Source organism: Malaya genurostris, chromosome 3 (genome assembly GCF_030247185.1).
Source record: "Malaya genurostris strain Urasoe2022 chromosome 3, Malgen_1.1, whole genome shotgun sequence".
NCBI classification, from domain to species: Eukaryota; Metazoa; Arthropoda; class Insecta; order Diptera; family Culicidae; genus Malaya; species Malaya genurostris.
Genome location: NC_080572.1, coordinates 253,113,568 through 253,401,925, shown reverse-complemented (window position 1 = coordinate 253,401,925; position 288,358 = coordinate 253,113,568). Strand labels below are relative to the sequence as shown.

Below are 288,358 nucleotides of genomic sequence, written 5' to 3'. Positions count from 1 at the left end.
GAATCGAAATAAGAAAAGAAAAATAAATGCAAAAGAAAACATCTCCACTAAAAAAATTTGTTTGTGATGTTCGCACTTGTAACATAATTTTGATCTCGCAAAAAAAGATTCAGAAAACGACCGGCGAAGCGATTTCAATTAGATTTTAATGAAATTTCGACAAAAATAACTGCTTCTTAAATATTTGATTTATTATTTGCGATTTTTCCACAATTCAAAATGTCCATATTTATGTGATTCATCAAAGTAGTCATTTTTCTGCAGTTTGATACTGAGCGATGTTTCATGACATTAAGGGCTGAGGCCAGTGTGTTTTAGGGCGTTTTAAAGGGCTATTTTCTCGCTTCAAATCTGATTTTCTCAGAAACGGTGACGAATATCAAAAAACCCAACTGACAATCTCTTAGAAAATTAGGTTAGATACAATAGCGCGTACATCGAACATGGTCTACATCCTGGCCGTCACCCGACCGATACCTATTGTGTCTGACTGGCGTTTTAGAGTGACTAAAACAAGATTCAGAGTGGCGAAATGGTAGTGCGTATGCACGGAATGCATAAGAACGCAGGTTCGAGTCCTGTCTCTGAGTGTATCTTTTTCCAACAAAATCATCTTTTCTGTTAGTTTTTCTTTCATTTGGCTTCTCCAATATATGTTTCCGCTCAGTCATTGCAAAAGCTGAACTTAGTTATGGCGGCTTTACGTCAAACTAAAATTAATAAATCGTAGTTTCGATTATTCTGTGAAAATATCAGAAGGATTGTTCGACTTTAGCGGTCGGGAAAGTCTTTTTATCTGAAGGAAGAATTGCATAGCTGAAAACGCCGTCTTTCAACTTGTTCATTGAATATCTCGCCTTAAAAAGCATGGATCAAAAATCTATCCTGACAATGTCTAGTTAATTAAATTTATATATTGCCCTGGTTCGCTCTGTTCTGGAGTTTTCTGCAGTTGTGTGGTCACCTAGTTACCATAACGGGGTACAACGCATTGAAGCTGTGCAGCGTAAATTCGTCCGTTTTACCCTACGTCGGCTACCTTGGAGAGAACCCCATATCCAATATCAGAATCAATACTAGTGATAGTATTTGTGATATTAGGTATAATTTTTTCGAACTGTGCACTTCATAACATAATATGAAGTGCACAGTTCGAAAAAATCTTGTGATTTTACATCTTATAAGATGCACATAAATGGAGCGTCGTATTTCACACAAATGTTTATTCAAGAACATGTAAAATTATGTGATTTGAAAATTACATGGCTTGAATTCATACGAAATAAAAAAACAAAAGATCGTTATAGCAGCAGCAGGACTTGAACCAAAAAACATTAGATCACAAGCACATCGCTTACTCGACTGAACCACAGAGCTCATATCTGTTCATTGAATAATTGATGCATATAAATCCACACAGTGGCACTTGGTAGTCGAGTGCAAATTTCACTCGGAGTGTAAAATTCTGTGCGAGTGGAATATTGCGTCATTTGAAAAATTTAGTAGTTGTAGAATTCTGTCACCTGCAGGATTCATAATTTTTTTCTGTGTATCCCCAAAGCAAAGCCTAGGTATTACATTCCGGTGCGAAAAATTTACCTTCTGTATCAACAGACTTTTCTGTCGATTTTTGGTGTATATCAGTTCGGCTGAAGAGTTCGTATCGTTTAATAGAAACACACATTTTTTTGCCAAAATTCGTTTTTATTATTCAACATAATTGCCATCAGAGGCGATACAGCGATTATAGCGATCTTCCAACTTTTCGATACCATTTTTGTAGTACGATTTGTCCTTTGCCTCAAAATAGGCCTCATTTTCAGTGATTACCTCTTCATTGCTTTTAAACTTTTTACCAGCGAGCATTCTCTTGAGGTCTGAGAACAGAAAAAAGTCACTGGGGGCCAAAACTGGAGAATACGGTGTATGAAGGAGCAATTCGAAACCCAATTCGTTTAATTTCAGCATGGTTTTTCGTTGTTGTTTTTGATCGATTGTGAGCTCACGCGGCACCCATTTTGCACAAAGCTTTCTCATATCCAAATATTCGTGAATAATATGTCCAACACGTTCCTTTGATATCTTTAGGGTGTCAGCTATCTCGATCAACTTCACTTTACGGTCATCGAAAATCATTTTGTGGATTTTTTCACGTTTTCATCGGTAACAGCCTCTTTTGGACGTCCACTGGTTTCATCGTCTTCGGTGCTCATATGACCAGTACGAAATTTTGCAAACCACTTACGAATTGTTGCTTCGCCCGGTGCAGAGTCTGGATAACACTCATCAAGCCATTCTTTGGTATCGGCGGCACTTTTTTTCATCAAAAAGTAGTGTTTCATCAACACACGAAATTCCGTTTTTTCCATTTTTTTTCACAATAACAAAAGTAGCTTCACTCAAAATGCAATATCTCACAAACTAATAATCAGACAGCTGTCAAATTTATACACGCATCTTTTGAAGGTTGGCACTAACTGAAAATGGTATGGACTTAATTCTAGTGGCGCCCTCTCATAGAAACGATACGAACTTTTCAGCCGATCTGTTAGTACATGCAAGTGGCACGGCCTGATTAACTTCAAAAATCCTTCCATTGCGAGTTTCGAGCTTGCGACACTCTGCTAATACGATCAGTGCCTTGCCTCCTGAAACCACTTACCTTCGTCGTAAAATTTATATTTTCATAACAAAGACTGTGACTTTTGTATATTGAATCTGATTCTTACATTATACATAATATTGATTTTTCTGTAAATGTAACCATCGTTAACCATTACTGCACAAAGTTGACGATAGAGCAAAATAGAACGAAAAAGTTTCTAATGCAAGGTGCCGTAGATAATTAGAAGCATCATTAGGGCACCGAAAGGGGATGGAACCACATCCAGGCCGAGTGCAAACAAAGATGACAAAGTTTGCGCTATGCAGTAGCTAACTGTCCCGGCAGGTTGAAACATTATTTGAAGCATCTGATACTAATTTATAATGCATCTGCAATGACGTCGCATTCCGCATACCAACCTAAATTACCGTTCCACCTACCATCGGCCGGTGATAGTTGAGCGGCTGAAATGAAATTGCCGTTCACTAATTTATTTTCACTGGACATACGAGAGTGTTTGGGTGGCGAATTTTCTCTGCCTGGACGCGAATGTCTGTGAGGCACAACGGATCCAACGAATGGATCGATGCCAATTTACTAATATGTTTAAAGATCGAAAATAAACTTCAATAATCGTTGTGTAGAAGTAAATGGATTGCAACTAGGAAGTGTTGCAATTAATTTAGCAAAATCAGATTCGAGGAACAAGTGACGCAGCAATCAGCTGATTGGGTAATTCGTTGGCCTCCGTTGAGTTAATCAATTTGATGTCTGAAACAGCTGTACTAGATTTTGTACGTTCTAGGATTTGGTACTGATGCAATCACGGATTTGAAATTTGGTTTTATCATTTGCAAACAGCTCTCTATTTGGATATATCAGAAAAGTTGCTAGGCTGTTAGTACATAAACAATACACATTTTTCCTTTTAATAATATTCTCAGTAGGTTTTGAAACTGCATTGAAGTTTTTCTTTCTTCTGCTAACCATTTTTTGGGTATCAACTAGATTTACGATGAAATTGAGCAAACTCAGAAGTTTTCAAGTTTCTTTTTTTTCAGACAGTCCCTTCTTTCGTGATTAAGGCGCACCATACGGGCTGTAAGTTGCAGTAAATGTAATTGAAAGTTTCTTTCTTGCTTTACAAATTCACTTCACTTAACGAGCCTTCAGAAAAGTTGGCTGTTGTTCGGATTACCGCCAAGATTAATTTCAATTCAATCTTAAATTGTTTCACTATTCTGGAAATAGGAAATGCTCGCCAAGCGTAAACGGTTACTTTGCCTGACCAAAGCCGATTTACCGTCTCGAAATTTTTATTTATTTTAAATTTTGTTTTTTCTTGTTGATAATAAAATCAACCCGTTAGTTCGAAGTCTGGTCTGAATCTACGAGGGAACAGTAAATTGCAGTCCAAAATTGCCTCGTTTTATATTCTGCTTAGATTTTGTAACATCTCGATGGTGAACTTGACCTTGTTTGTCTTTCCTATAACAAAGTTATGCAATCACTGAGAAAATTTGTGTGTGCGTGTGTGTAACATTTTTGTGAACACACTGTTCTCGGAGATGGTTTAACGTTTTATCTTATCACACAAAATTCCTGAATATTATTCGAATACGACTTCCGGTTTCGTTCACTAACTTTTCTCGGAGTATCACATACTTAGATTTAGATGAAAGGTTTTACGATGCCATACAAAGTTCCTGAATTTCATATTGATCCGAATTTCGGTTACGGATCTACAATATAATTAGTGTAAAGATTTCAATTTCCAATTACTTACTTACTTTCCTCAGAGATGGCGTGAACGATTTTCACAAACTTTGGTTTAAATGAAGTGTTTTATGGTCTTACATTAAATTTCCGGGCGAAGAGTGTTAAAAAATGTTATACTGCTGTGGGTAAAAAATAGTAAGACTTTTGAATTATATTTCGCACGGAAACCTTACTCGTCGATTTTTTTTTTAGGTTGGTATAACTGTCAGTGAAATCTGTACCAAGTGTCACATAAAAATATTCTTTAGTGTTTAGTATACGTTTGTCTTTCTGAAGTAATAAATTTTGTGTGTGGAAGTAAATTTCTGATGCCGAAACGTTGCAAAAGGCCTTCGGTGATAATTGTATGTTACGAGCAAGTGTTTTTGATTGATACATGTCGTTCAAAGAGTAGGAGGTTGATAATGCGTTGACAGTTCGCTTTCACATCTCATCCAAGTCAGTCGATAAAACAAAACCGCTTACGTTCGGGACAGAAGAAACCAAGTACAGTATTGTGTAGTGAACAATAGAACGACCTCGAAATGAGTGAACCAAACGAACAAAAGCTACCGCCGACACGAAAGAATACAATTGTTGTTGACTTCAGGCAGTGCGAAATTATACCTTCGATACGAGAACTTGAAGGTTTGCTCAAGGAGCAAATGCATCTTGACATTAAACGTGTGCATTTACTTCAATGCAATAAGACGAATAATGTTGTTTACATCCCGTTTTATAAAGATTTGGATGCAATTCAATTCGCAAAAGACAATAACAATGTGCACTATGTGGAGCACGAGAACATTAAGTACAGCATTCCAGTATATATGGAAGATAGTGCTATAGAAATGCGTGTGCATGATCTTCCCTCAAGCGTCACCGATTCATATATTCGCAAAACTATGTCCCAATACGGAGAGATTCTCTCTATCGAAAAAGAAAAGTGGAAGAATTTTTTCCCCGGTATTCTAAATGGTGTACGTTGATTACGCATACACTTAGGCTATACCTTCTTATGTGATTTTCGGTCAAGATATAAGAATTCCTTGCAAATTACTTGTTACCTATGACAATCAGATGGCCACATGTCAATATTGCCAAAAAGCTGTTCACTACGGTAAGCCATGTGATAAACTGGACAAGGAGGGGACGGGTGTAGCGTAATGGGTAAGTCGTTGCCTTTCACGCAGCCCACCTGTGTTCGATTCCCAACCCCGCACATAGGGTCAGAAAGTTTTTCTGGCCCGAAGAGGCGAATGACCTTAAGGTTAAAACCTCTATAATCGAAACAAAAAAAAAACTGGACAAGGAGACAACTACACCAAAGGACAACGGTGCTTCCTTCACACCAACCCCAAGCAACCCCAGTACACCTGTGACAGCCACCAACAATAATGAAGTATCCCGTTCAGTGCGGTAAAATTTCATTTTCAATCGAATAATATAAGATGAAAATGAAATTTATGGCCGCTGACCGTCAGCATATCCCTACTAATTCATTTGACTTTTGCTGCCATTTTCAAGTGAAGCTCCCGGAATTCATCGTCAGTTGATTAATCGTACCTAGTCATTTGAAGTTTTGTTTGCTCAGTTTCGAGTGCCAAGTAGTCTACCTGCTTCAACGCCTTCGCTCTTGGTAGTAAGCAAATTCGAACGAATAGAATTATAAATGGAGTAGAGTATTAAAAATGAAAACTAAAGGAGGAAACAATTAATTTATGTGTATTCTGTGATTGATATTTCAGCTATCTGATTAGTCTTTCATCTATTATCTTGAACCAATTCGAATGTTTACATGAACCTCATTTGAAGGCCGCTCTCACACTATTGAAAGAGATATTTTGTTACTTCAAGAGATCAACTGACGCTGATTAAACTGAGCCTCGATTGAAGAGAAACGAGTGATGAACTGAATGCTGCCCGTTCGGGCCGTCAGCAAACATTGTGTGTGTCAGAGAGTGAAGTTTACTGCAGTGGAGAGATCGTCAATGTGTTCCACATTCAGTGTCAATTGAATTGAATGAAATTTTACTGCACTGATCCCGTTCAACGAATCCATCATCATCCCCTATAGAAAAAAGTACACTAGCTACAGTTAACAACTTACCCTTCAACCAACCAGCAACTGCAACAAATATACAACAAGGTGCATCTACAGCAACTAGCAACGAAAAGAAGACGGAAATCGACAACAATACCATCGATGCGGCAATGGATGACGAGACGAACCACATACGAAGTGCCCCTCAATCCTCGCAGGAGGGAAATGGAAGCTCCCCCTAGAAAAAGGGTGACAACGAGATCCAACTCAAAAAAATTATTTAAAAAATCGGCTCAATCGGCCACGCAAAGCTTGTACGCAAACAGGCCTGAATAAAAATATCTTTAAAAAAAATAATATGCGTTGACGACGAACCACGTCCAGTTAACTGAGTTTGTAGCGACCTACAACGGACCAAATAAATTGAAAAGAAGATTAAAAATATGGATTGGTAAAGAAGAAATGTGTATACCTCCTTATTTTGCATTTTGTTCCATTACATATGGTGTTTTATATTTAGCGAAGTTGTGTATGACGCAAAGTATGTTATTTTGCTTGTCCAAGGACTTCGATGATTCATAATTTTTCACTATTTCATAAATTTAGTACTGTTAGTATTGTTTAGTTGAATTTCATTCTCTTTTTTTATATCCAGGTGCATTTGCTTTTCGACAACACTTCTATTTCATTGACTATAGATCGAGCTAAAGTACACATGAAATCAATGATGATTGATTTTGGTTTCTCAGGTAGGTTTTTGTTTTTTGTTTTCGTTTACTTTCCGATTTTATGTCAATTTATGCCTGTATCGAACGAGACACAAAAGCGAACTGACTGATTTGTTGCTAGAGAAAAGACCAGGAGAATACTACCTGGACTCATCAAAATCGATATTGTCCCCTTCAAAGTACTCCGCATCGACTTCAACACACTTATATTTGATCCAATCTTCGAAATATTTTTTATAATAGTTTGGCTAAAAACGAAACGAATGCCAGTTGCAGGGAGCCAAATCAGGTGAATTCGGTGGTTGCTGAATGGCATTCGTTTCGTTTTTAGCCAAATGCTCACGGATTACGATGACATTGTGTGATGGTGCGTTTCCGTGGTGCAAGATCCACGAGTTGTTTGCCCACAAATCTGTTATTTTTTGGTGAATTGCTTCACGCAAACGTCTCATAATGCCCGAATAATACTCCCAAAAGTCAATTTGCGGTCTACGGTCATCCATTCTTTGATTTTGTTTATGTTTTCATCGGTTTTCGATGTTGATGGCCCACCGTTTCTCTCATCATCATTCACAGACTCACGGCCACTTGTGGAATGTTCGTTCCACTGATAAACGACTGTCTTCTTCAGACTATCGTTGCCGATACACTCTTCTAACCTTTGAATTGTCGCCGCACCATTGAGACTGTTTTTAACGCAAAATTTATTGTAAATTCGTTGTTGCAAACTCAATTCCATTTGGAAAATTGCACAAAATCGAGGACACGCACAATCGCAGCGTTATTTTCTGAAAATTTGATAGAATGTCAATGACAGCTGTGGCAATCTAAAAAACTTATCGGGTGTCTGAGAGCGCCACACGGTGGTGATTCCGGGAACTCTTTGATCAAGGTAGTTTCCATCTATTCAAAGAGATAGATAGTTTGAGTCAATTTATACTGATTCCTGAATTGCTTTCAAAAGTCGTAAAAACTCATTTGGAAATCATGAAATAGGAACGTCTGCCCTAAACGCCATATTCATCGGACATTGCTCCAACCGATTACCATTCGATTCGATTAATATATCAAATCTAGAAAAAAAGCTTGTCTTCAACACTATATACGAACTTTACCAGAAAAATGGTAAAAAAGTGATGGTTGGCGATGGACATTACTTTGAATAATGGTACTGTTATGATAAGAAAATACGAAACGTTGCTACAGAAAAAAACGCTTCGAATTAATTTTTACACCTGATAAGTATTGCTGTGTACGTGGCTTCAAGTAACGAGTAGCTGGATGGATTGAGTCTCTGAAATTCTTTGATATCAATATTTCGGTTGCGATATCATCCTTGACTGTATAGACAAGGAACTGTATGCGCATCGAACTGGAAGCTTAGTTTAGTTGAAGTTCTGTTCTCTTTTTCTCACATCGAGTTGAATATGCTCCTTGAACAGGACTGTTCGTTTACGACATGTCGAACTCAACAACGCATAAAGTCGACGATAATTCACCTTGTTTGTGGCAACCCAAATGCCGCTATTTTCTTCGATCAGGTTCGAGCATTTCACAACCTTATTGTTGTTCACAAAGCAATATTATTATATGTTCTTTCGTCCCAACCGTAATTGGTTTACGGTTTTATTGAACATAATACGAAAACGAATGGAACAAATTTGATTGTTAAGAACAGCTTTAGGATGCAGGAAAATTACGTGCATTACAAATTTTGCTAATGATTTTGCTCTCCACAGTAAATAAACGAGCGGTCTTCTATCATTTCTCCCGCAAGGGTTATTTTAATGGAGAAGCGTGGTAGCTACTTAATTTTCTTTCTGCTATTCATTCAAAAGTCACCCTGAAAGTCTACGGGTAGAGCTTCAACATAATTTAATTGGCCCAACTATTAAAGCTTGCATGCATAGGCATCGCGTTATCACGCCGATACGATAGAGGCGTTGAAATTAGTACAAGCCGTTTATGAATGTTGAATGAGTGTCGCCCGCTGCTGATGCAGATAAGCTAATCGACCCGTCGAAATAATAATGAGACATATTTCATTCATTGTACATAACGAGTGACCGATGGGACTGGTTGGATCACCGGGGAATACGATGCTGCAGAGCCATTCAAAACTCATTAATTTTTATGTAGTGCCGTTAATTGGAGGATGCTTGCAAATTGATGTTTTCGATGAATCCGAACATTCGGTCACAATCATTTGCAATAATTATAATCATGAAAACGATGGTTCTGGGGTACAAGAAATGATGATACATAAAAAATTTCGCACTTCATTAAAATGCTGCCCGTTTGTCTTTCAAACCGTGACATTCGAGTGGCATCGAACGGAATTATGTCTCAAAGTGAAGTAGCAAAAAGATTGTAATTTTAGAAGAGGAATCATTCTGATATCGTTTACCTTTCTTCTGGCTAATGAGCACGTTTCAATTCCTAGATTTTCGACGAAAGTAACTGAAGTTAGGGAAAGAATGCTGATACAGTTTCTGATTCACTTGGTTGATGAAATGGAAAATGTTGATTTCGTTTTGCCCTTCCATTTACCAGACTGTTGCAATCTAGACTTCGAATTGTACTGCGGAAGTATTGTGAATTCAATTGTAGACCGCGGTCGCCATCCACATTTAAATATACATGCTGTGAATATCGTTCAACCTCAAAAACGGTTTCGGGGGTCGATCAAATACTATTGACACTAATCTGTTTCAATTTGTATAAAGCTTTTATTATTTGCAATGACATTGTGGCTTGGTTTAACCTCACAAATAATGTTCATGCTGCGCGAAAAAAAACTGACGAATGTATTTGTTTTGTGTTTCATGTAATTTGCGGTGGCTACTGTATGACGGAGTGAGTGCTTTTGTGATAATTGATTAGAGATCCGGACTCCAGAAATGAATACAAACAAACTGTAATGAAAACATGTAGGCAAGGTTTTAGGTTTGAAAATTTTATTGAGTGGTTTTTTGCATTCCGTATCGCTACGTCAAAATCATCACTTCGGAACTTTAAATACTCACAACACTTTGAATCACATAAGAAAATAGTCATCTCATTAATCTCAGTCATCAAGTTGATTGGTTGAATACATGGTCAACAAGCAACAAAGAACGTCCAGAAACTTCGGACCAACTGCAACACGAGTTTTAGAGTTGATGTCAAGCAGTCGATGGGACTAGAAGTCGTCTTTTTTGAAACTAAGTTTGATAGAGTTGAGACGCTGAAATAAATGACGCTTATTGTTGGTTATTATTATATATACAAATATAAACATTGCACAACTTGACGAGCTCAGTCGAACGGTATATGAAACGAGGTCCATTTTTACTAGTCGGGATTAGATGAAGGACATAGTTTTTAAATTTGTCCATCTAGTGGTGTAATGAAGCCCTTATTATATAACTCATATTAAGGTGAGAGGCCAGCAGTTTTTGTGTTTGAATTAACGATGAATATTTGATTTTACCACTTGCACATTTCTATTCGGTTGTCTCTGAATGAATTTTTTTTGCCCACCACACTCCTCCACACCAAAGAGCTTTATTTTGTGAATCACCCTGGTAGTGGACGCAAACTAATCTCAGCTCAAAAAAAAAATAATCTGCAAAATACTCCTAAAAGAAAGTCTTACGTTACAATAAATATAATGAGAAACGCTGAGATGTTTGTATTTTCATGATGTGCAATTAAACATTATTAATAAATATTACGGAATCCCAGTGGAATTGATTTCCTTTTAAGGGATCCACAATGATATAGGCTAACTAAAAAAAATATACAAGAATGAATTACTGTTGACAGTTTGTAAAATGAGGAATACATTAATACATAAAAGAACTACATTAATTAAATATCTCGCTCAGTATATGCTTAAAATGATACTTCAGCCTAGCCCCGAATAAGGCACGGCTGGATGTTCTTTGTATGTCAATTGGAAGTGCGTTATACATATTTTATTGGTCCAACAAAAAGAATCCTTCTTTGACCAATGTTTGTGACTGCTCGAACGCGAAGCAGGTTGTTACTACGACGTGTAGTTCGAGAGTGATTTAAAGTTGGAAACTGTGAATTATGGTGAGTTGAGATGTTGTGTAGGATATCATGAAAGAACAGCAATGTTTGAACGTCACATAAGTATGCTAGAGGTAAGATGATATGGGTACTATCGGAGTATAACAATAAGCTTGAAAACAGTAGGGGTTTATTGAAGATGATTTTGAGACACCTGTTTTGTAGAGTTTATCGATACCCGATACCAAATAAATGAGCTGTGAATGGATGTAAGCAAAATAAAAGTTTAGAAGTGCACGCTTAGGAACATATGACTTGACCCTCCACAAAATACCGCAGTAGGATGCCACATGTTTTTCAATAGATTTAATATGGTGAATCCAGGTTAACGTGGGGTCTAAATATACACCCAAATATTTGAAACAGTCCACTTTTTCAATAATATAATGTCCCAATTTAGGATGACGATGGATTGGTATTATTTTTCTTATGGACCGGAAAATCATATATTTAGTTTTTATAAGTTTTAAGGACTATAAATTCGCACTAAAATAATGATCTTAAATACTTAAATCACTCTCCATTGAGTTTATAATACCATTGATGTCATTGTTAGAATAAAATAGAGCTGTGTCGTTGGCAAATAACCGCGGAGTCCCTGTGAGTTGCAGGTTACCTATATCATTAATATACAAAAGAAATAATAGTGGTCCTATCTTGATACCCTGTGGCACTCCAATGTTTATGGCAGCAAGATTGCCCCTGATGCCGTATCCAAAGTGTCAAAGGCTTTTTTGAGGTCTAAAAATAAGGCACCAATCATGTTTTTTTTGGTAAATCTCGCTCATTATATTGTCTACTAATTCTATGATAGCGGTATGTGTGCTAGAACCTTGTATAAAGCCACACTGAAATTTGTAAAAGACACTATGTTTGTATAAAAATTCGAGAAGTCTATTAACCAATAGTTTTTTGAAGATTTTGTTGAAGACAGGCAGAGTCGACATAGGACGATAATTATTACAATCATAACGATCACCAGACTTGTAAACAGGAATAACTTTAGCCGCTTTGAGGCAGTCAGGGTAATAGGCAGTCTGAACAATTACATTGAAACATTGAGAGAGAATTCTAGAAAATATAACAGGGTTACTTTTTAGCACACTTGCAGATATGTTGTCGGGGTCACTGCTCTTTCTATTGTCCAAATTTTGTATCAGTAGAATGACTTGACTAGAAGATGACGGACGTAGGAATATAGAGTCACTAACACGACGAAAATTATCAGTGGGACAAACAGTTGGGTTTATACGAATATTTTTAGCTAATTCTTGGCCGACATTGGAGAAAAATTTGTTGAATATCTCACAAACTTCAGAGTTTACATAAATTTTGTTACCATTGTGAATCAAATTTATCTTGTCACTTTTTTTTGTTATTCCGAATGTATTTTTAAGATTTCTCCAGAATTTTGAATGCTTTGTGAGAAGTTTTTCATCATATGCTTTCGTGCTATTCCTTTTCATGATACCGACCTTTTTAGATATATGTAATAGCATTTGTTTAAAGTGTTGATTCTGTGGGTTTGCTTTAACACGCTGGAGATAATTACGTTTAATTTTTACCAGTGTCCATAGACCCAAATTCATCCAGGGACAATGAGAGCCTTTCATTTTAACTGTTTTGAAATTATTCTCGTATGTTTTTCAAGTAGGGAGTTATACACATACACTATATTTTGTAGAACAGTTTCAACGTCGTCTTTGACATCAGTACTATTAATGAAATTGAAGAACTCTTGATTCAATTGACGATTGTTAACAATTGGTTCTCTCTCAACAAATAATTTGAAGCTCGTTAAGATTAGAGAGTGGTCACTTTTTTTAAAATAACTATTTATTGGAATATGAGTTAAAATTAAATTATTAAGATTTAAATTGGGTGTTCAGCCACAAGTGATGACTTTTCAGCCCTATTATATATATGATTTGGTTATTACCATGAGGACATTATTTGCTTCCGCAATTCTGAGATTTTTGTGTAGGGAAAATTATAAACCTACTTGTATTGTGTAATGGGGAAAAGGAACTTATATACTAACTTACTAACTAATACAGAGAGCGAATCGATTCAATTGAAGATTGCATCGATTTTTGTCGGAATTTGCTTATAATATTATGTGACATTACATCTAATGGTTCTATATTTGTGAGTCTGTGTAACTCATTTGTACTAAACCAGGAAGGACGCTTCAAAATCATTTTCAGAATTTTATTTTGAATCCTTTGAAGCGTTTTCTTCCTGGTGGAACAACAACTTGACCAAATTGGTACTGCATAAAGCATGGCTGGTCTGAAAATTTGTTTATAAATTAACAATTTGTTTTTTAGACAGAGCTTAGAATTTCTGTTTATAAGAGGATATAAGCATTTAATATATTTATTACACTTTGCCTGGATTCCTTCAATGTGATCCTTGAAAGTGAGTTTTTTGTCATACGTTAACCCTAAGTATTTAGCTTGATCAGACCATGTCAATTCCAATCCATTCAGTTGGAGAATGTGATTATTGTTTGGTTTAAGAAAAGAAGCTCTTGGCTTATGAGGAAAGATAATTAATTGGGTTTTTGCTGCATTTGGTTTAATTTTCCATTTTGACAGATAATCACTGAAAATATTTAAACTTCTTTGTAGGCGACTGCAGATCACTCTTATATTTCTACCTGTGGCTAACAGACTTGTGTCGTCACAGAATAGCGATTTCTGACAACCAACGGGTAGATTTGGAAGATCAGAAATGAAAATATTATACAAGATTGGAGCTACGCTCGAACCATGCGAAACACCGGTTCGTACGGGTAGCAATTCAGAATTACAATTCTGATAGCTATCCTGAAGAGTACGATCAGTTAAATAATTTTGAATCATTTTGATCAAATAAATAGGAAACTGGAAATCAGACATTTTTGCAGTTAAACCTTTGTGCCAAACACTGTCGAATGCTGAGCAACTCCAGTGGATAACCCAGAAGATTTATTTGCTTTTATCATGTTCGTAACTCTGACAAGTTGATGAGTAGTTGAATGTTCATGACGGAATCCAAACTGCTCTGGTAAAATAATTGAATTCTCATTTATATGAGACATCATTCTCAACAAGATAATTTTTTCAAAAAGTTTACTGATAGAAAAAAGTAAGCTAATTGGTCGATAACTTGATGTTTCTGCTGGGTTTTTATCAGGTTTGAGGATAGGAATTACTTTAGCGTTTTTCCATCATTTTGGAAAGTAAGCTAATGAAAAACACTTGTTGAAAATTTTAACCAGGAGTCTCAAGGGAACATCGGGAAGATTTTTAATAAGAATATTAAAAATTCCATCATTACCAGGAGTCTTCATGTTTTTGAGTTTCCTAATAATTGATTTAATTTCGTCAAAATTCGTCTCAATAATGTCATCGTGTGATAACACTTGGGTTGAAATATGCTCATATTTCAGTGAGACTTCATATTCAATAGGACTTTCGCCATTTGTAAGAAGTATTTGATTTCCTTCCTTGAGAGCAGGAATTGGTTTTTGAGGTTTCTTAAGAACCTTAGAAAGTTTCCAGAAAGGATTAGAATATGGTTTAATTTGTTCAACTTCGTTAGCGAAATTTTCATTTCGCTAAAGAGTAAATCTATGTTTAATTTCTTTTTGTAAATCCTTAACTATGTTTTTCATAGCAGGATCATGAGAACGTTGATATTGTCGTCGACGAACATTCTTCAACCGAATGAGCAGTTGAAGATTGTCATCGATGATAGGAGAATTTAATTTAGTTGGAGCTTTGGGAACTGAAAGATTTCTAGCTTCGATAATGTAATGAATCAAATTATCAATTGCTGTGTCGATGTCCGCAGAATTTTCTAAAATGATTTCATGATCCACATGGAGAGTGCTCACTTAATTCATTATATATTGTGTCGTTACGAATCCGGTTAGTGTCATCAAGTTTGAATAGAATATGATCAAGTATGTTGTCGCTATTTGGTTTGGTTGTGAAGCAATTTGTACACGAAAAGTCATAGGATTCTAGCAGAGCCATATATCTCGTCACAATGTTGTTATTGATGAGATTTATTGGGACATTTATATCACCTACTATAAAGCACGTATGCTTCGTTGGACAGAACACATTAAGCTTTCTAAATAGACGGAAAACTCATTGAAGTCAGGGGGACGATACACACAATGAATGTCATAATAATGTCCGTTAAAACATAATTTGATATTTTGTTTGACATATATTGCTAAGTCTCCACTAGAATGTTCTCTACAAGAAAATAATGATGTATAATGCGGTATTTCGTAGAGGGGATAATTATCATTCTTCAGCCAGGTTTCTTCGATTACTATGATATCTATAGAAGTTTTAAAATTTTCAAGGTCCATTCAGATTTCGTCAAATTAAATTCACATTTTTGGAATTTAAGAAAACCGAGAATCATAAAACAACATTGCACACAATTTATATACCAGTGAATGGTATACGCTGTTCATTTGGTGCCCATAATTAATTGAGCATGTGGTACGAAATAGTGCGGCACATGAATCAAGTAGGCTCAGTAAAATTTTCACACAAAAAGCTCGTTGCGTGTTAAATTATTTTATCAATAACCTAGTATTCATATTTTGGTTTCTTTTATGGCGTTTTTCATTGAAAAACACTGGTGGCGTGGATTGCTCTGGTTTTGCACTTTCGAGCAGAAATGCAACATTTTGACGGTGTTTTATTGCCATTTCTGCTCGAAAGTGCAAAACCAGAGCAATCCACGCCACCAGTGTTTTTCAATGAAAAACGGCATTAGTAAGTGAATATGACACCATTAAAAAGGATTCTTCAGTGATAGAGTCTTATGTTCGTTAAATTTTCTTATTTCAAAATCGTTGTAAATATGATATTCTGTATGGTTTTAGGTTTCTGTCGTCCCATTCGTACACGGTTTATTGTATCGACTGTATCGGACGGTACACGAAGTCGAACTGTTAAAGTTAAAGTCTTTTCTGAGCGATACAATACGGTACCATCCATCAAATTCGATATCTAACTCAAAGCGTCATGGAATGCATGAGATGTTTATAGGGTCACAAACAATTCTAATTTAGAAGCAACAGTTCTGCACCATGTACACACTTGTTTCGACCAAAGAGTAACAAATTACATTCGAAGCTTAGTGAGCATGTTTTTTTCGAGTTATCATCGAAACACGGGAAAACAACACAGTACTACATAGAACATAAGCCCTTCTGTTTCAGAATTTCATTCCAAGGTTGCTCTTTCGACAGGATTTAGAGTAACGAATTAATTTTCTAACTCACTACAAGTACTGATGGATGGTAAAAAGCCAAGTTTGCAGGTTTGTTGAATTTCACTTGCACCAGGCTCCGCTCATTCCAAGTTATCCGGAAGCAGTGACATTAATCATTCAAAACTCATGCTTAGAACAGCTGCGTTTGCTTGTTGGCGTTAGAAATCAGTTTGAAACCCTTTGAAATTACTTGCGGGGCGTAACAATGTCAAACAGGATTGGTTGATGTTTGCTTACAAGGCATCGCTAGTTTCTAATAAATGTGATGCGATTCCCGCTAATCAATATGTAGATAATGAGCTTTCAGATAACAACAATGCAGGCTCGCCGCATAGCTCATCAATATAATTAAATGGGAATCCAGATAACATGACACGGAATTTGTTCGAATTGTGTCCAACCTCACTAACAGCCCAACTGACGGCTAATCAGGTTAGTCGGTGTGCATTTCCGATTCCCATCTCGATCACGGTCACCTCGTCGTCAGTTCCTTGTTCTGTGAGGAAGTATGCTAGTTATCCTTTTCCTAATATTCACATTGGATGATTTATTACCTTTCTAATGTGATTGTTGCAAGATTAAAAAGCATTTCATCTAATCTGAGATATTTAAAGTAGTTTCGATTATAGCTGATACGGCAAACCGTTTCCTGCCTATCAATCCTGTTCGTAAGTAATTTACATGTGCTATCGCATCTTGAGCCACAAATATGCTATTTAATGTAGATTCCAATGTTTGTCGCTAGTGAATTTGTCATTCGGCCAACATTATTTATAATTTAAATCTATGTTAATTGCATTACGGAAATATATGAGCTTCTCCTACCTCGTTTTGTTTTGATTTAGTATGATAGCTCAAGTGACAAATTATTGATAAAAATGTTCATTAAGTTTCGTTATCGACTATGCATTTGATAAATGTTTATTAAAGTATACGTATAACTAAATCTAGACGTGGTTTATTAGCCACATCTTTTTTACTTAGTAATATAAAGTCAATGTTAGTAACATACACTGAAAATGCAAAGCTGGTTCAATAGCTTTGTTTTCATAATAAAGACAAAAAAATAACAAGAGCGTGAAAAAGTTCTGCACAAAAGTTTGGAATAACCGTCTATGTTGCTACGTCAAAACGTCGTACTCTTTCGCTCAAAAAAAGAAGAAAATGGCAGCATAGAATTGATTCAAGGTTATGAAATCCTCAAACAAGAACGACTCCTAGTTGAAAAACAAGAGCGAGTGGGCTGTACGGAACATTTAATGAAACAAATCGAGGCATCTTCCTTGTCTTGAGTTTTATACTGCACTATAAATTGGAAAAGTTTGACGATCATTGCCAAGGCCAAAAAGCTGTCGAAGTTCTTGCAAAAGTTTTTGGTTTGGCATGCTATTTGTAGTTGTGGTTGGTTCGAAGAGAAAAATCTTTGTAAATATAATATATGCGATTAACCAACAAGTTTACGTCAACGAGTGTCTGCAAAATTACCATTCATCCAAAAGCACAAAAGTTACTTGTTTATTTGACCTGATTTGGCGTTTTGCCATTATGGTGGAGCAACTCAGTAGTGGTATGAATGAAACTTAGTCCAATAGAGAGATATTGAGTCATCGTGAACCGAAACCTTGAAAAATGAAAAGAGCAGGATAATATAATGGGAAAGACACAGCTAAAAAGTGAGAGCAAGCTCCCAGGCAGGTAATTAAAATTAAAATTAAGTGTGTGTGTCTGTATGTGTGTTGTCAACTAAGAGGTCGAGATCTCAGAGATGGCTGGACCGATTTTGATCAAACTAGTCGCAAATGAATGGTCTCCCCAGAACGCTATTGAATGGTTTTGAAATCGGATGTTTACTTTTTGAGTTATACGAAGTTTTATGTCAATTTTTTTAGCTTTTTGACAGTATCTGTCACACTTGACCTTGAAAACAGAATATGTTTCTATTCTTAGATTCCACACGGTTATAGCTATCCAACAAGCCATAAATTGTTAAAATCCGTTCATTTTCAAAGGAGATATCGACATTTTTGTATAAGCGACTTTTCCCCCTATTCCAGCAGTAGGAGTTTTGAGCGCTGTATGACAAAGCAATGCTTGGGAGCAACGTGAAACACGATTTTTTATACTGTTGTTTCTAAGTGCCAAAAAGACTGTGTACAGCATCGTTTTTCATGACAATTTGCCTCGGACCAATTTTAGCAGGGTTCGTTTTTGGCAACAGAATCGTTCGAATATGGTATGTGTAAACCAGATGATAGCATTTTCGAGTTGAAAGTAATTATATTGATTCAAACTAATTATATTGATTCAAACTACTTACAGCAATAAATGCTGGGAGAACATAACTTCCATACACCATACGACTCAGTTCGTCGAGATTAGCAAATGCGTGTGTGATAAATAATTTCACTCAATTTTCTCGGAAAATCTCTTTTCTACAAACTCAGATTCATATGAAAAGTCTTATGCTCCCAAACAAGGTTCCTGAATTATGTTTGGATCCGACTTCTGGTTCTGGAACTACAGGATGATATGTGAAACGAAATTAAAATTGTGTAACTCATTTTTCTCGTAGATGGCTGAACCGATCTAAGATTCAAGTGAAATCTAAAAATAATCTAAGATTCAAATGAAAAGTTCTAGGATCCTATAAAACATCTTGCTTTTCAGTCAGATCCAACTTCCGGTTTAGGGAATACAGGGTGATTAATAAAAATGTCTATTTCACATAAATTAATCAGACTTATCGGATTTGCAGATTTGGATAGTCGATAACGAAATAAACTTATTTCAGTTGTAGTGGTATTCAGTTTTCGATTCGGAAGGTACCCAAAAATTTAATTCGCACTACGATTTCTCAAAGATGACTATACTGATTTTCAAACAGTTTGAATCAAATGTAAACTATACAGCTCCTGAGGTTGATTTAACTGACTTCGGCTACACCGATTTTCAAACTCCGGTTCCTTATAGTATCATACAAAATTGGTGAGTTTTATTCGATTCCAGCTTCCGATTCTGGAATTACAGGGTAGTGAGTTTTTAAAATTCAAACCGATATAGAAGATGACAATACCAAAAAACTTCAAAGTTGAATTCAAAGCTATTGTAATTTAATTGTCATATTGATGTATGGCCATACGAATCGTTTTCGTTTATGCTGGTTCCTGAATACCGGTTTTGGAAGTACCGTAAATAATGGCGAAATACTCTAAAGTGGAGCTTACTTCGACATATCATGGAATGTTCAATGGGTTTTTACACTTTTAGATTCAAATTAGATTCGATTTGCAGTTTCGACATTACAGGGTAATGAGTGAATACAAATCAATAAGAGTCTGTTTAACAAGCCAACAAAACGTGTGGTAGACCCACTGAGCTTAGTCACTAAAAATATTCTTGTTTTCTATGAGCCGGTTTGGCCTGTTATGCTTTGTGCGACGATTTGTTCAACTCAAGCGGTTACAATTTTGCGTTCAACTTTTTTAACTACATTTTACACATAATGGGCGGAATCAAACGTGAAGTTAGGGCTTATGATTGTAAGTTAAAATAATAATATATTGACCTAAATGAGACGTCAACACTCGGAACTTTTACCATACTTTCAATTTTCTTAATGTTCCACGTGTACTGTTCAACGGTGAGAAGGTGTACGCGGAACTTGCTTTGTATTTTCCAACGTACTGAGGTTTTTTACACTATTTTTGCATTTTTTATAAAAAAAAACTTTTTTCTGGGATTCTGAACTTGTCTGCATTTCTAAGACATACTAGATATAGTTAGGTACTGTGGAACTTTTGATTGTTTGGGAAATTTTTCATACGCTATTAGGTTTTTTACCGAAGCCGCAAAATGTGGTCAATCTTCGCCGTGAGGTAAAATTATTTCGCCCTAATTTTTTTTTGTATTTAAGATTATCATTTACTTTTCGTTGCCAGCTATACTGCTCATACTTGCATATCAGTCCCATAATGAAAATCTACAAGTTGAGAAAAAGATGAGTACATATTTCGGTAATATTTCGCTTTTTGCCGCTACTGTGATGATTGATCCGTGATGCTATTGAATCACACACATGGATTACATCATAAACTTTTCATCTGAAATGAAATATTGTCATTCGTTTATATAAAATCTGTTACGCAACAAAATGGCACTAATATGCGAGTACTTTTGTTAACAAATGAAAAGATACTCGCATACTGGTCCCATCTTAGCATGCTATGTTTCTCTCGCACGTGGTAAATTTTCATGATAAATTTTCCATTGGTATGAAATTTTTAGTCGTTGGATATAATTAAGTTTATGAGATCATGCCAGGTCTTGATGCGATTCTCGGAAGACAGCTCAAACAGTGACTTTGTAGGTTTCAATGCCAATGAAATATTCTAAGATATCCCGTTCAGCACAATACGTTCGAGGTATTCCCGATTTGAAATATTTGCATATAACTACAACCAGAGATGTCTATCTCCTCTGTGTGACGAAGAGCAAGCAAAATTTCTCCCCTCGCACTGACAACTTCAACGAGAGCTCTTCTCTTTCACATTTATACACCACTGTTGTGTAAGTGTGCACGCATCATGAGTGCGTTTGTTTATTTCCTTTTACCTCTTCCACTGAATCGCACCAAAGTGCTAGAGCATTAGCTAATAAATTCTCTGAGGTGAATGCAGATACTTTCACACAGGTGTACACGCCGGTGAGCACTCTGCTGTATGGTTTTCGTAGATGAAGCGTGGACACGCAAAATCAGCAAAATAAAACAATTTATCGTAAAATTTTCGGTTTTCCTTGCAAATTTTTCATAGCAAGGCCAGATCTACTCTCTATTAATTGAAGTTCACAGAAGTGTTCGCTCACAATCACGCGCCAGTGGTCACTTGGGTGTATTTAGACGAGAGCGCGTGTGAGCGATTCATGCGAAGAGAATGTGTTTCACTCGCGCCAGCTGCTTTAACCACAAGCACACACTCAAATGCTGTCTATTCGACACTGAGAAGAAGTGCGCTTTCCGCTTTGTGCGGTGCTTCGTTTTTTTCATCCTCGGTGTGGCAAAAATCTGACTCTAGCGTGTATCTCTCTGGTGAAATGCCATCTCTGACTACAACTGGTGTTGGACAAAGCTAAGCTTCGGAGGATGCAATTGTGAGTATAACTAGGAGCAATACGATGGATTCTGAAGAAAACTTTGGCGAGGATCTGCGATCGAATTGCAAAATATCCAAGAAGAATTATCGAACCAACTATATAAAAAAGATCAATTCAAAGATAGTTGATCTTACATTATCTAAATATTGGTACAGTGGCTAGAATTGAATAATTAATGCAACCTGAACATTTTTTAGTTACTAAAACGTGATTTTCAATGCGTGGGACATATATGCGAGTACTTTTCATATGTGACAAACTTGACTTGATTTTTTTTTAAATTTTACTCAACTAACCCCAAATTATTATTTCAATGTCTGAAAGTAGGGTAAAAATAGACGTTATCCGTTGGGTTAACTCAAAAGTTACCAAAACCCATATGGGACTGATAAGGGAGTATGGGCGGTATAATACGTTAAAATGCGACATTGAATTTCGATCTTTTTGTATGAATCATATTACTTTTAGGCACAAGGAAATGTTTTTTGTTGCATGGCCAATGACGGTGCAAGCTAGAGTGCCTATAACCAGAGTGATGCCTTCTCATCCGTAATGATGGCAACAATTCAAAACATTCCATTAGCCTTACATTGAAATGACATGTCGTTTGCTCGTTTGGAACTGGTAGCTGTCATTCCAAACGAACAGTTGTCGTTACTCTGATTATAGTCAATCTAGTGCAAGCTATTCATGTGTCAGGCACAGCACAGCCTACTATTTCCCATCCGATTTTTTTGCATTCTGGAGTGCTCCTTTAAGGAGTGTATCGATAAGTAGTTAGCAACATTCAAATTACTCTGAAATGGCTTAATTTTTTGCAGCGTGTTTTGCGGTGACATGTTTGTTTACATGTCAATAACAGCTGCGCAATCGATTGGTTTCGGTACGGTTTATCGTTTCAATGATGAGTCGAACTGATCCGGAAACGCGAAAGAAAATTCTGCACACTTGGTGCTCAGAAAGTGGTGTCACGTACAACGAAATTGCAAAACGGGTGAAAGTGCACCACACCAGTGTCAAAAATATTATCGAGAAGTTCGGTAAGACCCTTTCCATGAAGGATTTGCCCCGATCCGGTAGGAAGACGGGTCCCAGCCAGCACGGCCGGGACTTAAAAGTGGTTGAGTACATCAGGAAAAACCCAATATTATACGAAATCGGTGTACCAAGACCTGGACGACGCTGACACCACGGTGGCGATGGAAAAGTTTGGGCAGAAGGTGTTGGTCTGATAAGCAATTTGTACCTGTGGTTTGCGGTCGTCGATTTTCTTCACGAAGGGCACAATTAACGCCAAGGTGTACGAGTAAGAATGCTTGAAGAAGAGAAGGCTGCCACTGTACATAAAGCATAAGGCTCCTCCTCTCTTCTGGCCGGATTTGGCTTCACCCCACTACGCCAACTCCGTTCTACAGTGGTTGTCGAAAAATAATGTACAATTCGTGAAAAAGGACATCAACCCACCGAACTGCCCGGATCTTCGGCCAATTAAAAGGTATTGGGCAATTGTCAAGCGGCACTTTCGGAAGGAAGGTACAGTGTCCCAAAACATGCAGGAGTTCAAAAAAAACTGAACAGCTGCCACCAGGAAAGTCACAAAAGTAACTGTGCAGAATTGAATGAAGAATGTTAAATCCAAAGTGCGAGCGTTTCACAGAAACTAGGATTTTCTTCAATATAATCAGTGAAATGCATAAAAATGTAATTTTTCTACAATATATCGAAAACTGATGTCAAAATATGTTTTTTTCGCTTTTTTATTCGATAATCAATGTTGCTAACTACTTTTCGATAAACTCCTTACTTCAAAACGGTTGAAAGCTCGGACTCATGTGTGCTCGGTGCCGATAGATTCGCTTGTGTTTTCAGAATCAAACTTCGGTGTTGGATTTCGTTTTCTTCATCGTGTGTACGAAATCGAACACCACACACAGCGTGCTTCGATCGTAGCGGCGGTGTTGTAATTTTTTTTCCGTACCACCGCACTTTTGCGCTTCATAAATTTTGAATACTCATCACCTTGGAATTTCAGAACCGGAAGTCAGATAGTGAGTTCGTTCCATTTTAGAGTTTGTGATCACTATTTTCGGTACCGAAAGCCGGTGGCTGGTATAGCCGGAATTGATACGATCGGCCGTTAACTGACAAGGCCTATCGATTGAAACTGATTTGAGCCCCCAGCAACCCGATTTTTTTTTTGTGTTTTGCATCACTGTTCTGCATGACTGCTTGAAATGTTCAACACTCTTTGCTATAGAATTTCGGAACTGGAAATCGGATCCAGATGAAATTCTGAAGTTTACCTTGCCTAACAGCTATTCCTGGGGTGTTCTTTGCTGTATCAAGCATACGTCTCCACATAACTCGGTCCATGGCTGGTCACCAGCCACTCAAGGCACGGATGCTTCTGAGATCACCCTCCACTTGATCGATCCACCTTGCTCGCTGCGCTCCTCTTCTTCTTGTACCAGTCGGATTAGATTCAAGAATCATTTTCACTGGGCTGTCGTCCGACATCCTTATGACATGCCCAGCCCATCGTAGACGTCCGATTTTACCTGTCCGTACGATAGGTGGTTCTCCTAGCAGCTGTTGCAATTCGTGATTCATACACCGTCTCTACGTTCCGTCTTCCATCTGCACTCCGCCATAGATGGTCCTCAGTACCTTTCTTTCGAAAACACTGAGGGCGCGTTGGTCCTCTGCCAACATAGTCCAGGTCTCGTGGCCATAGAGAACAACCGGTCTAATTAGCGTTTTGTAGATGGTCAATTTCGTGCGGTGGCTTACTTTTCTCGATCGGAGGGTTTTTCTGAGTCCAAAGTACGCACGATTCCCTGCCAAAATACGTCTATGAATTTCTCTGCTGGTGTCATTATCGGCGGTCACCAGTGAGCCCAAATACACGAACTCGTCAACCACCTCGATATCGTCACCGTCTATCAATATTCGTGGTGGGAGGCGTAGTGTTTCTTCTCTAGAGCCTCTTCCTCTCATGTATTTTGTTTTCGACGCATTTATGGCCAGTCTGATACGCCTAGCTTCAGCTTTCAGTCCGATGTAGGTTTCCGTCATCTTCTCAAGGTTACGTGTTACAATATCAATATCGTCAGCGAAGCCAAAAAGTTGTACGGACTTTCGGAAGATCGTGCCACTCGTGTCGATCATCGCTCTTCGAATCACACCTTCCAAGGCAATATTGAACAAGATACAAGAGAGTCCATCACCTTGCCGTAGCCCTCTCCGAGATTCGAATGGACTCGATACACATACACACAGACATGCTGCTTACTCGACGAACTGAGCCGAATGGTACTCGCTCCCGGGCCTTGGTTCAAAATTCGGATTTTACAATGATCACATAACCTTTCTTTATGAGAAAGGCAAAAAAAAGTAATGATATAGAGAAAAATTGAGCAAACGTAATAGATGTTTTGCCAGGCACTCTTGCCGATAAATTTTTTGATGTTCCTGTGGCGATGTTAATGTCTCACTTCAAGCTTCATAAACAGATGGTATGCCACTCGAGGTATTTATTTGAAAACTTCCGTGTCTTTGTTCAGGAAGCTGTTTAAAATACAGCTTTTGTGATCGTACTCTGGTTCCGCAACTTGGTGTGCGGGTAGTTTGGATTTTCGCAATGTGCGAGCAACATTTTAACGCCTCGCTTTTTCTGCTTTGATGCTATTTTGATAACAGTAGCCAAAATACTATACACTTACATTTTGATAGAAGGGTGTGTATTTGTCTATAAAACGTGTCTAGTTGAAATTGACCGATTTTAGACAGGATTTAGAAACAAACAGGCTATTCTTGTAACGTAGATATCCTTTTCTGCAATTTCTCGATGCTTTTCCGTATGTAAGAGAGTTTTCTGACAATAGTCTTTCAATATGCATCTTACTTGCACAGTTTTGAGCAATCAAATGTTGTCTATCATTTTTTAATTATCAAATCAATTTTTTCTATCAATTAGCAAAATGAATCTGCATTACTGTGCCATCGTTTATAATCGAAATATTAAAATACCTTATTATCGCTTTCCAGCATTCAGTAAAACTGACAAGTCTTCCCATTAAATAAAATTTCCATAGAGCAAACACTATTAATAGCAGAAATTATTCTAACTTCACTGTTATCAAATTAAAAACTGTAGCTTGCCGTCATTTAGGTCCCAATCTTGATTGGGACGCGAAACAATTTTCAACTGCTAAGACGTGAAGCCCGGTTCCCCTCCCTTTCCCCGCATCTCATTGTCATAAGCCGTGTGAAACAGTAAATGAGTTAACAAATCCCAAAATGCGGGAAAAAGGTTCCGAATGGGACGCGAGATCCCGTTAACGAAACAAATGTCTAATAACATAGTACCTTCGCAAACTGTCGCAATCAGTAGTACCTCCCTGCCCTGCAGCACAATGAACTATTTGTTGTGAATTGAAATTCTCAAATTAAATAAAATTGTCTCGCTGCCCTTTCTTTCTTTCGGTGAATGGTAAATTATTCAGTGACCTTTAAGTAGCGAAAATCCTTTCAGGTATCCCCAACAATCAGAATCTGATTGTTTAATATTTAAACACATTTCTCCTTTCTGCTTGTGTACCGACCTTCGCTACCCGCTTTTTTTCCTTGGTGCCGACGGTCAAATCTAATTTTCGAACAGCTTCGTCAGACGTCTTCTGCCAATATCGGGGGCACAGCTGGATCGAATCGGTTGCAAAATTTTCAAACGCTTTCCGAACGGGTGAGAAAAAGCATGCTTCATCGACAATTTTCCTTCCATCGAAAGCTCCCCCTTCCGTTGGTAGAAGGTTGGTGCGGGAGGATACGGATCGAATATCAAATTCGCTGATGGCCTTCTTTTTTTGTAAGAAGCTTTAATTCTATTGTCAAACCGCATTGAACCAGGGTGTTTGGACCTTTCCTTTTATTTGCACACAGCACAAAAGGACTTTCCATTCCGTCGGTATCGGAACAATGCGGTGGCATCATATACCCGTGATATGAGGCTTTTTGTGTTCTTTTGATTATGAATTGTTGTGTCTATTGAACGGGAAGGGCTTCCCGGGGAAGGCAACAAAATGGATCCGTTCATGCGTGTTGACAGTTATTATTTGGTTCGCATCCGGCCTTCGAGACAGCTCACCCTGGAAAAAACTATGCTGAATCTTCTGGGTCGGTATTCGTCGATTGATGTTAAATAACAGATAGAAAAAGAGCGGGAAATGGGTTTAATTATGTTTTTCACTATTCAAATTAAATATTTGTTGCGTATAAAAATTTGCACTGTCTTCAGTGACCAATAATCCGACTAAAAACTATATTGATTTTTATTATTCATTACGTTAAGTAATTGCTCAGAAATTTGTGAAAATCGACGTAATGTACGGCTTCTACATTCGGTCATAGCTATCAAATACAGTAAAAAATACATTGAGTAATACTAATACTACTTAACACATCTCTGTGTTGAGCTCATTGCGAAAACGTAACTAAAGAACATCTCATATTGATCACAAAAAGAGCAAAATATTTGTTATTATGCAGTTAATAGTAAGAATTTTTCTAATCAACAATCAACACCGTGTGGCACTCCTAGTTACCCGATTAGATTTTTTTATGTTGTCACATCTGTCACTGATATTGAGTACATCTGTGATTGTGCGTGTCCTCGATTTGTACAATTTCTAAAATGGAATCAGTCACATCTGTCACTGATATTGAGTACATCTGTGATTGTGCGTGTCCTCGATTTTGTACAATTTCTAAAATGGAATTGAATTTGCAACAACGAGTTTGCATCAAATTCTGCGTTAAAACGGTTTCAATGGTGCGACGACATTACAAATGTTAGAAGAGTGTTTCGGCAATGATACTCTGAAGAAATCAGTCGTTAATCAGTGGCACGAACGTTTCAGAAGTGACCGTGAGTCTGTGGATGATGATGAGAGAAGCGGTAGGCCATCGACATCGAAAACCGACGAAAACATCAACAAAATCAAAGAATGGATGATCGTAGACCGCAAATTGACTATTTGAGGATGACAGAGAAGTTGGACATTGCTTTAGGCTTCGTTCAAGTTTTGGTTAATGATTTGGGCCTCAGACGTGTCGCTGCAAAGCTGGTGCCGAAAAATTTGTGGGTAACCAACTCGCGGAACTTGCGCCACGATAACGCACCGTCACACAATGTCATCGTTATCCGTGAACATTAGTCCAAGAACGAAACGAATACTATTCAGCAACCACCGAATTCATTTGATTTGACTCCCTGCGACAAACTCTTCTAGTTTTTATTCAAAATTTGAAGTATTTATACGATTTTGCCATCGTACTCTAACCGACGGTTTAAATTTTTGTTGAATCCAAAAATATGCAGTAATTTTTGGTAGGAGCATAAAACCTAACCTTTCATTTGACCCCTCCGGGTTTCAAAACTGACCAAACAACGTATCGTAAGACATTTTGACTATAAACGATAGTGTTAAATAAGTTTCACATTGTATAAGTTGTCCATAGCTTCTTGATTTTGTTAATGTGACAAGACTCAATTTCCAGTTTTCCTTCACTTCGAATTCGTTAGAATTGTTAAGCTTTTCAATTGATTAATAATGCCTTCTTCGTTTCTTATGCTTGGGCTTGATTTTCACGTATTCATAGAAACTTTATTAACAGAAAGGTTTTACAAAGCAATGTAACGGTGAGTAATGAGAATAGTTTCTGATGACATCGACATTGACATAATTCTCCTGTACAAATTGCTTATCAAATATTGAAAAATTGTTATTTTCCGTGACACACTTCGTTCAAACATGCTCCAGAATGGAATCATAAATCAAATAAACATAGATTTCCCAGTATAGTAGTAATGAAGTTGAGCAACCCGTGACAGCAAAAGCACCCTCTGGTGGAGAATGGGTGCGTAAATGCTCTCAAAATGCATGCATAAAGTTGCCTGCGCATTTAACACAACCCCAGTAGCTAATGGAAAAAAGTACACCCGTTTCTCACTAGAGGTGCTGTTAGTGTCACCGTACAGTGGGAAATCTATGTATATTTGATTTATGATGGAATATATGTTTTGGTATGAGCAGGGATGCAAACGGTAGCGGTAGAATACATTTATCCTTGTACATTCTACACATTCAAAATTCTACAGCCTGCTACAACTGTTTGATGGTACATTCACCGCAGAGAGAGTACCAGCAACGATCAGAAAGGTACGACTTCGTCATCATCTTCTTCTAATGTCAGTTATGCTGGTATATTAGGTAGAAAACTACCTCCTATTTCTTCTAATGTAAATAATTCTAACGAAAACAATTTATTAATAGGTAGACCGGCCAAATCACCTTCTTCTAATGGCAGTCTACCTACCAATATTCCTTCAATGCCATTCGCTTCTTTAAATAAAGTCGATTTAGGCGATATAACTGAAAATAAAATGATCTACCTACAAGATCAACTTTTTCAAATGATCATCCAAATGAATTCGACTTCATCTCTTTTTGAAGCATTTCAAATCGGATGGCAATTTGCAAATAATATTATAATGAATTTAAAATTTAACAGTGATGTTAAATAAATATTTGAATATTTTAAATTGGAATGCTCGATCTTTGAAATCGAGTGAAGATGAATTTTATAATTTTCTCGAAGTTCATAAAATCCATATTGCCATTGTGACAGAAACTTTTCTTAAACCAAATGTCACATTGAAAAGTAATCCACATTATGTGGTTCATCGATTTGACAGGTTTACTGGAATGGGTGGTGGAGTTGCCATTTTTGTCCAACGGCAAATTAAACATCGAATTTTACCTTCTTTCAATACTAAAGTTATTGAAACCTTGGGAATCGAAGTTGAAACCATTCATGGAATTTATTTCATCGCTGGAGCATATTTGCCATTCCAATGCACCGGCGAACAATTAAATTTCTTTAAAGGCGATTTGCAAAAACTTACAAGATATCGATCGAAATTTTTCATAATAGGGGACTTAAATGCTAAGCATGTCCAGTGGAATTGTAGGCAAAATAACAGTAATGGTAAAATACTTCATAATCAACTCTCAGCTGGTTACTTCACAGTTCTTCATCCCAGTAATCCGACTTGTTTCTCTTCCGTGAAAACCCCCTCTACAATTGATCTGGTTCTAACGGATCAAAGTCACATTTGTAGTGAACCGATTACACATGCTGACTTGGACTCAGATCATCTTCCAGTAACATTCAGACTTTCCAACGAAGCTATAATTAATCCAATTAGTTCTATTTTCAACTATCATAGAGCTAATTGGTTGGATTACAGATCTCACATTGAAAATCATGTGGATCATGAAACTATTTTAGAAAATTCTGCGGACATCGACACAGCAATTGATAATTTGAATCATTATATTATCGAAGCTAGAAATCTTTCAGTTCCCAAAGCTCAAACTAAATTAAATTCTCCTATCATCGATGACAATCTTCAACTGCTGTTCGTCGACGACAATATCAACGTTCTCGTCATCCTGCTATGAAAAATATAGTTAAGGATTTACAAAAAGAAATTAAACATAGATTTACTCTTTTGCGAAATGAAAATTTCGCTAAAGAAGTTGAACAAATTAAACCATATTCTAAACCTTTCTGGAAACTTTCTAAGGTTCTTAAGAAACCTCAGAAACCAATTCCTGCTCTCAAGGAAGGAAATCAAATACTTCTTACAAATGGCGAAAAAGCTCAAAAACTTGCTCAGCAGTTCGAGAATGTCCACAATTTTAATTTGAACGTTGTGAGTCCTGAATGAAAATGAAGTCTCACTGAAATATGATCATATTTCAACTCAAGTGTTATTACCAAATGATTTTATTGAGACGAATTTGGATTAAATTAAATCAATTATTAGGAAACTTAAAAACATGAAGGCTCCTGGAAAAGATGGAATTTTTAATATTCTTATTAAAAATCTTCCCGATGTTGCCTTGAGACTCCTGGTTAAAATTTTCAACAAGTGTTTTTCATTAGCTTACTTCCCAAAAAGATGGAAAAACGCTAAAGTAATTCCTATCCTCAAACCTGATAAAAACCCAGCAGAAACATCAAGTTATCGACCAATTAGCTTACTTTCTTCTATCAGTAAACTTTTTGAAAAAATTATCTTGTTGAGAATGATGACTCATATAAATGAGAATTCAATTTTTTTACCAGAGCAGTTTGGATTTCGTCATGAACATTCAACTACTCATCAACTTGTCAGAGTAACGAACATGATAAAATCAAATAAATCTTCTGGGTTATCCACTGGAGTTGCTCTTCTAGACATAGAAAAAGCATTCGACAGTGTTTGGCACAAAGGTTTAATAGCAAAAATGTCTGATTTCCAGTTTCCTATTTATTTGATCAAAATGATTCAAAATTATTTAACTGATCGTACTCTTCAGGTTAGCTATCAGAATTGTAAATCTGAATTGCTACCCGTACGAGCCGGTGTTCCGCAGGGTTCGAGTGTAGCTCCAATCTTGTATAATATTTTCACTTCTGATCTTCCAAATCTACCCGTTGGTTGTCAGAAATCGCTATTCTGTGACGACACAAGTCTGTTAGCCACGGGTAGAAATCTAAGAGTGATCTGCAGTCGCCTACAAAGAAGTTTAAATATTTTCAGTGATTATCTGTCAAAATGGAAAATTAAACCAAATGCAGCAAAAACGCAATTAATTATCTTTCCTCATAAGCCAAGAGCTTCTTTTCAGAATAAAATTCTGAAAATGATTTTGAAGCGTCCTCCCTGGTTTAGTACAAATGAGTTACACAGACTCACAAATATAGAACCATTAGATGTAATGTCACATAATATTATAAGCAAATTCCGACAAAAATCGATGCAATCTTCAATTGAATCGATTCGCTCTCTGTATTAGTTAGTAAGTTAGTATATAAGTTCCTTTTCCCCATTACACAATACAAGTAGGTTTAGAATTTTCCCTACACAAAAATCTCAGAATTGCGGAAGCAAATAATGTCCTCATATATATAATAGGGCTGAAAAGTCACCACTTGTGGCTGAACACCCAATTTAAATCTTAATAATTTAATTTTAACTCATATTCCAATAAATAGTTATTTAAAAAAAAAAAAAACGATCAGAAAGGTACAGGTAAAACTAAATTTTGTTCTACTTCATTCTACCTTTTTTGATGGTACGGCCTTGCACTGCTGCATGAAACTCCCGTAGTTTTCAAAACAATTCGTTATCTGGTCCAAGATCTGTTTTTATACGAAGAATTACATTTGCATGAGCCTATCTTGTAAAATTTGTGTGTTGACTATATTTTATGTGGGAATCATTTTTCGCCAAAAACAATTTTTTTTGGAAATCCCAAGCAAAAGAATAATCTATCGTAAAATCTATAAAAGGTGCGTTGATTTTTAATTGATTGCGGTAAACATGTGAATAAAAAATACAAATGATAAACTTTTGTTTTACTAATATACGTAGGATGCTTTCTAGCGATCATCACCAGCACAAATTACATTTCGGATAATTACATAATTTACTGAAATTGAAAAGCTAATAACGATTTCAGAAAGATATAGTCTTCGATATCTGAATATTTTCCATGTTTTGGGTAGTTAGCCTAATGTTTTTTCGAGCACACTTAAATAAATCGATTTTGTGGGACCAAAGATGATATTTTTCCAGGTTTTCATCCAAACCGACCAAAATAGCAGTAATGTTCTACAGCTTACCAATCTCACGTATTTACAATTTTTATATGAATGTCCCCAAACTTCAGTATGTGAAATAATTGAGAAATAATTCAATATAAAATTATAAAGAAATGAATCTTAGCTCAGCTCTACCGATCGATCGGTAACTGATACTTTTTACTGATCTTTTTGTTGAGCTGTTCGAAAGTCAGCAATATTTTACCGATTTTTCCTATTAGAGGAGGGTGGCCCAAACTTCCCACTGTGGGCTAAGTCGCCATTCCAGCGTTTCTCAGATATAGCATGGGAGTTAGCTCCACCTAACCTAACCTAACAATTATCATAAAGGTTTTCGTTTGACAGAGTCAGTGCAGTTGAAATTATTTGTGTATCAGAGATTTAATTTTCTTCGAGTTTACTGAAGTGGCTCTAGGTATGTATATATACTAGATATTTTGAAACACTACGTGCATTTGTTTCTTGGGAAGCGTTCGATTGATATAACCGATTTTTGACTCAATTCTGTGTTTCGTGCGTAACAGAATGAAAAATGTAAAAAACCGTGGTGGTCAAACCTTATGATAAAAAAAGAACCGGAATTTTCATTTTAAAATTCCCGCGCTTGTCCAATCGGTAAACTTTTATTCTCTCAACGTTGGCAACACTTTTATACACATTCTGTCAAATTTTGACGCATATCGCACGATTAGTTTTTGTTTGGCGTCTATACAAAGAAGTTGAAAAATTTTCGTGTGGCGATTTTTATAATGGATTCGTCATTTCGGAACTATTCTTTCAATTTTATGCGAAGTTAGTGAGAATCGATCAATTCATTTCTAAAATATCTTTCGCCCACTACTTTTCGGAACCAATAAAGTCGAATTGAGTTTACTTGTCCATCAATTAACAAGTCCAGAAAACATGAACAATTTATTAAACTAATCACACAGTCACTTTGCGAACTAAGTGAACTGATTCAAACGGTATAAGACACTCGGCCTCTATTCAAAAGTTGATTCTCACAGCGATTACATAATTTCTTTATTTGAAAAACATAAATAATTCTGTAACTTAATAAGTTTACTTCAAAACATTTTTGGTTCGAGAAAAATACTTCATTAATACCCTCTGGCAAAACCAACCATTAATACCTCCTGCCAACGATCAAAAGCTTAGAACCGGGGTTAAATAAATGATATTAGCAAAACTACTTTATACTTTGAAATAGCGAAGCATATAGGCAATGTGCTGCGCTTACTGTACATTTTTTTATCGCACTAATTTACATTTTTCTACAACGGCAAAGCACATTTTTCTACCGTAGCGAGTTACATTTTTTTATGCTACAGTAGTGCGAACAAGGAGACAGTGAAATTTAGAAAGATAGAATTCGTACCTACTTCAAGCGGCGGTGATGTCGGCGGTAGTTTTTAACGCGATACTGTTTCGCATGCCGAATTTTAGTTTGGATGCAGCAGCGTGGTACAGTACGAATATTAGAAAATGTAAATGTGGATTAACAGACTACAGTAATAAAAAAGTGGAGGCAGTTTGCATCCCTGGGTATGAGATCTGACTGGCAACAAGATTTTTGTACAAAACAAACTGACACTCTGTATTAGTTCTAGACCAAACAAATTCATGAAGTTGGAAAAATCAGTCGATGAAGAATAGTACTCTACAAGGAAAACTCGTTTCAAATTAAAAATAACACATTTCATAAATTTGATACAAAACTAATACTTTTATTAGTTCCCCATTCAAATTTCTTCAAGATCAAACAATTTTTTCCTTATATTCATATGGTTATTTCATCCAAATTTCTGCCCTTGAATCTATAGGTATTGTGTGTTGTTATACCGAAGCTCTTTTTACAGTGTTTCAAGTAGGTAATGAATTCTGCTCACAATAAAGGTTGTTGCAGATGATTTCTTTCCCCGATAAAACAAACCAAAACAACCACTCCTATCAATTGTAAGATCTATTTTCTCCAAATAAAATTGCTCTTGGGTGAAGGATGTAGCAGAGGAGGTAACCCTAGCCGCAAAGTATCTGCCATGCCCGGTTTTGCCTAAGAAATCGCCAACAATGACTGGAGTGCAGGTACGATGAACCCACTTAACGAACGCTTTCGTTACTGTTGAACAGTGTCTGTGTCCTCAACATACACGGTTTGAAGGATTGTTTTCCATCACAAGACTGAAACTTCGCCAGCGGAAAGAGCTATTTCCAGACCAGACAAACATCTCATCATTGCATTGCATATCTTACCAGGAAGCTTGTAAGTTCAGACGATTACCCCGGGGGCGACGATTTGTGAGAGTTGGTCTGCAACTACGATACAACAGTTGCAAATTTACTTCACTGCAACCCCAGCAATTCAAAATGCGAACGCAGCTTTTGCGAAAGGTTTGCGAGGGTTACATTCGCTGAGGGAACTGTTGACGTTAAGTGCTTTTTATGAGTGCAGTGTTTTGCATAAAGTCGCAAAGATGATACAAACCGGATGTATTGTGCAAGCAGAAGACGAACATAATGTCGTTGTTTCCGGGCCCGAGTAGTGTGTGTGTGTGTGTGTTCCGAAACATAACCTGGGGAAAAACAATTTAGGATGAAACCCCAGTGGAACACTTTGACTTATTTCACGGAATGAAATGTTGGTACTTGAAGTAGGGAATCGTGTTTTAAGTTAGTGCTCAAATGCCTACTCGAGAATGGATATTTCAAACAGATTATTCCAATCTTTTATTTAAAGTTAGGACGAAACTTTGCAACTGTATTTAGAGCGTTCAAAGAGCATTCGCTTCAGAAGGCAAACCACAATTTTCATTAAGTAGACGAATAGCCAACTTCCGAAAACTGCTCATTCAACCTATCCGGAATACAAATGAAAAAATAAAAAAAATGAAAGCTCTGCAAACCACTTCATAGGAAACCCGAGATTTATTTTTTCTTCGTTGATTCAACACGGTGGGTCAACCGGCAGCACAATCCCGGTGTAAGATACTGCTGTTGGTAGAGCTACTAGCACAAATCTGTGATTTATTCCAGCAGGAAGAGCTTCTCGCTTTTGCGGGCGTCCGTTTCCCCTGGCTGGAAAGCACGATGTGATGATAAAGTGCTCTACTTCGTTGTTAACTACAACTTTGCTAGGCTGTGTTGATCGCAACTCTGGAAGTCTTTAACTTCAGCCGAATTCATTCAGCGTGTTGCTATTCTAGGAAAAAAAAATTCCCTACAGGCTCGAAACTTTTCCCCGAATGTCGATGATGTTGTAATTGTATTTGCGTGTTGTTTGTGTTTGAACTTTTTTCTTCGAATCATTCGTACTCTCCCCGGATGATGCTCGGTTTGCATATTTCCCATTGCCAGTGGTGTGAGGCGGGGGAAGCTTCGATTGAACTGATTCCGCATGTCAATATTCTAACAATATTATATAAAACCCAGTATGTATATATTCATTTGGTACCAAAGTTGTCGGGTAGGTTGTTTACAGTCGGTCTCCCACGAAAATTTTCATGATATCAATCATTTTGGGCATGGAATTTCATGAGAAAACATGTTTCTTGGTTTAATAATTTTCAATCATGGCAAAGGCAATGGATTTTTATCCGAGTATTTTTTGAAAGATTACATTTTCGAGGTCAGTAAACGGTAAAAATATTCAATGAATTTATCTGAACCGAATCGAATTTGCAACCTCACTTATAGCGTGGCCAAATTACCCAAATTGTGCTTTTATAAGTGACATTGTAAGAAGAAGCGAATTCCTTGAAACAGATTAGTATATACATCATAGCACCGGAAGTTATGGTTTTTAGTTCCGAAAGCACCGGTTGTATTGAAGAAAATCTTCAAAAAACGGAACTTACATTCTCAACAATTGCTAAACCTACTTTCTCAAATATGCATTGAAATTAAAGTTCTTTTTGTTTCAAAAACTATTGTGCAATTTAAACCGGATCCGACTTTCGGTTCCATAATTGAAGGGCGATGAGTGCCAAAACTTAAAAAAAATGACGATGTAAAGCTTGCTTCATTTCGCATTGGAACAAATTGTGGCGCTCCTGGTTGACGGATTTGGAAGTTCTTGGCGCCCACGTGTCGGGAATTTTGTCAGCTTCACGTATGATTTTTGACATTCCGCAAATCGACTGTACTTTGCAAACAATCAACATGGAAGCCGAAAGAAGGGAAAAAATTGTGTACCGTTATTTGGAAAATCCATTGTGGTCTGCATCTAGGCTAGCTAAACATCTGAAATTGCCCAGAAATACCGTATGACGCGTTATCAAATGGCATAGGAAAACATTAACGACGATTCGGAAGCATCAAGCCAATCGTCGGAGTGGAACTGTCGACCGGAAACTGCGTGGTAAGATTTTGAAGACGATTAAGCGGAATCCTAATCTGTCGGACCGTGATTTGGCCAGAAAATTTGGTGCTGCCCATAGTACCGTTAGAAGAACTCGACTCCGGGAAGGAATTAAGTCGTATCGAGCTAGCAAACAGCCAAATCGGACCATAAAACAGAATAGTGTGGTCAAAATTCGCGCTCGGAAACTATATGACCAGGTGCTGACCAAGTTCGACGGGTTTCTTCTGATGATGGACGATGAAACCTATGTCAAGGCTGACTTCGGGCAAATCCCAGGTCAAAAATATTACTTGGAAACGGCTCGGGGGGATGTTCCAGCCAAATTTAAATTTGTTTTTGCCGACAAATTTGCAAGAAAATCTATAATTTGGCAGGGCATTTGCAGCTATGGCAAAAAAAAACGAAAGTTTTCGTTACAAATAAGACAATGACATCGGAACTATACCAAAAAGAGTGTCTCCAAAAACTAATTTTGCCGTTCATTTGATTCCACGACCATCCCGTAATGTTTTGGCCAGATTTGGCAAGCTGTCATTACAGCAAAGGCGTTCAAGAATGGTATGCAAAGAAAGGGGTCCAGCTTGTTCCGAAAAACCTTAACCCACCCAACTGCCCCCAGTTCCGCCCTATTGAGAAATACTGGGCAATCATGACGAGGAGACTCAAGGCAAAGGGAAAGGTTGACACAGACATCAATCAGATGACGACCTGGTGGAATAAGATAGCTAAAACAATAGACGAAGAAGGTGTGCACCGCCTAATGAGCCGTGTTACAGGAAAAAATCGAAAATTCCTTCGAAACCGTGACGAATAATTTTATCCGTATTTTTTCTTAAAAGTATTAAGAAAACGCTACATTTGCATGAAAAAGATCTTGAATTCCATAATAAATAACTGAAATACAGGCGATTGTCTTTGTTCCAATTCTATCTGAAGCTTTAAAACCGGTACGCACCGGTAGGTGTTGGTACTGATAAAGAAAACACCACCGTATTTACGAACGATGCACATAGCGTGCATCGACCAATTTCGTACACGCTATTAAGAAAACGAAAACCTATACCGTTTCGAAAACACAAGCGTGTCTATCGGCACCGGGAAACGAAAGTCGGATCGAAATAATATTCATGAATTTTGTATGGGACCACAAGATCTTTCATTTGAATCTAAGTTTGTGAAAATCGGTTCAGCCATCTCCGAGAAAAGTTAGTGCAAAAAAAACGTTACATACACACATACACACACAGAAATTTTGCGTACTCGACGAACTGAGTCGAATGGTATATGACACTCGGCCCTCCGGGCTTCGGTTCAAAAGTCGGTTTTCACAGTGATTGCATAACCTTTCTATATAAGAATGGCAAAAAGAAAGAATTTCAATGGTTGGAAGTTCAATTGAAAAGACGCGATGTACATGAAATTTCAACAACCGGCTGTGTACACACTTAAGTTGGATTACCGTTCTTGCATGTTCAATTCTAGGTGTCTGATTTTTTCAGTAAAAATAACGTTTCATTACAGCGGTACTTCAACGTATTGCTGTCAACAAATGTTTATTTGTGAAGATATATCATTAAAATGAGAATGTCAAAAGATGAAAAATTACCGAACAAAGTTCAGTGTGTAGTATTGTTGTCAATAAAACAGCATCATCTATTTTCCGGATTATGTTATACATTTTTAGATCATCAGCAAATAAATGGAAGCCGCGGACCTTCCAGGACAAAATTCACATCGTTAAAGTACAGCAAGAATATCAGTGGTCCTAGATGACTGCCTTGTGGAATTCCGGAAGAAGCGCAAAACTCATCAGATACACAATCACCGATTCTTACGGCAAGACGTCGATCGCTTAGGTATAACTCAATCCAACGAAGTACGTTCGAGCCAAAACCGAGTTTGTCTAGTTTAGCAATGGCGATAGCGTGATTTATTTTATCGAAGGCTGCCGACAGATCCGTGTAAATGACGTCTGTTTGATAACCAACAAACATAAAATTTAGTAACATAATTCGTAAGCGAAAGCAGATTTGTAGCAGTAGAACGTTTTAGCATAAATCCATGTTGAGTCTGTACAATATACTGTTTACAATGATTATAAATTGGCTCAAGAACGATCATTTCAAAAAGCTTTGGAGTGGCGCTGAGAAATGCAATCCCACGGTAGTTGTCAACAAGTTTTTTATTCCCTTTTTATGAACTGGAAACATAAAGGAGGCCCTAAAGAGGTGCTAGCCTTTGTTTTACTGATTGCCAACAGAACAGTGTTTTTATCCAAATTGATCGCATTTAAGGACTGATATAGAAATGGCACATTTTGCACCGCAAGGGATACTTGATGCGGTAACAATTTTGCATCAGAAAAAACACTAGCAAACTTCTGAGAAAATAACTGACAAATCTCCTGCGGACTTGAACCTGTGAATTCTCTGTAACGCATTGACGAAGGTAGCTCAGATTCTTTCCTTTGCTCGTTGACATAGCTCCAGAATTTTTTGGGATCCGACTTTAGTTTACGTTGTACGTTCCGCAGATGATTATCGTGGCAACGCTTCACGGCCCTCTTGTACGTTTGGTTTATCTGCTCATAATTTTTCCGTAAGACAAATCCTCCATGCTCAGAGTATTGCTTCAATGCTGCCCGTTTTACTGTTTTTAAACGTCTTAGTTCGGTGGATTGCCAATTCGGTTTAGTTGATTTCCGACTGAATCGCTTAGGCACAAAGCGGTCGATAACATAGCTCATAATGTTAGGAAAAGTCTGTACTGCAGCATTTGCATCGTCATTGTTAAGAACTTCAGTCCAATTAATAGCAAAAAGAAAATTATTCATGCTATCATAATCAGCTTTATAAAAATTATAGCTGACGGTGTTCGAAACATCGCAGTACGTTGTATTTTCTGAATCAAGCACGATATGCAGCGGTGGATGGTGCCTAACAAATTTTACTAGGGGCGAAGGAGCTAGTACGATCTTGGGAGCCTTGTCGGAAATACTCAAAAAACTAAGATCAAGTAATCTATTGTTTTCGTTCCTGACTTGATTACCTTGTCGCAACAAATTTACGCTATAACAATCCAATAAACTTGTGATACCGGCATGAAGTTTGGTCATCCACCAACTAAAGTGGAAATGGAGGCATAGAAAGTATTTATAGATTGCGTTTTGATCGAAGGTTTGAAGCAAAATATTTTGCTTGCATGTCGTAAATCCTCCCTATACCGGTCGAAACAGAGCTGTTATCGGGGATCAAAAATCTGTATTATGAATCTGTACATGAACACGATAAGAAATTGAAGCACAACGAAAAGAAACATTCTTTAGAACCCAAATTTAAACACACCAAAACTGATGAAGAGAAATTTTTGAAAGCATTTATGGAATTATGGAACACTAATTGCAAGAAAAATTTGACATAGAAAAATCTCCATCAGCAGATGAGACTATTTGTAGTGTTTAGCGTTCATGATATTCTCGTTTATGTATTTTATCTAAGTTTCATCATCTTTCTGGAATCAACACAAAATCAGGATAATGGGTTTACTTTGAGAAAAAACAGTACCAGTCGTAATTAAACTTTTAATTCACTCTTTAAAAAATCTGTAAAACCTGTATTTCTGGCCGAAAATCTGTTATCTGCGTATACAGAATCTAGGTCACAAGTTTACCTGAAAAATATGTAAAATACAGATTAATCTTTATATGTGACTTTATATGTGGCTGCTACTGAATGAATTGCGAGGTGTGGAGCAACAATCGAAACCGTCGGCCGTGCGAGAGAAATCAAGAGGATGGCATCATTAGAGCATGCTGCGATTGGTTCGTGAAAGCATAGCTCGATTGAAACCAATTTTTCAATAGTATGCTATAGAAATACTGAAACTAAGTTACCATACATGGTTAATTTAAATGTCTCTGAATCGATAGGTTGTAAAATTATATCATTTCAAAGACAAATGACTGAATTATGACCGTTCAAAATTTTGACAGAAAAAGGTTACGCGTATGGTTTTTAATGCCAGAAAACTATTCGTGAAACTCAAACAAATGAAATTAAAAACGGATTCAAATGAAATATTTTGTCAAATTGATATTTCCATGTTCTCTTCTTCAGACACACTTAGATTTCGGAAAACTATTTACTAAATTTGATTCGGTGATTCAATCTCAGGCGTAATTATAATTTCGGTAAAAAATCTGAAATAGATTACCGTTAGATATTGAGGGGAACAACACGCATCTAACATAAAATAAGTTATCAGTTTTCCTCTAATCTTCACGAAATTCAGTTGCCGTTGCATTAAACCCGAGTTTAATTGCTGCTAATGAAACGACGGCGTTGGACAAACGGATTTGTCCAACGGAGTGTGAGATGTTGAACAGAATAATGGTACTAACCCTTCTTGCTTAATGAGCTTTAGCAGTTTAGCCCAAACGAGGGATGACAGAAGTGCGAGCAGGAGCAGCAGCAGCAGCAGCCTTATCGGTTTAGTTGTTCTGAATGGCCATTGGGTGGAGAATTATCCCCTCGACGGTGAGTGTACCGGCAGTGCAAGGAAGCAATTTCATCCATTAAACTGTGAAGTAGGGAAATTGTGGCAATAAGTACCCTATTCTCTCATGGCGAAGAGGAGTGTACAAATCCTACCATAATGCTAAATGATGCATGATACAATGATGACTTGTATACAGCCACCAAACAGGAACTGAGGTTTTCTGTGCAAATCTAGATGGTTTTGAGATCTTTTATGCGAAGCACGCCAGGTTAACGTACCGTTCCTATTCGTTTTCCATACCTATATTTGCACGATGGTTTTTGCGTTCTTGTTTCCCCTTCGCCGGAGTTGAACTAACGCTTTGCCGGTCCTACTCGAGGTTGGAAAATGTTGGGTTCGTATCCCAAGTGCCAACCACCTACAGACCGAAAAGAAAAGTTCATCAGAAGAACCACAGCACTTGTCACGAGCTGTGAAATTACTGCCAATATTCGCTTGTAAGAAATTTTAGTAATGGTGTGATTTTTTTAACTGAACTACGTCTACGTTCTAGGAACTATTAAGTGGCCATTAGAACGACTGGTTGGTCACAACAAAATTGACCGACAAAATCTTACAGCAAGGTGCATTCAGTTTTCGCAGTAGGGCAATGAAATCAATCATAATATGAAGAAATATTACTTGAATTGAAAACTTTCCCCACAATCATTTTCGGAGAAAAGTCACTATGTACTAATTTCTTGCTTTTGATCATAATCTCGTATGCAAATGGTTATTTTTCTTCAAGAAGATGAAGTTTTGCATAAGTAAATTGTTTAAATTGTGGAACTCTTTTATTTTTGGAAAGACATTAGCTGCCTTAACGTCAAGCATTGCTTTTAATAATAGCGTAGTGACAAGGTACTAAATCAAGCCAGAATAATTGGGGAGCGTCTTGGCAGTTTGGGAATGGTAACAATCGCATTGTTGATGAAGCTTTGGCTTGTTCGACCAAAATAGCTTGTTACTTGTCAAACCAATTTTTTTTGTAAAAATTTAGGCCTTTTTCTTCGTCCTGACATGCTCGTCTATATCGTTCTATTGCTTGACAGTAGAAAAAGGCATTCCGGGCAGATACTTAAAGTTTTCAAGCACATAATTTTCATCGTTCATTTGCACACAGGGAAACTTCCTTAAAAATTCGCGATACAACTTGTGAGTCCTGGTTTTAGTCGTCACATTTTTGTTTATCATTACGATTCGGTTTCGGTTTTCAGTTTACACCTTGAACAACTTCATACATTAGCGGTTCACGAAAGTTGAAGACATTTTTATTTTTCTAGTCTCAGTACGTACCGAAAGATCTGATTTCCTCTGTAATATTTGCTTCATCTTCGCGTCCTTCTGGTGGTCACTGAGATCCGTTTTTGTTCCGCTTCCAGCCTTCCTGGCTGTTGTCACATGTGTATCAAAAGATTTAAGAACCTTATGGACAGAGCTTACAGGAAAAACAACCTTTTTTGCAAGTTTTCTTACTGATAGATCCGAATTTTCATTTCGATCGCACACAATTGTTTTTCATACTTACTTTTCTCTCGACGCAATCTACGATCTAGAAACTTGTGGTATCATCATACATTGATTTTACACAATGAACAAACAGTGTGTCTGTGCACCAGTCTGCGAAATATTTTACGCATTGATGAAATGAGACATACGTATTTAGGGGTGTCCAGATTTTGTCGCGAACAAAAAAAAACAATTTATGTACTTGTATTTACAAAACATTATGCTTTTCTTATAGTAACTGTAGAAGCACTACTGTGGCAAAAATAGTAATTGCCTGTTCGCTATACCGGGACGACCGGGGGGAACCCTCCGGGACTTTCCGGGACGTTTTTTTTCCTCATCATTTCCCAGATACATACACAGGCCGGTAGCTCAGTCATCGACGATGAGGAAAAAAAAAACGTCCCCGATCGTCCCGAATGGTCCCGTCCCGGTCGTTTCGGTATAGTGCGAACAGGCTATAAGACTTTGTTAATAATTTCAAAGTTCTTTACTGCACCAAAAATTTGATTCCGCACACAAAATTTAATTGAACTTCTTTGTTGAATAATTTCACTCATTGTAAAAATCGTCGATTGCACTTTTAATACTTCAGAAAGACGGACTTATACTAAATACTAATGAATATTTTGACGTGACACTTGACACAGATGTCACTGACAGTCATACCAACCTACAAAAAAATAAATATTTCGACGAATAAGGTTTCCGCGTGAAATAGCCCACAATAGTAAGCATGAAAGAAGAAAAAAATAAAAATAACAATAAATCTAATCGTTTTTCACACCGAAAATACTTTATTCAAATATGAAAAGGAAAACTAATATGAATACATCTGTTTTAAACTTTATGCTCCAAGAAAATTAATTAAGCTTGAAATGCGTGTTCAATGAAACTTCAAGTTAAGGTTTACTATGGGAGGGGTGGTTTAAACCGATCGGTAAACTTGACGGGTGGAACTTTCATCAAACATCAATGCACTCTTGAATAAATTGAAAATTACACATGACGTGAATCTAAGCAGGGTGAAGATAAGGAGTGTTTCGAAAATAAGCATACATTTGTGTTGTACGCATGTATTTATGATGTTTTTTTTATCTTCAGATCACAGCATGCTGTGCGTTTAGCTGTCAGCTTTCGTTTGTTTACTTGTATATGCGGTTGAAATTCTGCGTTTTCAAAATGTCGCGTATTGAAAAGAAAGTGAAAATTAAGGTTCTGAACACATGGCTAAGTGAGAAGGGTATTACTATGCGAAAATTGGGGAAGCGGTTTGGAATTCATCATGCCAGTGTTAAAACCATCATTGATAAGTTTAAGGAACACTGTTCTTTGAATGAGCTACCAGGGAGAGGTAGAAAACCCGGTTCTTCCAACCCGAAACTGGACCAGAAAGTGGTATCTCTAATCATGAAGAACAAATCAATGTCAATACGTGATTTGGCCAAAAAAGCAGGAACGAGTATTGGAATGATCCAGCGTATCAAGAGGCAAAATGACCTGAAGACCTACAGGAAGCAGAAAATCTCGAAACAAAGTGTGGAACAGAAGAAGCGAGCAGCAACAAGGGCCCGGTAATTGTATTCGTGTCTTTCGCAGTGTCCGGATACATGTGTTTTGATGGACGATGAGACTTATGTAAAGGAGGACTCAAAAACCCATCCAGGTCCACAATACTTTACTGTCGTCGTTGGGGAGAGGATGTGAGCGATGCGGATAGGTCGATTCAAGTGGAGAAATTCGGTCGAAAGATACTGGTATGGCAAGCAATATGTTCCTGTGGTTTGAAGTCAACCATTTTTAATACTACTGGAACTATAAATGCAGAAATTTATCGATCTGAGTGTCTCTAGAAGAGATTGCTACCTTTATATAAGAAGCATAGTACACCTCCACTGTTTTGGCCGGATTTAGCGTAGGCTCACTATGCCAAAACCACTCTCAATTGGCTTGCGGAAAAGGATATAAATTTCGTTGAGAAAAATATCAATCCACCAAATTGCCCTCAGCTTCGACCCATCGAACGTTACTGGGCAATCGTGAAGATTGTCTTCATGAAGACTGGTAAGGCAGTTGGAAACATGCAGGAGTTCAAAAAAATTTGCGCTCAAGCGTCCAAAAATGCGATGCAAGGCTTGTCCGGAACTTGATGAAGAGCGTTCGATCAAAAGTTCGAAAATTCGTGAAGGAATAACTTAAATCTCATCCGGTTTTTATTATGCTCAAGTTTAACCTTGTACAATAAAGGATCAATTTTAGTTTGAATAAAATATCGTTTTTTATCATAATTTAAAAGATAAATTTGTGGATAGCTTATTTTCGATACACTCCTTAGATTAACATTTAAATGTGAGCTTTCTGTTTACTTTGATGTCAAATTCAGTTGAATTCGCTATGGAATTGTTCACATGACATATTTTTACACTTTTTGGGATGTAAACTTTGATCGGTTGCGACGTTATTTGAATGTGCATCTATCGAATCGTAAATTTACATATTTTTTTTAGCTGTGTACGCTATAAAACTAGTAGTTTTATTCTGAAAACGTCTTTTGGTAGTAGGCCACATTTTCACGGTTTCCTTGGCAACGGCAGTCACGAGTCGCCATACAGTGTCAGTATGGAGGAACAACAGCTCCAACGCAGGCATCCAACAACCGAAATTCACGACATTATTTCGAAGAATGCTACAGTATTATTTATGATAGTATGATTGATATGAGAAAGGCATCATTACACCACTAAGTGGATTAAAACAGGTACACGTTTTTGGAGTGTCCATATAATTTCCGGAAAATTCAATAATGTAATGCCTTCAATCTGTAAACTTACATTTTGGTTTTTACGTGAAGTTTTGCACATGCTTGTTAATTGTTTTAACAGTAGCTGCCATTTATAAAAAGACACTCATCAAATTTATGTGTCATTTTCGCTTGAGGAAACTGTCGTTGCTTTAGTGAAAAACGCCCAAGTCTTGCTCACTAAACCAACGATGGGGGACGGCAAATCTCTTATTTTGCCCCAGGTGCCAAATTTTTTCGGTACGCCACAGCCTGTAGTGGAAATTTGACCTTCTGTTTCAACAGACTTCGCAGCTGATTCAGAGTGTACAGAACCATTGCATGGCTGGTGCTACGATTCTACTGATACTACGAATCCTTCCAGGTCGGGGCTCGAACATACGACAACTGGTTTGTAAAACCAGTGCTTATGCATTGAACCGCCAACCCGGGACAAGCAAAATAAAGAAAAAATGTTATTAACTTGACATAATTGCTTACAAATTGAAAAGGTTGTAATAGTTTGTACTAGCAGAAAGTTTCCAATTTGATATTATGCTAATATTGATTATTGTAAGAAATAATACACTTGAGAAAAAAGTAATAAACATAAATTTAAATTAAAATGATTAACTAATAGAAATATGATATTAGAAACATTAAAAGTTGGTAATCGTTGATAAGAAAGATGATTCCAAAATTTTACGAGTCAAATATCATCAAAACTCATAGCATTTGACGTTTCTAAAATAGTTAAAAAGACTAAAAAGTGAAGAGCGAATTTTTTTATTCACCTATAAATGTTTTCTATTGATGCATTTGATGTGTTTCACATATTTTGTCAAACTCGGCAACCTTTCCCCGGCCCTGGAGTTGGTTAGCCGATTATTTTCTTCGTATTTGATGGTTAATAGCTTCTTCTTTGATTTTTTTTTCATGACTAAAAAAACTCACGTATGTGCTCAGAAGTTGTATCTTCAAGATAGCGCGCAAACCGTTTATCAAAAAGTCTATCCAGAATGAGTACAGAAATTCCGAATGCAAAACTCGGTCAACCAGCCTCGGTCTCCCCTGTATTGTGCTGTGAAGGGTGATTTTTTAAAAGGTATAGGATTTGATCCTCAAAACAATATTTGAGAAAATTGTTGAAATCTTTATAGGAATCGAATTGAAATAATATTTAACGAATTATGCCACCGGCCCTCAATCCACACCAAACAGTGACATTTTTGGGATGGTAGCTCTTACAATGCTTCTGGGTGGTCTTCACCTTAGATGCGGCAATTTTGCTTGTTGACGTTTCCATTACACCAGGTTTTGATAATTGTCGTGTTTAACATCAATCGACGAAATCTCGGTACACAGCGATTCGACAACCGAAATTCGGTAAATCATCAAATGCTGTTGGCTTCTGTCAACGTTAAAATTCGTGACCACTTCTGTAAGTGTTAATAAATTATGCGACGCATTTTCTTTTTTACGTTGTGAACATATCCAGTATCAGGTTCCTACTACTGTGAAAAAGCTGTTGTAGGATATGATGATGATTTGCAAAACATGATTGAGTTTCCGAATTTTCTGTCGTTTCAAAATATTATTAAAAGTGAGAATTTTGATTATATTCTCTTGTTGTACGGAATGTCGGGTTTCGCGAATTATTACACAATAAAATGCGCTTCAAGCTCAGATTATTCACATTCAAAAATCCTCTTGTTCAGTTTCCAACCACTGCCGACAAAGCTCTTAACACATTTTAGTACAAAATATCATCTGTGCTATGGCGACTCGGTGATTGATTGAATCTTCATTGAATTGATCTTCATTGGAATCGATAGAACGATCAATATAATTTAATGTTTGAAAATGACTTCATGCAAATGTTGGCCTCGAATAAATTATGGACTTAACGACGATTCATGAATAAATTATAGACCAAACTGGACAAATTTGACAATGATACAAGACGCGATTCACGTGTGATCTGTCAAAAACGGTGTTGCCAAAAAGATACCACCAAAAAAATCACCCTTCATCAGTTACATTTCATGTCAGGAGGCGCCATCAAAAACTAGCAGAAGACGAGCTTCCAGTTCTGCATTTGCTCTCTGAAACAGTCATCACACCTTGGAAACCAGCTGGAAACACGTTTGAAATCAGTTTCGATGATATCGATTTATTAAACATTTTCATCAATACATGAGCTTTTTTATACAAAGCAAGACCTTCTATTCGTGCATCTCCAAACGAACAATCGGAATGTGCTCCCACAAACGTGAGGCCCAAGGTTCATGACCCCTTTTTATCTCTGTGTCGCTACATTTCCATTCACCATTTTGACCGAAAGCAAGCGTGGCAGGGATACATATATTAAATCTCGCACATGTGATCCCCACAACCACTTTTCAACAACCTTCCCCCCCCTTTACGTTTCGCAAGAAAATAAGCATCACACAGCAGCTTGTCAGTGCCGTTTGCGTCGCTTATGTACTGCATGGTATCGGTCAGTGGCGTTGCCATGGTTTGTTTCTTTGTGTATCATCCACTGATTTCTGTTATAGCAATTAATGTCAAATTGTAAGCTTAGCATATCGCTTTGTTCAGGAGATCGAAGTAATGAAACATTTTCTGTAGAACAAAGTTTCTTTTTAAGCCATGACCAAAAAAGATTTGTTCTTTCTAACAAGAACATATTTCTCTACGTGCACTTCACCGTAAAGAAATGCAGTGATTACATTCCAACATGCCTTTCCGGGCTCACAACTGGAATGGATTTTAATGGACTTCACGTTTCGAGTTATTGCAAAAATATCTAATATTCAGATCTAGTATGTCATGGAAACAAACCATTATCTGGAAACACATCGCACCCCCTCCTGATCAACAATGAACTTCGACGGCCCTGTGCTCACTCCACATGATAACCCGTGCTGCCTTCTGACATGCGAGAGTAGCATGGTTCAGGGTAGCGAAGCCCACACGATTTTCAATTGTTTTATCTTGATAACAGCCTCGTGTCTCATGAGTGGGGAAGAGATTCATTTGGTCTGAGATTCAGAGTAAGTCCAACGTACGGAGCATATCGATGTTGAATCTTGCCGCTGTAACAACCAAACTGATGATGCCATTTCTGTTGGTTAGGTTACTTGAGCATTGTGACTTTTTATCGATTCCTGGCAAACGGAATCGTTGGGAAAGAAAACAAACGAGCAAAAAAGATGGTATCGTTAACTTTGGTACATTGCAACCTTATGTAGAATGAATGCTGATATTACGGAATATTTCTGCAGATATAAAGTTTGCAGCCTCAGGTAGCAATGTTCCCCTTAAACAGACCTCCTACAACTACACTATAAAAATTCCAACCAGAAACCGAGCCGAGTTTAATCCAATGAAAATTCCATAATTTATATGCACGTGAAAAATTTCTCCTCAATATAATAATGCTCTGCATAAGGCGCAGCTTTCGTAGGTGGAGGTATAAGGCCTGGCTCCTTCCGTACCGATACCACTGATGCTGCTGTGAGGAAAATTCCTCCTTAAGCCAAGCACTAACTCCATTGTTATTCATGATTTGTGATAATGCACTTGCATCTTCCTTTCAAAGCGCTTTGGTCTGTTGCCGATTCCGTACACTGGCTTCACTATAGATATACTATATAACCGAAACAGCAAAGCACACGCGACCAACGCCTGACATCAACAGGGTTCTTTGCAATAAAGAGCTCCTTTTAGACATTATCCTTCCACTAAACCTCGGTGATTCCCGTTGTTTGAGACTTCTGCAACGAAGTGTCTGAATTCATAACACATTAAGGGTTCCCTATTGTGTGTTTCAAATAATGCGCTGTTTTTGAAAAGCGGGTTGTTTATTATGAGAGAATCGGATTAAAACATTTGATTCCATCGAGCAACTTGTTTGGTGATTAGACTTTGACTATTAGTTTTCGTTTTTAATTACTATGAAGCAAACCATTAGAATCGAGAAGATGATAATAAGGATTTTAAGCCCAGCAGCATAACAACCTTTCTCTCACTAATTTATCACTTTAGCAGATTAAATTCACGATAATAATGGTGACAACGCTGAAAACAAATATACAGGCTCGCATATCAACTGTGTGTAAATATTGCTCATTAAGTGTGGCGAACACTTGCAGATGTCACCGCGATCGACAGTATTTTGGGTGCAGCATTCACATCGCGACGTTATTTTGGTGCTACATTCACTTAACGCTAATTTTTTGTTTTGCTATTGAATAAAATGATAAGGTTATTTTCGTTTTATTTCGATCGAATTCGCGTGTAATTTCTATGACGTGGAAATAAAGTTATCTTTTACTTATAGGGAAATCGTGTGAGAAGTGCTCAAAGTTTTGTAGTTGGAACATTTATACCTTATGATCAAAAAAGAACCGGAATTTATATTTTAAAATTCCCGCGCTTGTCCAATCGGTAAACTTTTATTCTCTCAACATTGGCAACACTTTTATACACATTCTGTCAAATTTTGACGCATATCGTACGATTAGTTTTTGTTTGACGTCTATACAAAGAAGTTGAAAAATTTTCGTGTGGCGATTTTTATAATGGATGAAAATTTAGAACAACGTGTGTGCATCAAATTTTGTGTTGCAAATGGTTTTAAGTGTTCCGAAACGTTGAAAATGTTAGAAAAGGCCTTTGGTTAATCGTGTCTAGGAAAAACACAGGCATACGAGTGGTATAAACGCTTCAAAGGTGGTCGTACAAGCTTGGATCATGATGAGATCCCTGGCCGCCCAACAACATTTGTTACTGAAGAAAACATTGAATCGGCGAAGCAAATCGTGTTGCAAAATCGTTCTGTACCGGTTAGAGAGATTGCTGTGTTGTTGGGCATCTCTTATGGATCAGCCGAACACATTTTAACTGATGTTTTGGGTTTGAAACGCGTCGCTTCTCGGCTGGTGCCAAAAAAGCTGAATTTCATTCAAAAAACAGCGTTGTGTTGATGTGGCCAAAGAGATGATTTCCAACGCAGATAGTGACTCCACATTCATCGAATGCATCATAACTGGTGATGAGATGTGGATCTATGAATATGACGTCGAAACCGCACAACAATCGACCGAATGGTGCTTCGAAGGCGAGCCGTTGTTCTAAATTTTCATCCATTATAAAAATCGTCACACGAAAATTTTTCAACTTCTTTGTATAGACGCCAAACAAAAACTAATCGTACGATATGCGTCCAAATTTGACAGAATGTGTATAAAAGTGTTGCCAACGTTGAGAGATTAAAAGTTTACCGATTGGACAAGCGCGGAAATTTTAAAATGAAAATTCCGGTTCTTTTTTGATCATAAGGTATAACAGATAGGAGGATTTTGTTATCGTTCCGGAACGTAGTGAAACGTTTTGAAAGATCACGACAAATTGTCGAGTAGGTGGCAGTAGTGTTTCCAACGCATAGCAAATTTGAAATTTTCAAAAAAATTTGAATTTTTTTTTTTCGAGCCTGTATATCTGTTATCTGTGGTGAAAATAATCATATTCTCGTGAACCTTTCTCTTTTAGTATATTCGTCGTCTGGATTGAAATCCAAAGCGACATTTCTATCCCCCAAATACACATTTGTTTCTAGAGTAATTCGAAATTCGTAATATGCAAAAATAATGCTCGATTCACTTGATTCTAGAGTAATTCGAAATTCGTAATATGCAAAAATAATGCTCGATTCACTTGATATCTGAACGCACGACTTATACTTTTTGACTTCGATTCTGGACCGGAATTCTTAGTCTGGATCTGAATTCTGAAATTGAACTCAGATTCTAGACCAAAATTATTGACAGAGGTTTTTAGCTGAACTTGAATTCTGCATCTGGATTCTGGATTTTAATTTTCAACCTGGACTTGGTCTTTGGTTCTGCTCCAGAATTCTGTCCTCGGATCAGCTCCTGACAGACTTTTTTAACCTTTGAACCTAGATTCTGAACCTTAGGTCCTCCCTGAATTCTGGACTTGAATTCTGAACTTAGTTTCAGAACATGGACCTGGCTTCTTGAGCCTGAATCGGGATGCGAATTTTAGACCTACATTTTGAATCTGGATTATAGTCCCGAACTCCTGACAGGTATTCATAGGTTTTCGTATGTTTTGGACATAAGTTCTGATACCAGGCCTAGATTATGAGTATGAGTTCCTAACTTAAATTTTAGATTTGAACCTAAATTTTAAACCGAGAAGCAGGATTCTGGGTCTGAACTCTGATCATGAATCTGAATTCTGGATCTGACCTTAGGATTCTGAACAAGATTTTGGACTGGATTTCTGAAAAACATTCTGACCATCTGGATTCTGTACGTAGACCTGTTTTTACTGTATTTTGTATGAATTGAATTTGGAATAAAGATATGAAATGCATTTCTAATGAAACATTGAAACAATTTTCAGTTCGCATTCACATCTCATTCAAGTCAGTCGATAAAACAAAACCGCTTACATTAGGGACAGAAGAAACCAAGTACAGTATTGTTTAGTGAACAATAGAACGACCTCGAAATGAGTGAATCAAACGAACAAAATTCGCACTTCGATAGGAGAACTTGAAGGTTTGCTCAAGGAGCAAATGCATCTTGACATTAAACGTGTGCATTTACTTTAATGCAATAAGACCAATAATGTTGTTTATATATTATATATTATAGTTCTATAAAGAGTTGGATGCAATTCAATTCGCTAAACACAATAATAATGTGCACTATGTGGAGCATGAAAATATCAAGTACAACATTCCAGTATATATGGAAGATAGTGCTATAGAAGTGCGTGCGCATGATCTTCCCTCAAGCGTCACCGATCCTTATATTCGCAAAACTATGTCCCAATACGGAGAGATTCTCCCTATCGAAAAAGAAAAGTGGAAGAATTTTTTCCCCGGTATTCTTAATGGCGTACGGTTGTTACGCATGCGCTTGAGGAGGCCTATACCTTCTTATGTCACATTCGATCAGGATAGAAGAATCCCATGCAAATCACTTGTTACCAATGACAATCAGATGGCCAATATTGCCAAAAAACTGTTCACTACGGTAAGCCATGTGATAAACTGGACAAGGAGACAACTACACCAAAGGACAACGGTGCTTCCTTCTCACCAACCCCAAGCAACCCCAGTACACCTGTGACAGTCACCAACAACAGTGAAGCATCCCCTTCAACGAAACCATCAGTATCGTCTATAGAACAAAGTACACCGGCTGCAGGTAACAACTTACCCTCCTCAGTTCGTGCTCGCATCTCATCAGACTCAGTCGACAATTGCTTACGGTCGAGACGATAGAAACAAAGACAATACAGTGTAGTGAACAATAGAGTGCACGAAATGGGCAAATACGATTTAACAAAGCCTGAAAGTTGGCCTACAAGGCCAAATTCAATTTGTATTGATTTCAAGCGCTGCCAAGTTAGACCAGCAGCAACCGAAATTGAAATCTTGCTTAAGGAACGAATGCATCTAAACGTTAATGATGTAAGTGAGATTCAATTCAACAAGGCGTCTAACTGTGTGTACATTATGTTCAAACGTGAAAAAGATGCATTTGCATTTGCTTCGGTTAATAACGGGATGCACAGTATTGATCATGACAATGTTGAGTATAAAATCCCTGTGTACATGGTGGACAATGCCATAGAAGTACGCGTGCATGACCTTCCCCCGCAGACCAGCGATGGGTATGTTCGGAAGAGTATGTCGCAGTACGGTGAAGTTCTTTCCATCGAAAGGGAAGTATGGCGCAATTTTTTTCCGGGTATCCGGAATGGCGTGCGAGTGGTACGTATGCAACTACGTAAAGCAATTCCATCTTACATCATTTGTGATCAAGACGGGATACATCCGTGTAAAACGCTGATTACGTATGAAAATCAACTGGTTACATGTCAGTTTTGTGAACAACCTGCACACTACGGCAAACCTTGCACTGAAACTGCAAAAAGGACAGCTTCAAACAAAAATAAGGACAACCGCCCAACAACGGAAACTAGTGAGCGCAGTACTCCTGTTGTACCATCAAACCCACCAGCAACTGCAATTAATGCACAACAAGGCGCGTCTACAGCAACTAACAACCAACCCAAGAATGCGAATTACAAGGAAAACGAAGAAAAATCGGAAACCAACAACGATACCACCGATGCGGCAATGGAGGACTAGACGAGCCACGAACAAAGTTATAAAAAAAAAAACTTACCCTCCAATCAACCAGCAATTGCAACCAATATACAACAAGGTGCATCTACAGCAACTAGCAACGAAAAGAAGACGGAAACCGACGACAATGGATGACGAGACGAACCACGAACGAAGTGCCTCTCAATCCTCGCAGGAGGAAAATGGAAGCTCCTCTCCCCCTAGAAAAAGGGTTACAACGAGATCCAATACAAAAAAAAATTATCTGAAAACTCAGCTAAATCGGCCACGTAAAGCTTTTACGCAAATAGGCCTGAATAAAATATCTTTTGAATAAAAAAAATTGAAACTATTTACACCAAGGGGAGAGTCACTTAACACAAACTATAATATTGTGCCTCTGAAAAAACACGTGATATACTGTGAGACTAAGTGTGCCACTCTGTGTCCCATGAAACAGCTATTTGTCAAAACTGAGTCCTTTGTGTGCCGCAACTGTGCAACTGTATGAAAACGAAAGTGCCAATATTGATTGGCACATTGTTCCTCCTCTTGATTTACACTCATTTTTATTTGGTCAAAACAGCACTCATTTTCTTAATTTCGTTCTATTTCTTACAAATCTCAAAGAATTGAATGCACTAATAACATCATTCTTGCAACTGATAAATTGTAAGGGAATTGCTTTTCGCAATGATATATTACCAACATTTTTAAAGTATCGAAGCTCACTATTTGCTTGACTCATTGCCCACCTGTTAACAGTTTTGAATTTACTACCCCACTGAAAATGCGATAATGCCCACTAGTGGACTGTAAGGACTAGTTTGGGAATCACTGCGTTAGAAAAACTGAATTCAATTATGGCGACCCCGATTTTCAGCTCCGGAAGTACTTGGAATATAGATCAAAAACTCTAAAATTGAACTCACATTGATTGCTCAATGATGTCTTAAATACAACTAAATGCCTATATAACAGATCAGCTGAAAAGTTCGTATCGTTTCTATGAGAGGGCGCCACTAGAATTAAATCCAACCCATTTTCAGTTAGTACCAACCTTCAAAAGATACGTGTATAAATTTGACAGCTGTCTGATGATTAGTTTGTGAGATATTGCATTTTGAGTGAAGCTACACTTCCGGTGAAACCCTCAACGAGTGAACACGTCGTATCGTGTTAGTGCGGTGAAAATTCGAGTATTTCGCGAGAAAGAAAGGATTTTCATCCGTACTTCGGTGACTCCACGTTGTCACATAGCGAGGGTTTCACTTGTAGTCCAGTGAAAAGAAAGTCCATTGGACTATAAACGAAAGCTAACTGGCAATATAGCTAAATCGCTGTGCCATCAATCGGCGTCATCTCAAGTGAGGTGACGCCACCAGAAGTGAAGAAGAAGAAGAGTGAAGCTACTTTTGTTATTGTGAAAAAAATGGAAAAAAAGGAATTTCGTGTGTTGATGAAACACTACTTTTTGATGAAAAAAAGTGCCGCCGATACCAAAAAATGGCTTGATGAGTGTCATCCAGACTCTGCACCGGGCGAAGCAACAATTCGTAAGTGGTTTGCAAAATTTCGTACTGGTCATATGAGCACCGAAGACGATGAACGCAGTGGACGTCCAAAAGAGGCTGTTACCGATGAAAACGTGAAAAAAAACCACAAAATGATTTTCAATGACCGTAAAGCGAAGTTGATCAAGATAGCTGACACCCTAAAGATATCAAAGGAACGTGTTGGACATATTATTCACGAATATTCGGATATGAGAAAGCTTTGTGCAAAATGGGTGCCGCGTGAGCTCACGATCGATCAAAAACAACAACGAATTGATGATTCTGAGCAGTGTTTGGAGCTGTTATATCGAAATAAAACCGATTTTTTTCGTCGATATATAAAAATGGACGAAACATGGCTCCATCACTTCACTCCGGAGTCCAATCGACAGTCAGCTGAGTGGACTGCACGCGATGAACCGAGCCTAAAGCGTGGAAAGACTCAACAATCGGCCGGTAAGGTTATGTCGTCTGTATTTTGGGATTCGCATGGTATAATTTTCATCGACTACCTTGAAAAGGGAAAAACCATCAACAGTGTCTATTATATAGTGTTATCAGAGCGTTTGAAGGACGAAATTTAAAAAAACGGCCTCATTTGAAGAAGAAAAAAGTTTTGTTTCATCAAGGCAATGCACCGTGTCACAAGTCGATGAAAACCATGCTGAAATTGAACGAATTGGGCATCGAATTGCTCCCTCATTCACCGTATTCTCCAGATTTGGCCCCCAGTGACTTTTTCCTGTTCTCAGACCTCAAGAGAATGCTCGCTGGTAAAAAAATTAGAAGCAATGAAGAGGTAATCGCTGAAACTGAGGCCTATTTTGAGGCAAAGGACAAATCGTACTACAAAAATGGTATCGAAGTTGGAAGATCGCTATAATTGCTGTATCGCCTCTGATGGCAATTATGTTGAATAATAAAAACGAATTTTGGCAAAAAAATGTGTGTTTCTATTAAACGATACGAACTTTTCAGCCGAACTGTTAGGTAGCTATTAAATGTTAACTGGAGCAAACTTACGGTTCCATCATTTTAAGTAGAGTGTTATAAATTACAAACCATCGTTTTAATTTTTTAAGAATGTAAAAACTCTTCAAAACTGCATTTAAAACTATTCCAATTTGAGAACCTTGTTAGTAGGTGGTCAAACCAATGACAATGTATATTAGCTCCCAGTTTTTGGTTTCGGAGCTACCGGAAACTATGTTTAAAAACTTCAAACCGGAAATTAGTTCGATTTTTAAGAAGCGGCTCAACTGATTTTGATAGACCTAAATTGAAATAAAAGATCTTATAGTCCCATAGGTGGCTGTTATGAAGACTTCCGGTTCTCCGGAAATTTTTTTCTAATACAGACGATGTCGTTGCAATTTTATAGAAAAATCGTCAAATTTATCGTTTCATATTTTTTGGGGCAAAACGACCCGAATTGTGTGAGGCAAAATGCTCAAGAATTCGCTTACAACAATTATCCATCCATCAATTTAATGAATAATAATGAACAATCTTCCACCTGGCGAATATTTCGTCAACGAAAAGTCTAAAGCTTTCTTTAAAGAAGAAGAAGAAGAAGCTTTATGGGGGTGCATATTGCCCCGTGGTTGTCATGAGCTTTAATCCGTTGTTTTGATGGATGTTTACCCGTTGTTCAAGATCATCCTGCCTCTATGTTCAGATAATCGTAACTTCGCGTAATTTAGAATGTATATTTTTCATGTTTTCCACGATCGGGCGTCATGCCCCGCATATATTTCAATAGACAATTTTTAAGGGGTTTAGAAAATAAGATATTTCATTCATTTTTCAATGTATTCAGCGAGTATTTGTACGTGATTTTGAGAAATAATGATTACGGAAGATAGTCATGCATGAAACTCTTCCGTGTTATTCTGTATAGTTAAGATATAGCTACATTTCCTTAGCGGGTGCATTTTACCCCATCTACCCCTACATTCCCATAAGTTAATGTAGAGTTTTGTCAGGATCCAAATTCCGCTTCCAAAATTACAAGGTTGAGTGTGTTTAAAGTTGCAACCCGTCATTCAGAGCGATAGTTCAAAGAAGGAAAAAATATTCTAAATTTGGCTCATAATTGTTTCAATTTGCAGGTTTTGTAAGTTGCTGATCAAATGAACGGCTATGCCGGTTCACAGTTCCCGTCTCCGGAGGACCCGGAAATAGCAGTCAAAAACGGAGCTCTCTCCAATAGCTCGGCTAAGTAGGTTTTCAAAAATTTACACTCATGTGAATGGTTTTATGGTTTAATTGACTATTGATAATTATTCGAAAGCGACTTCCGGTTCTGGAACAACAGGGTGTTATATGAGAAAGGCCTCATTACACCACGAGGATGATTAAAACAGATTTTTCAGCGATGGTCGAACAAATTTTCTCAAACTGAAATATAAATTGTGTCTCTTATGATACCATAGGTTGCTTCTGATTTTTTTCAGATTAGATCTTCAAAACTGGTCTTTAGATTATTTCAATGTGTATGCGATGTAAGTTGATGTCCGAACAAAGTTTCTTGTTTTTATTCAAAAATATATAAAAGTATTTTGAAGAATCCTACAGGAAAATATGTGAAAATATGAGTTTCAGAAGGAAATGAATTCATTATTTGGTGGACTGAAATAGGTTTTTGGTTTGATTCGGTTTCTGTTTTGGTGTGGGTCGTCAAACGGTGAGGTAACTAAGTGCCCCCAAGTTCCTATCTCCCGTGCCTTCCCGTGTGTCTATGATGACATTTGGTCAATAGAACGGCGTCGACGGGGTGCTAACGCCTTTTGCGTTAGCAACAGAATGAGAGGGTGCGAAATGGCTTATAAGTTAAAACTCATCATAAAGTGCAATGTTTTTCATAGTATATTGCAACATATAATTCTGTTGTTTATTACATTATTTATTATATATTGAATTGAATGAGATTACATTATATTATATATCATTAGTATTATCATTATTACTTCTATTATTATTATTATTATTATTTAAAGAGAAATACTATATTTCCTGTAGTACTGTGCAAAACTTACACTGCGACATTAACTGTTATATTGTATCATAGCATATTATTTTCGTCTTATGTTATTTTATGTTAAGTTATATTATGTTGTATCGTATTATACTGCATTGCGTTATATCATATTGTATTATATTATGTTATCTTTTAAATTATTGTATTATTATATATAATATAATATTATAATGTATCATGCTCAAATATATCAATAACGGGGAGGGGCAGGGAATGCATCAGGGTATGTTAAAAGTGAATGACTGGATGGTGGAGAGAATTTCCAACCTGAGTCACGTATGAAAGCTTTGTGTTTCTCCCTGAAGGTCTGAAATGCGTGCGTCTGATGGGTGCGTCTTACTCACCCTTCTAACAAACAAACCATCAGGCGGGTTTACTTCGGTATAGTGAAATTCTTTATTATATGGCCGAATGTTCTTGCTGGAAGGCACCGCAAACATTTCCAAAGAGCTTCGATATGATTACATGCAAATTTATCATGGCATGTTTTGATTTAATGGAAACTAGATCGAGTGGTTTGACTTTAGTAAACACATGTTTCTAATGTTGCTAGGGTTACTGAGAAATATCCAATTCACGAACACGAAATCAACATTGAGATAAACTCAGCATTCGAATAATTATCCGAATTATTAACGTAATTTTCGTTTAAGAAAACTGAAACTGACCCGGGGTAGTTTCCTCAAACATACACTTTTTACGAAACTGTATTGGGTTCGCAAAAAAGCAACGGGGGTGTGAGCAAACCCGATATAAAATCGAAACAGACTCGAATTTTAGTTCAATGACGATGAAACTAGGTTCGAAACTGACATCAAACAAATGGTTCGACAGCAGTTAAGGTGGAAAATTTTGGTATCAAGTGAAATCGACATAAATTTTCAATCCAAGTTTCATTTTGAATGAAACGTCATTATTCGTGGCCTTTTTCGAGTGTGCTGAAATTCACTTTCTGATACTAACTACTTTTCCAGATGACATTTGTCATATATAACAACTGTCTTGTGAATGATATCTCAATACTATACAGAATCCATTATTACCTATAACTATAGTAGAAGTGATTACCTTCCTTATCGGACAACCTCAACTGCACCAGTATTTCCAATAAATCAAATTCTTTTTAGTAACTATTTCACAATTTAATCAACTCAACCACTGAAAATTTTCCATACCAGATCTCACACCTGACCACACCTTCACCGATAGCAATATCAAGCACCCTTTGCGAACAATGCGGTTATCGAGAAAGAAAAGTTTAATGCAAACATGCAAAGTATTTAATCTTTTTTGTTGCCTTGCCTGCTATCGTACCTGGTGTGGCAAGAAGCTCTTTCCGACTGCTTTATGTACGGTCTCCTACTCGGCGAAACTATTCATTGAAAAAGATGCACTTTGTGAGACCGGATTTACCTTCTGATTGTTGCCTTTTGTTTTCACTCTGCTAGGTAACCTATGTCAGCTATTATGAGATGCAATGGATGTATGTGCTGCATTGTTCTAGGTTTCAGTCGGATAAGGTCTCCCAGTGCATTGTTTCGGTGCTCTACAGCGATAGAAGCTACCTCATTCCGGCCAGTACTGCTCGCCGGATCAGGTCTGATGCAATTTTCGATAGTTATTAGAACAAGAAATTATTTGCAAACGATCGCTAAACACCGACTGGAGATCATATTCGTTTGTTTTCCTGCATCGATGATTCGAATAGAGTCATTGCTTCTATTATCAGTATCGCGTTGTGGAATGGTTCAATTGACACAGCCCTAATATGAGTATCAAAACCTTTGTGATACCGTAACCACTCCTAATTTTGCGGCTTGCACATAGAAGAAATGTCACAATATATTAATGTGATAACGTAAGAGTATAAGTATTACTGAATTTACAGTTGATTTAATTGACTTCGACAAAACACAACTCTTTGACTCACGTAAAAGTGTGAATCTGTTGTAATTTGACAATTCAACTTAATGTATTTAATCAAACAAATTAGTTTGAAAATGCCGTTTGAACCTTATTTTTTATGCAAAAACCGGATAAAAACACTGAAAGGAAACACCGTATATAACAGTTCGGCTGAAAAGTTCGTATCGTTTAATAGGAACACACATTTTTTTGTCAAAATTCGTTTTTATTATTCAACATAATTGCCATCAGAGGCGATACAGCGATTATAGCGATCTTCCAACTTTTCGATACCATTTTTGTAGTACGATTTGTCCTTTGCCTCAAAATAGGCCTCAGTTTCAGCGATTACCTCTTCATTGCTTCTAATTTTTTTACCAGCGAGCATTCTCTTGAGGTCTGAGAACAGGAAAAAGTCACTGGGGGCCAAATCTGGAGAATACGGTGAATGAGGGAGCAATTCGATGCCCAATTCGTTCAATTTTAGCATGGTTTTTCGTTGTTGTTTTTGATCGATTGTGAGCTCACGCGGCACCCATTTTGCACAAAGCTTTCTCATATCTAAATATTCGTGAATAATATGTCCAACACGTTCCTTTGATATCTTTAGGGTGTCAGCTATCTCGATCAACTTCACATTACGGTCATTGAAAATCATTTTGTGGATTTTTTTCACGTTTTCATCGGTAACAGCCTCTTTTGGACGTCCACTGCGTTCATCGTCTTCGGTGCTCATATGACCAGTACGAAATTTTGCAAACCACTTACGAATTGTTTCTTCGCCCGGTGCAAAGTCTGGATAACACTCATCAAGCCATTTTTTGGTATCGGCGGCACTTTTTTTCATCAAAAAGTAGTGTTTCATCAACACACGAAATAATTTTTTTTCCATGTTTTTTTTCAAAATAACAAAATTAGTTTCACTCAAAATGCAATATCTCACAAACTAATAATCAGACAGCTGTCAAATTTATACACGTATCTTTTGAAGGTTGGTACTAACTGAAAATGGTATGGATTTAATACTAGTGGCGCCCTCTCATAGAAACGATACGAACTTTTCAGTCGATCTGTTAGATTTGGCAATGCAAACATCCTTCAGGAACATGTTTTTGCACCGGATGAAGGCTTAGCCGGATCTACCGTAACATATGTTTTTATCCGGTTGGTTTGCTTGTTTTTTTATCTCCAGCTAGGTCCATACTGCGTTCCACTGCGACACCAGGTAGACACACTTCAAAGACATCATATTAACAAGATATCCAGCTCTCACATTTCCCGAACAAATCATTGGCAACATCCTTTTTTGTGAACATGTCGCCCTCAGGTGAGTCCGCATCGAATCTCATACATAGAAGTAGGGGAGAGAAATGTCAAATTCGTGCGCGCCAAACTAGCAGGGCTGCGCACCCATACAATTGACATGATATGTTGAATGTGATGCCGTGCGATGGCGTTGTTGAACTGAAGATTGATTTTGCTCCAAGCTGACAAGGTCTGCACACTTTGAATGCAAGAATCGGATAGAAAACATTTGTTTCGGAAGAACCGGATAAGTTTTTATCCTGCCCTAAAACTATTCCAATTTGAAGAATATTTTATGTAGCCGATTGAACCGTGTTTTTGCCAGTTAAAATAATTGTTTCTATTGGAATTCGTTGTCACCTTTTATTTTGGGAGAGAGGAGGTTCCACTTTATAACAGAGTTGATTGAGGGGCACTTTGTTCGTGGCTCGTGTTATCATCCATTACCGCATCGTCGGTATAGTTGTTGCCAAACGTATTATTGTGGCTGGTTTACGTTTTTATCTTTTCTGATTGCTGTATATACGTTTCGATGGACACTGATTGCTGGTTTGATGTTGAAAGCGTTTTTGAAACAGAAGTACTTGGTTCACAAGCTACCGTTGCTGAACGGTTGTCCTTGTCTTTAAATGAAATAGTCTTTTTCGCCGTTTTCATTACAAGGTTCACCGTAGTGAGCAGTTTGTTCACAATACTGACATGCAATAAACTGATTTTCGTAAGCTACCAGCGATTTACAAGGTATTCCGCATGCCGAGGAAAAAACCGTCATACTTCCCTTTCGATGGAAAGAATATCTTCGTACTGCGACATATTTTCACGAACCGTCGCACAGTGGTTCGAATCAATAAAAACGTGGACATAACTCAGTAGCTGTCAAACCGTTCTTTTAATGCATATAGTTGCTTTTAAGAAATTATTTACAAATATATACCGCGTAATTTGATTCTAACCCTAATTGTGCATGGCCTACTTTGACAAAAAATATGACCATAACTTTTTTTTCTGAAGAGATTGGATTTTTTGGGAACTATTGAAAATAATTTACTTTGTCGAATATACAAATCGGATATACAAAGCGTTTTTATGGCAACCCCCTTAAAATAAGTTTTTTAATTCATAACTTGTTTCGAATCATTTTGTTATGCATATTCTGTATGGAATAATTGTAGAAAATAAGAAATCCCATATTTTTGTTGAAGGTAGTGCATAGGCTTGTTCTTTGCTGGCAAAGTTATACAACATTTTACCTTTTTTACCTATGATAAAACCTTGCACCGATGCGAAATATGCAACTTTATGCAGCTGATTTTTGCAAAATTTTTAGGAAAAGATATGCCCAATACTATAAAAAAAATCTAAGTGGAACTCGATGGAACTTTTTTAAGGCCTTTTTAAAGTTAGTTTTAGTTATTGAATTATGGCAACCTCCTTGAAACTAGTTTCAATAACTTGTTTCGAGTTACTTTTTTATGCATTTGATTTATTGAAACTAGTTTCAATAACTTGTTTCGAGTTACTTTTTTATGCATGCTTTGTTTGGAATAATTGCAGAAAATATAAAATCCTATAATTTTGTAGAAGGTTGTGCATAGGTTTATTCTTTTCTAAAAGAGTTATACATAATTTTACCTTTTTTACCTAGGAAACCTTGTGCCGACGCGAAATATGCAGCAAACTTTTACTTTTATAATACTTATAGGCAGAATGCGATGAGACTACACGCTTAGAAAAAGTTACTCAGAGTTTGAGTACTAGTTACTCATTTTCAAATGATACATGGAAACGTCAAAAATTGAGTAGTTACCATCAATAATAATGAGTAACTCTTACTCTAAATTTGAGTTTATCGCAAAAACTCGTTTTTATGTTACTATTCGCAAGATCAGTCTAAAAGTTGTAATAACCATTTGTAGCAACAGGTTCTATTTTTTGTTAGTGAGATCGCGTATTTCAAGAGTGAGTCGCTTAACACTAACGGTGTTGTGTCTGCAAAAACCACAATTTTTAGACTGTCCTCTTGGTTGTGCCATCGACGCAGTTATTGTGTCCAGAAGGGATCCGTACTGTGCTTCAGAATGGAAACAAATATGCTCAAGTGTGTCATTTATGAGGAACAAGTGTCTGATTGGTGTCTGAGCAGTACTGGCATGTGTGTTAAGCTACGATTGACACACTACTCCAAGCGATCACCACTTGATATGATATCTCGAAGTTAGAAATCAATTGTAAACGGAATAATAAATAAACACAGTATGATTATTTTATGTATTGCGTGTCAATTACTTAATATTTTAATACAATACAATTAAAAAAGGAGCAATTTTACGCAAATTTGGTATATGTGGAATAAAATTTCATTCAGAATTTAACTGATTACTCTATTTTTGGCACATAGCAAATAAAGCATTACTCAGTATATGAGTAGTTTTTACCCAAAAATCGTGGAAGTGGAAGAACTCAAATTTGAGTAACTAAGGAGTTACTCTAAATTAGAGTTGTTCCACTTTTTCTATAGATGAGTGAGATCTTACTCATTTTTGAGTAACTATTTTTAAGCGTGTATACAACGAAGCGTGCGTCAGTTTCTGGTGCGGGGTATGTAAATGTGCCAAAGAGTTCTCTCGAGAGCGGCAAAAGTACGTCGCATGCGCGTGGTTGTCTCATGAGAATGAGATTAAATATGTCTCAACGCAAAATAAAGAGCGCGCATGCATAAGGCATGGCTAGAACTTACAACAGAACAAGCAAATATAGAGCAAGAAATTATCGACACAGAAAGTGACATATTGTAATGATTTATTAGGTAAAATTGATTACCTAATTGGGAAAAGTTACTCATATAAATACTATCTAAAACTTTGTAGTAGATACTTAGGTAATAGAGGTAGATTCTACGTAAATAAATCCAAAAAGACTGTTTTTAAAATGAAGTGAATATATCTCAAAAAAATTTTTTTTTACATTACTTATATCTTCAGCAAAAATACTTGAAATGTATTTTTTCCTCAAAACAAGATAGAAAAAAAAAATTTTTTCGAAATTATTATTTTCTTAACAAAAAATTAAGGTGCTACTTTCAAAAGAAGCGTTATATAATCTTGTAAAAGTTCTTTGAAAACACGTTAGCTCTTTAAAATCAGTGAAAGTCAGTACAGACTTTAGACCGTCTTTTTCCAGTTTTGGACAACTGTGCGTCGCGGGAAGGTCATGTACACGCACTTCTATGGTACCGCCCACTACGTACACCGGGATTTTATATTTAACGTTGTCATACTCGACACTGTGCAACTCGTTGTTAAGCGAAGCGAACGCAATTGCATCTCGTTCACGTTTAAACATAATGAACACAGAGTTAGAAAGCTTATTGAATTGAATCTCACTAACGTCATTAACATTCGTTTGCTGCTGATCTAACTTTGCAGCGCTTGAAATCAACTCCATCTCAGGCAGGTTTGGCGAGCAAAAAAAAAAGTTTTAAGGATTGATTTTCCGCCGACTGGTGCGTCTGCGAATGCCCCCTTCTTAGAAACGCCACTGACTCATATACTATTATTATGAATTGAAAAAGAAGTAAAATTAAATCCAATTGAAATTAATAATTTTAAAGAGAATATGTATCGGAAATGAAATATATTCAATATCAAACTACACTACTGCCGACGATACACATTTTGTACCACTCTGCAGTAATAATAATTGCTACATCTTGTACTTGCTTATGTTATTTTAAACCAGTTCTAAGTTGATCCGAAACTGACTTATGAAGTGGATTCACAGTTGTCAGGCCCTGTCCAAGGCTCGCACGTGCGTCTTGACGCTTCACTTTATGCTTGCACTCTGACAGTAACCTTAGAGCAAATTCAGCAGCTAGAAGTTTTATATGGAAGATCTATAATAGAGCTGAAACTGAAAAAAAAACGTATCTCCAGCAAGCCGTCCTACTTTTATTTATTCGAACAGTTCTTCTGTCAAATTTAAAATACGCTGCCGTTCTATATTTTCAATATTTGAAACACGTGTAAAACACGGCTGGGGCTGATCAAATGTAACAAGACACATGCGTGTTGACAGCAAAATTACGGTGAAGCCAGAGTGAAAGCGACACTCGACGCGAAGCGAAACTTGACAGTTCACACGGAGTCGCGTGACCGAGAACCATTCATCTGATTCCAGCAAAAAATAATACGAATAAACGAATGCTGAACTTAAATAAACGTAGCTTTATAGCGCGACTCCTCGTGATCCGTCACGCTTCACTCTGGTTTCGCAACTATTCCCAGTCCGGAGTTCGAATGAGATGCAACAACTGATTCCGACTCGGATCGGAATTCGGTTTTTACATCTTATTCGGAATCCTTTTGGAAATTATACTGAATTCCGCATCAAATTCCAGACGAGTTAACTGGGTTGTAGCATGCTTGCTTCGATTAAATGTAACAAACTCGTAAACGCTTGTTGGCGCTCCATAAATCATGTTGACTCCAACAGCTACCTCTCGTTTTCCTTAGCGCTACTTTCAGTTACGATAATTACAGGGAGAGTAGATATGATGGAGTGATTGAGCCAATAATCATTTCATTACTCGAACCACTACATTTTTTTACAAACTAAACTGTATACAGTAAACAATATATATTGAAACTCTTATTTACAGCGTCTCTAAGAAGCTGTATCACAGAAAAATTTGATTGAATATTTGCCAATACTCGTACTTATGTAAGAGCAAAATTCCGAAGCGTATACCCTATTATCATCTTATCATTTGAGCAAAAGTATTGAACCCGGATAGCACATCTCACTCTAATTAATGGTTTTCATATATGAGATTGATGATGGACCTGGGATGATTAAGAGTATGATTACCCTACATGCTGTTGCCTGAAGCAGCAGCTAAGTCCAGACAAGGCACTACAAGGAAGCACGGTTTAATTATCCACATCACCTTTCTCTGAGCTGTGAACAGTTGATTGCATCGATCTGCAGGGGCTTTCAGTAATGTTGGAAAGGCGAACTCCTGTGACTTGCTCTTCCCGAACGATTAAAGCTATGACGGTTCGAACCGATACCGATAGATTGCCGTTATTTGTACGGACTAATACTGGTACGGTCTGGTAAACACGCTAGCATAAGTACGACACAGGCACTCATTCAGAGCTGCTGGTCCTCCTATGATCGGCAGAAGCAAAGCTAACCGATGCCTTAAACTGGCAGGAGGCTGACCTAAATCAACAAAACAATAGAATCTAATTAAAGTTGATGTAATGGATCTAATTAATTGGATGATTTAGCGAACAAGCACTCCGTTCGAGTATGCTTAATACGAAGATTCACTTCTGTGGGAAATTGGAAATAGGAAGAAATCATTCGATGATTCGATCTTAACCAAAGTGAGCGAAGAATGATTCTGATTAACTGGTAGAGGTAAATTTGTACCGCTCAAATAATTTAACCGTGCATTTTCCAGTTCACTCCTTAAGTTATGCACTTTACACAGGAAGTGTGAAAATCCTCAAATTCAAATGTTAACAGCAATGTTAAGGAGCGTTTAAAAACTCAATTCAAATCAAAACTGGCTCAGTTATACTTTGATGCACTTCATAGACACATTTTGTACCAACCATTGAATCAAATTTGTCATTTATGTCGTTTTCGCTTGATGCCAGACCTAACCCATTTTCCACCCTAACTGCTGTCAAACCGTTGGTTTGAAGTTAGTTTCGAACCTAGTTTAAACGTTGTTGAACTGAAAATCAAGTCAGTTTCCAACCTGGTTTTTTTATCAGGTTTGCTGAAATCCCCGTTGCGTAGCGCAAAACCAACACATTTTCGTGAAAAGTGTTTGTTTGATGAAACTACCCAAGTGCCCTCTTCGCCTTAAAAGTGGACTGAATTTAATAATCTATGGCTATTACTGTGTAGAATTTAAGTCTCAAAATATATTTAAGGCCTATTGTGACAGATGTTGTTACAAAACTGCAAATTTTTACATACAGGGTGCTCCATCTTTTATGTCGGTATGTAAACGCTGAATAACTTTCACATTCACCAACTGAGCGATTGCATCAGATATGTTTTGAAAACGCCAATTCAGTACTATTTTTGCCATGGATCGCTTTACATCGAAGCAACGCGCTAAAATAGTAACACTTTACATCGAAAACAATCATTCCATTTTGTTAACTCAACGTGTATATGTATACGAGGTCTGTTCAAAAAGTTCCCGAAATTTTTTAATTGCGCGCGTCTGGAGAGTCCGGTGGTCAAAATTTTTTTTTATTGTGTTGGTACATATGTCCCTAAAGTATGGTGAAATTTTCAGCTGTATTCATTGTTTACATTCTGTCTTGTAGCGGCTGGTGTAGACGTGTTTTTTTGAGCTCGGCGATTTTTGTTAGTTTAAACAATGGAAGAATTGAAGAGTCAAAGAATTTGTATTAAATTTTGCGTGAAAAATTAAATAAAGTGTAACCAAGTGTGCGAAATGTTACAGAGAGCCTACGGTGAGTCTGCTATGAAAAAAACAAGTGTTTACGAGTGGTATAAGCGTTTCCAAGATGGCCGCGAAGACGTTGAAGACGACGAACGCTCCGGTCGACCCAGCACGTCAATAATCGATGAAAATGTGAGAAAAGTGGAAAAAATGATTATGGATGATCGCCGAATCACTATTAGAGAAGTTGCTGATGAAGTTGGCATATCAGTTGGCTCATGCCATCATATTTTTTCAAATGTTTTGGGCATGAAACGAGTGGCAGCAAAATTTTGATCAAAAGAACAAACGCATTACCATCGCTCAGGAGCTGTTAAACGACGTCAACGACGATCCAAATTTACTTGAAAGGGTCATAACTGGTGATGAAACATGGGTGTACGGTTATGAAGTCGAAACAAAAGCACAGTCGTCCACGTGGAAGCACCCAACGTCACCAAGACAAAAATCGCCGAGCTCAAAAAAACACGTCTACACCAGCCGCTACAAGACAGAATGTAAACAATGAATACAGCTGAAAAATTCACCATACATTAGGGACATATGTACCAACACAATAAAAAAAAATTGACCACCGGACTCTCCAGACGCGCGCAATTAAAAAATTCCGGGAACTTTTTGAACAGACCTCGTATCGCGAAAAAAAGCACAATTTAACAATACTATTTGTCGTTTCGTGTGACTTCTTTTTGTGGTGTTATCTGAAAAGCAAGGTTTACGCAAATCAGCCTCAAACTATTGACGAGCTCAAGGCAAACATGCGTGCTGAATTCGACACAATAACACCCGAGATGCTCGAAAAGATATTGATTGGCAAATGCAGAAAGAAAGAGTCATTTTGTAATTGCTAATAAATGTGGCCACTTAATTGATATTGTTTTCAAAAACTAGTCCAAAAAAATTGTACAGAACCAAACTGAATAAAAATACATTAATTATAAAAAGGCGGTTGTTTTTTCTTAAAGTTATTTAATGTTTACATACCTACATAAAAGATGGAGCACCCTGTAAAAATTGGAATAATTCGGAAAGTAATCATAAAAACTAAAAACAAGAACAATAGCGTAAATACTTCTTGGAAGACGTTTTTTGCAACAAAATATTTTTTCCATCTTTTGAAAACTGTTTTTAAGAACCAGGTTTTAAGGAATGAGCCATTTTTCGGACCTTGTGTCGGTTTTTCTTTGATAACATTTCCTACAAATGTCCGATTGTTTTGCGATCTTCGAAGGTTTCCTACAAAAAATAATTCATGCGCTATAGGGTGAACTACTGGCGATTTTACTGTGAAAAGTTAGTTTTGGAATGAGATTCATTGACTTTCCCGTGGCACGTGTAGGCTGGGTTGATTGTTCACCGGTCACCTTCGTCTTCGTTGGCCCATCATACAATGACATGTTAATGTTATTATCAATGGATAGTGCTTGATAAAGTTATAATATAAGAACAGCCAGTGCTATAGACGGCAGTCTTGCTACAACTATTTGCCTGACAATGATCAAAAAGTTACTGTTAGCTTAAGGAATTGGGAACAAAGTGTCGAGCCGTCGTAAAAAGTCTCTCGTTTGCCTTTTTATCATATCTACGCAAAAATGCAAATTCATCAAGAACAGAAAGTTGACAAAAGTTTATTTCTCTTTTCTTTAGTTAGTGAAAGTCACTAATTTCTTCTTATGGGAAGAACCAATTAAGTTTACTCATTTTATTCAGTACATGTATACGACAAAGCGTAGGCTTTCACGAAACAGTAAATCGCCTTTAACTATGCTATCAGCACAACTTTTGCGTGGAAGCTCGTTTCATATGGGTACGAAAAGCACAACAAAATCAATTACCCTCGGACCTAGCCTCGAAGTAATGGCACCCCATTCGCGCCAGCGTTCAACATCTTTTGCTCATTAGCAGTAATTATGCTTTCTTGTGCTGAAATGGCCGAATATTCTTGTCCGCTAAATTAAACTCTAGTTTTAACACCAGGCTATGGGTTTTGCTATTCCACAAACACACTTACACAGATCTGTTCCCTTACAGCCAACTGCTCGAACATTAGTCGAGTCTAGACGGAACAGCATTACTTCTCCGTTTATGGCGATGTACGTTGGATATCAACCAAGTGATTCACTTTCCTCGACATGCTCAGAGACAAAACGGACGTGCAGAATATTACCGCATTCTACTTGACCGGATAAGTATCGGAGGAAAAAGTAGTGTAGTTTATTGCCCATTTAGTATGTAATTCTGCTAGATAGTGGCATTCGGTCATCAACAGAGTCTAGTAAAACAAATGGTCAGTAAATAGCGGCAAATTGATTTCATAATATTTATAAAATAAATATTTCCTAACGTGTATCCAATACTGTGTCACTTTTTTTTTTTTGAAACACCGCTAGATTGCATTGAAAGCCACTTGTTTTACCACTTAGAATTTACGCGCACACAGAGAAGAAAATTGTGAGAATATGAACCCAATTTCGGTTTAAAACAATTATTTTTTATTGATATAGTTACAAAATATTTAATACAGTAAACATTGTTGCTTGAAACAACGCAACTAAATGTTTGTTTGTTATTTTTATATTAGTTTATTTCAATAAATATCTCAATTGAAATTACAAAACGTTCAGTTGTGCGTTTCTGTTAATTTGTTAACTTGTTAACAAATGCTTTGATTTAATAATTTTGTCACTTGAAATTTTTTTTATTTAAATTTTCGATTATTTCAACTAACGCTCTTGGTTATTGAAATCAAACTTTTTCGAATTATTTGAAATAAAACTGTCCTTCAAGTTAATTTTAACCTTTATTTTCAATAACATTTAAATTTTAATGCAAACTGTTCAATAACATTTAAATTTCAATTATTCTGGGGAAACCGGCCAATTTTTTATTCGTGTAGCATTCAAAGATAATTTTCCGGTTCTTGCCTTAAGGGCTGAGGACAGTACTGTAAAGTGATAGGTTTTTTTTTGCTATTTTCCCGTTTCAAATTAAATTTTCTTGGAAACGGTGCAGAATATAGAAAAACCCACCTGACAATATCTTCGAAATTTAGTTGAGAATATTCTGTGAAATTTTCAGAACGATTCATTGAGTTTAGCGGTCGTGTTGTATTTTTTTTCTGACTGAAGAACTGCTGAAAATTGGAACGCTCGGAAATTCATACCTCTACTTGTTCATCGAATATCTCGGCTTTGAAGGCTTGTATCATAAATCTGCTGCTGAATTTGCTAGTCTAGATAATTTAGTTTAGAAGTGATTAATACATAAAAACATATATGTTATCGCGATAAAAATAAAGTCTTGTATTTTTCTGTGAAACAAAGTCAATTTCAATGCATCCGCCATTTTTTCGCTTTGGTTTCCTGATAGCATTCTGAAAAAGGAGAGAGAAATAAAATTGGCTCGACAAGGCTGCCAAACACACAGACATTCAATCTTTGGGAAAGTAGAATATTTTTTATTATTCATTGGAATTCATGTAATGTCCAACCCATACGATAGATTAATGTGATAAAACTTCTCATCAAAATAATAAAATGTATGCTGGCAACCCGGTACAGTTTGCTCATATACGAGAGAGTACAAGAGAAATACGATGCGCAAAGGGAATTGAGCGAGCCACGTGGTCGATTTAAAACTCAACACGTGGCCCTCTGTCCTCAGACCTTAAAGTTGATACTGAAACACTGTGGCACCGCAAAATACAACTTCGGCTTAGCACTCAGTGTATTTATCCTAGTTTCCAATATCGAATTAGTACTTCATCAGTCCAGAGAAGGTCATTATTCAGTATCAATTATTGTAATCATTGTAAAGAGTTATTTTTTGTGTTATGCTCGACAGTTTTTAATAGTATCGATAACCAATGCTTACAACCAATTTTTAACAAAACCATAAGATAATAAGATTCTAGATAATAAGGAATAATTTTCCTTTTAACATAAAATGAAAGGTGGGCTAAATCAAAAATAAAAATTCATTTCTCCGATTCCTGAAAGTTTACTTTATCTGTGTTATTAATTTGAAAAAAAAATATGTCATAAGCAATTCTGTTTTTCCTTAAACAGCCTATCTTACAATGTATGAATGGTTGGTATCAAACCAGACAAAATATCATCAAAATACAAAATTGAGTATTGTTGTAAATTGACTTTTAATTTTAAAAATCACTAGTAAGACTTAATCGCTACGAAATCTGGACTTTTCTTCAGCCGATTTAACTGCTTTTATCAAAGATTTTTTATATTTTTTATATAGTTGTAACTTGTTGTATATATTGAGAGAGTTTTCTCCCCACGACAGCTCAATACTGCTCGGTAGGTCGCAACTCGAGATAGTCAGGTGAAACGGCCTGTTTCGGTACAACATGGACTCCATTAGTTTTATACCATTCCAAAACATCGTTGGCGTAGTGACAAGATGCCAAATCAGGCCAGAATAGCGAGGGAGTATCATGGCTGCGTAGGAATGGTAACAATCACTTCTTTAGGTTTTTTATGGTATATTTCCATTTTAACCTTTCCGGTAGTGAAGTGCGCTTTGGCTTTCTCGACCACATCTGCATATTTCCTGCCAAATGAAATATTTGTTGGGAAACTTGACCTTTTTCCTCATCATGAAATGCTCCTCTCCGTGGTAGTACTGGTACTGAAAGCAAAACTAGATGCGAACCATCGATTGTAGGACAATGATAAAGTATAGTGTGAGATAAGGCAAAAAATTACGAGTAGAAAACCAACCAAATCAAATAATTGTAGTTCCACATTGGTCATAAGTATGATCCAAGGGACAGACCATTTGTGATTTATTCCGCCATTAATGAACATTCGCTGACATCAACTCTGAACTACTGATACCAAACTGATACTCTTTTTAGTGTCGTGTATCGCTTAGGGTTGATTTGATCGTGGGTGTGTGTTGCATTGACTTGGTATTCACTTTTTTATCAGTGAAAGATAATTAAGAAATGAAAATTATATCTAATTTTTCTGAGTGATACTCGGTTTGGTTTGGTCGATTACATTAATAAAAATTGGAACGATGGCATCATGCATATGTAAAACAAGTAAAAAGAAATCGTGTCATTAGCTTTTCAGTTGATTCAGCTGAATTTGACATCGAAACAAATACAAAATTTAGTTTTACATGTTAATAAAAGTAATATTCACACAAGAAAATGCGACATACTTGAACTTTCGCCATGCGTAATTTTTATTATTTCTAAGACAATAAGTTTAAACAACATAAATTTTCAAATAGACTAATGTAACGATTGTTTGACACTTACATCAAAACGATAAGAAATGCCGATGATACTAAATTATGTAAGAATTACACTTTAATGTCATTTTTTTGCATATAGATTTCAACTGAATAATGATCGGTGCTTAACGTGTGCATACGCGCTATACTAATTATCACTCGAAAATTATGTTTTACCTGCACAGCTATTCAAATGCCAAACATTACATCTAATGAAAAAAAACATCAACTTTGGGTGAAAATGAACATTAATTAATGGCATTTAAGTGGAAGCACTTGTTCTTGGCTCGATTAAATTGAAATTTTATTTTTCACAATTCGATCGTGTCTGTTTTTATCAGTGTATAGATTCAAATAACAAGCTAACATCTCATAGAATGCTTGTTTTATGACAGAATTTACATATTTTTGGGCTAGTAATAGCAGCTTATCAAATACTATCGAAACACGTTCTGTGGAAGTAATGTATGACGAAATGGAAACTGTCTATGTTTGATGGACGTAAATCGGAAGACTGACTTGTGGTAGTCACCTAATTAATCCCATTTGAACAATAAATTTCGAAGGGCACCTCCATACAGTAAGTTCAGATGTTGCGCCAAAACTTAGTTCTAACATAGCCAGCACAAAAAAAAATACACACGCAGTGTTGCAACACATTCCTATTTGTGACAGTTCTGTGATCAGCAAGACTCAACACATTCACTACCAACAACGCATTCCTACTTATGACAGTTCTCTGTGTTTCTACGGTTTATACTAATTCTCATTCTTTTGTGTCCAGTTTATGTTTACGTCCATTTCTACACCAGCACCTCTAAACACCGTATGCTTTCTGATTGTGTCGTTCCCATTGAATGCTGGTGGAGGTGTCCATGTGGCGTAGTAGGTGTATGCGAACGACCCGTTGTTATGGTGATGGTGCTGTGTTGGTAACTTCAAAGTACACACCAAGTTGCTCAGTCCAGTTACGACCAGATCCCATTGATGAAGTGAGTTGAATCAGTTCTCTAACGAGCTTCACGCAGCGTCACCCTTTTGAGTTTTACAGCGTCTAGAGATTTTAGTAGCTTTTATCCTTTCAATGGTGAGTTTTCCTAACATCAAAAGTGCTGTTATGATTTTCCTCTTGCAAGAAATGTTGTGTCGTGGGATAGCAGCATTGATAAATTCGGTCTTTTACGGGATCCAATTTGATCAACGTTGAACACCACACCCAAAATTTCCGACACTCAGCGGCTAGATCAGAAAAGTGTTTTCAGTTAGCTTATCCAAGTGCATGTGAAAAATTGGTATATGTTAAATTGTTGAGTTGTTTAATTAGTAGAATTAGACTTAGGTATCACCGAATAAAAGTAGGCCACTGGCTTATCAATTCTCATTTAGGAAAAGACACTCCCTCGAATCCCAGCCACAATTTGTTGGTGAGAGTGTACGTGTGTGTTGGCGTTTCGATCAGTCGTTTGTTCGAAAATAGAATAAGTCAAAACTAACACTATCGAACAGAAGTTGTCCAGCAAGCTCAACTGCCCTACGCGCAAGATATCTATATAATCTGCTTATTACCTGTCAAACTTGTCACCTGTTTGGGTTCAAATTGTGGAAGTTTCACCGAACAACGTCAGGTGGTTCAATGGTCTAGGGGTATGATTCTCGCTTTGGGTGCGAGAGGTCCCGGGTTCAAATCCCGGTTGAGCCCATAGCTTTTTTGTTTGCGTAGCCTTCTGAGGTTTTTTAATGTTTTACACCACGCAAAAATTTTAATTTTGGTACACTTTAACGTTAGATCATTTCCTAATTTCGCGTACGCCTACTACGAACCACTGGTAGATCGGTAGCCCGAGTGTAGTCATGAATGAAGCCCACAGACAGATTAACGTGTGGTAATCTGAAAGCTGTAGACTGGTGTGTGCTGTGTAATGCAAGAGTGACAGTTTGAAGTTGAATTTATTGGTGAATGTAAGTAACAAGAAAACTGTAATACAGGAACAAAAAAAGGGAATATAAGTGAATAAGTTGAAGTTATTAGAAGGTTTGTGGCTTGTTAAATACTGAAAGATTGTGATAGTGTTCGTATTGTCTATTGGAAAAATCAATTTCTATAGCGCCCGGCTAGCTCAGTCGGTAGAGCATGAGACTCTTAATCTCAGGGTCGTGGGTTCGAGCCCCACGTTGGGCGACTGATTTTTTTTTGCGTAGCATTTGACGTCTCATATTGAGTAGGGCCTCTTATGGCGTTTTCGTTTTTAAATTGCACTACACCGGTGCAGTGCTACACTGAGGCATGAATAAACGAACAAAAATGACGAAAACATAAACAGTAACCATTGACTACAATACATGATTCCATTGCACAGAGCTACACCAAACTTTTGATGAGTGCTACACCAGTGGTATCGGTGCAGAAAAAGTGTAGCACTGGCGTAGTGCAATTGGTAAAAACGAACGGTTTCAGTGCAGCTTTCGCTACACCAGTGTAGTGCAATTTAAAAACGAAAACGACATTAGATTATTATTGTATTGATGGAAGAATGACTATACATCGATAATAAGATTGTCACATTTTGGATTGGATGTCCATTTTTTTTTATCTTTAGGGATGTAGCTCAAATGGTAGAGCGCTCGCTTTGCGTGCCAGAAGTTAAGGTGATCGACTCCCCGCGTCTCCAAATCTGGATAACTTTCTTTATTGTTGTTCTCAAGACCTGCAACAATAGAAGAGATGTATAACGAAGCTCAGAAGGAATAATGACAATAATCTTCGCCAATTTTCTTGTTAAAACAGCTGTAAACGTTTTCCAGTTTCGACTTATTCTGTTTTATCTAATGATCATGCTTGAGAATTCATCACCAAGAATTAGTAATTTATATATCAATTTAGGAGCAAATTTCCTTTGAAATATCTACGATGATATTCATTTTAGCTCTTAATATGATCAAAGTAAGTAGGTAATAAATTATTCAGCTCAATTCGACAAATTGGTATAGGCTCATCCACCAAAAGGAATACTGGAGATGCGGGGCATCGATCCCCGTACCTCTCACATGCTAAGCGAGCGCTCTACCATCTGAGCTACATCCCCAACATATCAGCCGACGCGTCGAATGACGCGTGCTGTGACATGCCGGTAATTGCGCCATGGTTGGCACCGAAAACCCATCAGCTTCATTTGGTGATTTCTAAACATGCCAAATCTGCTCACCAAAATTACAGCATCCTATCAAATTAATCCATTCATCCGATTGAACAATTAATTGACTTTCTTCTTTCCCTCGGCTACGCCGATATTCCCAATTTCAGATTATGCCAATCGAAGCGGAAATCCGAGCGCAGATTTGTTAAATGTGAACCGCCATATCCAGGTACAGTAAATTGGCCAATTTCCGTCACCGCCGAAAACTCGTTTACCACCCACTGTAGCTGTCAGCAGTAGCAGTAGCAGTAATACTGAAGAAGGGGGCGCGTTTTGTGGGCTCTCCCGATGGTGTACCATGTCAACGATAGACGAGCGTGTCGCCTATTTAGATAATCCATACTTCAAAGGTCACATCTATGGTAATTTTAGTCCGTTTTACGTAACCATCGGAATCTGCACCGTGCTGCTACTTTCCATCTTTCTGCTCAACATTATCTGTGGTTGTTGCTCGAAAAACAAACACTACTGGCAGGATCGACATACAGGTAGGCTGAGATGCACTACACTAGACTGTGTAGTTCGGTTACAGTTATGCTTTTTATGGTAATTTTTAATTTTTTATTCTAGGAAATCGTTGGCTAATCTCGATTTGGTCTGCGACTCCACACAAGCAACCTCCGTTGGATTTGACAGAACTGAAGGACGTGAGATCTTTCCAACCAATCAATGTAAGTACAATAAGCAGTTTTGATAACATTTTATTACGATATTCTTATGAGAATTTCATCCAATATGAATGTATAACAACGATTGAAAGCGATTGAAATTTCTGCAGAAGAAGCATGTACAAAGTGAGAATAGCTGTAATACTAGTAACTTACATACCCATTTATTACGCCACTCTATGCAAAATAGTGCAGTATCAATGGCACAGAATCGCCTATTTGTTTGTAAAATGGTTTTACCCGCAACATATGTAAGAACATTTTCAAAACTTCACCTGAAATCTGCTGCAAAGCGGGCCTTTTCCTGCTAAACTTCAAACCATTTCATATTTTGCTCTCTCTCTCCCTCTTTGCAAAGCAGCTTTCCATGTTCCAATATTGGCATCAGAAAGCTATTCCAACTGATTGATCCTGTGGAGAAACGGAAACGTGCATCAGTTCAAAATATTACAAACCTAATCAATAATCCCTCCTCGCTATTTCAGCCCACTGGAATACGACCGAGACCATATTTGATTTCCCCTGTGACTGGTCAGGCCTTTTTCAATGTGACGCACACTCCCATCCGGTTTTATCAGAATTATAGCCCTAAACAAAGTTGTATTGAAATTTCCCCGATAAGCCCTGGGCCACATCAAAATAGGTCGCCGCACGGATGGCTATTCCAGCATAGCCATCATAACAATCAGAGCTGCTGAATAAGGCGAAATTCGTCTTTCCAGCTGGGCTAGCTGCTGCTTTACAAATGATGCATATTTAATAGCTATTCAGAATCGGCAAGCTATACCGGGTATATTGTTGTACACCTAGTCCGATAAATTAGTTATTCGACCGGTCGCCAGTGGCACTGATCACCGTTTGCGGTTGTCAAACCTGCTGAACTGCAAAGTGCAGTCTAATGTAAAATGCATGCTGGAGTGGTATCACAGTGCCAAAAAAACCGGTCGAGACCAGTTTTGTTTTATAATCTTTTCGAAACTTTTCTCAACATAAAAATTTAAAATTTATGGGATTCACTTGATACAAAATGATTTTGAAAAAGGTATACTTGATCACACACAAACGGTATGAATTTTGATATTATTCACGTAGAAAAACCTCCAAAGTAACATTACGATGCCTATTTTTGTGGGCACTCTATGGAACGGTAGAACTTTTTCTTTCTTATGTTTTACATAAAAAAGCACGAAAATTTTCTCTGGAGTATCTCTTGATGTACAGTTAAGGATAAGAAAAATAGTTTTTATATATTAAAATCAAAATCAAATAAATCAAAATGGTGCAAATATCGAGCATCTCCCGAGGATTGTTTTCAAATAATGTTGTCTTCACGATAAGTCCCTTAGAGACACATATACAAGAAAAATATATATAAAAAATCAGGTTAGGCGTCATGCTTAAATTACGTCACGCTAAATTTCGATAAATTTAACTCCTTTCCTTCCTTGTCACAATTAGTCACAAATTTTGAAAACCCCCCCTATGAAGAATTATGTAACAAATTCTATACTACTTCCCTTTCCCCCCCACAACGAAAAATGTTTTTAATTGTATTGGTACAATGCTGCCTTTCAGTTGATTTATTTATTTGGAGTAAAGAAAAGCTCACTAAAGTTAGTTTATGTCATTTTTTGCATCAACAGAGTACAATCATCCAAATGATACATTTTCCTCACGGAACGACCGAAATAAGCTCTGCGTCTAATTCGTATTACCGTTTTTGAATTAGTTGATTTTAACAACAAAATTTCCAAAATAACTATAAAATTAGTTAAAATTGAGAATTTACTTTGCTGAAAAAACTCTTTTTTTTAGAGAATGAATCTAGTTGGCGAATATCCTGGACACAAACCACCAAAATTTCAATCCAACGCAAAATTGTCATTGATAACTATTTTTTCCCCCTTATGGGCTGCTCTGGCCGAGGGGGGTGGTTACAACGATCCACACTTTCCATACCAGACGAACTAGGCTATGGTGCCCAAATGAACACTAGTAACGAAGGAGGAAACCCTCCAGCATGTAACCCAAGCGACTTATTCCTTTACGGTTATCAATTTGCAACTAAAGATACGAATATCTTCTATTGCAAGTTCACCAGAGAGTTTGTCACTTGGGCAGGAAGTGTGTGCTTCACCCTGTAACCAGTCAATCATTGAGTCGTGCGTCTGTATCGTATTGGTATTTTGTCATCCTACCAGCTGCTTCTGTGTCTTAAATGTCCTCGTCGATGAAACTTTGGAAAATTTCGCATTGTATCCGCTTCGGTCTTGGCCCTGCTTTCCTATATAGTCTTTTATGTCTGAAGCGGTACTTACGATTATTACTTTGAAGTTCCCTAATCAATGTAGATATGTTTGGTCTACTTACACTGTCCAATCTAATCTATTCTAATTGTTTCTATCTTTGTCGATGTTACGATACGTTTTTTTTGCCCCAGTGCATTGCTTTTTACTATACCGGAGACACCTGTTACTATCACAAGCTAGTAGATTATCAAGAAAATAGGAATAATAATAAGATTGATAATAATAATAATTACAATAATAATAATAATAATAATAATATTAATAATATTGAAAGTGATAGTAAAAATCGAAAGGCATTTTACTTACCAAAGGCTAGGTAATTTTATAAAATACCTATTATTCTACATTTTCTTGAGAACATTCTAGGGTCTGTTTCTTGGTCTTAAATCTTCGATGATAATCCTTTGTTTCAGCAGGCTCGGTTTTCGTTAAGAGCATAAAATAAAATAAAATAAAATAAAATCAGGTGTTAGTAAGCTTGTTAAATTATATAACGTAAGGATGCGCATTTAACACTAGAATGCCCAGGAAAGTCACAATATGTAAACAATGGGAGGATTGCTTAAAATTCTATGAACTTTTTTAATTCTTTATTTAACGATATATGCACTAAGGCACACTGCACTAGCTGTTATTTATTCTGTCACAGTTTTTATTATTGACTTTTTCTCTTCCAATCATTTTGATTGCTTTAGAGCAATTTTGGTCTAAACTAAGTTTTGGGCCTTCTAGTGTTGAGCACGCATCCAGGAAACAAGAACTACATGTATTTCTAACCCTTAGTTAGAAGGTGACATCTGTGTCCAAGTTGCAGAAATCTAAGAACATTCAAACCTTTCTCGATTTGAGAGTGTATTTACACCCGATCAATCAGCCCCCTGTCATTGCAACTTGTAAACATTACCGACACCGAACCGGATCTGAAAGGGTTGAAAGTTCCTAAACGGTTCATAAGATATAAATTTACTCCTATTCCTGATAACAATAGTCCTCCTTTTTGAATTAAATTCACTAGTCTAGGACGATTATTATATATTAATATTCATCACAACTAGATCAAGATAATTCAAATTGGTGACCTATTCCAAAAGAATGCTCGAAATCACCTAATGACCTATTGTAAATTTCAAGCAGTATTAGTCCTGTTCACTCCGTGATCGATCCAGATAACATAACAATTTTCATCTTTTTACTTTTATAAGCGAACGATCGATCGATCTCGGTATGGTCCGACTTTGTCAATACGAAGTATAAATTGACTCCCACCCCCATCCGCCAAAGGGGGGTACGCGCCCTGTAGCTCATCATCCAAAGCCTAGGGAAATTGTCATTGACAACTAATTTTGTGATTAAAATCAGAAAATCAGACTCTATTTATCTATCACCATCATTGCTGAAAGACAGCACAAAGAAAACAAAAATGAAATTGGTTTTTATTAACAAGTTTATTAGCCAAAAACTCATGAGAAGTGTCAAAGCAAAACAATCCATTAAAAAGCTAAAAAGGACTGTCTTGTTGAAACTGCTTTCAAATTGTTTAGATGTTTTTCGCATGTGTTACGATATCCATATATAAATTTCTAAACCGATATATAAAAATGACGTAAACTCTTAGTGGAAAGTGTATTTATTCAGAATTTGTGCGCATTTGAAGCGATTGTGCGTAATAATGTTTCTACGCGGAACAGTGAAGTGAGATTCGAATGTGTCACTCTAATTGTATAGGTCAAATGATGTTTCGATTTTGCGAAGTCGAATGAAGAAAACAGCGATTTAGAAGAAAAATTTTCAAAAAGAAGTTTATATTTCGCTTATGTCTTTTTCTCCAATACAACAACGTGTTCATAGTACCTGCCAATATAGAAAAAACTACCGCGACTGAATTTTTTTTCGATAGTAGTGTGCCATCTAGTGGCTAGTAGTCATTAAGGTGTTAACGTTTTGTCGGTGACAGAGCGCTATATAGCTGCAAATTGCAGAAACCAATTCAACCTTTTATGTTGGTTGAAAACAACGTTTTTTTTCTCTAATTCAACTAAAAAAATAGTTGAATGGAAATGAAGTGTGCCTTAGCTAAGAAAAGACAGCACGTTTAATTGGTGAATTCAACTAAAAAATAGCCATTTCATCAAATATTTTATTGTTATTAAGGGAATTGGAATTCCAAATTAGCAAAAGTATGATTTTTTTTGTTGGCTTAAAAAATAACTAACTAAAATCAGAAAATCAACTAATTTTTCGCCAAAATGCTGATTTCGGTATTTCCGTGCTTGAATCGTGTTCTATAGAAAATAAAACTAATTAATTAATGGGCTCGTTATATCCATAATTGGTTCTAGCATAGGGAATCCGAAGAAAAAAATAGGTTTCGAAGATTACGGAATAAAGTGGCTAATTGTAATAATTGTAATAGCTCGAAGCAATCTGTTTGCGACTGAAGTCGATCTGCACAAAAGTAGTCTTACAAACATTGCGACGGACGGATAATAAATGGAATCCAATTAATTTGCTGCGGCCACTGTAACTCAGTAGTTTTAAAGAATATCTCCATGGAAGACGACGGAGAGTGAATTGGACTATTTACAGGAGTATGCTCTTAAGTATTTACCAAATATATTAATATTACTATGGGATTCATAGTATAGATCCGGACAAGTGTTGCATCGCATTTTTTTACGCTCGAGCCCAAATATTTTTGAACTCCTGCATGTTCCCAGTTGCCTTACCAGTCTTCTTGAAGACCCTCTTCACCCTCTTCGAAGCTGAGGGCAATTTGGTGGGTTGACATTTTATATAACGAAATTTATACCCTTTTTCGCAAGCCAATTGAGAGTGGTTTTGGCATAGTGAGCCGACGCTAAATCCGACCAAACAGTGGAGGTGTACTATGCTTCTTATATAAAGGCAGCAATCACTTCTGGAGACACTCAGATCGATAGATTTCTGCATTTATAGTTCCGGTAGTGTAAAAAATTATTGTTTTCAAACCACAGGAACATATTGCTTGCCATACCAGTATCTTTCGACCGAATTTCTCCACTTGAATCGACCTGTCCGCATCGCTCACATCCACCCCAACGACGACATTAAAGTATTGTGGACCTGGAAGGGTTTTTGAGTCCTTCTTTACATAAGTCTCATCGTCCATCAAAACGCATGCATCCGGACACTGCAAAAGACGCGAATACAATTTCCGGGCCCTTATTGCTGCTCGCTTCTTCTGTTCTACACTTTGTTTCGAGATTTTTTGCTTTTGTAGGTCTTTAAGTGATTTCGCCTCTTGATACGCTGGATCATTCACTCGTTACTGCTGTTTTGGCAAAATCACGTATTGACATTGATTTGTTCTTCATGATTAGAGATACCACTTTCTGGTTCAGTTTCGGGTTGGAGGAACCGGGTTTTCTGCCTATTCCTGGTAGCTCATCCAAAGAATAATGTTCCACAAACTTATTAATGATGGTTTTAACACTGGCATGATGAATTTTTCATCTCTTTTGTTATTAATATGCTCTGATCTTGTGTCATGCGAGTTCGGATGAAATTCCATGTTATGTCGTTTTCGCCTAAGAAATTTGCAACTAGCCCAGCGTGAATTTTGAGTGCTTAAGATTTATTTCTAATTTATATAACAAAAATAGCAGAATGGTTGGAGCAAAAGTTGGATTTTTTCAGCAATTCTTTTACCTTTCTACGTTTCAAGAATGGACATTTCAGCGCTGAAGGCAGGCCTCGCTCTGGACTACCAAACAAGTTCGAAGACAAACAGTTGGAGGAATTACTCGATGAAAATCCGAGTCAAACGCAAGAGAAGCTTGCAGAATCATTGGAAGTGACTCAACAAGCAGATTCTGTATGATTGAAATCCATGAGAATGATTCAAAAGCAAGGCAGTTGGGTACCTTATGAGCAGAGATGCCAGATCTGCAGATTTGTCTGTAAATCTTTTCGGGTATAGTGCTGCAGACTATTTTTGTTGCAGACTTTTGAAAATCGAGTTTTTCGCAGACTTTCGTCCAAATTTACAAACTTTTGAAATTACCGCGACCAGGATTTTTCCACATTGAAATCTTTGACATTTTCAGCGAAGGTTAGAAGATGAAAACGCTCGGCTAATGCTTATGACAGACATGTGATATCGGAATCACTGTACACCGTGAAATCACATGTCTGTCACCCTGAATCACGGTGGTATCACGCGAGCATCATGATACAACGGTGATTTCCGTACTACGGTCATTTATCGTTGTACTGTGCAAAATCACATCACTGTTTACTGCTACCAGCGCCAATGACGAGCGATGGTGAACTCACGAAACAATATTTCCTTCTTCTGAGTATCAAATAATAAACAACCTTTGTTTTATTTTGAAAAAACAATCTCTGTAAAATGCTAACCAGCAGCATAAAACTTATACAATTTATCAACGTTTTAGCTTATCTTCAAAAAGCAGTCAAACCAAGAAATGTTCATAAATTTGGTGAAGTTTTTAAATACAAATAAGGAAAACAATATATTCATATTTGTACATAAACTTAGCACAATTGAGTTATTGTTCTCTTTTCAATAACAAGTAAATTCATTGTTGAAATGGATATAGAACACATAATGATTCATATTTCGAGTGCACATATGGTAATAATTAACGATAAATACATCAATAAACCAATTGTGCAGTCACAACTTTAAACTCCTCAAAATCCTACAGCCAAGTAGACCATTTTTCATAAGCGTGAAGTAAAACGAAGTATCAAACCTATGTCAAATCTATTTCGGAATGATTTCAAATTCAAGAAGTTTTTAAAATCAGCTTTATGATAAACATAATCCTTTTTAAGAAAATTTCGTAATGAATAAACTGCATTTTTTTGCAATATGTGTGCGCCATGCAGTTTTTATTGGTTACATAATAAGAATATCTTAAATTTATTTACTATTTGAGGCTCAATGTAAAAAGTTAATGCGCTCTTATTTTTATTGTGAATATACGGGTAAAAAAGGAATTATTACTGAACAACTCGAAATTTTTGCGGATTTTGCAAAAGTCGGCATGATTTACAAACAAAATTTGGTGATTAATCACCTTTTCGGTACAAATCAGCTTCGTTGCATAAAAGATAGTGCTAGTGTTCCGAAAATTAGTTCTAAAAGCCTTTCATACTTCCTCCATTTTTTTTTTATTTGATTTTACGGTGGAACATCAAAATTGTGGACATCAAATTTTCCCTAATGCTAATTACATTGAAATAATGAAGGTAAAAATCATGTATCCCAGAACAAACGAGTCATGAATGTATCTTAAAACCTTAAAATTTGATATGAGTGAAATTGTCATCCAAAGAACACTCACACACAGAATTAGTTTTAATTGCCACTCTCATTTGATTATATCTGTCATAAATCAGTTACTAGGAATACACTTCAAACCGCAAATATTTTTGGTTTCTATATTATCGATCATCGGAGCTGGGAAATTAAGAAAAGTATTGAGTTGTTTCGTTTCGCTGCATATTCTTTCTGAGCGCAAAACATGTCTGTCACCTCGTCGTTGTACGCGTACAGCGTTGTACAGAAATCATTGTACGGAAATCACATGTCTGTCAGGGGTATAACTTAGATACAGGCGACTTTGTTTTGTCAAATTGGATTTGACAACCGTCACTGAATCAATTTTGGTAGCCGTATGGTGGCCATGGCTGCCCAGATAGCCAAAACGCTATGCGGGTGATAGAGAAATTGCTGCTAGCAATTGAGAGGTGTTGCCAGTATGGTGCATTGAGATCGGTGTTGCCAGTCGAGTGAGTTCCGGAATTTGGTAGTAAGTCGGGATTCGAAACGACGGTTATTTCCCTATTAATTTTCTCTTATCACTCCTTCAAACAATTTATAAACTACTACTTTAATACACCAAAAGGGTGTTGTGTACTATGAGCTGCTACAATCAGGCGATACAATAAAGGGACGATCGGAAAAGGCTGCAAATGATGCGTTTGAGCCGTGCATTACGAGAAGAACGACCGGAATACTAGTAAAGTCATGATAAAATTTTCTCCTGCATGGCAACGCTCGGTCTCAAAAAATATTTGGAAACGTCGTGAAAAAATATTTGGAAACAATCAAGTGGGACATTTTGTCGCTCTCGCCGTATTCTCCTGACATTGCTCCTTCTGATTACTGGTTGTTCCGACAGATGCAGCACGATCTGGCAGGTTTACCTTTTTTTCGCAGGAATCGAAAATTGGCTTCAAACTTGGATCATTTCAACAGACGAGACTTTTCTTCGAGATGGAATTCTGAAAATTGCCTGCGAGGTTGGGAAAAGTTGGAACTAGCGATGGACGATTCTGTGATTAATCTTTAAATTCTTTTTACGTTACGCAAAGTTTATTTACAAGAAATTAATATTAGACAAAAATTCCAGCTTTTAAAAACCTCCAAAGACGGTAAATAGGGGCAAATTCAATTCACTTTTCCCAGGAGCATAAGGACTGCAAAATGAGGTATTACAGTTCGAATCTCGATATTTTCTCAATTTTGAAATTTTCGTTTCTGGCATTTTCCGGAGGTCTGCTTTAGTCGTAAAATTAGACGAAGTATGCGAAAAAAAAATTATGCTTGATATTTATATTAATTTGGAATGCAAATCGGTTCGATTCTCCTACTTCATCGAAATTACAAATGATTTTGTATTCCCATATTAAAGCTTGATAATCCAACAAAGTACCTTCCTCGAACAGAAAATTGTCCCGTTCCTATTTGCTTTCCGTTCTCTGCCTGTTTACGAACATACACACATGCATATAACTCCCGGTGGAGCTAGCCATCAATTGAACTCTCGTGCAAAATCTGGTTGGGATTTGCAGCAGTACGTACCAGACGCATCCACCATCCTTTTCCCATTCATCTGCCGGAAACCGTTTGCAGCGGTGCTACCGATGAAACCCAGCATCGTGGAAAGCGTAAACACTATTTGTACATCGTTCCGGTTTCCGTTCTACCTTCCCCCGATTGGCCTGTAAACTATCATGAAATATTCGCTTACCTGCATATGCCACTGACTCGTGTACCAGGAACCGGTGCTGTATCGAGATCAGTAGGTAAACATTCAAAGGCCCACCACCGCCTGTATACCGCCTGCGAAAATGTGGCAACGGCAAATACTGAATCGGACTATCGGTTATCATGTTGGCTTTCATTAACTTTTCACTTAAATTAGAACTAACGTTCCAATGTTTCATCTGTGGTTATTTGTTTAGAAATAACATTTTATGTTTTTCAAGTGCTAAGCTAAGACACGTCTGCCAGTTACAATTAGATCCATACTAATGATTGTGTTTGTTTTATTTTCTTCCCATGTGCAGCCCGACATCGAAAGGCCAGTCGAGTATACCGTGTCCCATCATAGACCTCAGCAACACTTTGGACGGAGTGGCTACCCGGAGGAATACGTTGAGTTGCACAAACGCGAAAGTGACATCTAGACGACGCACAGGGCTGTTCCCGTAAGACGAAGTACAAATTAAATACAGAAGATGGCGTTTATGTTGGTGGCTCCTTGCGTCGCCATGGTGGCCATGTTTATCGTTCTTGTCATTATGCTTATTCTGAGATGCGGTGGTCGCCTTGGTTTGCGCCATCACGCTTTACCGGATAGGAACGAGCTCGAGGAGCATACCTATGACCAGAAGGTTAGCTATGCCTGATCGGAGGTTTGATTGTGTTCACATCATGTTGCAGAGTAGTGAATCGAAAGTAACAACAGATATTGGAATATCGATTCAAATAACGGAAGGAAAACCAAATTGCCTTATACATATAACTCCTTATAGTTTTTTTTAATATTTAACTGACAGAATATCATGCAGATAAACTTTAACGTAGTAAAATTCAGATTACATAAGCTATTTATGTCAGTCAGTGAATCTCGATCACAATCTTGAAATATTCATAATTATTTGCCATTTGATTTGAACACCCAAGAAAGACTACACTTTGTCTACAAGCACAGAAAACAGGCTGAGACCATGTCCGATTTTTATTAATTCATGTAGGTATTATATTCTATAGATTTATTGCCCAGGACAGCTATATAAGAAACGAATTCCATCCAATTTTGACTGTGTTTCTATCTGAAACGCACAATTTTAGACTTACTTTACTATGAGTATATAACAAACGATTTTAAGTTTTAATTATTAAGCAATAAACATGAGCATTCCAATAAAAAATAAATTTTAATCTGATCCATTTTTTGACACCACATTCGTTATTCATTTCGGCCAACAGCAAACTCACATGACGAAATTGAAAAGAGTTCTATAATGAGTAAAGGTAATTACTATCATAATTATGTAGGACGGATGCAACAACACACGTCAACCGCAACGCGTATCACTATACGATGGACTGTGGAGTGTTTCCTAACAAAGTTCCATTTTAAATATCCATAGCTTACCATCGGGTGCAGTGAAACATTAGTGCTGCTATCTCCCCGGTAAGCAGTACAGATTTCGCAGAATTTCGGATGAATATAGTTGAACCATAAAAATTAATACCGCAGCCATAAAAGTGGAAACAATTCGTCATTAAAAACTAAAATAGAAAAGGAAAGAGTGAATTGAAACGTGTACCGGATCGAGTAAATGTGTACGGGTTTGATTAATTTAAATTTGCTGTTTTTATGCAGGTGCCGACATGGAAACGTTTTTGTTCGGGTAAAAATGGAAGCGTTTCAATGGTGAAATTAGTAGGCAGCTGAACTGAATAAATGACAGTATAAATAATGAAAACGTGTCTTCTTACATGGGAAAAGCTTTATTTATTTTAAATTATGAATTTAAGGATGTGTAATTCAGCGCACGTTTTGAAGTAATTCCAATTAGAGAGTTTGCACCATTGCAGAAGAAGGCATGTAAATCTCATATCAATACTCACTTTGAAATGAATTTCCCGACAAAAACGGGCAAGGTTACACCGACGACACGACCAGACACTCCGAATAAAAATCTGCTTTCAAAGTGATCGTTCACGATTTACCGCCAGTTACCAAAAAATGAGCGATTCCTTGTTATTGATGAAATTAATCTTCTCAAGCAACACTGTTTACGTTGTTCGCAAGTTACTAAGGAGCTTGAGAATAAACAAACATTTTGAAAGCGCTATAAACAACACAAATTTAAAATGTGAAAAAATTTGTATATAGTAGAAAATATTGATTAGTGTTTTAAGAATAGTTGTAGTGACTCCAACAAGAAAACCCTATGAAGGTTAACTATATTTCACTGTATGGTTACAAAAATTAAGTTGCAAAATAAATTTGTGTGTTTTAAAATGTCTCGTATAGGTCAGTTACTTTATAATTTTTACGTGAACGACATTGACGATATCAGTTACTGGACTCAGAGCTATTAATTTGCAAAATCCCTTGTAATATAAATTGGATAATTTGTCCGTTTTGGCTGTTCAGCAATATATCGAATTTTCTGCGGAGAAAACAGAGATGGTCATCTTTTCAAAGAAGCATGATTACGCCCATCTTCAACTTCATATGGTATTCGTCCAGATTTTGACTTTCAAATACATCGGAATGAAAAGTGATTCCAAACGAATCTCATAATGACTAGGCCCAGCAGACCATTTTTGTCCGGAATGGATAGTTGTAAATTTTGGCTTTCCTTAAAAAAAAGTCGACTGCTTCTCTATTATTCATGAAATATAGGGAATTTTCAAGTATCACGGAGAACCCTTCGATCATAAAATTGCGATATCGCAGTTTTTGATTTTTGCGATAGTTGATTTAACTGATTTCTTTTTGATTCAACCAGTATGGTTTTTGATTTGCATATATTCAAGTAGTTGAAAAATATGTTGTTTTGAATGCTGTCAAATGCCGGAGACAGTTGAAAGCAAAACAATAATGGTAATGCAAAATCAACAACTTTTTTAGTTGCAATCTGTTCGCGTCGCTTCAAAATGTCAATGAAAACTACATCGATTGTTAAAGCGTTTGGTGAAATTATGTTCATCCGATTTGAGAAATTTATGATAACAAGTGTTTATCTAACAGCGGTGTTGTGATAAAGTTAACCTTGTTTAAGGTGTAAAAGATTTGGGTACAAATTAGAAAATGTTAATGATCATCTCGTAATCTTTTAGGTATGCGCAAAAATTTTATGCTTCAAATTCGATCATTGTTTTACTTTCAGCAGACTGTTTTACTTCCAGCTATTTAATACCGATGATGATGTTTATGCATTAGCGATAAAACGCTTTTTGACATGAATTTAATTTATAAAAGTAACAGGAGCGAAGGGTTTCAAACACACAGAACGCGCTGCGATTGAAAGGCGCATCTGAATTGCCGTCGAAAAATTCTAATTCCCACCTAAATTCCAAATTGACTAAAATTGTCAGAACATAACTTTAGTTCAACCGTTTGAAGGCATCATCTTTCAATACTCATTTTAGGTAAATTTGATAATTTCGCTAATTTACTCGCCTCTCCGGTCACTTTTGCTGATTAAAAACGATTTTCTACAGCAATCATTTCCGATCGAATCAGAAGTATTTTTTTAGAATTTAGATCTTTACTGATCTTGACTTGACATGATCATGATCATACAAAAATCAAAATCACTTAGAGATCAGATCAGTTCTGATTTCGTAATGATAATTTATTCCTTGGTTAAGATCACTTGAAATCAGCAGTGATCGGTGGTTTTCCCAGCCCTAATGATATTACATGTCAATATAAAATACTATTTATATTTTAACAACGATATTTATAGTGATTTTCACTGTCGGCTAGAAAATATTGCGATGCGATAAGATAGCGACAAAATGCCGCAAAGATAGCGAAACTGTCATTCGCATCGATTCAACCTCTTCGAGACCACAAGACAGAAAAAATATTTTTTGAATTGACCGTTACAATGACTAATTTTTTATTTATTATTGAGAAAACTTCAGTCATAATGAATTCATATAGATAATGCGTATGTGGCAGATTGTGGCTACAACTTGCACGGATTTTTAAGCGTGTGCTATTTATTTGACATAATGTACGAATCAGACGATCCGCCTCCTTCCGTCACCGTCACCGGAACGTTAGCTTCCGTCAAAATTAGTTTAATACTTTGGATTGACTGTGACAAAAGAAGACGGATCGTCTTGTACGATGGTGGTTATTTTGTGCTTAGTATGTTCCCTTTTCATTTACATTTTGTATTAATCGACGCCTTGGTTTTCAAAACCTCGTGCTTTATTCGATTGTGCTATTTGTCAACTCTAAAAAGTTGGTCGTCTTTGAAAGATATACATTTGTTGATGCTTTAGATGAATAATGAAATAACAATTGTCGCTAAGGAATTTTACCCGTTGAAAACGCAATTTACCTCAATCCAACAGCCGATTAATTTTTCTTTTGGCTCTAATGCTAGTTAATTTCAATACAACAGGCAGCGAAGGGGTTAAAACAACTGTCCAATTTTCTGGCAGCGATGCCAGGTTAAATTTTAGGCGTCTGCGTATTAGAAATGGTCCTATGCGACCTCAACATTTAAAAGTATGACGAAAAAACCAAACGAAAACCCTACAGTAATAGCAAAAGTCATTAAAATGGACGATTGTTTATAAAAATTTCGAAAATCTGCAAAAAAGTCGGCTTAATTGCAAAGTCTGCTAACAAACGAAATTGCGAATTTACATACCAATCTGCACCCCTGGCATCAGTGGTTCTGACGCTCATTATTTCGCTATCCTGCGACGATTCCGTCGCATTCTATGTCCAGCTGAAAACCACTATATTTCATGAATCTAACATACCGAACCTATTTCAAATAGATTATGACGTGTATCAGTAAGTATATTTTGATTATTTTCTAAAATCAATAACATTGTTCTAGTTGATTCAACTTTTTGCAATGTCTAAAACAAATAAAACCGATTTATTTTTCAACTAACAGAATTTTGTTTCAATAACAACACCAGTTATTTCAACTAAAATATTTGTTGAAATTGAAAGGTATGTGTCCTCACTAATTGACAGCATTTTTTTCAAACAGTTAAATTATGTCGTTTTCGTTTTTAAATTGCACTACACCGGTGTAGCGAAAGCTGCACCTAAACCGTTCGTTTTTACCAATTGCACTACACCAGTGCTACACTTTTTCTGAACCGATACCACTGGTGTAGCACTCATCAAAAGTTTGGTGTAGCTCTGTGCAATGAAATCGTTTATTGTAGTCAATGGTTACTGTTTATGTTTTCGTCATTTTTGTTCGTTTATTCATGCCTCAGTGTAGCACTGCACCGGTGTAGTGCAAATTAAAAACGAAAACGCCATTAGTTGTTTCAACCATCGTTTCTGCTAATCGAAAAACAAAAATGACAGTTTAGTTAAAACAACAATCGATTAGTTGTACCAAATTTTAACCAATCGAATTCAGAAAATCAACTAATATTCTGGTTGAAATGGGATCGCGGGTGGTTCCGTGACACGGAAAAGAACTTGGGCATGTTGAATCAACAGTAATTACATTTTATATTAGGTGTGATTTACCAAATAATTAGTTTGAGCAAACTCTATATTGTATTTTTTTCATTCTGTCATTTTAGTGGTTTTGGCTCAAATCTTTCTATAAGAATAAATTTCACATCTGCTGTCAGGTCAGCTGCTCTCAGTGGTGCGGTTCCACGAGAAAATTAAATACGATTCCGTCAATATCAGGTACCTATGTAATGAATTGCATCTTTGTAATTTTTTACAATACATTATTCTTTATTTGTAACTAACCTGATACACCTTAAATTCAACGGGAACCTCTATCTGCCATATCATATTTTCAAAATCGGTTTATTGGCAAATTCTACCAGTGGCTTGGGTGGGCTTAGAGTAGGTAGTCCAAAAAGGGTCAGTAAGATAAGGGCTTGGCCCATGACTTCTCTTTAAAGTACCTCTGACACGCAATGAGGCTTGAGTATTTGCAACTTACCGCGAGAAGACAATATTCCACTCGAGCTAGTCGGAATTAGTTTTGTTTACATTACTTATGCTTTCCACACGCAGTAACCAAGGTAATAGTAACTGTTATTCAAAATCAATAGTTTTCCAACTTGTGTTGCCAGTTTCTAATTTTTTTAAAGCGATTTCATTTTGACATTATCAGTTACTGAGGGGTAGTTAAATTTGAGATACAGTTTTCAATAGCGAGTGGCAGGTCGTGTCGTCGTATGAAATTTTAAACAATTTGTTATATATAGTTTGTTGAATATAAGTTATCCGCTAAAATGTTCATTAATTTCAATATTCAATTTTCATTTCGCCAACTGACACAAACCCTTAGAAGAATTGAACGGTTTTGTTTGATAATCTGCAATTCTATTACCTGACAACACGAACATTTTATGAGTCATACAAATATTGATTTGAATGGTGAATTGTGACAGTATTTTTTATTTTCCCATTGCTGCAAAGCAATTATATTTTTTTATTATTCTCAAATATCCACTAATAATTCATGATTTCTTGTTCATTGGCATGTATGAAGTTGAGAGATGAAAATTAATCAAGAAAAACTGTCACTTGTTGATACGATGTTTTGAAAAGTCACCAGCAATATAATTGATATACTTATTGTGTAATATTTCTATGTAAAGTTATGTAATAAAAAATCTGATCCAATCAGTCTCACGAAGATTGTGGTAAAAACCTTTTCATTATATGCTTGATACTTAGTATTGCCACAATAACAGTTCGGCTGAAAAGTTCGTATCGTTTAATAGAAACACACTTTTTTATGCCAAAATTCGTTTTTATTATTCAACATAATTGCCATCAGAGGCGATACAGCGATTATAGCGATCTTCCAACTTTTCGATACCATTTTTGTAGTACAATTTGTCCTTTGCCTCGAAATAGGCCTCAGTTTCAGCGATTACCTCTTCATTGCTTCTAAATTTTTTACCAGCGAGCATTCTCTTGAGGTCTGAGAACAGGAAAAAGTCACTGGGGGCCAAATCTGGAGAATACGGAGGATGAGGGAGCAATTCGAAGCCCAATTCGTTCAATTTCAGCATGGTTTTTCGTTGTTGTTTTTGATCGATAGTAAGCTCACGCGGCACCCATTTTGCACAAAGCTTTCTCATATCCAAATATTCGTGAATAATATGTCCAACACGTTCCTTTGATATCTTTAGGGTGTCAGCTATCTCGATCAACTTCACTTTACGGTCATTGAAAATCATTTTGTGGATTTTTTTCACGTTTTCATCGGTAACAGCCTCTTTTGGACGTCCACTGCGTTCATCGTCTTCGGTGCTCATATGACCAGTACGAAATTTTGCAAACCACTTACGAATTGTTGCTTCACCCGGTGCAGAGTCTGGATAACACTCGTCAAGCCATTTTTTGGTATCGGCGGCACTTTTTTCATCAAAAAGTAGTGTTTCATCAACAAACGAAATTCCTTTTTTTCCATTTTTTTCACAGTAACAAAAGTAGCTTCACTCAAAATGCAATATCTCACAAACTAATAATCAGACAGCTATCAAATTTATACACGTATCTTTTGAAGGTTGGTACTAACTGAAAATGGTATGGATTTAATTCTAGTGGCGCACTCTCATAGAAACGATACGAACTTTTCAGCCGATCTGTTAGTCAGGGAATATAAGAATTATTAAGAATACATACATCAATACAACGACACTTCAAATTGACATGTTGTGACATTGATCTCTGTCATAAAGTTACACACTTTAGTATTATGTCGAAAGCATTCTATATCAACAAGTCTGTACTTAATATTAATATGTGATAACATTTGACTGAGCCACATGACGACACACTTTACTTTGAAGAATTTTGAAGCACAAATGAAGCACACTTGATCTAGAAAAACACATTTTAAAAAGGTGTTGATATTCAGCAGTGTGTTCTGGCATTGAAAAGCCTTAAGCGGCCCTTAAACGAAATTATGTCATTTTAAATGAAAGAAATGACATTCAAATTTGTATGGAGAATTCATCATTACTGCTCTTACACGTTTATTAAAAATGACATTTCTATTTAGTAATGACGCTGTTAATGATCGTGTAAGGGCCGCTTTACTGTACACTACACAGGGCTTGGTGTCATTTAAAAAATCCAACCAGCCGTGTTAAAATTTTTCTGACATAAGCGCATATAACTCAATGAATTGTTGGTGGATTTATATAATTTAGCAATCAATCGATTCTAGTGTCGTTTTTCATTGAGAACATTCGTGGACTGTTTTGCTCGATTCGTGCACTTTTCGTGCAGTCGAGCAATCAAAACAGGTGCACTGTGTTTCATTGATTTGCACCGCACGAAAAAAATGCACTTTCGGGGCAATTCGCGGGCAACTATTTTGCACCCGTTTTCTTTTCAGAGCAGCAAGCGTGCAAACCAAACTTTACAAAACCGTTTCATTGATCAACTATCAGGGTAAAACACTGGCACCGAGCGAGTGGAATCAATGAAAAACGACATAAAACACTCAACTTAATCACGTATTGCAAGGTAGGTCTACCTGATTTTATTTGTACTCGGTAAACTTCTGCTGTGGTGGCGTTAATTGGTAATAACAGTTTTTTGCAAGGACTAGACAAAGCTGCTATGAACTGTAAAGCTGTAACTGCAAATTTTTCGTTAATTCGACTGCAAATTTCCAGAGCTTGCCCGGTTTTGCGGGTTTAATAACATACCTTTTAGGTCTTATGTCTCCTGGGGAACGAGTTGGTTCTGAAATAAACAAATCATTAAATACACGAATCTTAACTTTTGGACTTTCGGAACAATAGACCATTTATTAAAAAATCTTAATCCCTTCTTAATCCACCTAGTGGTGTGATAATGCCTTTCTCTTCTTTCATAACAGTCTCATGAAAATATATTTCACACTTTTATTAAATAATTTCGGATACTAATTTTGACACCAATTGAACGGCTGAAAGCAAAAGTCGGATAAGTGCAACTTAGTTTGGAAAACCCGTTTAAGTATTTTTGAATGCAAAAACCGGATAAAAACATTGAGCGCAAAAGTCGGACACGGACTTTGAAATGCAAAAGTCGTTTAAAAACATTTTTATTGCAAGAACCGGACAAAAATTCTTTGAATGCAAAAACCGGACAAAAACTTAACCGGTTCTTCCAAAACAAATGTATTTATCCGGTTTTTGCATTCAAAGCTATTTTCGGCCAACTGTCGCTGCGGGATAAAGCATGGGTCGCTAGTTTGCTACGGGTGGCGTGATATGTAAGGACATTTTCATTGAGTCTCGTCTTGTTCCGCAGGGAAAATCAAATGTGATTTGATAATTATGTCAACTCTACTTTATAAATGGAAACTCTTTGCATTAAGTTATTAGAGATGAATCATTAATGTATAAAACTCTTGGTACGAAGATGAAACATGAAATATAGTTTGGTAAACTTAGTTCGTATCTGTTTTCATCACGACGGATTTTCCATAATGAATGGAGCTAATATACTTTATTAATGACTCGTAGCTACGATGCATTCATGTTCACTAATAATGTTTATAATGTTTTCGCCAATTAACAAACAAACATGTATTAGGAATTACTGGAAAAAATGAGAATATAGTTGTGTTTCTTTTGATAGGGTCAATACTCCTGTTAATCTTCTGTGCAGTCAAGTATGCATATTAGTGGTTTCAATTCGAGGAACATCATAGTTGTATCAGTTCTATTGTGAATATTACAACAGATTTGAAATTTTTATTCAAACGATATTAGAGTGAAATGTTCAACATCTTCTATTCATTCAATTCATTCAAACCATCAGTTGGAGTAGGATTCATTTTCTCTGCACAAAAAAAGAAACTTATACGATATGTAAGTCAACAGTAATATGAAATGGACATCAATTTGATTGACAAACATAATCGATATAAAACTAAATACGAATGCATTGATTTTAAATGAATGAAACTTTGTTTTTCAACGCTCAGGTTTGCTTCTTGGGTAAAAAGAAAAATAAAAAACTGTAAAGTAACTTTGAATTTAATATCCTTTTTTGTGCATGAAAATAAGCGTAACTATACCAAATATGTATTTTCATGTGTGCATGGCATTAACTCAGAGGATAGAGTAAAAATCAGAAGGATTGATTCGAATATTATCTTTATTAAAACACATGTATATCGAATATTTATTTGTTTCAAATTTTGCATAATCATTACCCTTGCCCCATTACCCTTGTAAAATTTGCATTATTAGCTCGTAATATTCAACCATAAATATTGTAGCCATAAACTTTTAGTTAAAAACGGAGGGAGAGTTTGAACTTCATTAGATTAATCCGAACACAAAAACTGCTTTTCGAAAAGTACATTCAATTGTTAGATTTAAAAAATGAAATGCGAACACAAGCTGGGATCATATTCATTCATGTGAGGAAGCGAAAAGATTTTTTTAATATTATTTTATAGGGCCAATTGCATTCCTGCAAATACAGGGTGGGCCATTTAAAGTGGAAGCATCGGGTAACCCGGTATGACGCTTCCAACGCGATATATCATCAGTCGATGTGACAATTCTGTCGATCTGACGACTGATGACCTACCGCGTTGGAAGAGTCATTCCAAGATAATTTTACCATTGAACAATACACATCAAAAGAACGCGCTGAAATTGGTCAGCTTTGCATGCAAAACGAGATCAACTTTTGGAAAAATCATCATGTCAGAGGCACATTTCACTTTTAATATATGCTTTAAAAAGGAAAATTGTCAGTTCTATGCAACTGAGAACCCTCAATTAATTGAGGAGCAGTCTCTATGCGATCAAAAAGTTACAGTTTGGTGTGATATTTTTTTTCATAGACGCTGATAGAGCAACGTAAAATGTCAATGGTGATCGTTATTGTGCCATGATAAATGATTTTGTGATACCCACTATTCGTCAAAACGGTTTGAATGGCTACTGGTTTCAACAGGATGGTGCAACATGCCAAACAGTTTGACTAACAATCGATTCGTTATGAACATTGTTTCCCGTACGAGTCATATCGCAAAACGATGATTTTGACTGGCCTCGATTTGACGCCACAAGACTTTTTTGTGGGGTCTTTTTGAAATCCAAGGTATACGCTAATAAGTTATGAAGCATAGCAGAACTCAAAGTCGACATACGACGTGAAATCGCCGCCATATCGACCGATACATTGGTCAAAACGATGGAAAACGCCGAAAAACGGGTATATTTTGTACTCAAGACCAAAGGTATCATTTTCAAAAAATAGATGTAACATATCTCCTTCAACAAAAAATATTATAATCCAAATGAAAATTAAATTAACAAATCCTTCCTCTATAAATGGCCTACTCTGTACAATAATGACAAATCCAATCACCTTTCAAACGTCTTCAGTTGGCCTAATCACAATCTAAATAATATCAACCCTTTTGAGACGATTTTAGAATGTTATTCACTCAACAAAAATCGTCGTTACAGAAGATTTGAGGTTGCATATTCGACACATGCTGGCTAAACACTTGTTATACTCATTATTAGCTGAGGACGGGTATAGCGTGCAGCGATGTCAGATCTACGGAAATCTCTGTAGATCTACGGATTCGAACATTTTCTACGGATATACGGATCCGTAGACAAAATCTACGGAAATTGGATTTTTTCTACGGAAATCTACGGAAATTAAAATTTATCATCAAAGTAGAACTACGGAAATTAGTTTTGCCTGTCGAGCAAAAAAAAAAAGCTTTTCACCGCGAGAGCTTCCGAGAAAAATGCCAATCTACGGAAATCACACTACCACTATCTAGCATCGCTGATAGCGTGATGGGTGAGTCGATGCCTTTCACGCAGCCTACTTGGGTTCGATGCTCTGAAAATAAAAGCTGAAAGTCAATTCAATTCTCTCCTTTTTTCGGGCTTGAAATTTATTTGGTGTCACAACAGCGACCATGAAATGTTCCTTAATGCAAATTACGCTTAATCTAAAATGTGATAAATGCTTTTATACCGAGTCATCTCATTTGTTAACTCGCTTTATTTTTTAGCTGAAAGTCGAGTTTCAATCAACAAATTGTGATAAAATCGAATTAAACATCTTTGCTTCGGCCCCAAGAAACAGTATTTCAGAAAAAATGGCTTGAGAATTGAGCAATACTGCTGTTTTAGCAACGCGAAAACTCGTTGCGAATGATCCTATTTCCATTCAATCCCTTTGAGCCAGTGGCTCGAACAAAGACAGCAGATCTTACTTCAAGCAATGATTTTAGTATATGAGAAGAGTACTGGAGCTAAGTTGAACAGGGGTACCGTTACCCTATATTGACCTTATTATTCGAAACAGAAAACTCAAACACTCGATTCACAATCAAAGGATTGCATGTTATGAATAAATTAAATGAATAGAAGAGCCGACATGAATATAGCATTGTTATCATATATCTATGAAAAGGTTTAAAATATGTTGCACATTTCACTCTAATATCGTTTGAATAAAAATTTCAAATCTGTTGTAATATTCACAATAGAACTGATACAACTATGATGTTCCTCGAATTGAAACCACTAATATGCATACTTGACTGCACAGAAGATTAACAGGAGTATTGACCCTATCAAAAGAAACACAACTATATTCTCATTTTTTTCAGTAATTCCTAATACATGTTTGTTTGTTAATTGGCGAAAACATTATAAACATTATTAGTGAACATGAATGCATCGTAGCTACGAGTCATTAATAAAGTATATTAGCTCCATTCATTATGGAAAATCCGTCGTGATGAAAACAGATACGAACTAAGTTTACCAAACTATATTTCATGTTTCATCTTCGTACCAAGTGTTTTATACATTAATGATTCATCTCTAATAACTTAATGCAAAGAGTTTCCATTTATAAAGTAGAGTTGACATAATTATCAAATCACATTCGATTTTCCCTGCAGAACAAGACGAGACTCAATGAAAATGTCCTTACATATCACGCCACCCGTAGCAAACTAGCGACCCATGCTTTATCCCGCAGCGACAGTTGGCCGAAAATAGCTTTGAATGCAAAAACCGGATAAATACATTTGTTTTGGAAGAACCGGTTAAGTTTTTGTCCGGTTCTTGCAATAAAAATGTTTTCAAACGACTTTTGCATTTCAAAGTCCGTGTCCGACTTTTGCGCTCAATGTTTTTATCCGGTTTTTGCATTCAAAAATACTTAAACGGGTTTTCCAAACTAAGTTGCACTTATCCGACTTTTGCTTTCAGCCGTTCAATTGATTCAGATTGATTCGAGAAGTTCACAAAAGCATGCTTCAGTCAGCATCATTTTTCCAAACTAGTGCTTGACATTTGCGTTGCCTATTTGTATGAGAAGAGTGATGCTAATCTAAAAAAAACCTTCTTAGTCCACTTAGTGTAATTTTCATATATATTGAAAAATCACCATAGGGGGAGGACATGAAATTTTCGAAATCGAAACAAAAATTTTTGATGCCAAAAGTCTTAGAATTGCATGAAACGTTGAGATTTAGTGTCATCTCGAAAAATTTTTTTTTTAAATGTCGACTTTCTGGGATTAAAAATATCAATATCCCAGAAAATCGATTTTTTCAAAAAAAAAAATTTTTTTTTGAGATAGCACTAAATCTCAACGTTTCATGCAATTTTAAGATTTTTGGCATCAAAAAAAACTTTCAATTTCGGAAATTTCATGTACTTTCTCCTATGGTGCTTTTTCAAGATTGAAAATTTCCAAACTTTAACCGCTGGGCAGCACCCCTTACCCATGTCCGATTTAGCTCAAATTTTGCATGAGGACTTTTTTCGAGGTGCTTAAACTTTTTAACAATAGCGCTTTACGAAATAAGAGGTGATCCCAAAATATTGGCACCCTTATATACATTAGAGCGGTAAAAACAATGTGTTTGGTCGGTTACGTCACTTATACCATTATATCACCGGAACCAAAAGTCACAGCCATTTGGTCTTCCAACTTGATCAATGGCCCGATAGTAGCTTTCAAACGAGCATAAGTTTGTTAAAATCGGTTCAGCCATCTCTGAGAAAATTGAGCGCGTATAAATATCTTCGAAAAGTGCACACACATACGTACACACACAGACATTTTCCGATCTCGTCGAATGGTATATAACACTATGGGTCTCCGAGGCTCCGGTCGAAAGTCGGGTTTTCCAGCAATTCTAATACCTTTCTATAGAGAAAGGCAAAAACATTTACTAATTTCCAAAATTTTCTTATGAACTAGCAAGCACGTGGACATTTCGGATCGCCAATGAGCTACTGCTACGTATGAAACATAAATTTTCTTCATTTTATTTGTGTTTTTCAGCTGAACACGATCGTGTTCATTTTTTTTTGTTTTGAACTTTTTTTCTGGGTTTTCATTTCTTTTTGTATAATAATAATTTATCAATAATCCACTCCTGTTGTTTTGTTGATTTGTGTTTTCTGTTTTCTGAAAGCTGCTGTAACTGATTCACTGCACTCTACAATAGCCGATACTTTTTGGGCAAAGAAAGAATAAAATCATTTCACATCATGAGATCAGTGGACGCATATGTTATGCTTTTGAAACACTTATGTTTCGCTTGAGAATTCAAGGGACGATCGCCTGTTTTTGAGTAAATGTTAAAAAGAAGGTTTTTTTTGGTACCCTATCCTTGTTTTGAAAATTCGAAGCATTTTTCCAATTCACCCTACAAGAGTGTAATCCGTTCAGTCATTGTAAACAAAAAAAAACTTTTAAGCGGGTGTTTTTGAATAATAGCACTCATTGATTGGTATGGAAACTAAAATAGCAAGATCTATAGAAAAAACAAAACTCAAATCAACAAGCCATAACGACACCGCTTTTGGTTCGAATGGTTAGGCTATTTTTTTGTGCATTTTTGTTTTCATTTTATTACAAATATATCTCTCCTCTATGTGTTTTCATTTATCAGTTTCTGTTCACTTTAGTTTTTCCTTTGTTTTAAATATTATTTGTCACAGTAAAAAGTCTTTCACTATTTCTTAATTTTCACGCATTGTTCACATTCTCTCTCTTTCTCTCTCAAGCTGATACACTCTTTCTCTTTTGTTTTGTTGTTCTCTTGCAGTTTCGAAGTTTTTTTTTTGCAGGAAGAATATGAATTTGTTTTCGATTGCATAAACGAGCGAATCCGCTCCGTTTGTCGTTTGCTTGTCGTTCTGAACTCCTGTAGAAAGTTAAACCAGTTTGCTTCCCTGTGTCAGATGCAGTTTAATCAATTTAGTGATTTACGTTTGTGTAGTAAGTTCTCTCTTTCATGCCCTCACTCGCACGCGTGTTTCGCAAAAAAAATGTTATGTTTTGTTGTACGCTACTAGTTTTCATGTACTTATTCATAAATTTTTCTGCGGTTTGTTAAGAATTTTTTCTATTAAAATCACCTTTTTTCTTCTTTTCTCTGCATGCTGCAGTTATCAATAAAACAGATCACTTGAATTCTAACATCAGAGATGAAGGAGTTGTTTGTCAGCCGAAAGAGGGGAAAAAAGGGAAATTAGTTCAATAGTGATCAAATCAAATGGGGAAAGTTTTAGTACGGACTATTCAATAATTTCGTGGCCGGAGATCTTTAACGTTGCTTGTTTGTCCCTGATACGGAAAGATAAGGATAGTGATAAAAATGGAAGGGGGATGTGCATGATCGAAAACGATCGACGATTATGATTAATATGCTTGTTTCGTTCGCACCTTACCTAAGGTTGCAACCCTAAATCACCTCTAAATTTACGAGAAAACATACTTTTTTTTGTAAGCCTAGGAGCGCTCGAGGTAAGTAATCAATGTTTGTTGCAGATTCAACATGCAATCGTTTCATTTCTTCTTTTGTATTGTTCCCGAGAATCTCGAGAACTTGTACACTAGTAAATTAAAAAATATATATTAATATTTAAAGTAATCAGGAAAAAAAAGACGCACAAAAAAGGACTCTAAAAATGAATGTATAGTAGTAAAAAATAACATCACAAACAATTTTCTCAGTTTCAATTACTTAAAGAAATAATAGTTTTGTTTCTTATCAATCGAGAATCTTTTTCGCATTGCTCATTCACACGTTCTATAAAAAATACGTTCTTTTTTCACGTCACTCAGCATTACGTACGTTTTATTTTCTGTGTGGTTCGAATTAGCTAACCACCTAGAAGCCGAACAATTACTAGTGAGGTGCATCCGTGCTTGCTATACAAACGTCGAGGAAGAAAATTTGCGTAAGATATTTGCAGATCGTTTACTACGCTGGCAACCGAAGGAGTATTCTTCCAATCAAAAGGGGAGAAGAAACGATACCGTCGTATACCTTAGAGTAGCTTTAGTTGGGGCAGTACTCGCTTGTGTCATGATGACACCACTGACGCACCACAATACTCCATCGACAACATCCAGTTCATCATCTAGACTGTGTTCATTTTTTTCGTCATATATGGCACTGGCACCCGATAAACACGTAATTCAGTGTTGGTACATGCTATGGTAACGGTTTCCGTTCGCTCAATTCCTGAGTTGCATGCGCATAAAATCGATGAATTATAAGACACGCCTTAATATTGCTGCCGTACGCGGGCATGCTAAACTCACGTCGATTATCGACAGCAGGCCACAATTTATGAGCCTTAAACGGGAACCGAGACCTTGATTGGATTGGATGATTACCCAATCAAGATCCCGGTTCCCGTCCGATTCTCCCAGCTTGGTTTTGTGCTCAATGTCGACGATTGGTAAAATTTAACATCATTTACATATCTTATATTATGTGTTAATTCTATCACCGATATATGATTTGAAGAAACCAGTAAAAAAGAAAGGATATCTACATAAAAATTTCGTGCTTCTACCAGATTGTTGTTGATTTGAGAGTTTTCATTTAACATCCAATTTGACCAAAGTACTTATTACGAATTCGTTATAGTAGTATGCATATAACAATTGTTTGAGATATCTTTAAAATCTCAATGTTTTGGTTCAAATTAATTCTGAACTTATGCATGTGTTCGTTTGACGCTTAACCCTACGTTTAGCACCCAACGAAAAACGTTGGATTATGAGTAGGGATAGAGAACAATCACAAAGTTTTCCTCAGAGATAGGACAGAGAAGCTATGCAATAATTTTTTTCCTTCGATTTTTACTTGCTAAGGAGCGGCCATCATACTTCATAATTTTCGGCTGATTTTTCTTTAGGGCGTATAAGCAAGTGACAGTTTCTCTTTCATCACTCTCTCTTTCCATTATTGTGATGTGATTAAGAAGATTTTCTTTGATTTCACTACTCTGTTTGAAAGTCGAAAGTTTCGGGTATCATTTTATGCAAAGAGTTGAGTGATAAACGTGGAAACCGCTTGGTAATTAATAGAAGAGAGAGTAAACAAAGAGAAAGTGCTTATACGCCCTAATGAAAAATCAATCGTGAATTGAGATAAATACAAACACAATCAAACATGGCTCTGGTGACCACCAGTTCATTTTACATCGTGCCCGATAATGGATTACTATCAATTATTTCTTCACAAACGAACTTTAGTTTTTGGAAAATAATCAAATATTAAAACCAGTGTTGGTGATTGCCGAAAATTTGACAGAAGCGGCAATATTGCTATCTATATTGTATACAACATTTTCAGTCCGGTGCACCCAGTAAATTCGAACATCGGACGGATCGTGCACAAACACTTTTGATTGCGTTTTGAATGAGAACAGAGATGCCAGGTAAAAATTTCAAATATCTGCAGACAGGGTCTGTAAATCTGAAAAAAAATCTGCAGTCAGTAAGTATGTCTTGCTGGCACAGAGTGGCAGCAATTTCTCTATAAAGAATGACACGCAAAACTGATTTGGCGAGCAAAAAAAAAAAGGTCGCGGAAATTTCAAAAGTCTGTAAATATAGATAGTAATGCGAGAATTTCAAAAGTCGGCAAAAGTCTGCGAGAAATTCAAAAGTTTGCACAACAAAAAATGTCTGCAGCACTATACCCAAAATCTGCAGATTTACAGACAAATCTGCAGACCTGGCATCTCTGAATGAGAATACTACGAAAAGCCGAACCCCAAAAGGCCGTAGCTCAAAAGGCCGAAACTCAGAAGGCCGAAACTCAGAAAGCCGAATCTCAGAAAACCGAAACGATTCTTTCAACGGACAGACCAAGCAAACCGTTTGCCCGGTCTCCCCGTTGAAAGAATCGTTTCAACTTTCTGAATTATGTAAGAAAATCTGCGGCTTAATGGATAATGTTCTAACAGGAATTTTAATTCATATGATAGAGCCACTTCTAATAAGCTCTGGACATAAATGTGTCGTTGAATTCCGTAATCACCGCGAATTTATTAGGTTTTACACACGAAAATTTTTGTTGCAAAAAAAAAATTGTTTCACGCTTTTCAATTATGTTTCATACTATTCCAATCTTAAAATATATATCACCATAGATTATGTTTAACATTGACAGTGCTAAAATTGATCAACCAAGAGGTAGTGAAATATCGTAAATTATACCTTTCAAAGATGCGGCAATAGAACATTAGTACCTTAGAGTGAATTTATCCAATCTCACTATGAAGAAATCGGTTTTTGAGATCGAATGTTCGAGCACACAGTTAACCAAATTCAACGATCCAATTTTTTTTGCCAGCGTAGTAAATTACCTATGACTTCATTCACTCCAAAAGTTTTTCTCCAACGTTTCTAAAGCAAGTTCAAACGCACAATTCCTAATGCTGACTTTCATGAATTTACAAAACATATGTTCAAAAGAAAAAAAAGGAAAGGATCAACAGAATTTCACTTTGAATCTCACTCATCTGCACACATGTTCACGTTTAGCTGCTTTAAAGCTTACTAACACTACTTAGTTGATTAGTTTTTCCTTGCTTCATTAATCTCGTTCAACAACTACTCCTGCTTTGTATTTGTGTAAATATCTATTTTCACGATGATGTATCATTCCATCTTCTTTTGCTTTTGCTTTTCACTTTTTTTTTGTAATGGTTCTTTGTAGGGGTGTGTATGTGTATAAAAAAATAAGATCACGAACGTATCTCTAGAAACTGCATTCTTTCGCTTTCTCTCTCCACTTTTAACCTGCTGTATTTATTCATGCATGTATGTATGTATGTGTATTTTTTTGTGTTTTCATCATCCTCACACACTCACCTCATCAACGTACTAACGCAGCTAGTACTCCCAGTAGAGAGCATTGTGCTTCATCACCATGTGTTACTAACGCTTAGAAAATATTACAACTCTCGAGCCTCAATTAAACACTGCTTTGTTATTAGTGGACACACATTCTGAGCGCATGTGTGCAAATCATTCCCCTCTAGTACCGCTATCACCTACTACTTACTACTGTTGCATCTACTATTACACGGTGGCCGCTGTAACCAGTTCGGAAAATGCTTGCTCTAAACAGTGCTTCAGTTCAGCATAAGTTACTACTAATACTGATTGTTCGTCACGTGACATCAGCTGGACCTGAAATGGAAATATTTAGATAGCGCTTAATCGAAAACCACAACAGCGAATCGAAACGAACTTTTTCCATGGTGCCCGCGTCCAGCTTGTTGAGACACTGCACGATGTGAGACTGGTTCAGCCAAGGACGGCCGTCCTCCGCGACGGTATGGAAGACGTAGTCACGAAACAGTTTCAGCATGTAACGATCACCCGTTTCCGACCACGTGACGTCGAGATTAAGTCTACGGATAAAGTTTCCGAATGAAAAGGGTACAAAAATCAAAAAAAAAATTTTTTAAATGCCCTAAAAAACGCTTCGACGATTAAACTAACCGAAATACCTTAGCCCCACTACTGTTCCACTAATGTTGCACTTGAAACTTACTCAGGTCGTTCATTGACGGTACCGAGCTTGACCAGCAGTCGGTAGAGCCGGCCGTTCTCCATTTCCTTTGCCAGCTCGTCTTCTTGAATATCACATTGAGCTTGTAATGCATCGAGTTGTACGTAGAAGCGGGCACCGATCATCGGCATTATCTCCGTCACTGAGCGTCGGTTACTCGACGAGAGAAGATATCTGAAAGTAACAACTGTTCACTATCACGTCTTTATTCAGTAATCGAGCCAACTCACAGTACAATATTCCGCAAATCCGACGAGTAGTGCCTCGATATGAGCTCAACACTGTTCTGAATCTGGTCTCTTTGCACGGATTGCAAACTTCGGCAGGCAAGAGCTAGTATCAGTTTTCCTAGGGCCGTTAAATCATCCTGGAAGGACATTGGAAGATGAATGATTAGTCGTTGATGTTAATTGAATGAGGACGTAGCAAAAATGAGTAAACCTGTTGATGATGACTGACGACAGACATGGGATTCGGTTGGTTAGGTTCGTACGTGGCGATGTCGGATATCGCCACACAACTGAATCGTATCCGCTTGCCGGTGATTATAATTTTGGTTGGGTCCAGTGTTCTATCGGATGGGAAATCGTTCGAATTAGGAAAACATGTTCAATCTGATTAATACCGATCAAACATACCGACAGGCCAAGCCAGCCTGGTGGATCGCTCGAAGTCCGGCAGTTAACTGGATGATAATTGACCAGATTTCGTTTTCCGGCAGCAACGTGTTGGCAGCCGTCCGGTGCAGGGAACTTTTGTGACTGTGAGGTACATCATGGACGATATAGTAATGATCAGATAGTTATTATACCCCAGAAATAAATACCTGAAGGGCCGTGCTTCGCCGGAGAAAGGGTCGGTGTATCCGTTCGTTGACTCGGCGCTGGGGATGAAGTATTTCGACAGTAACGTCTGGGAACCGGGATGATAATCGTACACTATCACCAGGGCTGTTGGGAGAAGGATGGACAAATCGCGTTATGGGTTGAAGAATGTGTTTGGCTCCGGTTCCAGAGAACAAATTTAAAAATGAGCACAAATAAAATGTTGAAATAACCATAGTTTCTCAAGAATTTCTAGCCGCCATCAAATTGATGACGTAAAATGTTACGAAATTTACAAAACTATCAAAAACTTCAAAATGGATCTTGCCTGAATTTCTCGTTTAAACATAATGGAGAAAGGTGAATTTAAACAGGTACGAACGGCTCTGGAGAACTAATTTCTTTAACAGAACTCTGCAGTACTGAACGATTCTTTGAAATGAACTGTTTTGCCCATCTCCAGTTCAGACCTTTTGCGTAAATTATGTAAATTATGAATAGATTCCAAACTATAATCTCAATTTATTGCAAAAGATTTCACTACTAGCAATTTTTATCGGTTTTAGAGCTAGCTCAATAAAAAAAGTCCATCCATCATACACTTTCAGAAATTGGGGGTTTGTTCAATAAACTGTGAAAAATATCAACTCTTGTCTATCCGATATGCAAAGTATCCGCATATCAGCCTCATTTAGTACAAATCGCACTAATTTAAGATATTGAAATACTAGTAGTTCAATACCAATAATACCAAGATGTAGCATTCTGTTAAAAAAAAACTGTTTTTATCTACTTAGTATGTGATGGTTAACATTTCATAAGAAATCGATGCAAGTTCCATATTAGAGTTTTTGACAATTTGTTTTCGAAGCCGGATCCCGGAAACCATCACAGTTAAAGCCTGTTCAGTCAACGCCGATGAGGAAAAAAAAAACGTCCCGGATGGTCCCGTCCCGCTCGTCCCAGTATAGTGCGAATAGGCTTTTATAGTAAGTTTTTACGGCCATCAATTAGCACGACCTACAAGTTTGAATAGTTCTAATATCTGTTTTGAATATTTCGTAATTATCTGTGACGTTGATGTTTGCATTTAAAAAAATTGGACAAACATTGCTGATTTTTCATGGGTTTACTTTCATTCGCACATACTAAGCTACCCAGTATCAATCATAGTAACCCATGAGCCAGTCGACATAATTTGACAGCTCTATCAGTCGAATTCTAACCGTGATGGCAGTCACGTACCCAAAGGGGGCCCGAAAACATATAATTATTTAGAATGTCTCAGACATGTGTTACAGAAATAACAAGACAGTAAACTTAACGAAATGTAATACAATATCAGTTCCAGTGGAAAAGTTTAAAGTGTATGTTAAAAACAGCCGTAAAAGGCACACCGATAATTAGGTACATAAGCAATCTTCAGTAACATTATTTTTTAATTTTTGGGCCCCTTCCGAAATGAAACCCTGGATACGAGCCTGCGTGATGGCATAAAACAGTGAAGTAACTCCGTTCAGAAGTGTGCGCGTTCAAAGAATGGAAGTCCGGTCTCTGACGGCCGACGACCCTGCATAACAAGAAGCTCCAAAGGAAACTGAAGAGATAGATCGAGGGGAAAGTGGCTACATCGCTGCGCGCGCTTGGTCGGGAGGTTGGTGCAACCGGCCAAACAGTGAAAAAGTATCTGCCGAACAAGAACATACATGTCAGGAAGCGGAAGTCACGTCCACTGGTTTCGAAGCTGCAGACAATGACACAGAGGCAGCGACTGAATGAGATGGTCAACGCGATTTTACCGGCGAATCGCGATGTGGCGGTGGTGATGAGCGACGAGACCTATCTCACCCTGGATTTCAACGACTTGCAGGGTACTTCGTATTTTACTTCCCATACGAAGGAAGTAAGCTCCGAGGTGAAGTTCATTTCACACACCAAATTCTCTAAGGAGGTGCTGTTGTGGCTGATAATCAGCGAGAAGGGGATATCAAAACCGCTCTTCTTTAATTCCGGACTGGCCGTGAACGGGGAAATTTATAGTACGAAATGTCTACCGGAAGTTGCGTCGTTCATCAGGAAATACTATATGAGCGAAGACTTGATGTACTGGCTGGATCTGGCTTTGGCCCACTACTCGAAGATTTGAGATCTACTCCAACAATTTTGTCGCGAAAATTGAGAAAAATTGATAAATAAAACGGAGAAAGAACTCTAAAACATACCTACATGCATGATTTCGTCCGCCATAGCGAATATTCAGGTTAACTGTCGGAAGGCCGCTCGCAAGTACGTTGAAATTTTTTGCACGCAACTTTAAATAATTACCTTCCATGGGAAATTTATCAAAAGCAATTAAATGTCTTAGTTAATCTTTTATCACCATCCGAAAAAAAATCATGTTTTAATGCAAACGCTATTCATTTGAATCGAAGATTGTTTGGTTAGCAACTAATTAGACCTGCATGCTAGAAGAATTTACTGCCTAGTTTCAAGAAATTGGTTCCATTTCCCACAACAACGTATACTAAATTCAGCGAAAATAATAGTCCAGTTGAATAATGGTTACAGAGACAAAGATTTTGTTCTGTTTTTTGGTCGGTTGATTAACTTCTAAATTCTGAACGAAAACCTGTGCTCCTGTTACTGCTTTATGAAATTCGAGTCAAATAGAGACTAATTTTTATTATTGTTATAATTATTATCAGTTGTTTTTACTATCGACTGTATAAGTTTCATATACATCGCTAGGTAAGAAATTTTGATACATGTCTTTTTAAATAAATTTTAATCCATGAAATTTTTTTCAATATTTCGGTCTCGTGACTATGACCTCTCTCAAATGTATTTAGAACCTTTTTCAACTAAACTCCGGTAACAGACATTCTGTTTTCATCAACCCGATTTAAAAGACGTCCACATACCGATGGACTCGGTTGGGACTATAAAACCGAGCTTTGGTGTCGGTTTTCGTTTTCTCTATAGCGTGTACATCGTGTTTTTTCATACCAGCACGTACCGGTTTCTCATTGTCACTTCATATGACAGTTTGAAAGTTTTGACACTCTTCACCCCGTAATTCCGGAACTGGAAATCGTATCCGGATAAAATTACACAGCATCTTTTGAGTCAATCAGACCTTTAATTCATATCAAAGTTTGTGGAAATGGATTCAACCATTGCTCTGCGTGAGTTCCATTTTTAATGTTTTTCTTTACTATTATCGGTGCCTCCGGAACCAAATACCGGGGACTAATAGTAGAACCGAAAGTCGGAACCGGATAAAATTTACAAGAATTTATATATGATCTTTAATTTGAATCTAAGTTTATGAAAATTGGCTCTGCCATTTGTGAGAAAGTATGAACATTTGGGAATATTGGACCACTATTTTCGGTACTTCCGGAACTGGAAACTGGGAATCGGAATAGTCAATGGTTCAATTGGCCATAAACTAACGAGAACCAGACGCTGGAATAGTTTTTAGCACTGTCCCAACGAATATTTATGATATTTGCGTCGTCACTTTGAATGATTTCGAATGAAATTTTTAAAATTAATCGCCTTATAAAGTCGGATCGGGACAAAATTCAATCCTAATTGTTTTTAGCACTGTCCCAACGAATATTTATGATATTTGCGTCATCACTTTGAATGATTTCGAATGAAATTTTTAAAATTAATCGCCTTATAAAGTCGGATCGGGACAAAATTCAATCCTAATTGTGAAAGTCGGCGTTTATGGGAAATTTAAGTGAGTTATTTATCATTATTTACGATACGGAAACTGGTGACCGCTATAATTGAAGTGAGATTATTTGGTCATTTGCTGAAGAAATCAAAAAATTAAAGAAATTTATGAACAATTTTCAAAGAAATTTTTTTGTGGTCATTTAAGAATAAAACTGTTTTTATCCACTTAGTAGTGTAATTATGCCTTTCACATATCATTCATTATATCCTATAGATGACAGCAAGGGGTAATCAAAATACTACAAATTAAAAAAGTTCAAGGTCCAGCTTTGAAGTCATCTTTGAAAAAAGCTACTGACATTATTTTCATTTTTTGGTGTGTATCACCCTGTCATTCCGAAACCGGAATTTTAATCCAAATGAAATTCAGGAACTTTGTATAACACCTTTTATTTGAATCTAAGCTTGTGCAAATAAGTTTGGCCATCTTCGAGGAAATTGAGATATATTATTTTCACTTTTTTGGTTCATATCACCCTGTCATTCTCTGTAAACCTAGCCTAAAAACAAGAAAATTGGTTATGGTGTCAACTAGCACAACCTACAAATTGAAACAGTTTCAAGCCAAAATTAGAATTTATTATGTGATTTCAGTCACGTACCCAGAGGGGGGGGCCTAGGGGCCCGGGCCCCTCCCGAAATCAAAAACAGATATATAATTATTTAGAAGGCCTAAGGCATGTGTTGCAGAAATAACAAGACAGTAAACGTAAAGAAATAACAGATCCAGTGGAAAAGTTTAAAGTGTCTGTTAAAAACACCCATAAGAGGCACACCGAGAATTAGGTACATAAGCAGTCTTCAGTAACATTATTTTTTTACCTTGGGCCCCTCCCGAAACGAAATCCTGGGTACGGGCCTGTGTGTTTTGTATAACAGATTTTGAAATTTTGAGCACACTAATAATCAATATAATCGGACAGCCCAGGGATTACCTCAATCATGCTTAACACCTACAATTGCTGCTTCCGATTCTTAGTTTCACTACGATGATTCTTGTTGATTGATTTTCGAGCTTTATCCATAATTCATTAGTAGCTTTTAAATGAGCTTAGATTTATTAAAATTGGTTGAGCCAACTCCGAGAAAATATATACACACATACACACAGACATTTTCCGATCTCGCCGAGCTGAGTCGAATGGTATATAACACTATGGGTCTCCGGAGCTCCGATCAAAAGTCGGAGAAATGGAAAAGGTATAAATGTGATGCGCAATATTGTTTTACGAATCTAATACATTCCGATTTGTATTTGGAATAATCGAATGAATTAAAATAGGGTTATTGTACCAATAGTCATCTCATTAGTTAAGTGGCCATATTATTTTGCGGATTACTCGATGTTTAATGAACGAATTGTGATAAAATCGGATACAATATTTTTGCTTCAGTTCTGAGAAGGAATACCGCTCATAGATTTTTCAGTTCGCTTTCACATCTCATCCAAGTCAGTCCATAAAACAAAACCGCTTACGCTCGGGACGAAAGAAACCAAGTACAGTATTGTGTAGTGAACAATAGAACAATCTCGAAATGAGTGAACTAAACGAGCAAAAGCTACCGCCGGTACGAAAGAATACAATTATTGTTGACTTCAGGCAGTGCTAAATTCGACCTTCGATACGAGAACTTGAAGGTTTGCTTAAGGAGCAAATGCATCTTGACATTAAACGTGTGCATTTACTGCAATGCAATAAGACCAATAATGTTGTTTACATCCAGTTTTATAAAGAGTTGGATGCAATTCAATTCGCAAAAGACAAGAACAATGTGCACTATGTGGAGCACGAAAACATTAAGTACAACATTCCAGTATATCTGGAAGATAGTGGTATAGAAGTGCGTGTGCATGATCTTCCCTCAAGCGTCACCGATTCTTATATTTGCAAAACTATGTCCCAATAAGGAGAGATTCTCTTTATCGAGTGGAAGAACTTTTTCCCCGGTATTCTAAATGGCGTACGTTTGTTACGCATGCGCTTGAAGAGGCCTATACCTGCTTATGTGACTTTCGGTCAGGATACAAGAATTCCGTGCAAATCACTTGTTACCTATGACAATCAGATGGTCACATGTCAATATTGCCAAAAAGCTGTTCACTACGGTAAGCCATATGATAAACTGGACAAGGAGGCAACTACACCAAAGGACAACGGTGCTCTCTTCACACCGGTTTAGCAGAGACAGCTGCACGAAAAAATATTATGAAGTGTATTTTTTTTTGCTTTTTCAGAGAACAAGATTGCTTGAAAAATACACTTTGGCAACACCAATCGAATCAGTTCGTTGAGTTCTTTATTTTATCCGAATCCGACTTCCAGTTCCGGAATTACTAGGTGATAAATGTTTGAAACTTTGTAGGACATGTTTCTTGCTGGCCAAATGAATCGACTTCTGTTATACCGGTCCTCACAGACGGAAGGCTTCGAAAGTTACTGAAATAGTGGTCAAACACATCATAATGGAACCTATTTTCACAAACTTATATTCAAACGAAATTCTTATGGTCTCGCACGGAAATTTAGAATTTCCATTCCAGCTATGAAATTTCAATCCGTCGTTTAGAGCGACGATGAGAAGATAGAACCAATTATAATTCATTGTGATCAAAACTACTACAACTTGTAAGATATGTTCGTATCTGCAGGGTGGTCAGTGAATTGTCGATTTCAATTTCCCGGTTTTTCTCGGTTTGTGAGATAAAAATTCTCAGTTCTTAGAATAGGCACAAATCGTTCATTGAACAATCGTGTTTGCAAACACGTTCGTTCAATGAACGAAACCCTCAGAAGATATTGACAATGTCATGTCCCACAAAAAAAAAAAATTAAAAGTCTTATCTCAAAATAAAAATTTCACTCCGTCTATTTCGTTGTTCGATATGGTGACTATCAACATAGCACGGGATAAATCACGTCGAATACAAAAGTATCGAGTCCAATCAATAATCCACGGATTTCGTAGTTGGGCAGCTCGTAAGGGTTATTCCAAGGTAACTGTCTAACAGCAAATTGAACGAATCTGCGATGTACTGATTCTATTCGGTGGGCGCCGTTAAAGTAAAAGGAGATTTACATCGTTGAAGTACAAGAGGAATTACAATAATTATGCAAATTTTTACCGGACGATCAGTCCTACGTAAATTTTCCTTACAGGATTTTGCAAACAGATATGCAATTCATACGGTAAATCTGAATAGTCACCGAGTACGGTAAAAATCATACTGTCCGTATGGTAAAATTATCTTCCTATAACCGAACTTCTGTGGAAACTGATTGTCATGAAACTACCTGTCAAACAGTTTTCAGTAAGTGTCTTTCTATTAACCAAACGAAAAAAATCTTGAAGAGTTCATTGAATGGATTGAGGTACAGGTGCAAAAGTTTTTAAAACAATAGAACCACTAAAAGCTTTTTGTTTACTTATAGGCAGAAAATAATTTTGTATCACTTGTCCACTTGCTGCCTACACAAATCGTTCGAGGGTAATTTCTGGTGGAGTCGACGGATCGTGCAGTGTTTTGGAAGGCGTTCATAATTCCGGCCAGCCAGAACATTTGATTTGATTTTTTTTGTGGAATAAAATCAAAGCCACAACAGGTTGAAATTTCCTTCATTCAGTTTTGTGAATTTGTGTTGTTTTTTGAAATCCGAAAATCCAGAATTTTAACCAAAGGAAAACAAACAAATAAAAAATTACCGAACAATCAGTAGATCCAATTGGTTTACAGTTTATGGTAGTTGTTTGACAGTTCAGCAATTACTGATCGATCGGTAATCAACGGTAACTGAATTGATTACCGAAGGTTCAGCTGTTGAAAATTCGGTAAAAAATTACCGAATTCTGCTGAATTTTTTAAGTGTGCAATTTCCAATGGATTTTTTTTATAAAAGATTTTTTTATTCAGGCCTATTTGCGTACAACGACCGCACTAGTTTAAAATCGGGTATAAATAAACGATATAATAACAATAACTATTTGCGTACAAGCTTTACGTGGCCGATTGAGCTAAGTTTTTAGCTAAATTTTTTTTTGTATTGGATCTCGTTGTCACCCTTTTTCTAGGGGGAGAGGAGCGTCCATTTCCTTCCTGCGAGGATTGAGGGGCAGTTTGTTCGTGGTTCGTTTCGTCATCCATTGCCGTAGTAATGTTGTTGATTTCGTTGCTAGTTGCTGTAGATGCGCCTTGTTGTACAATGTTTGCAGTTGCTGGTTGGTTGGATGGTAAGCTGTTAACTGCAGCTAGTGTACTTTGTTCTATAGGGGTTACGTTGGATGGTTTCGTTGAAGGGGATACTTCACTGTTGTTGGTGACTGTCACAGGTGTACTGGGGTTGCTTGGGGTTGGTGTGAAGGAAGCACCGTTGTCCTTTGGTGTGGTTGTCTCTTTGTCCAGTTTATCACATGGCTTACCGTAATGAACAGGTTTTTGGCAATATTGACATGTGGTCATCTGATTGTCATAGGTAACAAGTGATTTGCATGGGATTCTTGTATCCTGACCAAAAGTTACATAAGACGGTATAGGCCTTTTCAAGCACATGCGTAACAAACGTACGCCATTTAGAATACCGGGGAAAAAGTTCTTCAACTTTTCTTTTTCGATAGAGAGAATCTCTCCGTATTGTGACATAGTTTTACGAATATAAGGATCGATGACGCTTGAGGGAAGATCATGCACACGCACTGCTATAGCACTATCTTCCATATATACTGGAATGTTGTACTTAATGTTCTCGTGCTCCACATAATGCACATTATTATTGTCTTTCGCGAATTGAATTGCATCACACTCTTTATAAAACTGGATGTAAACAACATTATTTGTCTTATTGCATTGAAGCAAATGCACACGTTTAATGTCAAGATGCATTTGCTCCTTAAGCAAACCTTCAAGTTCTCGTATCGAACGTCAAATTTTGCACTGCCTGAAGTCAACAATAATTGTATTCTTTCGTACCGGCAGTAGCTTTTGTTCATTTGGTTCACTCATTTTCAAGGTCGTTCTATTGTGCACTACACAATACTGTACTTGGTTTCTTTCGTCCCGAACGTAAGCGGTTTTGTTTTATCGACTGACTTGGATGAGATGTGAAAGCGAACTGGTTCCAATGGATTGATCAACATTGAACCTGTATGGAACAATAAGTTGTTTCAACATTTTTGCTGAACTTCTCGCTCAAACGCAAAATTGGGCGTTGCCTCCAACTTTGCACTTGTTGAATGCAAATAAACCATGATGCTGAAAATTGTTACTCCTGGTCACTTGGCACCCTGTTGCTGGCAAAACTCCAAAAAAAACTTCATATTCTCAGAGATGGCACAACCGATTTCCACAAACATAGGCCCAAATGAAAGGTATTATAGCTTTATACGCGGCTATTGAAATTTTTTCCGAATCCGATTACCGGTTCCGGAGCTACAGGGTGAAGTATGTTAAAAGTTTTCAAACCGTCATTTAAATTTGTCTCAAAATTATTTCGATTGCTGGTTATGCAATTTCATTAATCACTATTGGAGGCATTCTTGTGTTTATCCCAACTGAATACATACGAAATTTTTAAGGAAGCAAGAAAAAATATTTGGAAAATAACATTTAGGAATCCAAAAGATATCTTATATTTTATTCCTGGAGACGATAGGTCAACGAATGGAGATCTCAACATTTCAACCAAGGAGCTCTAAATACTCACAATTATCCGCAAAGGTTTTGGTAGTAAATACTTCTCGTAGTTGTACTACATTCGTGTGCTGTAGCTTTTTCCACATATCGACAAATTGCATACATTTGGTCGACTGCAGACGGAAACCTAAAAAATAAAGAGAGATGCAATTAAAACGGGTCACAGAAGCTTCCCTATCCCGTCGATCGTACCGTGAAGACGTCGAAGGCAGTATTTTACGCCAGTTAAATGGTGTGTTGCTTTGTAGGTGGATGACGGTAGTGGTAGCTTGGGATGGACTGGCAAAGATTCCAACAGACATAACGAGTGGTAGTTCTCCACTTCTAGAGGTAAATCTGAAATTTCGAAGCAATAGGACACAAAAAGAAATCAATCTAACTCGTCCCATTTGGAAGGCGATGGAATGAGAGGCCCACCTTGACACTCGGTTTCAATACTATTCACTGTTTCGTTCCTAGTTAAAATATCGTTTCTCAGTTCGTCCTGTAGGAAGTACGCCATCGATACTTGTGCCTTCGGTTGCATGTTGACAACGTTCGACGCGGGTCCCGGGTAGACATGTCCTGAAAATGTTGATCCCATGCAATTAGTCCCCAGTACAGTTCACACCGGGCGAGCATAGAATTTCACTCTGTCACTCACCTGGATGCGAATAACTTAGATTAATTTGTGAGCTTGTTACATGGACAAATGTGTTTTCAGTCGTGTTAACGGTACTACTCGGTGTTAATTGATGATTTGCTGCGGTCGGATAAAAATACGTCGTACCACCGACATTCTCCTGTGGCGATAAAGAGGTGAGAAATCGATTATGAGTGTATGCAGATCCAATTATCAGACGTTCCATTCTGTTAGCGAAATGTTTATGAATTTTCGTTTTGGATTATGTTTCTGGTAAAACTTTCGAACTAATAGTCAAATGAAAATGTGTTGACTGAATACATTCGGTCTCACAGAATAGGACGTTTCATTGTCATTTGTCACTCAAATTTACTTGATGAATATTGGTGGCAATTGGTGGTGGTGATGGTTGAGGCGTAATACGAGGAGATGTATTAGTACTTTGTGGTGATTCATTACGTAGTAAACTTCGCCCTTCAAACATCGCAGAAAGGAGAAAGAAGAGAAAAAGATACAAAAGCTACATCAGTTTCGGTTTTTTGGGAAACTCTAATCACTACTACACTGTTTCCACCAGACCGAAACAAACGAAGCGGAGGTGTTAATTCGACATGATCTAGCTAAACACTTACTTGCAGTTATTCGTTTGTTCCGGTTGAGAGGAAGCTTTGGGATTGGCTGTCAGCGACTTACCCTTGATCGGAGTGACGGCATAGGTTGAACTACTGCCAAGCGAGCTTCCCAGGATACTGCTCCCGTAGCTGCTCGCTTGAGACTTCGCACCGGAACTGCCGGTTGCTCCATTTCCGATTCCTCCTCCTCCTCCTCCCCCTCCACCACCTACGCCGGTCGGCACGATCGTCGTCGCCACCGATGAAAGCTGTGTTGTCTGGGACTGGACAACGGACGCTGCACCGGTCCCCGCAACGACCACCGTTGCCCCATTACTGGACGCTATCACGCTGTTGCCTCCAACACCCACGATCCCACCAGTTCCTGTGGTGCCGTTGCTGCCGAGTATCGAATACGATGAGTAAAAGTTTGGTGATGATGAGGTGTTCAGACGATTGGTTGGAATGAATTCTGGCGACTGTGGTGTCACCTGTGGGAGAGAAACGGCAGTTTGGTTGAGCTTACAATGATGGAAATATAGGACAGCTTGCAGTACCTGGGATTTCTTAATCGATATAGGAGAGTCTAAGTTCAATTTGCTGAGGCCCGAGGACAACCCATACGTTGGCGTGGAAACGTTCTGACGACTCTGCAAAGATAAGTAAATGTTTAGTTATTTCAATAAGTTCTCGCATACAAGATTTTATGAAATACAATGAATTATTTCCTAGATACCAAATATTTTAGACAATTTCCAAGCTTGAAGTTGTGTTTTTACCCTTAGCTGCTACTCTGTTAGTTAACGGTCAAGAACCAAAGACAAAGGAGTGTTCTAGTTCTAGATGCATACTTTATGTCAGATTTTTCTGATTTCTCAAAACAATCACTTTCACTATATGAAATAATTATTCGGATAAAAAAAAATAATTTGACGATTACGTCATTAGAACGTGTATATCTCTGAAGTGTCCGGCATATGATCCTTGAGATCGACCCACAGCCAAATTTTAGTCTCAAACAAGCCTGAAATTATTAACATCAGTTGATCTTTATCCAAGAAAATTGAGCTGTAATGACTTATACTATTACATAACCAGCATCGTGAGTGACAGCCAGTTGAACTTCAAACATGTTTAATGAATACATAGCAGCATTAAAACGAGGCTAAGTTTGTTGAAATCGGTTTGGACATTTTCGATAAAATGGAACGGTAAAAAACAACGTATCAGTCGATTTTCAATCATGTGGTTCTTAAGCTACAGAAGATCGTTGATGTACCATTTTCAACGAATGCACTCTATCTACGTTTTCGAGCTTCAAGCGCGAAGTCAATCGACTAGGATACCAAACGATTGAAGCATTTTCCAGTAGAGCAATTCCAGCAAGGCAACTGAACTCGCATCTTCCGATTCGGATGAAACTTTGCCCACGTTTTCAGTATGACACTAATGCGAATAAAGTCCAGACCCATTCAACTCAAGAATGATTTTTAAAAAGGGATATGTATTTTGCATGTTATTTCTTCATATCGTGATAACTCGGAAACTGCAAATTGTACAAAAATGTTGTCCAAGAAGAAGTTGTGGGAAATCGATTGGGCACTAGGGTGGGACAAAGTATTGATTTCAGCTCCACCAAACTTTTCGTATTTCTTTGTGTCCCATAAGCATCATGCTACATTTTGGCTCGATCGGAGAAAACATTTTTTCGCCCCGAGGATTAAGGGCTGAGGACAGTACCGTAAAGTGGCAGGTTTTTTGCTATTTTCCCGTTTCAAATTAAATTTTCTTGGAAACGGTGCAGAATATAGAAAAACCCAACTGACAATGTCTTCGAAATATAGTTGAGAATATTCTGTGAAATTTTCAGAATGATTCATTGAGTTTAGCGGTCGTGTTGTATTTTTTTCTGACTGAAGAACTGGTGAAAATTGGAACGCTCGGAAATGCATACCTCTACTTGTTCATCGAATATCTCGGCTTTGAAGGCTTGTATCATAAATCTACCGTGACAAAGTCTAGATAATTTAGTTTAGATGCGATTAGTACATAAAAACATATATGTTATCTCGATAAAAATAAAGTCTTGTATATTTCTGTGAAACAAAGTCAGTTTCAATGCATCCACCATTTTTTTTCGCTTTGGTTTCCTGATAGCATTCTAAAAAAGGAGAGAGAATTAAAATGTGCTCGACAAGGTTGCCAAACACACAGATTCAATCTTTGTGAAAGTTGAATATTTTTTCATTGTTCATTGGAATCCATGTTATGTCCAACCCATACGATAGATTAATGTGATAAAACTTCTCATCAAAATAATAAAATGTATGCTGGTAACCCGGTACAGTTTGCTCATATACGAGAGAGTACAAGAGAAATACGATGCGCAAACACGTGGCCCTGTGTCCTCAGACCTTAATGTCTGTATGGGATGGGATTTAATATGGAAGAATTCACTTTTTACAGAAAATCAGCTAGATATCATCCTATAGACTCTAAAAATCAGTGCATGTGTTATTTTCGTAGGAAAAATGCTGATTCACGAAACTAAAAAAAATTCAAGCGACGGATACTGCGAATTTGCCACACAAAATTAAACGATGTCAACCGATCGAAGAGCCATTTGCATATCATTGTTGATGTTACCAGATTTATGTTATCAGATTTATATGGAATGTAAGAAAATTTACAAGTGAATGGTGTGATATCTTGCCAGTATTACGGCTGTTTTTTGGAAAAAAAAACAGAGCACAATGAATTAAATGTGTAAATTGATAGTGAACCTCCCGACAGTCACCTCTCCGGATTTTTATGAGTTTCGGAAGAGATTTTGCATTTTAGTAGGAAGCATATATTATTAAAAAAGACGATAAAATTTCATCGTATTCTCGGTAGCCGGCTACCAAGAGCATTGAACACATGATAATATTATTCGAAAATTTACTAACAAACAACTTCATGTGATGTATGTGAAAATTCAGAGGATTCCTCGGTTTCTAGTAGCAATATGCATTGAACCAACAATCCTTCCTTCCCAAGTAAATCTGTATTCGGACGTGGCAAGCATCGATATTGATCAGCATGCAGGGATCAATGCAGTTTACACAATGTGAAACTATGTGCTATTCCCAAGCAAGTTGTTTCAGAAAATACGTTTTGCAAGCTCAATTGTTCGTGATCAATAACGGAGTAGTAATACACGGGCGATCTCTAATGCTTATGTTACGTGTTCTGTTAAATTGTACAATACTTTGGTACGTTGCGTATGAGAAAAAAAGGTTTGAAACCAGTTTGGAAAAAGCAGTGGCGTGCACCTCGTGCACTGCACAACCGGTCGAATTGAAGGAATGAACTGCGTCCCCAACCCCATCCAAATTCAATTATTTTTTTGGATCTTTATTGATTTGATGAAAGCAGGTTGGGTCGCACCGAAATTGCGTATATTTACACGCATCTCATAAACATCAGATATATAATTTCAGGTATCAGTTGTCGCTGTGTTAGTGTCTTTTCCGTGCACATGAGTTACTGCACAGATTCAAGAAGAGAGAATTACTAAGTCCAGCTCTGAGATTTATTTGTTCAATCCGAAAATATATCGTTATCTCATTGTATTGAAAAACACAAGCGAATCTCCATTCCTCAATCTTTGGTTTTCACTTACAACGAACTGTTACATCTGCTATTATACCACATAGGCAGTGCACAACTAGTCCATTTTGTCACGAGACGCCACTGGGAAAAAGCACATTTTGCTAATTTGAAGGTTTTGGTACCGGTTTGAGCTAAAGTGCGCATGACTAGTTTTAATTATCTTATGGTGCGTATGACAGTGACGAGATAATAAAGATGTTTTTTTTTAAATATTTTGCAAGTTATTGGAATTTTTTTTGAAGCTACGTTTGACTTGTTTAAACGGTGCAAATCAACAAAAACCCGAGATTTCATTTCTAAATATCTCAAGAACGGCTGCTTCTAGGACAAAGTTGATTATTTTTTTTTTTTCCATAAATACGTTTATTTCTTAAGGCAGTTTACATAAGTTTTTCTTCGCCGTAGCATCACTTTTACATAATATTCTTATCCTAATTTAATTCTAACATAGTCACAACGTTTTGAATTTATTAAAACATATTCTCTTATAGCTTAAATATCATCTTAGGTAACTCGTCATTAATTATGAAATCTACTCGGAAATATTATTTGAACCAAACGATTAACTTCTATAAATTATAAAATAAGCTGTTATTTTCAGACATTTTGTTGATAATTTCATAAACTGTTTCGAGTTTGTTTGTATCATTACATAATTTTTATTCTAATTTAGCTATTGGTTGAACTCATGGACGCAGCTGGGATCAGAACTAAGTCTTAAAAGGGGCCTTTATTAAATTGAAACTCCAATTTTCTTTATGAAATGATAAATAAGTTTCATGTATGAAAGGTCACGACAAGCAAGAATGTCTCGAACTGGGATATTGGATAGTCTACCTTGGGTACGCAAAGAATTTATTAGTTGAGATCTGACATCACGATACTCCACGCATGTCCAAACGACATGATCAATATCCCGATAACCTTCTCCGCAAGCACAATGATTAGTCTCGGAGAGCCCAATTCGAAGGAGATGTGCATCTAACGTGTAGTGATTGGACATGAGTCTGGACATCACACGAATGAAATCCCTACTCACATCCAGTCCCCTGAACCATGCCTTTGTCGATATTTTCGGAATAATTGAGTGCATCCACCGACCCAGATCATCTCTATCCCAAGATGCTTGCCAGCTGGCAAGTGTTCTTTGGCGAGACGAACTATAGAATTCGTTGAAAGCAATCGGTCGCTCATAAATTTCACCCTCAATAGCACCACGTTTGGCTAAATTATCGGCTCTTTCATTGCCTGGAATGGAGCAATGAGCCGGGACCCAGACTATAGTGATTAGATAATTATTATTCAATATGTCGTTCAGACACTGTTTTATTTTACCCAAGAAAAACGGTTCATTTTTGCCAGCAGCGATTGAGCGAATGGCTTCAATTGCACTCAGACTATCTGTGAAGAGGAAATAATGGTTTGGAGATAATGTGACGATTACACTCAAACTATAATGAACTGCTGCTAGCTCTGCTATATAAACAGATGCAGGTTCTTGAAGCCTAAATGAGGCCGAAACATTATTGTTGAACATACCAAACCCTGTCGCTTCTTCAATTCGCGATCCGTCCGTGTAAAACATTTTCTCAGAGTCAATATGCCTGAACTTACTTGAAAATATTTTTGGGATTTCCGTCGAGCGTAGATGATCCGGGATTCCACGCACTTCACGCTGCATGGATGTATCGAAAAATAAAGTTGAGTCAGGGGCACTTAGGATGCTGACACGGATAGGAATATATCTTGAAGGGTTGATTTCCTGTGACATATGGTTAAAATATACTGTCATGAATCTTGTTTGAGATTGAAGCTCAACTAGCCTTTCGAAGTTATTAATAACCAGGGGATTCAGTACCTCACATCTTATTAGCAGTCGCGATGAAAGCTCCCAAAAACGATCTTTCAATGGAAGAACTCCCGCCAGAACTTCAAGACTCATTGTATGTGTCGAATGCATGCACCCTAAAGCAATTCGCAAACAACGGTACTGAATTCGCTCAAGTTTGATAAAATGAGAGTTTGCAGCGGAACGAAAACAAACGCATCCATATTCCATCACGGAAAGTATCGTTGTTTGATACAATTTTATTAGATCTTGCGGATGAGAACCCCACCAAGATCCTGTTATTGTTCGAAGAAAATTTACTCTTTGTTGGCATTTCGTTATCAGATACCTAATGTGTCCTCCCCACGTGCATTTGGAATCGAACCACACCCCTAGGTATTTAAAAGTTAAAACCTGTTGGATCATTCTTCCCATCATATGGAGCTGAAGCTGCGCGGGATCATGCTTTCTTGAAAAGACGACTAACTCTGTTTTCTCCGCAGAGAATTCGATACCAAGATGAACAGCCCAAACGGACAAGTTATCTAAGGTATCTTGCAATGGTTTATGCAGATCAATAGCTTTGGGCCCAGTAACTGAAACCACGCCATCATCTGCCAATTGCCTTAGTGTACATTGGGTTACTAGACAGCTGTCAATGTCATTCACGTAAAAATTATAGAGAAGCGGACTGAGGCATGAGCCTTGCGGGAGACCCATGTAGCTAATTCTGAATGTTGCCAAATCGCCATGTGAAAAATACATGCACTTCTCTGACAAAAGGTTGTGCAAATAATTATTTATAACCGCTGGAAGTCCATGTTGGTGGAGTTTGTCTGAAAGAACATCAATGGAAACTGAATCAAATGCTCCTTTAATGTCTAAAAATACAGATGCCATTTGTTGCTTTTGAGCGAAGGCAATTTGGATGTCAGACGAAAGTAATGCAAGGCAATCATTCGTCCCTTTATTTCTACGGAAGCCAAACTGAGTATCTGACAACAAACCGTTCGTCTCGACCCAAGTGTCGAGACGTCGTAGAATAATTTTTTCGAACAATTTTCTGATGCAGGACAACATCGCAATGGGTCTATATGAGTTGTGATTGGAAGCTGGTTTCCCCGGCTTTTGAATGGCGATAACTTTCACTTGTCTCCAGTCAGGCGGAACAATATTTTGCTCAAGAAACTTGTTGAACAATTCCAACAAACGTCTTTTTGCGAGGTCGGGCAGATTCTTCACCAAGTTGAATTTAATTCTGTCCAACCCAGGGGCGTTATTGTTACAAGACAAGAGTGCTATAGAAAATTCCATCATTGAAAATGGGTTATTAATAAAACCATTATTTGGAGGAGATTCCCGTATAATGCTTTGCGTAGGAACAGAATCTGGGCAAACTTTCCTAGCAAAGTCAAATATCCATCGGTTCGAGTATTCATCACTCTCATTGCCCACGTTACGATTCCTCATTCGTCTGGCCGTATTCCAAAGAGTGCTCATTGAGGTTTCTCTTGACAAACCTTCGACAAAATGTCTCCAATAGCTACATTTTTTGGCTCGAAGTATGCTCTTGTACTTGGTTTCTAAAACCATAAGTTTTTCAAAATTCTGAGGAGTTCCTCCTCCCCGTTTTAGAAACGTCTTGCACGCATTTTGTTTTGCGAGTTTAGCCTCTGAGCACTCTTTGTCCTACCAGGGGTTGGGAGGCCTTCTGTTAGTCGTTGGCCCAGGAAAGCGTTTAGTTTGGGATTGTTCTGCTGCCTCCAGAATCGAACAAATGAGGAAGTCATATTCTTCAAGTGGAGGGAGCTCTTCCATTGAATTCAAAATACTAGAGATTCTACTTTGGTATTTAATCCAGTCGATATTTTTTGTCAAATCATATGGAATACTAGCTGAATTAGCAATACATTTGTTACAGCTAATTGAGATGATGATTGGTAAATGATCGCTACCGTGTAAATCAGGCAATATTTTCCAGGTGCAATCTAGTCGAATTGATGTTGAGCAAAGAGATAGATCTAATGCACTTGGGCGTGCAGGAGGTCTTGGGATCCGTGTCATGCTACACATATTTAATACCGTCATGCTAAAATTGTCACAAATGTTTTGTATTAAAGATGATCTGCTATCATTGTAAACGGAACCCCACATCATTCCGTGCGAATTTAAATCCCCCAGAATCAATCGTGGAGCAGGAAGGGCTTCAACCATTTCATTAAGCTGTCGCTGTCCAACTTGTGCTTTTGGAGGAATATAAACTGAAGCTATGCAAATATCTTTGCCTTTAATGTTTATTTGGCAAGCAACAACTTCTATACTAGAAGTTGAAGGGTTGTTTAATCTATAAAAGGAACAGCATTTCTTAATTCCCAAAAGCACTCCACCATACGGAGAGTCTCTATCGAGACGTATAATGTTAAAATCATTAAAATTTAAAGCTATGTTTGAAGTAAGCCATGTTTCGCATAAAGCAAATACATCACATTTTTGACTATGCAATAAAATTTTAAATGAATCAAGTTTTGGCATGATGCTTCGACAATTCCACTGCAGGACAGTGATTGTATCATTTGCGGCGGGTGATAAATTATCCATCAAAAGATACAAAACCTGAGACAATTGGCCATTGAGCTGATAACTGCTTCAAAAAAGGCGGGTGGGTAATGTCAGAGACATAACTGGATGTCGTGAATACGAAAACAACTGACATGTTCCTTAACACTTCCGAATATCAATTGTATGAATTATGCACGCATTCCCCTTTTTCACATTTTTCGCAAAAACAAAGAAAGCTTCACTTGATCTCGATTACTGTGAATTTCACACAGCGAAAAGTGCACAAATCTAAGCAAACTGTTCTTGATTTGCCGTAAACTGAGGATATTTCCCTACGATTTACGAACAACAAATCCTAATAGTTCTTTAGAAAACTTTTAGAGCCATTAGAACGGCTGATATTGTGCAATGCTCTCCATCGTTGTTTTTTTCCCAATGCTAATGACTGGCAGCTGTGACGTAATCGCTCTTGTCGAAAGCGTGCAGACGACACAAAACACATCTGCTCGCAGTGGCGATACAATCCAAACTGATTCAAGTTTTGTTGAGAGGCTTGTTTCTACCTGATTTCGTTTGTAGCTTTTTCACTAATGGGCGGTCCTAACGGCTATAAAAATAGCCGCATACAGAATTTTAATGTCGATTATTTCATTTCGGATTTGCATATTTTATTGAAAGAAACTATCAATATGCTGAAGGGACTCGTTTCTAGCATTCACAAGGACCAAATTGAGGAACTCACTGCGATATTCACCACTTTTCGGAACATTTTTCCCGGACGATTTGTTGTACAGCAGCAGATATTTTGTTCTCTTCCTTAGAACGCGTTCTGATTCTTATCACTCTCTCAGAGGGTAAATTTTGAAAAGGCACCCCATAGTAAAGTAAGTCGTATTCACGACAAAAATGGGTTGTATAGAGGTACAGTAAAGTAAATTCCGCATAATTCTTTAGGAGTATTATTATGGTTTTAAGAACAACCGAATAGAAGTCTGGAATAGAGAACTGGACCCTGAGTTCAAGACCTAAATTTAGATCCAATAACACTCAGAATCCAGTTTCAGTCGCTGCTGGTTCTCGCCTTGGTGGCCAGCAAGCGAATGAGAGATGCGACCTGAGCGTTTGAGGATTTAAACCACGCAGAAGGTGCATTCTCCGTCGCTGCTGGTTAACTCTCGCTGCTGCTGCTGGCTGGTCCTCGCGCCTCGATGGCCAGCAAGCGAATGAGAGATGCGACCTGAGCGTTTGAGGTTTTTATTAACCACGCAGAAGGTGCATTCTCTTTCGCTGCTGGTGGAAAGTTTAACTCCCGCTGCTGCTGCTGGCTGGTCCTCGCGCCTCGATGGCCAGCAAGCGAATGAGAGATGCGACCTGAGCGTTTGAGGTTTTTATTAACCACGCAGAAGGTGCATTCTCTCTCGCTGCTGGTGGAAAGTTTAACTCCCGCTGCTGCTGCTGGCTGGTCCTCGCGCCTCGATGGCCAGCAAGCGAATGAGAGATGCGACCTGAGCGTTTGAGGTTTTTATTAACCACGCAGAAGGTGCATTCTCTCTCGCTGCTGGTGGAAAGTTTAACTCCCGCTGCTGCTGCTGGCTGGTCCTCGCGCCTCGATGGCCAGCAAGCGAATGAGAGATGCGACCTGAGCGTTTGAGGTTTTTATTAACCACGCAGAAGGTGCATTCTCTCTCGCTGCTGGTGGAAAGTTTAACTCCCGCTGCTGCTGCTGGCTGGTCCTCGCGCCTCGATGGCCAGCAAGCGAATGAGAGATGCGACCTGAGCGTTTGAGGTTTTTATTAACCACGCAGAAGGTGCATTCTCTCTCGCTGCTGGTGGAAAGTTTAACTCCCGCTGCTGCTGCTGGCTGGTCCTCGCGCCTCGATGGCCAGCAAGCGAATGAGAGATGCGACCTGAGCGTTTGAGGTTTTTATTAACCACGCAGAAGGTGCATTCTCTCGCGCTGCTGGTGGAAAGTTTAACTCCCGCTGCTGCTGCTGGCTGGTCCTCGCGCCTCGATGGCCAGCAAGCGAATGAGAGATGCGACCTGAGCGTTTGAGGTTTTTATTAACCACGCAGAAGGTGCATTCTCTCTCGCTGCTGGTTGATGATTCCACTCCCACGACGTCTGCTTCCATCGAACGCACAAGAAGAAATGATCGATTTTCGACCACGGTTCCCCTTTTATACGCATTCAGTTGAAGATATGTGCCTGACTATCTCAAAATCGTCGTCCTTGCGCGAAAAACCCAAGCGAAAGTAAAAAGTTTTCCGCGTTGTTTTCAAATTTTAAGAAAACTTAATTTTTGAGTTGTTTGTGGTTATCGCACACTGTTCAAAATATTATCCTGAATTCCTGATCATATTTTTGATGAAATGGTGAAAGAATTATGTTGCTACCATTAATACAAGTCGAGATATTCGCGAGTAAGTTCTGCCCATTCTTCCATATGGCTAATTTTGAAAAGGCGCCCCATAGTAAAGTAAGTCGTATTCACGACAAAAATTTCTAGCTATTGGAAGGAATGCCATTATGAGGGTCTTTAAGGGTTCAGATATATTGAATGCTGAGAAAATCCATTCAACAATTTCCGAAAACTTCAGTAATCCTGTTGGTTGCTGTGAAATGGAGCCCACAGGATTATTACCTTTTTCTGTGCTAGATCCTGGATTGGTTTGTGAATTTGACAAACCAGGAGGCACAGTCTTTGGTTTTGACTTTTTTTGTTTAACACGGGGATCTTTTTTTGAAGATGAAACTTTAGGTGTCTTTTTTGGTAATTTGGAAGAAGACTTCTTTCTCTTAACTGACCCTTGGGTTGTGATAAACGAATTACCTTCACTATTTTCGTCAGAGTCAGAGTCCTCTGTTTCCTCTAGATTTGAAAACCCGTTTTCGGTTTCCAAAGGGGGGACATCAATGACCGTTTTAAGCATTTCTGCATATGTGCGCTTAGACCGTGCTTTTAAAGAAAGCTTAATTTTGTCTTTGTGCACTTTAAATGCAGTGCATACTGAAATATCCTCATGAGGACTTTCCCCACAATAAATACATTTTTCAATTTCCTTGTTGCAATCATTATCTTTATGAGGTCCTTCACACTTAATACATTTTGGTTTATTGCTACAGTAAGTAGCTGTGTGTCCGAATTTTTTGCAGTTCGTACAATTCATTACATTTGGAACAAAAAGCCGAACAGGGAGGCGAATTTTATCGACATAGACATGGGACGGCAACGCAGATCCGGCAAATGTCACTCGAAACGAGTCTGATGGGCGATAAACTTTTTTTCCCTCTTCATAAACTACTGAGTACAGTTGTTTGCACTCCAGTATTTTCACACCCTCAAGCATAGAGTTCTTGAAACGACCAACACCATGCTTGAGTAAATCATCTACCGAAAGACTCGCTTCGGTAACAACACCGTCAATTTCGACATCTTTGGAGGGTATGTAAACTTTATACTCTTTAATGAAATGTTCCGAAGAGACAATATCATTCGCGTGTTTCAAATTATTTACCACAACACGAATTTTATCGTTATTTACTTTTATGATCTCTTTGATTGAAGAGTATCGTGATGTCAAACCTTTAGAAATTTGGTAAATGTTTAATGGCTTTGATATACGTCTAAAAAAGACTATCCAAGGCCCAGAAGAGCTCTCCTGATATTTTTTCGTTCGTGGGGGTATAGGATTCATGCTAGGATTTACGTCCATGGATTCATCCATCACATTAAAATTTTTAATCAAACTTTAAAATAAAAAATGAAACCAACACTACACAGTACTCAATCAAAAGGAAAAGAAAAAACTTCTACCTTGAAATTGTTGTCTATCTCCGTTGCACTGCCGTGTAGATCCTCGTTGCTCTAGATGTTCTTGTTGGTTGCTGATTGTTGGATGTGATGCTACTGCTACCTGACATCCAGCACCACTCGATTTCCGATTTACTTTTGTCTTCGCCAGCTGTAACCAGCGCAGGTCACCGGTGTATACCTGCGTGTTGTATGGCAGTGGAAAGACCGAGTTGTCTTGTCTCCTTCTTCCTAGTGCTCCGCACCGATATGCTTCTGCACCGAAGTGCCTTCGCACCGGTGTGCCTTTGCACTCTCCTGCTTCTATGTGCCTTTGCACTCTTCCTCTTCGATGTGCCTTTGCACTCTCCTGCTCAGCACTTGTGGCTGTATATTGCGGCCTGGGTAGAGTTTGGGAAACGCCCTTTGTTGTTTCCTTCACCAGCTTGGCCCAGCACTAGGGCTCTCTTATGCAGCACGACTATACGTTTTAACGGCTGCTGCCAACAGGTCTCTACCTGTAGTTCAACCGTTGTCGTATTTAACGCGTGTAAACTAACCAGCGTTATTAAACTGTACGCTTCTATACACAACCTTCTCGGTTGAACGGCTATTACTGAATGAAAAGTTGATTATGAAAAATGTATATCTTTCAATCTGTAGAATTATATTCTGGTGTCTGAAGGACTACTTTTGTCGCGAATACGACTTACTTTACTATGGCGCGCCTTTTCAAAATTTACCTTCTGCCGCCTGTTTGCCTTTGTCGTATTTTGGAAGCTCATAGCTCAGTGATCTGTAGAAGGATGTATTTAATCTAACTACCAATAGATTCTAAGTTTTTCAACTTGAATGTGTATTGCAACAACATTGAAATGTTTCAATAGTACACTATGGAAAAACCTGTCTGATTTGATCCATGTCAGCACCAGCCGACAAGAACGCATTCTTAGGAAGCGAACAAAATATCGGCTATCGGTATAAAAGATGTACACTCAACTTTTTCCCATTATTTTCTAAGCAACGGTTATCGAAGCAAGACGTACGGGAGAGCAACATCGAAGACCTCATGCTTTATGAATGAAACGAGCGCCGAATAACAGAATTGTGCCGAAGAACAGTCGCAGCCGGGAACACAGAAAAACCGAAAGCTTGCCAGGTGGAAGTTGTCCGTCATCATGGGAGCGCTGCTCAATTGAGTTGTCTGAAATTTGAGTCGGAATTCATTGTGAGTTCCAAATGCACCTTCTGATTCCGTACGAAATGGGTTGTTTCATCTTTTTTGGAGTCCAATTGGAAATCACGAGTCAAATTTAGGACGAGTTTTGCGAGTGAAGAGCCACTTCAGATCTGAATGCAGATCCCGTTGATCGTGACCTATTGTGTCATTGATCAACCCAGCAAATTAATGTTTTCTTCATTGAAAGATTATAATCGGTTTTGAGCGAAAACAGCGCTCCAACACGAACGTTTCAAATTCTAGTAGTGAATTTTATTCGTATTCACGACATCCAGTTATGTCTCCGACATTACCCACCCGCCTTTTTTATCGAAAACTTGCAAAAGTTTTGCAAACGTTAATAAATTGTTTTAGTTGTAACTTCGTCATTTTTCAATTCACACTAACCAAATTTCAAAATCTAAATGTGAGCTTTAAGTTGAGGTTTTAAATAAAATTATTTTAAATAATATTAAAGAGAATTTTTTTTTAATTTTTCGGTTAGTTTTTTAATTCTTGAAAAAGTATGCAACTTATTTTTGCACTGTATATTTTTTTTAGAATGCTCAATCAATTTCCTACAACTTCATTTTGGAAACCATTTTTGTACAATTTACATTTTCCGAGTTATCTCGATTTGAAGTAAAAATACATACACCCTTTTTTAAAAATCATTCTTGACGCGAATCGGTCTCTCCATCCGTGGAAAACAAATGGTATGCCATTCTAAAAAAATAGGCCAAGTTTCAGTCGAATTGAAAAAAATTGACTTGAGTTTTGCCACTTTTTCTGCTGTTAATTTATGGAATTGTTCAGTAATGTCCAAACGAGTGAGCAGTAGAAAGATTTCAAACAGATGGGATAAAAGAAATTTTCCGATATTCATGTGATGATACCTTATTGTCAATTAGCTTTTGCGATTGCGATAGATCGATTGTGCTCGTTGAAAACTGAGCAAGACAAAAGATTTTATTGTTTGGGTTACATAGGTTGTTACTTATGTATTTAGCCTTGACAACACTAGGGGGATTCGACGTTTCCATCATAAAGTTTGATATATTTAACCATTACCTTCTTCAGAACATTCTGTCAATTTCAATTTGTTGAAAATTTCACCTCAGCCTGGAATTGAATCATGAACATTTTCGTGCAATTTATTACGATTTCGATTCAACTTAGTTCGACTTTTGGCAGTGTAGCACCATCGTATGCGACTGTAAAAAACTGATATAACGAATTCAATCGTGGTCGTAGTTCGAGTGCCGATGAATTCAAAGAAGGTTGTTCAAAATCAGTTGTTTTGCCAGAAAACATCGATGTTGTAAAAAAATCTGACAATGGAAGATCACCAAGTGAACTTCTATGAAATGGAGGCAGCCTTGGGCATTAGTGTGAAAAGCTTATATATTATTTTGTATGAACATATAGTCGTAAAAAACATTTGTTCACGTTGGATTCCACTTAATTTGATAATCGGTCAAAAAAGACTCGTGTCGATTGGTGGAAAGATATGCTGAAAAAAATTAATCGTGGTGGTTCAAATTTGGTGTAGAACAGTTAACGAAACATGGATTTAGCTCAGAGCTAAGAGAGTATGCCTTAATAAATATATTGTTAAATAAAAAAGTATATTGATCATCTAGGGTAATATTTTGAAAAACAATAAAGCCTTTTTCCATCAAATATAATACTGTTTTCATTTTTAGGCTAAATACATAAGTAACAACCCTCGTACCAATGTTCAAGTGGGCAACATTGCCTAGTTCATCTCAGAGGTGGAAATAAGCAAATTTTTTGATTCACAGTAAATAAAAATAGTCTTTCCATTATTTTACTGATTACTTGGCTTACAATAAACGAATTACGACAAATTCATATCCAACACATTAACTTCGTCCCAAAAAAGAAATATCATCAAGAATTATTGTGGATATGCTTTTCTTACGCAAAAAACTAAACAAATGCACCGATTGCCATCTGATCCTTCGAGTCAGTGTATTGAACAGAGATTGTAGATCTCTCTCAAACTAAAGGTTTGACATATGGTATGATGGATTTGATTGAATCATATCGTAGTATGACCGTGAAAATTGACGACTGCGTTACTTCATCAGTCATCGTGAGCTCTGGCGTTCCTCGGGGAAGCCATCTAGGACCATTCATATTTCTACTATATCTAAATGATCTAAACTTCGCATTGCAATATATGAAGCTATCATTCGTCGACGATTTCAGCTGTTTCATCTCATCAAAGGTCCGAAAGACTCAAATTTCTTGCAGTCACAGCTGGATGTATTTTCCAACTGGTGCAACGTCAACAGAATGGTCCTGAACGCCTCTAAATGTTCCGTTATCTCCTTCTCTCGTAAACGAACCACGACCATGTATGATTACACTATTTCGCAAGCTGTACTAAAACGGGAGACATCAATTAAAGATCTAGGTGTGTTATTGGATTCAAAACTTAGTTTCAAAGGTCACATAGAATATACCCTCTCTAAGGCATTAATGAAGCTAGGTTTTATCTTTCGCATCTCAAAAAATTTCAATAACATATACTGCCTGAAATCGTTATATTGCACTCTAGTGCGCGAGTATGCTGTTGTTGTTTGGGAACCATATTACCAAAGAGATAAGCTACGCATTGAAACTGTTTAGTGCAAGTACATTCGTTTTGCTTTGCGTCCCACGCCCTGGAGAGATCCATTGAATTTTTCAAGCTACGAAAATTGTTGTAGGCTCATACACTTCGATATGCTATCATTCCGCCGTGATACACAAAAAGCTGTTTTCGTCGCGGACTTAATCCAATCTCGAATTGATTGTGCAGATCTCATACAACAGCTAAGTTTTGACATTCTTCGGCGTAATTTGCGGTTTAATCCCTTTCTCAGAATTCCTCGTGCTAGAACTACCGAACCGAACTTCGAGTATGTGTCGCGTATTCAACCGTTTTCGAGTATGTGTCGCGTATTCAATAATTGCTCTGATGAATTTGATTTCAATTTATCTCGTAACGCCATTAAACCCGTTTTCTCCAAATCTTTTCCCGCTAGTTTTATTAGGATAATTAGTCAATATGAATAGTTGTTAGTTAGCTTTGTAGTTTAAATAAGGGTAATTAAAGACTTCGTTATGTATCATTTGGTCAAATGTTACCTGTTGATACAAAAAATGAGAAGGTTTTATGCCTGCTGGAGAAGAAGAACCAAAATCTCAGCTCCAGCAGGCTTTTCCCTTGCTCCTAAATAAACAAATAAACGGATGGAAAAGAGATGACCAAGATAAATACTTTAAATTGATCCCAAAAATTTCCTCGGGGATTGTTGTTTGTCATTAGGTGTTAAGACTTACTTGTTCAGTACGTTTAAAAATTTAATAGCAAATCCTTAGGGATTATCGAAAGTAATAATTTGTTTTGAACGGTTGTCCATAACTTGCTTCACCGCTAGTGATATAACTTAGTCGTGTTTCATGAATGTTCGTAGCATGATAATGACAGGATCAATTTTCGATTAACGAATTAGCGATAAAATGAAAAATTCTTGGACATGTTCAAATTACCCTTTTATTAAATATTGTGTCCATTAACTTTGACATGAACGCTGGATTCGGTCAAGAATTGTATCAAAAGGCCTTTCATTCGTCAAGCCACCACATCGTTTTGCTCAGTATTCAGTCCTGAGAATCAATATTCTGTTCTAGCGGAGTGAACATGAGGAGTGATTATACCAGTATTCTTCTTATCGTTAAAGCCAGTGTACAAAACAGTAGATCTCACAACTAATGGTTCTTACATGCCACGATTTCTCCTTCAGATATGATATTCATGATTCGCATAAGGTAATTCGTCAAGTAATTAAAAGTTCGGAAAATGATTTGATTTGGCTTAAGCAGCTTACAAATCTGTATGAAATGTTCAAAACGACGAATGTAACAATGAGAGATTCTCTTTGTTTACTTTCTCTTTGGATTATTACGGTACTCTTAGCTATCCTTCACTCCAATTATTTACCGATAATAATAACTAAAGCTATCATCTTTGAATCTGCACTGAATACTGAATTACCGACAAAAAGCAGGAATGTTTCGCAATAATCGAAAGAGAAAGTAAACATAGAGAATCTCTCATTGTTACATTCGTCGTTTTGAACATTTCATACAGAAATGTCATGAATAGCACCCTAAGTAGACCGTTTTGAAGTAAACCACTCTTGAAAACATACCCGAATCGGCTGGACAAACTTCAGTATGCTAACTGCCAGGAAAATATTTTCATCTGAACTCATTATTTCAACAGCAGAATCCTATCATTGATACGTAAGAAAATCGTTACATAATTTGATTTGTTCAACTCACGCCCACGATGGCCAACATTATTCATCTAACTACATCTACTGGTAAATGATAATAGAACTTATGCTTCTGTTTACTACATAGCTAAAACAGTCATGTGCATTCCACCATAAGGTCATTTGGCAAGTAATGATTTTGATACCCTATTAGGCACGTGTTTCCAAAAGACGAATCGATCATGCATGTAAAATCTCCACCCAAAACTATTCGTTGCGCGCCAAACGATTTTCCAACGATCTAGTATTCTTTTCTTCAACGGCGAAATACTGAGCATCTCCTTGCGCGCCAAACATCCATCGTAGATCTAGCAATTTTTGGCGACTTTTTCAGTGGGCAAGGCAAGGCAAGGCAAGGCACAAATCTCCAAATATCAAGGAGAACATGCCATTTGAGCCAATTTGTTCTGATTCCTGAATATCATCAATATAAACAGGTAATAATATTATCATACATGCTGCGATAAATAATAATTATAATAATGAGAAAAAAATATCCAATCTTTGTGCGTGCTATGCAGCTGAATTAATATTACCCTATTTAGCTTAAATAGCATACACAGAAGTAACAGGAGTGCTGGATTTTGCTACGCCAATTCAAACGCTCCTTCAAACTTTGAATCTAAGTTCGTGAAAATCGACCGATACCTTTCATTTTAGAGGTATAGACCACTATAATTTCAATTTTTTACATCGTGATTCAAATGAGCAACAAGAACAAAAACAGTTCTCTGCGGCCGAATACACATATTCAAGTTAACATGAATAAACATGAATGAAACATTTATTTTCAAAGCTTTTTATCAGAAAATCCCTGTGCGTGATACTGTTTGAAACATAGCAGATTTCAAAAAGTGATTGAGCGTTATATGAATAGCTGATAAGTCAAACTTATCGTCGAAACCCTTCAAGTTTTTTTATATCGTTTATTTATTTTATTTAACTTTGAATGGGATAACCGGATACAATCTTAGCCGGTACTTTTAGAGCAAATGTGTTGATTTTTGCATGAAAACTTTATACGTGTTTCCCTCGGCTGCGGAATTTATTCCACATTTTGAATGTTGTCTAACAGATTCAAAATTATTAACAATTGTGCCGTACGCCAAGGAAAGTAATTAAACAAGTCTCAAAAAACACAACTGCCAAAAAATATAGGGTTTAATATTCTTTCAAAATTGTATAAATGTTATTAAACTGGAACTGGAATTGCGCCGAGAGCGAACGAAGCGTTGTACATTCATTTCTGCCGCGGTACATAAATGCGCGAACGAGTTTTTGTGAGAGCAGCTAAACTTCTTCGCCTGCGCATGGTTGTCTTCTGAGAATGAGAACGAATTTGTCTCAGCGCAATAAAAAGAGCGCATAAGATCTGCTGCTACTCAGAGTAATATACAATTCCCTCAATATCAATATCTCAATTTTAGTTTTGCTACCCAATTTTTTTATTCACGGGATTCGGTTTTTTGATTCACAATCAGAAATCTTGATTCACATTCTCGTGCGCAAAATGGGCTTATTTCACATTCTCATGCGCAAAATGGGCTCTCATCTGGAAAGAAATGTTTGTAGTCTGGAAGCCACAATCCTCGAGCAAAAAAAACTTTATATTTCCCCAACCTTCCCGCTGCGAAGCATTCATTTTCACAAGCAATAAATAAATTTAATCTATTATGTTAGTGTTCTATCAGTGATTTCCTTGCTTGCCATCCGGAGACAGAGACAGAGTTCAATAGCTATAATTCAATTCAGTTGGTTTCACCCGAATCAATACTCACCATATAGGTTGCCAGTTTACTTTCCGACGGGACTCCATTAGGCGGAGAGAAGAATATTGGATCCATAGCCCGGTGGCCTAGAAACAAAAATAGATAACAGATACCATTAGATGCTTGCGAAATTACTCAGCAGAAGAATTTGTGGCTTGCATTACTTGGCAAACATTGTGCGTAATTTTCTGCTTTTGATTTGTGCGTGAGGACTCCAGCAATATTAAATAATATATTTAAAAAATACTTAAAGGATAGATAATAGAATTTAATTTCTTAGATGTGTTCGTCGAAACCGCTTAGGCTGAAATTGATTGTTATGTTTTTTAGCGCAATAAATGTTTACTGGTTACATTGTAGGCGGAAACTACCCACGCAGGACCAGCGGAATCTGAAAGGCTAGGCACAACCTACACGAATTTCCGCTTTCACTTTGCTCCTAACATCAACTTTCAAGGACGATGATAATAGCGATATATGAAACGGGATTTCGTTCTCTGTGCCGTTGTCGGCTTTCGATAAACATTCTCGTAATCACCTAATTTACTAAAGAAATAAAATGTTATAAACCGAAATGGATGGTTATCTAAACGATTAACATCAATTTACTAGTTGTCTGGAACATTTTGTTTGATCGCCATAAGAATGAAAAAAGGAAATTTTGAATTTTCTGAACCGAAAAATAACATAGATAGGATTTTTAATACTGATCTCTCACAGATCGATGCTCGAATAAATGCGAATGACCTAAAAGACTAGCGTCGTGAAAGATATTATTCGGTTCAAAAGTTTAATGATGGATAATCCACTAACGCTCTCACGCACACGAGTGAAAGAAGAGTCAAACTGCTGCCACAGTGCCTACAGTTGGAAGTCACGCCGGAACGAATGGGAAGGAAGTGAAAATCGTTGCCGAAAAACATATCGAACGAATTATTTCCACACGATTTACGTTATGGCACCGATTACGTTAAATCTGCACTTTTCCCGCATTAGCATGGCTAAACAAGTGGATATATTGCCTAGCCAAAGGAAAATATTTTATTTCTTTCGAATTGTTATTCGATATTAGAGCAATAAATAAAGTGTACACGAGTGATATTGTTCGTGCTGATGCTAGTTAACTTTTAGATGTCAATGACTAGAATAATTGCCTTGCAAGGATTGGAAAACTGCAGTTACGGCTCGTGGCAAAATTTACGGGTTGTGCACTTATTAAATCAGATGTAACAGTTCGGTGTAAGTGAAAACTAAAGATTGAGGAATTGATATTCGCTTGTGTTTTTCAATACAATAAAATATCAAACTTATTTCGTATCTTCGATACCGCTTCGACGTTGCAACTGAGACAGCCAAGGTTGCCTGGTCATTTATTTTTTAAATCTTTGTTCAAACCAAAAACCAATTCGAGCAAAAACAAAAAGGTCCCGCTACTTTTAAACTCTCTGTAGGTCTCTTTGTTTGCCCCCTGGCAATCGAAAAACTTTTAGGGGCTCATTGATTTCAGAAATCTGTGCCATCTCTGCAGCATAGTCAGAATCTGTGAAACTCAGATTAATCTGTGAAATTTCTGGAGGCAGCCATTTGTTTTCAACTGCCATAAGCATAAACCACTGAAGCCTCTCCTGAAGGTGTGCATACGAGTTCGCACAGAGCCAAACGTCAGATCTCAGAGCTGAGCAGAGTAATTCCCTTTCTTCTTGAATGTGTGCAGTAACTCATGTGCACGGAAAAGACACTAAAACTGCGAAAAGAGATACTTGAAATTGTATGTTGGATGTATATAAGATGTGTGTAAACACACGCAATTTCGGTGCACAATGCAAAGAGCTCAGAGTGCCACATATTGAGTACAGCAATGGGATATGAAAAGATCGTTTGACTTTCATTGACAAGCACACGCAAGCAGTTCATAATGATTTTATGCATATTGTGATGTGGGCACAATCGCTCATTATTTTCTATTTGCTACCATCCGACCTAATTTCATAGAATAGAGAACCTTAAAAATAATAGATAATAGAAAAAATAGTAGATAACATAGCGGATGAGGATGCAGTTATTTCCGTAAATTTAACTGGTTGTGCAGTACACGAGGTGCACATAAGGACGAGACGTCCCTGGAAAACAGTATCAATAACTTATGCCTGGTATTCCAGTATGAAGCGCGTGTTTTTTTTTTGTCAAAATGAAACAAATGATTTATTCAAAGTATTGACTATTGCTTTCTACATATCTTGACGTCTTTCAAAGCAAAAAAATATCGACTTCTTCGTAGGAATCAAAGGGTTGCTCAGCCAATGGGTGGCTCATCGATGAAAACAAATGGTAGTCGGAAGGGACCTAGTTTGGTGAATATGGCGGGTGTAGTAGCCACTCCTTACCAAGTGCTTTGATTGTATCCTGAACCGGTTTTGCTTTGTGTGCAGGTCGTGTAACAACATTACTATAAATTTGATTAGTGTTTAAAGGGGAAGACAGATTCGAAAACGACACGCAAATGCAACTATGTAATGAAAACTGCGGAAATGTTACCGCAGAGACGGTACTCGATCCCGTAGTTAACTACTAACCGGGGAAATTGGTTTTACCAACTTAACTATCCTGCATATGCAAACATATGAAGAGACAGCCTAATTGACTAGAAGAACCAAGCATGCTTCGCTTCACTTGTCCGCCACAGCATTCGATTATAGTCCTATCTCTATGGCAACACATCCGACTGCAATACAACACACACCGCGTCACAAGTCTATATCTCCACTTTCGGCTATCTGTTCTTCGATCAATTCATCGTTCAAATTGATCATTTGCTGTTTGTAGTGATTATTATTAACAGTTTCACCCGGTTTTAGAAACTTATAATACACCACACCTTTCTGATCCCAACAAACACAGAGCATTTCCTTCTTGCCGATTCGATCTGTCAATATTTTTTTCCGTTCAGAATTCATAAAATAAATCTTTTTTTCATCGTCAGTAATAATACGATGCAAAACTGAATTTCTTTCGTGTCTTTGAAGTAAAATTTCACAATTTATTTCGGTTTTCCATCTGTCTTTGATTCAATTCACATGGCATCCATTTTCCACACAATAGGACATTTTTGCCTTTCTCTATAGAAAGGTATTAGAATTGCTGGAAAACCCGACTTTCGAACGGAGCATCGGAGACCTATAGTGTTATATACCATTCGACTCAGTTCGAAGAGATCGGAAAATGTGTGTGTATGTGTGTGTGTGTGCACTTTTAGAAGATATTTGAATTTCGCTCAATTTTCTCAGAGATGGCTGAACCGATTTTAACAAACTTGGGCTCGTTTGAAGCTACTGTCGGGCCATTGATCAAGTTCAAAGATCAAATGGCTGTGACTTTTGTTTCCAGAGATATGATGGTATAAGTGACGTAACCGACAAAACACGTGGTATTTTATCGATCTAATGCATATAAGGGTGCCAATATTTTGGGATCACCTGTAATTTCATAAAGCGCTAGTGCTCAAAAGTTTAAGAACCTCGAAAAAAGTTTAAGCACCATGCAAAATTTGAGCTAAATCGGACATGCGTAAGGGGTGAAAAAATCGACTTTCTGGGACAGGGATATTTTTACTAAGTCCCAGAAAGTTGATATTTTCAAAAAAAAATTTCGAGATTACAATAAATATCGACGTTTCATGCAATTCTATGAATTTTTAAGACATCTGGCAAAGCAATTTTTTTGCTTGGCTCTATAGATAGGTAATGCTGGAAAAATCGACTTTCGAACGAAGCCTCCGGAACCCATAGTGTTATATACCATTTGACTCATCTTGACGAGCCCTTAAAATAATTTTCTTACCGATAACGAAAACGGAAGTTTAGGTGTAATGGTATCAGTGACGTAGCCGATAAATTATCCATTTTTCGCCACTCAGTTTTCTCAGAGATGGCTGAACCGATTTGAACGAGCTTGGGCTCGTTTGAAAGATACTATTGAGTCATTAATCAAGATCAAATGGCTGTCACTTCTGCTTTCGGAGATATACTGGTGATATAAGTAACGTAACGTAACTCATTTTTCTGAACCGATTTTGACTCATTTGAAAGCTTTCATTGGATTATTGATCAAGTTCTAAGACCAAACTGCGGTCGCTTCTGGTTCCAGAGATATTATGGTATGAGTGACGTAAACGACAAAACGCTCTTTTTACGCCCTTTTTCTCCGATGAATGAACCGATTTTAACAAGCTTAGACTCATTTAAGAGATACTGTTGAGCCGTGGATCTTGTTCGGAAACCAAATGGCTGTCATTTCCGGTTTCGGAGATATAATTGTATAAGTGGCATAACAACCAAATCATTTGTTTGCTTTTTTTCTCTCTGTCGTATTTATGTGTATATGGCTAAACCAATTTCAATAAACTCGTAAGCTTGTTTGAAAGCAACCTTTGGTTCATCAAAAAGGTATAAAGTTCAAAAGGCTGTCACGTACGGCTCCGATGATATAATGGTATAAGTAACGTAAACGACAAACCTCATTTTCGATCAGTTTTCTCGGGTACGGATAAACCGATTTCAATAATTTTAGGATCATTCAAGACTAGTATTGGGTCGTGGATCAAGTTCGAAGATCCAATTGTTTCGTTTCTAGTTCCGAAGATATAATCGTACAAGTGACGTAACCGACAAAACATTTTTTTTCTATTCTTCTTATTATCTTAGAAAGTGACTAATGATTATTTTAAAATTTATTCTTGCAAATGCAGTTGGTTTGAGAAATGTATCTGAATAATGACGTAAACGCTGAAGCAAACTTTTGTTAGCCACCGGAATCAATCTGAAAGAAATTTATAATAAAAATGAACCCAAATTCGTGTCATAAATTATCCTAATACAAAACGTGATCTGCATGTGTTTTTTGCATAGATATTCTTAGGTGTTTTAGTTCTCATGACATTATTTTAATTATCGTCGTTTCAAACGTCAAATTGAGATTTTAATCACTCATTACCCTGTAATGTCGAAACTGCAAATCGTATCGAATTTCAATCTTAACGTGTGACAATCGATGAGAATCCATGAGATGTCGAAGTAAGTTCCACTTTAGAGTTTTCCGTCATTATTTATGGTACTTCCAGAGCCGGTATTCAGGAACTGGCATAACCCAAAATAATGATTCGAATAGCGATAAATTAATACGCCAAACAATTTACATATTCTATATCGGTATGAATTTTAAAAACTCACTTCACTTCACCAATTTTGTATGGGACCTTAAGTCCTTTAATTTGAATTTTTTTTTTGAAGTTCGATTTGACCTTTTTGCGAAAATGATTGAGTTTTGAGAAACGATTCGATACTGGAACCGGAATTCTAAAATCGGTGTAGCCGAAATCAGTTAAGTTCACCTGAGGAGTGTGTAGACATCTTTGAGAAATTGTAGTGCGAATTAAAATTTTGGGGTACATTCCGAATCCAAAAACGAATACCGCTTAAACTGAAATAAATTTATTTGGTAATCGACTATCCAAATCTGCAAACCCGATAAACTTGATTAATTTATGTGAAATGGGCATTTTTATACTAATCACCCTGTATTTCCTAAATTAGAAGTCGGATCTGACTAAAAAGTAAGATGTTTTATAGGATTTCAGGACCACTCATTTGAATCATAGATGATTCTTAGACTTCATTTGAATCTTAGATCGGTTCAGCCATCTACGAGAAAAATGAATTGCATTATTTTAATTTCGTTTCACATGTCATCCTGTGGTTCCGCTATCAGAAGTTGGATCCAAACGTAATTCATGATCCTTGTTTGGGAGTATACTACTTTTCGTATGAATCTGAGGTTGTAGAAAACGGTTTAGCCATCTCCGAGAAAATTGAGTGAAATTATTTGTCACACACGCATTTGCTGATCTCGACGAACTGAGTCGTATGGTATATGGAAGTCATGTTCTTCCAGCATTTATTGCTGTAAATAGTTTAAATCAATATAATTATGGAATCACTTTCAACTCGAAAATGCTGATATCATCTGGTTTATGTATGCCATATTCGAACGATTATGTTGCCAAAAACGAACCGTGCTAAAATCGATCCGAGGCGTATATGACATTCGGCCCTCCGGGCCTCGGAAAATTTTTCTAAAGTTTGAGTGAATTCTATACCTATTTTTTATATATAAAAAAAGATAAAAAGGCAAAAGATGTTTAGCGAGACTGTACCGATGACAAGAGAAAGGCATTGGGTTGGGAAAAGTTATGCGGATTTTCAAAGTTATGCGGTTCTTTCAAGATGAAGTTTCAAAATGAGGCGGTTTTCTAAGTAAATTTTCAAAGTGATGAGTTTTTTTAGCTAAAATTTGAAGTTGTGCGATTTAAACGCGATTTCTCATGTGATACGTTACCTAGCATAGAAAGAGACTTTGGTGTATTTCTCATGGTTTGTTGCAAATTCTGGCTTTTTTTTCAAGTTTAAAATAGGAAAATCTATAGAAAGACCAGCATTTTCAAAACAATAGTCGGAAATAAGAGAACAATTTGTAAAGATTAAAAAAACTACTAAGCTTTTCGAAACTTATTCACATGTTCCGAACAATTTCTAGATGTGTACTGAATGCAAAAAAAATATCGGTTTTAAATAATAATAACAAAGCTCGTAAACTTTCATAGAATTGTTTGAAAATGTGTGACAATTAGAATTATTTTTCAACAATTCATAAAATTTAACTGGGAAATACATTGAATATCTATGGTGTTGTTTTTTTTATTTAAAAGATATTTTATTCAGGCCTATTTGCGTACAAGCTTTACGTGGCCGATTTAGCTGAGTTTTTAGATAATTTTCTTTTTGTATTGGATCTCGTTGTCACCCTTTTTCTAGGGGGAGAGGAGCTTCCATTTTCCTCCTGCGAGGATTGAGGGGCAGTTTGTTCGTGGTTCGTCTCGTCATCCATTGCCGTGGTATTGTTGTTGATTTCGTTGCTAGTTGCTGTAGATGCGCCTTGTTGTACATTGTTTGCAGTTGCTGGTTGGTTAGATGTAAGCTGTTAATAGAAGCTGGTGTACTTTATTCTATAGGGGATACGTTGGATGGTTTCGTTGAAGGGGATGCTTCACTGTTGTTGGTAACTCTCACAGGTGTATGTTACTGGGGTTGGTGTGAAGGAAGCGCAGTTGTCCTTTGGTATAGTTGTCTCCTTGTCCGGTTTATCACATGGCTTACCGTAGTGAACAGCTTTTTGGCATTACTGACACGTGGCCATCTGATTGTCATAGGTAACAAGTGATTTGCACGGAATTCTTGTATCTTGACCGAAAATCACATAAGAAGGTATAGGCATCTTCAAGTGTATGCGTAATAGACGTACGTCATTTAGAAAACCGGGGAAAAAATTCTTCCACTTTTCTTTTTCGATAGAGAGAATCTCTCCGTAGGTTTGCGAATATAAGAATCGGTGACGCTTGAGTGAAGATCATGCACACGCACTTCTATAGCACTATCATCCATATATACTGGAATGTTGTACTTAATGTTCTCGTGCTCCACATAGTGCACATTGTTATTGTCTTTTGCGAATTGAATTGCATCCAACTCTTTATAAAACTGGATGTAAACAACATTATTCGTCTTATTGCATTGAAGTAAATGCACACGTTTAATGTCAAGATGCATTTGCTCCTTAACCCTCAGGGTACGGACTATAAAAAAGTTACGTTCAGTACGGACAGGGTTAGCCTAACCCGGCGACTTTGATTGGGTGTATATCGAGCTGTACTTTGTCAATTTGAATAATTTTTTTTTATTTTGTGTGAAATTGTCTCAAAAATATAATAGAATTGTCAGATTAATCATTTAACTGATTGAAAAAAAATTTTAATGAAAAATGTGAACGGGTCTTGAATTTTTTTTGTAAAAAACGTTTTTTTTCAAAATGCTGTAACTTTTTGAAAAAAAAAATATTAACATTGTATAACTGGCATTTGAAAGGTGAAAAGTAGTTCTTATAAATGTCTATAACGGTTTTTTGATTTATTCCAAAAACTATATTTTTTTTGAAAAATGAAAATACGCGTTTTTTCGAGTTAGCGAAGAAACGTTGTTTCGTTGATTTATGATGATAAAGGTTCAAATTAATTACTTTTAGCAGCAACGCTTCGAGTGATTCGACGCGTTGCCATGTTTTTAATGCGTGTTCTTTAACAAAAAATTACAAAAAACAAAATTTAACGAGTTATAATTCACTACGAGCAGCAAAGATTTCGATATAAGACGTACGTTCAAGTGATTGAGATCTACTACAATACTTCGCTTACACCATGTACAACGCGTTATTTTGAGGTTAGAATCTACAAAATTAAGTAAAGAGTACGTATTCTTACTTACCTTTTTATTCCTCAGCGGCAAACAGACGAAAATGAAAACTTAATATTTTTGAAAATTTTGGATTTTGTAACGTTCGATACGGACTGGGTGTACCACACCCGAGCACAATGTTTATATGTGTCTAGCTCGGACACAAAGCGGAGACTGACTCTGCCGCTTGGGCCTCTAATAGTGTGTACCTATAAGTTTTTTCCCCCCCTGGTCCGGACCCCCCTCGCCGACTTCTCTTCGTATGGCGCTTCTTTCAAATTTCGCTCGGGTTACGGTAACCCAGTCCGTACCCTGAGGGTTAAGCAAACCTTCAAGTTCTCGTATCGAAGGTCGAATTTTGCAATTCCTGAAGTCAACAATAATTGTATTTTTTCGTACCGGCGGTAGCTTTTGTTCGTTTGGTTCACTCATTTATAGATCGTGCTATAGTTCACTACACAATACTGTACTTGGTTTCTTCTGTCCCGAACGTAAGCGGTTTTGGTTTATCGACTGACTTGAATGAGATGTGAAACCGAACTGATGGTGTTGCTTTATTGCAGACAGTTTTTTGAAAAAATGTTGACATAAAGTGCAATTTTGGGACATATTGAGATTCTCAAAAATATTTTCAAGAAGTTGGAAAACATCATAAGATTTCTTGGATTTGAAACGATTTTTTTAATTCATGCAGTTAGGTTGTCAAAAGCTGAGATGACTAAATGCTCACAAGTTCCTATCTCATACCTCCCCGTATACCACTGATGAAATCTGATCAATAGAACGACGTCGAACGGGTGCAATCGCCTTCTGCGTTAGTATCAGAATGAGAGGATGCGAATTGGTTTGTATGTAATAACTCAACTGCGAAAGGGATTGAAAATCTAATATTCTTTTAAATACGCATAGATTAGCATTTTTCATTTCATCATTGAAGAATTCGATGTATGAAACAGAATATGTCTTATGAGTAAGAGTAACTGTTTGGACTCGTTCCGTATGATGAAAGCAAAGTCAATATCTTTTCAGCTACTCATAGGTAAGTAGTGTGACACTAGAATCGAATGTACATAAAACAGAGTTAGCGATATGATACTTTTGTTATATCTATTCACTTGTCCCTTCAGCTTTGGTAGCTTGAAATACGTCATACTTCCGCGGTGTTCCAGTTCACCAATCTTCCTCGCAGCAAAGATGACGATAACGGTGACGACGACGCAATGAATAATCAAGCAGTCAACGCCATGAATCATAATCACTGCGGTCGGTCGTGATTGTCACCGCTCACAACGAGACAGTGTAAACTTTTTTTTTCTTTACCGACAGTCTAATTCTATAAGAGCTTTCAAAATTCAGAGCTAGAGAAGTGAAACTCAAGAGTTGCTTTGAATGAGATCTTACTTTATTAGTCGAGAGCACCGTTACAACATTGCAGCAACCTTGGTTCGTTCGTATTCCGGCTGTCCGTGGTGATGCCAAAGAAGAGAAGGGACCACCACAGCGCAAAAAACAGATACATAAAATCTGCTTAAAAATTAAGAAAGTAAAATAAGGTGAAGAGGAATACTGTAACAGCTGATGTGCAACGGATTGCGCACGACGGTTCGCCAGCAAATGAACGTACCGACTGCTAGGTTGCCGTTGGAGTTCGCCCGGACTCGGTTCGCTCTTTGACGACCCAGTTGAGTGTGTTTGAATAGCTGTAAATGTTGACCAAACATGGAATTGTCGCTACCAGCCGGAATGAGTCAGTTGGAAGCACGGTGGCGCATTGTCTCCAGAGTGTGTTTGGAAATAAGTCGAAAGCAAGTTGCTGAATAATTGATATTGGGACATAAAAAATATACTCCACTTACTTCTGCCGGATCATACGTGATGCGTAAAAAAGTTGTGACCCTTCTCGGAAAATGAATAAAATTGCAACTGATAGTACATTTCTGGTTCTAGGGTTCAAGCACAGAGTCTAGCCGATAAATACCAAATCCAAGAATTTTAATGAACAGTCATTTAAAATGAGTAAACCAAAAATCATATCTGGTTACTTGATTGGCACTATGAAGTGATTCCGTCACAAGTGTATTGCAGTTATCAATATAACAGGTTTGAATACCTGCTGCAAAATAACGACGTCGTGGCCTTGAAATCTAACTACCGTTAGTGTGACAACTGGTGTGACCAGGTCAGGTGGTACAGGAAATAATGCATCGGTTAAATAAACTAGCCGTCGTCTGTTCTGGTATCGTTTTGAGAGGATGACGAGTATCAGTAGGAAATTTAGAAACATCTGCATTTTAGTAGCTGACAGGTCCTCTACAGACATATAATCGTGGATATGATTCTTTAGAACAGAAAAAATCATACGTTCTGAAAATGTTTCCATCATATTCATTTCTAGGTGTAAGATTTTGTTAAAAAAGTAGGCGTTTGCGAGAGATTTAGAACCTCTATTTCTTAGATAAACTAGTTTGCTACTGAGAGCTAAAAACATGTTTTAATGTGACGTTTATGAATATGAAATAACGCAAAAATAGAACATGTTATTTCGCTTAAAACATGAAATCGGAGTTATAACATGTTTTAACTCATAGTGTGAACATAGTATAACACATAATTTAGGGAATTTCCAGATATCGTTTTCCATCCTTTAGAATGCTGATTTATTTTCTTCTGAATAAGTCGGTCTTGAATTCAGTTTAGAATTTTTGTTTCGCCACTCTAAGTAACGGTATACCAACAGGCTCTTTTCATTTGAACTTAAGTTAGTAAAAATTGGTCACGGCATCTCTGATAAAAGTGAGTAAATAATTTAAAAAAAATAATTTTCACGCTTTTCACCCTATAATTCCGGAACCGAAAGTCGGATCCCGATGAAATTCAGCAATGTCGTAAAGGACTATAAGACCATTCATTCCAAACGCGGCAACTATGGCAAAGCACTTTTTACCCCTCCAGAAGATTTATTGAAGTGGCCATGTCCTTCCAGTATTTTGGCAACTGGAATAAATATTTGAAAATTTACTAGAAATATCTTATGATATAACACTTTTTTCAATAACCCCTGTAGTTCGTCTCCGTAATAGTTCATATTTCTTGACTAAGTTACTACAATTTTCAATCTAATTTACTACAATGTGAAATGTGCTATACTTTACCACTTCCGAATATTGGTTATTGGTAATGTTTGTGATCGTATCAAAACATTCGGAAGAGAAACTAAACTTACCTACTTGGTTGCTTTTAATTTGCTCTAACCTCTCTGTTCCCTTTATAAAAATGTTTTATATATTGCAAAGTTTAATGATCTGTAGTAATGATTTTTTGTGCCAGCCCTGATTCATTTGAATCTAAGTTTGTGAAATTTGGTGGCGCCATCTCTGAGAAAAGCTAACACACATATTTTCATTTTTTGCACAATTTACCCCATAACTCCGAAACCGGAAGTCAGATCCAAACAAAATTCAAGAATTTCGTAATGTTCGAAATGCTTGCATACAATGCGAGAGATTTCAATATAGGGAAAGAAATCTTCATCTAACATTTATCTATTCATGAGTCCATGAATGTTATTCAAGGTTTTTGATCATAAAACCTTATTTATATCATTAGCAATAACTCTTCTCTCGTGAAAATTAATCATGGACAGAATATACTTCAATAGCGGAATATATATCATTCGATATTCGCAGCGCCAATTTTTTTCTTGGATATCCCAAATCATGTGATAACTATCGATAATCCAATAACTCCAGGTAAGACACATTTCGAATTAAAAAAACCCTGAGGGGTTGAGGTGATAGAAATAAATTTACGACATAGTTTTAATTAACTGAATCGTTACTCTATAGTACATATGTAGTTATATGATAAACAGCAAATCGTTATCAGATGGAAAATTTTTTTTGCGATTTCGTGAACAATTTCTAGAATCTTTTTGTGACATTGCCTTCACGAAACATTTCCGAGTAACGCCGGAAAATTCAGCTGGTTCCATATAAAAAGTTCTTCTTTGAATATTATTCAGTTTTTTTATTCTATGCTATATAGTTGGAACCATGTAGGTGAAGTATTGTCATCATGCCGAAGGTTTTGATTTGTAACAAAAAATGAAAAATTTCTCAACAGCCGAGAAAATCGGATCAGGGTCATTTCGCCGAAAGGGTTATTTCGCCGAATCCTGAAATCGTCGTGAAATCGTAATAAGAATTGATTTAAATTAAAGACAAACGAAAGATTAATGCCTTTTTTGTTGATCAACCATTGTACTTCTTAAGTAATAATTGATTGTTGTATTCTTGAATAAAGATTGATCCATGAACCTCAGAAAGTAGTTCCCAACAAAACTTGTTGACTATTAGCTACTAAGCACCAAAGCAGTTCTATAGGTGGAGAGCGGGTCATATCGCCGAAAGCCATTTTGCCGAAAGTCGTTTCGCCGAATGCCATTTCGCCGAAAGTCGTTTCGCCGAAAGGGTCATTTCGCCCCGAAAGGGTAATTTCGCCGAAAGGGTCATTTCGCCGAAATGATCATATCTCCTGTATGTTATGTCTCCTGTATAACTGATGTGGCGCAGCCACATAACCGTAGCCAAGATGGCTCTGCGGCACAAAGCCGCCGGCGTAGCCGCATTAGATCTTTTTTTCATTTTCACTTAATAAACGGAAAATACCACCTACATTTGCCTGGTAGATACACCTATAGAACTGCTTTGATGCTTAGTAGCTAATAGTCAACAAGTTTTCTTTGGAACTACTTTCTGAGGTTCATGAATCAATCTTTATGGATCAGGGTCATTTCACCGAAAGCCATTTCGTCGAAAGCCGTTTCGCCGAAAGTTATTTCGCCGAAAGGGTTATTTCGCCGAATGACATGCATTTCGCTGAAAGCCATTTCACCGAATCCTGAAATCGTCTTGAAATCGTAATTAGAATTGATTTAAATTAAAGACAAACGAAAGATGATAGCGTTAACGCCTGTTTTGTTAATTTACCATTGCACTCTTCAATGAAGATTGATTCATGAACCCCAGAAAGTAGTTCCCAAGAAAACTTGTTGACTATTAGCTAGTAAGCATCAAAGCAATTGCATAGGTGTATCTACCAGGCAAATGTAGGTGGTATTTTCCGTTTATTAAGTGAAAATGGAAATATACTAATGCGGCTACGCCACATCGCTTTAGTTCATGTGCTGTCCGACCTCGCTACCGCTCGTTCGGACCTAACTAAAGCAATGAAACATAGCTTTGAGTAGACCGAGCAAACGAGGCGGTTACAGGTTTGTATGCAAGAGGCCGCCGCTTCCGATGACCCTTTCGGCGATATGACCCGCTCCCATTAACAGGCACACCTGGTAGATTGATTTTAATTCCCATCCGCAACCCGCGTAATTGCTAATAATCCTAAGTCTAGCTGTAGATAAACGATATCATGATTATCTGGAACTACCAACCAATATTTGTCAGACAAATGAACCGCTCGATTTTTATTTAGAAAAATATTTTTTTGCTAATATATTAAACTCTTATTGATCCTAAAATAGAAACTGCTTCAGTGATTTTCACAGCACACACAAGTCGTAAATTATAGATAATATCCAACACCAACAAGAAGTGAGTTCGAGGCTGTTAAATTGAAACGAACCTATAATTTTCCGCAATCGCAACCGTCAGCAGCTACTGGGCCGAAGGAGCTGGAAATAGGTGGCACTCAAATCGATACCTCTTTCTAACTTTACTTGTGAAACTTCCTCAATTTCGTTCTAGTTACTAAACACAATTGTTGCACGGTCGAGGGCCACTGATTTCAACGAGAGCTGGGTTTAATGACTGGTTAATCATCCCGGCTGTTGTTTTATTGACGGAGTTCCAGAGCCGAAAATCTTTGGATATGATTTTTTTCAATTATAACGGGTCCGCACGAGAGGAGGTAAAACCACCTGCGTAAAATTTTCGAGCGATGTCAAAAAAAAACAAGGTACAAAATGTGCCGTGAGTGGTGAAACCAACAGGCGGAATTTTTCATTCTTTTATGCCGCTGAGGGTCGCTTTCGGTAGTTGCCGCTTGCTGGCCATAAATGCGCCTGCTCTCGACAGCGAATTATAACAATGGCTGTATCGAGTCCAACCAGGGTAAAGAAAAATACGTTGTGCACTGATCCACTCAAACACTTACACGGATTCGCGAAAGCACCTCCATTAGCACCAGCCGCGAATTTATATCTACGTGAGCAATAACTATAAACATTGCACACCTATAGCGCACACTTTGTGCACAGCTGTGCGCTTTTTTTTTTGATACAACCGATGGGAAAGGTTTGTTTGATGACAGGATAAGGGCTAGAGGCGGGGGTGTGTGTGTGCTAGTATACAGTAAGAGATTCCGCTACTAAAATATCACGGGCCAGCACAGGGAAAAATCTGAATGACGAATCATATTTGCCTGAGCAATTATCAGTTCATGCGGCGCGCATCCAGAAATTAATACTTTTCAATGAAGGTCAAAATGGAATGTAAATATTGACATTTGTGAGAACAGTAAAAGGTGAGATAACTCACCAACCCGCCTTCTTCAGAAAAACCGAGTAGCAGTTTTTTCAATTTGTACTAGCGCCATCCCAACATCATTTGGACTGGCTGTGTGACGAATACAAAATATAGCACTTGTCTCTCGTAATCAGACAACGGGGCTCTTCGTTGCGTAGACAAGCACTTACAAACTGCTACGTCATAGGTTTATTTTTAGGAGTACATATTGGTAGAAAATACCGTCCTCCCTCCTTCCCGATGCCATGCCTTTGCGATATGGAAGAAGGTGGTACGAAAGATGAGAGCTACGTTCCCAGCTCTGACTGGGGAAGTTACATTTCACATCACGTTATTACTTTCGTCCCCAATCGATGCGCGTTCCCTTTCTGGATTTGTTGTTTTTTCTGCTACTTCGACAGCTAGTGTTCGAGGCCACTTCCACCCATGCGGGAACGGGAGATGATGACCTTATTACGACGAAGTTTGTAGCACACACACGGATTCTAATAGAAGAGTCAATGTCCCTGTTGGATTGCACTGCACGATTACCTTTCACATCGGAAGTAAGGCGACGTGATTGGTTTTGTTCACCATCGAGGAATGAATGGCCTAGAAGCTGGTAAAGTGTTTATTAAAAACACACGGAAAGACCGAAATTAGCATTTTGGCGAAAAAATTAGTTGATTTTCTGATTTTAGTTAGTTATTTTTTGAGACAACTAAAAAAATCTTACTTTTGCTAATTTAGGTTTTTTATTTCTGATTCCCTTAATAATAAAAAAATATTTGTTGAAATGGCTATTTTTTTAGTTGAATTGACCAATTCAACGTGCTGTCATTTCTTAGCTAAGGCACGCTTCATTTCCATTGAACTAATTTTTTAGTTGAATAAGATAAATAAAACGTTGTTTTCAACCAACATAAATGGTTGAATTGGCTTCGGCAATTTGCAACTATGTGGCGCACTGTCACCGAAAAAACGTTAACACCGTAATGACTACTAACCACTAGATGGCACACTACTACCGAAAAATATTTCAGTCGCGGTAGTCTTTTCTATATTGGCAGGTATAAATACGATGTTGTATTGGAGAAAAAGACATAAGCGAAACATAAACTTCTTTTTGAAAATTTTTCTTCTAAATCGCTGCCGAATACAAGTAATACACCAGACGGTGTCGCCCGGAAGGTTGGAAGATGCAAAAAACATCATTTGACATAAACAATTAGAGTGCAACATTCGAAACTTACTTCACTATTCCGCGTAAAAACATTATTACGCACAATCGTTTCAAAAGCGCACAAATTCTGAATAAATGCACTTGTCACTAAGAGTTTACGTCATTTTTACAACTCGGTTTAGAAATTTATATATCGATATATCGTAACACATGCGAAAAACATCTAAACAATTCGCAAGCAGTTTCAACAAGACTGTCCTTTTTAGCTTTTTAATGGTTTGTTTTGCTTTGACACTTCTCATGAGATTTTGGCTAATAAACTTGTTAATAAAACACATTTCATTTTTGTTTTCTTTGTGCTGTCCTTCAGTAATGACGGTGATAGAACAAATTTTCTGATTTTGAAAACAAAATTAGTTGTCAATGAGAATTTCGTGTTGGATTGAAATATTGCTGGTTTGTGGCCAGGATATTCGCCAACTATACTCTTTCTCTAAAAATAAGAGTTTATTTTAGCAAAGTAAATTCTCAATTTTAACTAATTTTATAGTTATTTTGAAAATTTTGTTGTTAAAATCAACTAATTCAAAAACAGTAATACGAATTAGGCGCAGAGCTAATTTCGGGCGTTCCGTGCAGTATATCAGTCAACTACAGAGCCCTTGGGTGCTTTGTGGCATAGATAATCTGGCTACTCGTGCCGCCAATTGTTTGTTTAATCCAGTAACGATTTTTCAAGTCGATACAGCGTATCGTATATCACAGCTGGTGCGGTAAGGCTAGACTGTGTGACGTGTGAAACTAAGTACTACGTTACTTAAAGGCCACCTAAACAATTCTGTTTGTTACAACGATAGACTGCCGAATAATCGCATTAAATCTTTCCGTTTTTCGACTGAGCAATTTCTTTTGATTTCAAAGGCTCATTTTTGTAGCTTTTTGATTTGGCTAAAACCAGTGGCGACTCGTCCTCATGTGCACCTTGTGCACTGCACAACCGTTCAAATTGAAGGAATTAACTGCATCCCCAGGCGCATTCAATTATTTTCGATTCTTTATTTATTCGATAAAAGCAGGTTGGATGGTCTATGACAGCCAAACGATCTTTTCATATCGCATGGCCGTAGCCATTACGTGGCGCTCGGAACTCGAGCACTTTGCCTTGTGCTCCGAAATTGCGTGTATTTACACACATCTCATATACATCTAACCTAAAATTTCAAGTATCTCTTGTCGCTGTCTTTTCCGTGCAGTTATGAGTTATTGCACAGATTCAAGAAGAGAAGGAATTATTCAACTCAGCCCTGAGATTTGTTGTTCTCTCTGCCACGTTGAGCTCTGTAAGCACTTGTAAGGACAACTCTAGGAGAGGTTTCAGTGGCTTATGCTTATGGCAGTTGAAAACAAATGGCTGTCTCAGTTGAAACAACGAAGCGGTTATAATGATGAAGTTATTAACAGATTCGCTTAGTCGGTGTTGAACAGTCGTTCGCACCGCACACGTATAGCTCTTGGCTCCTGGAAATTTTTTCTGGCTTCCTAGAGTTTCATTGATTCAAGGCTTCAGTCTTTTTCAAGGCTACCTGAATCACTAACAGTCTTTTTAAAGACTAACAATTAGTCAGCCTTTCTCAAGGCTATACAAAGAGTGATATTAGAGTGACTAAGTGATACAAAGAGTGATATTAGAGTGACTAAGAAATTAATCAGCCTTTTTTAAGGCTAGCTAGGAGTCTAATCGAAGACTAATTTAGCCTAGTTAATTTAATTTAAAATTTCATTCATTTCAAAAATGCCTGCGTTCAACCGGAAAGGCAACAAGCCTAAGGCTAAAAATAATTCAATACGGTATAAATTACAATCCGTTATTCAACATTTTTCTAATAACATTCACGATCTTATAGAATCTGAATGTAAAAATAAAAGACAACGGACGGATTTCCCTTCCGCTGATCCTATGCCGTCTAACAATATTAACGAGATTCTTCCTGAATCCGATTGTAGCGACATAGTAGAAAATTCTTCAAAAATTCCCAAAATGGACGCTTGTCGTTCTGGGAAGAAACAACAATCTATGCCACCAGTGACGGTGATGATTTCCGACTTCAAAGCATTCCGTACTGAGCTTTCTACTTTTCTTCCGGAAGTAAAAGTCTCATTTCAAATCGGATGAAGAGGAGAATGTCGAATCTTGGTTGATGGATTGGAAGATTACGAACGTCTTATCCGATATTTGTCCGAGAAACTTCATAAATTTTATTCATACGATATAAAATCAGACAGACCCTTCAAGGCTGTCTTGAAAGGCTCATGAAATGCTCAAAGTACCGATGAAATTAAAAATGAACTAAAAGAATTGCTTGGCTTTCCCCCTATCCAAGTAATACTTATGAAAAAAGAGCGAATGGTACTTCTAAACCACGCTCTGGAATTTCCTATGAACTTCACCTAATACACTTCAATCGAAGTGATGTAAACAATTTGAAAACTTTAGAAAAAGTACATTTCATTTCCCACATTAAAATTCATTGAGAACATTATAAACGGCATAATCGTATTCCAAACTTAACACAATGTCGTCGTTGCCAAGGCTTCGGCCATGGAACCAAAAACTGTCATATGGATATATGGTGTTTGAATTGTGGTAAATCGCATTCGAAAGACGTTTATCCAATAAATGAAACCACTGATAAATTTTCATGTTCAAATTGCGATGGAAATCATAAATCCAGTTATTTGAAATGTCCTGTCAGGGAAAAAATTTTAAACGCTCGTTCGCTTAGACAACAAGTCAAATCAACGACCTTAAATTTACAGTACATACCTGAAAATCAAAAAAACCGTTACAAATGCCACGCCTAATTCTTCTAAGGCACTTATTTCTTCGAATTTAAAACAAAAAACAGGTACGCCTTCCAATTCGTCTTCTAACGAAAACAATTTATTGACAGGTATATAAACCTCGTCATCATCTTCTTCTAATGTCAGTTACGCTAGTGTAACAGGCAGAAATCCACCACTTAATTCTTCTAATGTTAATAATCAAAACACAGGACCGCCTTGCAGTTCATCTTCTAACGAACACAATTTATTAATAGGTAGATCGGCCAAATCATCTTCTTCAAATGGCAGTCTACCTACAAATATTCCTTCAATGCCATTCGCTTCTTTAAATTAAGTTGATTTAGGCAATATAACTGAAAATAAAATGATCTACCTACAAGATCAACTTTTTCAAATGATCATCCGAATGAATTCGACGTCATCACTTTTTGAAGCATTTCAAATCGGATGGCAATTTGCAAATAATATTATAATGAATTTAACAGTGATGTTAAATAATTATTTGAATATTTTATATTGGAATGCTCGATCTTTAAAATCGAGTGAAGATGAATTTTATAATTTTCTCAAAGTTCACAAAATTCATATTGCCATTGTGACAGAAACTTTTCTTAAACCAAATGTTAAAATGAAAAGTAACACATTGAAAATCATGTGGGTCATGAAAATATTTTAGAAAATTCTGCGGACATCGACACAGCAATTAATAATTTGAATCATTACATTATCGAAGCTAGAAATCTTTCAGTTCCCAAAGCTCAAACTAAATTAAATTCTCCTATCATCGATGACAATTTTCAACTGCTCGTTTGGTTGAAGAATGTTCGTCGACGACAATATCAACGTTCTCGTTATCTTGCTATGAAAAACATAGTTAAGGATTTACAAAAAGAAATTAAACATAGATTTACTCTTTTGCGAAATGAAAATTTCGCTAAAGAAGTTGAACAAATTAAACCATATTCTTAACCCTTCTGGAAACTTTCTAAGGTTCTTAAGAAACCTCAGAAACCAATTCCTGCTCTCAAGGAAGGAAATCAAAAACTTCTTACAAATGGCGAAAAAGCTCAAACACTTGGTGAGCAGTTCGAGAGTGTCCACAATTTTAATTTGAACGTTGTGAGTCCTATTGAAAATGAAGTCTCACTGAAATATGATCATATTTCAACTAAAGTGTTATTACAAGATGACATTATTGAGACGAATTTGATGAAACTAAGTCAATTATTAGGAAACTTGAAAACATGAAGGCTCCTGGTAATGATGGAATTTTTAATATTCTTATTAAAAATCATCCCGATGTTGCCTTGAGACTCTTGGTTAAAATTTTCAACAAGTGTTTTTCATTAGCTTACTTCCCAAAAAGATGGAAAAACGCTAAAGTAATTCCTATCCTCAAACCTGATAAAAACCTAGCAGAAACATCAAGTTATCGACCAATTAGCTTACTTCTTCTATCAGTAAACTTTTTGAAAAAATTATCTTGTTGAGAATAATGTCTCATATAAATGAGAATTCAATTTTTTTTTACCAGAGCAGTTTGGATTTCGTCATGAACATTCAACTACTCATCAACTTGTAAGAGTAACGAACATGATAAAAGCAAATAATTCTTCTGGGTTATCCACTGGAGTTGCTCTTCTAGACATAGAAAAAGCATTCGACAGTGTTTGGCACAAAAGTTTAATAGCAAAAATGTCTGATTTCCAGTTTCCTATTTATTTGTTGGAAAGTAACCATAGTTATAAAAAAAAACAACACCAGATTATATAGTCAAAGCAATAACGAATCGAACAAATCTACCTTTGTATTTATTTTGTGATAATATGAAGCACTGTTTACGAAATTTGGTGGCTGGTAGATAAAGAGGCAGCCCAAACGGTGTAGGATCCGAGTTCTTATATCTTGGAACACTAGTGACATGCGATAATGATATAAGCCGCGAGGTAAAAAGGCGTGTTGCAGCTGCTAATAGGGCTTTCTAGGGGCTCCGTAACCAGCTGAAGTCTCGTAGCTTGCACACACGCACCAAATTTGCTCTATACAAGTCGTTGATACTACCTGTTGTCCTATACGGCCGCTTAGCACAGTCGTTGTAGGAAACAGATGTTCGGCGTCTTTGAGAGAAAAATTATGCCCTCAATACTCGGCGGCAAAGAAGATAATGGAGAATGGCGCAGACGCATGAACCATGAGCTGTACCAAGTATACAAAGATGCGGACATTGGAAGGCTTATAAAACACGGCGGACTACAGTGGGCTGGACACGTAGCAAGAATGCCGGAAGAGAGAATGGCCTTTCAGCAGAGAACCCGGGAGAGGTCGTCGACTGCGGGGTGGACCTCGCACTCGCTGGCTGTGCTCAATCGAAGAGGATGCACGTGCAGCGGGAGTACAGCGCGAACGGAAAACGGCGGCTCAAGATCGAGTATCCTGGAAATCTACAATTCGTTCGGTCATGATCCGAAGACGGGATGTGCATCATTAAAGTAAAGTAAGTAATTTATCCTTGTAAAATCATTCTGTTAAAACACTCAAACGAAAAGTTAATGGAAGTAAGTAAGTTTACGAAGTTTACCTCCTGCTCCAAAGACCTCCTAACAGAGACAAAGTCGATTTTTAACCGTAAAACCTTTTTTATTGTTTGATGCCTTTTGAAAAAAAAAATTTTTTTTTCAATGCCTTCAAAATAGGCTTCCGTTTCTGCAGTGACCTCAGCATTCGATGAAAAATTTTTTCTCTGGAAGTTGTATCCGAAAACATGCAGTAATTTTTGGTAGGACCATAAGACCTTTCATTTGACCCTAAGATTGGGAATAACGGTTTCGAGTCCAGTTTACAACATTTTTTAAGGTTTTTGTTCCGCCAGTTTAAGTGACGGTATACAATATTGAACACACTTTGCCCTATAACTTCTGAACCGGAAGTAGGATCCGGATAAAATTCAGGAATTCCACATGGAACCGTGAGACCTTACATTTGAATCTAAGTTTGTGGAATGGATCAAACCATCGCTGAGAAAAGTGAATGAGATCCTTTTTGGTATATATGACCACAATTTCCGGTGCTTCCGGAACCGGATACCGGGTACCAGGATAGAAATCGGTTTGTTTAGTTGCCTACTGATAATGGCTATCGATTTGTGTAGTTTTGAGACCAGTTAAGAATTTTTTTTACGTTTTTTGATTTGTCGTTTTAAGTGACGGTGTACAATATTAAACACACTTTACCCTATAACTCCAGAACCGGAAGTCGGATTCGGATGGAATTCCGTATGGAACTATGCGACCTTTCATTTGAATCTAAGTTTGTCAAAATCGGTTCAGCCATCTCCGAGAAAACCTAGCGAACTCACGATCCCCGTCCCTGTCCACCATCTTCATTGGAACTAACAAGATCTTTTTTTTTGTCACTAACTTTTTCGTTCCATCTTCCCTGTCTTTTCACCATCTCGATGGCAACTAATTAGATCTTTGTCGTTTCAGACATTTTGTTCCCACTTCCCCTCTTTACCACGTTTTCCACAATATTTACTTCTCTTTCATTCTCTTCGGCAATATCATCATCACTGCCCACGGAAGACCGCTCCAGTCGATGACCACCATGCGCCGGGCCTTCGTAGCCTGGGGGTGTTTAACGCGGACCCACACGGACCGAAGGATGCGGCCAACATGGATATTCACCAACGCCATATGGAAGACCCTCATGCAATATTCAATTCACCGGCCACTGCCGATCGTCAGCTGAAAGCTGAATTCTCGAGAATCCGCTACCCCGATACTACATAACATAATGATACTATTCTAGTTTTAGGTTAGTCGTAATTAATATTAGTAAATACCCTTGGCATCTTAGAGCTTAAGCAGTGTGCCTTAAAATTATATTACAATATTGAATAAAAAAAAACTAGTGAGATTATTTGACACACACACACACATTGCTCAGCTCGATGAACTGAGTCGAATGGTATATGACACTTGCCACTCCGGGCCAATTTTTACTAGTCGGTTTTTCAAGTGATTGCATAACCTTTCTATATGAGAAAGGCAAAGAAGTCTGTTTACAAACAGTACCGCTGAACTGTCAAAATGTGTTCATCCGATTGAGGTTAGCAGTAACGGTAAAAAACCTAATTAGGTTTTGCACGAACATGACGAAACCTCACAAAAATGAACTAATTTTGACAGCTATCAGTGGTTTGTTTATGTGTTCATTCTAATTTGAATACGTGTTGATATATAGATATGTAAACAAACCGCTGATAGTTGTCAAAAGATGAACTTGATTCATCGGCAGTTCATTCGTGTCGTCATCGTGCAAAACCTAATTGCAGGGTTGTTACGAAAAATTTCAAAATCAAAACGCGCGAAGTCAAAAACTAAAACGCGTTAAATCCGCGCGAAATTGAAAACTGAAACGCGCGATGTTCGAGTGAAGCGTTAGACAACTATTTATATGCAGGTGATAATTTCCGCAGAACTTGAAAATTCACTTAAATATAATTTAAAAATCTGCATAAGTTTGTCATATGAACGCAATAAGGAGTGTATCGATAAGTAGTTAGCAACATTCAAACAGTTATTACTCTGAAATGGCTTAATTTTTGCAGCGTGTTTTGCGGTGACATGTTTGTTTACATTTTAATAAAAGCTTCGCAATCGATTGTTTTCGGTACGGTTTATCGTTTCAATGATGAGTCGAATTGATCCGGAAACGCGAAAGAAAATTCTGCACACTTGGTGCTCAGAAAGTGGTGTCACGAACAACGGAATTGCAAAACGGGTGAAAGTGCACCACACCAGCGTCAAAAATATTATCGAGAAGTTCGGTAAGACCCTTTCCATGGAGGATTTGCCCCGATCCGGTAGGAAAACGAGTCCCAGCCAGCCGGGACTTAAAAGTGGTTGAGTACATCAGGAAAAACCCATCGGCGTCGACGCGGGATTTGGTCAAGCAGTTCAACACCAGCATCGGGATGATTCAACGGATCAAAGTTCGGAGCTCCCTGAAAACGTACAAGAAACAGAAGGTGCCGAGAAAGTCTCTGGTACAGCAAGCTCAGGCCAAAACAATAGCGCGAAAACTGTACGGATGCATCCTGATCGACGACGAAACCTACGCCAAGGAAGACTCTCGAGCGCTGCCCGGACTGCAATATTATACGAAATCGGTGTACCAGGACCTGGACGACGCTGACACCACGGTGGCGATGGAAAAGTTTGGGCAGAAGGTGTTGGTCTGGCAAGCAATTTGTACCTGTGGTTTGCGGTCGTCGATTTTCTTCACGAAGGGCACAATTAACGCCAAGGTGTACGAGGAAGAATGATTAAAGTAGAGAATGCTGCCACTGTACAGAAAGCATAAGGCTCCTCCTCTCTTCTGACAGGATTTGGCTTCAGCCCACTACGCCAACTCCGTTCTACAGTGGTTGTCAAAAAATAATGTACAATTCGTGGAAAAGGACATCAGCCCACCGAACTGCCCGGATCTTCGGCCAATTGAAAGGTATTGGGCAATTGTCATGCGGAACTTTCGGAAGGAAGGTACAGTGTCCCAAAACATGCAGGAGTTCAAAAAAAAAAAAACTGGACAGCTGCCACCAGGAAAGTCACAAAAGTAACTGTGCTGAATTTAATGAAGAATGTCAAGTCCAAAGTGCGAGCGTTTCACAGAAACTAGGATTTTCTTCAATATAATCAGTGAAATGCATAAAAATGTAATTTTTCTACAATATATCGAAAACTGATGTCAAAATATGTCTCTTTTTATTCAATAATCAATGTTGCTAACTACTTTTTGATACACTCCTTAAGTAAGTCCGCATACAACATGTCACTTCAAAAAATCCCATGAAAATGATTGCATTTTTATTCTACAGCTTCTTCGATGCTTTGTTAATTAATAAAAAATAAAAATGCTTACAATTGTGATATTGAAAGAAGTTAAACAGATTTCCGCGAAAAAATTTTTTTTTGCTTCAACATCTTGCTCGGTCAGCATTTCCTTCTTGGTAAGAAAAATTTTAAGGTAGACCATATCAAGATGATCTGATTTACTCTTTTTACTTTCAGTTTCAATTTATAATAGAGCCTTCTCTTGTTGTCAGATTTTGCTCTGAATGCCTTTCTTTTCCTCCTCATCTTTTGCTCTTTTCTTTGGATCAGGGAAAGCCCACTGGAATTAGTATCGGTCAAACTTGTTCTCCAGCAGGCATAAAACCTCCTCATCTTTTGCATTAATACATTAAAATCATCCAAATGATACATTTCCTTAAATCTAGTGCTTCTATAGTAACTAAATCTAATGAGATAGTAACATAAGAAACGATTTCTTGATAACATTACGTGATAAATAAAAGTCGAAAGAATTGAAACATTTTTTAAATACGCAGCACATGCTAGCAATGTGCTCGTGATATTCATAATAATGATAATCCATAATAACAACATAGGGAACCCGAAGAAAAAAAATAGGATCGAAGATTACGACATCGAATGCCAAATTGTAACAATTGCAATTACTCGGAGCAATCGATCTGCGACTGAAGTAGGTCTGCCACAAAACTAGTCTTACAAACATCTTGATGGACAAATAATAAATTGAGACCAATCAGTAATCAGCGGTCATGGTAACTCGGTAAGTTTAAAGGATATCTCCATGGAAGACGTCGGAGAGCTAATCGGACAAATTTGCGTTGAATCGCTTCAATGCGTTGGATATCGTTTTGGTAATAAGGTGACCAAATAACCGCAGCATATTCCAGTTAGTGAAATAAAGCGCAATATGGAGCTTACAAGCATTTTTTCAGTAACGCGAATAATGAATACTAATAGCTTAGAGGTTTAGAACATAGTAAGCTCTATTTGCTCTTTAAAATTTAACTTAGATTCCAGAAGAACACCCAGGTTCTTAACAAACGATGCGCGTTCGAGAATAGTTTGTGAAATATCACAGTCGGACTTGAATACAGACTTTTTGTTACTAAGAGATGACGGAGCATTTAGTAGCATTTAAAACCATTTTGAAATATGAAATATGAAAGTCATCGGTAAACGATAGTTTCATACAGTTGATTGAAAAATTTAGATCGTTGAGATACAATAAAATTAATAACTGTCCAAGGTGACTTCCTTAAGGAACTCCAGAGGTAAAAGCAAATGGTGAGGTTGTACAAGCTTCTATTTCCAATATCATTCCATGACCAGTTAGATGTGATCGAAGCCAATTCAAAAATAATTCGTTTAATCCCAATCTACTTAATTTGAAGATCGTTATGTGATGATTAATTTTGTCGAACGCAGCAGCAAAATCGGTGTATATAGAATATACTTGTAGTCGTGCTTGTAAAGAACGTATGATGAAGGAAGTGTAGGTTACTAAATTTATGGAAGGCTTTGGCATGGATCCATGCTGAGTCTCAGATATGTAGTCAGAGCAACTATGTGTTATAAAATCCAGAACTTTAATTTCAAACATCTTCGATACAGCGCACAAAGCATCAATTCCTTGTTCACATAGGATTTCTTCTATATTTCAGGAAAAATTCCAGAACGCAAAGAACAATTGAAAATGTTGGATAGTGGAATCAGCAAACTGTTAGAACAATTTCTTATCACCACGGATGGAATCCCAGAACTTTTTCTTTTTTTCTTGTCAGACTTCGCTTCGTAAGCCTGTAGTGCAAATTTTGCTTCAAAAATGCGATTTTATCATACTCAAAATTTTTGATTATATTATTGAAGAATAGCATTTCATTTATTACGTTCTTTGCATTATTGAATGTGTTTTCACTGAGACGATATCTTCCCTCAGACATCAATATCCTTGAGTGTGAAAATCTTTCGATTTCTGTATTGGAATAGGAAAACGCAATCACATATATCGAAAAGTTTTTAAAATGCCTGATAACAGCTCTGTTGAAATAGCAATTTGTCTCACTCGAGATCGAAAAGCATAAAATCTAAATTTTGTCCACTGAACATTTTCTAGAACCGCCTTCTAGTAAATTTTGGTTTTATCAAGGTGAAAATTCACCAATTCGGCCAGCTCGGCCAATTGCTGAAATGTTCGTCTATCTTTAATTTTTTAGGGTTTTATAAAACTCACAAGCTTCAAAAATTTGCAAAGAACAAATAATTCACAAATGTGGAATGATTTGAATTTAAATTGAACGCACAATTTTTCATTTCACCATTTGAACGAATAAATCGAATCTCTCTTTCTCTCTCTAGCCAACTGACACAAATGATAGATGTGATAGATGGACGAGCTGAGATGAATATGCGTACGTTTACCGTAACTGTACATTTTCGCAACAATGGTTAGGAAGTTCGGTGGGAGAGGCGAAGATGAGTGCTATGAAAAAATTTCTACTGTTGAGCTGTTTATTGTATACATCACCATCGAATTAACCCATGCAAGTCCTATTGTAATATTTTCAGTTCTTAAGTAGAATTTTTAGTTTCGAGATTTGCTCTTACTTTAGTTCCAAACATTTGATTTCGAATGAGAGCGGAATTGAGCCCTAGGAATATATCCCGACAAATCGCAAAAGTCTAGAATAAAAAAAACACCAAGACCGCAATGGGTTCGGGGCCACCGCTAACGATTCAAACCGAGTGCGCTTGGTGCACGGTTGGCTTGTGTGTGGGAACGAAACAAGGTCATTGTACATACCTGAATTTCTTTCTTTCCTCGCACGCGTTATGGGATCAGTCCTCAACGAGAAACCGTGGCTCCGGTTTGCCAGCCTGCGGTTTCTGCCGTTGTTCCAGTTCGGTTGGCTGGGGCTATACTGTAACTGGCCTGCCACCTCCAAAAAGTCCGGATCAAGCCGGTCCGCACCGTCGCCAGTTTGATCAGCTATTCCTTTACCCCTGGCTCCCAACGGTCACGATCCGTGCTTGTTTTCTTTTTTTTTCTTTCTCTCGGCACCGCACTTCTTCACACTTCACCACTTTCCCACAACTTGTGTGCAGAAGAAGCAAGCAGCTGAGCCAGATTCAACCAACCGAGTCGATATCTCGTTGTTTTGACTTAATCCCGACTTTTGTTTTTCACTTCACTGATCCGCACTGTTCACCCCTTCTTCATAATCATTAACATCATCATCGTCATCGTCACCTTCACCAAAACATCATCACCAGTGGAGCAAGACGAATTTCGAGCGCATGATAATCATTTTCAGCAACGTAAAGCGAAAAAAAATCATCTGATCGTTGTTTTGTCTTCTCTATTTTCCCGTTTCCTTTTCGCTGCACTTCTCACTATTAGGCGACTACCTCCTCCTCCTCTTCCGTCGTCTTATATTAACCAAAGTCTTGTTTTATTATTGCCTTCTCATTACCTACGTTTCGAGTTGAGTTGAAACAGAAACAACAAACACACTTGTATAACTAACTACCACAACTACCAGCAAATCGTTACTAGCAGGTATCACACCAACACACACTACGGCCGGTTGTCGTGACGTGATAGCCAATTCCCTCAATCCGCAATCTGTGCAAGCAATGTTTAGCTCAGCAGTCCCCAGCAATAGGTCGGTACGAACTACAAACTAAGCGCAATGGGCACAAGGGTGTACGGGTGTGTGTGTGTTATGCGGAAGGGTTGGAGGCTACAGTGTCTACGAAGTATGGCAGAAATTGGCACGGCAGGCGAGCCTTCACCCATGTGAACGGTGGTCGATGCTGTTGATGCTGTGACCTTATGGAACTCGTAAATATTGTGAGATGAGTTTTCGAAGCCGTGGCCAATGAGCCGTGGTATGGTTAGTGAGCCTCGATGGCAAGGTAGAGCCTTTGCAGTTGCGATATGATTTTCTGATGTGCCCTTCCAATCGGAACATTCATTCGGGTTCGGTATCGGGAGGATTGTGACAGTAAATTCTCACTTTCTGCCTTATGACCAGTATGTGTTTTCGATTCTAGGCGCCAGAAGATTATGGCTGCAGTTTCCAACTGCCACGATTTTCTGGTCTTATTTTGAGTTTTCTACCGATTAAAATCATCAGAGCTCGTAAAAAACTGTAAGCCGAAGACCGATCAAATTTAACCACCAACTATTTAAATATAAATCCAATTCTATCGTGAGCAATTTCAGAAATGTGTAACAGATCAGAAGACTTCACAAATTCCGATTCGGACGAAACTATGTACTGTGTATTCAATATGACAAACCGCTTATTTTCCACCACGGATGGAGTGTCCAATCTAATTCAAGACTGACTTTTGAAAAGGCGGGTGGGTAATGTCAGAGACATAACTGGATGTCGTGAATACAAAAAAACAACTGACATGTTCCTTAACAGTTCCGAATATCAATTAGTTGAGCAATTGTATGAATGCAAGCATTCCCCTTTTTCACATTTTTCGCAAAAACAAAGAAGGCTTCACTTGATCTCGATTACTGTGAATTTCACACAGCGAAAAGTGCACAAATCTAATTTAACTGTTCTAGATTTGCACTAAACTGACGATATTTACCTTCGATTTGCGAGCAAGAAATCCTAATAGTTCTTTAGAAAACTTATAGAGCCATTAGAACGGCTGATTTTGTGTGATGCTCTCCACCGTTGTCCTCTTTTCGTTGTTTTTTTTCACCAATGCAAACAACTGGCTGCTGTGACGTAATCTCTTTTGTCGTAAGCGAAACTAGCTTTGCAAACGACACAGTACATCTTTCGTTTGTAGCTTTTTCACTAATGGGCGGTACTAACGGCAATAAAAATAGCCGCATACAGAATTTTAATGTCGATTATTTCATTTCGGATTTGCATAATTCATTTGAAGAAACTAGAATGCTGTACGGGATTCTTTCCTGCCTTTCAGAAGGACCAAAATGGGGAAATCACTACGATATTAAGCACTGTTCGGAACATTTTTCTCGAACGATTTGTTGAACAGCAGCAGATATTTTGTTCTCTTCCTCAGAACGCGTTCTGATTGGCTGGTGTTGACATGAGTCAACTGAGACAGGTTTTTCAATAGTGTACTATTTAAATACTTCAATACTATTGCTATACACATTTAAGTTCAAAAATTTCTATTCTATTGGTAGTTAGATTATATAAATCCTTTCACAGATCATTGAGCTATAAGCTTTCAAAATACGAGAAAGGCAAACGCGCCTTATGAATTATCCTCTTTGATACTCGTTTATACCAAACTTTTCAGAAAAGTTTAATTTTGAATTATTTGAAATTATGTCAAACAACTGAAAATTTTATCAAAAAATTGTGATCATATTTCTGATGGCATGTAGCAAAAAATATGCTGATTCGTAAGATACAACAAGAGATATTCACGATTAAAAGCTTATCACTCTCTCAGAGGGTAAATTTTGAAAAGGCACCCCATAGTAAAGTAAGTCGTATTCACGACAAAAGGCGTAGGAATTTCGGTTAGTACCTTGTTCATATTGTAGTAGCACGGAAACTGTTAGATGTACAAAAATAGTGTCGAAGAAGAAGAAGTTGTAAGATTGGGCACTTTCAAAAATACAAACTGAAATAAAGGGTGATTTTAGGGAGGCATAGAATTGAATTTAAAAACAAAACAACAAATTTGAGAAAATTTATAAAATCTTCATTGGAATCGATAGAACGATCAATATAATTCAATGTTTGAAGATGATTTCATCCAAATGTTGGCCGCGGCTTCGCTTTAGGTGGACCATGCGCAAGGTCCAATTATGGCACACACATCGGCCGGTATTTCACGAATAATGCCATCGGCCCATAATCCACACTAAACAGTGACTTTTTTTTGGGATGCATTGATAGCTCTTGCAATACTTCTGATTTTCACTCTAGATGTAGCAATTTTGCTTGTTGACGTATCTATTCAAACAGAAATGAGCCTCGTCGCTGAACACTATATAAATCAAACTGTGTCTCAATTGAAATGTAAAAAAAAATTAATCAAAACTTATTAACTAGGAAAATACCGTAAATTCAATCATGAAAAGTTTCATATTACTACATCACTTAACATGTAACATCATACAAAAATGTAACAAAAGAGAATCAATAAATATTAAACGTAAAAACAATGTCGTTGAACACAATTTTTCGATGAAAAAGATCTTCCTTCAACTTTACCAGTGCCACCTTTGCGTTTGACAATGACACAAGACATGATTCAAGCGTGATCTGTCAGAAACAGTGTTGCCAAAAAGATACCAGCAAAAAATCATCCTTTTAAAAGTCGAATACTTTTTCAAGAATTGAAAACCTTCGTCTAGTGGTGTGATAATGCCTTTCCTTGCCATTCAAACAGTCTCATGAAAACATATTTCCATCAGGATAATATTCAACACGAATATGGATTGATTTTTGACACAAATTCATTTAGATTGATTCGGTTTACAAGTTAACAACTCTGAGCTACAGCGCTTATATCCGTTGCATATTCGACAACATTCTCGAAACCAAAACTATCAGTTTGAACTTGATCACTGGTCACTTCCTGAAACAACGTCATTTATACGATTATATCTTTGGAATCGGGAGTATCTGCGATCTGATTTTCGAACTTGAATAGTAACTATCAAACGAGCTTAGGATTGTTGAAATTGAATCCGCCATTTCAGAGAAAATTGCGTTTTGTCGGTTGCGTTGCCTATTTTTTCCAGGACGATGATGGAGCAACGAAAACTGTGAATGATCGATCGTTAACGAGCCATGAAAGATGATTTTGTGATGCTCAACGTTTGTGAAAATGGTTTGAATGACTACTGGTTTCAACAGGACGGTGCAACATGCCATACAACTCGACTAACAATCGATTTGTTACGACCATTGTTCCCCGGACGAATCATATCGAAAAACGGTGACTTTGACTGGTCCCCGAAATAACCCGATTTGACGCCACCAGATTTTTTTTGTATTTGAAATACAAGGTATACGCAGATAAGTCAAGAACCATAGCTCAACTCAAGGACAACGTGAAATCGACGCCATATTGAGCGATACATAGGCCAAAATGATGAAAAACATAAAAAAGGGCACATTTTGTACTCGCGATATCATTTTCAAAAACCGTTTTCGTTTATTGATCAGAGCAGCCCGAAAGCTGACCCAGAGTCGCCCAAACAACGTTTAATATGTTTGTTTTAGCAACCTGAGGTCGCTCTAGAGCGGACTCCAATCGCGTAGTTTCGCTCTGAAAATTTTTTCGGTTCGGACCACGCATCCAGCCGAGTTTGTTTATTTTATCTTTTTTTCATGAGTTGTTGTTTAGGGCGCGTAAAACGTGTTCGTTTTACTCGGAGTCAGAGTAGCCCGCGTCTAGGTTCAAAAACGAAAACGGTATTAGATTTCCAAAAATATCGCTAGTACATTCGTGTTTGTGGAAATCGATAAAATCCTCTTTGAGAAAATTGAGTGAGTTTCGTTTTAGAGTTTTTGACCACTATTTCCGGTACTTCTGGAACCGGGAAATTGGAACCAGAATTGCCGAAGTCGGTTCGTTTAGCCAAATCTAGATGAATTTTACCCTTTTTAGCATCGTCGCCCTAAATGACGGTGTGCAATTTTAAACACACTTTACCCTATAAAAGCATGATGAAATTCAATAGCAATCTATGGGACTATGAGATTTTTTATTTTATGAGTGATATTGTTTGACACATACTCACACACATACATAGCTCGGCTCGATGAACTGTATCGAATGATATAGAACACTTAGCCCTCTGGGCCAATTTTCACTAGTCAAGTTTTCAAGTGATTGCGTAAACTTTCTATATTAGAAAGACAACAAGTGTACTTTCATTGAAAAGCATCGTTATCATGACAAATTGAATAAAAGATTTACAAATTTACATTTTTTTACCTGAAAAATATAGATTTAAATGTGGCAAACCTGAACGCTATACGAAATTAAGCAAAGCACGCTGCGAACGGAGCAAAGCCGCACGTATCGACGTGTACCAGTTTTGCAACGTCATTTTGAATGACGATTTAAATGTTTTGACACTCATCACCCTATAATTTCGAAACCGGAAGTCGGATCTGGATGAAAGTGCACAGTATATTTAATGACAATGAGTGCTTTAATTCGAATCATGATTCGTGAAAATCGGTTTAACCGTTGCTGAGAAATTGAAGTGAGATTCGTTTTTAGAGCTTTTCTTCACTATTATCGGTGCTTTCGGAAGTGGAAACCGGGGAGTAGTAGTCCCAAAGTAGATTTATATATACACTAACTAACAAGATTTACTAATTACATGAATTTAGCAGTAAGTTTTATAAAAATGGGCACCTTGTTTCGCCATCGCTTGCGAAAAAATATTCATGAAATAGAAAGTTTTCGCTAATCGCACTGGAACACAGGAACCGGAAGTCGGACCTGGATGCATACATACACAGACATTTTGGGATCTGTTTGAACTGAGTTGAATGGTATATATACCATTGGCTCTGCTTGAGTGTTGGATTTTTTTTCAATGAGAAAATTTTTTAGAAAGCCCAATCGATTTGCTACCACTTATTTTTCGACATAATTGTTCTACCAATAACAGTTTCCGAGCAATTATGTTTCAAGAAACCTTTCCTGCAACGATACATACACCTTGTTTAAAAATAAGTCTTCCATTAAATTGAAGAAACCTCCATCCGGGCAAAACAAAATAATTTGTCATATTGAAGAGCTGGAGGAAGTCGTAATATGATTTTTTCACATTTTCAGCTGGTAGTTTCTAGAATTGCTTTCCTATAGATTGTGAGTCAGGCACTGAGATGAGATCATCTCAATAAAGTTAGCTATTCTAAGTACCCTTCGAGATTACTTGACAGTTTCATTTGCATTTAGAATTTGCTGTTTAGAATATTTTCTCTAAGTCGGATATCAACACATGCACGCTTAAATTTTGTTGCTGAAACTTGGCAGAATAATTTGCCGAACTTTGATCAACTGGAGCAAATGATGGAATCCTGCAACCTCAAAATTTGAAAATGTCAATTTTAACTATGCTGTTTTTTGGCAAACGTATTTGTGGAAAAAAAGAGGTTTTGGTTTTCTTATGCATAACACGTCGGTCAAAATACTCCCGGTTTGACAAACAAAATAACTGTTTTTCTAAATTTTCTTGAAGAGTAATGCAATCGTTCCAACGTTTCTGCAGCACTTTTATACAACGAATTCTTTCTTAAGCGTTTCAATCGAAGCGATGATCTCCTCATTCGATGCAGACCTCTTTCCAATAAAATATTTTTTTTAATCAGAGAACAGAATAATGTCGCTGGGAGCTAAACCTGGCGAATATGATGAATGCGGTACCTATTCAAGTTTCAATTGATGGAATTTAGCCATCGTAACGATAGGTTATTTTTGATTAGCGGATTTGATTTTGATTTTTTTAGAGAGGAGAGAGGAAGAATTTTTTTCTTGCCAATTTTTTTTTCAATAGGCATCTAAATGTTTGAGGACCGATGGGTCAAGTATATCGCTCTAGATGGAGATTATACTGAAGAATAAAAAAGTTATCACGGCAAAAATTGACTTTTTCTTTGTTAGGCCCGGGACTACACATTCCATGTAGTATGTGTATTAGGACAACTGATAAAAAAATCTCACTGTATGCAGATAGTGATTTTGCCTTCGATAATATTGTAGACAATGTTATTTCAGGGTAAATGTGAAAAAGCGAACAAGAATATAAATTGATTTTTGGAACCCTTTCAGTGAAACCACCGCATAATAAATTAACGGCTATAGTTAGTAAAATGTTACCTTCTTTTAACATATAAAAAATCCGGCCTAGTATTCGCTCAAACTTTGAAAAACTGTTCCGAGTGTCATATACCAATCGATTTAGTTCGACGAACTGAGCAAATGCCTGCGTATGCATGTATGTGTGCGCAATATGAAGCGGTGAGTTTCTCAGAGATGGCTGGACTTCCAAGAAGTATTTACATTATTGTTCTTAGATTTTATAATTACTTTTCGAGATATCCAAACTTTTATGCAAAACAAAATGGCAGTGTTTTAACAATATCGGTTCCAATTAACATTGTAAACAAAATATGTTTTGAGACTTAAATTCTACACACTAATAGCTATCCATCAAGCTATAGATTGTTCAAATCCGTTAAATTTTAACGGAGATATCAATATTTTTGAGCAAGAAATATTTCATGACATAATTAAAATTGTTAGTAATCCACCTTGAAGTGAGGATAAAGTTCTAATTGACCTATATTGCGTGAAAGAGAATTAATTTCTTCGGAGAAGTTGTAGACCATATTACGAGTGGTCGATTATGAGAATCCGTCAACATTTCTCGGAGATACCGATTTTTTTTTGCCATATCCCAATAGCAACAGGGTTTTGAACGAAGAACGATGCTTGGAATTAAAATTAGACATAATTTTCAATATAATCGTTTCCAAGCGATTTTCAGCATAGTATATTTGCTCTATTTCTCTGATCGGGGAGATGAATGATCACAGGGTTAAATAATATATCATTATAAAATGTTAATAAATTAGCAACAAGATCTCCATACATTTCGTAGTTTAATCAATTACTAATTTCGGCAAATCTCCGATGAATATAAATTTAATACACAAATTCACAAGCATTCTAGCGTATCAAAAACTATTTGCAAAATAAAACTATTTGCAAAATAAATGACAGCAATCAGTACGCCATGGAATTTCTGATTGTTACTTCCTTCGATACCAAATGTAATGCTGATGGACACATACTATCAAGGTTGAATGGTAACCCTAATGTTGAAATGAAAAAAAAAAGTTTCGGAGCTAATTGGCCCCAAATCAGGTTTGGGAAAGCTGCACATCGCACGGAAGTGTGCTGAAAACAATGGTCAGGTCAACTACACCACCACCAGATCGTTGAACCAATCGTGGCTGTGTTGTTCCGAAACCAACAGTGTACAGTATGTATTCCAGCGCACACTAGCAAGCATACACCACGTAAACAGGGAAAGCATTAGCATAACTTGGTGAATGTGTGCGGCTCTGTGTATTTACAACGGTAGCATCATTTTCTTGGATTTCCTCAATCCCAATCGCACCGGACCGAACAGCCTTTCACACGGACCGTGTTTACACTACACTTTTGGCACTTTTCTCCGCTAGGCACGCATACCATTAAGCCGTGACACTATTCAATGAGAAACGAGATCAAATCCTTTTGACCTCGCCACTGTACGTGTAGGTGAGATGTGTTGTTTTTCCTCTCGGAACCATTCCTTCCAGACGAGTCGCTCAACAGTGTAAAATTACTTTTGGTTATTTTCAATTCGCAAAATCAGCAACGTCACTTGGGCAATCAGAAGGAAAATTGCCAGCCCAAAAAAGATAACACAAAATGCACTCTCTTCTGCCCTGGCAGTGCCACACATAGCGAAAAAGGCCACAAAGACACAACACAGCAAAGGTAGCCAAAGTGGTAGCTTTCCTTTCGCAAACTACGCGTTTTCTGCGTTATTCAACCTTGTGGTGGTCCGCTTTCGTTTGTCCTTGGCCACTTTTTATGCCACATCCAACCAGTGCCGAGCATAAGTTGCACAAAAATATTACTGCTGGATTAGCAAACATTGGTTCACAACAACTGTTAGCACTAACAAATCCCGTTTTTCAACCGCAATTCATCATTGAAAAGCCCGTACCTATTTCTCTGATGGGATCGTTTTCGTTACCTTTCCCCGAGACGAAGCAACCCAACTAGCTCACCACCGACAACACGACTACGACGATATCGCTGTGTGGCTGATTCGCTCGCTACACACAACACAACACAACGTATTCAGCAGCAGTAGCACCATCTTGTCAAAACGATGGGGAAGTTTTGCTTTGGAAATTGACAGCTCCGGCCAAGCTTTGTCTCGTTTTCGCACATTTGCACGGGTAATATGTTGTGTATACCGTTAGTCCCGTCTGGATCCCACCGATTGATAGATGCGAGAGAACGAGACACCAGCGTACCGGCGAGGGTTACCCGATTGAGCGATACCGAAGCAGAGTTGCCAATCGTTTGGTAGTTGCGGCTAACATAGATTTAGGCGTAAAACATTCCCAGCCTGCAACTGTTGGACAGTTTTCTTTTGCCTTTTCGAATAAAGTGAAGTATAGGTAAAAATAAAATTACTAAATCGATTATTTTAACTTTTGAGAACATGAGGAAATTTAATTGTGCTTTTGATAGCTGAAGTAAAAATAAATTATCATATCATCTATAATCATTTCAATTCAAACAACTACATTAATTTACATAACTGAGACCATATTCTAGACAAATTTTTAAGACTAAAATGAGGGCGTTTGAACTCAAAGTAAGTATTCTTGTTTTGGTAGAATTTCGTTCTTATTTGGTCGATTAAAATAAATCTAATTACAATTTGGTGTATAATAATCATTATATGATTTTAAATTCGTAGTTGCTCAGTCTCGACAAAAAGATTTCCGAGATGGACATCGCTAAGTACTCAGCAATCATTCCGGCCAATTTTGTACTTACGGAGAATAACACAAACAAAATCAAAAATTACAAACTTAAACCGGTTAAACTTTACGCTGGTACTCGTACTGTATTTTACAGTATTGCACTGTATTTTCGACCAAATACTGCTGAGGTCTTTTATACGTGTTTTTTCATGCAGTTTCATACGCAGCTTTTTTATGCGGATTTCCAAACTTATTTGGTTATTTTTCTATGCGGATTCCCGAAGCTAGATTGTTTTTTACACGAAAACTTTGAATAAACGCATGTCTTCGTGTAACACTGCACCGGTGTAGTGCAAATTAAGAACGAAAATACCATGAGAAAAGCATAAAACATCGAGATCTGGTGGTATCCCGAAATTTTTTCAAGTCAACTCTTTGACACTCAGAAAATTTTCGATTTAAAAAAAAAACGACGTTTTATGCATTTCTAAGACATTTGACATCTAAAACATTTCTTTTCGGTTTCAAAATTCTCCAAATCACAAAGTCCCGAAGTCAATTTTTCTCATTTTTTTAAGTTCACATCAAATCTGGACGTTTCATGCTTTTCTAAAACATTTGGCATCGAAAACAATTTTCTTCAGTTTTGCGATTTTTACTCGGATTTCCGAAGTTACGCGGATTTCTCAAGTTATGCGGTTGTTTTTACGCGGATTTCTGAAGATACGCGTTTTTTACGCGTATTTACGAAATTACACGGTTTTCTTTTGTGCAGTTTTTTACGCGATACGTATCCCCCGCGTAAAAAAGACGTCTGTATACACGCAAACCATGTATGGGCAATCCGTTCGCGAGTGGTTCGAACGAACTAGTTCTTCTAGAAGGATAAGTGAAGTGAAGTTCTTTATTAAAGAATTCTCATTCTCATTTCTTTTCAATGGAATTTAAAAAATAATTGAATTTATTTTGAGAGTATACAACTATACATACCACTACATATTTCAAAACGATTGCAGGACATAGGAATATGGTATAGTTTGCATTTTCAAGGTGGCTATTAAAAAGTACATATAAGAATGTTTATTGTAGATATTTTGAAAGAATGAGTACACAACAATTGTTTTTTTTTGTTGTTGAAGAACGACAGTTCTCAAATGTTTTTCAGAAGAAAAAAGTGTAATAATAAACGTGTATTTCGAAACGGTCGTAGTTCTTTGGAATGCAGTATGAATAGTATATATGGGCGACCACTGAAGAATTGCACAAACTTTGAATACATGCTGCATTTCCATTTGAAGAGATTGATACCAACGAAATATAGTTATTTGCTCTCGTACGGTTTTTGTTGATACAATCAAAGAACGAATGAATGATTCAGGAGAACTAGTTCTTTCGATAGAACTAACAATTTCCAAGCGGTTCTTTGATATGAACTGTTTGAATATCTCTAGTTTATTGATACAAATGCATGCAAAGAAATACTCACTATTAATAAATTTTACCACAAAATATAATTTTTGGCTCTCACTCTCACATTTTTTTCGTTCAACGTTTTTGTTTTCACTTACTTTTTTTTTAGAGATGGCAGAATCGATTTTCACAAACTTATAGATTCAAATAAAAGTGCTTGTGATCCAATACAAAATTCCTGAATATTATAAGAATCCGACTTCCGGTTCCGTAATTATGGGGTAAAATGTGATAATAAGTGCATCAACTTTTCTCAGAGATGACTGAGCTGATTTTCCCAAGCTTAGATTCAAATAAAATGTATACTAGTCCTTTACAAAACTTATAGGTTTCACTTGGATCCGACTTCCGGTTACTGAATTATAGGGCGATTAGCATAAAAATCCCAATATAACCCCAAAACATAGACTCAAATTGATATTATAAAAAACTTCTGAGTTTCAATTGGTTCTTAATTTCGGTTCCGTCCTTTTCAAAACTTATAAGATTCACTTGGATCCGACTTCCGGTTACTGAATTATAGGGCGATTAGCATATAAATCCCAATATAACCCCAAAACATAGACTCAAATTGATATTATAAAAAACTTCTGAGTTTCAATTGGTTCTTACTTTCGGTTATTCTTACTTATAAGTTTTGTAAAGGAATAATAGGGTAAAGTGTGTTAAATATTTTATACCATCACTCAAAAGAGTTTTAAAGTTTTTATTGAACTAAACAATGCTTTAAAATGGGAAATAAAATAATTATTTGCTGATGTTTTTTCGCTATTATTAGATAAAATGCGTTCTGCAAAATGCACTATTTTTTTCAAAGTCAAGGTACTGTATTTTCTTGATTATCACGCAAAATGTACTAGTTTTCTTCAAAAAATTATACGAGTGTTAGTTATACTAATGAAGGTTGCAGAAAGCATACCGCAATACCTGCACACTTAAAAAAATCCCTGTGATTTTACATCTTATTAGATGCACATAAATGGAGCGTCGCAGTTCACGCAAATTCATGTGGAAGAACATTTAATATTGTGTCTAAAGCTCCATGACATGAAATTCATTGAAATAAAAAAAGAACACTGATAGCAACCGCCGCGACTTGAACCGAGAATCATTGGATCGCAAGTTCGTCTGATAATCGACTGAGCCACAGAAGCATGCATCTGCTTGACCGGTAAAAGGTGCATTTAAATTCATACAGTCGCACTTGCTAGCAGAATGCAAGTTACAGTCGAAACCAGGAAAATTCAAACTCATCTAACATTAGGTCAATATAAATGAAATTTTCCGTCGTGCGACAGATTAGGTCTTTATGAATTACATCGTATGAGGAATTAAGACACCTGTATTATTCTCGCTGAATTTCGGTAAAAGCTGATACCGACGACTTTCGATTTGGTCGAGATGCACAGTCTGGATAAAAAGCGCACTAAAATACAGATATGAATTTAGCGCGAAACGTTTGAGAACATGAAAGTACAGAACAAGTTCCGTGTGAACTTTCTCGCTGCTTAAAAAAATACGTGGTAATGTTTGACAGTACTGATGTTGTGCGTAATTTAGAAAAAAAAACCGCATTCATGAGAATTGAAAGAAAAATGTTGTAATAATGATAGCTGTGTATGGATGGGTTTTACCTTTTTTTAATTATTTGTAACTAAATATCATTACAAACATAAAGGGAATATATAAAATTATTTCACCCATGAATGTTTGTATCGGAAAATGGTCAGATCTAATCGTTGGGTCGGGAACTAGAATTCAGTGATAAAAACATCATTTTAGATAATAATTCATTTTCAATTTATTCCCTTATAAATAAAACAGGACTTATGTTTACTTGCTTTTCTGTACGTCATTTGTAGCTTTCTATATTCTTTGCAATTTCGGGTCTACCTTCTGTTAATACAGTTTGTCTTCCTTCTTTGCTTATAAATTCTACATCTGCTTGTCAAAATTACTGACATTTATTTGTTGTAATTGAAAAGTTGGAAGCTTCTACAAATTGTGTACGATTCAATTTTCGCTTCTATCCCCATCCATTCATAAATTTCGACAATTAGATTATATTTTGCAGTTTGTTTTGCTCTATATTACTCTACATTTCTTTGCTTTTCTGTTCTATGTGTTTTTGCTTGCTGCTGTTTGCTTGTTTCGAATAATTGTAAGTTTTTCTATACCTAGCCTGCTTTGCGCAAGATAATTAGTGTATCGTTTTCACGTGGTGTGAAAATTAAAATTATTGAGTTAACAAATCAACGAAAACAACAACTGTCAGTCACTTTGTAAACTGGACAGGGCTTTTTTTTCATTGGTAACGCAATGCCTGCTCAATCCGAGCGATCATTGTTCGCTTCCGACTACTATATGGATCAGGTTATCATTATTTATAATTAATACAGCCACACAACCTAGTCTGCACAGCCTACTACGAATACAAAAGGTTTCATCGTTCACTCAATTTACTACAACGTTTAGAAACTCAACAATTTGCTATTTCCAAAAATATAAAACAATGAGTCAACATGACTAGTAGTTTGCTTTTGGTAATTGTCGCATGGTTCGGTTTCACTTCAACCCATTACGACCATTTTCAAGAACTAATACTGGGAAGTGAGTAGCATAGAATCTTATATCAAATAGAAAACTTTTCTGTCAGCTCAAGCAAAACTTTGCTCAATTTAGTTAATTCGCATTTCATCGCACCATGGTGCCACTACAAGCAAGATACTTTTCGTGTTTTTTTTCTGATGTGTAAGATAAAGTACCTTTGGGGTCATCTTCTACGTGAATTGTATTAAATATTTGAAAACACCGAAGAGCTTCATTTTTATCGGCTTCTATGAGCTATATAATTTTTATTACGATAAATACGCGATAAGTAAAGTTCATTATTTTGTGACACTTTCTCTGAGAACGGGGTTTTTTTTTGGCAAAAAAAACATATGGATCTATTAGAAAACATGAGATCACGCACATGGATGGTTGAGATTACATCTTTAATTTCGCAATGTTGATATACAGTTTTATATTGTAAATACACTCGTCAAAGCATGCAATTCAATCTGGCCGAACAGTTCCAGTTCCGTCTTTTGGGGTAAGGCCCATATTCACTAGTGCGTAAACGATATCCCACATAAGCAAACTAGCTGAATGTGGGTCTTAGCACAGGACGCAACTGAAGGCATGTTCCTTACCAGTTTATTCAAGGTGTGTTCGTGTAGAGCATGTTTGCTATGATAGTATATGTTCTGCTGGATTTTACATGTAGGCCTTGTGGAAACATATGTGCGAAAGAAGCAAAATTCATGGTTAGAGAACAGCGGAGATTTCAATTGGCACGCAAAGCGAACAATGTCAAGCCCGTTTGAATGAACGTCAGCTGTCTTTAAGTACGGTGCTGAAATCTCCGTTGTTTTTTAAATATGAACTTTTCCTTGCGAAAGTTTGCCATTATATAGTGAGTAAATAATTCGGCTTCTTCTGACGAACGGATTCTATAAATACGAGAAGCTCTTTTGGGACGTCTACTAATGCGATCTGGTAACACGGTACTCTTCCAATTTTTTGAATATATTTTTACTGATTTAGATGTTTTATTTATATATTAACTTTGAAAGTTTGTTGAAGTTTTGAACAAGAAAATGCGACAGTTTTCAATCGTCTACATAACAATGTGATGTTTCGTTTCCTAATTGGAGTTGTATGAAGTTCGTTAGTAACGATGCGAGGAACATTTTAAAACAATAACAAAACTAAAAACTCTGATCAACAAATATGAATGTTAACAGACTATTATTTATTGCAGGAATTGTGTTTATTCTTGACATAAACATCACTAGTGTTGTTCTCCTTAATTTATTGAAGAGTTAACGTAATTTCGGTCAAATCTGGTGAAATCTAATTCAGAATATTCATTGTTAATGTTTCACCGGAAAGCATTAGATGGGCCGTTACATAACCTTAAACGGAGAAAAAATAACCACATAAACTTTTTTTGTACACAAAAAACAACAAATAGCATCGATTGTGCAACACAGTCTCCATTCTATTTTCTACTGTGCATTTTCGACATAACTTTGCGCATTTTTACTTGGTTCAAATAAATATATTTAACGTTTTGTAATTATTTACAGCACCAAACTGTGTTTGTAGAAAATATTCACTCGAATTATTCGTTTTGAACCAATGCTGCTACCACTGAACAAACTTCGGTTAGTAATTTCACTTGCTTTTGTTAATCAGATTTGAGTGAAATATGTACACGCTCATGCGGAAATGCATCTTCACACCCTTTTAATTACTCAATTATTTCTCATGCGTCATGTAACTTGCTTATGATTTGCCCTAAATTTTTGTTCAATACAAGATAACTAATAATGTTCAATCTGTATAAAATGATTGAAGCTAGTTCGATAATCGATAACTACATTAGCAGCTTCTTGCAGGTATTACTTTTTTTTCTCTCTACTAGTACAAATTGTGAAATGCGTACGACATAAATGAATTAGTCTTCGCCGATGCACCTCATCGTCTTTATTTTAGTTCGGTTTGAATTCTCACTCAACTGTATACTAGAAATAATGATTCCATTTAGGTGTATATATTGTTGTTCATACAAGTTTTAAACTGCTTTTATTTTCGCGTTGTCTTAGCTCTGTGTAAGCCCTGAAATTGTTGTTCTAGTAGCTGAATATTGTTTTCGTTTTCTTCTTTTATTTTTGGTTGCATTTTACGAAAGCATCATGATTGTGGATTTTTCAATTCCTCGAATGGTAAAAGCAGCACTGTTATTCGAAATTTGAGCTTCTACTAGTTTTGCATGTTGAGAACCAATTCAATAATCATTTTTCTTTTGGCAAACAGGAAAACATAAACAAGAATGCGTCAAATTATCAAGAACTTTACTTCTTATCTATGATTTACTGTTAGTTTTTGGTGGATAAATAAGTTGTGAGGGAGTTACTAGTATTGAATCATAGTTGTGTCTTTATTCACTTCGCCGTAAGAATCCGTCGGTTTCATTTCACCACAAAGTAAAGAACAAACTTTAATTGAGTTGTACTGTTACTATGTCCAAGAAATGTTCCAAAAAAAAACAATAATATCCGGAAACGTCTATAGTTTTTTTTTGTCAATCGAACTTTCTTATCTGACAGTTCTTCAACTGGATGTCGTGACCCATTTGACCTATTTATCCCAAAATTTGTTCTTATTGATTTCCACTAACATTACGCCAGTTCTCTGAACGCTACGAAAGACGAGAAATTTTCAAACGTAAAATTCATACATATGCTGCGTGGAATTTGGGAAATAGGAGATAGGTCACGATGGAAAATATCTTGAATTGAATACATTATTTTTTAATTTGTCTGAGTGAAGTTTAAAAACCCTCAAAATTTATTTGTGCACCAAACCAGAAAACGAATTCAGAGAACGAATTCCTCTCATTTTAACAGCTTTTTTTTTATTCGTTTTACGAATTTTAAAATAAATGAATTGATGTGATTGTTATTATATCGAGAAGCTTGCACATCAAGTAGTTGGTGAAATGAAGCATTTTGGTTATACTTATCTGGTGAAATTGAACAAAAAAGAAAAGATGTGTTTCACTAAAAATGACTGAAAATTCGTGGATTGTGAGATTTTTCGTGTTTAGAGGCTGGAAACAATGAACAACTGAAATCTTTCAACGAGAAGTCAATCCTTAAATTCAGTTGTTTTTTAACTTAAATACGATAAAAATAAATAATTCATATGATGAGCAAGAGTCTTTTGGTGAACCGTACTTTTCTACCACAACAAGATATTAATTATGCAAGATTACGTTTCTTGTTTTTTTTTCTTTTTTCAAGAGAATGATTGTTCTGAGATTCACTATGGCGTTCAAAATTCGCCCTTATAAGACCTTCACGTCTTTAGCTTACGTTGTAGCTGAATGATTATTACTTTAATAATAGTTATAATAGTACATGTTAAAATTACAACAATTTAATTGAAGTTCTTACTGTCTTAGTTCAAAAGATGCCTGCTTCATAGTAGCACATAGTATAATGTTTTCGATCTTCATTAGTTTTGTTTTGTTTGTTTGCTTGTTTGTTTGTTATAAATTTGCTCTTCTCGGAAGATGATGTGTCTAACACTTTAGTGAGCGGTGGTGGAATTCTGTTTTTTTTCTTGTCTCTTTCTCGGGTGCGGCAGGGGAATGACATCGCAAAATCTTAGTTAAATTTTCTCCCCGGATGACTGCCTAATCGTCCACATCCAGCCCGATGAGTTCGGCTTGCAGACGGCCCTTGGTTTTGCAGCAGATAGTGAGGAACAGTAATCGCACCAGCAGCCGGAACTGCTGGGACATGCTGGACATGATGACGATCTTCCAGAACGAGTTCAGTATCCCCAGCCAGACGGCCCCAAACTGGATCAAGGCGTTGTCGTAACGTTCCTCCATCACCAGTTCGTAGATCCGCAGCCCGATGTACGGTCCCCACGAGACCCAGAAGGAGAAAACCAATGCGAATGACATGCAGTGGCTCGGGTTGGCCAGATTTTCGGCCAGTGCCGTGGCGTACTCCTTATCATGGATCGGTGCACCCGATCGAACTTTACGCATCATAGTAAAGATGTAGCCATAGTTGTAGACGATCGAGATGACACTCGGCCCCAGGACCAGGATTGCCAGCGTTGCACTATAGGCAGCCATGTTGCCCCACTCGAGCATACAGATGTGGGTCTCTGGATTGTAGAAGGCCTTGTTAAAGCCAAGCAATGGTGGACAGCACAGCATCGCTGCCGAGATCCACGTGAAGGCCATCCAGCATTGGCATCTGTCAGTGTGATTACAGTATTGTTTGTTTTTGTTTTGTTTACAATGTTTTGCGGGTGGCACGTGGGGTCCAACAGTACATTGGTGGGCGAATCGGCGATGGAAGCGGGACAAGAAACGAGAGAATAAGAGAAAACATTTACGATTAGAATACTGGAAATTTTTCATATTTTATTCAATAAGCATGTACGCATGTATGTATGTATGTATGTATGTATGTATGTAAGCATGGAAGTAAGTATGTAAGTATGTATGTACTTATGTAAATGTAAATTTGAATGAAGGAGACTATTTGTTACGTTGGATGACATTGGCAATTATTAATTTAACATTTTAGAGCAAAATTGAATACCCTAAACAACTAGTTTTAAAAAGATTTTGAGAATATATGAATATTATCCGTCGATTAATTCATTTGTACGATTACATCTCCGTAACTTGAAGTTTCAGCCATATGATCTTCGAAATCGATCCATAGCCCAATTCTAGTCTCGAACGAGTCTAGTAAGTGACAGCCATTTGAACTTCAGACTTGTTTAATGAGCCATCTTCGAGAAAGTTAAGCGATGAAAAAATCAAAGCGTTTTGTCGGTTACGTCACTTATACCATTATATCTCCGGAACCAAAAATCACAGCTGTTTGACTTTCGAATTTTATCAATGGCTCAACAGTAGCTTTAAAACGAGCCTAAATTTGTTAAAACTTGTTCACTCATCTCTGAGAAAATTGAGCGTAAAAAACGCGTTTTTTTCGGTTACGTCACTTATACCATTATATCTTTGGAACCACAAGTCACAGCTATTTGATCTTTGAACGTGATCAATGGCTCAATAGTAGTTTTGATTTTAGCCTCAATTTGTTAAAATCAGTTCTGCCATCTCTTAGAAAATTGAGCGGTCGAAAACAACGCATTTTGTCGGTTACATCACTTCTACTATCATATCTCCGGAACTAGAAATCACAGCCTTTTGATCTTCGAATTTGATCAATGGCCTAATAGGCTTACAAACGAGTCTAATATTGTGAACATTGGTTCACCCATCAATGAGAAAATCGAGAGGCAAAAAAACAACGCGTTTTTTTGGTTACGTCACTTATGCCGTAATATTTCCGGAACCAGAAGTCACAGTTATTTGATCGTCGAACCCGATCAATGGCTCAGTTGTATTTTTGAATCGAGCCAAAATTGTTAAAATCAGTTCTGTCATCTCTTAGAATATTGAGCGGTCGTAAATATAGCATTTTGTCGGTTACGTCATTTATACCATCATTTCTCTGGAACCAGAAATCACATCTATTTGATCCTCAAACTTGACAGCCGATTTTTTTCCTTGAAATTTTTTTCGAAATAACACCAGGTCTTCACATTTCATAAATTTTAAGGACATCTGAAAAAATGATTTTTTATTTAGGAGTTTTTCATGCAAAAAAAAAGATTGTAGAGTAAATTTTCGAGTGAAATTAATTTTTATGTGTTATTTATAAATAATATATAGGGTGATTTTTTAAGAGCTTGAGAACTTTTTTAAACAATAAAACTCATAAAATTTGCAAAATCTCATCGGTTCTTTATTTTAAACGTTAGATTGGTACATGACATTTACTTTTTGAAGATAATTTCATTTAAATGTTGACCGCGGCTGCGTCTTAGGTGGTCCATTCGGAAAGTCCAATTTTGGGCAACTTTTTCGAGCATTTCGGCCGGAATAGCCCGAATTTCTTCGGAAATGTTGTCTTCCAAAGCTGGAATAGTTACTGGCTTATTTCTGTAGACTTTAGACTTGACGTAGCCCCACAAAAAATAGTCTAAAGGCGTCAAATCGCATGATCTTGGTGGCCAACTTACCGGTCCATTTCTTGAGATGAATTGTTCTCCGAAGTTTTCCCTCAAAATGGCCATAGAATCGCGAGCTGTGTGGCATGTAGCGCCATCTTGTTGAAACCACATGTCAACCAAGTTCAGTTCTTCCATTTTTGGCAACAAAAAGTTTGTTAGCATCGAACGATAGCGATCGCCATTCACTGTAACGTTGCGTCCAACAGCATCTTTGAAAAAATACGGTCCAATGATTCCACCAGCGTACAAACCACACCAAACAGTGCATTTTTCGGGATGCATGGGCAGTTCTTGAACGGCTTCTGGTTGCTCTTCACTCCAAATGCGGCAATTTTGCTTATTTACGTAGCCATTCAACCAGAAATGAGCCTCATCGCTGAACAAAATTTGTCGATAAAAAAGTGGATTTTCCGAATGGACCACCTAAGACGCAGCCGCGGTCAACATTTAAATGAAATTATCTTCAAAAAGTAAATGTCATGTACCAATCTAACGTTTAAAATAAAGAACCGATGAGATTTTGCAAATTTTATGCGTTTTATTGTTTAAAAAAGTTCTCAAGCTCTTAAAAAATCACCCTGTATAAGCACGATTTCTTGACAGTTTACTCTTTTACCAAATAGTCCCAATAATTACCCGTTTGTTTAGGGTTCTTCTCAAAAGAAGGTAAAAATGGCATATTGATGAAGCAGATTATACATTTTGGCTAGGAAAAGTAATCTACTTTTTCACTAACAAATGTTTTTGTTTAGTAATCACATTTTATACAAATACAAACATGATTGGGGAATGTTACCAATATTTGTGGTTTCAAATGATTTCCTTCATAAATACCGACTGGCCTTTCGAGTATTGCAAATCGTCTAGAGAGATATGATCTTAACCAATACCAGATTACCGTTCCCAATTCCAGAAGTACCGGAAAAGCAATCATGTACTTCAAACCAGGAATCACTCCAATTTCTCAGAAACGACTGGACTAATTAGTACAAACTTAGATTCAAATAAAAATTATTGTTTCTCCATAATTTTGTAGAATTTTGTTCGGATTCGATCTCCGGAGATACCGGGTGAAGTAAATCCATCATTTAGAGCGATAATGCAGAAAACGGACAAGTTGTTTATCTAAAATTATAGGTTATGTCAGTTACTGGTCGAACAAACAGATTTCAGTTGTACCGATTCCAAGTTCCCGGTTCCGAAAGTATCGAAAATCGTGACCAAATTTTCAAAAACGGATTTCTCTTCTTGGGAAAGCTTATTCGATTTTCACAAACTTAAACTCATATAAAAGGTTTCACCGACGACGTTTCACGGTCTGATAGATTGCAATTGGCTTTTATTTGGATCCTTCCGCTTCCAGTTCCAGAGCAATAGGGTGAAGTGAAAATATCCAGAAAATATGTGCGGAGAAAAAATGCGTTTCGTCGTTGCGTCACTTATAATCTTCAAATTAGATTCATAACTTCATAGTGGCTAAGTTGGCTAAAAATTGGTTCGGTCATCGCCTAGAAAATGTTGCGGAGAGAAAATCTTTGAAAATGTACACACACAGTCATTTTCAGATCTCGTCGAGCTGAGTCGAATGGTATATAACACTAGGGTTCTCCGGAGCTCCAATCAAAAGTCGGTTTCTCCAGCAATTCTGTTACTTTTCTATAGAGAAAGAAAAAATCAAAGAATTCTTCTAAACATAATTGAAAACTGTGATGATTATGCTAGTTCATAACCTTTTTTGTTATGTTTTGTCTTATGGAGAATCTCTTATGTTGTTTTCGCTTGAGAAAACTGAAATTGACGAAGAGTAGTTTCATCAAACAAACACTTTTTCTGGACCTGTTCTGGTTTCGCACTTATAAACGGGTATTTGAGCAAACCTCATGTAAGAACTAGGCTCGAAACTGACTCGATTTTCAGTTCAACAACGTTGAAACTAGGCTGAAACTAGCTTCAAATAAACGGTTTGACAGCAGTCAGGGTGGAAACTGGGTTAGGTTTGGCATCAAGTGAAAACAACATTAGTTAGATTTATGAAAACATGAGTTTTCTGAGAAAGGTATCATTATACCACTAAGTTGATTAAAACTGGTTTTTGTCATAGACGGACGTTACCAATCAAAAACATTGAAAAAATTTCTGATCTAGTTTTACACCGATTTTGAAAATTTAAAGTCGATTGACAAGATGTTCCAAGATGCATAGTTATGTTTTGGTTTTATAAATCTGAAACCAAGGATTGCTTTTATCGTACTAGCAACTCTTCACACGATTAAATCAGTGCCATCAAAGAGAGACGGATATCATCGTAGCAACAAAAAACCGGCATGGTTCATATAACATAGAATAGACACCAGTGCGAGAGCGAATTTCTCTCGATGACCTGTCTGAGAATCAACGATTAGCTCGCTGCTGTGAGGATTCTCTCTGAAGCAACAAACGGTCGCATATTCTCGTTTCCCGATCCGATTCTGTATGGGCAGAGGATAATTGCGATAGAATCATTTTACTATTGCCGCTTATTCTAACTATGTGCTATAACCTTTGTATAAGTGGTGTCTATGAAAATGTATGTGAATTCTCCACACAAGGGTTTTAAAATATTGCCACGTAGTATGAGAATCGTCAAGTCGAATCGTTGATTTGATTTTCTGCGATAATTGTCAACTCTCTCTCTCTCTTTTTCAATTCCACACTGTACCAATCATTATCAGACTGTAAATTTTTTTAAGGGCCGTGAAATACTCAGAGTATGAAGTGGAGCGAAGGAATGTAGACAAATTCTCTCGCAGTTCATGCATTGACAGACTCGAGTTCTTGTAGCATCTTCTACCGGATTGAAAATGTTGTATACAATATTGATAAATATCGAGCAGCTTCTTTCAAATTTTCGGCAATTACCAACACTGTTTGAAACTGTTAAGAGAACCGTGGAAATATCACAGTCCATATCACAGAAGCAATCCAGTACTCATACTATATAGAATGGAAAGTCCCGGGCCTCTCACAGAAAAGACGTGAATAGTTTCGAACCGTGTATATTTTTGTTGAGAACAATACAAAATTTCATGACAATCTATCCAATAGTGTTTGAATAACAGCTGATCTTGTCAGACGAGTTCTAGTTTTCATCAAGCTATGGAAAAGGCGAGTTTCGTGTAATGAGCATAAAAACAACGGTAAAATTGAATGATTTGCGGTACGGATTGGTCCACCATCCGCCGCATTCTCCATACCTGGCCCCCAACGACTATTATCTATTTCCAAACCTGAGAAGGTTTGTCCAGGGAAAGAAATTTCTTTCGAATGCTGAGGTCATTGTCAAGAGCGGTAGCCTATTTCGAAGGTTTTGAAAAATTTATTTTACAAAGAGCATCAAAACGTTGCAGGACCGATGGGTCAAGTGTATCGCTCTAGATGGAAATTATCCTGAGGAATAAAAAGGTTTTCACGGTAGAAAATCGACTTTTTCTGTGTTAGAACCGGGACTTCTCATTCTATGCAGTATATTGTATGTACTGAAAGAGGACCAAATAAATCAAAAATGTTTTTCCTGTTCGAATGATAAAGAAAATAGCGTGGAGTTGATACAAAAAAGAACCTTGCCAACAGCACACAGTGCACATGTACGGTGCAGTTTCACAAATTGGATAAAGTTTGCCTTGCTTTCGGGGGACATTTTCACGCATTTTAGTCAATTTGTTTTTTCAGTATTGATGAACAGTTTAAGTAATATAATTAACCATTAATTGCCAAATGTCATCCAGGCGCGAACAACGATCAGTCTTCTTAATATTAGAATGGGGTTTTGAGGAGTGAAAAGGGTGCATACATGGGTAATATCGCAATTATTTTTGCATTGTGTGTAGCGGATCTATTATTACTGGAAAAAGGTCTACATTCAAGTCTACTGCTATCTACGAGATAAAAATGTGTTTGTGGTGTTTGGAATGGTTGAGTGGTATTTGTGCATCGAAGATTACATTACCAACTAAATACTATTAGAAAAGATCAATCATTTGTGTTATGTTCCTTGCTGATATCAATTTGATTGGATTGTATCAAAAGAGTTCTGATAAAGAAGAAAGGATGACTAATATTATGACTGCTGGGAAAAAAACTTCCCAGTAAACAATCTATCTACCTAGTTAGAAGACTATAAATAATAGATGTTTTAAATGTTACTTTAAAATCTGATATACAACGAAGTACAATCGAAGTATGGAATGTAATGCAAAAAGTAATAAATATTAAATCGAAATTAGAACAGAATAGAAATAAACTAAATATCAAACCTTCCATTCCTAGAATATCATATCGAGAACAGTTAATAGTACACATCAAGAACAAACACATCGATTAATGTTGAATAGTGAGGGCGTGTGTGTAGAAAGAAAACGTAAAAGGGATCATTTTCTCGATGTTTCTCTCTACATTGCATCGAAATTTTTGAACGCATTTTTCACCAATGCGCCTACCAGAATGCAATGGAAAAAGAACACTAGCAGAGAAAAGTTTACCACACAACATCTGAACAGTACGTTATAGTGTCCAAGCTTCATGCAAAATATGAGACCTTTTCAGGTGTGTTTAAATTGAAAAAAAAACATATGTTATTTACTATTGTTGACTAGTGTTCGTTCAACTACTCGTAGGAAACAGATTTTTTTTTGCAGCTACAAATAGAATCAGTCACTAGTCAAGAATTTCCCATTTAGGTTTCTAGTTTCTAGATTATTTGATCAATAATATCAGATCATTCAGGTAATCGAAGTCCATGTTTTGCATGCAAGTTGCGTTTGGATTTAGGTAACACACACACATATCTACAATTTAGATTAGATTAAAACGTATAGTAACAGTAAAACACACATACACACACACGTATGTGTGAGGTGCGTTCACAACGAAAGAGTTCTATAGAATTAATTCTCTTGGCTTTGAATTTACAGGAGGAAATCGAGGGTCAGGATGAATCCTCTAAATAGGGGTTTTCAGAGGTCATCAGTCCGATTGCCGAATTCGGCTTAGTCAGTTGTTAGAAAGTCAGGTTAGCACGGGTTTTCGGGTGGATAACTCTCCGCTAGGACCTGGGAAGTCAGACGTTCACGCAGCTTTGAAACCAAGTTCCATTTGCCCATTTACCTTGTTTTAGTCTGTATCGTTTCGTAGCGTAGCGGTTTCCTAACTGCCAGATATCGATCGACCGATATCCACATGAAGGTGTACACCGAAATGGACCAGAGGGTGACCTCCAGGTAACCGAGCATCATGCACACCACATTCCCGTACACCCAGTCGCCATAGTAGGCCGGGTAAACGTACAGAGGCACTATGATCAGACCGCATAGCAGATCGGCGAAGGCCAGCGACAGCAGGTAGTAGTTTATGACCTCATGCGGACCTGCGAGACGGAAGATTCCGAAGCAAAACATGATATTGAGATTACATCTGTTATTACAAAACACACGCATCAAATACCTGTCAAATGTACTGTAATTAGGGAACAAACGTAGAATCAAATAATATTTCTTAGAAATGTAACAACGCCTACTTTACCCAGCAATACGAACAAATGAACGGACGAACGAACGAACGAACTTACCCTTAAAGTTAAGATATGTTGCTACTACGATGAGGTTCGCTACGATGATGGCGACCGCTAGGATGAGAATGATAGTGGCCTGCGTGAGCGCCTCCAGGGTTGAGCCGGATTGCAGGTGACTCAGCCCGTGCATCGTAACTCCTGAAACAGAGACGGGCGAGATAAGCATCGTAGACGTCCGGAAGCATCACTAACTACTGGGGCTGGCCGGGGTCCACCTTACAGTTTACCTCGCATCCGGTCATGACGTTTTGGCACCGGAGGAGAAAGAACGGCTCGACGATGGTTAGCTGCTGTGGCTGATTTCGTTGGTGGTCGAGTTTAAACGTGCGACACTGACAGCTATGCACATTTATCGGCACTCATGAGCCAAGACGACAAGCTGGAAACGACAGGCACAAAAAGAAAAGAAAAGAAAAGAAAAACATTCTATGATCAACGTAAAAGTTTTAAAATCAATCATCGCTGAAAACAATTTGGTTCAATTTTCATCTTCGTAATGGCCTCATCATTCATCACCCGGGAAGTCAACGACAGGCGATTGAAGCTGCATGAGCTCCCGTTCCCCCCCTTCCGTAGTTGCTTTTAGCTTCAATTAATATCCCAAAAAGCACAAATTTAATTTTCGCATTTCCCACTGCTCAACATTGTCCCAGCGTAAAGCAAGACAGTACCTCGTGGGGACGGACATAGCAGCTGGACGGTGGCCAGTAATGAGATTGGATAGATAAACTCTCTCTCTCTCGATCTATAGCTAGGGATGTGTGCATGCTTTGGCATTAGTTTACGTTCGACATTATCACGAATCTGGAAATGAATTTCCTGCGTTGGGCAAGGCAATCGGTTTACTGGTTGGTGCGAACGACGTTCTGGTGGCTAAGCAGCTAATAAAACCCCTGGGCACTGAACAAACGTGTGTCCGAGCCATTTATCCAAGAGTTGATAAGGTCGTTAAAAGTTTGAAGCCGAAGTTGGCCAAAGGTGTGACTGCGTTTCTGGTGTGCTAAGTATGGAAACACAAGCCGGAAATCGGTCTACCTTTTTGTTCGGATAGAATATCGATTTTCTGTTCTGTTGTTTTTGCGTGATGCTGGTTCCGGTGGGTTGGGAATTATTCATCAACTTAGTTTTCTGGTATCATTTGGAGACACCTTCCGTGCCTGTGAACAGACCAGATGGTATGGATACTAGCAATAAACGTTATTCTTAAATATTTATGACTAGAGGCACGAACAGAATACTTCGTTACTGACCAAACGTTACAATATTGAATACTTTACAGCGGGAGTGACGCACATTTAGTGGCACAGCCTTCTGTTTGGGCAATGAAATTTATTAGCTTTGCATGTCCATCGGTAGAGCAAAACCATACACTATGCTCAGCTGATCAGTTTATTTGGTTCACGTCTAAAATCATTAGTGTTGTTATATTCATTATAGTCCATTTGACTATAATTTGACTTTAAAAACAGAAATCACGATAAGCCGTTACCTGGAAGAATCTATTATTTATACATAATTATACATATGTTTTTTTTTATCTATCGTAATTCATACATTACCCCATCTTAGGACGCTTTTATACTAAAACGTCGAAAGACAAAAGGTCGAATGACAAAACGTCGAACGACAAAAAGTCGAATGACAAAATATCGAATGTCACAAAACGTCGAATGTATCAAAAGGTCGACTGTGACAAAACGTCGAATATAACAAAAAGTCGAAATACCGGATAGTCGATATACCAAAACGTCGAATATAACGTAAAGTCGAATATAACGTAAAGTCGAATACAACAGAAGATCGAATGCCACTAAAAGTTGAATACGACGACAGGTCTAATACGACAAAATGGTGAATGGTGAGAAAGTCTGCAGTAGAAATACTGTCATGAAATGGTGGTACATGCTTATTGTTTTGCCTTTCTCTATAGAAAGGTATTAGAATTGCTGGAAAAACCCACTTTCGAACGGATCCTCGGAGACCCATAGTGTTATATACCACCCGACTCAGTTCGACGAGATCCGAAAATGTCTGCCTGTCTGTGTGTGTGTGTGTGTGTGTGTGTGTGTGTGTGTGTGTGTGTGTGTGTGTGTGTGTGTGTGTGTGTGTGTGTGTGTGTGTGTGTGTGTGTGTGTGTGTGTGTGTGTGTGTGTGTGTGTGTGTGTGTGTGTGTGTGTGTGTGTGTGTGTGTGTGTGTGTGTGTGTGTGTGTGTGTGTGTGTGTGTGTGTGTGTGTGTGTGTGTGTGTGCGCACTTTTCGAAGATATTTGAACGCGCTCAATTTACTCAGAGATGGCTGAACCGATTTTAACAAACTTGGGCTCGTTTGAAAGCTACTGTCGGACCATTGATCAAGTTCAAAGATCAAATGGCTGTGACTTTTGGTTCCGGAGATATGATTGTATAAGTGACGTAACCGACAAAAAGCGTTGTATTTGAACGCGCTCAATTTTCTCAGAGATGGCTGAACCGATTTTAACAAACTTGGGCTCGTTTGAAAGCTACTGTCGGACCATTGATCAAGTTCGAAGATCAAATGGCTGTGACTTTTGGTTCCGGAGATATGATTGTATAAGTGACGTAACCGACAAAAAGCGTTGTATTTGAACGCGCTCAATTTTCTCAGAGACGGCTGATCCGATTTTAACAAACTTAGGCTCGTTTGAAAGCTACTGTCGGGCCGTTGATCAAGTTCGAAGATCAAATGGTTGTGACTTTTGGTTCCAGATATATGATGGTATAAGTGACGTAACCGACAAAACACGTTGATTTTTACCGCTCTTATATATATAAGGGTGCCAAAATTTTGGGATCAACTCTATTTTCGTTAAGTTCTAGTGCTTAAAAGTTTAAGCACCTCGAAAAAAGCCTTCATGCAAAATTTGACCTAAATCGGACATGCTTAAGGGGTGCTGCCCGGTGGTAAAGGTTTGACAATTTTCGATCTTGAAAAAGCACCATAGGGGAGAGTACATGAAATTTCCAAAATCGAAAATTTTTTTTGATGCCGAAACTCTTAAAACTGCATGAAACATCGAAATTTAGTGTCCCCTCAAAAAAAATTTTTTTTGAAAAAATCAACTTTCTGGGACTTCATAATTTTTCTAAGTCCCAAAAAGTCGACTTTTTCAAAATTTTTTTTTTTCGAGATGACACTAAATCTCGACGTTTCATGCAATTCTAAGCCTTTTGGCATCAAAAATTTTTTTTCGATTTCGAAAATTTCATGTACTCCCCCCTATGGTGATTTTTCAAGATATATGAAAATTCCACTAAGTGGACTAAGAAGGCTAGTTTAGATTAGCATCACTGATTACACATAGGCAACGCAAATGTCAAGCACTAGTTTGGAAAAATGATGCTGACTGTGTGACATAAACACTGAAGCATGCGTTTGTGAACTACTCGAATCAATCTGAATCAATTGGCGTCAAAATTAGTATCCGAAATTATTTAATAAAAGTATGAAATTATATTCATGAGACTGTTATGAAAGAAGAGAAAGGCATTATCACACCACTAGGTGGTTTAAGAAGGGTTTTTTATGTACAGTGAGTAAAATCCAGTGCACTGCACTCTTTTGAAAAATTTTTGATTGGAAGAAAAAACCAATATTTTTGCTGCGAATCCGGAAATACTTTTGCCAAACTATAGAATGTTTCCTTTTCAAAATCTGTGAGTATTGTTGTTGGATTAAGAGCAACATTGAAATATTTGCAATTTTCGATAACTCATTGAAGGCACGCTTATAGGTTCGCTCGGTTTTGCTAGGTAAGAAGAAGTTGGCCATCAGTTCGCTTTCACATCTAGGGATGTCAGAATTCTCGAATTACTCGATTATTCAATAATCGAGTATAATTTTGAAACTAATGGAATGAAATGTATTCGATTATCTTGATTGTTAATCGATTACTCGATTACTTATTCGATTATTACTATGCGATTTTTAAAATTATTCGATTAGCCTAATAATCGAATATTAGTTTAAAGCTAATCGATTATATATTACTCGATTATTTGAGTTATTAATCGATTACTCGATTAATCGATCGATATTACGACATCCTTATTCACATCTCATCCAAGTCAGTCGATAAAACAAAACCGCTTACGTTCGGCACAGAAGAAACCAAGTACAGTATTGTGTAGTGAACAATAGAACGACCTCGAAATGAGGAACCAAACGAACAAAAGCTACCGCCGACACGAAAGAATACAATTGTTGTTGACTTCAGACAGTGCAAAATTCGACCTTCGATACGAGAACTTGAAGGTTTGCTTAAGAAGCAAATGTATCTTGACATTAAGCGTGTGCATTTACTTCAATGCAATAAGACAAATAATGTTGTTTACATCCAGTTTTATAAAGAGTTGGATGCAATTCAATTCACAAAAGACAATAACAATGTGCACTATGTGGAGCACGAGAACATTAAGTACAACATTCCAGTATATATGGAAGACAGTGCTATAGAAGTGCGTGTGCATGATCTTCCCTCAAGCGTCACCGATTCATATATTCGCAAAACTATGTCCCAATACGGAGAGATTCTCTCTATCGAAAAACGAAAAGTGGAAGAATTTTCCCCGGTATTCTAAATGGCGTACGTTTATTACGCATACACTTGAAGAGGCCTATACCTTCTTATGTGATTTTCGGTCAAGATACAAGAATTCCGTGCAAATCACTTGTTACCTATGACAATCAGATGGTCACATGTCAATATTGCCAAAACGCTGTTCACTACGGTAAGCCATGCGATAAACTGGACAAGGAGACAACCACACCAAAGGACAACGGTGCTTTCTTCACACCAACCCTAAGCAACCCCAGTACACCTATGACAGTCACCAACAACAGTGAAGCATGTCCTTCAACGAAACCATTCAACGTATCCCCTATAGAACAAAGTACACCAGCTGCAGTTAACAACTTACCACCCAACCAACCAGCAACTGCAAACAATGTACAACAAATCAGCATCTCCAGCAACTAGCAACGAAATCAACAACAATACCACCGATGCGGCAATGGATGACGAGACGAACCACGAACGAAGTGCCCCTTAATCCTCGCAGGAGGGAAATGGAAGCTCCTCTCCCCCTAGAAAAAGGGTGACAATGAGATCCAATACAAAAAAAAATTATCTAAAAACTCAGCTAAATCGGCCACGTAAAGCTTGTACGCAAATAGGCCTGAATAAAAATATCTTTTAAATAAAAACAACGTTGGCTTCGTACCATTCCATCACAGGTTTCACGTAACGGCACAATGTCAGATCCTGTTAAAATAGAGTGTAACCTTCGTGGAACCGGAGAACAACGTACGCTTCAGGAAGCATTCTTGTTTGTGTATTTGACCGTTTATGGTGCCGATCGTTATGTACGGATTGTCAAATTTATCGCACCTACAGATCGCCTGCCACACTAAGTACTTCTTTGCGCATTATTCGAAATTTTCTCGGAATATTCAAGCGGGACTTGCTGACGAAGAGCTCCGGCTACTTCATGTCCGCTTTATGGTACGTCTAGTCATTTCGGTTGAATTTCGGCTGCACCAACCACTTATGGTACAGCTTTCTTTCGCGGGATTTGACCATCGCATTCTGTTTATTGAATCGGTTAGACCTTTTCGATATTTTGAAGACATGAAGTCCGTATGCATATACTTCTGAACCACAAATTGGGAACTGTAGCTTAAGGTTGATTGTAATGGATGCTTTTTTCAATTTCCAAAAAGCGTCCGGCTTAGCCCCGGTCTCCTCTACGAAATGTGAGTACACATGACCTAACCGAACCTTCAAACTTTTATAATATCTATTTTTCTTTATCAGGAATTTTTTTATCTTTGATTGATTTTTCAGATACAGATATTTCTCGCTGACATGTTGCAGCATATGTTCTAATGAGGCAAACTGAAAACAATTTCAAGAGTCAAGAATTCGATGCTTTTGAATAAAGCCAATGATTTCAAACTGATAAATGCAACACGTTGAGTCAGCTTGGAAAAATTGAATTTGTATAAAAAAAAAACTTTGTACAGATAATCTTCTATTCTTATTCAATATTATGAACAAAAAAATTTGAAGTGTTCATTCATTTCACACTAACGCTGTACAGCTAGCTAATCATCCGTAATGTTGTATGTGTATACATATAACGAAGAGTGTAGTAAATCATGTGCTGTCGAGTTGATTGCTGTGAATTAACCAACCATTGATAATATCAAATAAACATCCATAGCCATACGCCATAGCAGCCGAGTCCACTCAACAGCTGCCATTCTTCCTACTACTTGTACATAACATATGCTACCAACGGTGAGTGTCTACATGTGCTGCGGGTAAGCTCTCCTGGAAACGAACAGCAGCTATGTGTGAAAATCTTTCCTGGATTCGTTCTCTCCGTGTGAATTGATGGTAGATTTTAATATTGCAGCAATGCCGGTAATACGATTAGATTTATTTCAAATTAACATATAATTTGAGTTTGAATTTTTGCGCTGCATGTAGGGCCGGTGAAACATGTTAAGCACAGGTGGGTATTTTTTTGTACTGCGGGGAACGACCTATTATTTTGAAGTATTTATTAATTCTAATGTAAATGTTATTTACTCCCGTTCTACGCATAATTGTCCCATATCCTATGGGATTTCCTATGTCTATGAGACAGTTAGATTTGGAACGATAGTTTATCCCTTAATAGTGCAAAATCGATTTTCTAAAATAATATTTAGTTTCGATAAAACTTTACTCGAAACGCCTAAACTCTAAGGTTTTGAGCGTTTTCGGTATTCTGTTTCACAATAAAATTGTACATTTAAGGGTTAAACACGACACAAAACTACTATGGGGTTGTTCGACTTGTTGATGTAGGACTACCCAAATAGTGTCAAAATCGTCCATAAACTGTCTAGCAGCTGATGTGCATAACACATCGTTCAAAAAGTCCCGGTAGATCCAGAGATCCAGAGATGGCCTTTGTAATGTCAAACCAACCTCATTTAATAATAACCTCATTTTGGAAGGTCAATTGGACTACAGCAGTAAAACTAGCGATATATAAGTGACGTTACTTATTCATTTATGAAAAAAGGAAGCCTATCAATGGTTTGAGAAGTGTCACACTCGGGTCCATTGAGCTTGAACTTGAGCGACCACCCCTGGTTGCTACTCCGTTACTGATAGGAATTAGCTGAAATTGTACAGGGAGTTCCTAGATGATTCGACCTGGGACTGGTAAATCATCCTTCAATGTACATCTTCTGGTAACACCAGAATTCATTGATCAGTATCGGCGCGGGACAGTCCCGAACGTAGATCGTTCAAGAAATAGGAAGGGATGTTAGTCCAACACTTGTTGTTACTAGAGGCCGTATATTCTACTGCGCACTCCACAAGTGTCACGGGAGAAGGATATTTGTTAGTAAAAATTTCAGTATTGGTATTATTCGCGCGCTACTCAGTATGTTCCGGTTTCAAGATGCTCGGATGCACCACTAAACTCACTGACTTCCCGAGTGAACGTTTCAACAATATCCTATATTGAAGTCCCGGGAAGTCTTCATGCACAGCTCTTATTCGAGGAAATTGAAGAAAAATTTGCAATAATATCGCATAAAGAATAAAAACCACCCTATTTTTTTAAATAGAAATTACGTGATAGAAAATAAACGAGTGAATAGGATTTAGACAAAATAGTTGATTCATTGCATTGACATATTCTAAACAGCTGTTATAAAATCATTTCCGCTTTATTATTTTAATTAATTATTAAAATTGGCAATTGGTTATATTGGTTGATGTGGGCATCGGCATGCGGCTATCGAAAAAAATATTAATTTATTGTTTGAAATATTAATATCAAGTGTTTTTACTATGTATTCAATATACCGATATATGTTATCTCTGTTATTAGCTTTGTAATATCAACGGATTTGCGCAATAGTTCATCATTCAATTTATAATAATGAAAGACAATCAATAACAAGGAAGAAGAAAACATTCCAAATAAAACTTTTCTCCGAAGCTAGACGGAAATTTACAGGTTGAATGAAGAGATAATTTAGTAAAATAGAGTAATCAGGAATGAAGCATTGAAAATGTCTGATAACTGAAAGGAAAAAGAATTGTCGCCTTTTACGACATGGAAGCAGGAACCCAGTGGATCTATTCTTGGTTCATTTTTTTACCGGATTCCATACGGCATCTAGGCTGGTGCTGTCCGGAGAGAGCTAATAGGTACTATCAATCTCCTAGTGGTCCCAGCCCCTTCTTGAACTTTCGAAAGAATCGCGTGATTTAACCACATTTCTAACAGAAAATGGCATGTATTGGTTCACGAGGCTAATGTTCGGAATTGTGCACCTGAAAATTTTCAACGGGAAATGTGTTGTAATGGCGATAGCAATCAAAACAAAGTTATTTACACTCGGGTCCATTGAGAACAAAAAATTGTGGTATTCTGTTCAAAATTCAAGAGATAAGATGTGCTGAGATAGTAAGCACATCAACTGGAAGAGCTTCTACGATCTTACGCGAAAATCTGGGCATGAAAAAGGTCTATGTATTCCAAATGGGTTTGCTAACAATCAAACAAAGGCAACATCGTATCAACGATCCAGAGAGCTGTACATTATTGTTTAGTCACAACAAAAAGGATTTTTTGTGTTGGTATGAAACAGTGGACGAAACATGGATCCTTCAATACTTGGCTCGAATGAGACAGTCATCGCCGCAAAGCAAAGTTCTGGCATTACATTCTTTTTGTAGTATTTGGCCTTTCTGTTTCAACAGACTTCTTAACGTACAGAATCATTGCATGGCTAGTACTAAAGACTGTCCCAGACAGTATGGACGCACTTTGATTTCGCTGTAAATAATTCATAAGTGTTAGATATTCAAATTTTATTCGATATACTGATAATATTAGACTACAACAACAGAATATTATTCTCAACATTTGCTACTTAGCCATTGTAGACATTTGCTACTTAGCCATTGTAGACCTTCTTGCGAACGTTCCTCATTAAATTCCGTACATACTTCTTGGCGACAAGTTTTGACACTTTTTTAGAATCTTTTTCGAACTGTTGAATGGTTTCGGCTGCTGAGACATATTTCCTAAGATGTGCCTTTGTTAATGCCCAAAATTCCTCAATTGGTCGAAGTTGTGGGGAATGTGGTGGATTCATGTTTTTTTGGACGAAAGTGACATTTTTGGTAGTATACCATTCTACCGTTGATTTCGAGTAGTGGCAAGAAGCAAGATCTGGCCAGAAGACAACAGGATCCTTGTGGCTTCGAATCATTTATTTATTTATTTCTGTAATATCCATCGGATACGAAATTTACATGGATATGGGTGGAGAAAAACCCATTTGAGTTGAACATAAAATATGTCATTCTCAAACGGGCGCAAAAACCATCATCTTTAAAAAAAACAACACATAATAATTATCACAATACATCTAAAACTAATAGTCACATAACATTATTAAAAACAAAATAAGCATAATATAATTAAAAACAAAAACTAAAGACTAGATGATTCACCAAACTCAAAAAGATCTTCTACAGCAGTGAATGATCGGATGGCCGTTTTTTAAGTTTTTTCCTCCATGCTAGCGATACACTTAGACGTGAATGTTAACAGATTCGTCGAAACTGATCTTCCTGGTATAAATTCATGCTGATCAAATGAAACGTAATTCCTCACTCGATCTAATATGGCATCACTTACAATCATTTCGAAAAGTTTAGATGAGGCAGAGAGACTGGTAATCCCACGGTAATTAGCAACATTTCGCCGATCGCCATCTTTAAATATGGGACAAATGTACGATTGCTTCCATATGCACGGGAATTTTGCCTGCTCAAAAGATCGACTAAAAATTATACTCAATGGTTTAGCCAATTCACCAATACATCGATTTAAAACAACAGCGGGTAGAAGTCGTTTTTGTAAACATTCCTTGATGTTTATTTCGCTCATTGAAGCAGTGGTGATGAAGGGTTTCGAAATCTTACCGCAGCTACAAATTGCTTTCTTACCAAATTGTTCGACTTCAATCGATGTCTCGGACTGGTTTAACACTTGCCCTTCTCGCACTGTATATGAAACCTCCTTCTTTTGCTTTAACGCCTTCAGTATTCGTTCATCCAACTGAGGGTTAGCAGGACCTTTTTTTCGACCCGTTTTCGGTTTATCTTCAAATGTGTTATCCTCACCGAACTTACTGATTGCATTTCGCACGGCTTTTTCACTTACTCCTTCCATTTTTGCTATCTTTCTCAGTGACAGTCCGCGTTCTGTGCACCATTTGTACACAATTTTTCGACGTTGTTCTGCTGAAAGTCCACGCATTTCGAAACAAACTAATGAAAACGAACAAACAACTACACAAGTGGTTAGAGAAGAGTGTAAACAACAGGACGCAGCCATAAAAATTGACAGATTCTGAACCATTGCGAAATGGCAGCGGTTTTTGGTTGCGTCCATACTTTCTGGGACAGTCTTTATGATTCTATTGACACTAAGAATCCTTCCAGATCGCATTTAACCACCAATCCGGATCGCCGCAATGGGCGCCTATTTTGAGATCATGGACAAATCATTCTATAAGCTTGGATGGAAAAGTTAGAAAAGTGCTAGAACGATTGTATTGCATTTGAAGATTGTCATATTGATAAATAAGAACGAACATTGCATAAGAAATGTATTCCTAGTTAGTTCCTGGACTTTTCGACTTAACGCTTAACGCAAATGCACTCAAGAAAGAGCAGAAATCTTATGGAAATCGTTGACTTATGTATACTTATGACTTATGACTTATGTATAATGATATCTAAAAACCGTTAAAAATGATTGAGATGAGGATGTTCAGAGCCTGACTGCTGTTTGTACGGTTTTGTTTTGAATATGTACCCCGGTATGGAAAACAAAGACGTAATACTACGTTAAAATTGTTGGAACAATGTTATTCGTGTCAAGATATCGAGCAGAAAGGTGAAACGTGACAAGATTCATTTGAGTAAGCAGAATCACAGTTTTTAGTAACTTAACTTTTACCTTCTACCAGAGGAGTCGAACTTAAGCATCTTCACAATGCAAATCGCTAAATTCTCCGGTATGCCGAATTGCGTATCATAATGCTGTCACAAGCGCAGAAAGTGACAATTTCCGATAACTTTTCTTATGCCAGTTCGGATAGTAAATGGTAAAAAACCTCTATCGGTACTTTCCGGCAGGGATGTCAGGTTCACAGATTTTGAGTTTTCTGCACAGATTTTAAAACTGACACAGATTTTTGAAAATGATCACAGATTTTCACAGATTCTTGAATAAATCACAGATTTTCACTGATTTTGGAAATCGAGTACAGTTTAGCACCAAAAAGTTACAACGTGTTGGTAGTGAGTTTTTTTTGCTCACTAAATTGAATTCGATCAGCAGAAATGGTACGGAAAATGGGTGGTGAGACCTTTTGTTTTTTTTTGCTCACCAAATTTGATTTTGAACTGCTACTGGGGTACGGAAAACGGTCACAGATTTTCACAGACAGGTTTTGGATTTGACCACAGATTTTTGCAAAAATGACCTGGCTCTCTGCTTTCCGGCATACCAGAGACTCAAGTGATTTGCATTGATGAGATGCTTAAACTCGAATTCTTTGGTTGAATATAAAAGTCAAGCTATTAAAAGATTTCTGCTTGCTTAAATGATCCACACTGAAAATCATTTCCACCTATTTTTTGAGGAGAAATCACTCATTGTCGAGCTCTTCTGTAAGCTACCCAAAATTAGGGCGTTATCTACTCAAACTTTGAGTTGATCGGTAAAAATGGGTAGCGTGCTTTGTGATGGCATAACACTTGTACTAAACTTACATTTACCAAAATTTTGAGGTCATCACTCGTTATCCAAAATTGGGAAGATGCACTTTAGTTGATTTTGGGTAGGTTTTGACCCAAAATTAGGTAGCGGCTAGCGTAAAAGACCGAAAGAACTCCCTGTGAGAAAGTTGTTAGATCGTGTTGGGCGTTGATGTTTGACAACATATCAAACGAAATATTCGTTTATTTTGTTAGAAAGATTTGTTGTTGTTTTTTTCCTACGAAAATAGTGTAAAAACTGGGTGTTTTCTTTATATAAAAAGAAAATGCCTCGTTATTCTACGCGAAGTAACAATATTCTACAGGTATGTAGAATTTATTTAAAAAATAGGTAGTTAGAAACTTTCGAAATAACGAAAAATAGTCCAACGGGATTCCAATTCCTCATATTGAAAATGACTCAACATTTCACCTCTGTCTGCCGGATTTGTTGAACGAAAAAAATGGCGCGCGGTTCAATGGTCTGTTTTAAAATTGGCAAACGAAAGTCCCAAATCGGCCTTTCGTTGGACAATTTATTGGATATTCATCGGACCATGTTGGACCGTTGGAGAACTTTCGTTGGGCGGCTTTTTCTGAGAGGGTAAGATGAGTTCACCAGCCATTAATGTTCAGTTCCAGCTACAATATCCTACACGTTCACTTTTAAATGCTTTAAATTGAATTTACTTGAATATATTGGATGAAAAAATGATTCTGCTGATTAAGAAGGATTGACAGAGTTCCCTGTAGATATTAATAGGGTGGGAGAGTGAAAATGTCGAAATACTGCCCTGGACCACTATCAATGAACAACTAAATTATTTGATATTCATTCATACGTTGCTCAAGCATTTCAGCTATCGAAAATGCTATGTTTACTTTGATTTGACGCTGAAGTGAGTTCCAAGATGAAGTTCATTTCACACACCAAGTTCCCCAAGAAGATGAACTCGTCCAATATCCTCCAGCTACGCCCCATCGAGAATATCTGGGTAAATCTGACACGTAAGATCAACTTCAACAAATTTTGTCGCAAAAACTGATGAAAAAAAAAAACTCAAAAACGTGCCTACACGCATGTTTTCGTCGGCCATGGCGTAATGCAAGTATGCTTAAATAATTACCTTCCATGAGAAATTTATCAAAAGCAATTATCTGCCTTGTCCTTTTTATCACCAACCGATCATCCATTTTGTTAATGCAAGCGTTATGTTATTATCGAGTAAATATTAGAAAATCTGAAGAGTGGAAAACCAGTTCCGGTTATTGGAAACGTATCGATAATAGTGTATTTAGGCAGTTCCAAGCATGCTGTCTACGCTTAGTATTACTCGGAAAGTCTATCAATTGTGTTCTGTTCGGAAAACCTTGTCGGGAAGAGATTTAGAACAGAACATCCACTTTGGTGTTCCTTGTTTTTGGTCAGCGGGCACGTGGATTCGAATTGCGCATATGACAGAAAATTTGTGTGCCTTCCGAAGTAACCTTGACCTACTCGCTGGACCTTGTGCTCAAAATTGCAGCCAATGCAGAGAACTTCACTTTTCGGTGCACCTTCGAAATGATGAAATGTGAACCAGCCATTGAGATAAATTCGGTTCATTTTTTAATTATAAGTTTCACCAAAACTGGTCCAATTAGTTGCTGTCATACTTTTGATTCCATATGTATTTTAAAAGAAATGATCCGAAAGACAAAAGAATATCTAAAATGGAAAGAGATAATTAGTAGCTGTGGACTTAGCAGTCTTAGTCTTGTCTTAGCAAAAATTCACGTTCTGGTTCTGTTGCTACACCATGTAAATGCTAACGGATGCTCAAACACGGAAAAGCCCGCGATCGCAGAATAACTAAAACATTAGTTATTTTTCTGAATTTAATTGGTTAAAATTTAGTGCAACCATAAATAAAATACATCAGGATTCTCCAGTAGAATAGCATAAATAAAATAAACCTAGATCCCCCAGTGTAATAGTACTGTACTTGAGCAACCCGTGACACCAAAAGCGACGTCTGGTTTATAATGGGTGCGTAAATTCTCGTAAAATGCATGTAAAAAGATGCCTGCGCATTTAACACAACCACAGTAGCTAATGGAAAAAAGTACACTAGAATCGCTGTCAGTGTCGCCATATAGTGGGAAATCAAGGTTTACTTGATTTATGATACAACTAATGCCGTTTTCCATTGGAATTGGTTTTGCACTTTCGAGCAGAAATGCAATATTTTGACGGTGTTTCATTGCCATTTTTGCTTGAAAGTGCAAAGCCAGAGCAATCCACGCCATAAGCTCATTTTTTATTTATCATGCTGGCAGTTTAGCAATGACATCCGCTTTCATAAAATCAGAACAATTTTTGCTTCAAAACGGCAGTAAAATACGCTGTTTTTGTAACGTAATTTTGTCTAAGCAGCTGCTAATGATCCAAACACCAAACTCACTAACGATGAAGAAATGCAACGTTCGATTGTAATTCCCGAGATAAAATTTATCAACAAAATATTCACAGCGCATCAAGCAGCTTCTACTCCACCTGCAAAATGGCTCACTGGAAGATACTGATAAACCTTATGCTACAAAATGCACCTTTAAGAAACGGGGGTTCGTAAATGGAGTTAGTTCGTAAAAAAGGTTACCGTTATTTGGAATTTACTTCATAAAAAAAGTTTTGTGTAATGAAAGTGGAAACCCTCGATCATATGGCCATTTTTGGAACGCATGTGATAAGTGGGTGCAAGAAAATAATGTTTGGGGTCGTTTCAAAATCCAAGATTTCTGGTTTATTGATATTTCTTAAGAACTCCTACAATATGGATATTTTCGAAATTGATGGGTAGATGTGAGAGAAAGATGTTTGAGGTGGTTTTGCTTTCCAAGATACAAGATACAATATGACTATAACAATATAAAATTATAATGCAAGGCACTTAAACAAGCTTTGTAGACCTGTTTTTCTACCTGTTATGTTTTTTTTTCTCGAAATTATTCATATAGTACAATATTTAAACAATATCGGTGAATTGGTGGTATCGAGTAAAACACCGATTGAAAAAATCATATGAACACATATTCTTTTCAAATGGTATATACACGGAAAGAAATCCGTCATTGCTGTTATGATTAGAAAATCATGAAACCAATCATTTTAACTTATCATGACACCATGAGCAATAACTCTTCTCCCATGAAAATTAATCATGGCTCGAAAATGCGTTACTTGAAGAATGCATTTCTTTCAAAGCTCGTAACTCTAATTTTCTACCTGGATATCACTTTGAACCCTCTGCCTCAAGTGATGTGATAGATTAATAGATTAATGGTAAATCAAAAAGCAGACATTGAAAAGCAAGACCTACTGAAAATGTTTACTTGATCCTGAAGCATGTTATTTAATAATCGTGTTGTTTTACCTACATAACATAAAAATAAAGATAATAAACCGAAAATTGACATCATAAGAGACTAAGCTCGGCTACACTTTTCATTTGAAAAACATCAATGTTACATTTTGTTCGAATGTATTCTTACATATTTGATGTGATAGTTGTTGCTAGAATAACATTCCGAGAGCTAGCGTTTAATTCGATTGTTAATTTGGAAAACCATATAACGAAAATCAGAGAAATATTTTGTTCAACCACTTTGATTAATTTGTTTCAAAGATATAACAACACAGGCTGTATTGATGCACCTAAACATTATGAATAAGACGATTTTTTTGAAAGAATTCGTCATAGAGTTTCATTTTAAGAGGCTTGATTCACTCGTGTTTTCTCATGCAGTTCGTTTAATTGTTTAAATTCTGAAACTAAAAATCAAAACTGAAGTAATGAACGCAAGTAAACACGTTATCTCTTGCGTCGTCGTTTTTCAAAAACAGAAAACAGAATATTTTCATTTTATAAGAAGTTCGCCGTGCTTCAAGGAGCAATTTAATTTTTAGGCACTGAATTTATATTGCAAAATGACCATCGTTGCAAAAATCACACATAACGTCTGAATTTATGTTGCAAAAATTACCATTGAAGCATAAACACGCCTGAAGTTATGCCCAACAACTTCAAGTGCGTTACGTTTAAATTTCATCGAAATTAGTCCGAATGAATCATGATCCGAGAAATTTTAACCATGGTGTATTATCATAACATGAAAATATATTATTTTCCCCAAATCATGACTCGTTTTTATCATTCCTAGAATCAGAATTTTGCCCGTGTAACCATATCGTAATGGTCTTCATGGTTTATCAATACACCTAAACTAACCATATTAATTTTTGAAAGGCAACATCAATTTCCGGTATCTAATTATCAAATCCGATCCAAAAGTATCCATGTTATAATGGCATTCAAGGATTATAAATAAACGGAAAGTCGCCATCTTGGATTCTAGAACCACCTCAAATATCGTTTTCCGACATCTACTCATCAAACCCGTTCCGAAAATACCTATATTGTAAGGGTTTTAAAGAATATCAATAAACCGGAAGCCGCCATCTTGGAATTCAAAACCACCTCGAACATCGTTTTCTGATATATAATCATCAAACCCGTTCCGAAAATACCTATATTGTAAGGGTTTTAAGGTATATCGATAAACCGGAAGTTGCCATCTTGGATTTTAGAACTACCTCAAACATCGTTTTCCGATATTTACTCATCAAACCCGTTCCAAAAACACCCATATTCTGATGGTTTGTAACGAATATCGATTAACCGGAAGTCGCCATTTTGGATTTCCAAAATACCTCAAACATCATTTTCCGGAATATGCTCCTCAAACCCGTTGGGTGCAAGAAAATAATGTTTGGGGTCGTTTCAAAATCCAAGATTTCTGGTTTATTGATATTTCTTAAGAACTCCTACAATATGGATATTTTCGAAATTGATGGGTAGATGTGAGAGAAAGATGTTTGAGGTGGTTTTGCTTTCCAAGATACAAGATACAATATGACTATAACAATATAAAATTATAATGCAAGGCACTTAAACAAGCTTTGTAGACCTGTTTTTCTACCTGTTATGTTTTTTTTCTCGAAATTATTCATATAGTACAATATTTAAACAATATCGGTGAATTGGTGGTATCGAGTAAAACACCGATTGAAAAAATCATATGAACACATATTCTTTTCAAATGGTATATACACGGAAAGAAATCCGTCATTGCTGTTATGATTAGAAAATCATGAAACCAATCATTTTAACTTATCATGACACCATGAGCAATAACTCTTCTCCCATGAAAATTAATCATGGCTCGAAAATGCGTTACTTGAAGAATGCATTTCTTTCAAAGCTCGTAACTCTAATTTTCTACCTGGATATCACTTTGAACCCTCTGCCTCAAGTGATGTGATAGATTAATAGATTAATGGTAGATCAAAAAGCAGACATTGAAAAGCAAGACCTACTGAAAATGTTTACTTGATCCTGAAGCATGTTATTTAATAATCGTGTTGTTTTACCTACATAACATAAAAATAAAGATAATAAACCGAAAATTGACATCATAAGAGACTAAGCTCGGCTACACTTTTCATTTGAAAAACATCAATGTTACATTTTGTTCGAATGTATTCTTACATATTTGATGTGATAGTTGTTGCTAGAATAACATTCCGAGAGCTAGCGTTTAATTCGATTGTTAATTTGGAAAACCATATAACGAAAATCAGAGAAATATTTTGTTCAACCACTTTGATTAATTTGTTTCAAAGATATAACAACACACGCTGTATTGATGCACCTAAACATTATGAATAAGACGATTTTTTTGAAAGAATTCGTCATAGAGTTTCATTTTAAGAGGCTTGATTCACTCGTGTTTTCTCATGCAGTTCGTTTAATTGTTTAAATTCTGAAACTAAAAATCAAAACTGAAGTAATGAACGCAAGTAAACACGTTATCTCTTGCGTCGTCGTTTTTCAAAAACAGAAAACAGAATATTTTCATTTTATAAGAAGTTCGCCGTGCTTCAAGGAGCAATTTAATTTTTAGGCACTGAATTTATATTGCAAAATGACCATCGTTGCAAAAATCACACATAACGTCTGAATTTATGTTGCAAAAATTACCATTGAAGCATAAACACGCCTGAAGTTATGCCCAACAACTTCAAGTGCGTTACGTTTAAATTTCATCGAAATTAGTCCGAATGGATCATGATCCGAGAAATTTTAACCATGGTGTATTATCATAACATGAAAATATATTATTTTCCCCAAATCATGACTCGTTTTTATCATTCCTAGAATCAGAATTTTGCCCGTGTAACCATATCGTAATGGTCTTCATGGTTTATCAATACACCTAAACTAACCATATTAATTTTTGAAAGGCAACATCAATTTCCGGTATCTAATTATCAAATCCGATCCAAAAGTATCCATGTTATAATGGCATTCAAGGATTATAAATAAACGGAAAGTCGCCATCTTGGATTCTAGAACCACCTCAAATATCGTTTTCCGACATCTACTCATCAAACCCGTTCCGAAAATACCTATATTGTAAGGGTTTTAAAGAATATCAATAAACCGGAAGCCGCCATCTTGGAATTCAAAACCACCTCGAACATCGTTTTCTGATATATAATCATCAAACCCGTTCCGAAAATACCTATATTGTAAGGGTTTTAAGGTATATCGATAAACCGGAAGTTGCCATCTTGGATTTTAGAACTACCTCAAACATCGTTTTCCGATATTTACTCATCAAACCCGTTCCAAAACCACCCATATTCTGATGGTTTGTAACGAATATCGATTAACCGGAAGTCGCCATCATGGATTTCCAAAATACCTCAAACATCATTTTCCGGAATATGCTCAAACCCGTTCCGAAAATTCCCATATTGTATTAGTTTTCGTGGTATATAAATGAACTGGAAATCTTAGTCATTATATGCAAAAGCCTCTTTGAACGAAGTAGGTTTGTAAAAAGAGTTACGTAAAAAGAGGAAACGTAAAAAAAGTGTGCGTGAACGGAGGTTTGGGTGTACTATCGAAGTAATAATATTTGTATTTTCTTGAATGTGCATTTCAGCAGTAATTTTTAAGCGTAAAGTACCTATTTTCTAAAATTGTCTGAAATAATGTATTTGTAAATAAGCCTTTTTTCGAAAAAAAAAATGATTTATTTAAATTGGATACTTTTGATACTCCTAATGAACAAATAGACACTTATGCACTATTTTTTGCAAAGTTGGTTTATTCAACTTTCTTTCCTAGGATAAATGCTAGCACCTTGGACTTAATGATACCCATCATATTGTGTAAAACTTTAGCCATATGTTTTACACACTTCCATCCACTCTTTCTTCAAATCCTTGATGTTTTTGAAGAGCATTCCTGTTGTCCAGAGCTTGCCCTTCATAATCGACAAAAAATAGGTCGTCTGGGTTTCTTTGAATGATTTCGCCACATGGGACACGATTGGATTCTCGATTCTCAACTGTTCGCGATCCTTCATTTTCTCTGCACAGAAGCCATCTCGATAACCATCTCGATTGCGATGAAATTTGACACATGTAAACATTACACTCGGAACTAGTATAAATAAAATTTTAATTTTTACTCAATGTTCAAAAGAAAATGTTTCATTCTTTCAGAGTCATTTTTCGGCGAAGCACTTCTTGCACAGAAGCCATCACGATAACCACTTGACAGATTGAGACGAAATTTAACATATGTAAACATTACACTGTGAACTGGTTTTACCCCAAATTTCATTTTTACTCAATGCTATACACAAGAGGAAGGGTTGCATTTTGTCGAGTACAGTCTTTACTCGCAGTATAAATTTCACACAGTTAGTTATATTGCAGATGCATTTAGTCAGATCAATCATAACTCGTTTTACGATTACCTTTTATCTTGTTTTGTGTACAATTACTCACGTCTCTTACATAAGAAAAGTTTCAAGATTTTCAATGAGAGTCTAATGTTTCTGGTGCAATGAAGAGTTTTTTTGTTGTTTTGTGCTTTGCTTTTTGGCTTTCTCTATAGAAAGGTATTAGAATTGCTGGAAAAACCGACTTTTTAATGGAGCCTCGGAGACCCATAGTGTTATATACCATTCGACTCAGTTCGACGAGATAGGAAAATGTGTGTGTGTGTGTGTGTGTGTGTATGTGTGTGTGTGTGCACTTTTCGAAGATATTTATACGCGCTCAATTTTCTCAGAGATGGCTGAACCGATTTGAACAAACTTACGCTCGTTTGAAAGGTACTGTCGGGTTATTGATCAAGTTCGAAGATCAAATGGCTGTGACTTTCGGTTCCGGAGATATAATGGTATAAGTGACGTAACAGACAAAACACGTTGTTTTTTACCGCTCTAATGTATACAAGGGTGCCAATATTTTGGGATTACTTCTAATTTCGTCAAGCGCTACTGCATTAAAAGTTTAAGCACCTCGAAAAAAGTCCTCATGAAAAATTTGTGCTAAATCGGACATGGGTAAGGGGTGCTGCCCAGCGGTTAAAGTTTGAAAATTTTCGATCTTGAAAAAGCACCATAGGGGGGAGTACATGAAATTTCCGAAATTGAAAAATTTTTTTTATGCCAAATATCTTAAAATTGCATGAAATGTCGAGATTTAGTGTTATTTAAAAAAAAATTTTTTTAAGTCGATTTTTTCAAATTTTTTTTTTTTGAGATGAAACTGAATCTCGACGTTTCATGAAATTCTAAGCCTTTTGGCATCAAAATTTTTTTTTTCGATTTCGAAAATTTCATGTTAAACCCACCGACCTCTTCCCCCCCCCTCTATGGTGATTTTTCAAGATATATGAAAATTCCACTAAGTGGACTAAGAAGGGTTTTTTATTTATTTATTTATTTATTTATTTATTTAGATTTTAGATTAGCATCACTCTTCTCATACAAATAGGCGAAAATGTCAAGCACTAGTTTGGGAAAATGATGCTGACTGTGTGACATAAACACTGAAGCATGCTTTTGTGAACTACTTGAATCAATCTGAATCAATTGGTGTCAAAATTAGTATCCGAAATTATTTAATAAAAGTATGAAATATATTTTCATGAGACTGTTATGAAAGAAGAGAAAGGCATTATCACACCACTAGGTGGATTAAGAAGGGTTTTTTATTCTCTGCTTACAATTAAATTACACAACAACAGCAATATTGTCTTTTTATGATCTGGGGGTTCTCCATGTATGTTTTTTTTTTTGCGTGGGAACTTGAAATTATTGTAGTTATTTAGAGCGACTACAAGACTACGGCAGTTTTAATTTTTCTACTACTTCTCTGGTTTCAAATTACAGTGAATTCATAAACACATCAGTTGGATGGTGCCACATGATTTGGCTTCCTGTTTGCTCATGAAAACATTCGAAACGTAATGCCATGTTGAGCCATTTAGTAATGCAATGTAACAATTCTCAGTTGGATAAAACCTTCCGAATCGTAGAAAATGTTACTTCCTGTGAATTACGATTATGAGCTTGATTGTAATTCTTCAATTATCCAATTCAAAAACTAACGGAAAGGAAACTTAATAAATCATATTTCCACTCCCGCTTTTTGTTGAGCAACGTTCACGTTGGTTTTCATGTGGTAAATTACGATATTGCATGCTGGAACGTTTTCCCCTTAGACAAACAATTACAAACGAAATCGTATCGAAAAATCAACACTGTTTGGTTACCACTTTTACTACTAGTGATCAATTGCACGCGACGCGGACTGTCCCGGGCTTTCAATGGGCGCTGTTTTATAGTTCTGTCACCTGGTCAAGCTGCTCGCACTAGACATTCAGTGCATACTTCAACTGAAGTGCAATTATTTAATTGCAAAATTATTCAAATCATTACTGCAGGGGCAAAAACGCATCGTTACTGTTCTGATTCTTATTGGTCACATTTTCAACATTTCCAGGGAGGGTTTCGCGTGATCCGTATTTCCATACGGCTCTTCGTCATGTGCTTTGCCAATGCGGTTGTCACCTGTACCTGTGAGTACTCAATTGGGCTGAATTGGGTGTGTAAGTCAAGCTGCCGTGTTTTTCATCGCACGGTTGTCGTACGGTCATTATTATTATAATTAGTTTTGCAAAAAAAGAGATTAGTGTCGTCAGTATATTCCTTTGTCATTTTCCTTTGAATTTATGTTCCGATTCAGAAATTTCGAGAGTGTTGGTTGGGACGATGATTTATTTTTGAGATTAATTTTAACAACATTTTCAACGATAAATTTCTTGTTTTGAGTTAACGGCTTGTTCATCGAAGGTTAGTTCTTTTTCGGTGAGCTCCACTCTTTGCCTTTCTGTAGCTGCTTTTTTGGTCTTGTTTTGCTTTCCCTGCCAATGCTTCCACTCTCGGTCGCATGCCAAAAAAAATTTGAAAACGCAACCGTTCGTGTATGCGAACAAATGGAAAAATCGATATGTTATGTCAAGTGAAAATAATAATACCTGAATCTATAAACAGACTGCGCGACCTTGCGCAGCCTTTGAAAATCCGATTATTTATGAATGTGTGTAGAATATTGCACGGTTTATTTGTTTAATATTGTTTATCGAACCAGAAACATACTAGCTCGAAGCACCCTCATCTATTAGTACCGACAGTATTTTCACAAATCGCAAGATCAGGGGCTGTCCCTGATTTCGAATTGTTATCGCCATATGCGTTTACACTTTGTAGACACTGGAAGGCCGGAAATGTTCAGCGGAATTTATTCGATCTACGGTAAAGTGGAGTGCCGCCTTTCAAAATAATCTAGTGAAATAAGTGTTTGGACGATGTTACGAGTGCATCAATTGGAGAGGAGAAAATTTTAATTTGATCTTTTCTGATAATGGTAACCTGAAACTGAGCTGAATTTTTCAATACAGACACACATTTTTATTGCAATATAAGACTGATATTTGCCGAAATGTATCAATAAAAAGAAAAGAAAAATCCATACTTCTGAAAAGCGAAAAATTTCTTATTATTACTACTACATAAGAGCGTGGACACTCTACTGATCTACGCGATCAGTAAAGGGGAATGGTGTGATTTTTATTTTAACACAGAGGGCAGTAGTGTCCTTCATGCAATGCGAGTATAAACCAGTTGACTATTGTTTACAATTCGATCTCAGCATTTTTTCAAAATGAGTACTGCGTACGCTTCGCGCTTCGAGCCGTTTTTTGTGCTCGCACCCGAAAGGTCCCAAAATGACCCATGCTGCCGCGGCGAAATACATACAAAAGTCGAAACTGTAAACAAGAAAATATACCGTGAAGAATGCCTACGGGAACGATCGTTACCATTCATGCGCAGCTATGACGATCCCTCGCTATTCTGGCTTGATTTGGCATATTGTCGCTACTTCAAAAATGTTTTGGAAAGGTATAAAGTGAATGGAGTTCATGTTGTACCGAAAGAGACGAATCCACCTGACAGTATTGGGCTCTTGTGAATAGAGAACTCTCTCAATATAAACAACAAGCCGGAACTGTAGATCAAAAAAACTCAAAAATCTTGAACAAAAGCAGCTAAATCGTCAACGTAGCAGTCTTCACAGACCCGTAATTTCTCCATGCAGCTTAATTAAGTAACTGTAATTAGTTTTAACTTTACTAATGATGCAGAACTAAATGAATAAAAAATGCATCTTGGAATGAACTAACATCAAAGTTTTTTTTATTCCAGATATAATCTGTTCAAATTTCATCACAAACAAACCTTAGTGGTCAAAATCTATAAAAGCTGAGCCGTTTTTCAAAAACTTAGACTTAAATGAAAAAAACTTAGACTAAAAGGAAAGGTTTTAGAGTACATAAACTGCTATTGGCTTCCGATTCCGGAACAACAGGGTGAAGTATTTAAAATTTCAAACCGTCATTGAAAGCGAAACCTGAAGAATCCTTCTAAATTCGGCTCCAAACTAATTGAAAAGGTTATGACAAAATGAATGTTCTTGTTCAAAGAAAAGTTTTTTTTAAAGAATCCCTTAGTAATGTTTATGAAAATATGAGTTATATGAGGTGGATTAAAACTGCCTTTTCAATTGTTTTTTTTCAATTATTGTGATTTTAACCCTAAGGCCATCAACCTCTCCTTCCAGATTTGGTAAGCGACTAGCAGCTGTGTTGGAAAGAAATCTGAAGTCGAATGAATCTCAGAACAATGGAGAGTGCTTGAAAACAAAGCATTCCACCATTCATCAATAGCACACAAATAACTTGTAAATCTTTGGTTAGATTTGGCCAACTGCTACTACATTTGAGCGACACTTCGGTGGCTTCAGGTTAAATCATCTGCTTGTCCGTTTTCATAATGTTTTGTTCGGGTGTCCCACGAAAAAAATCGAATTTAAAAATGCTTAAAAAACATAAAACGGTTTGATAGATTTCATGATAATTTTTTGAAAAAATAATTTCGTTCAAATGACTCCCACGGCTGGCTTGGCAGTAGCCAATCCGATCCACCCAATTTTGGAGTACATTTTCAATTGTTTCTGACCTTATGTCATCAATAGCAACTAAAGGTCTCCATTTGGTTCTGGATGGTTGGCGTAACATTTAGCTTTAACCGCTCCTCAAAGAAAATAATCCAGCGGCGTAAAATCGCAGCTTTTCGGAGGCCACAATTTCTGTTCGATTTTTAAAGATTGTTCACAGAGCATCGATTGTTTCGTTGGCTGTGTGGCACGTGGCGCCGTCCTAATCAAAATGAACATTTTTCATAAATAAATTCTCTAAATCAACCTTTCAAATAATTGTATAATCATTGAAATCCAACAAAACGGTTTTTTTATTACTGCATTTTTAAGTTCCAATTTTTTCGTGCAACATCCTATACATTTATGTCGAGTCAAACCAAAAATTTGGAACGATAATGATGATGATGGCGACGACCGACGTATCACATGTGAAAAATTAAACCAAATATTTTCAATTTTCAACGCAAAATATTCGTATTTTTTAATTTTTAGGAGCACCTTTTGGAAAGTGTTAAAACATATTTGGAAAATTGTTGTATCTGAATCATATAGCAATGTATAAGTCATAAGTTGAAAACAAAAGATTTCAATAAAATAAAATTTCTAAGAATCTGCTCGGTTTTGGCTGCTTGATTAGGAAAACTCGAAATTCATGAGAATATTAAAAAAAGAGCATTTTATGGGATTCATAACAACTAATCGGATTCTTCAACTTATAAAGTTGTAGTGTATTGTAATGAATAGCCAAAATTTGTACTGTCTATGGGAACTGCCATGTATCTATTGGAGTAATGAAGAGTTTTTAATGGAATTTCATAGATGTATACACTCAAAATAATAATCATGTCATAGTTACGTGAGAAGTTATGTGAACATTTTCCACCCTACTTTTCACGTAGGTTTTAATGGACTGGTATTTAAAAGCTGTTTAATGCATAATTCAGTATAAGTTACGTGTTTCATAGGTAAAATGTAATGTACTTCATATCACATTTACCTATCAGTTCATATCAAATTTAGATACCAGAGAACTACTATTTTATATATTGGTTGAAGTCGAAAGGGAAATATTTGAGATTTTTATATAAATCTTTGAAAAGAAAAATACCATGAAAAATAAAACATTTATTTCAGAAAATTAGCATAGAATGCCAATGGCTGAAAATAAAAAGCAAAAAAAAGAATCTCGAATCGACAAGCCTCCAGAAATCGTTTTTGTTATCACTGCCATTCGATTTTGAACTCGTTTTTCGGTGGATCAACGGCCTGTTTGAAGCATTCGGCAGAAGCGGGCACACTTCTGGGCTCACGCAGGCACTCGGTCTAGTCGAACACATGGAAACTTTCATACTGGAATGGTTCGGTCGATGTAGTAAAAAATTGTAATTAAATAACATTTCTCGCAAATATTTACACTACTCACACTTCGAAGGCCACTGTTTGTCATTTTGGAAATCGAATTTTTTCACAGCGGAAATTCACGTAGATTGTTTGACATTTGGTCAATTCACGTAAACCTTATGTGATGACAGTATTCATTTTAGGGGGTGTTCGTATAACATTCATTTTCGTCACGTAAAATATTCAATTTGACATTTGAAATCATTATACGTGATTTTTCAAGTGAATCGAACGTTGATTTTTATTTGAGTGTAGGTAATCAGTCGAACACAACAAGTATCACACTCAGCATTCACTTCTCTCGCTTATGAACCGAATGAGCAGTACACAGCTTATGTCAAAGATTTTGATCTGTAACACATGAATAATTTCGCTATAGGCGAGAAAATGAATGGTATAGGGGTGTGAGAAGTTTCGTTCTTTAAGCAGTTATTGTAGTAAACAGTTTAAACCAATACAAATATAAAATTATTTCGAAAATACTGTCACTTTTCTAATACATACCTTATGATCAAAAAAGAACCGGAATTTTCATTTTAAAATTCCCGCGATTGTCCAATCGGTAAATTTTTATTGTCTCAACGTTGGCAACACTTTCATACACATTCTGTCAAATTTTGACGAATTTCGTACGATTAGTTTTTGTTTGGTGTCTATACAAAGAAGTTGAAAAATTTTCGGGTGGCGATTTTTATAATGGATGAAAATTTAGAGCAACGTGCGTGCATCAAATTTTGTGTTGCAAATGGATTTAAGTGTTCCGATACATTGAAAATGTTAGAAAAGGCCTTTGGTGAATCGTGTCTAGGAAAAACACAGGCATACGAGTGGTATAAACGCTTCAAAGGTGGTCGTACAAGCTTGGATCATGATGAGATCCCTGGCCGCCCAACAACATCTGTTACTGAAGAAAACATTGAATCGGCGAAGCAAATCGTGTTGCAAAATCGTTCTGTACCGATTAGTGAGATCGCTGTGTTGTTGGGCATCTCTTATGGATCAGCCGAACACATTTTAACATATGTTTTGGGTTTGAAACGCGTCGCTTCTCGGTTGGTGCCAAAAAAGCTGATTTTCATTCAAAAACAGCGTCGTGTTGATGTGGCCAAAAAGATGATTTCCAACGCAGATAGTGACCCCACATTCATCGAATGCATCATAACTGGTGATGAGGTGTGGATCTATGAATATGACGTCGAAACCGCACAACAATCGACCGAATGGCGCTTCGAAAGCGTTCTAAATTTTCATCCATTATAAAAATCGCCCACGAAAATTTTTCAACTTCTTTGTATAGAGGCCAAACAAAAACTAATCGTACGATATGCGTCAAAATTGGACAGAATGTATATAAAAGTGTTGCCAACGTTGAGAGAATAAAAGTTTACCGATTGGACAAGCGCGAGAATTTGAAAATGAAAATTCCGGTTCTTTTTTATCATAAGGTATGTCATCCCAACGACAATGTTTCCGAAAACGAACCGTGCTAAAATCAAAACGAGACAGAGTGTCATGAAAAGGATGCTTAGATACAGTTGAATACAGTATAGTTGTGTTTCACTTTGCTCCCACACACCTAGAAAAAATCGTGTAAATTTAGATCTTTTGAGACCGATATATTCGAGCATAAAAAATGACTTATTTTTATCGTAGATCTAACACACATTTAATGCATTCTGACGTATTTTTTAAGTGCAGAAACATGTAAGTTGACAAGTCTGCTTGAAAAGTGAGGTATGTTTGACACATATTTAAATTATTCTTGTACAATTCAGTCGTTGTACGAATTACGTTCTTATGAATTGTGTCATACGTGGATTTGCGTCACTTGTAAATTTCACAATATTTTGCTGTGCAAGCATCGCCCAGTGGGGAAAAATGGATCAAAAACGCGACGACTTTCTTGGAGGCATGATACAGCTGACCACAAAACATTTTTTTGGTGTAAAATTGTCAGTAAAATCGATTCCACGTATTTATAAGGACCGCACTAAACGCTATCATGTTCATTTTACCCCAAATTCCCTTTTTGTATTGGATTGTTACCAAATTTTACTATATAACATAAAACCGACGTACTTGCAAAAGACCGGATAGAGTGTTTCTGATGTAGAAAAGTTTAACAAATCGTTTGCATATAGTTTTAATGGCAGCAGGAAACTCGTTGTACCGTTCTACCCCATTTTTTCCTGTTATAATATTCAGTTGAAATTCAATCTGCAATCCAGAAGCAGATTCAATACAATCTATCTATATTGATCTCCATTATGTTAAAAACTTCAGCAATCCAAGTATATACAATGGGAATGGCCAGTACCCGTGACCCGTTTAACCCGTTTTACCCCAATTTATTTCATAAATTGTATCATTGGCTAAACTTTCTATCGCATTCCGAAAGGAGGCTGGTTTCGGTTGATTAAAATCGATTAATTTTACGTAGAAAGCCGTGAATCATGTTGTATCGTTTTACCCCAACATTGGTGATAGTGAATTTTGCCGCTATACTAATTACCATCAATCGATTCAACGGCCATTATTGCAAAAGAAAAACCTACTTTGAACATATTTATATACATTTCTATGAAATTTTTTATTCGTTTTTCCCCGCTGTGCATCGCTTCAACACACATCGTTCAAAATTTATACTGCTGGAATAGAGGCAAATTCACTTACACAAAAATATCAATATCTCCGTTCAAAATGGACGGATATTGACCGTCTATGGCTAGAGAAGATTTTGACATAAAACTTCGTATAACTCGAAAACCAAATATTCTATCTCAAAAACATTCAACAAAACAGAAGACAGTATCATGACTGGTTAACATGAATTGGAAGTAAACTTTAAAAATTCCGAAATGAGGTAGACAATTAATAAACTGAAAGGAATAAAACCTATTCTTAATCCACTTAGTGGTGTGATAATGCCTTTCTCTTTCATCAAAACAGTCACAAAAGATTTTTTTTTGCCCGTTTATTAAGATACTTTCTTACAATAATTTGGGCTCATTTTTGACACCAATTTACCCAGATTAAAGGGTTACACCACTGTAGAAAAAAAGGACTTTTTTGGGGAATTATTTTGGGATCCAAAAAATGGAGTAATCCGAATTTAAGTACAAAAAAATGATCAGTTTTAAAGAGTGAAAAACAAAATGGCGGCTTGGCGGCATTTCCGTGAAATTGCTACATTTTGAGGACCGGAAATTCAGCACCCGCAATTTTCGATCTAGAACAAACAACAAAACATTTTCTAATCTCATATTACAGTGTGCCCAATTAATTGATTTTCTGTAAAATGGCAGCTCTTTGAAAATGAAACCGCATTTTTTCATCACAAAAATGTTAATAAAAAAACTATTCACAATTTTCAAAAGCCTCTACGTACCTCTGTGGAGATAACTACCGAGAAAATTCTGTAAAATGTTTGAATCGATTGGTCAACATTTACTTGACTTATGTTTCTGGCCAGCTCAAAAAACGTGGAGTATAATAGTCGGAGTCTCCCGGTAAAACTCGAAATTAAGACGTCTAGGAATTTTTCCTGCTTTTCATCTTTTGGAATATTATTTTTAAGATCATACATGACCTTTCGTAATGAAAAAAAAAACCGATTTTTAGAAAATTCTACCCCTTAATTCGAGTAGTTCGCAAAAGTAAGCTTCAGCGTTTATGTCATATAATCGGCATCATTTCTCAATCCAAGCGCTTGACATTTGCGTTGCTTTTTTGTATGAGCAGAGTGATGCTAATCATAGATCTTGAAAAATCACCATTTTCGAAATGGATTTTTTTTAATGCTAAAAGTTACAAGTCGGCAGAAAGTCGATTTTTTCCAAAAAAAATTTTTTTTTCGAGATTACACTAAATCTTTACGTTTCATGCAATTCTAAGACCAAAATTTGGATTTTGGAAATTTTATGTATTCCCTCCTATGGTGATTTTTCAATATCGAAAATTTTCAAACCGAAAGCACCGGGCAGCCCTTTTTGAAGTGCTTAAACTTTTGAGCATAACCGCCAAGGTGGTAAAATTTCATTTTCAATCGAATAATATCAGATGAAAATGAAATTTATGACCACTGATCGTCAGCATATCGAGACAAATTCATTTGACTTTTGCTGCCATTTTCAAGTGAAGCTCCCAGAGGGGCTGAGGGTTCACTAGGAGATTGATAGTACGTATTATCCTTTTCCGGACAGTACCAGCCCAGATGCCGTGTGGAATCCGGCGGAAAAAATGAGCCAAGAATAGATCAACTGGGTTCCTGCTTCCATGTCGTAAAAGGCGACAATTGCAGGAGTTCTTTTTTCCTTTCAGTTATTAGATATTTTCAACGTTTCACTTCTGCTTACTCTATTTTACTAAATTATCTCTTCAATCAACTTATCAATTTACGACTAACTTTTACAGAAGTTTTATTTGATGTTTTCTTCTTCTATGTTATTGCTTGTCTTTCAAGATTATAAATTGAATGATAAAAATCAACTATTGCGCAAATTCGTTAATATTACAAAGCTAATAATAGAGATAACATATAGCGGTATATTGAATAAATAGTAAAAAATACTTGTTTGTTTGATAAATTAATAATTTTCTCTCGGTAGCCGGCTGCCCAGATCAACCAATATAACCAATTAATAATTTTAATAAATAATTTAAACAATAAAGCGGAAATAATAAGAAATCAAGTCGCGTGTGAAATCTGTTGACCTTTATTTGGTGATTTAAAATGATTTCATAAACATTTTTAAAATATGTCACTTCAATGAATCAACTATTTTGTCTAAATTCTATTCACTCGTTTATTTTGTAGCATGTATTTCCATTTAGAAAAAATAGGGAAGTTTTTATTCGTTACGCGATAGTATATCAAAGTTTCCTTCAATTTCCACGAATAAGAGCTGTGAATCAAGACTCCTCGGGACTTCAGTATCGGATATTGTTGAAACTTTCACTCGGAAAGAAAGTGAGTTTAGTGGTGCTTCCGAGAATCTTGAAACCAGAACATACTAGGTCGCAAGCGAATACTACCATTACTGAAATTTATACTAACAAATATCCTTCTCCCGTGACACTTGTGGAGTGCGCAGTAGAACATACGGCCTCTAGTAACAACAAGTGTTGGACTAACATCCCTTCTCATTCCTTAGACGATCTAGGTTCGGGCCTGGCCGGCGCCGGTACTGATCAATGAATTCTGGGATCACCAGAAGATGTACATTGAAGGATGATTTACCAGTCCCAGGTTCCTAATCCCGATCAATAACGGAGTAGCAACCAGGGGTGGTCGCTCAAGCTCAAGCTCATTTTCAAGTGACGCTCCCAGAATTCATCGTCAGTTGAATAATCGTACCTAGTCATTTGAAGTTTTGTTTTCTCAGTTTCAAGTGCCAAGTAGTCTAGCTGCTTCATTGTCTTCGCTGTTGGTAGTAAGCTAGTTCGAATGAATAGAATTATAAATGGAGTAAAGTATTAAAAATGAAAACTGAAGGAGGAATCTATTAAGTTATGTGTGTTCTGTAATTGATATTTCAGCTACCTGGTCTGCCTATCATCTATTATCTTGAACCAATTCGAATGTTTACATAAACCTCATTTGAAGGCCGCTCTCACACTATTGAAAGAGATATTTTGTTACTTACAGAGATCAACTGACGTCGGGTAAACTGAACTTTGATTTGAAGAGAATCGATTGAAGAACTGAATGCTGCCCGTTTGGTACGTCAGCGAACGTTGTGTGTGTGTCAGAGTGTGAAGCTTCCTGCAGTAGAGAGATCGTCAGTGTGTTTCACATTCGGTTTCGATTGAATTGAATGAAGTTTTACTGCACTGATTGTCGCTTTACGAAATTAGAGGTGACTCCAAAATATTTGCACCCTTTTATATATTAGAGCGGTAAAAAACAACGCGTTTCGTCGGTTACGTCACTTATACCATCATTTCTTCGGAACCAGAAGTCACAGCCATTTGTTCTTTGAACTTGATCAAAGACCCAACAGTGAAAGCTAAGTGAACTTATGCTTGTTAAAATCGGTTTTTCCATAACTAAGAAAATTCGTCTCCGTTTAAAGTCGGGTTTGCCGGCTATTCTTATACCTTTCTATAGAGGAAGGCCAAAAGCAATAGTCTATAAATCATTTTAGATTGGTTTGATGCTCAGTCATCTTATTTTTGTTGTGCTAAACTTTGAATCTGTAGAAAAAACCTCTAGATTATCATAAATATTATACGAAAATGAGAATATTGTGCTAAATTAGAGTATATTTCATTGTAGTAAAAAACAAAACAAAAATACAGCAAAGTGCCAAGTAACAAGACTTATCAATGTTAATGTTTAATTTTCAACACCTTAGAAGGTTTCCCCGCACCAGTGGTTCGACACAAAAGATGGGATAATGGAAAAGAGCTGAAATTAAAGCTTCTTCTACTGGCTGCAGACAGATAGACAACTCAGTAACTCAGTCGCTAGCTATATCATCCAGGTTCCAAATAACTAACAATAGTTTCTACAATCCATATAGCGAAAGTGCTTTCAGTTGTTCTGTGTTGTTGTTTTTCCTGTCCTACGGAAATCATTCAACTTTTTCCTAGCCAAGCTTCACCGAGGCAACCCAGCTGATACTTCCCCCGGAGCGAAACGGTTCTTCGTGGCGGTCGGCCAAGCCAAGGAAGGATTTTTTTTTTATAATCTTCCTTGAGCCGAATGTGTCTGACGGCAGGGAAGAGTACGCCCGTGTACCGTCTCAAGCTATACGGATATAGGTTCGGTAGACGGCGCGCGTAAGCAGAAAAAGACCCATAAGAAGCGAAGAAAATAGGAAAAGTCGTCCCTGCTAATCAGCCAAGCTTGATAGCCGCGATGTCTGTGTGAAAATCTATCTTCGTGTACAATAGTGAAAAACGTGCGCAATGGGGGCAGACAGGAGGCGGTAGGACATGGAAAAGATGGGTGGCTTCCAAAGGCCACCGTTTACAGAATGGAGGGATACAGTGATGCCGGAGGAGTGGGAGCCATTTGTGTTTACGTCATTACTACCGCTGCTTGGGTGATTACTGGGCAAAATTTTTCCCACTTCTGGACTGACAAATCCGTTTCCGTTCAATATCTTATGCAGAATGTTTGTATCAAACCTGGCACAGAATGAATTGATAACTTGCCAGAAACACTAAAACCATCTGTCATAAGCTCACAACGCTGGCAACACAAATTCGCATTCAATTACCATTCATCTTTTATATTTGGCTACTGCCTGTCTTCGTTACCCAACAACAGAACTTCTAAGATTACGTGCGGATTCTACAAAACATTCTTTGGTACGCACATCATGGGAGAACTTCATTAGTATAAGTGACGAATGTCTTCACTTGTGTGGGGCCAAATGGAAAACTCAGTGCGACATTGATTTCTTGCTCGAGGTGCTACTTTCTGTATTGAATTTTCTTCGTTTTGCATTGTATATCCTTTCGGAAACGGAAATCCTTCGTTTATAATAGGCCATTAAGACGATAAAATGTAAGAAAAACTGATAATGGCTAAAACCACCCCCACAATTGACTCACTGCTGTGCAAATTCCTTCACACTCGTAAACTGTATCCTTGGAATCGTTCAGCTTTCCACTGCTTGTCTACCTTTGACTGCTCACCAACACATAAACATTTATCCTATTTTATTTTCGAAAATTTTGATCTTTTTCACTGGATTATACTAGATTTTCGGCCATGAATTTGTGTTTCCAAAAAAAAAAAAAAATAAAACACTCCGAAATTTTTCCTATTACGATACCGAAGACCTGCACGTTTGTCTCGTTACGATTCGCTGGGTGGGCCGAAATTCGACCAAAATTTTTCCTTCTTTATTCTCCTGTTACTTTCTCAGCCGTCAGCTCACACTTTACTGTTACTGCTTCACTGCACAGCCATGTTATTTACGGACAAACCAGTGAGAAGAGGAAAACTCATCCGCCCTTTTGTGTTTCATTTTTTTGTCATTTCCGCTGATAACTCTATCAACTCTGCGCAACCTACAGCAGTTTCCAGTTGCACGGGATAAAGCTTCTGACTATTTGAAGGTTGTTAAAGTGCAATACTCAAATAATCTGACAGTCAACGCGATATTCGCTTCCGGGGCTCGATTTTTCACCTTTTGCTCACGGTGGACTCACGCGAAGGACTAAAGTGGTAGATTTTCACACTGCCTCTAGCAATGGCAAGGATATCCCCGTATTGCAAAGAGCGAAGGACATCCGCTGAGAGCGCGATTGAGAGAAAAATTGAGAACCGAGTTGTTTGCGGATAAGTGAGTGCAAGAACGACTGTTAACGGGAGCGTACGCTACGAAGGAGACAGAGATTCGGGTTATGTAAAATTGTGATTACGTCACTGATAAGGGCTGCAAAAGAACGTGAATCAGTTTACAAGGTTGGTGTTTATAAACATGATTCCAATGAACCTGATCAATGAATGCGAGTCTATATCAAGTTTTGTAATATGTCCGTTTCATCTTGTAACTTTATGAAGCGAGAAAGGGATTTCAGTTACAAACCGACGCTACTATAAAACGAATTTAGAGTTGGTACACAGCAAAAATAAATACAATTGTAAAAATAGCGGAGATCGTATATAAAACAAAAATTACAATAACTGCATGTATAGCAAAAATTTGACAAATACTAAAAATACCAATAAATGACAGCAAGAAAAACTGAAATAGAAGAAATAGACCAAAAATGCAAACCCAGCCAACAAAATAGCACAAAATAACGAAACATTTCCAAAAAATGGTAAAATATAAAACAATTATAGTTTTTGGGCACGAAAAGATGAATGATTTTACGGTTAAAAATGCTATAATAACACAAACTAGAGAAATTACGTAAACATCAGATGTGAACAGCAAAAACTATCAAAATAAGCAAAAATAGCAAAAATAGCAAAAATGGCAAAAATAGCAAAAAATAGCAAAAATAGCAAAAATAGCAAAAATAGCAAAAATAGCAAAAATAGCAAAAATAGCAAAAATAGCAAAAATAGCAAAAATAGCAAAAATAGCAAAAATAGCAAAAATAGCAAAAATAGCAAAAATAGCAAAAATAGCAAAAATAGCAAAAATAGCAAAAATAGCAAAAATAGCAAAAATAGCAAAAATAGCAAAAATAGCAAAAATAGCAAAAATAGCAAAAATAGCAAAAATAGCAAAAATAGCAAAAATAGCAAAAATAGCAAAAATAGCAAAAATAGCAAAAATAGCAAAAATAGCAAAAATAGCAAAAATAGCAAAAATAGCAAAAATAGCAAAAATAGCAAAAATAGCAAAAATAGCAAAAATAGCAAAAATAGCAAAAATAGCAAAAATAGCAAAAATAGCAAAAATAGCAAAAATAGCAAAAATAGCAAAAATAGCAAAAATAGCAAAAATAGCAAAAATAGCAAACATAACAAAAGTAGCAAACATAACAAAAATAGCAAAAATAGCAAAAATAGCGAAAATAGCCAAAATACTAAAAAACTAAAATACCACAAATACCAAGAATAACAAAAATGGCAAAATAACAAGAATTGCAAAAATGGCAAAAAAAAACAAAAATATCTAAAATACCAAAACTACCAGAAATACAATCGAATAATCAATGAACAAAATGGCAAAAAAATATAATATGCTAAAAATTCCAAAAATTCCTTGAATACTTTGCTATTTTGAAATTCTGGATGTATAAAAAATAATTGAAAATACCGAAAAAGGCCAAGAATACCGAAAATACTAGTAATTTAATACTGAAAATGCGGAAAATGCCAAAAATGCCAAAACCACACAGAGAAAATTGGTTCACAAATGCCGGAATACCGAATTTATCGGAATGTTCGGGAGAAGCGAAAATGCCGGGAATAAAAAAAATATAGAAAAATTGCTTTTATACTAAGGATGCAGAGAGCCTAAAAACGAATATCGAATATTCTGAAAAACTACGAAACTGCCGGAAATATCAAATATGCCAAAAATGAGACACATTCAGAGAATACACTAAAGGTCACCAAGCAAAAATATCGCGTAACTTTGGAAATCAGTGTAAAAACCGCTTAAAAAATTGCATCAAAATAGATCTCAGTGTACAAAATACACCGAAAATACTGGCACTATTAAGCATACCAAAATATACAAAATAAACAAAAATACCGCAAATTTGCAAGTGTACTGAATATGTCAAGAGTTCTGAAAATACCATGTATATCGAAAATATTGAAAGTAACGGAAATCAGAAAACGGTCGAAGTATCCAAAATGCTTAGAATACCGAGAATATCGAAAATGCCTGTAATCATAAATGCCGAAAACACGAAAGTATCCGTAATATCCAAAATACCAATTAATACCGAAAGAAACAAAATAACCGAAAATACCGAATACAGAAAAAAAATGCCACAAATGCGTTCAGAGAATACCGCAATAAACGAATACACTGAAAATACCATAAATATTTTCCCTTTAGTATTGAAATCGCTTAATGTACCGAAACTACTAAAAAATATCGAATATATCGAAAGTGATAAAAAAATGCCGAGAGTTGTAAAAACACTGAAAATATCAATAATACCGAAACTAACAAAAGTATTGAAATTGCCAAAAATACTGAATATACAGAAAAATATCGAAAGAAACAAGATTACCGAAAATACTGAAAATAACCGAATTACTAAAAATATAGAATATAAATTTTTTTTTCAATTATAGAGGTTTTAACTTTAAGGTCATTTGCCTCTTCGGGTCAGAAAAGCTTTCTTAACCTGGATCAGGGTCATTTCGCCGAAAGCCGTTTCACCGAAAGCCGTTTCGCCGAATGACATTTCGCCGAATGGGACACTTCGCCGAATGGGCTACTTCGCCGAATTCCTGCAATTGTCTCAATATTATAATTGGAATTGATTTAAAATAAACACAAATCAATGATCGTTAATCCCGTTTTGTTGACCTACAATTGTACTTCTTGAATAAGGATTGATTCTTGTACTCTTGAATAAAGATTGATTCATGAACCTAAAAACAGAGTTCCCAAGGAAACTTGTTGACTATTAGCCACTAAGCATCAAAGCAATTGCATAGGTGTATGTGGTATTTTCCGTCTACTAAGTGAAAAAATGGATCAGGGTCATTTCTCCGAAAACCATTTCGCCGAAAGCCATTTTGCCAAATGCCATTTCGCCGAAAGATTTATTTCGCCGATTGACATTTCGCTGAATGGGTCACTTCGTCGTATGCCATTTCGCCGAAACGGTCATTTCGCCGAATCCTGAAAACGTCTTGAAATCGTTATTAGAATTGATTTAAATTAAAGACAAACGAAAGATGATAACGTTAACGCCCGTTTTGTTGACCTACCATTGTAGTTCCCAAGAAAACTTGTTAACTATTAGCCACTAAGCATCAAAGCAATTGCATAGGCGTTTCTACCAAGCGAATGTATGTGGTATTTTCCGTTTACTAAGTGAAAAAAATCGAATGTTTTGATTCGTGTGCTGTCCGACCTCGCTGCCACTCGTTCGGACCTAACTAAAGCAAAGAGACCTAGCTTTGAGTAGACCGGGCAAACGAAGCGGTTACAGGTTTGTATGCAAGAAGCCGCCGCTGTCCTTTTCGGTGAAAAGTTCCTTTCGGCGAAATGCCCCTTTCGCCGAAATGTCACTTTTGGCGAAATGTCCCTTTCGGTGAAATGTCCCTTTCGGCGAAATGTCCCTTTCGGCGAAATGTCTCTTTCGGCGCAATGACCCTTTCAGCGAGACGACTTTAGGCGAAATGACTTTCGGTGAAATGGCATTCGGCGAAACGACTTTCGGCAAAATGGCTTTCGTCGAAATGACCCGCTTCCTCTGAACCTATGTGCGCGGTTGGGGATCGAACACTGGTGGACTGCGTGAAAGGTATCGACTAATCCATTACGCTATACCCGTCCTCCGAAAATATTGATTACACTAAGCATTCAGATAATACCGAAATAACCAAAAACTCAAAAACACCGAAACAAAATATTCCTAAAATTCGATGAAAAAATCGACGGTTAAAAAAATAACAAATATATCTACCGAAAGTTCCGAAAATATCGAAAATTTTGGGAACTTAAAAACAAAACCGAGAATAATGGAAACACTGAAACAATTGGAATCGACAAAACTGCCGAAAATACTAAAAATACCGAACATAACGGGCGGCAACTAAAATTTTGGAATTTCTTTCTCAAGCTGTCAAAAAAAGACAAACATACTTGGAGAAGATCTGTTTTATTGAAATTAAAGATACATTGTTCATTGTTTGTAAAAAATTAGTGAACATTTGAAAACGGTCCGTAATCGGATGTTCGGCGAAGCTTCCGTTGGATGTCGGAACAGGAGCGATGTACGGCCTTCATGTCAACTTTGCGAATGCATCTCTTGATTCTACCAATCAACTGTTAGCAATTCGTGGTTCTCCACTTATTTTTGTACACCAAGGAGCTCAAAACCCCGAAGAAATCTTCGATTAGGCTACACTGAGGTAGATTTATCGGGTTGTGGTTTTTGGGTACAAATGCAATCGAATAGGTATTCTTGAACGATTGTGTTTTTGGCGCAATGCGATGACGCTTTATCCGGCCAAACAGAATCAGCATGATGTTTTTGAAGAAACGGGATCAAAACTTTCTACAAACATTCGTTCTGGTACACATCTTGATTGATTGCCAACCCAGATGGCTCGAATCATGGCTTAGAAATGCCTTTCTCGGAAATGACAATGTACAGCATCACTTTCTGTTCAAACTTATGTTTAAATCTGTGCGTCAGTATATCCCGGGGCTCGTGTCTTCTTTCGGTACTTTATTCCGAGTCTTTTCAATGTTTTGCATGTTTTGCAGATGTATTGGTGAGAACAGTTGAACGGAGTGAAAATAACCATTAATTCAAAAACTGATTTCATCAAAAGTAAAATTTTCTAGTTCCAGGATTTTTGGGTTGTAGAATATATTGCCAGAAATAAACTATATTCGGTAAATGTTTTAGCTAATTATTATGTGGAACTTGTGTCGGCTTTCCTTTAATAACTTTTTCTACAAAAGTCGGATTGTTTTGCAATCTTCAAAGTATTTCTTGCATAGTAAATTTAAGTTTCTCCATACGAAACTTTAGGTCTTGGACGCGTAAATATAAATTCACCGAACGAGCTAAGATTTTGAAAATCTAAAATTTTTCCCATCATAATACACACGCCCACATACACACTCCGCAGATCACAATTTATGAAAAACGCATAGAATCGGAAATACTACTGCATTGAGAAAAATTTGTTGTAATTATCCTAGTGGTCATTTCTCGTTTTTCAATCAGTCCCATTTTTTCATTGATATTACTGTAATATTAAAAAAAATGTTTTATTGAATTTTTTTGAGTACTGTTTCTGGGATTATAAGACTGCGAAAACATACATTAAGGAGCAAGACTCTTTGCAAGCGAATGACTAATGTCAACAATGTGTGCATAAAAACAAATATCGGCACTTCTTTCCCTGATTTTACTCAATCAATCTTCCATATGGTTAAAAAATAAACCAATCGGTTCATACTACTTTCAATTGCAATTCAAGAAAAGCGAAAATCTTCCGTTTTCCTTAAAACTGCTCGAGAAAAATTATTTCAGTTTCAGCTTACTTCCACTGACACATTTGATTAGCAACAAACACATTCCTATATGGATTTCCTCTTGCAGAAATTATTGCGATATAAAGATTTGCGTACCTTCTATAAGTAATCCCGCAAAAAAAGAAACCTTTTATTTAACACGCGAAAGGCAATGGATATGGAATGTTGTCGTAAAACCATTTATTTTTCCGGAAAACCGCTTTTGTAACAGAAAATGTCTAGTTTTGTTTATTTTGTGTAGCGCAATCTAATACAAATTCATTGAAGCAGTGTTGCTAACTTTTTAATTAAAGAATTAAATTCTACGTTCATAAAATGTAAGCAATTTTCCATTAAACGTTGGTGAAAATTGATCAAAACTAATATTTCATCCAAAATGTCACGCTTAACAATCATTTGAGAATAAATTATTGTTAAAAAAAATGTTTGAAACTCAATCGTGCAAGTCACTTTGATAAACTCGTTGCACTGCATATATGAACACATAGATCTGTGACATAAGCAAAGCCTTGGTATCACATTCCTGTAGTGGAATTTGACCTTTTGTTTCAACAGACTTCGCAGCCGATTCAGAGTGTACAGAACCATTGCATGGCTGGTGCTACGATTCTATTCTATGACATACGTGCCAAATAAAATGTACGTAATACACAAATTACCAACACAAGTTAACTTGGTTTACTCTTGATCCTTAACCACATAATTTCGGAAATACTCATAACAAATCGTTTTATAAGGCTTTAGTATAATTTGATGGATTGACCTACAAATCAAACAAAAATTGAAGGCTACAGTGGAAATAAACAGTATCACTAGAGAACGACTGCTATCTGTACTCGATTGCCAAGCTTGAATTATTTATACCTGAGCAATGAACAATAAAAGTTTTAACCCTTTTTAAAGTGGTACACTGATGAAATTTAGCTACTTTAAATTCACTCAGGGGGATTTGGCTACCAACATAACTGGTACGTGCAAAATGAACATAATTTTCCATATTGTTTATACAGTTCGTCTTCGACTCATCAGTGCATTAGCAGTTTAAAATGAATTACTATTATCGGATAGCAGTTTAACTCAAACCACTCAGTTAAATTTAAACCAACTGATGGGTCTGAGATGAAACGGGAAACAAAATAAGAATTGAAATAACTGAAATGGTTAATGACAGAATATTCTGTATAGTAAGAATTGAGTATTTGAAACATTTAAAACAAGGATAAAATAAAGCAGAAGAATGTATGCACTTGCCAACTGTCGACGACAAAAGTCGAATGTAAAGATATGATATCAAGTCAGCTTCGTCAGTTTCCGTTTTTGAAACAGCTCATTTTTCCTTTCCTGTTATACATAGTTGAATTGAAATTCAAAGGTTTCGTAGCACAGCTTCTTCGACCAGCCCCCTTCGAAAGAGTGACGCACAAGTTGACCTAGTTCTAGGTAAACTAGCCGTATTCATTTTACAATACCTATAACTAACTGTAACCGATGATGCTGCTGCTGCTGCTACTGCTTCCAGAGTTATTCCGCGCGATTTAAAGTGACATCGGACTGGTGTGCCATAAAGAGCCCGTATATATGAGTCCTGAATGGGGTACAACGACGCCAGTAACTTCATAGTGCAACAATATATAGGATTCTGCACGGAAGTATCCTTCACAAGCGAGGAGAGATAGGGAAAGACTGATAATTATGAATGCCTCATTGGTTGCATCATCATCTTATGCTGGGATGGTGCAGGTTATGTAGAAGGTTACAAGGCAACTTAGTTGCATGTTCCTTGTTTCGTTTATCGAGAACCGGTATAAGTTTCAGAAGCAATGATGCGGATGAATCCATTCGCTCCAGTTTTAATGGTTGCTCTGAAACATTGAAAGAGAGTTTTCTAAATTTCATTCATGTTAGCGATATAGAATAAAAGAACAACCATAATAGCGACTGATCAAGGTGAGATACCTTCGAGGATGCCTAGTTAGTGAAACGAACTAATAAAATCATTTTGTCAGCACGTTGAATAGAAGTGGATAGAATGGATTCTCCACTGCCGGGTTCCTTTCAAATCAATGACGTCATTCCGCCCGGGAAACCCGGGAAACTTAGGAGAATGAAGAATAGCACGTATTCTCAATCCGTTAGATAAATTCTTACCAGAACCAGAAATGAGAGTGAGTTACTGGTTTGTTCTCTCCCTGTCTCTCACTCGCTCACTATGAGTTCAGTCGAAAGGCGAACATAGTGCCGTTTCCACGTGGTTTGAATTGTTAGCTTTCAGTGAGGAAAGCTAATCGAAGCATGCTAATCAATGAGAGGCATGGGAAAGTGTTGACAATGTTATGCCGTTTTTCATTGAAAAACACTGGTGGCGTGGATTGCTCTGGTTTTGCACCTTCGAGCAGAAATGCAACATTCTGACGGTGTTTCATTGCCATTTCTGCTCGAAAGTGCAAAACCAGAGCAATCCACGCCACCAGTGTTTTTCAATGAAAAACGACATTAGTAAAAAAGAATGCCGAGCTGGCATTGGCTTGATATCTTCATCAAGGGAAATGATTCAATTTAGGGAAAATCATGTTTCTATATCACGTATTGTATTTCATATAACTTTTTGATGATAGAAAATACGGTTGTAGATTATTCGGATATGTTTTTTTTTTCAAATTTTAATTTTAACGTATCAGATTAGCGTGAACACTTCCACAGTGATGCCTTTCTAATTAATAATTGGAAAAATCCAAAACATGTTCACCTGCTTGATTGATTTCTGTCAATAATTACCGATCATTGAACAAATTTCCATTTTGAGATAACAGAACAAAATATTCAACCCACTCAAAAGTGAGAATAGTGCCCAATAGTGTAAACATTAATACCTTCGAAGCAGTGAAATTTTCAACCACGACACGCACGCGTGGAGCGTACCGAAGCGCGACTCGCTCGGACTTGTGCAGTTTTCAATTCCTAAACATTCCGACAACCAAGCCTCAAAAACAGTCGGAACGGTATTTTCAATGGCTGTAGCACCCCCATTGATCATTTTCAAAGATTCAAATTTTCAAATTTTGATCGCCATGCAGTACCACTTACTCAAATTCGCTTTAGCTCCAAATGTACACATGGACTGGCGAGGCACTTAATCTTTCTGGCACTACCGCTTTACGAAATTAGAGATAACCTTACCATGGTAAATTTTTTAATAGAATAAAATTCAAATAATCTATCTCAGTTCTAGGTAGTTAGTCAGTAGTAGTGGATCTTTGCGAAAAACACAAATTATATAATAAAATGCAGAAATTGACTAAATTACATGTAATTTTGTGGAAATATTTGATTCCTTCGAAGTCAAAACTCGAATAGAAATCTGATAACTTATCACTAGTGTCAATATGAATGATTTGAAATAAAAAACTTTTTTTATTTACCTAGTGGTGTAATGATGCCTTTCTTATATTAATAAGTTTTTTTTTTTTTTTATACAATTTATTGGAATATGAGTTAAAATTAAATTATTAAGATTTAAATTGAGTGTTCAGCCACAAGTGGTGACTTTTCAGCCCTGTTATATATATATGATTTGGTTATTACCATCAAGACATCATTTGCTTCCGCAATTCTGAGATTTTTGTGTAGGGAAAATTCTAAACCTACTTGTATTGTGTAATGGGGAAAAGGAACTTATATACTAACTTACTAACTAATACAGAGAGCGAATCGATTCAATTGAAGATTGCATCGATTTTTGTCGGAATTTGCTTATAATATTATGTGACATTACATCTAATGGTTCTATATTTGTGAGTCTGTGTAACTCATTTGTACTAAACCAGGGAGGACGCTTCAGAATCATTTTCAGAATTTTATTCTGAATCCTTTGAAGCGTTTTCTTCCTGGTGGAACAACAGCTTGACCAAATTGGTACCGCATAAAGCATGGCTGGTCTGAAAATTTGTTTATAAATTAACAATTTGTTTTTTAGACAGAGCTTAGAATTTCTGTTTATAAGAGGATATAAACATTTAATATATTTATTACACTTTGCCTGGATTCCTTCAATGTGATCCTTGAAAGTGAGTTTTTTGTCATACGTTAAACCTAAGTATTTAGCTTGATCAGACCATGTCAATTCCAAGCCATTCAATTTGAGAATGTGATTATTGTTTGGTTTTAGAAAAGAAGCTCTTGGCTTGTGAGGAAAGATAATTAATTGCGTTTTTGCTGCATTTGGTTTAATTTTCCATTTTGACAGATAATCACTGAAAATATTTAAACTTCTTTGTAGGCGACTGCAGATCACTCTTAGATTTCTACCTGTGGCTAACAGACTTGTGTCGTCACAGAATAGCGATTTCTGACAACCAACGGGTAGATTTGGAAGATCAGAAGTGAAAATATTATACAAGATTGGAGCTACACTCGAACCCTGCGGAACACCGGCTCGTACGGGTAGCAATTCAGATTTACAATTCTGATAGCTAACCTGAAGAGTACGATCAGTTAAATAATTTTGAATCATTTTGATCAAATAAATAGGAAACTGGAAATCAGACATTTTTGCTATTAAACCTTTGTGCCAAACACTGTCGAATGCTTTTTCTATGTCTAGAAGAACAACTCCAGTGGATAACCCAAAAGATTTATTTGCTTTTATCATGTTCGTAACTCTTACAAGTTGATGAGTAGTTGAATGTTCATGACGAAATCCAAACTGCTCTGGTAAAAAAATTGAATTCTCATTTATATGAGTCATCATTCTTAACAAGATAATTTTTTCAAAAAGTTTACTGATAGAAGAAAGTAAGCTAATTGGGCGATAACTTGATGTTTCTGCTGGGTTTTTATCAGGTTTTAGGATAGGAATTACTTTAGCGTTTTTCCATCTTTTTGGGAAGTAAGCTAATGAAAAACACTTGTTGAAAATTTTAACCAAGAGTCTCAAGGCAACATCGGGAAGATTTTTAATAAGAATATTAAAAATTCCATCATTACCAGGAGCCTTCATGTTTTTGAGTTTCCTAATAATTGATTTAATTTCATCAAAATTCGTCTCAATAATGTCATCGTGTGATAACACTCGGGTTGAAATATGATCATACTTCAGTGAGACTTCATTTTCAATAGGACTCACAACGTTTAAATTAAAATTGTGGACACTCTCGAACTGCTGAGCAAGTTTTTGAGCTTTTTCACCATTTGTAAGAAGTATTTGATTTCCTTCCTTGAGAGCAGGAATTGGTTTCTGAGGTTTCTTAAGAACCTTAGAAAGTTTCCAGAAAGGTTTAGAATATGGTTTAATTTGTTCAACTTCTTTAGCGAAATTTTCATTTCGCAAAAGAGTAAATCTATGTTTAATTTCTTTTTGTAAATCCTTAACTATGTTTTTCATAGCAGGATCACGAGAACGTTGATATTGTCGTCGACGAACATTCTTCAACCGAATGAGCAGTTGAAGATTGTCATCGATGATAGGAGAATTTAATTTAGTTTGAGCTTTGGGAACTGAAAGATTTCTAGCTTCGATAATATAATGATTCAAATTATCAATTGCTGTGTCGATGTCCGCAGAATTTTCTAAAATAGTTTCATGATTTTCATGTGAGATCTGTAATCCAACCAATTAGCTTTATGATAGTTGAAAATAGAACTAATTGGATTAATTATAGCTTCGTTGGAAAGTCTGAATGTTACAGGAAGATGATCTGAGTCAAAATCAGCATGAGTAATCGGTTCACTACAAATGTGACTTTGATCTGTTAGAACCAGATCAATTGTAGACGGGTTTTTCACGGAAGAGAAACAAGTAGGATTACTGGGATGAAGAACTGTAAAGTAACCAGCTGAGAGTTGATTATGAAGTATTTTACCATTACTGTTATTTTGCCTACAATTCCACTGGACATGCTTAGCATTTAAGTCCCCTATTACGAAAAATTTCGATCGATATCTTGTAAGTTTTTGCAAATCGCCTTTAAAGAAATTTAATTGTTCGCCGGTGCATTGGAATGGCAAATATGCTCCAGCGATGAAATAAATTCCATGAATGGTTTCAACTTCGATTCCCAAGCTTTCAATAACTTTAGTATTGAAAGAAGGTAAAATTCGATGTTTAATTTGCCGTTGGACAAAAATGGCAACTCCACCACCAATTCCAGTAAACCTGTCAAATCGATGAACCACATAATGTGGATTACTTTTCAATTTTACATTTGGTTTAAGAAAAGTTTCTGTCACAATGGCAATATGAATTTTGTGAACTTTGAGAAAATTATAAAATTCATCTTCACTCGATTTCAAAGATCGAGCATTCCAATTTAAAATATTCAAATAATTATTTAACATCACTGTTAAATTTTAAATTCATTATAATATTATTTGCAAATTTCCATCCGATTTGAAATGCTTCAAAAAGTGATGAAGTCGAATTCATTTGGATGATCATTTGAAAAAGTTGATCTTGTAGGTAGATCATTTTATTTTCAGTTATATCGCCTAAATCGACTTCATTTAAAGAAGCGAATGGCATTGAAGGAATATTTGTAGGTAGACTGCCATTAGAAGAAGATGATTTGGCCGGTCTACCTATTAATAAATTGTTTTCGTTAGAAGAAGAACTGCAAGGCGGTCCTGTGTTTTGATTATTTACATTAGAAGAAATAGGAGATAGATTTCTACCTAATATACCAGCATAACTGACATTAGAAGAAGATGATGACGAGGTCGATCTACCTGTCAATAAATTGTTTTCGTTAGAAGACGAATTGGCAGGTGCCTTAGAAGAATTTTCAGGTATATTCTGTAAATTTAAGGTCGTTGATTTGACTTGTTGTCTAAGCGAACGAGCGTTTAAAATTTTTTCCCTGACAGGACATTTCAAATAATTGGATTTATGATTTCCATTGCAATTTGAACATGAAAATTTATCAGTGGTTTCATTCATTGGACAAACGTCTTTCGAATGCGATTTACCACAATTCAAACACCGTATATCCATATGACAATTTTTGGTTCCATGACCGAAGCCTTGGCAACGACGACATTGCGTTAAGTTAGCAATACGATTATGCCGTTTATAATGTTCCCAATGAATTTTAATGTGGGAAATGAAACGTACTTTTTCTAAAGTTTTCAAATTGTTTACATCACTTCGATTGAAGTGTATTAGGTAAAGTTCATGGGAAATTCCAGAGCGTGGTTTAGAAGTACCATTCGCTCTTTTTTTCATAAGTATTACTTGGGAAGGGGCAAAACCAAGCAATTCTTTTAGTTCATTTTTAATTTCATCAATACTTTGATCATTTGATAATCCTTTCAAGACAGCCTTGAAGGGTCTGTCTGATTTTATATCATATGAATAAAATTTATGAAGTTTTTCGGACAAATATCGAATAAGACGTTCGTAATCTTCCAATCCATCCACCAAGACTCGACATTCTCCTCTTCGTCCGATTTGAAATGAGACTTTTACTTCCGGAAGAAAAGTAGAAAGCTCAGTACGGAATGCTTTGAAGTCGGAAATCATCACCGTCACTGGTGGCATAGATTGATGTTTCTTCCCAGAACGACAAGCGTCCATTTTGGGAATTTTTGAAGAATTTTCTTCTATGTCGCTACAATCGGATTCAGGAAGAATCTCGTAAATATTGTTAGACGGCATAGGATCAACGGAAGGGAAATCCGTCCGTTGTCTTTTATTTTTACATTCAGATTCTATAAGATCGTGAATGTTATTAGAAAAATGTTGAATAACGGATTGTGATTTATTCCGTATTGAATTATTTTTAGCCTTAGGCTTGTTGCCTTTCCGGTTGGACGCAGGCATTTTTGAAATTAATGAAATTTTAAATTAAATTAACTAGGCTAAATTAGTCTTCGATTAGACTCCTAGCTAGCCTTAAAAAAGGCTGATTAATTTCTTAGTCACTCTAATATCACTCTTTGTATCACTTAGTCACTCTAATATCACTCTTTGTATCACTTAGTCAGTGATTCAGGTAGCCTTGAAAAAGACTGAAGCCTTGAATCAATGAAACTCTAGGTAGCCAGAAAAAAATTCCAGGAGCCAAGAGCTATACGCGTGCGGTGCGAACGACTGTTCAACACCGACTGATATATTAATATGTTAATATTTTCAAATACCCACTAAGAGATTCTGTCAAGATTTTTACTTTCAATCTTTAATAAAATCAAAGCATTCTATGGGTATAAACTGTTATAACCTTCTCAATATGTAAACAGTTTTGTCAAGTTTCTATAGATTTAAACGTGCCAACAATGCTATACAAAATTGAACAAAGTGTGCTGTTTGTTAGGTGGTGGTGTTTTCTTCTTCCGTACCAGCACGTACCGATGCGTACTAGGTTTGCATAATTTTGTATTACAGTTTTACAAGTTTTGACACTTTTTTTTCCATAAATACGTTTATTTCTTAAGGCAAATTTACATAAGTTTTTCTTCGCCGTAGCATCACTTTTACATAGAATTCTTATCCTAATATAATACTAATATAGTAACAACGATTTGAGTTTAATAAAACATATTCTTCTTATTTTTTTAAAAATCGTATTAGGTATTTCGTTATTTATTATTAAATCTACTTAAGCACATTATTTGAACCAACTGATTAACTGCTATAAATCATAAAATAAGCTGAATTTTTTGTACATTTTGTTGTTAATTTCGTAACCTATTCTGAGTTTGTTTTTATCAGCACATCATTTTTATTAAAATTTTGCTATTGGATGAACTAATGGACGTAGTAGGAGTCAGAACTAATCCTCAGAAGGGTCAATTATTAAATTGAAACTTCAATTGTCTTTATGAAATGATAAAGAAGTTTCATGTAAGAAAGGTCACGACAAGCAAGAATGTCTCGAACTGGGACGTTGGATAGTCTACCTTGGGTACGCAAGGAATTTAATAATTGAGATCTGACATCACGATACTCCACGCATGTCCAAACAACATGATCAATATCGCGATAGCCTTCGCCACAAGCACAATGATTAGTTTCGGAGAGTCCAATCCGAAGAAGGTGTGCGTCTAACGTGTTGTGATTGGACATGAGTCTGGACATCACACGAATGAAATCCCTACTCACATCCAGTCTTCTGAACCATGCCTTAGTCGATATTTTCGGAATAATTGAGTGCATCCACCGACCCGGATCATCTCTATCCCAAGAAGCTTGCCAGCTGGCAAGTGTTCTTTGGCGAGACGAGCTATAAAATTCGTTGAAAGCAATCGGTCTCTCATAAATTTCACCCTCAATAGCACCATGTTTGGCTAAAATATCGGCTCTTTCATTGCCTGGAATGGAGCAATGAGCCGGGACCTAAACTATTGTGATTTGATAATTATTATTCAATATGTCGTTCAGGCACTGTTTTATTTTGCCCAAGAAAAACGGTTCATTTTTGCCAACAGCGTTTGAACGAATGGCTTCAATTGCGCTCAGACTATCTGTGAAGGGAAAATAATGGTTTGGAGAATTTGTGACGATTACACTCAAACTATAATAAACTTCTGCTAACTCTGCTATATAAACAGATGCAAGGGTTTTGAAGCCTAAATGAAGCCGAAACATTATTGTTGAATATACCAAACCCAGTAGCCTCTTCAATTCGTGATCCGTCCGCGTAAAATATTTTCTCAGAGTCAATATGCCTGAACTTACTTGTAAATATTTTTGGGATTTCCTTCGAGCGTATGTGTTCCGAGATTCCACGCACTTCGCGCTGCATGGATGTGTCGAAAAATAAAGTTGAGTCAGGGACATTTAGGAGGCTGTCACGGATAGGAATGTGTCTTGAAGGGTCGATTTCCTGTGACATATGGTTAAAATATACTGTCATGAATCTTGTTTGAGATTGAAGCTCAACTAGCCTTTCGAAGTTATTAATAACCAGGGGATTCAGCACCTCACATCTTATTAGCAGTCGCGACGAAAGCTCCCAAAAACTATCTTTCAATGGTAGAACTCCCGCCAGTACTTCAAGACTCATTGTATGTGTCGAATGCATGCAGCCTAAGGCAATTCGCAAACAACGATACTGAATTCGCTGCAGTTTGATAATATAAGAGTTTGCAGCGGAACGAAAGCAAACGCATCCATATTCAATCACTGAAAGTATCGTTGTCTGATACAGTTTTATTAGATCTTCCGGATGAGCACCCCACCAAGACACTGTTATTGTTCGAAAAAAATTTACTCTTTATTGGCATTTTGTTATCAGAAACCTAATGTGTCCTCCCCACGTGCATTTGGAATCAAACCACACCCCAAGGTATTTGAAAGTCAAAACCTGTTGGATCATTCTTCCCATCATATGAAGCTGAAGTTGCGCGGGCTCTGGTTTCTCCGCAGAGAATTCGATACCCAGATGCATGAGGCATGAGCCTTGCGGTAGACCCATGTAGCTAATTCTGAATGATGCTAAGTCGCCATATGAAAAGTGCATGTGCTTTTCTGACAAAAGGTTGTGCAAATAATTATTTATAACCGCTGGAAGTCCATGTTGGTGGAGCTTGTCTGAAAGAACATCAATGGAAACTGAATCAAATGCTCCTTTAATGTCTAAAAATACAGATGCCATTTGTTGCTTTTGAGCGAAGGCAATTTGGATGTCAGACGAAAGTAATGCAAGGCAATCATTCGTCCCTTTATTTCTACGGAAGCCAAACTGAGAATCTGACAACAAACCTTTCGTCTCGACCCAAGTGTCGAGACGTCGTAGAATAATTTTTTCGAACAATTTTCTGATGCAGGACAACATCGCAATGGGTCTATATGAGTTGTGATTGGAAGCTGGCTTCCCCGGCTTTTGAATGGCGATAACTTTCACTTGCCTCCAGTCAGGTGGAACAATATTTTGCTCAAGAAACTTGTTAAATAATTCCAACAAACGTCTTATTGCGAGGTCGGGCAGATTCTTCACCAAGTTGAATTTAATTCTGTCCAACCCAGGAGCGTTATTGTTACAAGACGTGAGTGCTATGGAAAATTCCATCATTGAAAAGGGGCTATCAATGGTACCATTGTTTGGAGAAGACTCCCTAATGATGCTATGCGTAGGAACAGAATCTGGACAAACTTTTCTCGCAAAATCAAATATCCATTGGTTCGAGTATTCCTCACTCTCATTTCCTACGTTACGATTTCTCATTCGTCTGGCCGTATTCCAAAGAGTGCTCATTGAGGTTTCTCTTGACAAACCTTCCACAAAATGTCTCCAATAGCTGCAATTCTTGACCCGAAGTATGTTCTTGTACTTGGTTTCTAAAACCAAGAATTTTTCAAAATTCTGAGGAGTTCCTCCTCCTCGTTTTAAAAACGTATTGGAAGCATTTTGTTTCGCGTGTTTAGCATCTGCGCACTCTTTGTCCCACCAAGCGTTTGGAGGTCTTCTGTTAGACGATGGACCAAGAAATCGTTTGGTTTGTGCTTGTTCTGCGGCCTCCATAATCGAACAAACGAGGAAGTCATATTCTTCAAGTGGGGGGAGCTCTTCCATTGAAGTTAAGACACTTGAAATTTTACATTGGTATTTAATCCAGTTAATATTTTTTGTCAAATCATATGGAATGTTAACTGAATTAGCAATGCTTTTGTTACTGCTAATTGAGATAATGATTGGTAAATGATCGCTACCGTGTAAATCAGGAAATACTTTCCAGGTGCAATCTAGTCGAATTGAAGTCAAGCAAAGAGATAAATCTAATGCACTTGGACGTGCAGGAGGTCTTGGGATCCGTGTCATGCTACCCATATTTAGTACCGTCATGCTAAAATTGTCGCAAATATTATATATTAGAGATGATCTGCTATCATTGTAAACGGAAACCCATATCATTCCGTGCGAATTGAAGTCTCCCAGAATCAATCGTGGAGCAGGAAGGACTTCAACCATTTCATTAAGCTGTCGCTGTCCAACTTGTGCTTTTTGAGGAATATAAACCGGAGCTATACAAATATCTTTTCCTTTAATGTTTATTTGGCAAGCAACATATACTAGAAGTCGAAGGAATGTTTAATCTATAAAAGGAATAACATTTCTTAATTCCTAAAAGCACTCCACCATACGGGGAGTCAGTAAAATTTAAGGCTATGTTTGATGTAAGCCATGTTTCGCACAAAGCAAATACATCACATTTTTGACTATGCAACAAAACTTTAAATGAATCAAGTTTTGGCATGATGCTTCGACAATTCCACTGCAGGACAGTGATTGAATCATTTGCGGCGGAGATAAATTATCCATCAAATGAAACAAAACCTGAAAGAACTGGCCATTGAGCTGATAACTGTTTCAAAAAAGTTCTAGCTATGGGAAGGAATGCTGTTATGATAGTCTTTAGAGGTTCAGAAATATTGAATGCTGTGAAAATCCATTCTACAATTTCCGAAAACTTCAGTAATCCTGATGGTGGCTGTGAAACGGAGCCCATTGAATTATTGTCTTTTCCTGTGCTAGTTCCTGGATTGGTTTGTGAATTTGACAAACCAGGAGGCACAGTTTTTGGTTTTAAATTTGGCTTTTTAGCTTTAACACGGGGATCTTTTTTTGAAAGTGTAATTTTAGGTGTCTTTTTTGGTATTTTGTGTTTTGGTAAATTCCTCTTAACAGACCCTTGAGGAGTGACAAACGAGGTATCTTCACTATTTCCGTCAGAGTCAGATTCCTCTGGCTCCGCAAGATTTGAGAAATCGTTTTCGGTTTCCAAATGTGGGACATAAATGATCGTTTTGAGCATTTCTGCATATGTGCGCTTAGACTGTGCTTTTAAAGAAAGCTTCATTTTGTCCTTACGCAACTTAAATGCAGCGCATACTGAAAGATCATCATGAGGACTCCCCCACAATAAACATATTTTTTCAATGTCTTTATCGCAATTAGGTATATCTATTATCCTTATGAGGTCCTTGCCATTTTATACATTTCGACTTATTACTACAGTAAGTAGCTGTGTGGCCAAAATTTTTGCAGTTCGTGCAATTCATAACATTTGGTATGAAAAGCCGAACAGGAAGGCGAACTCTATCTATGTGGACATGGCTAGGCAAGGCAAATCCAGCTTCACTGTTTTTGCTATCACGATTAGAGTTCGACTGATAGAGCTATCAAATTTTGTCTGCCGACTCATGGGTTACTATGATTGATGCTTCATGGGCAGTTTCTTCAGTGCGGGTAGAAGGTTAACCTATGGAAAATCGTCCATTTCATATAATATTTTTTAAATGCAAACTTTAGTTGATTGCCATACAAACCGATTTTGCTTACATCGGTTTCCGAATTACAGTTCCGGAATTGCCTGACATATTGAAATGTACTTCGTTTTCTCAGAGATGGCTCAAACGAAAAAAAGAAGTGTTACAATTAATGTCACAGTATTATTATTATTATGAGTGATATAAGAAAGGCACCACTACATCACGCGGTGGATTAACACAGGATTTTTTGTACTGCAACGAAAGTGATATTTTTTAAACATTTCCGTATACATTTTGAGTGCATCTTTTTAAACCAATGCCCGAGCGACAACTGATTATCATTTAATACCCATAAGAACACCCATAAAACGTTCATTCCGAAATTCATTAATAAACGATAAGACTTGATTTTATTAAACCTTCAGCTGCACTTGTGTCATCTTTGCGTAAGCTTCCGTGTACCGGCCTCGTAAACAATACTGATACAGTCAGACCCGTCAGACGTTCAGACAGTGGGAGGTGTAATCAAGCTGTTTGTCTGGTAAATGCATCAGTGTACTAAACTTTACTATCCTGCTCGCAGATCAGATATAGCTGTGCATACACGTATGCGGACAAAGAGTAAATCGTACTGAGGTAAATCTTGCAGATACTGCAGTGGAATATTTTCTTTGTAATAAATTGTGAATTTAAAAAAACTCAATTCAATGTGTTATTATACCTGTCAGCCATTTAAAATAGCTATCAGTTTCGACCGACTATCAGTACCTCATCAATACTAGCTTAAAATTCAATTAAAACCGATAGTAGCCAAAATGAAGCAAATGCATTTTCGTCGACTCGAAAAGCAAGAGCATTTCGAACGGGTCGGAGAAACCCCTTCAATGCGCAACTCCACACCGACAGCGTCATTTTTGTGCCTCTGCTGGCTGATGATGGCACCGGGCCATATTCCGAAAACATGTAGAGACCTGTCCATTTATGGAAATAATTCGATTGAAAATAATTTGATAACGGCCATCAGCTCCCGTTCGATCAGTCGCTGGCAGCAGACTTGTCCTTCGGAATGAAACCTCCGTTTTTGGACGGGACGGACGAACGAAACTGAAAACTGGTTTCCGGCACACTGGACCGAAACAAGCTGCGTCAACTTTAAGACTAAAAAACCAAGTCAAGCCAACCAGCCAGTCGTTCCCAATTAGGTATATCGATATTTAAGTTTTTGCGTTCCTCTTTCGAACACTGCAAATACATTAGGAAGTAAAGTCTCGTATATGACTTGGCATTGAGGAAGTGTAATATTTCAATAGTAATTCGTGACCAGCAATCGTGCGATCTACAGATCTTGTGAATAATATGACGAACGAATGCCAGCACTTATAAACAGTTGAAAGTGGCAGGTGTCACATGTTTCACACGTATAATTCACAAATTGATTTAATTATGTGAAAATAGCACCTATCGTGAGCCCTGCCCGGACCCGGCTGACCGTTTCAGGACTGCAGGAAGGAGATTATGGCTGCGAACTGGTAAGCCGTTTGCTTGGACAGCACTTCAAGCGCAGATAATTGTCCGTAGGTAAGTGAGGTGAATTAATGCTATTAGCTAACCGGGGGCGCAACCGCTAAGTTACTGCGAAAATTGTTACTTCGAGTACTGGTAATACTGACCGACAAGTCGAGATAACGCATTTCGCGACATGGTTCCTTGAATTCATTGCATAGTTGTGCAGAGTTAAGCCGAGTTTTCTGTTTCGCAGATGATGTAGTGGTCCGTATGCATTATTCTTTTATATCTAGAAGTCGTATATCACAATGACTCTCTGTTAGTATATCATTTTTTAAATTTGGTATTTCCACTTTTTTAAAACTATAGAAGAATATAACAAACAGAGTAAGCATTCGTTTTATCATCTCAGCAGAGCCGTTCATTACATAATAGATCACTCAATAAGTCATGTGACTTACCAAGAAAAACACCAAATTCCAAAAAAGGTTTTTTTTATCAGTGTAATCTTCTTCGAGAGCAAAACAATCATTCCAGTTCTTCTCAATGCCGTGCTTGTGGAAAGATTTGTCTTTTGCTTCACATTTAGCAATTACATCTTTATTTGAGTTGAATTTCTTACCGGCAAGCATTTTTTGAGATCAGCGAATAACCAGTAAACACTGGGGGCCAGATCTGGACTATACGGTGGATGAAGAAAGAATTCGAAGTGTAATTCGTTCAATTTGTCATTGACTTGTGAATCGGTGCATTGTCTTGGTGAAACAGTAATTTTTTCTTCGGCATATAAAGTCGTTTCCGACATATGAAATTGTTTTTCTTTTCTCAAGACAGTCGATGATGATTATACCATGTGCATTCGAAAGCAATAGCTGACTCTTGTGACTTTGGATGTTTTGTTCACCGGCTGCAGTACCCTCAGATATTGACCATTTTGATTCCAGAGGGAAGTGATGGATCCATGTTCCATCCATTGTCATATATCGATATAAAAATCTGACATTATTACTTGTTAACATGGCCGAACGCTGCTCTGAATCATCAGCGCGCTGTTGTTTTTGATATACTGTGAGTAAACGCGACATCCACTTTGAAAAGCGCTTTCATCTTGGTCAAATATTCATGTATAATTGTAAACCCACTGCCTTTTGATATCTGTACGGATTCAGCTTTTTCATGCGGTTTCAATTATTTTATGGTGCAGAGTATGAATAATATTTTTGAAGCCATTGCAGAGCTTGCATAGTGTTTTTTTTTCTCAAGAAGCAATGATAAATTAACACACGTTGTGTTGTGTTGAATTCATTATTCTGAAAATGACAAAAGTAGCTTCAATAAAATTACATTTTGGAAAAATGTTATTTTATTGAAGCTGACTAATCGAAATGTTTTGCAATTTCACACATGGTCTTTTGAAAGTTGGTACTTCATAAAAGTCATAAAAATTTGACAATGATGACGCCATCTGTGTCTCAGTCGTACTACTTATTGAGTGATGTTTTATATTGAAACCAATACTGAGATATGCTGTCAACTATCATCAGAATTTGAGAAATCAAAACGGTTAATTTAGTGACTGTGAAGCTTTTTGATAAATCGGCATAGAATACCGATTTGCAGGCACAACTATTTTATTTTAACGATGAATAAAAATATAACAACCTGTTTTGATCTCCCTAGTTGTGTGATGATGCCTTTCTCATTAATATTTCATGAGAAATCGATGCAAGTTTCATATTGGAACTTTTGACAATCCTTGTCCAGAGCCGGAACCCGGAGGCTGTCGCAGTCGTAAAAAGATTTTATAGTCATTATATAGCCAACCCTACAAGTTCATATAGTTCGAAAATCTGCTTTGAAAATTTCGTACTCTTCTGTGTCGTAAATTATATTATTCCAATTTTATTCAAATGTTGATTTCAGAAACACATTTTTTTTCCTTGCTCTATAGGAAGATATTAGAATTGCTGGAAAACCCAACTTTCGAACGGATTTTTACTGCTCAATTTTCTCAAAGATGACTGAACCAATATTAACAAGCTTAGGCTCGTTTGAAAGCTTCTATTTGACCATTTATCAAGTTCCGGAGATTGGTATGAGTGACGTAACCGACCAAACGTGTTATTTTTCACGGATCAGGGTCATGTCACCGAAAGCCGTTTCGCCGAAAGTCATTTTGCCGAAAGGGTCATTTCGTCGAAATGGTCATTTCGTCCAATGGGCCACTTTACCGAAAGCCGTTTCGCCGAATGTCATTTCGCCGAAAGGGTCATTTCGCCGACTCCTGCAAATGTCTTAATATTATAATTAGAATTGATTTAAAATAAACACAAATGAATGATAATACATTACCGGCCGTTTTGTTGACCTACACTTGTACCTCTTGAATAAAGATTGATTCATAAACCTCAGAACGGAGTTTCCGAGGAAACTTGTTGACTATTAGCCACTAAGCAATTGCATAGGTGTATCTACCAAACAAATGTATGTGGTATTTTCAGTTTTCTAAGCTGAAAAATTTCTTATGCGGCTTTGCCACATCGATTTAATTCGTGTGCTGTCCGACCTCGCTACTGCTCATTCGGACCTAACTAAAACAAAGAATCCTAGCTTTGAGTAGACCGGGAAAACGAAGCGGTATGCAAGAGGCCGCCGGCGAAATGGCATTCGCCGAAACGACTTTCGGCGAAAGGGTCTTCGGCGAAATGATCCGTTCCCATTTTGCACCGCTCAATTTTTTTAGAGCTAAACCGATTTTAACAAGCTTAGGTTTATTTGAAAGCCACTATTAGGATAGTTAGAATAGAAGTTTTTCTAGACCCCAACGTTTCTGTTTGATTTTTTTGAATTTTTTAAAATTTTTGGTGGTTGTTCAAAGTGAAAACTACGATTTTTCACGAACAAATCCGCCATTTTGTAGCTGTAAAACCTCCCCAAAGTAACAAGCAACGAAAAGGAAAACGTTGGGGTGTGGTTTTTAATATGTAGAAAGTGTGTGCTAAATTTGACGATGGACACGGACTTTCAAAACCTGCTTTCGAGAAAAACGCGTTTAAAGTTTTTTGTCTATAAAATCAATGGAAACAATTTATTTCTCCAGGGAGCCCGTAGGACCAAATACTTTCAAAAAATAATATTTTTTCTTTTATAATTTATTGTAATTAAACATTTTAAGAATGTTTTGTCATGTTTTGAAGTCAATCGAAGTAGAAAACTATTGTCTGTGCGCCGAGCTCTTGCTTCTTCGCAGAATGAGATAGCCATAGATAAAAATTCATAACTTCCAGAGTTTCGTTCCAATAGGCTTGAAAATTTCACAGAATATTCTTAAAATGTTTTACTATAAGAAAATATAAAGAAAATAATAAATGATTTTTCAAAAGTGTTGGACCCTACCCGCCCCTTAAGTTGCTGTAATTTTACTCAACCGCAGCATCGTATTTAACCAAACGAAACACTGGTAACAGACATTCGTGCCTGGACTGGCGTTCTGATTTGTTCAATATGATTGGGAACACGTGGTCATATGTGCCGATGGACCAGGTTGTGTCCTACAAACGTTATAGGTTTTCGCTTTCTTACGAAGCATGTAGCCTGTACGAATTCGATCAAAGCGCGCTGTGTGCATTGTGCGTAAAAGCGGTATTGTGTTTTCTTCTTCCGTGCCGAAATGTACCGGTTTTGCAGTGTCAGTTTTGACGTTCACCGCCCTGTAATAACGAAGGTGGAAGTCAGATTCTGTTGAAATTGCACAATAGCTTTTGAATCAATGGGAGATTTGGGAAAACTCGTTAAACTATCACTGAGAAATCAAAATGAATTCCGTTTTTCAAGTTTTTGCACTACTATCAATGCTTTCAGAACCAGAAACCGGGGACTAGTAGTGACAAGGTAGGTTTTTATATTTACCAACTAACAAGATCTGTAAACTAGAATAATTTACTAGTCAGTTTTATAAAAATGTGCACCTCTTTTCGTCGTCACTTGTAAAAAAGTGCTGATGATAACTTCCTGCTGCTCTTCTGAGGACATACATAATCTTTCACATCATTCTCGCCACATGACAAGCCAATTCGATTCCGAAGGCCTAGTGACTGGAGATCCAAATTATATCAAATAGTAAACATAGTTCCAATTTGAAATTAAAATCGTTCAATGAGAAGCTTAACGCGATTATTCAAATCCTTTAAATACCTCGTGGTATAAAAACAAAGATGTAAATTAGATTGGGTGTGCAATTTTCGAGTCTATTAAATCTGGTCACAAATTGAAATTATCATTTCCATGGTCATTATTATGCTAGATTTTTTTCTGCGTATAATATTGACAGTATTACAATTTGAGAGCTGTAATTCATAATAGGCTTGCGATCAGCAGTAGATGTTATGTTTGGTTTTCAACCTTATCTGCTGGATTATAAATATTCCCGTGAACTGGAGGACTGTGGGGTATGAATACAACTTTTCGATACGATTATCATCATACAATAAAATGTGACAGCAGCAACGACTAACGACAATCTCCGTACTGCATTTGATGAACCACGTGAGTTGCACGTCCGTACTCTGTGAATAGCCTTTCAACCTAATGAAAGCTGGCAATTGCATCAACACAGTTTCTTGCACCGCGCACAGCGCTATACTGCCTTTTAATTATGATTTCTTTGCTGGCACGGAGGCCGTTCACGGCAATGTAATAAATAATTGATTGACTCCATGATCTGGCATACTGCGAGTATAACGGTCATTCGTGATTTCTCTGTGACTCCGTAGTCATGGAGTCATGCCTACCGATGCCTGCAGATGATTTGAGGAGAGTGACCAGTGCCAATCTGATTTTATCTATCGGCACGAAAATGCAATTCTACATATCTTCTGGGATACTATGAGTTTCGTATCTTGTCAAATGAGTTGTCCGATTGGCACGTTGGCTAGTGTTTTACAATGCTTTAAAAATGTTCATTTAGCTGGTCTTTCAATCGTGAATAAAATGCTGTTAGTTCAGCAACACAATAACTTTGTGCTACTACTTGAATGGAGTCACTATTAAATGATTCACTGGTAAACTGTCAGTTTTATAGCCGTTGAATGACTATTCATTAAAAGAAGCTAAACCATTGCTACTGAATTTCAATCATTCAGTTTCTCGCTGCATTCAACGTCTGCTGGCATATAAAAAAACAACAACAAAGTGTATCGATTAAATATTTAAATAACCGAGACTACAGTCAAGGCTGTATACGAAAGGATAGAATTCTCATCATAATTCATACTTTATCGGTTTATAAGAATCTACACGATCTGCCTTTTGATATCTGTACGGATTCAGCTTTTTCATGCGGTTTCAATTATTTTATGGTGCAGAGTATGAATAATATTTTTGAAGCCATTGCAGAGCTTGCATAGTGTTTTTTTTTCTCAAGAAGCAATGATAAATTAACACACGTTGTGTTGTGTTGAATTCATTATTCTGAAAATGACAAAAGTAGCTTCAATAAAATTACATTTTGGAAAAATGTTATTTTATTGAAGCTGACTAATCGAAATGTTTTGCAATTTCACACATGGTCTTTTGAAAGTTGGTACTTCATAAAAGTCATAAAAATTTGACAATGATGACGCCATCTGTGTCTCAGTCGTACTACTTATTGAGTGATGTTTTATATTGAAACCAATACTGAGATATGCTGTCAACTATCATCAGAATTTGAGAAATCAAAACGGTTAATTTAGTGACTGCGAAGCTTTTTGATAAATCGGCATAGAATACCGATTTGCAGGCACAACTATTTTATTTTAACGATGAATAAAAATATAACAACCTGTTTTGATCTCCCTAGTTGTGTGATATGCCTTTCTCATTAATATTTCATGAGAAATCGATGCAAGTTTCATATTGGAACTTTTGACAATCCTTGTCCAGAGCCGGAACCCGGAGGCTGTCGCAGTCGTAAAAAGATTTTATAGTCATTATATAGCCAACCCTGTCAGTTTTATAGCCGTTGAATGACTATTCATTAAAAGAAGCTAAACCATTGCTACTGAATTTCAATCATTCAGTTTCTCGCTGCATTCAACGTCTGCTGGCATATAAAAAAACAACAACAAAGTGTATCATTCAGTAAAAACCATTCAAGCGAAGAGGTTGTGTTTCGATTGTACTGGCTCGTGAGTTAACGGCTGCTACCGAGACAATTCTAAGCTTCAGGTAGTTAAACTGCCCATAGCAAACGCAATATTCGGGGCGTTTCCCGACTGGAAAGCTAGCAACGAAGGCCATCCCGTTCATACGCACAGAGGTGTAGAGACACAGAGGTGCGAGAGCATAGAAGTGACGAGTCACAGAGGTGCCATCGCATAAAGGTGCGAAGACGAAGGGGTGCAAAGGCACAGAGGTGCTAAAGCAACCCAGTGCTGATCTACCAGGTACCAGAATTTGTACGCTGCGTAGGATCAAAAGAGACGGCATATATCGCGAGGTGCTACACTGCAAGCATCGCATTTGATCGCCACCAAGAGCAAAAGCACTGTACCTGGGGTCAGGTACAGCAAGTGCAGTGGTGTTCACAACGACGGCAGAGCAACTGAGATAGCAGTAAACGACAGAAGACTGCCAATTGGAAACAGCAAAAGAATGCCAATTGGAAATCGTTGGAAGAGCTTCACGTCGTTCTTCACGATAAAGGAACAGAGACATCAGCTACAAGGTAGATTTAATTTAATTTATTTTTTATTTCTTATATCTGAAATTTTACTAAACATAAGTTTTTATTTTGGTATTATTAATTTACAAAAAAAATTTAATGTAATGGATGATCTCATGGAAGATCATCCGAATCCGATTCCGGATACTAGTAAAAGTTTAAATACTCCGAGGGCTAAACATTATCCACAGGGTACCACTGGGCCATGGATAGTCTATCTTCGAAAAAAAGAAAAGATTTTAAACTTGATGCAAATTACAAAGGATTTGACATCACATTTCTCTGAAGTTAAAGAAATCTGTAAGGTTAATAGAGATAAAATTCGAGTTGTAGTTAACGACTTGAAACAGGCAAACGATATTGTAACCTGTAAATTATTTGCTATTGAATATCGAGTTTACATTCCATCGAAGGAGGTAGAAATTGACGGTGTTGTGACTGAAGCAAGTCTGACAGCAGATGATTTACTTAAAAATGGAGTTGGCCGTTTTAAAAACTCCATGCTTGAGGGAGTTAAGATACTCGAGTGCAAACAATTGTACTCAGCATCTATTGTCGATGGAAAAAAGTCTTATCGTCCCTCAGATTCGTTTCGCGTAACATTTGCCGGATCTGCATTGCCTAGCCATGTCTATATCGATAAAATTCGTCTTCCTGTTCGGCTTTTCGTACCGCATGTTATGAATTGCACGAACTGTAAAAAATTCGGACATACAGCTACTTACTGTAGTAATAAGTCCAAATGTATCAAATGTCAAGGGCCTCATAAGGATAATCTTTGCGATAAAGATGTTGAAAAATGTGTTTATTGTGGGGAAAGCCCTCATGATGATCTTTCAGTGTGCGCTGCATTTAAGCTGCGTAAAGACAAAATGAAGCTTTCTTTAAAAGCACGGTCTAAGCGCACATATGCAGAAATGCTCAAAACGGTCATACATGTCTCCCCTTTGGAAACCGAAAACGGTTTTTCAAATCTTGCGGAGCCAGAGGAATCTGACTCTGACGGAAATAGTGAAGATACCTCGTTTGTCACTCCTCAAGGGTCTGTTAAGAGGAGATTAACAAACCACAAAATACCAAAAAAGACACCTAAAATTATACCTTCAAAAAAAGATCCCCGTGTTAAAGCTAAAAAGCCAAATTTAAAACCAAAAACTGTGCCTCCTGGTTTGTCAAATTCACAAACCAATCCAGGAACTAGCTCAAGAAAAGACAATAATCCAGTGGGCTCCATTTCACATTCACCAACAGGATTACTGAAATTTTCGGAAATTGTAGAATGGATTTTCGCTGCATTCAATATTTCTGAACCTCTAAAGACCATCATAACAGCATTCCTTCCAATAGCTAGAACTTTTTTGAAACAGTTATCAGCTCAATGGCCAGCTCTTACAGGTTTTGTATCATTTGATGGATAATTTATCATCCGCCGCAAATGATTCAATCACTGTCCTGCAGTGGAATTGTCGAAGCATCATGCCAAAACTTGATTCATTTAAAGTTTTGTTGCATAGTCAAAAATGTGATGTATTTGCTTTGTGCGAAACATGGCTTACATCAAACATAGCCTTAAATTTTAATGACTTTAACATTATACGTCTCGACAGAGACTCCCCGTATGGTGGAGTGCTTTTAGGAATTAAGAAATGTTATTCCTTTTATAGATTAAACATTCCTTCGACTTCTAGTATAGAAGTTGTTGCTTGTCAAATAAACATTAAAGGAAAGGACATTTGCATTGCTTCGGTATATATTCCTCCAAGAGCTCAAGTTGGACAACGACAGCTTAATGAAATTGTCGAAGCCCTTCCTGCTCCACGTTTGATTTTAGGAGATTTCAATTCGCACGGAATGATGTGGGGTTCCGTTTACAATGATAGCAGATCATCTCTAATATATAATATTTGCGACAATTTTAGCATGACGGTACTAAATATGGGTAGCATGACACGGATCCCAAGACCTCCTGCACGTCCAAGTGCATTAGATTTATCTCTTTGCTTGACTTCAATTCGACTAGATTGCACCTGGAAAGTATTTCCTGATTTACATGGTAGCGATCATTTACCAATCATCATCTCAATTAGCAGTAACAAAGGCATTGCTAATTCAGTTAATATTCCATATGATTTGACAAAAAATATTGACTGGATTAAATACCAAAGTAATATTTCAAGTGTCTTAACTTCAATGGAAGAGCTTCCCCCACTTGAAGAATATGACTTCCTCGTTTGTTCGATTCTGGAGGCCGCAGAACAAGCCCAAACCAAACGATTTCTTGGTCCATCGTCTAACAGAAGACCTCCAAATCCTTGGTGGGACAAAGAGTGCTCAGATGCTAAACACGCGAAACAAAATGCTTTCAAGACGTTTTTAAAACGAGGAGGAGGAACTCCTCAGAATTTTGAAAAATTCTTGGTTTTAGAAACCAAGTACAAGAACATACTTCGGGTTAAGAAATGCAGCTATTGGAGACATTTTGTGGAAGGTTTGTCAAGAGAAACCTCAATGAGCACTCTTTGGAATACGGCCAGACGAATGAGGAATCGTAACGTAGGAAATGAGAGTGAGGAGTACTCGAATCGATGGATATTTGATTTTGCGAGGAAAGTTTGTCCAGATTCCGTTCCTACGCATAGCATTGTTAGGGAGTCTTCTTCAAATGATGATTCCATTGATAGCCCCTTTTCAATGATGGAATTTTCCATAGCACTCATGTCTTGTAACAATAACGCTCCTGGATTGGACAGAATTAAATTCAACTTGGTGAAGAATCTGCCCGACCTCGCAAAAAGACGTTTGTTGGAATTGTTCAACAAGTTTCTTGAGCAAAATATTGTTCCACCTGACTGGAGACAAGTGAAAGTTATCGCCATTCAAAAGCCGGGGAAACCAGCTTCCAATCACAACTCATATAGACCCATTGCGATGTTGTCCTGCATCAGAAAATTGTTCGAAAAAATTATTCTACGACGTCTCGACACTTGGGTCGAGACGAACGGTTTGTTGTCAGATACTCAGTTTGGCTTCCGTAGAAATAAAGGGACGAATGATTGCCTTGCATTACTTTCGTCTGACATCCAAATTGCCTTCGCTCAAAAGCAACAAATGGCATCTGTATTTTTAGACATTAAAGGAGCATTTGATTCAGTTTCCATTGATGTTCTTTCAGACAAGCTCCACCAACATGGACTCCCAGCGGTTATAAATAATTATTTGCACAACCTTTTGTCAGAGAAACGCATGCATTTTTCACATGGCGATTTGGCAACAATCAGAATTAGCTACATGGGTCTCCCGCAAGGCTCATGCCTCAGTCCGCTCCTCTATAATTTTTACGTGAATGACATTGACAGCTGTCTAGTAACCCCATGTACACTAAGACAATTGGCAGATGATGGCGTGGTTTCAGTTACTGGATCCAAAGCTATTGATCTGCAAAAACCATTGCAAGATACCTTAGATAAATTGTCCGTTTGGGCTGTTCATCTTGGTATCGAATTCTCTGCGGAGAAAACAGAGCTGGTCGTCTTTTCAAAAAAGCATGATCCCGCGCAACTTCAGCTTCATATGATGGGAAGAATAATCGAACAGGTTTTGACTTTCAAATACCTCGGGGTGTGGTTTGATTCCAAATGCACGTGGGGAGGACACATTAGGTATCTGATAACGAAATGCCAACAAAGAGTAAATTTTCTTCGAACAATAACAGGGTCTTGGTGGGGTGCTCATCCGCAAGATCTAATAAAATTGTATCAGACAACGATACTTTCAGTGATGGAATATGGATGCGTTTGTTTTCGTTCCGCTGCAAATTCTCATATTATCAAACTTGAGCGAATTCAGTACCGTTGTTTGCGAATTGCTTTAGGCTGCATGCATTCGACACATACAATGAGTCTTGAAGTTCTGGCGGGAGTTCTTCCATTAAAAGATCGATTTTGGGAGCTTTCATCACGCCTGCTAATAAGATGTGATGTGCTGAATCCCATGGTAATTAATAATTTCGAACGACTAGTCGAGCTTCGATCTCAAACAAAATTCATGACAGTATATTTTAACCATATGTCACAGGAAATCAACCCTTCAAGATATATTCCTATCCGTGTCAGCCTCCTAAATGTACCTGACTCAACTTTATTTTTCGACACATCCATGCAGCGCGAAGTGCGTGGAATCCCGGACCACCTACGCTCTATGGAAATCCCAAAAATATTTTCAAGTAAGTTCAGGCATATTAACTCTGAGAAAATGTTTTACACGGACGGATCGCGAATGGAAGAAGCGACAGGGTTTGGTATGTTCAACAATAATGTTTCGGCCTCATTCAAGCTTCAAGAACCTGCATCTGTTTATATAGCAGAGTTAGCAGCAGTTCATTATAGCTTGAATGTAATCGTCACATTATCTCCAAACCATTATTTCCTCTTCACAGATAGTCTGAGTGCAATTGAAGCCATTCGCTCAAACGCTGCTGGCAAAAATGAACCGTTTTTCTTGGGTAAAATAAAACAGTGTCTGAACGACATATTGAATAATAATTATCTAATCACAATAGTTTGGGTTCCGGCTCATTGCTCCATTCCAGGCAATGAAAGAGCCGATATTTTAGCCAAACGTGGTGCTATTGAGGGTGAAATTTATGAGAGACCGATTGCTTTCAACGAATTCTATAGCGCGTCTCGCCAAAGAACACTTGCCAGCTGGCAAGCTTCTTGGGATAAAGATGATCTGGGTCGGTGGATGCACTCAATTATTCCTAAAATATCGACAAAGGCATGGTTCAGGGGACTGGATGTGAGTAGAGATTTCATTCGTGTGATGTCCAGACTCATGTCCAATCACTACACGTTAGATGCACATCTCCTTCGAATTGGACTTTCCGAGACTAATCATTGTGCTTGCGGCGAAGGTTACCGCGATATTGACCATGTTGTTTGGACATGCGTGGAGTTTCGTGATGTCAGATCTCAACTAATAAATTCCTTGCGTACCCAAGGTAGACTATCCAATGTCCCAGTTCGCGACATTCTTGCTTGTCGTGACCTTCCATACATGAAACTTCTTTATCATTTCATTAAATCCATTGGAGTTCCAATTTAAATTTTATTTTATGTTAAACTGTTTTCTCTTCCATGAGTTCAACCAATAGCCAACTATAGGATATTGAATATAAGTGGTGAACTGATACAAACAATCCTGAAATAGTTATAAGATCATGTACAAAATAAATGTATTTTATTTAATGTAATTTAAAATAGCAACTCGCTTGATAAAAACAGTGTTTAGATTAACTAATGAGTACCAACATACTAATATGATATTCGAAATGTATTAGGTTTAAACTACTATGTATTGTGGATGCCACGGCGAAGAAAAACTTATGTATATTGCCTATGAAATAAACGTATTTATGAAAAAAAAAAAAAAAAACAAAGTGTATCGATTAAATATTTAAATAACCGAGACTACAGTCAAGGCTGTATACGAAAGGATAGAATTCTCATCATAATTCATACTTTATCGGTTTATAAGAATCTACACGACAGTTCATTGTCTCTGGCAAACGACAGGGGACAACAAAATAAAACACAAGGAACCCGAACCGCAGAAAGCACATCTTCAACAAGTGCGAGTTCGATGGAGTAAAACAAACATTTCAGCAATGTATTTCCAGCGTTGAAATCGATCCTGGTGCTACGATCGTCCTTAAACCGTGAGATTTTTTTTACAATTGAGTCAAGGAGCTTTCAACAAAAGTATTGTTTTTTATAACCACAAAAAATGAAAATGAATGTGAAATACTCAGAAAGCAACTAAAGTCAACAGAACTTTTCTACATGTTCAGACTTTGCACGGCCGTTGTGTGGTCTTATCCTGCAAGAGAACACTCCACACACAATCATCAATGTAATCTTGTGATCTTGAGCTAAAGACTGATATATGAAATTTAGTCACAACAAGACAAATTTGTTACATTTGTTGAATTCCACATGAATATTGTATGTCGTATCCAAAAAACTACGCGAAAATTCCATAGTGAAATATTACGAAAACCTCCGAAACAGCCCCCAAATCTTCTTATTAAACAAGATATCAGGTGTAAAACTTTGTTTCCGCCGTTTTTTCCCAAGTTAACAGCATCATTGCGAAAAAGTGATAACAAATGTATTATTCAAAGTATTGTCCGTCGCTGGCGACAACTTTCTCTCATCTTTCCGGCAATTTTCAGATCCCGGCTCGAAAAAAGGAGTCCTCTTTTGACGCTATCCATGAAGCAATTCATTTTTCCAACTCTTCGAAGGATTGAAAATGTTGATCTGCCAGGCCGTGTTCCATCGAACGGAATAGGTGGAAGTCATAAGGGGCGACATTTGGGGAATACGGCGGGTGGGGCAAGACTTCCCATTTCAGCGTTTCCAGTTTCTTTTTGACCACTTTTGCGACTTGAGGCCGAGCATTGTCGTGTTGGAGGATGACTTCGACATGTCGCTCTTGATATTGCGGCCGCTTTTCTTTTAGCGCGTGACTAAGGTGCATCAGTTGCGTTCGGTAGCAATCTCCTGTGATGGTTTCACCCGGTTTTAAGAGCTCGTAGTAAATCACACCGAGCTGATCCCACCAAAATTCAAATCAACACCTTAGCGCCGTGAATATTTGGTTTTGCCTTCGACGAAGTAGTATACCCGGGCTTTCCCCATGATTTTCTGCGTTTAGGATTATCGTATCGAACCACCGGTTACGATTCGATGTAAAAACCCCTTACGATTTTATCTTTGAAGAAGTTTCTCACATACAAATAGACGGCGCTCGATGTCCCTCGGTTTCAACTCGTACGGCACCCAGTTTCCTTCTTTCTGAATCATGCCCAAGGCCTTGAGACGTTTTGAAATGGCTTGCTGACTCACTCCCAACGATATGGCAAGCTCTTCTTGGGTTTGGCACGAATCTTCATCAAGCAATGCTTCTAGTTGTTCATCTTTGAAGGTTTTTTCTCTTCCACCACCATGTTTGTCTTCGACATCGAAATCACCATTTTTAAAACGTTGAAACCACTCCCGACACGTTCTTTTACTCAGAGCAGTATCACCGAAAGTTTCTGAGAGCATTCGATGCGCTTCAGCTGCATTTTTTTGGAATTATAACAGAAAAGTAAAACTTTCTCGCAAATGGAGAGAATTGGGCACATAAACAGACTTTTTCGAGCGTGAATAATACGAAAACAAGAACAACTATCACTGAAACGGCGATGACAATTTGTTAGGCACTGTGCACACTCACTTTAAAGGCATTATCATCTATGTATTTTGAACAGCCTCAGCCGGTTCAGCCACTTATCGGAAAACTGCGGAAGCAAAGTTGTACACCTGATATATTTATGGTTATTTTGGTGTTCATATCATTTACTAAAGATCTGTTTATTAGGGAACACGATATGAGGGAGGAATTCGGGTTTATTGAAGGACCGAATCTGAAGCAGAGATGTCCATCTCCTCTGTGTGACGAAGGCAAGTTTAATTGCTCTCCTCGCGCTGATAACATCAACAAGAGCTCTTCTCTTTCACACATATATACGACTGTTCGAAAAAATATGCACGCATTATAGGAGCGCGTGTTTATTTTCTTCCGCCTCTAGCACCGGATCGCACCAACGAGCTAGAGCAGAGCTCTCATATCAAATTCTTATTATTTTTATTGAAGTGTACACACCGGTATGCACTGTGGTGTGTGGTTCGCATAAGAGAAACGAGGGGTAAACGTATATTCAGTAAAAATATAATTTATCGTTGAATTTTCGTTTCTCCTTACTGCGATAAAGATTTTTATAGCAAGGTCAGCTCTACTCCCTATAAATTAAAAAAAAATACGCTCACCAGTGAACACTTGGGTGTTTTTAAGCAAAAGCACGTGAGAGGGATTCATGCGTGGAGAATGTGATCCACTCGCACCAGCTTCTTTAAAGCTTTACAGTGAACACTCAAAGTCTGTCTATTTGACACTGAGGAGAAGCGCGCTTCTTTTTGTGTGGTGCACGCCGACTACATCCTCAGAGTAGGCATGAAATTCACACGCTTTTGTATTACGCTAGTGACATGCCATCACTGATCTAACTAACTCTGTTAGTTAATTAATTAATTTATGAGCATATGACGAAAAGAATAGTGGAAAATTCCGTCGATTATGTTTAAAAAATATGCTCCCAGTATCGCAACTCCATTGGCTAACGTTTTCAACAGTTCGCTGTTGTCAGGCATATTCACAGACGTCTGGAAAACTTCGCTATTATTCATCGTACACAAAAATGGTGATAAACGTATAATCTCCAACTGTTGTGGTAATGCGTCATTAAGTGTACCTGTTTGAATGTGTACACACACTGACGATCACTTTACTGCAGTAAACTTTACATTCTAACACAAAACATTCACTGTCGCACTAAATAGGCATCATCCCGTCCTTTATTCGTTTCTCTTTCTACCGAAGCTCAGTTTAACCACCGTCATTTTATATCTTGAAGTAACGAAATATCTCTTCATAATATAGGGGAAACCGGGGCTCTCCCGGACACTTGTTAGAAATTGAACAAAAAACCCCATTACAATCGGTTTTTTTACCCAAGTCATCTCTACCGTTGTGTAGACACAACATTCAACTATAATTCCCAATTTGTGATTTGAAAAAATATGAATAAGTTTTTGTACCAATTCGCGTAGAACTGATCAACACAAAATCCAAAAATTCTGGAACCGCGGAGCTAAGCCTGACTCGTTATAGGGTAAATTAGACTATAAGGTTTATAGTCTAAAGGACTATTCACACATTTCAGTTCCGTGGCGGTTCAGTGAAAGTGCCTTCAGTGCGCCGTCAGTGTTCTTTTTTTATCGGAACCCTTCCGTTCCGTTTCCGTGCTGTTTCCGTTCCGGCACAGTCAATGCAATGACATACCGACTTCAGTGAAAATAAAAAAATATCGGTGACGACGAATTTGAGTTTGCCGGACGGACGCTACACTGACGGCGAGCTGCACTGAAACGGCACGGTGCCGGGTAGGTGTGAATGCGCGCATAGAAAACGAATGAAATAATATCAGTATCCGTGCACGGTGTCGTGCCGGCACTGAACCGGACCGGATATGTGTGAATAGTCCTTAATTTACCCTATAACGAGTCAGGCTTAGCTCAAAAATTCACACAAAAATTAAGAACAAATCGTTTGACTGACGTCTTAACCTTCAGCCAACTGACGTCTGTCGATCACATGAAAGGGTATTTACAAGGTCAATTCGTGAATCGGAATAATTGCAGGTTTATAAAATATTTAAGCTGCTCGATATAATCCTGTTTCCGATCTAACCCCTGTCTTTCCTTATAGTTTTTTCAATGTCGGGGGACGGTTAGAATCTCCTAATCCCCTCCTCCCCTGTATCCCCTTCAAATCGTTCTAACTCGGAAATTGTTAATTACATAAAATGGTGTTCAAAAGGAAGTTTCAGGATATCCATTAGACACAGTGACGTACCTAGGAAAATTTGCGTTCGGGGCCAAATTTGATTTGCGCACCCTCATCGTTTGTTAGTGAGCAAAAAATAAAAGTTTTCTTAACCCCATTTCCGGAAGGATGTCTCCTTTGACCCCTCTAGATACGCCACTGATTAGACACATTAGAAAATGATAAACGCGTTTTCAATCGCATAAAAATGTACCGAAAAATATAAAAAAGAAACTAACTGCGTTTTCAATTTTCTTGCAATATATTAGAAATATCTATTGAATTTATCAATCTATCGAACAGAGACAGCAGATCTCACTCTAACTAATGGGATTTCGTATATGAGATGACTACGGGAGCCGTTACCATATAACAATATCGCAACATAATGTTAACATACACATTTGACGTTAATATGGCTAGAAATTGTTCGTTTAAATGAAGTTACAGAAAATTTTTGAAAAATAGTCATTTGAAAACTGAAATATGATTCTAAATACTAGAAGTGACTTTTCTTTTAGAAGTAGCCATTTACAAGATATTCAGATACAAAATTTAAAAACTCAGATTGAAAAGTGCAATTTTATTCAGTTATGAGTAATTGTATGCAGAGATGGCATTTCACCAGAGTGATAAACGCTAGAGTCAGATTTCTGCCACACCAAGGATGAAGAAAACGAAGCACCGCACAAAGAGGAAAGCGCACTTCTTCTCAGTGTCGAATAGACAGCATTTGAGTGTGTGCTTGTGGTTAAAGCAGCTGGCGCGAGTGAAACACATTCTCTTCGCATGAATCGCTCACACGCGCTCTCGTCTAAATACACCCAAGTGACCACTGGCGCGTGATTGTGAGCGAACACTTCTGTGAACTTCAATTAATAGAGAGTAGATCTGGCCTTGCTATGAAAAATTTGCAAGGAAAACCGAAAATTTTACGATAAATTGTTTTATTTTGTTGATTTTGCGTGTCCACGCTTCATCTACGCAAACCATACAGCAGAGTGCTCACCGGCGTGTACACCTCTGTGAAAGTATCTGCATCCACCTCAGAGAATTTATTAGCTAATGCTCTAGCACTTTGGTGCGATTCAGTGGAAGAGGTAGAAGGAAATAAACAAACGCACTCATGATGCGTGCACACTTACACAACAGTGGTGTATAAATGTGAAAGAGAAGAGCTCTCGTTGAAGTTGTCAGTGCGAGGGGAGAAATTTTGCTTGCTCTTCGTCACACAGAGGAGATAGACATCTCTGATTGTATGTTTATTTTCGAATAACTGTTCTGATATGTTTAGATTTGTAAAAATGATGCAATTCTGCGAAAAGATGCACACTTCCAAACAAAAAACCGATTTTGCTTCTTATTAGAAGCACATAAATGGAGCATCGTAGTTCACGCAAATCTAGATGCAAGAATATTCAATATTGTGTCTAAAATTCCATGACATTAAAAAATACAAAAAAAAAGAAATATGATATAAAGATAGCCGACCGCCGTGACTTGAACCGAGAATCATTGGATCCCAAAGTACGTCCGTTAATCGACTAAGCCGCAGTAGCACACATCTGCTTGACTTGTAAAAGGTCCGCACCCGCTAATTGAATACACATTACAGTCGAAACCAGTAAAATTCATGTTAATTCCACATTAAATCATTATAAATGAAATTTCCCGTCATTTGACAAATTAGATCTTTATGACTTACATCGTATGAAAGAGTAAGTTACAAGTAAAGTTCAAATATTTTTATAGTGAGAGTTCTTTAGATTGCGGATTTAAACACCTCGAGAATGGCTAGTTCTAGAAAAAAATTAAATGACTGTCTTCCATCAAGAACTTAAAGTTTTGCAAATGCCTGTAAATTATGTTTGCCCTTTTCTGCTTTGTTTTTAAAAAGTCACAATTGAAATTAACGTCAAATGTTGGTTTTCGTAACAAGTTTGAAATAAGAATACAGAGGTGATCTTTTACGCGTTTTCTTTTTACGCAGTTTTTTTTCACGCAAATTTCCGAAGAAACGCAATTTTTTACGTGGATTTCCGAGATTTTTTTATGTAAGTTTCCGAAGTTACGCGGATTTCTACGCTTATATACGGAATACGCTTTTTTTCGCAAATTTCAGAAGCTACCTAGGTTTTTTAAAGCAGATTTCCGAAGTTACGTACACTCCAAAAAATTTTGAATTTTACAGATGACTTAATCCCTCATACGATGTAATTCATAAAGACCTAATTTATCAAATGACGGAAAATTTTATTTGTGATGACTTAATGTTAGATGAGCTTGAATTGTACTGGTTTCGACTGTAACTTGCGTTCTGCTAGCAGGTTCGACTGTATAAATTTAAATGCACCTTTTACCAGCCAAGCATATGCATGCTTCTGTGGATCAGTCGATTAACAGACGTACTTGGGATCCAATGATTGTCGGTTCAAGTCGCGGAGGTTGCTATCAGTATTCGTTTTTTTTTATTTCAATGAATTTCATGTCATGGAGTCTTAGACACAATATTGAATGTTCTTCGACGTAAATTTGCGTGAACTGTGATGCTCCATTTATGTGCATCTAATAAGATGTAAAATCACAGGGTTTTTTTAGTGTGTAATTTTTTATGCGGATTTCCGAAGTTATGCGGATTTTCGGCGATTGTTTTGTGCGGTGAGTGTTCCCCCATACAAAAAGACTTCAGTGTATTCTGCAAAATAACAGACGTGCTTTATTTTTAATTGAAGATTTTCGGTAAAGTTACTAATAAATAATAATAAAGATTTAATTTTAATATTTGCATAAAGATTATTTCTTTCAGTTCATATATTTCTAGAGCGGAAAATTGGTTTTTCGCGCTATTTAAAATCAGTCTTGATTAGAATAGTGCAATAAAAATAATTTGCCATACTGAAAACGTGGGCAAAGTTTCATCTTAATTTGAGTATGTGAGATCAATTTCTGAAATCGTTCTTATTTTCAATACTCAGACATATTGTCATCCCAATTAGTCGGTATATCTAATACTACGTATAAAGTTATCGTATGCTTCTTGAAAGATTGAACTCGAAACATACTGATATTCGAAATCCGTTTGTTCATGATTTCTTATTTGCTTGCATCCCGGAAACTTTTGGGTGGGACTTTATTCTACGTTGTACACTTAAATATAAAAAAAATGGAAATCTCTCTCCCATGATGGGAGTACGATAGTTTTTTAATGTTCCTGTTCAACGGTGTGACACGGTGAATATTGAGAATGTCGTGAAGAAAATCCATTCGATATTGGTTAGCATGTCCGTCATGCTTTTTTTGTATCGTTTATAGAGGTTTTAGCCTTTAAGTTAAATGCGTCTCTTCTACTAGACTTGAACTACTACTTCAATCTAAAACAGCCTACGTTGTAACAAAAATGACTCCACGGGATTAATCAAATAAATCAAGAATCAATCAAAATGTTTTGTCTAAAAATTGTCCATCATTATTCCCATTGTTAGAAATGAGTACAGTGTAGAATCATAAAATTGTCGTTTATAATAATCAATTATTTTTTATTCGGCAGTCGGCTGCCGAGAAATTAAAAGTCACAAACCAGCTGCCTAGAAATAAGGAATCAAAAACTATGTTATAGTTTCAAAAGAGCATTAATCAATTTACGAATTCTGCGACATTGTCTTGAGCGAGATACCATTAGAATGTCATCTTAAATTTTGTAAAACGGCAGCACAAAAATACTTTAGCTCCTTAAAAAATCTTCCTTTGCAGAATTTGAGTTAAATTTTCAATCTTGAAGCCTTGATCGCAATTATTTCTACCAAAAACACACTTTCGAATGGAACCAACAAGCTAAAGTGCATTATGACGCGTAGGAATCATCATTACTTCGCTTTACCCCATCCTACTCTAGAATCTCATGCTGAGTTTCGTCTTCCATGCGGCGGGCACACGAGCCGGAAGTACTGTACTGTTCGACATCAATATAGTCTCATTTGGTATAAAAAGAAAAAAGCAAAACACTCATTGAATTGCACCGAAGGGGCATCGCTATTAGCGTCTATTCAATTGCAGTAAAAGTCAGTGCGTTCATTTCTTGACACTTCCTCTAGAATACTGCAAAAAAAAAACACAGATGAGGGTTCATATCACAGCGGCTAACGCCTTAGGCGATGATGAGTAGATTCCCAATCCTTCAAGTACTCTACTTTGTTGTCCATGTTTATTAACAAATAAACCTAGACCAGACGATCAATGAAGCTGTTACAAGTCGTGAGCATTTCCACCTCACCTCCGACTACCAGGCCTCAATCAAAACACTCTTGGCTCTTTCGTACTGAGCTGATGCTTTTTTTTACCGGGGATAGTTTACGCGTTGGTTTAACAGGCTTGTTATTGGGTAGGTACATGACCTCCATAGCTGATCAATGTTTTGGCATCTGTACCTGAAAATTCAGAACATGTTATTACAGGTTTCTACTTATCATTCTCATTTTGAGTTTGCTCCATTCAGCAACCAGATCGATTATTTTATGTAAACGAGAAACTGCAATTAGAAATTCTGCTGCCAGTTGCCTTTTTTGGGTTATTCTAAAATCACCGTTGCCAATCGTAGTACCATAATCGTGGGAAAGGAACATTTTGCCAACAATTTAATTGGCCAATTATCTTTTAGTTGAATAAGCCAAAAAGCCTAATGACGATTTCACAAATATATGACTTAGCTGAATATGTTGCGTTAGGGTTTCCGCCGGCAACAATTTTTGTCGAAACTCATTTCGCCGAAAGCCATATCGTCAACACGATTATTTTTCCGAATCATTCAATCGTAGAATTCACGGTGAAAAATGTTACTGGCTAAATTTTACTATTCGATGTTGACACAACTCGCTCGTTTATAAATCTTAGGTAAATCTGATTAAACGAATAAACTTAGACAGATGTGATTTTTGGTATTTCGATCTGAATAATCTATGAGGAACGATTAAATTTTTTTTCTAGACTGACATATCGAATCATGTTTTTTTTTCATAAAATATAATACCAAATTTTTTTTCTTAACGATCACCCACATGTATGTGGCGGACTGATTTTCTCCCAGACGAGCAAGAGTCTGGTAACAATTCGGAATCCGTTTCCCGCAGAAAATTTTCGCCATATGAGACTGGCAGAACCGTTTTGAGTTGGTTTGATAGTTGCAGTTTCCACTCTGTTTTGATTTTTTTCGACTAGAAGACTTTAAGAATGGCAGTTTAACTAGTTTAGCAATTCCAAGCAGGACACAATCTAGCTTCGAGGAAGAAGTAATGTAGTATTTACTTAGTCAATTTATTCTATTTATATTCGCAAGTGCACGGTTGATACATCGGATCAGGGTCATTTCGCAGAAAACCATTTCGCCGAAAGCCGTTTCGCCGAAAGTCATTTCGCCGAAAGGGTCATTTCGCCGAAAGGGTCATTTCGCCGAATGTCATTTCGCCGATTCCTGCCATTGCCTTGATATTAGAATTGGAATTGATTTAAAATAAGCACAAATGAATGATAATACATTAACGCCCGTTTTGTTAACCTACAATTGTACTTCTTGAAAAAAGATTGATTCTTGTACTCTTGAATAAAGATTAATTCATGAACCTAAGAACAGAGTTCCCAAGGAAACTTTTTGACTATTAGCTTCTAATCATCAACGCAATTGCATAGGTGTACCAAGCAAATGTGGTATTTTCCGTTTACTAAGTGAAAAAATATGTAATGCGGCTTCGCCACATCGATTTGAGTCGTGTGCTGTCCGATCTCGCTACCGCTCGTTCGGACCTAACTAAAGCAAAGAAACCTAGCTTTGAGTACACCGGGCAAACGAGGCGGTTACAGGTTTGTATGCAAGAGGCCGCCGCTTCCGACGGCGGGTCGGCGGCCACCTCACCCGGCGTCGCCTCGGTGGCTTCATGCCGCCGAGCCATCTTGGCTTCGGTTATGTGGCTGCGCCACATCGTAATGAATTCGAAATTACCATTTCGGCGAAATGTCCCTTTCGGCGAAATGACCCATTCGGCGAAACGACTTTCGGCGAAATGGCTTTCGGCGATATGACTAAAGACTTTTGAAATTACCTACTAAGCAATAAAAGCAATGAAAAATATGAGATGAAAATTTGCACTTAATTCACTTGGTTGCGCTTTGTTTTCATCTCATTTCGTATCGCAAGGTTGCCAAATTTTCTTATAATGTAAAATAGAAATTTTTTTTTTCTTCTTTAAATTATCATCAACAAGTATTTTTTGGTACCGTGACATTAGTTTAATTATATCATTGATATTTATATATAAATAAAACTGTTTCGATATCTAATATTACCAAATAGAGCGTGTTAAATACTAATCAAATAACCATTGTGGCAAATCTAGTAGCACTGGTTTCTTTCCGCTATACGTCACCATAACACTGTTAAATGTGTGTGTTATATCGGCTGTGCACAGCGATGCCAGATATTTTCATAGAAAATATGTAGGGTAAGGGCTCCCTATTTCATCTCATTTGTAAGGACGTCGCCTTCAAACCCCGATTTAGCCACTAAAATCACTGTAACTATTTCATATTACTGCTTCATTCGTCTTGCTCCACAATGAGTTGCATGATGTTTTCACTACTCTGCTCCTAATTTCATCTCAATGGATTTTTATCCATCCTATCGTTGATCTTTTATTCATCCTATAAATTAGCAATGGCGACAGCAATCAAAACAAAATATTCCACTATTACACTCTCACCCGCATACGCATGGCTGCCAGATGGCTGACTAAACGCTGCCAGCTGGAAAAATATGGCTGAGCAGACATTCTGGTGACCGACTGCCTCACCGCTGCCAGATATAAAACTCAAACGATACAACCGTACCCACCAGGATTTTTCCACATTATTATTATTGGTAAAAAAATTTACTCGTTGAATGATATTTAATGGGGCAATGACTTACGGAGATCTAAAGAACTATCTTTTAACATCATTTTATTAGTGAAAACAGATAGAACAGATATAGACTTTCTATGCAAAGTAATACATATTTTCTATGAAAATACCTGGCATCTCTGTGCACAGACGATGAAACACACACACACACTTCACAGCGTTATGTTGGCGTACAGCGGAATGAAACCAGTGCTACTAGATTTGCCACAATGGTTATTTCATTAGTATTTAACACGTTCTTTCTGGTAATATTCGAAGCTGAAACAATTTTATTGAAATATTAATATCAATAATATAAATAAACTAATGTCACGGATACCAAAAACATACTTTTTGATGATAATTTGAGGAAGATAAACAATTTTTGTTTTGTAACATTATGAGATAACTTGGCAACTTTGCGAAACCAAATGAGATGAAAACAAAGCGCAATCAAGTGAACGAAGTGAAAAACTTTCATCTCATATTTTTTAAGACTTTTATTGTTTGTCGGGTAGTTTTTGAAGTTTTTAATCGTTAACTAAACAAGTGGCAAGTGAACATAACTAATTATGAAGTCATCCAGCATTCAATGGTAGTGTAATTGTGCGAAATAGTGATCATGTTTTGAGACGAATCGATTAGTAGATATTCAGAAACATGACGAACTGTAAATCTTGAGACGAAAATGTGTCCTAAATTGAAAAGTGAGTTTAATTTATATGAAAAAACGATCACCGAAGCATTTAAAACCATTTTTTTTTTCAATAGGAAAGTATGACAATAGCTTTTCAAATCATTTTAAAACATTTCACAGTTTGCTTCCGGTAAGTTGTAAAATATTATTCATGTTCAAAGTTATGAGGTGAAGGGGTGAGATGGAAATAGGAGCTCAGATGAAATAGGGAGCCGTTGTCCTATATGCTCTATCTGTTTTCACTAATAAAATGAATCAAATTCAAATCAAATTCTTATTGGTTTTAAATTTTAATATAAATGTTTATCAGTGCTCATCATCAAACATTTGCACAAAAGATTTCCATTTTAACATGTGATTTGTCCGTTGATTAATAAACTTTTAAAGAAGTACTGTAATAAAATACTAATAGATACTCAGAGGGAAAAGTCTAACGTTTTCTTCTCACTTTTTATGAACCTTTACAAATCTGTATTAAATTTAGAAAATCTGTAATCTGATTTAACGAACGCGAACGCAAAAATCTATACAATACAGATAAATCTGTATGAATGGCATCTCTAATTCTGCATTTTATTTTAAGAAGGGCTAATGCCTAAATAGTAACAATTCTTTTTTTAAGTTCTCCAAATTAACTGCAGAGCAAAATTTTAAATTTGAAACGAAAGGTAATAAAAACGATCCAAAAAATTTTAAACGTCGAAATGATTCCTAACTGTTTTTCAAAATATTCTTTGTTATGTCTTAGTTAGCATTAGGCCCTTTTTAACGAAAATTCTGACATTTTGAACCTGAAAGTTTAATAGTGCAATATTTTGGTTTTGATTCCTGTCGCCATTGCTAATTTATGGGATGAATAAAGGACCAACGATAGGATGAATACAAAACCTTTGAGATGAAATTAGGAACACAGTAGTGAACATATTAAAAGTGTTTTTAGCTGATTTTTCAATTATTATTTTAATTTCCAAGGAATGTGAATCAATTCCGAATGTGGAGCAAGGCGAATTAAGCAGCAATATGAAAAATCGTAGTGATTTTGGTGGCCAAATCAGGTTTTTAAGGTAACGTCCTTACAAATGAGATGAAATAGGGAGCCCTTACCCTAGTTTAAATTTATTTATTCCAGAAAGGCTTTATTCAAAAACACACAGACTTTAAAATAACTGCAATTTTTTCCAATACATTTACGAATCAAATAAAAAAGCTTAAATTTTTAACATTAAGAAGTACATATCTTTACGTTAGATGATGATTAAGAAGTAGAAAATAAAGTTTAAACTTGTTATGAAACCATGCTACCATAAACCAGAGGTGTAAATAAGCAAATTTTTTATTCACAGTAAACAAAAATAGTCAATATTATCTTTTCATATCACATATTTATTGTAAATATTATATTGAGTTTTGAAATGAATGATTTTTGATAAGATATATTTTGATTTTAATTAGAATTCAAAAAGGTCTTCAATTTAATTTCCCACAATTTAGAACATAATCGCAATTTTAGTTTTGTTACCAATTTTTTTAATTCACGATGTTCGGTTTTTTCATTCATCTTCGGAAATCTTGATTAACATTTTCATGCGCAAAATGGGCTTATTTCCACCTCTGCCATAAACCGTGACGGTTTATTCAATACGCATTCATCCGATCATGTAGTTATGGTTTGTTTTGAACTTGGATGTAAAATTTTCTGTAATTTTTAGATGAAGTATTTTTAAAAGTTAAACTTGGCATCTGAACGCATGACCACGGTGCATTTCATACGTAGAATTTAAAGTGACATCGATTCGTGTATTTGCTCCAGATTCAGAAAAATTTAGAGCAATCGGAAAATTGTGTCAAATAGAAGGTCAGTAGAAGGTTCTACCTTGGAATTTGAATGACTTTGTAGGCGAATGTTTCGGTTCTGTTGCAGCGTCTGAGCTTAAAATTGTCACGCATTCTCAATGAAAAAATCCAATCCAACAGCCTCTTATATTTTCACTGACTGATTCGTAAATGACCGCATCCAAAACAAGCGAAGAGAGACGAAACATTTTCGTCTCCAATAGCAAAAAAGAGAGTGTCAATGCCACCGTCACTCGTCCCTCTATAACGAGACGAAACAAAACTAACGTCTGCAGAGAGAGTGAGTAGAATGTCAGTTCTCATTATTTCATCCATATATTGAAAATCTCTGACGATAGGCTGAAAAGAGTGCCTAAAATATGATTAATCGAAGAAATTACGCCTCACAATCTCGTTGGAAACCAAAATTACTATAAATTTGAGCACTAACAGTTAAAAATCATTGTGAAACCTTTTTCGCTGACTGAACATGAATCTCGTTCTCAAAATATGCAAGTGAAGCTTATAGTGATATTTATTTCTCGTAATTTTCGTCTATTATGAGTCAATAAAAATTACTTTTATCAGCTCTTGTCCATACGAAAAATCATGGCCCATGAATAACAAACTTGTCCTCTTGAAGGGCACAATTTTTGTTATACCTTATGATAAAAAAGAACCGGAATTTTCATTTTAAAATTCCCGCGCTTGTCCAATCGGTAAACTTTTATTCTCTCAACGTTGGCAACACTTTTATACACATTCTGTCAAATTTTGACGCATATCTTACGATTAGTTTTTGTTTGGCGTCTATACAAAGAAGTTGAAAAATTTTCGTGTGGCGATTTTTCGGGATGGTTTCGGCTCGCCTTCGAAGCGCTCAGTACGTACGAGACTTATTATGAATAGTTGAGGTCGTTTGAGACGGAGGATTCTCTTGGAAGAAAAGATTGATTTTGTATACAAGCAAAACAAAGTCAGGAAACTACATTCCAATGCGACAGACAGCCGACAGTGTACAGGACTATGGCAAGACCAGTGCTACGATCCTACGGACACTGAGAATCCTTTCATGTCGGGACTTGAACATACGACATTTGGCTTGTTAGACCTGCGCCTCATGCTCTCAACCGCCGACCCGAGACTTTGTGTAGCGTTTTTTTATAGCAATTCCTTCGACCTAGACCATATTATTTTGGTTTTATCAAACTAGAATATCGTCGTTTTGTCTAAACGATTCGCTCTTGATATTGATGTAAATGGGCTGAGAATACTAATGATATTTTTCATTTGAGATTCTCATGTTGTGTCTTCTTCAGCATAAATATTGTTTGAATGTTTTAATCAGATCAGTTCCATTAAGGCGACATGAAGAAACGACATCAATTAGAATTAGGTGTCAGAGAAATATTCACTTGATTTTCGAATGAATAATTTTAACCAACATTTGTTTCTTCACTTACGAGATTCAATGCAGCGAGTATCCCGGTGGATCGAATTTCTTCAATATTTGCTTTAGCTGTTGATGGAATCGGTTCTTGTTATTCTTCGACACATTAAATGTTGCAGTATGATGTTCAAGTAGAATTGATTGATGGTCGAAGATATTCTTTCCGTTTTTGTGAAAATTGATTCGGCTACGCAAGAGTCATTTATAACTGAGATTAGCACTGTTTTAACACGATAACAATGCGACATTGCCTATTCATTGAATATCAGGAATCAGAACAAATTGGCTCAAATGGCACGTTCCCCTTGATGTTTGGAGATTTGTGCCTTGCCATCAATTTGTTTTTAGCATCATTTTCCCGATATATAAGAGGGAAGGATTGAAAGGAAATGGTAAGGGTTGGACTAGGAGGATGGGAAAAATTGACGACACAAAAACACATAAAAGCAGAAGTAAATTCTGCACCCCTAAGGGATGCCGAACAATCTGCTGAGGATCACATTTAGTGGAAGCAGAAGTAAATTCTGAACCTCTACGAGGTCCCGAACAGTCCGCTGTTAATAAAACCTCCAACCCCCGAGAGGATTTGAAGATCTTACAAAAGCGACACCATTCTGCACTCCCGGAAGAATGCAGAACGATTCGCAGTATGTACGAGCAGAAGTAAATTCGGCACCCCCTAAAAGATGCCAAACAATCTGCTAAACCCTATTTAAGGTAAATACAGAAGGGATTCATTCACTCCAGGAAGAACGATGAACCCTTCTGACTATAGCTCCTTACCACATTGGGTAAGAAACGAGAGAATATCCTTCAATTTTAGCTCCGCATACACAGACTCAACCATGTATGGAGAACCAAAAACCCGGATACGTAGCTGCGTCAATGCGGGACAGTTACATATCAGATGATATGAAGTACCATAATCGCATTCACACAAATCACACGAATAATACTCAGCACGTTGAATAGTAGCCATGTGATAATTGAGTTTGCAATGTCCAGTCAGAGCTCTGACCAGAATACTGCAATGATGCTTGGAGAAATGCAGTAGACACTTTGACATTTTCAGATTTAAATCTGGTAGAAATGCTTTTGTCTGAGCGCAAGTTTGCAAGCTGCGCCAGTAGCTGGCATGTTTGGATACAGCCCAAGAACGAATCTTGTGCTTTATCCAACTAGTTGAAAGTGGTAAAGCTGGTTCAGGACCAACGAAATCATTCGTTGCACCAGCTCTAGCCAACTCATCAGCCCATTCATTTCCAGTAATACCAGAATGATCGGGTACCCATAAGAAGTAAACAGCATTTGAAATGCTGAGGTCTTCAATTTGAGTTCGACATGCGATCACTAGATTCGACCGTGAGTCATTCGAACTGAGTGCTTTTAAGGCTGCCTGACTGTCGGAACAAAAATAAATTCGCTTACCACAGATCCTCTGCTGAAGTGCCGATTGTACTCCACACAGAATCGCGTAGATTTCTGCTTGAAACACAGTACAGTATCTACCAAGTGAATGAGACTGCTCCATCCTCATTTCACGACAGTAGACACCAGCACCAGCACGACCATTCAACAGAGAACCGTCCGTATAACAAACTATGTATTCATCAAGTTGTCGTTCCAGACAACCAGACAACCATTCCTCACGAAAAGGATAGCTCACATTGAATGTTTTGAAAGGAAAACTGCATGTGAGAGTTAGGTCACTAGGAGCGAGTAAATACTCATCCCACGTAACCATTTGAGACCACAAGCGAGTGTGGCTGGTAGCATAATCTAATGGGTTACTGTTCCAAAGCCCTGTAACCTTAAGACGATATGCACAAGATAATGCTTCTTGTTTTAGGAACACATGTAGTGGTTTAATGCACAGTAGCGCCTCTAGAGCAGCAGTAGAAGTTGTCGTGAATGCTCCTGTCATCGCCATTAGGACCATCCTTTGGAGATGATTTAGCTTTGACTGAACTGTCGCGACTTCTCCTTTCTGCCACCATACAAGACATCCATATGCTAAAATTGGTCTAACAATAGTTGTGTAGATCCAATGAATATATCTGGGTTTGAGTCCCCATGATTTTCCAAAAGCTCGTCTACATTGGCCGAAAGCCATGCAAGCTCTTTTAATTCTGAAGTCAATGTGAGCAGACCAATTCAGTTTTGAGTCAAGAATAACCCCGACGTATTTAACTTGTTCGACCACAGTGACCTCTGAACCAAAGAACTGCAACGGACGAGCTCCTGTGATTATCCTACGATGAGTGAAAAGCACCATTGATGTTTTGCCCGGATTTACAGATAATCCAACCTGACAACACCATTGTTCAACAGATCGCAGGGCTTGCTGCATTAAATCAAAGAGAGTGTTAATGCTTATACCGGTCATCAATATATGATAATCGTCGGCAAAACCATAAGTCGGAAATCCAAGGTTATTAAGTTTCCTTAACAAACCATCAGCGACAAGGTTCCATAAAAGTGGGGATAGTACACCACCTTGAGGACACCCACAGACACTTAGCTTTCTAATCTCTGCTTGCCGAAGCGATGAACAAAGAAGTCGATTGCTAAGCATTGCGTGTATCCAATTTGTGATACTTGAAGGTATGCCATGACCACGGGCTGCTTCCAGAATTGAATTGAAAGACACGTTATCAAAGGCACCTTCAATATCTAGGAAAACTCCCAAGCAAGATTGCTTTTGTGAGAAAGCTTTTTCAATGTTGTACACAACATCATGTAACAGGGTTGTAGTGGACTTTCCACGCTGGTAAGCATGTTGCATTCCATGTAGCGGATGCAGGCCCAAACTAACATTTCTGATATAGTGATCGACTATGCGTTCCACTGTTTTAAGAAGAAATGAGCTTAGACTGATAGGCCTGATACTCTTCGCTTCCTCATAAGTGTCGCGACCGCCTTTGGGAATAAATTTGACAATTATTTCCTGCCAGGCTCTTGGAATATATCCTGTCGCAAGACTAAAAGTAAGTATTTTCTTCAAAACATGTTTGAAATGTTCATACCCTTCCTGCAGTAACACTGGGAAAACTCCATCCTTTCCAGGAGACTTGTACGAAGCAAAACTCTCAACTGCCCATTTGACCGATTCAATCGTCACAACGCTTCGAGCAAGGGCCCAAGAATCGTAACTACCTGAAAAAGTCTCGGGAAGAGCTGTCGGTGATGGATCCATACATCCTGGAAAGTGAGTGTTAAAAAGATAGTGAAGTACATCACCTTCATCAGACAAGTGTTCACCATCTGAAGTTCTTAAGAAACTGACATTAAAGTCCTTAGACTTCGAAAGTAACTTATTTAATCTGCTAGCCTCGTTGAGACTAGAGACATTTGTGCAGAGGCTTTTCCAACCACTTCGCTCAGACGATCGAAGAGCATTTTTGTAAGCCCTTCGAGCCAACACGAATGCCTCCGACCCATTTCTGCGACGGTGGTTCCAAGCTCTTCTGCATAGTTTCCTTAGTCTAGCAAGTTCAGCATTCCACCAAGGAGTTCCTCTAGTAGCTCGCACAATCCGAAGTGGACAAGCCTCTTCATATGCTGCAACTATGAGTGAGTTTGTCTCGTCGACAACATTTTCCAAATCAATTGGGGTTTCAATTGTTGGTTGGTACCCGTAAAATCTAGTCGCCAAGCCCTCTTCATAGAGGTCCCAGTTTGTAGATTTGGGATTACGATATGTGATAATATCAAATTTAACGTTTGAATGATCAAAGAATATGTACTTATGATCAGACAACGAAGGTTCGAGCTCATCGGAGACGAGCCAATTCACCAACTCATGCGCAATTCTATCAGAGCAGAGAGTTACGTCCAAAACCTCCTCTCTGCTAGATCTCGCAAAAGGTTTCCTGCATTGACTATGTGCAGGTTTGTACTGCTCACAAATTCCATCATATCAGAGCCTCTCGAATTAATATCTGTGCTGCCCCAAATGATATGGTGAGCATTTATGTCACTGCCGATTACAAGCGGTAAATCACTTTTGCAGCAGTATGATACAACCTTTTTGAAGTCATCGCTTGGCGAAGGTTGGTTATGCGGCAAATATGCCGAACAATAGACATATTTCCTGTCTATGCCATCAGTAGTCATACCAACTGTGACAGCACAAATATCCCGAGTTGTGAGCTCCGATATGAGAGAGACATCGAGAGCACTATTTGCAAGTATGCATGCTCGAGGCATTTCACGTGGATTAGTCATTCCGGTCTTGTTAAAGGCAACAAAGACTGGGTTTAACAATTTTCCAACGTAGAAGTTTCCCTTTTGGAAATATGGTTCTTGAACCAAAGCTAAAGAAGCTTTACCTTCTTGCAGAAGTCTGGATAGATTCATAGTTGCTGTACGTTTATGCTGGAGATTGATTTGTGCTACTCTAACCATTATCAATTAAAGTAACGAACACTCCACCTCCAGCACTTACCGTACAACAACTACAAGAAACCAAATATATTGGCTTATAATCGCCTATAGCGAACCATGTAAGGATTTTTTTAAATGTTTTAATCATTTAAATCCCACGAGTTGCGAAGAAAGAAGTCGTCCACTGTGCCAGAGCTTCGCTTAACACAGTAAGGGAAAATCCCAAGATATTCCGTTCACGACTGCATTGTTTAACCTCCTGCAGCCATTCAGCCATCGGCACGGAAATACACCTTGACTTAGGAGTTCCTATTTTTGTGGCCTTTTACGACATGGAACAGGAAACCAGTGGATCAATTCTTGGTAGAAAATAATTCCGCCGGATGCCACACGGCTTACCTGTTTGGTGGACTTATACCACCGGTACAGGTGGACCGTAGCGTTATTCTTAGCCAGTTGGGAAACCGCTACCGACACTACACGGCTATCTAGGCTGCTCAGAGAGGGAAATTGACATTGATGGTCAACTTCCATGGATGGCCGAGCAGCCGACCTTCGACCTAGACCATATTATTTTGGTTTTATCAAACTAGAACATCGTCGTTTTGTCTAAACGATTCGCTCTTGATATTGATGTAAATGGGCTGAGAATACTAATGATATTTTTCATTTGAGATTCTCATGTTGTGTCTTCTTCAGCATAAATATTGTTTGAATGTTTTAATCAGATCAGTTCCATTAAGGCGACATGAAGAAACGACATCAATTAGAATTAGGTGTCAGAGAAATATTCACTTGATTTTCGAATGAATAATTTTAACCAACATTTGTTTCTTCACTTACGAGATTCAATGCAGCGAGTATCCCGGTGGATCGAATTTCTTCAATATTTGCTTTAGCTGTTGATGGAATCGGTTCTTGTTATTCTTCGACACATTAAATGTTGCAGTATGATGTTCAAGTAGAATTGATTGATGGTCGAAGATATTCTTTCCGTTTTTGTGAAAATTGATTCGGCTACGCAAGAGTCATTTATAACTGAGATTAGCACTGTTCTAACACGATAACAATGCGACATTGCCTATTCATTGAATATAGTAAATAAGGTATCCGTTAGACATCCCGTGTTCGATATTCGAGATTTCGTTGCAGTGGTTTTCACGACAATTGGCGCATAAATCACTTGTTCGGGAATTCAAAGTACGGCACGACACAGAAGACAGTTTCGGTAAAACCGTCACCGTCGCTACTTAAGGCAGACGTTGCCCTCACTAGATGCATACATTGCAGATATCAGGATGTCAATATTTTCGGCCCTACTTTAAAGGGATAATACAGTAAAGAGTAAATACTAAGACACGCTACGGTAAGTGCAAATTTCTGATAACTGAAAGAATTCAATCTTACTCCTGTATACGTAGTCCATAAAAATAATGATATCCAGCTATTGAATTTCGGCCATGAACAACAGATGTACCTTAAGCAGTTTTCATTCCCCATAACGTGACCTTTCTTCTCTTCTGAATATCAATTAAACCGGCTGAATTTTTTTTTTGTTCAAAGTAAATTGAGAAAATAAACACAAATATACACACAGCAAGCCTGGAAGCACGAAATAAGATGTGTCATAATGATAACGCTTCTTAAAAATTTTGTTGCTTGTGGCTCCATCGCACTGCATACAATGCAAAATTACCGAAGAGTCGAAATGATGATCAATTTAGGAAGGTTTTTCTCGGAGGCATGAGAAACTCGAAAACAGTTCCAAAGTGAAACTGAAATTCTCTTCTTCTATCTGGCATCTCTTTCGACCTTTGTACAGTAATTTTCGTTTTTCATTAAAGTATATCAATCCTCTGGTTTGATTTCTACAGTTTATGCTTCTGCTATCTGATTTCAAGTAAACATAAACGTCAAATTAAATATTGCACATGGATATGTGAAGGTAATGGCATAAGATGGAGTAAACGAATTCGAAAAATCAAATCGAAGATGAGGGACTACTAGCATACGCATAATTGACTGGCAATACACAAAATTTCCAGATACTAGGTCAGGCATATTGTGATGAGAAAGACGCAGACTAGACTCAAAGTTAACGTGAATGGTCACAAGGTCGAAGAATGGCAGCAATTACTTACCATATGGTGTGTGCAATTTTGAGCGACGAATAACGTACCAATTTGAGAGGGATAGTGATTTGTACCTTATCTCTAAGAATTAACTCTTAATTTCGAAATTGTGTGCTTTAAGCGTTGATGTTGAGGAATCGAACGGTGATTTCGAATGTGCGAAATATTGGTGAAGTAGAATAAAAGATGTTGTTTTTGTATCTTATTGTTTGTGGTGAGATTCGTCGGTAAATTTTCATCCCGAAAACGCTCGGCCATATGTTACGGCTCCCAGCGAAACTAGTGGGAGAAGAGTAAACATAAAACTCAGCCTCACTTGTGGCTTGTGCCTCTTTACCCAAACATACTTATCTTTTTTTCACAACAAGAAAGGTTTCAGAGAAATCGCTGGTAATATGGTTTTAGATAAGAAAACCGGAAAAAGTGACATTGAAAACGTAAACCAATAGTGTTTCGAATAAAGATTAATTGCTTCGAGAATTCGGTTGAAACAGGCTGTCATTACACCGAAAATTCCGCGATCAAAGAACAACTAAAATATTAGTTTTTTTTTACTAGATTCAATTGGTTAGAGTTTTGTGCAACTAATTGATTGTTGTTTTTTTCTGAACTGTTATTTTTACTAATTAACCTTTTTAGTGACCATTCAATCCTGATATAAAATTTTTGTCGTGAATACGACTCACTTTACTATGTGGTGCCTTTTCAAAATTTACTCTCTGAGAGAGTGATAAGTTTTTGATCGTGAATATCTCTTGTTGTAACTAACGAATCAACATAATTTTTGCTACATCCCATCGGAAATATGATCACAATTTTATGATAAAATTTTCAGTTGTGTGACATAATCTCAAATAATTCAAAATTAAACTTTTCTGAAATGTGTGGTATAAACGAATATCAAAGGGGATAATCCATAAGGCGCGTTTGCCTTTCTCGTATTTTTAAAGCTCATAGCTCAGTGATCTGTGAAAGGATTTATATAATCAAACTACCAATAGAATCGAAATTTTTCAACTTAAACGTGTATAGCAAAAGCATTGAAGTATTTCAATAGTACACTATTGAAAAACCTGTCTCATTTGACCCATGTCAACACCAGCCAATCAGAACGCGTTCTGAAGAAGAGAACAAAATATCTGCCGCTGTACAACAAATCGTTCGAGAAAAATGTTTCGAAAAGTGGTGAATATCGTAGTAAGTTCCTCAATTTGGTCCTTCTGAATGCTAGAAACGAATCCCTACGGCATATTGATAGTTGATTTCAATAAATTATGCAAATCCGAAATGAAATAATCGACATTAAAATTCTGTATGCGGCTATTTTTACAGCCGTTAGGACCGCCCATTAGTGAAAAAGCTACAAACGAAATCAGGTAAAAACAAGCCTCTCAACAAAAATTGGATCAGTTTGGGTTCTATCACCACTGCGAGCAAATGTATTTTGTGTCGTTTGCAAAACTAGTTTCGCTTCCGACAAGAGCGATTACGTCACAGCTGCGTCATTTGCATTGGTGAAAAAGCAACGGTGGAGAGCATTACACAAAATCAGCCGTTCTAATGGCTCTAAAAGTTCTCTAAAGAACTATTAGGATTTGTTGTTCGCAAATCGAAAGGAAATATCCTCAGCTTAGTTTGGGTAGATTTGTGCACTTTTCGCTGTGTGAAATTCACAGTAATCGAGATCAAGTGAAGCCTGTTTTGTTTTTGCGAAAAATGTGGAAAAGGGGAATGCTTGCATAATTCATACAATTGGTCAACTAATTGATATTCGGAAGTGTTTAGGAACATGTCAGTTGTTTTCGTATTCACGACATCCAGTTATGTCTCTGACATTACCCACCCGCCTTTTTCGTTACTTTCACTGAGTACAACAAACGTTACATAAGGTGTTACGATGACAATCCCATATAAGTATATCTTACTGCAAGATTTTTCTATGTTAAACAAGAGTAACTAAAACACCTAGTATTAATAACGATGCAAATAATTCAAATAACTTTGCAAATAACTTTTGCAAGATTTTTCAAATAACTTTGCATTGATTTTTTTGTAAAAAATATTAAGCTTTGTACTAATTGTCTAGGGTATTTAGGGGTTTCTTTATTGAGAAAATGTATAATTGTAGGAAAACCGTCTATAAATGAGCGTTCCGGAGACCCTTAGTATTATATACCATTCGACTCTGCTCAACAACATCTAATTCGTCGATTTCAACAATCTCAGGCTCGTATTGAAACTATTATTATAACAATGGTCAAGTCGACACCGCGATCTTCTGTTTGGTAAACTGCGTTCGTCGCTTTGAAATAAGTAGTACACTACAAATCGTTTTCTTATGTTATATTTCCCGGATATATGTCGATTTAATGCAGAATGACCTCAAATGATCCCAGGAAAATGGGCAACACTGGTGCTGTACGATATACAAAATACAACGCGATGCTAAAGCTACTCTGGTTGACTTAAAAAAAGCAAAGTCCTGGCATTACATTCCTTTTGTGGGATTTGGCCTTTCTGTTTCAACAGACTTCGCTGCCGATTCTTAGTGTACAGAATCATTGCATGGCTAGTATTATGGATCCTACTGACACTAAGAATCCTTCCAGGTCGGGGCTCGAACATACGACAACTGGCTTGTAAGACCAGCGTCCTATGCATTGAACCGCCAACCCGGGACAAACTTAAACGAACGATATAAAAGGATGATGAAGATGGCAGCATTGCGGTATGCTGTGATTGGTTCGTGAAAACAAAGGTCAATTCGAACCAAGTTTCAGTAGTGTATTATTGAAATACTAAAACGACCTTGCAATACGTGTTTAAGGAAAGGTTATCCTGTAAACAGGGATTTTTGTTTCTTCATTCCGAGTAAGGATTAACAAAAACTAAGGATTGCCTATACTAAAGACTGCTACATTGTAAATGTTATGTTAAAATATCGAATTGTTTCTGAGATATGGTTGCTCAAAGCGAGATAAACTGTTAAAATGGTGTGCACGATAAGTAAAGAACAGCTTGACCGGTTTGAAAAAAAACTGTATCAGATCTAAACGAATTAAATTTTGATTAAGCATCGTGAGAAAATTTCAAAAAATATACTTTTCCCGCTTATTTTTAACAAGTTTTATTAAAAAATGAAATTGATTTGGTTATTGTGAAAATAATTTATTCTATAAAGATGGCGCTTCATAAAGAACTCAAAAATCAGAAAAAACATTCAATATTGTTTGTTTTAGAATCAACTTCTGAAGTTTTACAATGCACGCAATTTACTTCTGCGAAAATAACATTTTCCGCCTGGACCAACCATCTCAGAAACTACTCGATGGTTTTACATAAAATTTACTCTGTAGCAGTCTCTAATAAATAACAAAAACTACAAAAAAATGGAAGATTAGGTACATCAAATTTAACGAAAATCACCGTTTAGTGGAGATCACCGTTAAGGGAGCTTTAAGTTAAATGTGGATGTAGCAAGTGCTTTTAAAATGGGGGGGCGTAATGTTTGTAACGGCATAACTCCGAAACTACTGAACGGATTGTACTTCTTGCTCTTCAGAGATAGTTCAGAGAACATTTTTAGAGGGGAGAGTATGTAGCAAGTGTCATTAACATGGAAAATGTCAGGTAAAATTGATCGGATTTTACGAACAAATGGCACTTCTTGACAAGTACAGCATATTTATAACTTTCGATTATAGAACTTTTAACCTTAAGGTCATTCACCTCTTCGGGCTAGAAAAACTTTCTAACCCTATGTGCGGGGTTAGGAATCGAGCTCAGGTGGGCTATGTGAAAGGCATTGCCTTACCCATCACGCTATACCCGTCTCCCCAGAGAGAAAGATACTCTAAATGTCCTTACAAAAGGACTAACCATAAGACTGTCCCGATTTGACGGGAATACCTTGATTATTGTGAGATCTTAGATTGGACACTGGCCGTGCGCAATCTGAACATGTGCGGAGTATTGTTCAATCGGATAGCCGTCTAAGTTGGGTTTCACTACATTCAGAATATTTCAATGGGCAGGACAATTTCTGGACTCTTCTGGAATATTTCTTAATTGAAGATATCTAGTAAAAGCTTAGATCAAAAACGAAGGCAAAAGTCAAAGATTAAAAAATCGGAAACTTCGAATTTTTGTCATACCATCAAATTCAATGCGATGACATACATACTTTTATATATCAGTAGATTGCAATTCATAGCAGCTATATTAAAAAAAAAAAATACAGAAATTCTAGAATCTTAGAAGCATTCGGCACTTATCGAGAAATGCAAAGCAGGCAACTAAGCATTTCCAATAGACAAATTAATAAATTTGCTAAGGCAACGGCTCCCTATTTCATCTGAGCTCCTATTTCCATCTCATCCCTTCACCTCATTACTTTGAACATGAATAATATTCTACAACCTACCTGAACCAAACTGTGAAATGTTTTAAAATGATTATAAAAGCTATTGTCACACTTTCCTATTGAAAGAAATGGTTTTAAGTTCTTCATGTTTGTTTTTTTTTGATTTAAAATAAACTCACTTTTCAATTTAGGACACATTTTCGTCTCAAGATTTACAGTTCGTCATGTTTCTGATTATCTACTAATCGATTCGTCTCAAAACATGATCACTTTTTCGCACAATTACACTACCATTGAATGCTGGATGACTTCATAATTAGTAATGTTCACTTGCCACTTGTTTAATTAACGATGTAAAACTTCAAAAATAACCCGACAAACAATAAAAGTCTTTAAAAATATGAGATGAAAGTTTTTCACTTAATTCACTTGATTGCGCTTTGTTTTCATCTCATTTGGTTTCGTAAAGTTGCCAAGTTATCTCATATTGTTACAAAAAATAAATTGTTTTTCTTCTTCAAATTATTATCAAAAAGTGTTTTTTTTTTGGTATCCGTGACATTAGTTTAATTATATTATTGATATTAATATTTAAATAAAACTGTTTGGGCTTCGAATATTACCAGAAAGAGCGTGTTAAATACTAGTGAAATAACCATTGTGGCAAATCTAGTAGCACTGGTTTCATTCCGCTATACGCCAACATAACGCTGTGAAGTGTGTGTGTGTGTTTCATCGTCTGTGCACAGAGATGCCAGGTATTTTCATAGAAAATATGTATTACTTTGCATAGAAAGTCTATATCTGTTCTATCTGTTTTCACTAATAAAATGATGTTAAAAGATAGTTCTTTAGATCTCCGTAAGTCATTGCCCCATTAAATATCATTCAACGAGTAAATTTTTTTACCAATAATAATAATGTGGAAAAATCCTGGTGGGTACGGTTGTATCGTTTGAGTTGTATATCTGGCAGCGGTAAGGCTGTCGGTCACCAGAATGTCTGCAAGCCATATTTTTCCAGCTGGCAGCGTTTAGTCAGCCATCTGGCAGCCATGCGAATGCGGGTGAGAGTGTAATAGTGGAATATTTTGTTCTGATTGCTGTCGCCATTGCTAATTTATAGGATGAATAAAAGATCAACGATAGGATGGATAAAAATCCTATGGATTAAAAAATGTTACTATGGAAAAAAATGAACTACAGGTTTGATGGAAATTTTATATTTAAAATGGAATTTCGGCGACGGAATCATTAAAAATGTTGCAGAAATGCCTTGGGGAGTCTACTCTATCGAGAACGCAAGTATTTGAGTGTCATAAAGCATTTAGTGAGGATCGTGAGATCGTAGAAAAAATTGCCCCATGCTGTTCGCCCGTTCACCTCTGTTAAGGGACGGGTAGGGTCTAACGCTTTTGAAAAATCATTTATTTGTTCCGTCTCTGACTGAACCGATTTTCACTAACTTGTAGTTAGATGAATAGTTTTATGGTTTCATACAAAGTTCTGTAATGTTATCCGGGTCTAACTTCCAGGTCCGGAATTACAATGTAAAGTGCATAAAAGATTTCATACCGATAATTAAAGTGCGAAACCGTCAAAAATCTTCCAAATTTAGCTCAAAACTGTTCCAATAATTACGATGTTTCACGGTCAAACAAATCGAATTCTCCTATACCGGTCCTCTAGATTTCAAAGACACGTGGACAAAAATGCTTAGAGATGGCTAAAACGATTTTCTCATCGTAGTTGATGGCCAAACGACTCGATATATAAAATACTTGATCTAACTTCCGGTTTCGGAATGACAGGGTAATAAACGTTAAAAATCTTCTTAATTGACATAAAAACACTTCCCACTTGTGGATTAGTTATTTGTCTACCTACAGTTTTTCATTCACGGGTAAAATTCAAGCTCAAGGAAAAAATTACGATGACTCTCACAATTATGGGAATATTATCATTATACCAGTAGGTGAATTGAAACAGGTTTTGAATAATTTTACGAACTTGAAAGTTCACGCGACGCAAATGAACGTTAAATTATATTAAATTAAATTATATAGATCCCAATAAAAATATCATCCGTTTTCTCAATTTTTTTGTTTGGAAATCAAATCCTATACCTCTTAAAAATCACCCTTTATACGACATTAGTTTTGTAACTTGCTTGTCAAAGCCGTTCCAAAGCAGTTCGCTTTCACATCTCATCCAAGTCAGTCGATAAAACAAAACCGCTTACGTTCGGGACGGAAGAAACCAAGTACAGTATTGTGTAGTGAACAATATTGACTTCAGGCAATGCAAAATTCGACCTTTGATACGAAAACTTGACTGTTTACTCAAAGAGAAAGTGCATTTTTACATTAAACGTGTGCATTTACTTCAATGCAATAAGACAAATAATATTGTTTACATCCAGTTCTATAAAGAGTTGGATGCAATTCGATTCGCTAAAGACAATAATAATGTGCACTATGTGGAGCATGAAAATATCAAGTACAACATACCAGTATAACATATATGGAAGATAGTGCTATAGAAGTGCGTGTGCATGATCTTTCTTTAAGCGTAATCGATATTCGCAAAACTATTTCCAAATACGGAGAGATTCTCTCTATCAAAAAAGAAAAGTGGAAGAACTTTTTCCCCGGTATTCTAAATGGCGTACGTTTATTACGCATGCGCTTTAAGAGACCTATACCGTGCAATTCTCTTGTTACCTATGACAATCAAATGGCCACATGTCAATATTACCAAAAATCTGTTCACTACGGTAAGCCATGTGATAAACTAGACAGGGAGACAAGCACACCAAAGGACCGCATGGCGAAGGACGACCGAATTTCGTCCATTTAAAAAAAATAAACATGCATGCCACAGTAAACACGATACGTTGCGTAGCGACGAGCGATTTTCAGCGCGACAAGCGACCAAGCACCACGTTCAAAGTTTTTCACGCGATCTACGAGCGAACAAAGGTTGAATTGATTTTTGTCATGACGGAACAAGATAATTCGATTGATGTTGAAGCGCTAGTCGGTGCTATTTTTAAACGAAATGCGCTCTGGGATCAACAATATCGAAACAGGTTCCTGTGAAGAAGTTTTGGAAATATTAGGAACTACTGGTTGGTATAGTCATGCAATTTTTGAGAATCTGTGAGCAATTCTTTATACAGATGGTGATATTCACCGAACTTTCTACTGTTTCGATTAATGGGATGAATTCCTAACTCTTTTATGATTTCCGAAGAAATAGTTGCGTACGCCCTCGGACATAAAAAACACTTCGTCCAAATCCATTCTTTTGAAACTTTAACAACGAATGAAAATGACATTTTTTTCCTCTGGTGCTTTTGAGCATTACTTCTAGTTGCTTTTATTATGGCTACTATGTAGCATTGAAAATTTTCGCGTTACGCATCGCATCGCTTCGCGTCGCTTGTCTCTCCCACTCTGGCTTCACCCTAAAGCTTGTACGCGAGAGGCCTGAATAAACACTTTTATTAAAAAAAAAAAAGCCGTTCCAAAAAGATTCGAAATAATATGATTCGGAAAAAAATAAACCAACCGGGATCGAAGTTTTTGTAAGATATTTTTAACTTGGAAATATTTCAATCACATTATATTATAAGAGATGTATTTTTTAATGGTTCTAAAAGTTTTTAAATCATACTACTAAAGACCAAGATATAGCCCGCCAAAGTAAGCGTTCCAACTTTTTTTTTTCAAAAGACTTTGGATTACACTTTTCAAGATAACTTTGAATAGACAACTAAAAATTTTATCATTAATATATTTTCTTCCTAATAAGTTTACCGTTCTAATGATGATAAAAATTTTTAAATCGGTCTAAAAATAGCTCAGATATAGTCAGTCAAAATTTGCGTTCCAATTTTTTTTTACCCCTTTGGTAGTTTGCGTTACATTTTCATGCTTGGTATTCGGAGTGTTAAGGTGAAATGTAGTATAAAAAAGCTGCGCAAAATTTTAACCGCTTGAGTTTACCGAATAGTCGCACAAAGCATAGCAAGTAAAACTGACACATAGAAACCAGGAATATTTTCAGTGATTGAGCGCAGTGGGCTTACCACTCGTTTTGTTACCTTGTAAAAAAACTCACTGATTCGTAACGGATTATTGAATCCTTCACACTCTGAATATTGAATAATAACGATTGAAGCCAAGAAATATTTAAGTATTTTAGTTATCTTTGACAGTAGTTCACCAGAACCTTCACGGCGATGAGATGAAATTTATGTAAAAGTATTCATGTTAGAGCGCGGTCGAATTTTCTTAGCGAGTAAAACACTGTTAAAATAAATTATTGGACAGGAATTTTTGTCAATATAAAAAATAAATGATGGGTTCCTTTGGATTCCACTATTAAACAACTATTTCGTTATGATACTACCCCGGTAACCAATAAGCACATAGGGGAAGATGGGGTAAAACGTACCCCCGAGGCATATGGCACCTTTTGCTTTTCTCAAAAGTTACCAATTTCTTTCACTGAAATTTTAATGAAACTGAAAGTCCGCTATAACAACAGATTACTATAAAACTTTAGTAGCGATGGTTCAATCATATCTGAAAAAATTTTAAAAAAAATTATGTCTCTGTTATAAGTAATTTTTGATGTTCATTGCATAGTAATTTTCTAGGGTGAGGAAGACGATTTAAATTATGTAACCAGTGAACTTCTTTGCTAATCATTCGGGTTTCTAAAATTAGTTCTAATACGATGTATTTGCAATTTTATAGAAAAATCGTCAATTTAATCGTCTCATATTTTTGGGGGCAAAATGGCCCGAATTGTGTGAGGCAAAATGCTCAAGTAGTCGCTTACAAAAATTATCCATAAGTTATAAATTTAATGAATAATAGTGAACAATCTTCCATCTGGCAAATATTTCAGCAACGAAAAGTCTAAAGCTTTCTTTAAATAAGAAGAAGAAGAAGCTTTATGAGGGTGCATATTGCCCTGTGGTTGTCATGAGCTTTAATCCGTTGTTTTGATCATCCTGCCTCTATGTTCAGATAATAGTTACTTCGTGTAATTTAAAATGTATATTTTTCATGTTTTCCACGATCGGGCGTCATGGCCGACTTTAGCAAAATATAGGGCTTTTCATAGATAATGCTTTTTTATGGTTGATGTGCATTCTTAAAGCTGAATTCTGATTGATTTACAACTTTAAGATTGGAGATATAAAGCTATAAGCATTTTTGGTGCTCATAAAAGGCTATTTTAATGCCATTCGTAGTGCTTACTGGTTACCTGGGTAACGTAATAATAAACGACCAGATACCGGTATTTCGAAACGCTTTTGTCTTAAAAGACACTGATGAAAAACGCAAAAAGGGTTTCGAAATACCGGTATCTGGTCGTTCACTATTACGTTAGTATCATAACGAAATAGTTTTTTCGTAGAGGAATCCAAAGGAACCTACCATTTTTTTAGGAAGGTTTAGTGTCATTATTTGATATGTAATTTTTGCTCACGATATAATGCCACCGTGCCCACCGTGCATTTATCGCACAATCTCAATACGAAACAGCAGCGCGCAAGCAATAAAAAAATTCGGAAAAGTTTATGTGAACTTTTTCAAATGTCGGTTGTTTTGGCTAAAATTTTATAATTTTAAGTTGCAATTTCATATTCTTTGTAAAATTCAGCAACAAACACTTTCAGTTCTAAAACCATCCCCGTGGAACGAAACAGTAACCGTTTATACAGTTTAATAAAAACCAATTACGGCTCGGCAAACCAAATTTCAAAATTCTAAGAATACTAAGTTGTGTTAAATTCAACTGCGAAAACTTAAATGTTTTTAGTTTTTCGAAAATCGGTCTAGTTTTTGAATAATTGATCAAAGTTTGGAAACACAACAAAATTTTATATTGTAGATTCATTAATTAATCTGCATTTGTCGAATTCATGAAAATTTCCTGTCATGAGTTGTGTCTTAAAAGCGCGGAAAATGTAAGAAAAAAATCGATTTTACGAAAATTAACTCAGAATTTTCAATTAGAAATGGCCTTGGATAGTTCCAAAATGGCCTAGATTCAGATGCGTATATCAAGGCGTGCTGTCATTAATGAAAGCTGTATTACTCTCACGTGAAAAATAATGTTCGTATCTGAAATATATGCCCATAACCTTGTTGCAATTGTCAACCAGAACCACCACCAGTCGGGCTTGCCATCG

The 288,358-nt window shown here is 37.0% G+C and overlaps 4 protein-coding genes, 1 long non-coding RNA gene and 3 other non-coding genes across 10 annotated transcripts; 4 read left to right on the top strand and 4 right to left on the bottom strand.

Annotated features, from left to right (window-relative positions):
- Positions 1-74,212: 74,212 nt before the first annotated feature.
- LOC131436582 (uncharacterized) lies at positions 74,213-86,953 on the top strand. The gene is made up of 4 exons (XM_058605392.1): positions 74,213-74,370; positions 76,585-76,965; positions 77,048-77,148; positions 86,817-86,953. Exons 2-4 carry the CDS (start codon positions 76,776-76,778, stop codon positions 86,934-86,936), a joined length of 411 nt encoding a protein of 136 aa, XP_058461375.1. The 5' UTR covers positions 74,213-74,370; positions 76,585-76,775; the 3' UTR covers positions 86,937-86,953.
- On the top strand, positions 74,911-74,982 carry Trnap-ugg (transfer RNA proline (anticodon UGG)). Its single transcript has one exon. It is a non-coding gene; the product is annotated as a tRNA-Pro (tRNA).
- Trnak-cuu (transfer RNA lysine (anticodon CUU)) lies at positions 75,390-75,462 on the top strand. The gene has a single exon. It is a non-coding gene; the product is annotated as a tRNA-Lys (tRNA).
- Trnaa-agc (transfer RNA alanine (anticodon AGC)) lies at positions 76,294-76,366 on the bottom strand. Its single transcript has one exon. It is a non-coding gene; the product is annotated as a tRNA-Ala (tRNA).
- A 34-nt stretch (positions 86,954-86,987) lies between the features above and the next one.
- On the top strand, positions 86,988-87,695 carry LOC131436583 (uncharacterized). The gene has a single exon (XM_058605393.1). The coding sequence runs from the start codon at positions 86,988-86,990 to the stop codon at positions 87,156-87,158; it is 171 nt and encodes a 56-aa protein (XP_058461376.1). The 3' UTR covers positions 87,159-87,695.
- Positions 87,696-92,064: 4,369 nt separating this feature from the next.
- LOC131436584 (uncharacterized) lies at positions 92,065-92,578 on the bottom strand. The gene is made up of 2 exons (XR_009230648.1): positions 92,249-92,578; positions 92,065-92,186 (listed from the first exon to the last, which is right to left on the bottom strand). It is a non-coding gene; the product is annotated as an uncharacterized LOC131436584 (long non-coding RNA).
- An 8,197-nt stretch (positions 92,579-100,775) lies between these two features.
- LOC131439252 (PAN2-PAN3 deadenylation complex subunit PAN3) lies at positions 100,776-173,690 on the bottom strand. 2 transcript variants are annotated; one of them, XM_058610042.1, is made up of 17 exons: positions 173,551-173,690; positions 164,590-165,259; positions 137,039-137,115; positions 118,415-118,507; positions 117,940-118,348; positions 117,620-117,720; positions 117,268-117,406; positions 117,042-117,188; positions 116,817-116,960; positions 116,635-116,751; positions 107,191-107,314; positions 107,003-107,125; positions 106,806-106,935; positions 106,595-106,731; positions 106,347-106,538; positions 106,041-106,203; positions 100,776-105,979 (listed from the first exon to the last, which is right to left on the bottom strand). In XM_058610042.1, the coding sequence occupies exons 3-17, from the start codon at positions 137,102-137,104 to the stop codon at positions 105,869-105,871; spliced, it is 2,196 nt and encodes a 731-aa protein (XP_058466025.1). In that variant the 5' UTR covers positions 137,105-137,115; positions 164,590-165,259; positions 173,551-173,690; the 3' UTR covers positions 100,776-105,868. The 2 variants fall into 2 exon arrangements, with proteins under 2 accessions (XP_058466025.1, XP_058466026.1); XM_058610043.1 differs by having other exon boundaries at positions 173,581-173,690.
- A 3,881-nt stretch (positions 173,691-177,571) lies between these two features.
- Positions 177,572-223,986, bottom strand: LOC131439318 (G-protein coupled receptor 52). 2 transcript variants are annotated; one of them, XM_058610205.1, is made up of 5 exons: positions 223,364-223,986; positions 190,289-190,440; positions 190,059-190,199; positions 189,599-189,857; positions 177,572-182,619 (listed from the first exon to the last, which is right to left on the bottom strand). In XM_058610205.1, exons 2-5 carry the CDS (start codon positions 190,293-190,295, stop codon positions 182,043-182,045), a joined length of 984 nt encoding a protein of 327 aa, XP_058466188.1. In that variant the 5' UTR covers positions 190,296-190,440; positions 223,364-223,986; the 3' UTR covers positions 177,572-182,042. The 2 variants fall into 2 exon arrangements, with proteins under 2 accessions (XP_058466188.1, XP_058466187.1); XM_058610204.1 differs by having other exon boundaries at positions 190,059-190,440.
- Between the last annotated feature and the right edge of the window lie 64,372 nt (positions 223,987-288,358).

Excerpts from the sequence above, each read along its gene's own strand:
- LOC131436582 (XM_058605392.1), top strand. The coding sequence starts at position 76,776 with ATGTCAACGATAGACGAGCGTGTCGCCTATTTAGATAATCCATACTTC. Across the intron at positions 76,966-77,047 it reads CTGGCAGGATCGACATACAG|GAAATCGTTGGCTAATCTCG; the intron begins GTAGGCTGAGAT and ends TTTTTATTCTAG. Across the intron at positions 77,149-86,816 it reads GATCTTTCCAACCAATCAAT|CCCGACATCGAAAGGCCAGT; the intron begins GTAAGTACAATA and ends TCCCATGTGCAG.
- LOC131439252 (XM_058610042.1), bottom strand. The coding sequence starts at position 137,104 with ATGGATCCAATATTCTTCTCTCCGCCTAATGGAGTCCCGTCGGAAAGT. Across the intron at positions 117,189-117,267 it reads TCTAAGTTATTCGCATCCAG|GACATGTCTACCCGGGACCC; the intron begins GTGAGTGACAGA and ends CAACATTTTCAG. Across the intron at positions 116,752-116,816 it reads CTGCCTTCGACGTCTTCACG|GTTTCCGTCTGCAGTCGACC; the intron begins GTACGATCGACG and ends TTTATTTTTTAG.
- LOC131439318 (XM_058610204.1), bottom strand. The coding sequence starts at position 190,227 with ATGCTTATCTCGCCCGTCTCTGTTTCAGGAGTTACGATGCACGGGCTG. Across the intron at positions 189,858-190,058 it reads AACATATCTTAACTTTAAGG|GTCCGCATGAGGTCATAAAC; the intron begins GTAAGTTCGTTC and ends TCCGTCTCGCAG. Across the intron at positions 182,620-189,598 it reads ACGATACAGACTAAAACAAG|ATGCCAATGCTGGATGGCCT; the intron begins GTAAATGGGCAA and ends TCACACTGACAG.
- LOC131436583 (XM_058605393.1), top strand. The coding sequence starts at position 86,988 with ATGGCGTTTATGTTGGTGGCTCCTTGCGTCGCCATGGTGGCCATGTTT.